The 288,358-nt window shown below is 38.8% G+C and overlaps 3 protein-coding genes and 3 long non-coding RNA genes across 18 annotated transcripts in view; 2 read left to right on the top strand and 4 right to left on the bottom strand.

Annotated features, from left to right (window-relative positions):
- The window catches only part of LOC125964560 (uncharacterized), a 12,202-nt gene extending 1,686 nt beyond the window's left edge, over window positions 1-10,516 (bottom strand). For both annotated transcript variants that reach the window (XR_007477692.1, XR_007477693.1), the window contains exon 1: window positions 10,409-10,516. This is a non-coding gene — a long non-coding RNA (uncharacterized LOC125964560). The remainder of the gene's footprint in view (window positions 1-10,408) is intronic.
- Window positions 10,517-11,894: 1,378 nt separating this feature from the next.
- LOC117201600 (uncharacterized) lies at window positions 11,895-33,285 on the bottom strand. Of its 3 annotated transcripts, none has more exons than XR_007477690.1 (6): window positions 32,970-33,284; window positions 30,063-30,173; window positions 28,575-28,726; window positions 19,290-19,422; window positions 18,258-18,362; window positions 11,895-11,966 (listed from the first exon to the last, which is right to left on the bottom strand). It is a non-coding gene; the product is annotated as an uncharacterized LOC117201600 (long non-coding RNA). The 3 variants fall into 3 exon arrangements; XR_007477689.1 differs by having other exon boundaries at window positions 11,901-12,066; window positions 32,970-33,285; XR_007477688.1 differs by lacking the exon at window positions 11,895-11,966 and adding an exon at window positions 15,788-16,394.
- A 647-nt stretch (window positions 33,286-33,932) lies between these two features.
- GOLIM4 (golgi integral membrane protein 4) lies at window positions 33,933-113,983 on the top strand. Of its 8 annotated transcripts, none has more exons than XM_033429578.2 (17): window positions 33,933-34,119; window positions 46,455-46,694; window positions 76,717-76,791; window positions 79,546-79,595; window positions 81,246-81,299; window positions 82,617-82,767; window positions 86,710-86,792; window positions 87,620-87,703; window positions 91,107-91,265; window positions 93,447-93,779; window positions 95,650-95,891; window positions 96,583-96,662; window positions 98,510-98,619; window positions 101,574-101,741; window positions 102,068-102,136; window positions 111,851-111,931; window positions 112,269-113,983. In XM_033429578.2, exons 1-17 carry the CDS (start codon window positions 33,933-33,935, stop codon window positions 112,416-112,418), a joined length of 2,316 nt encoding a protein of 771 aa, XP_033285469.1. In that variant the 3' UTR covers window positions 112,419-113,983. The 8 variants fall into 8 exon arrangements, with proteins under 8 accessions (XP_033285469.1, XP_033285468.1, XP_004270628.1 ...); XM_033429577.2 differs by having other exon boundaries at window positions 96,583-96,665; XM_004270580.4 differs by lacking the exon at window positions 46,455-46,694.
- A 9,215-nt stretch (window positions 113,984-123,198) lies between these two features.
- On the top strand, window positions 123,199-285,750 carry LOC125964561 (uncharacterized). Of its 3 annotated transcripts, XR_007477695.1 has the most exons (4): window positions 123,199-123,800; window positions 213,595-213,674; window positions 249,657-249,825; window positions 285,278-285,750. It is a non-coding gene; the product is annotated as an uncharacterized LOC125964561 (long non-coding RNA). The 3 variants fall into 3 exon arrangements; XR_007477694.1 differs by lacking the exon at window positions 285,278-285,750 and having other exon boundaries at window positions 249,657-252,814; XR_007477696.1 differs by lacking the exons at window positions 123,199-123,800; window positions 285,278-285,750 and adding an exon at window positions 176,577-176,705 and having other exon boundaries at window positions 249,657-252,814.
- Window positions 201,799-230,661, bottom strand: LOC101276509 (uncharacterized). The gene is made up of 7 exons (XM_049710630.1): window positions 230,528-230,661; window positions 222,325-222,469; window positions 218,966-219,059; window positions 213,541-213,656; window positions 210,942-211,063; window positions 207,530-207,727; window positions 201,799-201,968 (listed from the first exon to the last, which is right to left on the bottom strand). The coding sequence occupies exons 1-7, from the start codon at window positions 230,551-230,553 to the stop codon at window positions 201,857-201,859; spliced, it is 813 nt and encodes a 270-aa protein (XP_049566587.1). The 5' UTR covers window positions 230,554-230,661; the 3' UTR covers window positions 201,799-201,856.
- On the bottom strand, window positions 203,119-205,317 carry LOC101276251 (target of rapamycin complex 2 subunit MAPKAP1-like). The gene has a single exon (XM_004270594.4). The coding sequence runs from the start codon at window positions 204,998-205,000 to the stop codon at window positions 203,540-203,542; it is 1,461 nt and encodes a 486-aa protein (XP_004270642.2). The 5' UTR covers window positions 205,001-205,317; the 3' UTR covers window positions 203,119-203,539.
- Window positions 285,751-288,358: the final 2,608 nt, after the last annotated feature.

Genomic DNA, 288,358 nt, shown 5'->3' with positions numbered 1-288,358 from the left:
TGTGACATTTTACCATTTCAGAAAAGGTAAAATGCAGGGATTAAGATCCATGATAAAAAGAAATTTTGGCCAGAATATATGAACTGACAGTCAGTACAGCATAAATATCAGCACACACACACACACACACACACACACACACTTTTTTTTTTGCGGTACGCGGGCCTCTCACTGTTGTGGCCTCTCCCGTTGTGGAGCACAGGCTCCGGACACACAGGCTCAGTGGCGATGGCTCACAGGCCTAGTCACTCCGCGGCATGTGGGATCTTCCCGGACCGGGGCACGAACCCGTGTCGCCTGCATCGGCAGGCGGACTCTCAACCACCGCACCACGAGGGAAGCCCACAAAGACACTTTTAATAGCAAGAGGCAAGGCTCATTTCCTGACACTAAGGTATAATTTAATAGCAAGCATAGGGCTCAGTTTCAGAGATGGAGGAAAGAAGAATCAGAGAGAGAAAAGTAAAGGACAACAAAAACAGAAAATCTGACATTATTAGTAGCCCTCTGTCACCATAAAAGGGAGAAAGAGAAAAGGAAGAAAGAGGTTCAGAGCAATCATTATTGAGTCCTTACTATGTGCCAAGTGCTTCAGTATATGAGTTTTAAAAAAACAGTAACACTCTCCGTGGAAGATGTTAGGAACCTCATTTTAGAGATGAGGGACTTGGTGTAGGAGGGTTACACCTGCCAGACCTAGATTTGGCAGAGCTGAGATTTGAAACTGCTGCTGGTGGATACTCTACGACTCTAGTTAGTCCCATCTCCTGAAACAAACTTTGAAAGAATCTCCAGATCTGGGCTTTCTCAAGTTTAAATCAAGTTTAAGGTCACATAATAAATCACAAGCTAGGACAAAATGAAGTAGGAATGAAGACATAAAACAGCTGAAATTATGCCAAAGATACATTCCACCTTTTAATAGCTTTCACCAAGAGTAAGTCCTGGGACCCAAACAAGTTATTCAAACTTGTTACCTACCAGTCGGGTCAGCTTAGTTTACATTTCCCCTGCATTCCAGCCAGGTGCAGAATGGTATGCACTGTCCCTTCTTTTGCTTTAAGGTATATTTGGAGAAGAATGTCTGCCCTGCTGAGTGGTCCAAAGTACAAGACTCACCAGTAACTTGTATTCTGCCCCTGGCTTCTTCTTGTATTGAAACAGAGGCTGTTTGGTTGCCGGCACTGCTTTTTTTTTTTTTTTTTTTTTTTTTGTGGTACGCGGGCCTCTCACTGTTGTGGCCTCTCCCGTTGTGGAGCACAGGCTCCGGACGCGCAGGCTCAGCGGCCATGGCTCACGGGCCCAGCCGCTCCGCAGCATGTGGGATCTTCCCGGACCGGGGCACGAACCCACGTCCCCTGCATCGGCAGGCGGACTCTCAACCACTGTGCCACCAGGGAAGCCCGCCGGCACTGCTTTGATTGGTGTAAATTCCATGGGGCCTCTGAGCCCTTGTTAAGTGAAGGAGGTTAACTCAGTGGCATTAAGAGAAATGCCAGGTTAATTCAGGGTCTTGAAAGATGGCTGATTTACACCCAGAGTTTAGTTAACCTAAAGTTCAGCCTATTTACTTATTTCTAAGCAAAACAGAATAGAGAGCCTGCCCTATTGGTTTGATCTCTATCTCACTATGAGTCAAGATCCTTTTTATATCCTGATTTATATACATTCACTGATTATATTACCTGCTTTTAATGCTGAACCTAACATGTTGCTTTTGGTTTTCACTACATTGAAAAAAAAACTTAGCCCTAGTTAAGACTTTCAGAGAGTCTATTTTCCATGCTTAGAAAAGTCCAATTATTTCTTATTCAATTATAAGCTCCTGGATTAGAAGAAAGTCACTAATAGTGATACTGTTAAGGGGATCTAATAACTTGAAAAATATTTCATCATTTAGGGGTCTCCTAAATAGTAAACTATTCAAATCTTTTCACTTTAACTTTTTTTTCCCACAGAATATATGAATAAAAGGAAAATAAGTTAGTCATATTCTATAATAATTAGTATGTCAGGAATTTCAACAGGCTGTAAAGAAGTACTTGAAATGGAAAATGACTGCAAATTCCAGGGTTTCTTTTTTTAACATATCCTAGGAATAAGGTATTCTAATATATAGAGGATTATTGTCTATATTATATAGAGAGTAAATATTGTCAAAGAATTACAATTTTCTAGATACTGAAGTGCCTTGGAAAATATAAATAATTTAATCTTTCTTTGATAAGTCAGAGGGTATTTAAAAATCTTACACATTTTTGGGGTCACAATAATAAATACCAATTATCACATTCTAACCTATTACTGCCAAAACACAAATGTCATTATTAAGAGAAATGCCAGGTTAATAGAGTGGCCAATAAACCATATTTTACTGTAACACACAATATTTTTTTTAACACACAATATTTTGGAAGATGTGTCCACTCTTTGTATTTTCATTTAAACTGTATTATTAAGAAATAACTATTTTAGTGGTCATGAACCTCCACACTTTAGAACTAATCAAATGCAATTGCATATGATTTCTTGCCTCCTGCATGTTGTCATTACAAAAGGGGGATTTGGGGACTTTCCTGGCGGTCCTGTGGTTAAGATTCCATGCTTCCACTTCAGGGGGCATGGTACGATCCCTGGTCAGGGAATTAAGATCCCACATGCTGTGTAGTGCAGCCAAAACAAAAACGGCGGGGTAGGGGGAGGATTTGGCATGACAAATATATTCCTTATTCCTTACTAAAACCCATGTGACATGAAGAGCCAAACCAGTTAAGAGCCACGTTTCAAATACACAAATGCAAATCTTAGAGATTCAACGATTTCTCATAAATCAATTCTCAACCTAAGGAGAGGAAACTTCCCATTCAACTTATAACTTGTAAGGAATCAACCAATTTTTCTATAGAAACTGGAAACAAACAGGTATACTTTTAAAATTATTTTAAGTCATTATGACTCCTGAGAGAAATGTGCTTTTGCAATATTACAAAAGGAACCTCAACTTTCTCATTTGGAGGATTTGGAGGATTTATCTGGTAACTAATATTGATATATTGACTATAAAATGCAGCTATTTTGTAAATGGACTGCATTAATGCAACCGGTAGCATTCACTGAATGCAATAAACATCCACCAAACTTTAAAACAGAAATAGTGACTGGAACATGCTCATCCATTATTTTCACAATAAAAACAGACATAGTCTTAACATTTCAGTCATAGAGAGATTTCTAAAATGTTAAATGTTTTTGTAATCAAAAATAATTGGGTGGGGGCTTCCCTGGTGGCACAGTGGTTGAGAGTCCGCCTGCCGATGCAGGGGACACGGGTTCGTGCCCCGGTCTGGGAGGATCCCACATGCCGCGGAGCGGCTGGGCCCGTGAGCCATGGCCGCTGAGCCTGCGCATCTGGAGCCTGTGCTCCGCAACGGGAGAGGCCACGACAGTGAGAGGCCCAAGTACCGCAACAAAAATAAATAAATAATAATTGGGTGGGAAGCTGTTTTGAGGGTGGAGAATAATAAAAACATTCTGCACATCAAATGGATCAAAGGGAAAAACTCTTGAAAACCACAGCCTCTTAATTATGGAACAATGATAAAAAAAAAACCAGAATTGCTACATAATCATGGAAGAACTTCATGAAACCAGTTATCTGGGAAGTAGTTCTATAACTGTGCTCTCAGCAAGGTCTTCACAATTTATACAAATGTACTGGTTATAGTTCCACATCCCCATTGTCATCTACACTACTTATTTCTATCTTAGCTTCCTGAAGCCAATCTTCAAAATATATATATTTAAAAGTATGTTTATAATTTCAAACATCATCTTCTAAGAATATAATAATGTTTATATAACCAACTTAAAAAGATGTGTTAGTTAACCAAAAGTTAAAAATAAAGCATATTAATATTACAATTTTTCCCTATTCTTAGTTTTATTTTTGAATAAGCAATTCATTCACATAGTATAAGATTTACAAGTTAATAATATTTTACAAACTTCTATATAGTGTTGAGAGACATGACTATGCCCCAAGCAAGTCCTAAAAATAGTAAACTTCCACTAATATCATGCCTTGCTTTTCTTCCACATCCTGTTACAATATTTTAGCCCTCTAGTTTTAATTCTGCATCTGTATCTTCAGTATTTTGAGGCAGTGCTTTAGCCAATATGCAGAATTTCATTATGACATGCTTTATAAACTGTGTAGCATTTAAATTTATATTTACAGACTTTATGCCATCTCTAGGAACTAAAATGGCTATCAAAATAAATTGCTTCTCCATCTCATTTGTGGCTAGAGGCCAACAGAATAGATAATACAGCTCTACCACATTTGCTGATTTGTTTGGTATTTGGCGTACGATAGCTTGAAAAGTTAATTACTTTTCATGAGTAGATGACTAAACTCTAGATTGTCAGCTCCTATGTTATGGGAATACTTGCATAGGAGAACAAGTATTCAGTACTGGGGCACAAAAAATTTGATAGAAAAAAGCATCATGTACAGAGGTTATTATAATACATTGTTATTAGGGTTAAAATAGAAATGCGAGCCCAATGCTGGGTCAGCTCCACAGTGCTCTATTCCTCTCATATATCTCAGACCTGCTTCTATTACATTGCACCCAAGGAAGAAGGTAAGATACTACCCAAATAATTGAGAAATTATTAATAATTATAAATATGCTAAGTAAAGTAGAAGTGTATTTGGGAGTTCATAACTGAGAAAAACTCATCTGGTATGCCAGTGAAATTTAAAACAAGACCTGAAGGGAATGTAGGACAAAAGAAAATAGGGGAGAGAGGAATGTTCTAGGCAAAAAAAAAAACCAGCCTGTGCAAAGGCCCTCAGGCAGGAAGAAAGGGCCCTGAGAAGCTACCTAGGAGCCTACGGCCTAGCATGTCCTCAGCACAATACACAGGGCTTCATTTAGAACCTAAAGAAGTGAAATGCAATGAAAACGTACTGTGTGCCTATCAGGGAATTTGACCACAGAGTCCGAGGCTGAGGTTTGACTAAACCTCTGGGTCTGGTCTTAATGAGTTTCAGTGGCAGTGGGGGGTTATACTCTCTTCAATCCCATAATCTTTGGGAGATGTGACAGAGCTAAAATCTCCTGCATTCTTTCCCTAAAAATAGGGTTTTATGAGCGGACATCTGGGGGAGAGTGAGGTCAGTCCCACTTGCTTCATGTTTGAGAAGTCAAAGGTGCTAGAACATCATGTTTAATGATGCAATCATTGATGATCAATTCCTTGATTAACTGTCTTGATATTAAGATTAAAACAAACTGAAGGAGAGCTACCTTCTAAATAGGAACAGAAAGCCTAAGAATAGAATGAAAGACAAATAAAGCAGCTATTCAAAGTCCTAAGTTGTCCAAACTTCCAATTAATTAAATGTGACAGAAAAAGTCATGGCAATGCTGCTACAGTTATTTATTTTTAATTTGTGTCTCCTACACTCCCAAAATCAATGGAAAAATCTCTAACGGCTGCACTGGTGTGATTACAGCAGAAAGCAGTTTCTAATTTTGAGTTCCTGCTTCTTATTATTCAGACAAGCTTTGGAATTTTTCTCCACAACTTCAATCTTGGTTGCTGCCCTGTTACTTAGCCAACATTGCATGATTTTAATTGAGTATGGCTGTATCTAAGAGGGAAAGGGCACCAACTTTGAAAAGCAAACATACCAGCATGGCTCAAGATTGCTAGCTGTTCTGCTGGCTGATACAAAATTTCTACAAATGTTGGAAACTGAATCACTATGGAATCAAAGTCCCCATCAAAATGCTCTATTTATCATGCTGAATCAATAGGATGCAATAAGTTAATACTGGTTTCCCAATGCAATGAATCATGAAATATTTTGAGGTTATATATTTAATTTCTTGTTCAGTTGAATTGTGAGTTTATCCAATGACTGCATAAGCACTCAATTAGCCTACTATTCTGCATCCAGAATTCCTGGGACACTCTCCAACACATTTTTCTCTCCCATCAAAATAGTTTATTACTAGGAGGTTATATAACCTAACAGCTTAAGTGATTATTGAAACAAATTTCTTCTTTATGGAATTTAAAATATAAAAATATTTAAATTACAAAAACCTTTTCTTTTCTATAAATAGGTCAGCACCAGTCGCAACTCCAGTACTGTTAACAATAACAACAGTGACAAACAAACCTATATTGCACAGGATTCAAGACCTTGCTACTGCAAAGCCCTTCTCTCATTCTTCTTTGCCAACGGGATCCCATTTTGGGGGGCTTGCCCAAAAATTTGTTAAAAGAACAAAAAGGGAAAGAGAGGGGTGGGGGAGGAAGGAGGGAGATGGAGGAAGAGCAAGAAAGAAGGAAGGAAGGAAAGAAGGGAGGGAGGGAGGGAGGGAGGAAGGGAGGGAGGGAGGGAGGGAGGGAGAGAAGGAAGGAAGGAAGGAAGGAGAGAGAGAAGGAAAACAGACTTTTCCTTCCTGCCTGGCGCCCAGAAGTGGAGGCTGGCTATGAAGCAGCCATCCTGCAACATTGAGAGGAAACCTCCTATTACAGAAGACTGAAACAAGATGATCCGTGTCTTTGATGATTCCTTTTGAGCAGCTGTGCATCAGTTCTGGACTGCCTCCTCCCAAATTTCTTATTATCTGAGAAAAAAGTAACCCCTTTATGGTCAGGGAAGAGTGGCCAGGATTTGTGACATAGCTAAAAGAAATCCTCACTGGTAAAATACCACTCTACGTGTCCAGTGTGGTTGGGTTACACAAGTCCAGTAAGCATCATTTATTTGTATCCTACACCAGGGGTCTCCAACCCCCAGGGCACAGACCGGTGCCGGTCCGTGGCCTGTTAGAAACCAGGCCGCACAGCAGGAGATGAGTGGCAGGTGAGTGAAGCTTCAGGAGGTGAGTGGCAGGTGAGTGAGCAAAGCTTCATCTGTTTTTACAGCCACTCCCCTTCGCTCGCATTACTGCCTGAGCTCAGCCTCCTGTCAGATCAGTGGCGGCATCACATTCTCACAGGAGCACGAACCCTAAGCATGTGAGGAATCTAGGTTGTGTTCTTCTCATGGGAATCTAATGCCTGATGATTTGAGGTAGAGATGAGGCGGTGATGCTAGCACTGGGGAGCAGCTGCAAATACAGATCATCATTAGCAAAGAGGTTTGACTGCACAGAGACCATAATAAATCAATTGCTTGCAGACTCATATCAAAACCCTATCAGTGAGTGGCAAGTGAAAACAAGCTCAGGGCTCCCATTGATTCTGCATTATGGTGAGTTGTATAATTATTTCATTATATATTACAATGTAATAATAATAGAAATAAAGTGCACAATAAATGTAATGTGCTTGAATCATCCAGAAACCATCCCCCTCACCCCCAGGTCCGTGGAAAAACTGTCTTCCACGAAACCGGTCCCTGGTGCCAAAATGGTTGGGGACCGCTGTCCTATACAACCGCATGGCCCTATAGCTGTCAGATGCTAAGCGTGTTCTGAGGATTCAAAAATTAGTGAAATATGGATTCTGCCTTTCAGAAGCTTACAACCTACTGAGACAAATTTGTAAACAGATAGTTACAAAATAATGTTACCTGTGAAGTCAGGGTCTCATAAAGGGTGTTCCCTGGGACAGCACTCAAGTTAAAAAATGGTCTGTCATCATATCAGTTTGGGAAATGTACTACATCTTCCCAATGTACTCTGGCATATTAAAGCCTCCGAGGAGTACTGTAAATAGCCTGTACAGCCATTTAACTTTCTTTGACCTACTGTTTCCTAAAACTATTTAATAATAAGACCCTTTTCCCCCCCACTAAGCAGTACCTCCTATTATCCCACAGACTAGTTTAAAAAACACACTTGAGGAAATGTTGCACTAAGTGATTTAATAAAGTTATAACCTTAGTCCTATGGCAAGTGTTACTTGTGGAAATAATTCAACCACATTTAAATTAGTCACATATTAGTCCCTTTTTTAAAAAATCATCTGTTGTGGTTTGAATTGTGTTCTCCTGAAAGACATGCTGACATCCTAACCCCTGGTACCTGTGTATGTGATCTAACTTGGAAATAGGGTCTGTGGAGATGTAATTAAGATACAAGTTAAGATGAGGTCATACTGGATTAGAGTGGGCTCTAAATCCAACCACTGGTGTCCTTATAAGAAGAACAAAGGATACCAGACGCATAGAATAGAAAGCCGTGTAAAGACAAAGGTAGAAGTTGGAGAGATACAGCTGCAAACCAAGGAACGCCAAGGATTGCTGTCAACCACCAGAAGCGAGGAGACAGCCCCAGAACAGACCCTCCCTCTGAGCTCCCAAGAAAGACCCAAGCCGTCTGACACCTTGATTCGTACTTATGGCGCCCAGAACTGTGAGAAGCTAAATTTCTATTGTTGTAAGCCACCTAGTTTGTGGTACTTTGTTTCCTCAGCGCTAGGAAACTAACATACAATCATACTTCCTATTTGGCTTCTATCAATTCTATTTGTTTGATAAATTTGTCTTTGTATTTTCTCCGCAGTCTAGCGGCTGGATTGGGAAAAAGGAAGGGCTTGAAGTCCAAAAGAGTTTGAGCCCTGACTCGACCTATTTTGAACTCTGAATTTAGGCAAGTCACTCAGATGTTCCGATTCTCGGTTTTCTCAACTATGAAATAGGGATAGAAACTTTCATTCATTCATCAAGTCATCCATTCCTTTGGCAAGTACTGATTCAACAGATACTGTCTGCTAAGCACTGTGTAAGGCACACAGATAGATATTAAATAGGCAATTACTAAATTCTGCAAAGGTAAATCAGGTGCTAAGGGAGGGTATAATTTGACCACATAAGCTAACCTTGAGGTGGTTATGAGGATTCGATGAGAAGTATGTGAATGTGCTTTATAATCTGTACTTTAAATATAAACAAAGGTATTATTATAAGTATATAACAATATAAGTAGGATCATGGATTAAAGAGAATGGGTATCTCTGTTCCCTCTGGTCAAACTGGTAAATATCAAGTAAAAAAAAAAATGTGTTGGTGGGATTTCAGAGGACTGGCAGGAGAAACTGTTGGAGATCATAAGAGGGAATCAAAGTATATGAGAGATTTGTGAATTTATTCATCACTCATTCAGCAAAACAGACCTGGTCATGCTCCTCATGGAGTTTAGCCAAAGCCCACCAATCATGTATTGCAATTAAGTGAGATGGTTGATAATTGATCCTTTTTTCTTCCAAAAGGAGATAAAATGGATGTTCATGTTGACTCATTAAGTGGTATACATATAGGAAATAATATCAGTATATCAATAACAGGAAGGTAAAGTAGCTATTGGTGTTACATTGGGAAAATGTGTAATAGAACAGAACAGAATAAATTGTCTTATATCAAACATCTCTGAAGTCAGGCAGCTAAATATCTGAAAGTTCAAGCCACTGGTACCTGCATGATGATGGTGCAAAAATCTCCTCAGTAAGCATGTCAGGGGTCGTCGTCTGATTTCTTTTGGAATCAGCCAGCCACTGGAAAGACTCCCCCCTTGGCATCCAGAACACGTGACTCTCCCACTCTCATAAAGTAAGTAGCCAAGAGTTTTCCATGCAAGCACAAGTACTGTCCTATTAAAACTTTATGAACTGACATACAGTCGTCTTTCAGAAACCAGTCATGCAGTTACTCTATATGAAAATTCCCAACACAAAGGTTCATCCTCTAAATAAAGATGATACCGGAGTACAGAAAGAGTCACAGAGCCGGGGCTCTGGATACATACACTGACCACCTCAATCTACTGGCCCAACCCTCGGACTTTCCAGCTCAAGGGTCAATAATTTATCTTTCACTTTGTCCCCCCAAAGTTAAAAAAAGAACACACGAACAAATACTAAAACAATGATAATATGTGTTGGTGTAAATAAATACACAAAAGTTTATATTCCTACCTATTTCAAAAAAGGCTTTGGAGCTGGTTTTTTTTTAATACTTTTGATAATAAAATACTTAATTCTGCTATCACAGGACTTATATTAAGTCCTATAATATATTATAGGTTTTATTAAGAATATTAAGTTTTTAATATCACATATAAAAGTTTTAATATTATAACTAACATTTTTTCATGTTAATTCATGGTATAAATTTCTTAAAAAACTCATATTGGATTTCTTTCATCTATTCAAGATTCAAAGAAGAGTAACCATAGCTCCAAGCCTTGCCAGCAATAATTCAAAATAAACTACCTAATCAGCAAGAAGAGATTTGTTTCATGGACTCTGAGGGAATTCTAGTTAACAAGGCTCATACGCCTAATGGGCATCAAAAAATTGTGAGGAAAATATAGCAGCATGAATAGCATTTTAGTTATAATTATATCTACCTTAAAATATCTCAATTATATTTATTAATTACCCTAAGATCATCCATACTTCTGAAGCTTTTCTGCTATCGTATATTCTGGCCTCTAGATCCTCTTCTTTAACACTTCCATGGCGCTTCTCATAGGGTTGACTGGTCCAGCTGAAATTGAAGTGGGCAAATGGGGTTTGAATATGGGAAAGATATGATTGAACAACAAGAGACAATTTGAGAGCCTGAACATTCTACTCAGAGATGGCAAGTGTGTGTAAGAGAATATGGACATTTAGAGAAATCGCAAGGAATCACAACAGGATCTAGAAGGATCTAGAGACATATGTATATACATATACACACACATATATACATTCAGCTAAGAGGCAAAATATGATATCTAATTACTGTTTCAAACCTCTAACTTCAGTTATAAAATGTTAGTGTTGAAAAGGTATAAGAGGTAATCTATATACCTCATTTTTCTCAGTTTACAGTCGTCTTAGTCATTTCAGGCTGCTATAACAAACTACCATAAACTGGTCACTTAAACAACAAACATTTCTCATAGTCCCGGAGACTGGGAAGTCCAAGATCAAGGCACCTACAGATCCAGTTCTGGTGAGAGCCCACATCGCATTTGCAGAAGGCTGCCTTCTCACTGTCCTTGCAGGGCAGAGAGAGAAGGCTCTGTTGTCTCTTCCTCTTCTTATAAGGGCACCAACACTATCAGATTAGGACCTCACCCTGATGACCTTAATGAGCCTCCTCACAGTCCCTATCTCCAAATACAGTCACGAGGGGGGTTATGGGCACAACTTATGAATTTGAGGGGATACACACATTCAGTCCATAGCAACAGGTGTGTAACCAAGACCAGAAAAGGTGAAATTGCTTGTTCAAGGTCACAGAGTACGCAGTTGGTTGGAGGTGGGCAAGCGAAAACCTGAATAGCCCATGGTTAGGACAGGAGCCTAGACATCACTGAGCTTGGAGAAGAGGGACTGACCTGGAAAGATTATGCTCCTGGAGAAAATCCTCCCCTTCTCTTTCCTTTTCTCCCTTCCATGGTCTACGTGCTCCTCTCAAACTACATCACCAGCCACTTAATTTCACTCCACATTGTACTTACTGATAGTGCAAGGGTTCATATTTGTTTGTTTTTTTTTACTGGAAACTAGCACATCAACTAACAGTAAATCTCAGCAATTTTTTACTCATCTGTGTATGTCCAACAATTATGAAGACACGCTCTTTTATTTATTTGATTGCGTGATGAGAATCTAGAGGTTTTTCATTTGCTTTTTTTTCCTCCTGTGCATTAAAATTGTGCACTCTTCAAGGGGAAACATAACTGAGAATGTATATGAACAAACTAAAGTTTGATTTAAACACTACCATTAGTTTTCTTCTATCGACTACTCATAGCTGTTTTTTTTTTTAAGTAAGTAATTTTTGAACTCAGTATCATCAATATAATAAAATAAAGGCACAGGGCTGGCGTGTTTTGTGGCCCTTCAGCCTGAAAGGTGTCTTGTCTTCTTACTTTTTCTGAGGCTCAGTCTTTGAAGAGAACAAAGTAGTTCTGGAGTTTCTCTTCCTTCCCCAGAGTCATTACCTGAAGAGCAAAGAAAATAAAGCAGAATGTTGCTTCACCAAGGCACTCCTCAATCTTTCATGCTTATTTCATCTTGTGATAGTGGTGGCGTTGTTCCAGGCTACGGGGAAAATAGGCTCTTACATTAAGTGCTTAAGCAAAGAGTAATTTATTAATACTAACACAGATGAGTACATAGGCGCTAAAAGAAATAAACAAAAGGAAGAAGCCCTTTAGGCATGCTTGCAACAGTAAAGCACTATTCCCTCAAGGGCCACCCTAAGAAACAGTATTTTCTATCAGGCCCTTGTCTCTAAAATTTCACACCTTCTACTGCTTTTTCTCAGTGCCCCAGTTTATTCCTAGGTGAACTAGGCAGTCTCTGGTCAGTCACAACAGAAGATTAGAATTAGAAGTATGTAAAATAGGTTATTTACTGCCTCACCTCAAAATGACATAATTGCTCCCTGAAGATTATCAAATTTAACACTGGTTTAGTTTTTCAGCTTGCAATACAAATTCAATATAGAAATGCCTATCTGGTGATTCGTATCTCATCAATCACCAAGGAGAGAAAATTAGCCCAGCTATTTTTTTCTCAGATGTCGGACAACTATAATTTCCACACAAAATTTTCTATTTCAACACATTTTAAGTGGAAATCTTTCTAAAATGCGTAAGAAGTTTTCACAACTCTACCAATAGGGTAAATACAACATAATTTGTTACTAATCTCAGGATTATCCAAGTGGGTCCTAGTCTTCCAGATTAAGACACTGCTTTGTCAAAGAGCAACATGGCCTCTCTTAAGTGAACTGCAGCAAGCCAGGCAGCTGCTAGGTAGAAAGGACTCCTATGAGTCTAGGCCAGCGGTTATCAGATACTTGGCACCAGGACCTTCAACTGACATGACTATTCTCAGAAGTTCTGGGAAAGATTCCTATTTAACTCCTCCAGAGCAAAGACTTGGCATGAGACCACAGCTACCCCAGAGTTACAGATGGGGCTGTCTCGTGATTCTGTGGGAAATTTGCTTCTTTACTTGGCACGTGCTGCACAGTATGTCATTTTCTGCCCACAGTTTGGTGAAAAGAGAACTCCTCGAAGCTCCTCTTTAAGCATGTACATGCAATGCAAAAGCTAGGCTTCTGAGTGCCAAGTATAACTGAATAAAGGACGAAGGAATAAGATCGTCTATTCTCTAAAAGTACCTTGCGTAATACAACCCAAAGAATGCGCTCTACCTTCAAGCCTATGGCTAGTTCAAATAAATGTAGTCATCACTACCCTTGAATTAAATGGATAATAAAAGGTTATAAACATGTTGTAAAATAATTCAAACTCAGTCATAGCAATGATTTTTCTATGTTTTGGGCAAAGGGTTAATCTCTGAAGAATACCAATAGTATAAATGGTTAAAATATCTATAAGAAAGATACTAATTCAAACCCCTTCGCCTACTTGGATATAGTTTTGTTGACAGATGTTGACAGAGATACTTAAGAAAACATTATGAACAAAAAGATGTATAAATGTTATAGTTCAAGTATAATTCATACACTTCCTTTCCCAAGTTTCTTCATTATACGCTAGCTTCAATTTTTTTTTAATAGTAGGTGTATTTTACAATACTTTGATCCTCTTCAATATTCTGGCATGACTCCCTTTTTCCTAATGAAGCCCATATTTTAGCATTCTTAAGTTTATATATTACAAATGTAAGAGTCAGGTCTCTCAGTTGCAAAATAACAGAAACCCTCCCAATTCAAAGTGGCTTAGTTCCTAAATGGGGAATTTATTGACTCATATAAACGGCCAGTCCAGGGATGCAGCAAACCTCAAATATAAAAGGATTTATGGGCTCAAAGAATTTCATTACAGTTCTCTCTCTCCATCTCTGTACTCTTTCTATATTTCTTTGTCTTCATTATTTAAGGAGATATTTTCCCCTTGGCAGTCAAGAAAGGCACCAGCAGCCTCAGGTCACAAACTCCAGGAAAGAAAACCATTGGCTCTTCTTGGGTTTCATAAAGTCATACCAGATACAGAAACAAAAGCATAGTTTCCTAATGGAACTCAAAGACAAAAGAAGCATGCTGGACAGTAAAATAAAAAACCCTACGAAATTACACTGCAAATTACAAATTAACTTTTTAAGACTCTACAGACAAACATAAGGGTTAGCTTTATCATTTTTAAATTTTAGTGAAAATATCAAATCAACAAGCAAATATTATATGACTGTGTATTATGCTTAAGGGATATAAATGTTATAAAAGTCAAAGTTTCAACCACTGAAGAATCATAGTCTAGTTGGTGGTTGACAAAATTTGATGCATGACAAACGAATGAATGGAAGATGGGATTTTAACCAAGTGCTAAATATTACAGCACATATTATAACCTTAATATTAATTCAGGAAAGAAAGGATGATTGTGGAGTAGAACAATCATTGAAAGTTTATAGAGATGGTGAAAACTATTTTATTTCATAAAAGATGGATTGTCATTGTTGGAAGAGGGTGGGAAAGAGTGAGGGTTGAAGGAAAAAGAATGAAATGGCTCCGAGGTGGGCATTCATATATGTAGAGACCTGATGGTAGACAACAGCCCACTCATAATGGAGAATTCATGTTGAGGGTAAGGTAAGATGGTTACAGAGAAGTTAGCTGACGGAAGATTTTAAATACTGGGTTTGAATTTGAACTAGTTATAATTTCTCGATATGTAGGTTTACAGAAGAATAGAGAGGGAAATCCAGCTGCAGGTCATGATATAATTGGAGTTCAGAGGTTGGAATAATATTTCTGCTCTGAGACAGGGGCCGTCGCTTCCATTTATGCAGTTTGTAAGCTGTACAACGCTAGTGGGCACCAACCACGTTGCAGTGTGAACGGTGCTTCTGAAAGTTGGGAAATACACTACCCTTATAAAAATATATGGTCCATCTAGATGACTTCAAGAAACAAAACATATCAATTTGAAGGGTTAGAAGATAGGTAGGTACTAGGTAGAAGTTACAGAGAAGGTTGAAGAGAAAAGTGGAGACCAGATTATGGAGTGCCTTGAATTCCAGGCTAAGAAATACAAACTTTATTCTGCGTTTAATGCAGGGAAATTGGGGAGCTATTGCAGGATTTTGACTAGAATAGTGAAGTAGCAATCAGTGTTTGAGGAAAATTAAATTTAGGCTACAGGTCCAGGATTGATTCAAGGGGGCAGAAATTAGCAAAATAGAGAACTATGAAAAGATCATTAGAGCAGTGCAGGAAAAAACTGGACCATAAGATAGAAAGCAAAGGAGATCTTTGGGAGGTATTTTAAAAAGAAAAAAAAGATAAAAAGAAAGAAAGGCAAGAAAGTGGAATTTTGTGAACCTCTTACAAAAGAAACATATGCCCTGGGACATATTATTATTATTTAGGTAGAGAATAAAGAACAGAAATTACGTTTCTTTCAAATCGCTCCCAGTGACTTTACTGTTGGCAGTTATATAGTTCTTTAGAGTTTACACAGTAATTTCAAATATATTATTCCATTTGGATAAAGATATTTTTTGAAATCATGAAACTAAGCACTGTCCTAAGCTTATATACAAAGGTAACATCTAAACTACAGAAATTTTTATCCATCACCTATGATAGAATGCAATTTAATATTGCAATGACAAACTTCCATGTGTTTATTTGGACCAGAAAAGAATGGGCAGTAATACCAGCATGTCTGAAACCAAACTTTCCATGTACTCTGGATCTTATTTCTTTCTGATCTCATTCTTCTTCAGGGACCTTGTTCCCTGTCTTTCCTCTTCCCATCCCTGATCTTCCCTTCAGCATTTTAGAAGAATATTCTTTAACCTATTTCCATTCTGAGTCATCTCTTCACTTTCCATCAATCTAAGCTGTTGACAGCGTAAGTATATGTTTCATGTCTCTACCTCCTCTGCATTGGCACTTCTCAATGCATCCCACCTCTGTAAGTTTTTCTCCCTGGAGATAACACAAACCTCCTATTTGCTATTTTTGTTGGACGTTTTTCAGTATTTACCATATTTGACCTCTTGGCAGTGGATGATAGTTTTCCTCTTCTTCATTCTTGAAACTCCTGCCTTGGGTTCCTGGTCTCATTCTGTTATCTTGCCTCTGTGACTTTGACTTTCTCCTGTCCTTTCATATTTATAATCCTCCAGGGTTCCATCCTTCACCCTCTACCCTTTCTTTTTATACACACTTTCTCTGGGGAATTTCATCCTCTCCTTCTAAAGCTTATATACTGACCACTGTCAATTCTGTATCTCCAATCCAAATCCAAAGCAGTATATTTACAATTGGATGACCCATATATGCTCCACAAAACATGTCCAGCACTAAACTTCTCACCGGTACCTCAAGTCTGCCCTTCTTTCCATACTCTCTTCAGAAATTACGGACCCACTGTTCACACAGGGATCTAAGGTAGAACACAGAGAACTGTCTTTGATTCCTTTCTTCTTCATCCTCCATGTGATGGTTAATTATATGTGTTAACAAAATTGGACCACAGGGTGCACAGATTTTGATTAAATATTATTTCTGGGTGTGTCTGTGAGGGTGTTTCTGGATGACGTTAAAATTTAAATTGGTAGTCTGAATAAAGTAGATTGAGCAAAACTACTTTCTATGGGGCTGCATGTTTGCCATCCTTCCTGAAATTATATTGATTTTTCATAGGAATTCTTCCTAATGACACTCTTGCACACAAATCCTTTTTTCAAGGTCCCTTTCTGAGGATTCCAAGTTAGAACAACAAGTTTTAATGGCTGGTTAATATTTTTATATACCATTTATACCAGAATTTAACTATTTCCCAATAGTTCAGTGTTTAGATTGTTTCTATTTTTTTCTACAATAACTAGCTTTGTAATGATTATCTTTGTATGCAAAAATGTTCTCATGTGTTCTAGATTGCTTTCCATGGATGTATTCCTAGAAGGGAAATTACTAAATCAAAAGGCATGAAGGCATATTTTACAGTGCTTGATCTATCTGTATTGCTTTCAAAAATATTTTTACCACAATATGCCAATCTTAATGTAAACATTTTAAAAAACTTATTTTATTAGTTATGAGATTATTAGCATTGTTTTCATTTCTTTGATCGCTGAGATTAAACATTTTCTTACATATTTACTGGTTGTTTACCTTCTGTTTATAAACTTTGCAATTTTAAATTATCCTAGTGTTTTTTAACAATATACATATAATTATATAACTTAAAGTTGTTAAATCTATGTCATTCATGCAATTATTTAATCTATGCAAATATTCTGTTTGCTTTTAAGTTTTTAAAAATTGCTTAAAATACAATAGTTTTGATTTTTGAGTAATCCAATCTATTTGTTTTCCTTTGTGATTTCTTCTAATGCTTCCCTACTCAGAAAGTTGTCCTGCAATTAAAATCAGATAAATTTTACCTTACATTTTTTTCTCGAATTTTTTCTCTCTTTCCTATGTCTCTCTTTAACATTTATCTTGTGAATCCCTCTGTTATTTACTTTGACACATGGCAGAGATCGAAAATAGATTCCATCTTGTGTGCCAAGTTTATTCACTCACTCAATAAAAATATATTCAATGTTTACTATGTACCAGGCACAGTGTTAGGCACCATTGTTAGAGGCAAATGTTGAGAGGGATACTGAAGTCACATTTGAAGTCACTCAGTGGGAGAGTGCACTTAACTGATTGCCAATGGGAGAGAGAAGAGGGAGGGGAAATGTGTGGCCCCGTAGCCTAGTGCTAGGGATTTTGCCCTCTTTTTGCATGTTGTGCTATCAACTCACTCCTTGTAGAGAAACAGATCTTATGATCAGGGGATATGCTCAATAATGTTAAAAACTGCAAATGAGTCAAAAGCATAATTATCCTGAAAAGAATAAATAGGTTTTCAGGAGTAAGTAAAATATCTGCTCCCCCCCACCCCACTGCTTCATTTAATCACTCAAAAGTAGTAAGATATAACAAATTACCTTTTCTATAAGTATTTTAACATGGTTATAATCATATTGTTTGTACAATTTTATGTTCTACCTTTTCCATTTAACATTATAAAATATTTGCATATGCCATACGCTTCTTAGTAAACATAATATCTGATAGTGATACCTAACAGGTTTCAATGGACAAATTACTCTTTTCAAAGCAGAGTTAGTTTCTTTTCTTAAATAAGTAGACATTTTTACAGGTTCTCTACTTGAGATATTATCAGACAACCATGCCCATTTTTTCAGGTGTACACATTTAATCCAAGTGAATTAATATAAGCACACACTACCTTACGTCCTCAAGCAAATTTCTTTTTCCTTTAGCCAGGCAGTGTTTTCAATTTTCTTCTTTTTGGTAACTCTGAAGACCATTCATTCCATAATTTATTGAGCCTCTAAAATGCAAAATGATCTATAATAGGGCACTGCCTTAAGAAATCATGTTCCATATATTCTAATATATTTAAATGTAGCCCTTTACATTCTTAACCTACTCCTCTCTACTAGCTCCTTTCTAAAATTTTTAAGTGTACGGTAATCCAAAAACAAAACTCCAAACTCCAAAACCAAACTTCTTCTCAACCTAATTTCTTCCTCAAACTCCACCCAATCTATCTTCCTTCTCAGCCAAACATAACAAAAGCAGAGTCCACTCTTACTATTTCTCTTCCCTTAATTATCTATCACCCATTTATTCCCCAAGTACTGCAATCTTCCACCCCACCCCTAATCAGTTAACTTTACTTGATCTCTCTGTAACTCAATCAGAAAGACTCCCCTCTCTCTTCAAAGTACTCTCTTCCCAACACCTTTGCTTTCACTGTTACTTCTCTCACATACCTTGTTCTTAATCACCAATTCCTCCTTTTATCTCACTAGCCTTTGAATGTACAGTGGAAGCCCTTAACTCCAGGTAACTAATTCACAGGATTAGAGGAGACTCTTCCTCTCTCTGTAAATGGGTTCCTTCCCCACCACACTTCAGGGCTGAAGGCTCCTGGCACAAAAAAGTGAACCTCCAATCCATCTGTGTATACTTACTGACCTATATGCTCAGTCAGTAGAGACAAATAGTTTATTCTAAAAACTGTTTATGCAATTACACTTGCTGTTTTTATTATGTAATTTAATCAAATGTTATATAAACTAATGAGATATGAGAGTAAAAAAAGAGTTGTTTCTATGAAAATTAATATGAGTGGTTTGGAAAAGCTTCATAATGGTTGGTAGCTTAAAGAAAATTTGCAGTCAAATTAGGTGAAAAACAAGGCCAAGAAAAATATTTTTCAAATCTAGACATATTTTACATTGAGTGACCTTACCATGCATGTGTCTTTAAGCTCTTGCACCACTCAACAAAGCTAAAACTGGAATCTGAATGATGCTCTATGGCTTAACAGACGAAGGTGAGCTCCAACCAACAATAGATCCACACACAAAGCAAAAACCTTGACCCTGCATCAAGAGAGAATTAAAGGAAAGTAGATTTATGTGTTTTAAGATGTTTATGCATCACTTATTTTTCCCAGCTGTAACTGACTCTACTGATTAACCTGTCCCAGTTGCCTTGTCTAAGAGGCATTCGTTAGAAATATCTTGATTACATCACGAGGCCTCTTCTTTCCTTGCTTTGCGTCTCCTTGAGAAATTTAATTTCCAACCAGAGCTTCAGTTGAGCCTTTAGACAAATAACCACCACATCTGCAAGCTCTTCACAGAAGGGTCCAAGATTCATTCATCAAATCTTCACCTTCTGCTGCCCTCACTGCATTGTGTCTTGCACATAGTAACTACTTCAAAAATTATTGAGATTTAAAGCATAATGAAAACTTTAGTCCATAAGTTACAACCCAAGAATTAGAAATCTGGTTGAAATTGGTGTATTACAAGAAAACTCCTCTGTTTTGAAGTCATAATTTACCCCCTCTCAACAATTAAAGGAAAGAAACTCAATCGATAATTATAATCGGAAAACTATCAGTTTTAATTGGGTAGCTGAAGCTAATTTTAAAAATCAACTACAGTTTTCCAGAAATGTACAAACAAATTTGGTGGACAATGACAAGTACCACTACAGCTTTCAATTTTATCTAAATGAAGGCTAAAGTTTTGCTAATCTCTTGAATCCTGTGGGTTTATTCTCTCTGAAGCAATTTCCTCTAAGCTAGATAGGACAGATATGATTATCTCTTCCATTTGACAAATGAGAGAATTAATGGTTCCTGACTTACCCTTGACCTTATAGATAGTTTGTGACTTAAATGGGATTTGTACCCAGGCATTAGGCATCTTGAGTCACCTTTTAATTTTTCCTAAGCTCCTTCATAATTGGGCAGGAGAATCAGGAAGTAAATAGTGAAAAGCCAAACTTTTCTATCCACAATTATCACTCCTCTTTTTACCAGGCTGTCTAGGATTATGCCTTTAGAGTTCAGTCCTTTAACACATTTTCCCACAAAATTCTTGGGAGGAATAATAAGTTAATAATTCATTCTTTAACATCTTTCTATTAATTAATATATCCAATTTGCTTTCCTTCGATTAAGTAATTACCTGAGGAAAAGGAAAGGAAAGTAATGGGTATTTTGAGAAAGAATTTGTTTCTTTTTCTTTTGCATTTTTAAAAATTGAGGTTTCTTGTCCCATTTCTTTTCAAACCCTTATCCTGATCTCCTGTTGAAGATGGAGCCATCTTTGGCTTCCAGGCATCATTCTCCATCTAAGATCAACAATGTGCTTACTACAAAGAAAACTAATGTTAATTGAAACTGTTTTTTGTTTCATTTTTTTCTTGCTATTTACATTTTGCCTATACCTGTTTGTGACTATCATTCTGTCCCTAGCCCATGAATGTTTTTCTCATGCTTTCAACAGGAAACTCTCATCATCATAATACAATTCCTAGTCACATATCGCCTTTTTTCTGGCATTCCTTTAATCCAACTCTTCCCCATCTCATAAACCTAAATTTACTTATCACTTGTGCTAGAATAACAAATACATCACACAAGCCAAACTTAATTAGCATATTTTCTGAAATTATGTGATGTTGAATGAAAAATTCTGCTAACGCACATAAAAATTAGTATAACTATTCAGACTACGAAGTTGTTTATATGCTGTCTCAGAAATAGCATTCCTGCGAATTTATCCTTAAAAAATATAATTAGCAGATGTGAAAACAAACAAAAAACCAAATACAGCATTTATAAAATACTCACTGTTAATTATTTTTAAAAAAAGCTATCCAAATGTCCAAATATAGGAGACCAGCTAAGTACATGTTACATCATTGAATAGGATAGATAGGTAGACATTTAAAAGTATAATGATTAAGACTATATAGGAAACCAAAATATTATAAATGTGGTGGTAATTAAAAAGCATTATATAAAACAATATGCTGTTTTATAATTTTAATTAAATAAAATATAACTATGCAGATCAGAAATAGATGGTAACACGCAAAAGTGGAAATAGTTGCTGTGCTAAATGAAGGAGGTGTTAGTGAAAATTTTTTTCAGAAATTATTATTGTCGCTACTTTGTTTTCTGTTTGCTTGACTTTTAGCTTTATTAATATTTTCAATTAATAAACAGTGTTAATTTCATGTAAAATTTTGAGGTTTAATTGACATATAATATTATATTAGGTTCACGTGTACAACATAATGATGTTATATTTATATATACTGTGAAATGGTCACTGCAATAAGTCTAATTATCATCCATCACCATACAAAGTTACAAACTTTTTTTTCTTCGTTTGATGAGAACGTTTAAGATTTATTCCCTTTGTGATTTTCAAATAAATAATACAATATTGACTACAGTCATCATACTGTACATTATATCCCCATGACTTATTTATTTTATAACTGCAAGTTTGTACCTCTTTATCCTCTTTACTCATTTGCCTCACCTGCCACCCACTTCTGCTCTGGCAGCTACCAATCTGTTCTCTGTATTATGAGTTTGGTTTTTTTTTCTGTTTTGTTTGTTCATTTGTTTTATTTCTTAGAGTCCATGTGTAAGTGAAATCACATGGTATTTGTCTTTCTCTGTCTGGTTTATTTCACTTAGCCTAATACCCTCAAGGTCCATCAATGTTGTCACAAATGGCAAGTTTTCATTCTTTGTTAGGGCTTAGTAGTATTCCATTGCATATGATACCACATCTTCTTTATCCATTCATCTATCAATGCACACTTAGATTATTTCCATATCTTGGCTATTATAAATAATACTGCAATTATAGTGGGGTTGCAGAGATATTTTGAGTTAATGTTTTTATTTCCTTTGGACAAATACCCATGAGTAGAATTGCTGGATCATATGGTAGTTCTATTTTTAACTTTTTGAGGAACCTCCAAACTGTTTTCCATAGTGGCTGCACCAATTTACATTCCACCAACAGTACACAAGCGTCCCTTTTCTCCACATCCTCACCAATACTTGCTATTTCTTGTCTTTTTGATAAAGCCATTGTAACAGGTGTAGGATGGTATCTTATTTTGATTTTGATGTGCATTTCCCTGATGATTAGTGATGTTCAGCATCTTTTCATGTGCCTGTTGCCCATCTGTATGTCTTCTTTGGAAAAGTGTCTGTTCTGGTCCTCTGCCCATTTTTTAATTGGATTTTCTTCTGCTCTTGACTTGTATGAGTTCCTTATATATTTTCAATATTAACCTCTTATCATATATATGATTGGCAAATACTTTCTCCCATTCCATAGGTTGCCTTTTTCTTTTGTTGATGGTGTCCTTTACTGGGCAGAAACTTTTTAGTTTGATGTAGTTCCACTTGTTTATTTTTGCTTATGTTGCCTTTGCTTTTGGAGTCATACCCAAAAAATCACCGCCAAGACCAATGTCACTTATGTTTTCTTCTAGAAGGTTTATGGTTTCAGGTCTTACATTCGAATCTTTAATCCATTTTGACCTAATTCCTGTATATGGTGTAAGATAGTGATCTAGTTTCATACTTTTGTGTGTTGCTGTCCAATTTTCCCAACACCATTACTTAAGAAACTGTTTTTCCCCATTGTGTATCCTTAGTCCTTTGTCACAAATTAATTTATCATATATGCATGGGTTTATGTCTGAGGTCTCTATTCTGTTCTATTGATCTATGTATCTGTTTATATGCCAATACCATACTGCTTTGATTACTATAGCTTTGCAATACAGTTTGAAATCAGGGAGTATGGTGCCTCCAGCTTTGTTCTTGTTTCTCAAGATTGCTTTGGCTATCTCGGATCTTTTGTAGTCCATACAAATTTTACAATTGCTCTATTTCTGTAAAAAGTGCCATGGGGGCTTCCCTGGTGGCGCAGTGGTTGAGAGTCTGCCTGCCAATGCAGGGGACATGGGTTCATGCCCCTGTCCGGGAAGATCCCACATGCCGCGGAGCAGCTGGGCCTGTGAGCCATGGCCACTGAGCCTGCGAGTCCAGAGCCTGTGCTCCACAACAGGAGAGGCCACAACAGTGAGAGGCCCATGTACCGCAAAAAAAAAAAAAAAAAAAAAAAAGTGCCATGGAATTTTGATAGAGATTGCAATGAATCTGTAGATAGCTTTGGGTAATACAGACATTTTAACAATGTTAAATGTTAACATCATTAACATTTTTATCTTTATTTTTATCTATTCTTATCTTTTTGGTTAACTTTATTTGTAGGTATTCAGTGCAATCGTAAATGGTACTATTTTCTTAATTTCTCTTTCTGATAACTCATTTTAGAGTATAGAAATGCAACCAATATTTGTATACTGATTTTGTTCTCTATAACTTAGCTGGATTTGCTTATTAGTTCTAACAGTTTTTTTGGTAGAGTCTTCAGGGTTTTCTACATATAAAATCATGTCATCCACAAATAGTGACAGTTTTACCTCTTCCTTTCCAGTATGGATGCCTTTTATTTCCTTTTCTAACCTAATTGCTGTGACTAGGACTTCCAATATTATGTTGAATAAAAGTGGCAAGAGTGGGCACACTTCTCTTGTTCTGGATTTTAGAGCTGAAAGCTTTTCACCTTTCAGTATGATGTTAGCTGTGGGCTTGCCATGTGTATGTTTAGGAACGTTCCCTGTATACCTACTTTATTGAGACTGATTTTTTTAACCATAAATGGGTTTTGAATTTTGTCAAATGCTTTTTCTGCATCTATTGAGATGATCATATGATTTTTATCCTCCATTTTGTATCATGTTGATTGATTTGCAGATGTTGAATCATCCTTGCATCCCTGGAATAAATCCCACTTGATCATGATGTATGATCCTTTTTATGTATTGTTGAATTCAGTTTGCTAGTATTTTGTTGAAGATGTTTACATCTATGTTCATCAGGCATATTGGCCTATAATTTTCTTCCTTTGTGGTGTCCTTGTCCATTTTAGGTATCAGAGTAATGCTGGCCTTGTAAAATGATTTTGGAAACATTCCCTCCTATTCAATTTTTTCAAAGAATTTGAGAAGGATAGGTATTAAATCTTTTTTGAATGTTTGGTAGAATTCATCAGTGAAACTGCCTAGTCCTGGACTTTGTTTTTTGAAAGGTTTTTGATTACTGTTTCATTCTCCTTACTAGTAATCAATCTATTCAGATCTTCTATTTCTTCATGATTCAGTCTTGGAAGATTGTATGTTTCTAGGAATTTATCCATTTCTTCTAGGTTGTCCATTTTAATGGCATATAGTTGCTTGTAGTAGTTTCTTATGATCCTTTGTTTATTGTGGTATCATTTGTAATTTCTCGTCTTTCATTTTTGATTTTATTTATTTTGGCCCTATTTTTTTTCTTAGTGAGTCTTGCTAAAGGTTTGTCAATTTTGTTTATCTTTTCAAAGAACCAGCTTTTAGTTTTACTGATTTTTTTAAATTGTCTTTTTAGTTTCTGTTTAATTTATTTCTGCTCTAATCTTTATTATTTCCTTCCTTCTACTAACTTTGGGCTTCATTTGTTTTTCTTTTTCTAGTTCCTTTAGGTATAAAGTTGTTCATTTATTTGAGATTTTTGTTAGCTGAGGTAGGTCTGTATCACTATGAACTTCCCTCTTAGAACTGCTTTTGCTGCATTACATAGATTTTAGTATGTTGTATTTCCATATTCATTTGTCTTAAGGTATTTTTTTAAGTTTCTCCTTTGATTTCTTCATTGACGTATTGGTTGTTCAGTAGCATGTTGTTTAATCTCCACATATTTGTGAGTTTTTGCACTTTTCTCCTTGTAATTGGTTTCTGCTTTCAAATTATTATGGTTGGAAAAAATGCTTGAAATGATCTTCTTAAATCTATTGAGACAAGAGTGTTCCATGTACATTTGAGAAGAATATGCACTTTGCTGCTTTTGGATGAAATGTTCTCTATACATCTATTAAATTCATCTGGTCTAATGTGTCATTTAAGGCAAATGTTTCCTTATAGATTATCAGCCTGGATGATCTATCCATCGATATAAGGGGGTATTAAAGTCCTCTATTCTTATTGTATTGCTGTCAATTTTGCCCTTTAGGTTTGTTAATATTTACTTTATATATTTAGGTGCTCTGATTTAGGTGCATAAATATTTACATATGTTATATCTTCTTATTCAATTGACCACTTTATCATTATGCAATGCCCATCTTTGTCTTTCAGTACAGCCTTTCTTTTAAACTCTATTTTGTCTGATGTAATTATAGCTACCCCAGCTTTCTTTTAGTTTCCATTTGCATAAAACATCTTTTTCCATCTGTTAACTTTGAGTCTGTGTGTCCTTACATCTGAAATGAGTCACTTGTAGGCAGCAGTTAGATGGATCTTTTTTTGTTTTTTAATCATTCAGCCACTTTGTGCTTTGATTGGAGCATTTGGTCCATTTATATTTAAAGTAATTATTGATAGTTATGTACTTATTGCCATTTTGTTAATTGTTTTCTATTTTGAAGTTCCTCTCTGTTTTGTTCTTCTTCTTTTGCTCTATTCCTTTGTGGTTGGATGACTTTCTTTAGTGTTATGCTAAGATTCCTTTCTAATTTTTTTGTGTGTATAGGTTTTTTACTTTGAGGCTCACATATGACAGCCTGTGCTTGTGTATGTGTGTGTATATACTGATATATATATATATATATATATATATATATATCAGTCTTTCATAAGTTGATAGCAAGTTTGAACATATTCTAAAACTCCACATTTTTACTGTCTTCCAACACATTTTGTTTCTGATGTCACATTTCACTGTATATCCCTTAACTAATTATTGTAGTTATTGTTATTGTTATAACTTTTCTCTTTTAAACGTCATACTAGCTTTATATGATTAATCTACTATCTTTACTATATATTTACCTTTACCAGTGAGAGTTTTACTTTCACATGTTTTCTTGTTATGAATTAGTGCCCTTTCTTTTCAGCTTAAAGAATCCCCTTTAAAAGTTCTTGTAAGGTCAGTTTAGTGATTATTAACTGCTTTAGCTTTGCTTGTCTGAAAAACTCTGTCTCTCCTTCAATTCTGGATGATAAATTTGCTGGGTAAGGTATTCTGCTTGGAAGTTTTTTTATTTCAGCACTTTGAATATATCATGCTACTCTCTTCTGGCCTGCAAAGTTTCTGCTGAAAAATCTGCTGATAGTCTTATGGGGGTTTCCTTGGATGTAATAAGTATTTTTATCTTTATCATTAACTTACGATATCTTAATTATAATGTGTCTTGGTGTGGATTTCTTTGGTTTCATCTTATTTGGAACTCTCTGTGATTCCTAGACCAGCATATCTGTTTCCTTCCCCAGGTTAAGGAAGTTTTCAACAATTATTTTTTTCAAATAAGTTTTCTGCCCCCTTTCTCTCTCTCTCTTCTCCTTCTCCAACCCCTATAATGCAAATGTTATTCCACTTGATGTTGTCCCATAGGTCCATTAGGCTATCTTCAATTTTTAAATTTCTTTCTTTTTTGGGGAGGGTGCTGCTCCATTTAAGTTAGTTCCACTACCCTGTCTTCCAGGTTGCTGTTTCTGTTCTTTGCTTCATCTAGTCAGCTGTTGAAGCCCTCTAGTGTACTTTTTCAGTTCGGTTGTTGTTTTCTTCAGTTTTGTGACTTCTGTTTGGTACTTCCTTACATTTTCTGTCTCTTTGTTGAAGTTCTCACTGTTGTTGTTCTCATCCATTCTTCCCTCCAGTTTGGTGAGCATTTTTATGACCAGTACTTTGAACTCTTTATCAGGTAGATTACTTATCTCCATTTCAGTCCTTTTTCTGAGGTTTTATCTTATTATTTCTTTTGGAACATATTCCTCTGTTTCCTCATTTTGCTTGGTTTTTATGTATTAGGTGCAACAACTACCTTTCCCAGTCTTAAGGATTGGCCTTGTATAGGAGACGAACCTTTCTAGCTCAACCTTGTCCTAGCTCTTGGTTTTCTCTCAAACATTTTGATTGTCTGAGTAGCCTTATTTATTCTTGATAGGTCCCATTTGTTGAGCATGTGTGGAAAGGAGAAATCTCAGCCAGCCTGTTGGAAGCCAGACACTCAGGCAGCATTTTTTAAAGTATGCCAACATACACAGTCTTATGAATGGCACCTCATTCGTAAGCCCTGCTGGCCTCCAGACCAGGTGATCTGGAAGTGTCCCATGGGTTACAGTTGCAAAAATTGGGGCTTTAGATGAGTGTATAAGCTCCTTTCTGGGACGTACTAGTGAGCTGTAGTGAGGCCAAGGGAGAACGGAAAGATGGCTCCTCCTGCCTCATTCCTGAGAGCTCCTCTGTAGCCTCTAGATGTGTGGCAAACATGAAGCCTGACCCACAAGCTGACGCTCTGGGACAAGTAAACAGGCCTTTTTCACATGCAAACTTGGGGTGTGTTTCAGTCTGATGTCTGTGCAGTGCCCTGGGACTGGTAGCCTGCCAAGAACTGTCTCTCCAATTGTTTCAGTCCTGTGGGGCCCAGAAATGCAAGCTCCAGCTACCAGAGCCAGGCAATCAAGGATCGTTTCCTGTGTGAATCACGTCTGCCTACAGCTTTAGCGAGGCAGCAGGGGAGTGCAGGGTCAAGGCATGCCCACCAGCTTTATCGAGGCAGTGAGAGAGCACAGGGTTGGGGAGCACCCACTGTTTTTTGCAAGGGAGTGGGAGAGCATAGGCAAGGGACACACCCTCAGGCTTTAGTGGGGAAGCTGCAGAGGGCTGTGATTGCACATGCCTGTGGTGCTAGCAAGGTAGAGGGAGGGTGCAAAAACAGAGAGTGGGGGGTCAGGCCCCTGACCCTAATGCTTTAAGATTAGCAAATGAACCTCCTTCACATTCAGCCTACAAGCTTTTCAAGTTGCTGCTTTTGCGCTGGGTCCCGGGGAACGTTAGTTTGCACACAAGCCCTTTAAGAGTGGAATCTCAGTTCCCTACAGCCCTTTGGGTCTCCTGGATGTAAGCCCCATTTGTTTTCACAGCCAGACGTTTGGGGGGCTCTTCTCTCTGGTGCAGGTCCCAGGGGTTAGGGTGCCTGATGTGGTGCATGAGCACTTCATTTCTCAGGGAAAAGCTCCATATTTGTGAGATCCCTACAGATTGGGGCTCTCTGTGCAGGGGGTGGGGTTTCTGGTGAGAATGTATCTCTCCCTCTCCTACCTGTCTCGATGTGGCTCTTTTATCCTTTGTTGTGGAGGAGCTGTTCAGCTAGTTTTCAAGCCTTTTTCAGAGGGACTTGTTCCATATGTGTGTCCATGGGAGGAGGCGAATTCAAGATCTTCTACACAGCCATCTTGAACTTTCTCTCAAGACTGTGGAAGGATTATTTTAGATTAGTATACTTTGTCTTCAAGAAGGAAAGTCCAATGTATTATATGTACATGGGTGGGTGGTGAGGAGTGAAGGGCACAGTCAAAGGCAAGGATTCTGGGAAACTAAAGGCAATCATTAGGATGTTGGATGCCAGGAGTTGGAGTTGAACTAGAGAAGGAGCAGAATAACACAAGACAAATGTTTCTATTTCACAATTTTAATTTAAGCTGAACTTAATCCTGAGGTAACTCGATTCTTCTTATTTGAAAATTTGCTTTACTTTATTTCTAAGTAAAAACATTGATAGTCTCTTTATTTTGACTCAAAATGTTCCTGGAAACTAGAGCATAAAGAATGTTTATGAAGCAAGTTATGATTTCCTTTAGGAACAGTTCTGAAACTGAATATAGAATATCTGACCCAGGACTCAGCATTAGATACATCATAAATATGACCGGCCATGTCTCATGACGATTAAGAAATTACTATAAATACCTACATATAACATATAAAATTAAAATACCAATTCTAGAAAATGGTCATGGATAAACCAAACACCTCTTTAATACAAAGGACTCCAACAAACTATACGTTTAGAGGGGAACATTTAAAGATGTATGTTTCATTGGCCACTGATCTTTTCTGTGGTCCATCTGCTTATCTGAAGTGTCTGAGTTACTGAAGGCAGTGAGCTAGTGAAAAGCTGCCTGAACCAGGCAGCAGCAGATTTGGGAAGTTCGCTTCACTTCTGAGTCTCACAGTCCCTTTCCATTCATTCTAACATTCTATGGAACTAAACTACTTTCTAAAATTAATATGTTAGCTATAATAAACATTAAGCAACAAATTGAAAATAATTTCTTGTGCCATCTTAGAATTTGGAAGACTTTAGGGTATGTTGGAGGGTCCTGCTTTAGAAGGTTACAGAAGTTTGAAATGATAATTTCTGTTTCTTTAGCTACACATCGGTGGCAAGTAGAACCTTCTAAATCATTTTCCTCCATTATCAGAGTGCGTTCACAAAGTATTTACCAGTGGTGCTGATGGTGTGGTTTCTGTTATTGAAGAGCATTTTACTTTTCATCTAATCATCTACTTTCCCCTTTACTCTCCTCTAACTCCTTAAATAGTTCAAAGTTACCCACGTGGCAGCTTAGAGACAGACCAAAGCAAGGCACCAAGACACATTGAGTGAGGTTTCAATTGCTTTGTTAAGCGTTTAGCCACAGGCTTACCTTGTTAATCTGCTAACAATTGCCACCAGGTCATTAGCAAAATCTTGTAAAGAGGAGTTATAAAAACATCTCTCACAGAATCCTCAAAAAGACAGAATACCTTGAATGTAGCTTCCTTTACCCCTTGAAACAGGCAGGTATAGGTGGCATGCAGGAAGCCTGTGTGCTAATTAGGTGATAGCCAAAAGGCAGAGATAAAGAGTGAAGTTTCCTATAGAGAAAAAAAGATAGTTGATTTCAGCAATTTTCACATGAAAAGGTTAAAAGTCATTTATTAATACCAAAACGCCATTTAAAATTTTATTTACTTATTTTTAATTGCGTATAATTGACATACAGCATCATATTAGTTTCAGAGGTACAATATAATGATTTTATATATGCATTTATTTGAAATGAGCACTACAATGTCTAGTTAACATCCATCACCACACCTAGTTATATATTTTTAAAATATTATTTAAAATTCATCATCTTAAGTGTTGATTTCTCTTGCAAATTAAAAAATATTGAATTCAATTTGTAAAGAGATTTAAATGAAAAATTTGCTCTAGGATCCTGAACATTATTAATTTAAAGTCATCTATTTTTATAAATTAGCTGTATCTCTTGACTGTAATTTTCCTGCCTTCCCCTATTTGGAAAATGAAGAAATTTTGTTAGAATGACAAATTTACTAAAACTGGAGAGAATACTAAGGTTCCCAAATGTTGCCTTAGCGCTTCTCAAATGTAAGATCTTGAATCTGTTTAATTTCTTCCTGTCTTAGGAATAAAACATTAAACTGGTGAAATTCCTCAAGATTTACAATTTTTAAATTTTACATACTATATTGTTAAATATATAGCATATAGAAATATAATTATATAATACTATTTTTTAAATGCTAGAAACAAAAATAAGATAGAACTTACAACAGAGCTAGCAAGACCAGAATGAATAGCTCATCTATTACAAGCTCTGCCCAAAGGCAATGTCATGTAAATTCAATTTATAGACGTTGAATAGCTTCCCCAATGTTGGCCTTTGAAAAGCATTACACTGATACTTTCAAGAAACTAGCAGCACACTCCAACCTGAAAAAGTAATACTATGAAGACGCTGCCATTAGTGATTTTATGTACTTCTACATACCCTTCTTGAATTTGAAATAATGGATAAGTTCAGTAATAATTTTTGTTCTCTTTCAAATTTTATGACTTCAATATTGAGTTGTGTTTTATGACCTACACTTATTATATTCTGTAGAGTCAGCCAGCAGCTTTAGGCAAAGAATACCTTCGGAGTCTGAAATCAGACTTTGGGAAGAAATCAGAGGTTTAAAATGAGTAATCATGTATTTTGGAAGCATAGGAATTTTCCAAAGATTTTGAAAAACAACCAAATACTGCACACTGTGTAATATATGAGCAATAATTTCCCAATCCTCTAGACAGCTTCTTTTTCTTTTGTGGCTAGGATAATTATCTATTCATGTACGGGCAAGGATTGTTGCCATAAAACTTAACTTCTTCCAGAGCAGTTTTGGTAGGTTTTTTTGGAGGAAGAGTTTGTTTAGCAAATTGTACACTGACAACGGTGAGGAATTTTTAGTTACGAGGAATTCTGACAAGGTCACAGGAATTATCCAGTCTCAGTTTCCAGTCTTGAGTCACATTGAAAGAGTGAAATTTAAACAGTGGTAAATTCAATAACAAGTAACGTTACATAATATTACATGACAGGACAAAAACTAAAACTTCAGACGTTTTCCTCTTTAAATTAGGTTCTCACGCTAATGGACCAGATATAATTTGTTTATATAACTTGCTTAAAAAGAATGAGAACCTGGCTTCTATAGGAGAAAGAGATCGAAAGAGGAAGATTCTGACCTGGGTTATAATCCTGTTGCGCTCCTAGCTTTCAAGAAGGTCTTAGAGCTATCACAGTACTTTGATAAGCTTTGCTTTCTTTATTTACCAATATGTGAGCCAAATATTTAACCTGGCTGTGATGAGATAGTAAATGAAAGCATTTAAAAAATATATTGTAAGTTATTTATTAGGGAAAAGCACATGCCAGGCACATTTAGTTTTCATGGTAATATAAACGTCACAGGCTGGCTAGGTTGTAAATTTGGTTACTTTTATGGCTTTTAACACTAAAAAATTTCTGCACCAGGGGCTGTCTTTAAGTTGTATTTGTGGCTAAACAGATCTACCCTCATTTTGAGTACTCACTGGCCATTATTAATAGTGATAACTAAAATCTGATTGAAGTATCTTAAAAAGTATGCAGTATGTGATAAATTCCATGACATGACTGAGGCATTTGACAAATATTTACTTTTTTAGAATTTAGGTCAAGAGCAGAAACAAAATTATAATTTATGCATAACCTCAATTTTTTTCCCTCAAGTACATAGAAAGAACAAATGTACTACGGATTTTCTTTGAAGAGGTTTGTAGTTATTATGTTTGTTTTACTTGTTTTTACATAGGGAAACTTTGTTGGCCTTTAAAATGTAACTTAGCAGTGTAACTGATGTATTTTTGCCAACAATAAAACAAATACATATGACAAAATAAATGCATACTTATTTCAGCCCGTAAGATTTGTTTTAAAATTATTTTATTTGCAGACAGGGGAAACATATGAGATCATTTCTTTCCCCTCTGCCAAAGACAAGCTGATTTCCCCAACCCACGTGTACAGTTGAGCAGTAAGTCTAGCATGCTAGCGCGCTCGAGTCTCCGGACTTGTGTCTTGCCATCTATGGGGACACACGCATCCGTGATAGTGCACTGGATGGGGCAAGACTCAGTAGGCAAGGCATCTCCGGTTCACTAGAAAATTGTGCTGACCGTGTAGCTATCCCGTGTGCCTGCCGCATCTGCCCACTGGACAGGGAAAGAAAGGGTGCTTGGTGTAGTGTACACAGCTGTTCCTATCCACTGTCTCCCACTTTATACACTGTACTCCTCTCCCCACGTGCGTTCCAAGGGCAGGATCACAAACACACACACACCCGTATCTTTCCCAGCCGTCACCCGGGACGCGTCTCCCGCGCACTCCGATCTCCCCGCCGCTGGCTCCGCGGCCTCTCCCAGCCACAAGCACTCCACATGGGCGTAACCCCGCGCCAGGCGGCCGCGCGGCCCACGGAGGCCCTAGCCGGCCCCCGCGTTCGAGGGAAGGCGCGGCCCCGGGGTCGGACGGACAAAGCGGGCGTCCAATCGAGCCCGGCACTGCCTACCCGAAGGGAGGGAGGGGCGGCTCTGACGGGCCCAATGAGCGGGGAGCCCGAGTGGGACTTCCTCCCGGAATCCCGTTGGCCAGAATAGCTGGGCCGTGGGTGACACGTAAGTTAAGTGGGAGGCGGCGGCGGCCGAGGCTCCGCAGCCCCGTCAGTGACACCGGCCCGCCGTCCCCCAAACCCGGCCGGGGCAGCCGGCCCCCACCCAACTACTCACCCCCGCGGGCCGCGCGCTGAGGCGCCGCCTGGAGCCCGGCTCCCTTTGTTGGGCGCGCACCCTCTCCTTTTGGTGGCAACAAAGTCGCGCAGTGGGAGCTGCCGCGAGGGGGCGGGGAGCGGCAGGGGCGGGACTCCGAGCGCCGCCGGGGGCAGCCGGGCCAAAAAGTGGGGAGGAGGGAACAAGGCAGGCGGCATCTGCGGACCGGCGCGAGGACAGCCCGCTCAGAAGTATGCGGAGGGCCCCCTCCCGGGCCCAGGCACTCAAGGAGAGTCAGCCTCGCCAAAGTTTGGCGGCGGTGGCTGCCCCGGCGGCGTCGATGGCTGCACGCCCCGCGGCGCGCGGAGGCTGAGCCGGCGCCACTTACCCTCCGGCCCAGCTTTTGTGTCTCGCGTCTCCTCCTCATGCTGCGTCCGGCCACCTCCTGCGGCGGCCGCTGCTGAGGCGCCCGCTCGGGCCGAGGGGAGGAAGGGACGGCGGCGGCGAGGACGGCCGCGGCGCGGGGTCCCGACGGGACTATGGGAAACGGGATGTGCTCCCGAAAGCAGAAGCGGATCTTCCAGACGCTGCTGCTGCTGACCGTGGTGTTCGGCTTTCTCTATGGCGCGATGCTCTACTACGAGCTGCAGACACAGCTGCGGAAAGCCGAAGCGGTGGCACTCAAGTACCAGCAGCACCAGGAGTCCCTTTCCGCCCAGTTACAAGGTACGGTTAACGGGACGCGCGCGGCCGTGGCCAACTTTGCCCCGCGCCTCCCGCCCCGACTGGAAAAGTGGTTTTGATGAGCTGTTGGCACCGCGGGCACCACCTCTGACCTTCAGGGACATCAGAGGCAAGCCCCGCCGGACCCCGGAGTGTCAGAGATGACACATCCGCATCCTCCCGCTTCCTCCGGTGGTTACATTTGAAATTGGCAGCGCCAGCCCAGGTTCCACTGGGCGATGGATGGGCGGGTACACACTGAGTCTTTTACCCCAGCCCTTGTCAAAGGCCCGGCTGCAACCCGGGCAGACAAACCAGGATCCCTGCCTCCGCTCCTGCCAGCCCATCCGGAGGGGCATGGTTTCCTGGTTTCTAGGCACTTGCTTTCCACTTGACGTTGTCAGTAGCCTAAGAAATGGGGAGTTTGGCCGAGATTTCTCAAACTGCTGTTTCTTCAAGGGAAATTAAGCCATGACCTGGTGGTCCAAACTAATGGCCCAGTCGAATGGAGCCTAGACCTGCTAGTTGCTTATCTCTGTTAACTCAGTAGTGTGACTTTAGAGATGTTGGATGTGTTGGAAAAGTCCACGCTACTGTTCACCATACTGCAGGTATGTTTTTGGAAAAAGAAAAAAAAAAACTTTATTAAACTGAGTAACTTTCAGTTTGTCCCGGAGAGGTGCAAGAGGAGAAACCTGGTTTTTCACTTTGCCAGACACACAGCAAACACAACGTGAGCAATACCTGCAGAAAGACGGAAAGCTCCTATCCTTCTATTCTAGAATCCCATTTAACGTAAATTTCAGGAACATAAATGATGCATGACTGCAAAGTAAGCACCATGTGGCCTTGTTAAGAGCAGAGTCATCCTTTACATATTTTTTGAAAACTTTTTCTTATACTTGTGGTTAGTTTTCAACACTTATGCAGTCCTCTCCCCACCAAAAAAAGTAATAATAGTAAAGGGCTCTGAGTAGTGAAATGTTGACAGTCCTTGCTGATCATGCAAATATAGCTTATTTCATATTTCTAGGAAGATACAAGCTGCATGGATAGTTTCTGTCATTGTATATTTATACAAATATAAAACAGATACCTTTTCGTTGCTTTAGCTATTTTGAATGTTTTCTGATTCTTGGTCTTATTTGCTTTTCCCAACTTAGAAACAAAGGAAGTATTTTTAGCTTACTGAAGCTGTATAGCCACAGGCAATGAAAATACATGAGCTGGGCTTTGTTCAAAAGGAAAATCTGTTTTGATTCAGTCTTACTTTAAAAATGTTTTTCTTTAAAACTTGTTGAAATTTACCCATGAGTTATTGTTGGTATGCAAAATATGGATATTTATTTATTTACTTGTTTACTTAGAAGGCACCAGCGGCAGTTAGACCAAGGGAAAAACTTGCCATCCAGTAGTACAATGGCAGGACTGGATTTTCACACACGTGACTGGAAGGGTGTATATGGTGGATTATGCAAGGTTGGTGCCTTGTTCTCTTAGTTCAGGAGACTCATGAGAGCAGGTGCTGTCACATTCACCAATACATCCTCAGCACTGCACAGTGCCTGACACTCAGGAGGGGGTCAATGTATATATTTATTCAGTCAACAAACAAAGTTTAACTGTGATGAGAAAACTAGTTCCAATCACTTTTGTCTGCTTTCTCAGACTTCACTTCCTTGTCTGCTTTTTGAAAAAAACCAAGTAACAACAATGAAATATTTTGCCCAAGTAGCACATTTGCTTAAACTCCCAGTGCTGGAACTCATTGACTGAGGAGGCCCTGATTTCTGAGTCATGGCCTTTATTTGCAGTATTCCATTTAGAAAATCCATCTCAGTTTTTTTTTCCCCTTTTATTTGCCTTCTTTTGGTGGTGGTAGTGGGGGAGAGGGGTGGTAAGTGGTAATACAAGACCATTAAAATACACAACATTTGCTTTGCTGCAGGAGATGAAAAAAAATGTTGTAGCTAGTTTGAACAAGTGGCCTTACAGTCCATTTTTTAATTTAGTGTTTTGCCATTTCCTCTTGAATTGTGGTGCTGCACAGTTGCAATATGATTATGTGTGAAGAATGATTTCCCAAGCAGGCTACAGTTTCTTCTTCTTCTTCTTCTTTTTTTTTTTTACAATTCTTATTTTTTCACAATTCTGTTCTGTAGCATTTATTTTGGATTTCACATCTGCAGGCCATTTAATGAAGATTTTCTGATGGTACGCAGCTTTTGCTTCCCTTTTCCAATGACAAATGACATTTTACTCAGCGGTGCTATGTACACATATAGATTTGTTTTTAGGACATTAAACTCTCCATTCTTAAGACTTGTTTCGTTATGTGAGGTCTCTTGACCTGGCTTGGATTAAAATCAGAGTTAATTATGAGTGTCCTTTTTTTTAAAAAATGCCTCTTGAAAAATGTTAAGTAATTTGGCCATGTAATCTGAAGGTATACATTTGTTAAATGAACATATTTAGGTCATCTTCAGTTTAATAATGGATTGTCACCAGACATTATTCTGAAAGTAGGTTATGTCTAACTCCAAGTGTATTTTGGAGTAGAACAGTTCCATAAATAGGAAATGGCAGGGGTTACATGGGGAAAGTTCCAGACTTTGGCAATGCTCCGTCCACTAAAAACAAATGTCTGTGTCTGCCAGCCTCTCTATCTTCCATCCATAGTGTTTCTTAATTATATTGAGGAGTGGGGCAGAGGTTACCTCTGGTGGCAGAGGCAGTAGTAACAACCTTTGACCAGCGCAGTGTTTAGTTAACTTAAAATTTTTTTTAAAAAACTGCTTTTGGGACTTCCCTGGCAATCCAGTGGTTAAGTCTTGGAGCTTCCACTGCAGGGGGCGCGGGTTAGATCCCTGGTCAGGAAACTAAGATCCCACATTCCTCGCCAAGCAGCCAAAAACAAAACAAAACAAAACAAAAAAAGCAAAAATGCTTTTGGGGCCATGCTCCATTTTCTGTGTCTATAAACAGTGGTTCTCAGCTTTGACTGCCCATTAGAATTACCTGGGGGCAACTCCCAGTTCAATTAAGTCGCAATCTATGGGGTGGAACCCACCTAGCAATCTCCCCAGGTGAATGCAATGTGCAGCTGAGGTCGAGAACCACAGCTCTGTAATCTTAAGACTCAGCTGATTCGCACATTTACTTCGCTGGCTTGGCTGCAAAGACATTTGAGGCTTTTTTCTTTTACCCCAAGCATGTGATTCAAATTCTAGCCCTGCAACTTTTTGCGTGATCTTGGGCCTCATTTTTCTTATTTATGTAATGGAGATTAGAGTGACCTATTTTATAAAATATTGTGAGGATAAAATAATTAATACCTGTGAAGCTCCTAGCACATACCTAGCACATAGTAGGTACCGCTCATTCAACATTAGCTGTTATCATAGCAGTCCCTGTTTGAGATATTTGATCATTTTCTCTTCCCAGGGTTGCCATGGGTAAAATTTTGAAATTGGCAGAATTTGTTTTTATAATTAGCTCCTTTTTTGTTGTACCTAAATGAACATCAAAGAAAATAGGCAGACTGGAATAAATCCAAGTACTTTACTCTGGATAAGGGACCCTCCCTGACAATTTAAATTTAGAATTCAAGTCTGGTTACTAATTAACTCTCTTTTTATATCATGTCAGATTAGGAGAGGGTGTGATTGCCAGAGGTAGGCAGTAACCTTGTGCAATAAGATCTGGGAGAGGGATGTAACTATTTAAATTTTGGGGGGGGCAAACAGTCCCTCATTCTTTTTTTTTAACATCTTTATTGGGGTATAATTGCTTTACAATGGTGTGTTAGTTTCTACTTTATAATAAAGTGAATCAGTTATACATATACATATGTTCCCATATCTCTTCCCTCTTGCGTCTCCCTCCCTCCCACAGTCCCTTATTCTTAAAACATTGTATTATATTATTGCAGTGCTCTTGGTCTTCCCAGTGATGAGCAGAAACCATCAAGAAAAGGTTCATAGGGCTTCCCTGGTGGTACAGTGGTTGAGAGTCCGCCTGCCGATGCAGGGGACACGGGTTCGTGCCCCGGTCCGGGAAGATCCCACGTGCCACGGAGCGGCTGGGCCCGTGAGCCATGGCCGCAGAGCTTGCGCGTCCGGAGCCTGTGCTCTGCAATGGGAGAGGCCACAACAGTGAGAGGCCCGCGTACTGCAAAAAAAAAAAAAAAAAAAAAAGAAAAAAGAAAAGGTTCATATGATGTCTTCTATGCTCCTATTCCAGATAAGTGTATTACAGTTATTTAAAACAAACACGTTTGGTGCTTCTAAGGGTGACATGGTTATTCAAGTTAGTTGTCCTTTGCATTATGTTCCCTTGAGACATAGAATGGCCCATTTGCCTGAGCATGAAACATATTGTATCTGGTTTCTTCTTTGTTTTCAACCTACCCTGAATTTGCTTTTTTTAAAAAAAAAAATGTTCTCCTTCAGCTCAGGACCAGGCTTTTAAAAAATTCTCTCATCTCCAGTGCTAAGTGCTTGGCATATACTGTAGTAGGTGATCAATAAATATATAGGTCTATACCTATATATTCATTGGCTCTCTGCCAATGAATGTGCTTCTATATGGTGAGCAGTGAAATGTAGTAGATGTGGGCTGAGGAGTCAGAGCTCTTGGATTTGATGTCTTGCTATATATATATATGTATATTTTTTTTACCAGCTGGGTGATCTTGGGTTACTTAACATCTCTGTGATTTGCTTTCATCATATGTAATAATCAGGATAATGGTGTTTATAATAGTTTGTCATAGGATCAGTAGTGTTAGCGGGTGTACAGTGCTTAGAAGGGTGATACTTGCATTTTGGAATACTGGGGAACTTCATGTACAACAGAGTGGTTCACAGACCTCAGTAATTTAGCCCCACGGGTATAGGCAATGCGTAGCAGGGATACTCGTTTTCAAGTGCAAAGTTAGGACACACAAACATCAATTAGATGTTGTCTATTAAATGGACATTTTCACTGAAGTACATACATCGTGCAGTTAAAAGGTGAAATTTATCAAGCTGTTTTTGTTTAATTCTGTTCTATTTTAAAAATGGAACAGACATAAAAACTCTTTATGTAAAACCCTGCCTTAAGATTTATTTCCTGAATAAAAGATAAAAGCTTCTAGATAACTTTTGAAAATATGACTCAGTTAAACATTCTGTTAAATATATGTGACATGCATGAATATGTGTGACTCCACACACTGTACCTGCCTTAGTCGTCCCTGTAGATTGGAACTCGCCAATATTGGTTCACCAGGGAGGAGAATTGCTCAGTATCTGTGAGCCTTTTGGTTAAGTCTGAGGTAGAAGACCCAGGCATGTTATACAGTTCACTACATCCAAGTAGATTGGAAAACTTACCTTGACCTTTTAAAATTCCCTCCTGCCTTACCAAGAGCTGGGACAGGAGACCAGGTTTTAGAGACTTAAGGAATGAGTGAATTGGAGTTTGAGAATGACGACTGAAGCCGGGAGGACCAAAATGCAAATGACTTGAGAGAAACTAGAAGACGTGAGAGAGAGAGAAGGGGACTAACATCAGTTTATGACATTTCAAAGCATTGGGGATGATTCTTGCCCACATCTGCATGTCCTAAAAAGAAAGAAACAGGGACTAGCGAAGGGGGAGTGGGTTTGGCATCAGATACTGTTAGAATGCAACTCTGGTGTTTACCAATGGAGTGACCTTGAGCAGGCAGGTAACCCCTCTGAACTTCGCTTTCTTCCTAGTTCGCTGGGGATATTTTGCACACTTGCATGCACTAGAAATAATACATCTAATGTGACTAGCACAAATCCCAGAGCGCATCACTATGACATTTACTAGGTAACCAGGACTGCTGTTGCAAGATTAATATTGGGCTACTTTTTATTTTGCCCACCGTGTATTACATCTAGTAGGTAATAGAGTCATTATCTGTGGTCTAATTGTGGCTCTTTTCAGAGCCATATGTCCACCTTGGCTGAAACTTTTACTTGATTAAAGACACTCTCACTCTGTCTTTTCTACTATATTGACCCTTTTTTGGTAAGAAAGGACTTGAGAACGCTTTGCATGGTAGCAGCTAAGAGTTCCTGTTTTTCATTTTGACAAATAAGTGTTCTTATTTTATCACTGAGGACAAAATGTTTTTGCTACTTTTGCCAGTCAGTGGTTTATGGGTTTTGTAGCTTTGTTTGGAAGTGAAATATGTATAACTTTACTGTAAAATAAAAATGGCCAACTGTATTTTTTCTTTCGAGCCACTCTTATTTGAAACAAATTTATTTTGATAGAAATTTGAAAATTTCCTTGAAAGAATTAAATTACGTTGAATACATACCATTTATTGAGTGTCTGCCACATTCAGGTGCTGGGTTTAAGCACTTACATGCATTTTCTCACTTAACCCTGACTGAGCACTTTGGTGTGAAGGAGTAGTCTGCGGCTCAGAGGGGTAAATTAAGTTGCCAGTGTCAAGGTCGAATCTAATGAATCTGCACTTGGAACTCCAATGTGATTTCCTAGCCTGTGTTCTTTCCACAGTACTCCATTGCCCTCAAAATTATTTTAGTGTCTCTGTGACAGTATTAAAGGTTTTGAGAAAGTGGGTTAGGTGGGTCATGTGAGGATTCAAGATAAAATTTAGAATCAGAAGTAACAGGTGTGATTATTTGATGCAGCATTTCCAGAGTGTAGGACATTTGGTGCTGTTGAAAAAGGTGATTTTAGTTGATACTGGAGTTGATTTTAGGTGATCTGCAGATGCTGCATAAAATAACATCAAATCACATGAGAAACTTCTGCCCTTTTGAATTCCCTTTCAGTGTTTTCTTGACAGTCAAGGAGAAACTCTCAGTTTGATACTAGAGCCTCTCTCCTAGATATAGTTGCTCATTTGTTTTCAGAGAGCCGACTTCAGGCAGCCAACAGCCTGACAGCTAGACTTTAATAATTGTTTTGTTGTTTTATTGTATTTAAATTTTACGGTTACTACCCATTAATGGCACGTTAAGTCAGATTTTTCATTTACAAAGTAGTAGTGTAAAGTTTCCTTTTTAGAAGTTTATGTTAGGGTAAAAAGTGAACATCTGGCCACCCATTGTACCTATGCAGGTTTTGCATGTATAAAATAAGAACTCATGTTATGAGTACCTGCATGTCTGACGTTCAAGAACGCATCACTTGGTGATACAGACACTGAATTTTACAGTTAAGAAAACAATCCTGAAGAGGATGAATCACTTAGCATATGTCTCAAGCTAAGCCCAGAGCCTACATACGCTGATTTCCAGAACAGCGGAGCACTCCTCACTGCGCTCAGCTGCGTCTGCAGACTGGCAGCACCCTCCTCTTGGTCTGAGCAGCATGGGTGTTGCTATTTTTAAACAATGCTATGTATTTCTGAATGGCACACTTGTGTTCTTTGTTTTTATTGGCCTGTGGGTGCTTTTCCAGAGGACATGCCAGACATTGCCCCACGCTAATAAGGCTCACTAAATAGGCTCATAGCCTGGAGGGACGTGGGCATGAAATAAATTGCTCGTTATAATAGTATGACATTTAAAAAATATTGCTTTAGCTATTTTTCACATATAAAATGTCACAATATGATACGTAGTGAATAGAAAAGTGAAAGATGTGCTGTCATTCTGAAGGATGAGGCATTTTAGAACATTTGAATGACACCATGTCCTTTCCTTTGAGAGTAAGTGAACTTAAGAAAAATATATAATCATTTTAGGAGAGTCAAACATTCTATTTCCCATTTCACCTCTCATTTAAAGCCCTTCTTTAAGTGGAATTTTTGTAAAAAAAAAAAAATTCTACAAATCAAGGTATGTAAGAGAACTTTGACGTTGTTTGTATGCTCTAGACAATAGCTATGATACTATAAAATAAGTATTCTAAATGTAGATTAATATTGGACAGCTGATAAATTGCTTGATTAGTTTGGTTAGTGTAGAACAGTTTATCAAGTTTTACGTTAGTGGGATTTAATATTGTAACTCTATGCTTCCTACTGCAATAATCTCTCAACCTATTAACAAACATTTAGAGGTAATTTTTAAAAGGACTTTATATCCTTTTTAAAGGTTTGATTCTGTAAAACACATTAAATAGTACTGATGTCAAACATCACTTTTATTAGAAGATGAAAACTATATCCTCTTTACTAGATAGGTGAGTATCAGCTCAAAATCCAGAAGTCATCTAAGTTTTATCCGGGTGTGGGTATGGCTCCTTGGATATGGTTCCTCAGGTACAACTTCCCAAGTATAGTTCCTCTTCATTGGTAGATCTGTGAAACTAAACCTCAACATATAAGCAACATACAACAGTGGGGCAGGCATACAATACCTACATATTCTTATTCAAAATAGCGGAAAGTGCAAGGTGTGTAGGAGTTGCTGGTCCATGAAAATTCTGAAATCCAGTTAGGCAAATGTTCCTCAACTAGGTCCAGGCCTGGGAATAATTCTCCATGGTTCTTGATTCTACCCTATGGACTACTGAGTCATCCTTCCTTTTTTCACGAAAGGTACCATGTGTTGGCAGCTGAGTTTTCTGTCTGCTTCCTGCCTGTAGAATTTGGGGGATCTATGGCCTTTCTTCATTTAGGACCATCTCCATTCCTTCCAGTCCAAACTGGCAGTGTATCTGCTGGTAAAATCCTCTCAAAATTTTTGTGGGTCTCCTGTGAAACTTGTTGAGGTTTACTCTGTTAGACAAAAATCCACACCCATCTTGGAGATGATTCCTTCTCTACCTTGAGTTTCTGCAGAGGCAAGGGAGAGACAATGCCCTTTAACTTACCAAAGGCCTGTTGAGAGTATCTGTGAGTCACACCCTTAAAGTTGTAGGAGATCCTGTGGTCTGATTGAATAGTACTCTGAGATGCCACGTTTCCCAGGGCTTACCAAAAGGATTTCAGAAGCTGCACCGTTGATCTCATTTTAGACCATGTTTTCTCAGACAGTTCCCTAGAAATGATCTTTGCTTGGAAACTGTTTCTTAACTTTAGCATTGTTTGCTGTCTAGAGAGACTGAGGATTTTCAAAACCTTCAGGTCCTGCCTCCTTTTTTGTTTGGTAGTCCCTCCCCCGATTTATATTCTAATAGTTTGCTATAAACAGCAAGAAGGAACCAGGTAGCATCTTCAGTACTTTGATGGGAAAGCTCCTTAACTAAATCACCCAGTTCATTTGGCACTTTGTAAACGTCTCATATAAATGCATGGGTCTGCAGGTCACGTAACTACACATAAGTGTCATATTGTTAAACCTTTTGCCACTGTGCAATTTCTAGTTTCCAATAAGATTTTCCTCACCTTCATTCATGCCCTTAATAGAAATCTCTTCAAAGTCCAAAATTCTGTGAACAATGTGTCCAAGGCACTTTACACTGTCACTGGTACTCTTCTTAGGCCCACTACATGGTTCCAAAGCCTCTACTACCTTTTAGGTTTTTGTCATGGCAGCACCCCACTTCTAAAATCTGGATTAGTTATCCTGTTGCATAGCAAATTACCCCCAAACTGAATTGGCTTAGAATGACAAATATTATCTCACAGTGTTTGCTGGAAAGGAATCGACTTAGCTGGGTGATTCTCTGAAGATCTCTGTCTCACGATGTTGCAGTCAAACTGCTGATCAGGGTTGTAGTCATCTCAAAATTTGACCGAAACTGAAGGATCTGCTTCAGAATTCACTGATGTGGTTGTTGGCAGGCCTCAGAAGATCCACTTCCAATCTCACTCATCCAGGCCTTTCTGAAGGCCCATGATTCCAACCTGGAACTTAAAACATAATAGCTGGCTTCCCTCGGGGCAAGAGATCCAAGAGAAAGCTAGAGAGTGTGTATGAACCCAAGATGAAAGTGAAAGTATTTTAATAACCTAATCTTGAAGGTGATAACTCATCACTTTCTGCCATATTCTGTTCATTAGAATCTAATCACCAAGTCCAGCCTGTGCTCAAGGGCAAGAATAACAGAAAGTAAGGATCACCTGGGGCCATCTTAGTAGCTGCCTCCCACAAGGTGAGAACGACATTGTCATTGTTGGCATTCTTCGAGCACTTGCTATGTGCCAGGCACTGTTCTAAATTATATTCTTGGAATATCCAACATAATACTTTGGTAAAAATGTTCTACTATATATTAAAATGTGATTTACCATTTAATTTGACATATATTAGAAGTGGCATTTGAAGTCATGGAACTACAGAGGGAAATTATCTGCTGTTTAAACCATCTGACCTGGAAGAATTGAAATTAAAAGAGATTTCCAGGTATCTCTCTGAAGTATAAACCTAACTAGGAGGCTGTTAGGGGAAATCCCAAAGTGGAAGCCATCCTGTCCTTGGGAAGTTTCAAAATCCATTGACAATTTGTGAAAATTTCCTACTCCTACAAGTGACTGTATTTCTTTGGCAAGTAGATGGGAATGCAGTGCAGTGTGTTTGTTCAAACAGTATTTTCATTTGCTTCTGAACGTTCCTGCTGGTTTCAGATAGCCTGCAGTCCTTGGTGAAGACCTCATTATTTGATGATCAGAAGATATATTTTTTAATGGAGTTCAACTGGTCTTAGAAAGATAAATATCATTGCTTTAAAGAAAGAGCATTCATTGCATGACTAGTAATTTCAACTTGTTCATTCATCCCTATTTTGAAAGTCAGGTTTTAAATATTGCAATACATGAGGTATTCTTTTGTGATGTCGATAAAATAAAAAATAGAGCATATGAGCATATTATGAAAAAGTCATTAAATGTTTTATGAACAATTGTAATTTCAAATTTACAGTATGGCCTCACTCTTCCAAACATACTTTAATAATTAGAGATACATGAGATGAATATTTCTGTTTTCCATTTGGCTTCCATTGTACTTTCCTAAACATATTTCTGTAAGAAATTAGATCGGGAAGTGGGTAGAGAATATTTTGTCAAAATGTTTGAGGCCATACTTGATTCACAAATCAGGGAGAGTTCTGTTCTTGTCAGTGAGAAGTTGCTGTTGAATTTCTAGGAAATCAGTGATTCTCTTCCTGCTCTCCTGCTATCTATGTGGGTGCCAGATTGCTGCCATCATCCTCTCTGTTAGGCTAGGTTGCTGGGGACTTCTCTTGGTGATACTCTCAGTGATTGTAAGTCCCTTGGGACATGTGGTCTCTGTTATCTGTCCTAAAAACCAAAATGGGAAAATTCCCTACGTGTTCTACAGTATAGTTCTAACATGTGCAGTGTGGTTCTTAGGGACACTTAACAGGCTGCATATTGTCTTTGTCTCGTTTACCTTTTGCTCCCTGGGTTGGTCAGGGTCCATATGGATTAAGCTAGCAGATGCTCTTTTCTGTTGAAACTGCCCAAGGAAGCAGTAGCTTCTAACCCAGTTAGCTAGAATGATGGTATTTGTGAACACATGTGAGACCCCTTTTTTAGCCCCCGAGAAGTGTTCATCTGAGGGTCCCACAGTAGCAATACTTTGAGCAGAGACCGAGCCTTTAAAGAAAGACTGCTTTGTTTTTATTTCAGGCCTCCAGCTGTTCTCAAAACTGCCTCCTACCTGGCAACAGCTCAGTCTAAGACCACGTCGTGTGTCTTGTTTGTGACCCTCTCTTCCCTGAGGGTGGCATTTTCAATTTGGGATCTGTGGGGTCTATGAATTTTCTGAAAATTTATGTCAATTTTGTATAAGTGCCTTTTTCCAAGACAGACGCTATAGCTTTTATCAGATCCTCAAAGGATCAGTGACCTGAAAAAGGTTAAGAACCCCTGCTTTCGGGCAAATTCCCCTTTCTGGGGTTTTTTTAAGTCCATCTTGGAATTTGACCTCCCCTGGTTCCATGCCATGAACCCTCTAGAAAGTGGCCAGGTTTGTAATGGAGTCATCAGTGCTGACTGCTATTCCTCTAAAGCCCAAACCCACTCCACCTCCCTCAAATGTAAGAATCCTGATTAGAGATTTAAATGACATCTAATAAATTGCATTCCTAGAATCCACTAGTAATTGCTTAGTAAATAATAAATAAAAATGCCTTGCTATCACATGAGACATTTATGCTTTTCAAATTGCTTTGTATTCATGATATCATTTGGTCCTGAAAACCTGTGATGTTGAGTAAAGCAATATGCAATATTATTACCATTTTGAATCTGGGGAAACAGAAGTCACACAGGAAGACAGTGACACACTTGGGATTGATGCTCAAATTGCTTGAATCCTAACTCAGGACTCTTACTAATTCTCAGTTTCCAAGGCTCCCTCACCCTGGAACTAAAAGGAGGTTTTGACAGCACCTATTCCAAAACAGAGTTTTTTACTTTGCCTCCTCAGAGTTAAGAGTATTCCCAGATGGTGACGCAGCTGGACTTGAGAACTGGCCTCCTTGGGGTCCACTGCCATCCCCCACCACTTCCCATCTCCGTGTCCTCGGAAGGTGCTGCTGGCTGCTCACGCTACCACTTGCTGCTTCACCTCTGCAGCTTTCTACTGTCACCAGCATGTTCACCGTGTCCCTCTCTGCGTCTCATGCCCTGAAGGATGGAGGCAGGCTCCACAGGATTGGATCCCAGGGTAATAAGAGTGATAGTCAGTGTGGTGAACTTGGCTTCACCGCCCTTTCCATCTCTCTCCGGCACATTGTCCTTGATCCAAAATTAGGGGCTTGGGCTGTCCCTAACCTTCAGATGATTCTTTCTCAGACGCCTCCGCAACCTGGGGTGTAGACATGGCACGGGCCCACACCGGCATCCTGCTAACTTTCACCACAGGCTCTGTAGCTTCACCTTGACTTCACAGGGGGGCTTTGAAGCTCACCACTCAACTGATTCTCCAGCTGTGTTTTTTAGTTTCCAGATGTAGAAGCCAAATCACTCCTAAATAAATCACAGATTGGAAAAACAGGAAAGAAGCTTTGTAGAACCCAGGTTGCAAAGAGCAGCATATGGATATGTTTTGGTTTGGCCCACACAGTGCTCGGAAAAATTTCACGGTAGTTGTCTAATTGGAAAAAGAAAGATATTTTATGTGAGCATCCGGATTTCCAACTTTGTCTGAAAAGTCATAGGATCCCTCGGCACTGCGCTGCGTTCCTGCGTGGCTTGTGTTTTGAGTGGGGCATGTGGGCTTCCGTTGGCAGACACTTCCGCTGGGAATTCTTCCTCTTGAATACCTCCTTTAGTTTATCAATGAAGAAAGCGAACCTCAGAGAGATCGAATGACTTGACAACTGTGCTGTCCAGTGTGGTAGCCACTGGTCCTGTGTGGCAGAAGCACTTAAAGTGCAGTTAGTGTGTGACTGAGGAATGGAATTTCATTTTTTTTTTTTTTTGCGGTACGCGGGCCTCTCACTGTTGTGGCCTCTCCCGTTGCGGAGAACAGGCTCCGGACGCACAGGCTCAGCGGCCATGGCTCACGGGCCCAGCCGCTCCGCGGCATGTGGGATCCTCCCGGACCGGGGCACGAACCCGCGTCCCCTGCATCGGCAGGCGGACTCTCAACCACTGTGCCACCAGGGAAGCCCTGGAATTTCGTATTTTAACTAATTTAAACTTAAAATTTTTAGCCAAAGCATTGTGAAATATTTTTCTGTTAAACACAGCTTTATTGCCTTGGTGGCACTACATTTCGATGAAGTCTTGGGTTGCATTAGATCTTATTGGTGTATTGCAGTGCACATATACTTCCTACCTTTTAAAATGTGGCTGCTAGAAATCTAACAATTACAAGCGTGGTTCACGGTGTATTTCTGTTGGACAGTGTTGACCTGACAGAGCTCACACAGCTTGTTGGTGGAAAGTCTGGAATTTGTCAGCAGATATCCACGGTTCTAACCATTCTTTTTCTCTATTACTACACTCTTGCCCAACTTTCCTTCTAATTCTCAAAACCTTTTCATTATACCAGACAATCTCATAAACCCCTGTAGGAGTTTATTTTGCCTCATTTTTGCATGATACAGAAATGATTTTATGTAAATGACAATTTAGCTTTGTGTATTATCAATGATCATATAATAAAGGTAATTTTAAAGATAATATAATTAATATTCATGATATATAAAGACTAAAATTATTTTTCTTATTTTAAGTGACACTGACCATTTAGTTGTCTCTGAATTATTTGTCTAAGAAAACAATTTTCAACACATTCAAAATAACATTGTATTTGATTTTCGACACAGATGTATATTAAAATGTAGTCTAAAATTAGTTACATACTGTAACTCTAAAACTAGACAAATTACTTTTAGACTTAATATATTGCATTCCTATATTTGACATGAGAAGAAAGAAATCAAACACTTCACAAATAAAACAATGGGCATGTGAATAGCCCAATCAAGTCTAACGTTTACTTTCTTTTTTTACATTTTAGTTATTGTGAATTGTGACATACATAAAAGTGTACAAATTGTAAGCAAGGCAGTTTGATGAATTTTCACAAACACCTTTGTATAATCAGCAACCTGATCAAAACACATAACAATACCAGCACTCCGGAAGTTTCCTTGAGCCCCTTTCAGTCACTAACTGTCCCCCACCCCCTAAGGATAATTGCTGTGAATTGATTTTGCCTGTTTTTTTACTTTACATAAATGAAATCAAACAATATATAATCTTGTTTCTGACTTCTTTTTCTTTTTTTTTTAATATTTATTTATTTTATTTATTTATTTGGTTGTGCCGGGTCTTAGTTGCGGCAGGCGGGCTCCTTAGTTGTGGCTCGCGGGCTCCTTAGTTGCAGCATGTGGGCTCCTTAGTTGTGGCATGCAAACTCTTAGTTGTGGCATGCATGTGGGATCTAGTTCCCTGACCAGGGATCGAACCTGGGCCCCCTGCATTGGGAGCGTGCAGTCTTAACCACTGCACCACTAGGGAGGTCACCTGACTTCTTTTTCTTAACGTTGTTTGTGAGATTCATCCAAGCTATTCCATGTAGTTATAGATTGTTCACTTCTTTTAGTGTGTCATCTTATATGTCTATCACAATTTATCCATTCTACTATTGATAAGCATTTGAGTAATAGATCTGCTGCTATGAATGCTCTAGTTCCTTTTGACTTCTTTTTTTTTTAAGGGCTAGCGACTTCTTGATGTGCTTGATGACTATTTTGAGTAAGATAATGCAACTTAAGGACTATTTTGAGTGCATTTGCAAAATTGTTATTTTATTATTTCCCTTCTACTAGTGAGTGCTAATTTAATATCCTTATGCATCCTGTCTGTATGCACTGGACTATTATCAGTGCAAATGTAAAAATACGAGCAAAAATAAAAACAACTAAAACCTAACATTCAAAATGCAAATATTGGTGTCATTGCTCTGCCAAGGATAAGGATAAGCTGCCCAAGGGTCCATCCAGATGTGAGCTGACTTGTCTGTTCTCTATTCACCATCATTCGTGCTCTTTTGATACATTCTTTTCCCATTTGTGTTGTGTAAAAGGGTCATTTTTAAAGTAATTATTTTATTTAAAAAGTGGAAATTACAATAGGCCTGATTACCGCCTTTTGCTAACTTACTGAAACAGGTTCACAATCCCCCTGATTTGGGAACACTGCCTCTCACTGGAAGGGTCCAGAGGATAACTGAGCATCTGGGAGCAATGTTACAGAGTTAACTCAAGTATCTGGTGGGTGGTTGAACTAGCCTTAAGAATCTTGTTTTTATATTCTGTGATGCTAGCTTTAGTGCACAATAATGAAAATAAGAATTATTTGTAGTGACTCATGCTCAGCAAATTATTAATATACAGTTTTCACACTGTATATTAGTTTTGCCTTATTATATATAAATGGCTAAAAAGGCAATGACGTTCTTGGAAGTGATTCATGAAAATCTCATTGCTTTTATAACTTAATTGAATCGTGTTAGGCTACAGTTTGTCTTCATACAAATTATGACAGAAAAAAATTAATAAAATATTTGTGTAAACAAAAATCTACCCTACTTTTTAAAAGAATAGATTTCTAAATCACTTAGCATAAAAAGGAAAAACATCCTCCTAGCCACAGAATTAACAGATGATTCCTATCTTGTGATTCAGGCAGACCCTAAAAGTATTAGTATTCAAAATTAATAAAACTGTACTTACTAAACTCTTCTTTAATTGAAAATTTTACTAATTTATACTGGTTCCTCCTCCTAACACTACTTAGTTCACACCTGTGAGGTTTAGAAGGGAAGCGATTCAGGAACTGCTCAAAAAACCAGATGAGTGGTTCTGGAGTATTTCAGATAGTTAGGGAGATGGGTTACTTTCATTTCACTTAGAGAACTGCTTGGTAAATTGTAGACACATCTGAGGTTACAAAATTATAACTTGAGTTTGTTAAAATATAGTTTATTTGGTATATCGTAGTTTATTTCTGAAAATTAAACTTCATAGAATGTCTTTCCATGACAACTTTTTCTTTAAAAATTCCTTTATTAAAAAGATTTCTGATTCTGTTTTCTGGAGTAGAAGATAGTCAAAGAAAATTACTATTATTAGGATAGGTAATCCAAGGAGGTGTGGTTTGATGCAACTAATGTTACATGAGTAGGCATATAAAGATACTGAGCATTGATATATTTTTGTTTTGTAACAATTTCAAAATCTCAGTTCCTTAAAAGAACAAGCATATTCATGGTCACAGGTCTGTAGTTTGTTTGTGATTTGACCATTGTGGACTGGGCTTGCCTGGGAGTGATTTGTCTGGATCTAGGCGTAGAGAAGCTTGGAACTGGCTCACTGTCATTTCTATTATCCCATTGACCAGATAAGACACGTGGTCAATGCCAACACTGATGGATTGGGGCGTGGAAGAACACTCTGCGCACAGCTAGGCACTACTGCCTATGTGGCAGGGTGTGAGTATATAATTACAGTAGTGAGGGGTGAAAAATTAGGAGTGATGACCCTATGTACCATAGTCAATTTCAAAATTGGTACAGTGTGAGATAAAAGAAGAAAGCTTCCTTCATTTGAAGAATTATTTTACAGTGATTTGACGTAGACTTTTAAAAAGGTTAACATAATTTTAGTCATATTTGAGTTTTCTTGGCAAAAGGAATGAGTTCATGATGAAAAGGCATGTAACCTAAGTTATAAACAAAAGGCAACGAATATATATTTTCTTTAATCAACAAACTTTTTCTGAAGCACCTGCTGTCCACAGGCTTTCTTGGGCGATATAATAATTTTACAGGGGCTGCCATTAAGAGATAGAATGTAATTGAAGTATCCTTTAAAGCTGAAGGCTTTTCTGTCGGATTTTTATGACTGCTCTTTCAGTGACATAGAATAAGTAGAACTTCTCCACTGAAGTATTTCAACATTTAATATGCTGATTTTAGCAGCAAAAGAAGATGTGATCAAATACAGGATTTAATTTAATACATTGATTTATGTGGGTTAAGAAAAAACTAGAACAATATAGAACATGGACCCATGGATAGGCTTGGACATTTAAATTTTTTTGTAGACTTCTCATGAATATGCAAGTAATGCTTGGTTTTTTAAAAATATCCATTATATATTCACTGGGATTCTTTTCTTTAAAAAAATTAAATGAAAAAATTATTCCAGGGCTTCCCTGGTGGCACAGTGGTTAAGAATCCACCTGCCAGTGCAGGGGACACAGGTTCGAGCCCTGGTCCAGGAAGATCCCACATGCCGTGGAGCAACTAAGCCCATGTGCCACAACTGCTGAGCCTGCACTCTAGAGCCCGCGAGCCACAAATACTGAGCCCACGCACTGCAACTACTGAAGCCCGTGTGCCCAGAGCCCGGGCTCCGCAACAAGAGAAGCCAGCGCAATGAAGAGTAACCCCCTGCTCGCCACAACTAGAGAAAGCCCGCGTGCAGCAACAAAGACCCAAGGCACCAAAAATAAATAAACTTAAAAAATTATGCCATTAGTATTTACTTGAAGGTTCTAGTGCCTACTACAGCAGCTATATATTTTTATACCCAAGGTCTTGGGGAAAAAATATGGAAAATTTAGAGAGATGGGTGCCCTGTCTTTTTGTCAGTATTTCTGTCTTTTTAAAGATTTATCTAATTTTAAGCATTTCTTTAAAACACCCTTATTTTTCAAGTTGCATATTTATTAATTCCTCCATTTAATGTGAGATGTATATATATGTATATATATGTAGTATGTATGTGTGTGTATGACTAGTAAGTTAAGAATTGGTCTTCTGTAGTAAGATAATCCTAATAATAATTTGTTTTTTTTTATTTTTACTTTTTAAAGCTTGATTCTTCATGTCTCGGCTTGAGAATATCAGAACTTTTTTTTTTTTACCAAAAAAGGGAAGCCGAAGGCTGGTCCCCAGGTACAAAAATACGGCCTTGATTTGGAAATAAATATTTCCTGTGAGTCGTCCTGACATGCTTTTTGTGCATACAATGGAAGCAGCAGTAAGAAAGGCAGGTTTTTTCGACAAATTACTTCTGTACTTTTTGTGAACAGTGCCTGCTCAGAAAATTTTCAGAGTAGGAACATGTAGATTCTTGTTAAGCCCCAGTAAGTAAAACTCTAATACTCTATGAAACCAGTGAATAATTGGCCAGTTACCATGTATTTGTTCTTTAACTTAAAGAAATACTTCCTGTCTTTAACTTTGTCCCTTTGGAAATATGTTGATGTGGAAAGAAAATCTGACTTTATTTTTGGTTTTCCTTATCTCTGTTTTATTACTTAATTTTTTTTAAACTCTGCTAGTTGATTGCTTAAATACTTTTTTTTTAAACACTCTGGTTGGCACCAGTTGGACCAGATGCCAAAGAGAACATTTCTACTGACTGCTTAATTATTTTGTAAAGGGAAGAGTCTTACCAGGCCCCCACAGCATTTTAACTGCACGAAATTACGATTTTTAACCATCACACCAAGAATTATGTCTTGAATTTTGAGTTGTGTCTCATTCAATCATATCTAATTTCCCCTCTTTCTAGGTCTGTTCTGGTGTTATCCAGGTGACTCAAAAACCTATTGGCATGGTGTAGACTACGTGGATGCTTTTTATATAGTTGTGTTGACTCCACTTTGAAAATACATTTCCTGAATCTTACCAATCTGTGATATTTCTATTTCTAACATCCTAGTCTGATTACCTGTCATCTCTTGACTGGGCTAGTTGCAGTAAGCTCCTGCTTGGTTTTCTTGCTTCCACCCTTAGCTCCCACATAGTAGCTCAGTAGTCTATAAAGATTATTCATTGTAAAACATAGGGTAGGTAATGTTATTTCCTATCTCTCTTTAAGGAAAATTTCACTTTTCTCTTACCACTTGGTTGTGCTTCACCAACAAGTTTCCAACCACATGGGCCTTTTAGCTGTTGCAGTGACACCCCAAGCTCACAGCCTTCTCAGAGTCTTTAAACCTGCTATTCTCTCTACCTGGAATCTTCTTCCCTAAGATCTCTTCATCATTGACTGACTCCCTTTTATTCAGGCCTCAGCTCAGATGCCAACTCCTACAAAGGCAGAAGTGTTAGCTGTCTATTGCTGCGTAACAAATTACCCCCGAACTTAGCACTTTCAAGTAACAAACATATGTAACCATTAACTGTTTCACATAGTTTCCTGAGGGTCATGAATCTAGGAGCAGCTTGGCTGGACAGTTCTGGCTCAGGGTCTCTCATGAGGCTGTACTCAAGCTGTTGGCTGGGCTACAGTCGACTCAGGATGGGCTGGGGGAGGATCCACTTCCAAACTCGTTCACATGGTTGCTGGCAGGCTTCAGTTTCTCACTGTTGGTCAGATACCTCTGTTTCACTACAGAACGCCCCTCCATAGATTGCCTGAGTGTCCTCATGATGTGGCATCCTCCACAGAGTAAGGGATCTAACAGAGGAAGAGCCCAACACAGAAGCCAGGCTTTTATAATTGAATCCACTTGCACTGGATGCTGTCAATCACGAGACCAACCCTGGGACAGTGTAGGAGGGGAGTGCACAAGAGTATGAGTACCAGGTAGTATGGGGATCATAGGGAACCATCTGGAAGGCTGGCTACTACAGCAGCCCATGGGAATTTCACTGGTTACTTTTGAGAAGCCCGCATCTTTCATATTTTTTACCTCTGAACAATCTTTAGAAGTCATAGCTGCGTATCTTCCTTGATATAAGGGAATAAGCTGAAAAATGATGATAGTTCATTCACCTAAGTACTCTCTATCCCATTATCCTACATTATTATCTTATTTGCACCAATGACTATCTGAAATCCCATATTGTATCTCCTTGTTAATTGTATCTTGTTTGTCTGTCTTCTCTATGAGAGTATGAGACCTTGAATTCAGAAAACGGGTATTTCATGTCCACTATTTTAATCCTTGGGCTTAGAACAATGCCTGAAATGTAGTAGATCATTTTGTGATAAATGAACACATAGGTTACCTTTTCAACCATTTCGTATGGAAGTTGTTTCTACAGGCATCCCTGTATTCTAAAACTGAGTGTACTGAACATAAATTTCATTAGTTTAAGTAATATTTGCTGAGTTTACCTTATGTAGAAGGCACTGTGCTAGATACTCTGCAGTTACAAATGAAATAATCTTACCCGCAAATGGTCTTTACCTCCAAGGAGTCCTTTAAGTAAGGAAGGGTATGTGCCATATGAGAACAAGTGAAATAACAAAGTAAAGAATGAGTAAAATAAAGAAGAGGGAAAAAATTGCAGTGCGAGAGGCAGGGTGAGAATTGGAGGAGGCTTCACGATAGAAGGCCCTCTTGATGTCTTAAGGTCAGTATGTTATTTTGTCCTGTAATATTGTGTTTCTTTTAGCATTCTCAGAATGTAAGAAGGAAAGAAACCATATTTCCTGAACAACTAAAAAGTCAGGAAGCCTGGTCTACAAGAGTATTATAGATATGGTAAATTGTTTAGTTATGTATTTTTAAAGATCACCTTGCTGAAATGACTAAAAATAAAGGAAATCATGTTTCATAATGTGTGGTTGTCATCATATATAGAGCAGTTGCCCATACTTTAAATAGCCTTCAATCAGTGTATCTTTGCAATTAGTTCTCCAAGTAACAATTGTATTCTTGTATTGTATAGTATTCTTCACTGTTACCAGCTTCTTATGGTAGTCATTCTGTCTCCCTCGTCTTAAAAGTTGCTTCATCTAGGGCTTCCCTGGTGGCGCGGTGGTTGAGAGTCCGCCTGCCGATGCAGGGGACACGGGTTCGTGCCCCGGTCTGGGAAGATCCCACATGCTGCGGAGCAGCTGGGCCCGTGAGCCATGGCCGCTGAGCCTGCGCGTCCGGAGCCTGTGCTCCGCAACGGGAGAGGCCACAACAGTGAGAGGCCCGCGTACCGCAAAAAAAAAAAAAAAAAAAAGTTGCTTCATCTAATTTTGCTGTGGACTTGAAAGCCCAGTAACCACGCTTGATAGAATTATGTATAATAAGAATAAACGAGACTATGAAAGAGTTTTCAAGTAATTAAGTTTTAAGGGAGGTTTTCTTTTTAGTTTAGCTCTTTGTGGCTCATTTTTTCATCTTTCTGGTACTCATCTGTGTTTTAACAACTTCTCTTAATAGACAAGATGCTATTTTACTTACGTTTGCTGTTGAACTTTTTGTCTCTGTTCAATATATCACAGTTGGCTTTGAAGTCAGACTGACTCATAAGTCTGCCAAATTTTAGTTTTACGTCCTTAAATTGTTGTATATTTCTGAGTCTGATTTTTAAAAAGTTGTATCTTACAGTGTCGATGTAAAGAGTAAATATGTTAAAGGCCTAGAACGTTACTGGCATGGATTTTCTTCCGTCCTCTCTTCCTTCCCCAGTCATCCCCACCAGGTTGAATGGGCTTCACACTCTACCACCTGGTGCCTGGCAACAAATGCCTTGGTAAGCAGCATCTATATGCATGCCACTTTGACAAGGGTGTCCTAGCTTATACCCAGTGGTGTAGAGCTAGACTCGGAGGACCAGTCCTGCAGACAGCTTTCTTTCCTAAGATTGTCAGCACAACTTGGGGAGCAATCCAAGATTGAGTTTCATGGCAGACTGGTACCAGTACCTTGGCCCTATGGAAAATTCACAGTCCAAGATTGACTGTAAAATTAAACTGACTCTCTAAGTATCCTTTAGAGATTTGATACCCTGAAGCAGGTATTAGCTGCTACATGGTATTTCACTCCCTGCCTGGGGTTTACAGCAGTGGAATTCAGAGGCAGCTCAGCCCTTGAGAAGTATAAGGCCGTGGGGCTTTCATGGGGGGATGTATCAGTCCCTGTACATACTCAGAGTTAACAAAACAGTCAGAGCAAGGAATTTTTTAATTAAGTTCTATGACATCCATGTAATTACTTACATTTTTCCACTCCCTCACATATTTTCTCAGTTTATCCACCCTTGTGACTCATTCAGTAGCAAAAGCAGTGAAATCAGCATTCTCTTCTAGTCATCAAGCAAAATGGGTCATCTCCCTGGCCTGCTGGATTGTCTGGTGTGCCCCAGAGAATCTCATTTCAGTTTAGGCCTCTTCCTGCTGCTCTATTTCCTTGTTTCCTCTTGGGTGGTTTCCACTGACCGTCAGGAGCTTCTCACCATGACCGGTTTCTTCACTCCAGGTTGCTCCCTTCTGAATGTTGCATTTCTTGCATTTATTCATCGTTCATGCCTTGAGAGTCCTGCCAAGATTCTGCCCTTTTCTTGCTTTAAATTCAACTGAAATTCACTGCGTACCTATTTTGTACCATACATAGAAATAGGCCCTAATATTTACATTATGGAATAGAAGAGTGAGGTTCAGAAAGGTTTTGTGTTCAGAATGACAAAGGTGGTATATGAGAGAAGGAATTTGAATGAAAATCTGCCCACTCTAAATTCAGTTTTCTTTCCAATTTAGCACAACTCCCATTTTCTCTAGGTGTGCCAGGGCACTGAGAAACTCTGATGATGTGAGCTGGAAGGCTTCATTAGGTCATGCTTAAGTCTGTGCCGCTGGCCATCATCCCTCTGCTGACGCAGGAGGCTGCTGTAAGCACATGTGGCAGATGTGCCCTGGGCACCATTATCTGGGTCCACCTTGAGTCTGTAATGCCAGCTCCTGGCCTGTAGGATGAAGAGAAAGCTGCTGTTTTCAGTGTTGATTTTTTTTTTTTTTTTTTTTTTAAGAACTGGTCTTAAAAGTAGATTTAACAATTTAGGGTAAAAAAACCTCCACTCACTAAGAGGAGCGAACTTATTAAATGTAAAGAAGTCGGGGAACTCCCTGACCTCAATTTTTTCAGAGTATGGTTTTAATCTTTAATCAGAAAGGTGTTATATTGAATAGATAAGCTTTCCCTTTCAGGTTATAAAGCCATGTGCCTCTGTCTAGGCAGGCTGCAGAAACTGTTTTCTTTTTTTAAATTACTTCTTTAATAACCCTAATGAAAATGAAGGTTGTTTCCGTGAGTTGAAAATTAGGCCATTATTGATTAATTTTATCATTGGAAGAGAATATTAAAAATAATTCATTTTGAGTTTTATAATGTGTTTTTAGAGGTCCTTTGAATCTGTATTTGATGAGGCAGACGATTACGTCAGAGACTTTAATGAAGCTACAGTGTGAACACCCAACTCAAGAAGATGAGGAAACTATGCACTTTCCCAAAATTTGGAATGAGTGTAGACCAGGGTTCAAATCTGGACTCCATAATTAAATACTTGGATGATCTTTGACGGGTTACCTAGCCACTCAGCCTGTTTCATTGCCTGTTTGAACAAAGATTATACTTGCTCTCTGAAGTTATGAGTCTAATGAAAACATCTATTCTGTGCCTGGTACGCAGTAGATGTTTTGAAAAAGGTAGTCAGCTCCACCCCACTTTAATTAGTTGATAAATTACGACTTCTAGAAAAACAAATTAAAATACTCGCCTTACTGGTGGTGAGTTAGTAACTTCATCTTTCTATACAAAGGCTTCATAGTTGAAAACTAGCTATATTACATCAAAGTTTTCATATAACACCAACTTAGAGCTTTATGTCCTATTTTTATTTTCTAATGACACCCTTTTAAGATCTCCATTAGGGAAAGTAAGTTTAGCATATTAAAAGACATGATGCTTTTAACAGGCATTCTTATTTCTCTCATGAAGCATATTTTGGAACGATCTTCGAAAGGCTGCTGCTTCAATCGTTAATTCATTTTACTCAGAGACTGTGAACATCAAAGCAATAAAATTCAGTTAAGTGGAAGAGTCAGGAAATAGAATATTCTGGTGAATTCAGTTGTCAGTGCTAAATAAAAAACATATTACCTTCTCCACCCATGTGTTTTCTGGTGTCTGTATTTAAATCATTCTATTGAATTTGAGGTTGTATTGAAAACTCTGTACCAAGTTATTTTTCTGGTAAAAGAGAAATCAATTAAAGAAAATACTTTTTGTTTCATGTTATATTATTGAAAAGCATTTCAAACTGTATTAGTTGCTTTACTTCATTGTTAAGAATGGCCATCATTAAAAACAACAGTTCTCCTCTAGGGATGAAAATGTAGATCAGATATGAAGATTCAACTAGATGTATATTGTCCCTTGGCCATGGCAATGAATTTATCAATAGATTTTGATCTTTCCCTTTCTTTTAGAACATGAATACAATAAAAAAATTCCACTTAAGTTATGGTAAAATGAGCATTAACATAATTAATTATTATGATATAAACTTAAGAGTAGTTTATGGTTGTGTAGAAATTTGAAAAGTGCAGAAAAAATTTTGAGACAAAGTCACTCATAATTCTTAACAACCAGCACAGTCTCTAAAGTTTTAGTGTTTAGTCTTTATTTATAGAATCAAAGACAAATGGATGTGCAGTTTTCTTTGACTAGTTTAAGCTTTTTCAAATCTGTTTAACTTGATGTTTTGCTTTATCTAGTCATATTTCCACTTTAAGTTTTAGAACAATTTACAAACGGATGAAAAGAACAGAAATGAAACTTCTCTTCGTGGCTTAAAAAATCTGTCCTTAATCAATATTGCATTGGGGAAACAGAAAAAAAAATAACAGATTATTTTTAAACGGTTTTTAGTCTGCAAGAAGTTGACATGTAAAATAGTAAATCAGGTACCTGCTTTCAGAATTCGGGAAAAAAGTTTCTCTGAAAAATAGAACCATTCAGAAGCCAAATTTTAAGAGGTTTTTTCCCACTTATTTTCTGACTTGGAGTATTGAAAGAAAAGTTTTAATCACAGTAATTTTTTGTTGGCTTGCTTTCAGGTCTTTGCGTCACAATAAGGAATGTAAGCCTAACAGAAAAACGCAGCCATGAATTATCAATATTTTCTTTATCTTACATGGGGTAATTTCTGATAATTGACTTTGTAAGGAAAATCTTGTGAAAATTCTTTCAATTCTGTAATACAGTATTATCAGATACATATTTTCATCAGCTATATATCATTCATAGTGACACTTTATAAACTCATTTAAACTCAGAGTGAGAAATTAAGCTCATAATAACATCTTTTATTTCTTAGTTATGAAGTTAAGGAATTAAAAAGTTATTTTTGTATATTCCTAGTGAAACACCAGGCCAGAAAATATTAATGTGCTCTTGTTAGATTATCTGTGTTCTTTTCAAATTCATGAACTCTGAAAGACAAAATGATGGAAACACTCCCTTTTTGCACCTCAGACACATATCATGTATATTTGGCATGTTGATAGTGTAGAAGTGTCCTTTCTGCCTTACAGGAATCGGTAAGGGCCTGATTTTCCCCCTCAAATGCCTGTGTTGTTTTCTCTCATGCTTTTAGTATGGGGATGATTTACTGAGTTCTGACAGTACATTGGCAACAATGTTTAGATCAGAGGGTTTTTTTGTTTCGGGGATTTTTTTTTTTTGGTTTTTTATATCGTGTGCTTGTGTGTGTGTGTGTGTGTGTGTGTGTGTGTGTGTGTGTTTGATAGCCTCAGAAGAAAAACTTTAATAACTGTTTAGTGCTATTTTTTTGTTTGCCTACATATACTGCTAAATGTATTTATGCTTAATGTGTATTTCTAGGTTTATTGTTTTGGATCAAGAGCTACAATTCCTAATTGATAAATTTGTGGTGTTGAAGGGATAGACTGCTTGGGTACTGTAGTTTTTATTTCGGCATTGAGTAAGTAACAAAATAGCACAAAATTATCTTCATTAAAAGTAGAACTCAAAAGCGGGTCCTTTAAAATGTTAAAAAATTTACCTAGTGAGTTCCCAAGATGCTAAAGCAAAGATGAAAGAACCAAGCATGAATATTAACTAAAAATTGTCCCAATTCGCCTATGATAATTCATATTCAGCAGTAATTACAAAAAGACCCACAACATTTCTTTTATCTATATACTTAAATTCATACAGCTTTATGGTGGGGTGATGGGCATGTTGTATCAATGATTTAAAGGTGAATTTACAGATAATAATTTCTTTCTCACAATCTCTTGAATGACAATCAAAAAATTACCGTAATAAATGGATTCCTTTTCTTATGAAGTATCTCCCCAGAAATTCAGAATAATGGAACAAGAGTACACTAAATCACTAAAAAGTTTAATGCTTCTTAAGTAAATGTCTTTTCAGTACTGAGCTAATGGCTAAAGAAAGGTCACTGGATCGTCTAACGAATAGATAGGAGTAATTTCTAATTAGCACCTGTTCCCGCCACAAATTACATGTGAATTGGGTGTAAAAAAGCTCTTTGTATATAAATTGTAAAGGACTATAAAAGCATAGTTTTGCTACTAAAAGTGGGTTTTTTTAAAGGACACTGTTTTCCCCTGAATATATTAACACTCATCTGCAAATGTATTTAACCTCTTAGTGACAGGTTTATCTACAAGGTGATAAAGAATAGAACCGAGATCTTTAGTGGAATAACTGTTTGCTCTTCCAGAGAAATTCTGATTTACACTTTGTCAATGGGGAAATAGCATAGCATCAGAGGTGAAGTGTTTATTATGCTAATGAATCTTGTTTTAAGTTATGGTTATAATTAGTTTTATTCTATATTACTTGAAAACAAAATGTAGTGTAATAATAAATGTCAGCTACTCTTGTCCAAATTACTATAAATATTGAATTGTTGGAATCTGGAACCAGTGAGGTTATTCTGTGCCTGCACTTCCTGTTTTCACCCACCTCCCAATTACTTGCAGCTGTCAAAATAATTTTAATCATTTTCAGATACTTCGCAGAAGAAAAGAGACTTAAGCCCTTCAGCCAAAAAAGATGTTGCCCCTCCTCTTGTGGTCTTCTTTTATAACCCCGCTGGGTCCCACTAGTCTAGTCAGGCCAGCATTCTTTCTGAGCATCACTATTATGCTGTAAGATCTTAAACATTTATCCAGGTCATTCCACAGTTCTGATTCTGTGTCCTTGCTTGTTAAACCACAGCAGAGAATCAGGGAATCTTAGAGCTGGAGGAAGCCTCAGAAATCAGTTGCTAAGCCCCTTTATTTTACCAGTGATGAAATGTATGACATTAAATAAATACCTTTCAGATTAAAAATTAAACCCAAATCTCTGGACTTCTAGCCTTTGGCCTGTTCCACCAGGAAATGTTGCCTGCAGATATGTGCAAGTAGACACATGCAAAAATCTGCCTATTCCAAAGAATACCTGATATTTGCATTCTCCCACCTCTGTGTCCAGGCTGTTCACCACATATGCTTGGTTATGCCCTAGTATGGGAAAGAGCAAATTGAAACATGAATCAGGCAGGGAAAAAAAGGAGCAAGCATGCTCCTTAGACCTGTTTGCAATGGAAGTAGCAATTGTAATTGTATGCACTTTGCTGCTTTTATTAGTCATTCAGTATCAAAGTTCATTCAGTATCAAAGAAGGATAATGTGTCTGTATCTTTTCGAGTTGTACCTGTAGAAAAGGAGAGCCCTACCATAGAACACCTTAAGTATGACACAGGGTCTTAGTTTATATATAATGGTTTTCAACTTATTGAAAATCATAGGTGACAGATAAATCTGAAATAGTATTCTTTTGTCAAAAACTTTTTCCTAAAAAATCAGCCTTTCCCAGCATTCTGCTAAATTGAATCTTTCTTAATCAAATGTATTTATATTTTTTAAAGATTTTTTTTTGATATAGACCATTTTTAAAGTCTTTATTGAATTTTGTTATAGTATTGATTCTGTTCTATGTTTTGGTTTTTTGGCCATGAGACATGTGGGATCTTAGCTCCCCCACCAGGGATCAAACCCACGCCCCCTGCATTGGAAGGTGAAGTCATAATCACTGGATGGCCAGCGAAGTCCCTAAGTTTATTTTACTGAGAATATACAAATCCACTTTGAAATGATTAGTGTATCGCTGATGCCACCTACTCTTCTCCTTTGCTTTAAATATGCATATTTAGAATTTTAGCATTGGAAGGACCTTGATGACTCAGATGTCCAACTACCTCATTTTATTGCTGAGGAAACAATTTGAAAGGTGAAGTTTCTTAGATGTGAGCACAGAACTGGTTAGTGTCTGGTAGCATGGAGCTCAGGAATCTTGGCTCAGGCCACTGTTATTTCCCCTAAATTACTTGAAAAATTCTCATTAAATTGTCTCTTGGCTCCATCTGTTTCTGGCTGTTTCTCTGTCAGTCTGTCTCTTTTTTCCTTCTCTCTCTTTTTTTCTTCTTCCAGGCTAATCCATCTCAGTTCTTTGTAAGTCATTTTCAGTGGATTTAATGTGAATACTAACTATGGAACGGGTTGAAAAGAAAAACTGGAAGTTTAACTCTAATTAGAATGCTGGTATCATCAAAGATTTTTTTCTTTCTTTTAGCATCCAGTTATATATGCACCTTTCTACAGATCTGGACTGTCTGTTGATTTTACTCTGCTTTCAAAGATCCCCATGTGCTTTGTCAATTTAAACAATATAGATATTAGATATATTGTCTCTACCTTTCATAGAAAACCTTTAGAGGTTGCCAATGAATTCCTATGCTTATATTGGTATAAGTCAGCTGTATCACATTTAAAGTTTCTTAAAGCTGGACTCTTAGGAATCCATCTTGATATGTAACCAATTACAAGTTTTATATGTAAATTTTGTGAAATAATTGGTATGAAGAGTACACTGTTAACGTCACGTGCTGATTATCTTGGATCAGTCATTTAATAAACCATCAGCAGAGGTATCCACTTTGTACCAGACCCAAGGCTACGTGACCATCGGCACAGATTTGACTCTCTCATAAGTAATTCCACAAAGTCGTAGGAGTGACAAATCTGTATGTAAAGTATTATAATAAGACCACGGATAGGGATTTGCTTAGGCCCCCATGGAAGAATAGACGTGGGGCATCCATACTGCCTGGAGAAGCCTCTGGAGACCACAGTGAAGGTGGACGCTGATCTCACATGTCGGGTTTCACATCGTGGATGACTGTGTTTACGTGATGGACGCCGATACAATCGCAGTACCTCAAGGGCTACTCACCAGAATTTCACAAAACCCTCTGTGTCCTCCTCATGTCACATCATCATCAGAAGTCTCCTGCTGTCACCCTAAAATCCACACGTCCTGTTACGTAATATACCCTTTCTTTTTTTTGTTTTTGTTTTTGTTTTTTTTGCGGTACGCGGGCCTCTCACTGTTGTGGCCTCTCCAGTTGCAGAGCACAGGCTCCGGACGCGCAGGCTCAGCGGCCATGGCTCACGGGCCCAGCCGCCCCGCGGCATGTGGGATCCTCCCGGACCGGGGCACGAACCCGTGTCCCCTGCATTGGCAGGCGGACTCTCAACCACTGCGCCACCAGGGAAGTCCTATCCTTTCTTAAAGGATGAAGAAAAGATAATATTTTTATTTGACCTTGGAGGGTCTCAATCAGTGAGCTCAGCCTTCTACTCTTAAGGTCTTTGACGGGCCGTGCAGTGAGTGGAGATTAAAATATGACCGTTGCCCCGAATCAGGCAGTGCCCAGGATTTCAATGCAGAAGACATTCTTATTTAGAGTCACATATGATCTTAGCAAACTGAAAATATACATTGTTCTGTAGCAAATATAAGGAAAGAAAAGAAATCATACCTAATTATACTCCTCTCTCAAAGGAGAGCTTAAAATGTCCAAAAATGGAAAGAGAATGCAGGATATCACTAAGAATTTTAATCAAACTGGTGAAGCAGGTTTTAGACATCTGCTGTTGACTTTGTCCCCACAGTATCTTATCTTCTTAACTTCCCTCAGTGGTAACTGGTATAGGTAGTTAAGCAGTTTAGTTGTGGGACAAAAAAAAATATGTCAGGAAGCGTACGACGTGGCTGTGGAGGGTAGGCTGGCGTTTACCTCAAAGGGTTCCTTGTGTTGGGTCTTAGACTTGTAAGTGATAATGAAATAGACCTTCCCAGCAGTGACCTTCTAGCTACTAGCAACTTGAGTGTTTCTTAGATTACTCTTCCTACTTCCCTGCACTATCTTGGTATCCCTCTCAAGCATTAAACGTGTCCAACGTGGGATGCAGGGTGCATGATGCCCTGCCCCCACCCAAAGAGCTCCCACTGTCCTCCTTGGTCCTGGACCCTCCTTTCACGCAGTAGCATAAACCAGAAATCCTTGCACCATCCTTGGATCCACTTTCGTAACGTACTTTGAGTCAGTCACTGAGGCATTTTGCATTTATTGCTTAAATACATTTTGCTTCTGTTCCTTCCCCTCCCTCCATCAATGATTACGGCATATACTTGAATATTATAAAGCTAGATTCCCTTCCCCCTGCAAAAGTACTCCTCAGAAAAGAGGGGGTCTTGTACTGGAGTGAGCATAAAGCCTCTGCAATTTCTGGGAGCCCTCCCAATTGCTTCATTTTAAACCGCAGAGCGCTGTGTGAAGGAGACACATTGGTCCAAAATGGCCTCGTTTAATGCGACTAGATATTTATGAAGGGCACCTGACAAAAATCTTCTTTTTTGGTTTTAAAGGATGTGGCAGCATTTAAGATAGTGTGGGTATTTATTCCCAGGAATGTGATCTCACAATGGTAAATGCAAAATATCTTTATAAATAAGCCTTTTCACTACCCTCCCCCCCCACTGCAAAAACAAAAGAAAACAAAAACACCCCCAATACGTTCAGGAGTTAGGGCTACCGAAAGCATGAATCTGCACCTCCAAGACAAATGGAGATGTCAGCTATCCTAATTTTTACCAAATATATGTGACTTAGGACATTTCCAGTGACCGCATCAGACAGAGATTCCACTAATGCTGTATTCCAGTGAAGATGGGTATGCTTCAGAAAACTGTCAGAGGACTAAGATGCTGACCTGAGGTGATGCAGACGCAGATGTCAGACATGCCTGTGAAGAGTTTGAATCAAATTGGGGAGATGCGGATGGAGGGACAAAAGTGACCTATCTAAATGTTTTATATTTCACTATTAATTTCACTTACGTAACTGAAAATAACAAGGACCATGATCTTATGTAAACACTTGTACATTCAGAAAAGTACATGAATCTTAAGCATGGAGCTCAGTGAATTCTCACAAAGCAGACAGTGTGGAATCAGACCAGGAATCAGACAGTTACCAGCACCCAAAAATGTGCCCTCCTGCGCTCTTCCAGGAACTGCCTGTCCACCTCCCACTGCCAATAGGCACGGTGTGAACAGGTGCGTCCTCCTCTCGCCACGGAATAGTTTCGCTTATTTTTGAATTTTCTGTAAGTAGACTCATTCAGTAAGCGCCACTTTGCTGTCTGGCTTCTTGTCTCAACATTTTGTTTGTGAAACTCACATGTGGCTTCATTCGGTTTCTCCACGTTGCTGAGTGGTATTTCACTTTATGAACAACCACAACTTATCCATTCTCCGGGGACAGATGTTTGTGTTGTTTCCAGTTGGGGAGGGTCGTGAAGAGTCTCGTTCTTCCGAGTCTCCTCTGTGACTTCTGGTGACCGCATGCCAGCATTTGCTTGGGTACCTATGTAGGAGTGGGATTACAGACCACACAGGATACCCCTCATCAGCTCCGACGGGTGCTGGCAAACAGGTTTCTGAAGTGGTTGTACCAAGCTCCACGCGCATCAACAAGGTAGGAGGGCGCCTTTCTGCATATTCTTGCCAGCTTGGTACTTTCTGTCTTTTTTATTTTAGTCATTTTGATGGGAGAATAGTGGTATTACGTTATGATTTTAACTTGATTTTCCTGATAACTTAACCCAGCTGACCACTTTTTCAAATATCTAACCACCATTAGGATATCCTTAAGTGTCTGTCCGTATTCTTTTTCACTCCCCACTCATTTTCACTTCTCTAAAATTTTGTATATTCCAGTTGGAAAAGAAATCAATTTTTTTTAATTGGATTATCTTATTGGCAAAACTGGAGATCATCTTATATTGGGGCAATATGGAAGTCATTGAGGTGACCTCTTAACTGATCCATCACCCTCTGCTCTCTCTCAGATGCTCTACTCCGTCTTCCGTACTACCCATAAAGTTATTTTCTATACGCAGATCTGATCAAGTCAATTGTAGCCCTATCCCACTCATTCTCTCCCCTCCCTGATTACCTACCTTCCTGTCGACGCTGTGCTAAACAGAGTGTTTCCAGAACCCGCCTTTGAAAGGTCATGGGGAGGAGGAGTTGGGCGGGTTCGAGGCACACTTGCTAAATATTCAGATTATCAAGGCTCTTCCCTGGAAATTCTGATTCAGTAGCTTCCAGTGGGGTCAGGAATCTGTGTGATGAACAAGCACTCCAGGTTTCTCTTATTTTCAGGGAAGTTTGAGGAATACTACGAACAGGTTGATTTTGGTTTTGCCTCAGTGCTCTTACATGTTCTCTGTCCACTGTCTGGGTTATTCTCCTCCACTGGAAGGAAACATCCTCACAAACGTTGCCTCTGGGAATCCCGATTGACTCCTGCAGGCTGAGTAAGTCACTCTGTAGTCAATGAAGTCTTACCCCCGGTCTTCCTCATAAACCTAGCCCACGGTGGCCTTCCCCATCTCAGCTGATTGCATGCACTGGTTTTACCTTCAGTTTAAATTCAGAATCGGCTGCAGCTTGCACACGGTCCTATTCTCCCGTTACACCCGGGCCTGCGTGACTGCACGTGCCTGCTACTAGCTAGCTTTCCCGCTTGCGTCTTGCACCCGTGCGGTCAGAGTGATCATTATTTTAAAATCTAAGTTAACATCACATGTGCCTGCTCAGAACGCTCCAGTGGCTCCCCATTTCTCTCAGAGTAAAAGCCAAGTCTTCATGAGGTCCTACAAGACCCATCGCCATCTGCCCCCTTCCCCACCTTCCCCCTTTGACCTTCTAGGCTCACTCTGCCTCAGGTATTCTGGCCTCCCTGCTTTTCTTAGAACATCCCAGGTATGGTTGCACTGTAGGGCTTTTGCACTTCCTGTTCTATCTATCTGGAACACTTGACCTGAGGCGTCTGTGGTACTAACTCCTTCACCACGTTTTTCAAGTGTTGGCTCAAACGTCTCCTCAGCGAATCCTGTCTTGACCACCCTATTTAAAAGTGAAACGTGATCCATCCTTCTCACAACTCCAATCTCTTATACTCTGTTCTTTTCTCCCCGTGGCATTCACTAACTTCTAGTGTACTCTTAATTATGTTTATCATTTACATCTTTCTGCAGAATATGAGTTCCCCAAAGGCAATATTTTCTACTGTTGTGCTCACAATATATTCTCAAATATCAGAACAATGCCTGGCGTATAATAAATGCTCAGTGAATATTTGTTTGATTTGTAGATTGTAATATTCAGGATGCAATAGAGAAGAGGCCTTACATAGTATCTCTTTATAAGCCAGGTTTTTTATGAAGCCATTTCCAAGATATGTTGCATACCTTCACATTTTGAAGTGAAAACTTGACACTGGCAGTTTGGATGAAGATGGGGTTGCTTGTGTATTGCTTCATTGGTTTGAAGGAGAAGCCAATTGCAGCCCAGCTCATGCTCCCTGAGTTGTGTGTATTCTCTGAGATACAGGTTTATACAACAGGGTTGATACTTGAGTCCTGGATTTTAGGTTTTTCTCTAAAACATGCCAGCAAAGATGCTGGCATTACTTGAAGTGTCCATAGAAGCAGGTTTCCATGAAGAAATCAGGTAACTTAAGAAATGTCTTTTACGTTTGGATCAAGCACATCGATTTTGAAAAGTTTATGCATAAATTCTTAGTTCCATTATAGAACCAATGTGCTTTTGCCTATTTTAGCCCATCTGAAGAGCATTCTTATATACCCTTGCATCAGTTTTGGGTGACCAGAAACCTAATCCTCTCTCTCATGCATTATTTCTTGAAATGCTGTGATGCAGTCCACCTGAAATCTGATTGCTAGATAAGCATATTACTCTAGAGGGTCTATGTATATACATCTGATGTTAGAATAACTTTTACTTCTCTTACTGTGAATTCCTAAGTTTCTAATATATACACATATGTACTTATTCATGCCTTTGAGAATGTAACTTTTACTTTGTTGAGTCCCGTATTTTCATGGGACAGGAGGATAATTTTTCTCTTAGCTTACCAAGAGATTATATGTAAAAATCTGCTGGCTCAGCAGGCCATTCTGTCATCCTGGCTTACCTAACCTTTGGTGATCTCTAATTGTCTTCTTACTGTTTTTACTGTCTTAGCCTCCTCTCGCAACCCAAATTTGTTGACTAGAAGCTTTTTATAAGAGTAATGCCTGTACTTTAGTGTCTCCCAGGGGGCCTGGAATACTGCTGGTGCCATGATAGCTCTGAGCAGCTAAGAGTAGAATTATTTCATGAGGAGTGAATAGATTTCCTCTAATAGTAAGAATGATTATTAGTAGCTCACCACTTGAAAGAATGCCAAGAAGAAGACTTGTGTGAAGACATATATCTTAAGTCAGCTAATATAATACTTGTTTGAAAAAGCCAAATCTCAATTAGATAGTGTCATGAGGGAAAGCCTTTGTATAGTTTTATCCAAAATAAGAAAGGCAGTTAGGCACCAATTCAAATCATGTTTAAAATTCCATTTAAATGACTTCATAAACTGTATGCATTAGCAAACTTAAAAATAGACACTTTATGAACTATTATAGGAACTTTAGTGTGCAGTAAAAAAATAAATACAGCAGGGGCTTCCCTGGTGGCGCAGTGGTTGAGAGTCTGCCTGCCGATGCAGGGGACGCGGGTTCATGCCCCGGTCCGGGAAGATCCCACATGCCGCGGAGCGGCTGGGCCCGTGAGCCATGGCCGCTGAGCCTGCGCGTCCGGAGCCTGTGCTCCGCAACGGGAGAGGCCACAACAGTGAGAGGCCCGCGTACCACAAAAAAAAAAAAAAAAAAAAAAAAAAAAATACAGCAATTGCCACGAAGTAGAAAAATACCTAATCAGACTGTCCTTTTTTTCCTCTCAGCATTCTGAAAACTTCTATATTTCAGGGCTCTGATTTAACTAATGCTAATCTTATGAGCCTATACATCAACAGATAAATTTATATTTAATCTCTATTCTGTCATCTGTCTATTCTCTGGGATATGTGAGTACTAATGAGCCAACAAATATGGAAATTCAGTTAAAAATGCTGGGACTTAAAGGATGGCAGGCAAATGAGGAAGAGAATGAAATATCTTCTAAATGCATTCATTTATTTCTCAAGTATTATTGAATACCACTAGATATTAGGAGCTGGGGGATTGGAACTGAAGTGGTAGTAAGGGCTGGGAATATAGAAGAGAAGGAAAGAGGAGCTAGCCAATCCCAGCCTTCATGGCACACATAGTTCATTCATTCATTCATTCATTCATTATCTGTTGAATGCCTGTAACTCACTGTAACAGGGATACAACACTGAAATAAATCAAACGAGAAATTCTTGCCCTGACTGAGCTTATATTCTAGTGAGATAGAAAGGCAATAAATAAGGCCCCCAAAAGTAAAAAAAAATTAATAGAAAGAGTTAAGGACTAAGGAGAAAAATGAAGTGGGGAGGGAGCCTGGAAGTGTTGAGGGTGGGAAGCAGGTGGCAGTCTTAGGTTGTCCAGGAAAGGATCTGATGAGAAGGTATCTTTCTAGTAAAGACCTGAGGGAAGTGAGGGAGCTAGTCACACAGATGCCTGGAGGAGGAGCAGCGGGGCTGCCAGGAAGAGGCAGTGTGAGGTGCTGAAGTGAGAGCTCGCCTCGCATGTTCGGGGGATGCTGAGGAGGCCGCTGTGGCTGGAGCAGGATGGACGATGGGGTGAAGCCTCGTGAGGGCTGTGGGTTTCGCTCAAGTCGTGAAGGGAGGCCATTGGGAGGTTTTGCCCCCAGGCCTGCGATGTGACCAAGGGAACTAACCATAATTCAAATTCAGCCATCAATGGTCAAGCAGACCGGAAAGGTTGAATTGTACTGGAAGTTGTAAAACCGGAAGGGGGTGAGAAGCCAAAGCTGGACTTAATGGTTTAGGAGTTACCTGTGAGAAAAACGCTCCATGAGTCAGGAGGATGGGGCAGACTTTGTGGAAAGAGTGGGGTGGAGACACCAAAGTAGAGCCTTAGGGGTGCCTTTGCCCACTCACGGGGGCTGCAGGGGGATCCAGTGTGATCCTCAAAATGGTAATAGGTGTCCCCCTTCTTTTGTCTTTTTACTTGTTTTATATGGGTTGTTTTCTAAGAAGATCTTTGGTATTCTTTCTCAGACTTCTTATGAGGTGAAATGATGAAAGAAGGAAGGAAAGATAATTGGAAAACTGTATCTATGATGTTGTCTTCATGTTAATTACCAGCTCATTGTGCAGCAGAGGAGGTGGGTGGGCAAGTGGCTGGCCTCCAGCCCACTTCTGGCCAGTTAGAACCACAGTTGAGAACTGTTCGTAAAGACATAATAAATATCTACGATTTTAGGCCTAAAAAACCAAAATAAAGCAAAACCTCAAGAGTATTATCTTCTGAGAACTATAGTGATTTCAATTTATTTTCCTTTTTTGTCATTGCTCTTGCTATCCTACTTAAGTATCTTCAGCCACAATTATCAAAACACTAATTTGTTCATTTCAAGTTTTATCACCTGTAAAATGATAAAGGTACTCGCAAATCAATGTTTTCACAAGTTGAATTGTGTGCCTTTCATACCAAGACTCGGTTGTATGTTTTGTTTTTAAAGATAAAACCCTGTGTTGTCGTCGGGACTGAAAGCAAAATTTCACAGGCTGTTGCTTCTGCCAAAGAAACCTTGCCCTCTCTTGGCTTAAGGTGTTAAAACACTTAGCAGTGTTTTCTGTCTAATTTTATTTATTTTTATTTTTTATTTTTTGCGGTACGCGGGCCTCTCACTGTTGTGGCCTCTCCCGTTGCGGAGCACAGGCTCCGGATGCACAGGCCCAGCGGCCATGGCTCACAGACCCAGCTGCTCCGCGGCATGTGGGATCTTCCCGGACTGGGGCACGAACCCGTGTCCCCTGCATCGGCAGGCTGACTCTCAACCACTGCACCACCAGGGAAGCCCTTCTGTCTAATTTTAAACTGTTGTTTTCTAATTCTGAATTGGAGCAGTTTGTCATAGATGAAATGTCATAGATATATATTTTACCCCTAAGTGGATGCCTGCACCTAATTTCTCTGTGCCTTTTGGATGGAAGTCAGAGTTAAAGTGGAAAATTGCTGTCGGAAGCTGGCATATTTTTAAACTCTTGAGTGAGTTAAGGGGGGAATAAAAACTCTTTCCACCCTTGACTGCATGGAAAATATTAAACTCCTTGTCAGTAAGCAGGGGAGATGATGAGTATTGTGGATTTTCATCCTTCTCTCACGAGTTCTTATGATTCACATCCTATCCCTGTTGTAGTGTTGGTCTGCATTAACGATCTTGAATGCTGAGACTGAACCATTATTTTTATACTTATTTTTTCTTTAACCTGATGGGTGCTTTGAGAATATTAATTATACACCTTTTTTGTTGCAAAGGATCTAGCAGTTTGGCTTCATCTTGACTGATGCCCTTGACTTCCGAGTATAAATAGAAAAAGAGATAGGTGACAGGGATTGATTAGCAATCCTCCTTCTGAGCAAAGCAGTAAACCTATCTAGATAAATAACCAGCCCCAAAGCCTGGAGAATGCATGCTAAAGAATTAAGGGTAGCGTGTGTGGTGTGTGTGTGTGTGTGTGTGTGTGTGTGTGTGTGTGTGTGTGTGTTTAATTGATAGGGAAATTTTCTAGAAGAGCCACAAGAACACAAAGATTCTATCTGGTCCATTTTGCTGTTCTTCAATTGTTATTAGAAAATAGGCTTATAGGTTTTACTAAGCTATTAGAATGATTATTCGCAACCTCCCCCCTTTTTAAGGGAATTTTTTTTTTTTTAAGTAACAGGAAACTGAGATCAGTATTTCATTGCTGTTTCAAGTCTCTCTCTCAATGTATATGTGTATTACTTTGTTATTATTAGACTTTAATTGTAGGGTTGAAAGAGCTCAGGGAATCACCTGATTGATTCTCTGGCACTTTGAAGCCATCACAGATAGCTGAAAAAATATTTTAGTATTTTTCTGGCACTTACTCTGTGCCTTGCCGTGTTTGAAGCACTTCACATCAATTAACTCATTTAGCCCTGACATCCACCCAAAGGGATGGGCACTGTTTTTATTCCCATGTACCATATAAAGAAACTGAAGCACAAAGAAGTTCGGCAACTCTCCCCATAAGGAATGAATCTGGGACTTGAACCCAGACACCAGAGTCTGTGCTCTCGACCTTTACGTACCGCCTGCCTCTTTCCTTCTCCCATTCCTTCTAGAGTTGCTAATTCTAAGGGTTAATTTTTACTCTCACTTTCCTTTACCTAACGTGGTTTCCTCAGCCTATAGTTTAAGGTTCCTTTTCGGTTTGGGTGTTTTTTTTTTTTTCCTTTTTCTGAGCACTTCTCCAGCTTTCCGTCAGTCACTGCTGCTCCATTCTCTCACCTTCCTCCTCGGTGATGTTCTCAACCCTCAAACCATTTCTGAATTCTTAGGTTATATGTCAGGACTAGAAGCTGGTGGCTGTCATAATGACCAGTTCTGAGTAAGATAATATTAATAGTACAGTTACCTCATGGTTCCTCACATATAGCCTCTATTCCTGTTTACCACATCTTTTTTCTGCTGCATTTGCAAAAGCACGTTATTCATGCCTTAGGTCATGCTATGAGTGATGCCATTTTATGGATTCATGAATAGTCTCAGATTTCCCAAGACCTTCGGATGTGGACTGTAATCCATAAACATGCTCTCCTCTTTGTGGACATCGTATAGCATCTCTTTAGGTGATCTAGGAAAGTTTCTAACTGTGTGTCCTAGGATCTTCTAGCTCTTGAGACACGTTGCTCTTAAGATGTCGAATGTCTAAATCCCCATGATACATACAACTGTCAAAGACAGTTTGGTCGATGGGGACTTTGGACCAGCCGGTGGCACGTTATCCTCCTGGCTGAATCGCAGGGAAGAGAGTAAAGCACGGAGCACCGTCTCCCCTGCCCCCCACATAGAGCGCTCCTCACTCCAGTCCCCACACCCGCTCTCCGCTAGGTGGAATCTAGTGGACCCTCCACCCTTATTGAGGATGAAATCCTGCAGGTGAGTTTTCTGCTGCCTAAACCAAAGGTAAGCGTTCCGCGGTCAGCCACTGCTGCTCCATTCTCTCATGACGTGCCACGTGACGTTGAGTGACCGCTGCCACATTTTATTAAGTCAGGAAGGATTTCACAGGATTACAAGTTGTACCTACAACGTTTGCCGCCATCCTTACCCTTCCGTGATAATAGTTAACATCTAGAGTCTGAGGTGGCGGCGGATGGTGGGAAGCAGCCCCCCACATGTGTTTTCTTGGCTGTGCTTCTGCTGGGTTTTGTTGTTGTTGGTATCTCGGGTGTTGCTAGGCTGGATTGTCTCCCCATAAAGGTCCTGACCTCCCTTCAGGAGCCCCCTAGACTCAGGACCCCTGCTGCCACTTTTGACTCCATTAGAGCAAGATCTTGACTACTTTGCCTGTTGACCCTTCTTTGAAAGTGATGTACATGCTTGCTGAAATTGTCCCGTTAGTGCACCCAGATTCCCTGTTACCCGGCATGTTTATGTTCCTGTGACCTTCTTCCCAGACCGTGGGAACTTTGGCCAGTGGATTGGAGGTGAGGGAGTGTTGTTCCTTCCAGCTGGGGAGCTTAGGTGTTCCCATGGCATCCTGTTCTTGCCTGTGTATATCATGATCACACCGTAATTTATCTATTCCCCTGCGAGCCTCCACTACCTGGCGGAAATTCTCAGACTATGGGCAGGCAGTTCTGGGTCTGGCTTGGTGAGGCTCCCCAGCTCTAGTCTTTGTTTTCCCTCCCTCGTTCCAAATGTCATTCAAGATGGTAGTGTTAGTACCAATCCAAGGAACCTCTTGGTGTTAATAGGCTTTCAGGAATTGGCCGAGAGACTTATCTACTGTACACCTATATGGTTGAAAAAAGTCTAATTTCTCAACAGTGGACTTGGAGCCAAGCTTTTTGGAGCACAGCTGCCTTTAGTCCAGTTCCAACACCTCTGTGTCTTTGTCCCTGTGATGTCTTCCAGCAGTGCCCTTCTCCTGTGGGGCTCCCATCTACCAAATCGTTCTTCACTCCCAAAGCCAGCCAAGAGATTGTCACCTCTGAGAATCTCCCCTCACTCCTCTCCCATCCAGAGCTCACCCCTCTCTTTCACTGGGCTTTTAGTATGCCAAATGCATTTGGCTCTAATTATTTAAAATTACCTAATCTATCTCCTGTGTTGGACTAGAGCTTCTTGAGGCCAAGGCCCATGTCTATTCATTTTGCATTTCTGCTCCTAATATGGTGCCGGGTACATCGCAGCAGCTCAATAACTGGGGAGTTGGATTAGATCCCTTTGTAACAATAGCACTGGGGGAGTGGGAGGGATCATCTGGTGAACAGAATAGGAACCCAAGTGGAGAAAGGGAATGGAGCAGCTCATTATTTCGATGACTAATGGGAGGCTGAATTGAGGGGAAAGATGAGTTTGGGGCAGGCATGCCATCAGGGGATGACACCATACCAGTTTGGCTGGTGGCAGGCCTTCTAGGAGTTCTGGACTGAGATGTTAGCAGAGGTGTGAGGAGAGCTAAGGGCTGTGGGAGTCGTAGATGGAGCCCTGGGAATGGCAGGTTTCTATGGGACACCAAGATGAGAGATGCGGTGTTGGGAGAAGGGGAAGGACCCTGGAGATGATGGGCGTGTTGGAAGGAGGACAGAGATAGCTGGTAACTGGCAGGGGTGGCAGTGGGGAAGGGGCGGGGGGAGGGACGGGGCAGGGGGTCCAGCAGCAACAAGCAGATGTCAGGGAGGGGAGTTGCTGCGACCATGGCAACTCTAGGCGGCCGGCAGTGTCGGGCAGCTGTTGCACTGGACGGACAGTCAGCGGCTGGTGATTGACTTGTATCTTAGGTAGTCATGGGGAGCTAGGGCTGGTAACAGAACCAAGTGACAGGCTTGGCTGAGCTTGCAGGGAATGAGATCATTTGGGACCGTAATGCTGAACAAACAGGATTAAAGGGCGCGTCAGAAACGTAACTTTGTTCTCTCCTTCTCTCCCCTATTCCAACCACTCCGCGGAGCTGGGTTTTCTGTCCCTGCATGAAATCTAAGACAGACTTCACTACTTTACAGCTTCTCTCAGATCAAAGAAAGAAAAAATCTTTCGGTAACTTTTATCCATAAACACAGTCTTGGTTTAGTAAGGATCGTGTCTGGTCTAGTCCAGTGTAGTAATACAAATTTTTTTCATTTAAAGGTAAAGCTTTTCCCACTCTTGCAGCTCCCGTTCGCTGTAGATGTGAAGCCTGTAGTGTGGGAGAGAGTCCCGATGGGCTTCTGCCTATTTTCCCCCTAACACATCTGCTCTCTCTCCTGCACTCCACGGGCAACTGCAGCTACTTCAGAGTAGATGGGGGAGGTGGGGTTGGTAAAGTGCAGGAAGGTCCTACAGCAGGACATCAGTTTGCCTTGGGTTTCCTGCCATGGCAGATGTAAACCTGACTTGTTCCTTTGTGGGCACTTGTATAGGTTCTTTAGTGGGGAGAGTCTCTCCCTCCTTCATCTCTGTGGCTATCTTACCTAAGTTTTTCCTGACGTGGCGGAATCCACCCCTTCTTTCAGCAAGCCTTAGTATGCTGCTGAGGTTTCCTCACCCACCCAGGCATCTTTCACTGAGACTCATGCAGCTCATGTTGACTTGGCAGTACTTATGGGATATCTGGGTGGAAATCCTCTCCTAGCACCTGAGAGAGAGGTGGGAGCTGGACACCCAGATGTGAGGGTAAGTGCCGTGTAGATGTTGGCTGAAGTCGTGAGCGTGGACACGCTTGTCCGGGAAGAGACCTGGAGCCTCACACAGACTCATGTTCCAGAAGCATGAGGACAAGAAGGTGGAAGCCTCTTCCAGAGTGTTGGTTTTACAGAGGGGCAGACTGCATAGGAGTCAGCCCAGAATTAATGCCTCTTATCGTGTCCATCTTTTACCAAGAATGTGGAACTTAAAATGCATACGTTTTAATTTTAATTGTGAAAGGACTCTAAACTGTCTTCTTCCTGTTTTGAAAGTTGATGTTAATTTTACCTTAGAATTTCTAATTCTTTGAAGATAAGTTTTAACTTTTTTTTTTCCAGTTGTGTATGAACACAGATCAAGATTAGAGAAATCCTTGCAAAAGGAAAGACTTGAACATAAGAAAGCAAAGGAAGGTAAATAAATAATGTAATTCGTGTTCTGTGTTTCTATCATACTCTTCTTTGAAGCATCACGTACTTGCTTTACTATTTTTTTGCTAAGAAGTTTTTCAGATCACCCAAAGTCAGTTTCATTTGGTGGATGGAGAAGGAGATACCAAGCAATATGCTATACATTGCGACAAAATAATTCCTGCTCAAGACTAGATTCAGAATCTTTCATTCAGTTGGTGCCACTTTGAGGTCATTCATATATTGGTTATATGTATTGCTTCGGAAATAACACACAGTTTTTCTTTGAATATTATCAATGCATACGTTACTAACACCTGACTTCTGTCCACAGGCATCCAGGAAAAGTAACAGCATGTGTTGTCCAGAATATGACAAACGTTATATAAACATATACGTATACATGTACATTTGGAATGTAATGAATTGATCTTATTGTACAATGTCTTTTAGGTTATACACCTGTTTTCATCTTGTGGTAAAGGCTTTATTGGCACAACTGATTGGTTTGGTTTGAAAAATCAACATTTAGCACAGGTATTAGGCAATGCTGTTGATTTTTATCAGAGTTTTTCTATAAAGCATGGAGCTTATACAGGTTGTGGTTTGAAATTAGCTGCATTCTTTTTTTTTTTTTTTACATCTTTATTGGAGTATAATTGCTTTACAATGGTGTGTTGGTTTCTGCTTTATAACAAAGTGAATCAGTTATGCATATACATATGTTCCCATATCTCTTCCCGCTTGCGTCTCCCTCCCTCCCACCCTCCCTATCCCACCCCTCCAGGCGGTCACAAAGCACCGAGCTGATCTCCCTGTGCTATGCGGCTGCTTCCCACTAGCTATCTACCTTACGTTTGGTAGTGTATAGATGTCCATGCCTCTCTCTCGCTTTGTCACAGCTTACCCTTCCTCCTCCCCATATCCTCAAGTCCATTCTCTAGTAGGTTTGTGTCTTTATTCCTGTCTTACCCCTACGTTCTTCATGACATTTTTTTTTTAATTCCATATATATGTGTTAGCATACGGTATTTGTCTTTCTCTTTCTGACTTACTTCACTCTGTATGACAGACTCTAGGTCTATCCACTTCATTACAAATAGCTCAATTTCGTTTCTTTTTATGGCTGAGTAATATTCCATTGTATATATGTGCCACATCTTCTTTATCCATTCATCCGACGATGGACACTTAGGTTGTTTCCATCTCTGGGCTATTGTAAATAGAGCTGCAATGAACATTCTGGTACATGACTCTTTTTGAATTATGGTTTTCTCAGGGTATATGCCCAGTAGTGGGATTGCTGGGTCATATGGTAGTTCTATTTGTAGTTTTTTAAGGAACCTCCATACTGCTCTCCATAGTGGCTGTACCAATTCACATTCCCACCAGCAGTGCAAGAGTGTTCCCTTTCCTCCACACCCTCTCCAGCATTTATTGTTTCTAGATTTTTTGATGATGGCCATTCTGACTGGTGTGAGATGATATCTCATTGTAGTTTTGATTTGCATTTCTCTAATGATTAATGATGTTGAGCGTTCTTTCATGTGTTTGTTGGCAGTCTGTATATCTTCTTTGGAGAAATATGGTCACCTTATCTTTGATAAAGGAGGCAGGAATGTACAGTGGAGAAAGGACAGCCTCTTCAATAAGTGGTGCTGGGAAAACTGGACAGGTACATGTAAAAGTATGAGATTAGATCACTCCCTAACACCATATACAAAAATAAACTCAAAATGGATTAAAGACCTAAATGTAAGGCCAGAAACTATCAAACTCTTAGAGGAAAACATAGGCAGAAGACTCTACGACATAAATCACAGCAAGATCCTTTTTGACCCGCCTCCTAGAGAAATGGAAATAAAAACAAAAATAAACAAATGGGACCTAATGAAACTTCAAAGCTTTTGCACAGCAAAGGAAACCATAAACAAGACGAAAAGACAACCCTCAGAATGGGAGAAAATATTTGCAAATGAAGCAACTGACAAAGGATTAATCTCCAAAATTTATAAGCAGTTCATGCAGCTCAATAACAAAAAAACAAACAACCCAATCCAAAAATGGGCAGAAGACCTAAATAGACATTTCTCCTGCATTCTATTTTTATTTATTCATCTTTTTGGTAAATCTTGAGATTGAAGTGAGATGTTCCGTCTGATTACCTTGGTGTGAGGTAGAAGGAGGGAGAACAGAGGAGGGCAGTGTGGGCTAGGATGTTTTACTGAGATGTTTCAGATCATTAAAATGCTTTGATAGGATTTGGATTTCCCTTGTCTTCAAAAGCAGAGTGATTTTATAGAGCCATCTAGTGGATAATAAAGCCTTAATAGCATTAAAGATGGTTTCCACGGCTTGATTTCCTTTTCAGGTCCTGAATGATTTTCGTGTGCCATCTAGTGGCTGGCAATAAACCATCTCTGTCCTTAGGTGCACTTCATGTTTTTTTCCTCCTTAATTTCAAGGACAGTTCATCACCAAGTACACATTCTAAATGCACTTTTAATCAGTTGGTTATAGTGTGTATTTTGTTGATACAAGATTCACAACTTAAAGGTAAAGAGGAAAATTATATAACAGTTTTTTTCAACTCGTGCTAAAGCATTAAAAGACAAAGTATATAAGTCACCAAGTAGATTGTCTTAAACCTGAAACATTTTTTAGGTCTGAGTAAAGTACGCCTATGTTCTTTTAGATGTCTAAAAATGCCACAGTGAATTAACTTATACTCTATTTTCTCCATTTTGTATTTTCTAGATTTTCTGGTTTATAAATTAGAAGCACAAGAAACACTAAATAAGGGAAGGGTGAGTTTTTTTTTTTTTTTCTCCCTTAATTTTTTATTTCACGAAACTTGCAAGAGGGGCAAATATGGTCGCAAAACCTTTTACTCTGTTGATCATTAGGACTGAAGGGCTGAAATACATTTCCGTCCTTCCCTCCCTCCCTTCCTCTCTCCTTTCCTTCCTTCCTTGCCAAGAGATTCTCAGAGGAAGATCTAAAAACTGCTCTTTTAAAACCTACCTTCCTTTGTTTATCACATTACTGTGATAGTGATAAATTGGAAATAGCCTTAATGTTCAACCATAATCATAATCTCTTCATAAAGAGATTATTTTTATTCACTTATTTATTCATTTGTAGTCTCTCTTTTCTATAGAATGTGATATTTATTTTAATTTGCCTTTGCAGGACGTTACTGTCACTTGCATAGACATTGCTGTGTAATGTCTGACACGGTACCTGGCCTAGAGTTCCCATGTTCAAAAACATTTGTGGAACGAATGAATACATAAATGATATTGGCAGTTTAAAAAGTTTTTAAGTCCAAATTAACTGGAGAAAAACAAGTTTTTCTCTTACTCTAAGAAAAATATGTAAGCATTGGTTGCATAAAGCATTGGCGTTTTGGGGTATTAAAACTGAGAAGAGTCTGTTCCTTGAATAACTAGGAGGCTGTCAGCTTTCGACTCTTACCTGCTTTTAAAAGCCCTAGCCAGAACTGTGTGTATTCTGTTGTGCATTTTGTAATGCAATTTATTACAAATTAAAATGGTAAAGTGATAAAATAAAATGATAAAGCAAAAATGCAGTTCATTTTAGAAGCTGCAAGAATATGAAAGAAAGAAAGAATTGAGGCTGTGCTTATACCGGTGACGGGTAAAGCAAGGAGTGGGGCACATAAGATAGAACAACACAGCAGCCTGGGGAGAGAAAAGTTTCAGGTGGTTTGTGGTTTGCACACTCACTGGTTATGGTTGCCCAGGGCTGGACTTGTGTGAGGTCCAAATGTGAAGATGCTCCACTGGCACACAGAGACACACTCCTGGAGCGCGTGCTTCAGCCATAGGTGTAGGCTCAAGTTTTGGTCCTGGCTCTGCTACTAAAGGAAATGTTTGCCCTGGCCTGTTCCTTAGCCTTTCTGTTTCTCACTCTGTGAGTTGGATTCTAGCTGGGTAAAGTCACGTATGTAGAATTTCTTACCCGCTGAAGCTCGAGGCAGGAAAGTGCCTTTTCTCTCCCTTCCCGGAAGCCATGCGAAGCTTGTGAGGCCTGGTTTATCTCCTTTTCCCCTTGGAGCACCGGGCACAATATATCAGCCATGTGCGGTGCTGCATCTCAGGACAAGTTCCCCTGTGCCTCTGGCCTCAGTTTTTCTTCTCAGTATGAGAGTGGAAGTAAATCACCTCCAAGGGCCCTGTCAAGCTGCTGTTTCATAATTCCATGTCCTGATTTTTCATTATTAAAGTCTAGCAAACTTAGAGGAATGTGAAAACTTCATTTCTGCTATTAAGTAAAGAGATGGCCTCAGAATTGTCCTGTTTCGAGCTTAGAGTTCATTTTCACTTAACACAAGTGAAATGAGTGAAATCCTTCCATTAAGACCTTTAAGCTCTGGTTAGCAAAAGAGCCAAATTTGTTATTTTTGTGTTAACTGTTTGCTTTTCAATTTACAGCAAGATTCTAATAGCAGGTACAGCGCGTTGAATGTCCAACATCAGATGTTAAAGGTGAGTAATTTAAAGCTGTTCTTCGTAAGTGAATCAAAGGATTAACTAAGTAACTTAAGTGATCAAGGAAAGTTTACAGAAAGTTGATTTGTATTGTGATATGGTATATTAAAGTCATTTCTGGCTAAAAGTGATATATAATTATAATGCTCCATCATGTTTATCACCTGATTTCAAAGAACATATTTAGCTCATTACACATTTTTTATAAATCAGGCTCTCTGGTCACCTAATTTTTAATTTTGTTCTCTATCTTTTAAGGATTTTTGTTTGTTTTTTAAATCTAATTTCTCAGAGTCGTTTTTCTTAGAGATTTTCTTCTATCTTAGTCGCGCTGGAGGCAGTAGAAGTATTAAAATGCTGCCTTCCTGTTACTAATGTGCAATAAATGTTCTGCCTACCACAGGAGCACACTTTATGTTTAAAGATTCTCCTTCCTTGGTTCTTGGATAAAACTCATTATTGTGTCAGGAAAATTGAAAAAAAGAGAGAGAGAGAGAGATGCATTATTTCTGTTCAGGCCAGAAGAGATGAGCAGCAGACATTATGCCACCCTGCACAGCAGGGAAAAAAACCACGCCACTGTCTTCAGCCCCTACCCCCCAGCTTTTTGTTTGGTGTTGTGTTTTCTCCTATATCAGTAGGGCATATGCTTTTTATTGAAACCGGCATCTTTCCTATTATCAAGAAAGCAATACATGAATTAAAGCAGACCACCCTTTCATATTAAGCATTTGGAGACTGTAGAATTTATCTAGATTGTGGTTACACTGTTATAATCAGGAGTAGTGTAAGTAAGAATCATTCTATAAACAGTCGATTTATTACTTCCCCCAAACGGAAAAAAGTCTCCCCCCCCCCCTTCTTTAAACTGGGTTACCAGGAAGGCTGAAAATCAAAGAAAGGAAATAAAAAATGTTGCTGGGAAAACATCAGATTGAAAGAGGCAGTCTAGAGTATCCATGGAGGGGTAATTTTTTCGTTAGCTTTACCCTGTTTCCACAGTAACTTGAGTCCCTGGGAATTTCCCCAAATCCCTTCCTTTTCCATCTCTCATGCAAACTTCCAACTTCTTGTTTTTCCCGTTAATGTTAAAAATTCAGGAGAAAATTATTTTTGGCCATGATCCCAAACTATTCATTTGGAATGGAAGGGAAATGGAAGGGAGCTGCACAAATTCAAAGCAGTCTGAGGAAAACGAAGCCTGCTTCTTCATTTGTGCTGACTTTCTGGCAAGAGAAAGACTACGCTATTGAGAGACAGATTCTGATATAATTTAGAGAATGTACATCCCTGCTAAAGTTTTCATCTTTGCAGAGTCAACATGAGGAGCTAAAGAAACAGCACAGCGACTTGGAAGAGGAACACCGCAGGCAAGGAGAAGACTTCAGTAGGACATTTAATGACCACAAGCAGCGATACCTGCAGCTGCAGCAAGAGAAAGAACAAGAGCTTTCTAAGCTAAAAGGTATTTGGAAACCTAATTAGTCAGTGTGCATGGAAATGAATACTCATATTAACGTTTGAATAGAACAATAGACTTTTGTTTTATTTTGTTTGTTGCTTGCTGATTGATTACCTTACATGTGGTCCTTTACCAGTTACTTCTTACTTCTTTATGAAGTTTCACACTTATCTCTTTGGGTTTGTTTAGGGAAACAGAATAGAATACTTAGTGTTTCTCAACGGGGCACATTGGCCATGTTGGGCAAGACAGTTCTCTTTTTAAGTGTGTTGTGAGACATTTAGCATCTCTGACCCCACCCACAAAATGCCATCAGTGCTCCCCAGTTACAGTGATGCATTTCCAGATCTCCACAGGGGCATAAAGACTCCCTGTTGATCGGTAATAGTAGCTTCAAAAAGCTCAGGCTCTGGAGTCAGACTGCTCTGGTGAATCTTGGCCTCTTCAATGACTAGTTTATATATGACCACAGGCAAGTTGTGTAGCGTAAACCGTCCTCATCTGTAAAAGCGGGATATTCATAAAAAGTATCAACCTTGTAGAGTTGGTATGAGGATTACATTATGCAGAGCACCTAGAACAGTTACTGGTACGTGGTAGACCTTCAATCTATATTAACCACCACCAGCATCAGCATCAGGTATTTTCATAGTAATGTGGAACAAAATATATCACTTCTGAGTACATGTGAGTTCTGGAAAAGGGCAATAGCATATTCTACAATCACCTATCCAGGTACTAAATAAGTCTGAAGTGTGAGATTTGGTTTAAAAACATACATGGTGCTTGCAGAAACACGGGTGAAATCCTGGTGCTTGCAAAAACACGGGTGAAATCCTGGTGCTTTGCAAAAACATGAGTGAAGAACAATTTCCTGGTTTTATATAAAGTGTCATCATAGAAAGAAACCATGTGAAGGGTCCTTTGGATTTTCTATACTTTTTTTTTGCAATGTTTTGTCTCGAAGTGTTCCAAAATAATAGGCTAATAACAGTATTCCAAAATAATAGGAATACTTTGTCTGTAAGTATTCCAAAAAGGCACCTGGGAGTTAAATAGCCACTGAGGCAGTTTACAAAGGGTTGAGATGGTCTTGATGGAGCCAGATGTCAGCAGAATGATACCCAAGAGATGTAGACATGTAGGGGCCTTGGCTTGTTGGTGGTAAGCTGGGTGGTGAGGAGTCAGTAAGATAACAAAATAGAGAAAGGAAGAGACTAAACACTGAAAGCCCTTACAAAGGTGGTAAAAGGAAGAGAGAACCAGAAGACTCCAGTGCGCAGACAGCACTTGCCACCCTGGGGATGCTACACCTTTGTGTGGTGAAGGAGGACATTTGACTTGTAGGATCTACTGTTCAGCATTTTCAAACCTGAGCCAAGCTGAGGAAATATATTTAATTATATTGATATGAAGGAGATCCATTAAGGAGTGAGAAGTGAAATTTTCTAGGTGTCTGACCTTGGCATGCTTTACATAATTTAGTTCATTCAATTTTAGTAATAGCCCTAAAAGGCATATTATCTTGTGTCTACTCTATAGTTACTCCTTTCTTTGAAACCAAGTCCATGTATAGTAAAATGTTAACAAGAAATCAGAACCATGGAAAAAACTTGTCTGTGAGTTCTGCATACTCAGATAGTTCAAGCCTGATGGCCTGGAACCCAGAACAAAAGTAGAAATACAGCAAGTGATAGGGCTCTTGTCATCAGAAGAGAGAATCTACCAATACCTTGGTGGGTAAGGGAGCGATAGAGAGAGACAGAGATGGAGACAGAGGGCAAGAGAGAGAGAGAACGGTATTTTTGATATCAATTAATTTTTGGAAGAAGTTTCTCAGAGAGACTTAAAACAACTTAATGTGACAGTGCCTTTGATGACACTTTGATAAGTGATTTTCACATCAGCACTTTTGTTTGATTATGGTCCCTGATAGTAAATTAAAGATAGATGCATCATGGTAGACGCGGGTCTGTAGCAGCAAACCTATGACGTGTGTAGTCTGAGTAGTCTTTGGCAGGTTACTATGACACGAGGAGGGCGTTTAGAATTTAGAATATGGATAGCTATGAGCTGATAGCATATATAAACTTAGATGATTATTCTTCCCATTATCGTTATAATAATAGCTGACACTTAACAAATGTTTTCCGTGTGCCAGTACTGGGGGAAATTCTTTGTACAGGTATCTTATTTAAGTCTCATAACAACCTGCAAGGTAGGCATTATATTTAGTCTAATTTAACAAGTGAAGAAATTGAGGCCTGCTAAAGTTAGGTAACTTGCTCAGGGTTACACAGCAAAGGCACAGGAGACACCGTCATTAAGGTTATAAACTGAATTCCTTTAAAAGTCAGCCAAGTTCGGGTATTTCAAGTGCATGTGTGCCTGTGTGTAGACTGAGGGCCCATCCAGCTAATGACACACTTGTGGTCCTCTTCAATTGCCACAGTGTCCCGTTTTTGTTTTGTTTTGTTTTGTTTTGTTTGCTGTACGCAGGCCTCTCACTGTTGTGGCCTCTCCCATTGCGGAGCGCAGGCTCAGCGGCCATGGCTCACGGGCCTAGCCGCTCCGCGGTATGTGGGATCTTCCCAGACTGGGGCACGAACCTGTGTCCCCTGCATCGGCAGGCGGACTCTCAACCACTGCGCCACCAGGGAAGCCCCTGCAGTGTCCTGTTTTGACCTTTGAGAAAATCCGGTATGACATGTAGGTGGACAACCCAACCACTGGCCACATTTCCCACCTTGTTCTTGATCTCTCCCCAAACCCAATCACGAAGCCAGTGCCCAGGGATCAAGCAGGGACTCTAGTGGAGTGAAAGTGGACAGAAAGTATGAGGCGGGATGGTGACTGGAACTTTCCTTCTGTGCTGAGGGCCACCCTGGAGACATAAAGTTCTGCCTGCAGCAAGTGGCTGCCACTTTGGGGACGGTTTGCCCAACACAGCGCAGGTCCACACCTGCTGCTGTCCCAGCATAATTCTTAACAGCACCCCTTTCACTCTCAACAGTATCTCCCGTTGGAGATGAGTCATTATGGTCACGCAGCCACCATTTAACTTCTGCCGAGTGCTGTCACATGAGAACTGGCCTAATGTTGCCAGAATCTTATTAGACCCAGATTCTGGATTTTTAAATGGTGACAGCTCTTCAAATGTGGAAGACACTCTGTGTAGGCCAACACTGCAGGGGCCGAAAACAATGTTTGTGTGTTGTATTTAGCCCAAGCGCTGCCAGTTCATACCATCCAGATACTGAAAATGTGGGAAAATTAGCAAGAGGTTGTTCCCCGGACAGTGGAGCTTGTGGTTCAGGAGGTTTTAAGACTTCACTCTGATTGCTACAGTCTCACATGGTAGCCCTGGAAAGAACTGTCCTATAGCTATTGGAGGGAGAATTTGGATCCGTCAAGAACTCAATGGTGGGAGAAAGAAAATATATTTAGAAGTTTTGAGCAGATGGGGTGTCTCTCTGTCTCTTGTTTATTTCTTGAGTTGCTTTTGTAACTGAAATACCTTTTGGGGACTGTGGAAATTATTCATGCTATGAGAAATGTGGTTTTGCTTTTTGATAGCCCTGTTTTTAATTTGTGAAGAGATCAAAATCTTAGATGACCCCTACCCATTACATTTCATTCCTAAGGGTTTGCTTATTAACAGAAACATTTCATTTTTAGCACAGGACTAATTAACAATCCTTAGCTTCTACGACGTGTAGCTTGTTTAAATGTATTGAAACCACTGAACCAGATTGTATTGGGTTGTCCAGCTGAATCCATGCCACATCCCAAAATGGTATAGGTTTTGTTGATTTGGAATATGGTACTGTCAAAGGTCAAAACGATCCTAGAAAAAGTTATGTGAGGCTTTAGATGTGAAAATAATAGAATCAAGAGCCCAAAAGGCCCAGGGCTTTACGCATGATTTCCCTTTTTCTAAAATAGAATCCGTGTACAATTTGAGAGAAGAGAACAGACAGCTGAGGAGAGCGCATCAGGACATGCACACACAGCTGCAAGATGTCAAGGTAAAAATAATACCCAGCATTTGACTGTTTAGTGTTTGCCTGCTTTACTTTGTAGAGTGACCTTAAAAGTCGTTCCCTATTTGACATGCTTTACAATGCACACTGTTATTTTGGGCTTTGCATAAACCGGACCAGGCCCAATACTTTTACCATTTCTGTATCATAAGCTAAACGATGGTCTGGAAATCCCAACATTTCCATTAGTACTGAAATGATTCTTTTGCTAGATGGTTCAATCTTAATAAGCTTTTTTTTTTTTTTGGCAATACAGAAATACCTTTAATATCTTAAGTGAAAAATAAGTACATGAAGTAGAATTCAGGCTATTATGATAGCTATATACAATTATGTAGAGAAGACCGAAAGGAAACATATAAAATCGTTTGTAACTTATTTAAGGATAGTGGGATTATATATTTCCCCATCTATTTTTCAAATATTCTGCACTGTTGTTATAATGTTTTTATAATAAAAATGTTAATTCAAATATTATTAATAATATTTTTCACTTATTTCCAGTATGGCTGTAATGTTGCAGGTTTGTTAGATTAATAAGCTTTTTATTTACAAAGGTTTATTAATAACAGGTATTTTTCTTTGTGTGTTGATTTCACTGTAAGTGATTGTGATATTTGGGTAGCACATTTTAGATTGTGGAATACATTAATCATAGTCTTCCCTCTACAAAGATTTTGGAACTTAACAAATACTGCACAAACAAACAAACCAGCAAGCAAGCAGCATCTGGGTGTTCATGCCACTGTCTGCCCAAGAGGAGTTTGTCCTAGAATGTTAAAACTCAACCTGTAAAATTCTTTTCTGTGTAGCAACAGCATAAGAATTTACTCTCCGAGCATGAACAACTTGTAGTGACTTTGGAAGACCACAAGAGTGCACTAGCTGCTGCACAGGTTAGAAGGGTAGCGGCCTCTCTGGGTTCTTTTTAAGTCTGCTTAACATTTCTGAATTCCTCTGTGCGTGTAGTCTCTTAAAGGCCAGGCTTCACTGAGTTCCTTAGGACAGAGCTTTCCTGATCCTGAAGATCATGCATGCTTTCAAAACTCGATCAAGAGAATATTAAATAAACCTTTGATTTTTTTTTTTTTTTTTTGCACTGGCAGTGTGGTGCATATTACTTTTTCTACCCTCCTCCAGCCCCTGCATGCAGTAGTCTAATACTTGTTTCAGTCACAGAAATTATCCCACATATGTGGTCTTTTGCCACCGTGTGACCTGTATTGACGCTTGCTATATGATCTGTAGGATTTGATGATGCTAGCTACCTAAATAAATTATTGTCAAGCTCTATATTTTATTCCTCCCTCCCTTGCTCCCAGCTTTACAGCCCGCACACACTGCTTTGGGGACTAGGCTTATGTGTTGTTTGGTCAAATTACAGGAAATAAGAAGAGCTCTCAAGTCAATAGAGAAGGAAAATGAGGGTCGTAAGCTTCATTTGTTCAAAGCCTAGAACAGTCCTCGGCACAAGGCAGGCCCTCAGTAGACACTTACTGAATGAACAAGTGAACAAATACAAGTGTTGGAGAGCTTATTAAAGTAATATCACATTGAGTGTTATACAGCTTTCTAGTCGAAGCAAAGAAATAAGAATGGCTAGTTTAGTTGCTATGTCTTCTTAATCACCGGTCTTCACTTTTCTTCTCTTGGAAGAATTAAAAGAAAAGGGCAAAGGAAAACCAACTATCTGTGCTTACCAGGAGACCATGTATTATCTTTTGTCTTTATAAAATTATTAATAGAATCATATGCTGGGCCCTGATTCATCTCAGAGGCTGTAGCATCTGTGTCTCTGGGACCCTTTTTCAAGGCAGTCATTGATTATCTCCCTACAAAACTGTAGCTGTGTGGTAATTTTTTTCCATGGGTATAAATTAAATTGACTTTAGAGGATATTATTACATTCAAAACCTTCTTTATAAAATTTTTACCAAGTATTATTATTTTCTGTGAGGCTGCTTTTCATACTGAAAAATGTGACAAACCAATTTGAATATTCTATGTACAATAATAGCCATAAATACTAGACTAAGCAACAATTTGAAAATTCAGAAAAATATAAGTAAAATAGTTCATTTAATGACCAAAGCCAGATTCTGTCGTAAGCATCCTGGGAGTATTGCCGACAAGGTTTTGCAACAGAAAAAATATTTTTATTTAACTTACATATAATTTTCTATTTCTTTCAATAGCTTTTTGGTTCTTTTGGGTGGGGCCTCCAAGTTTCTCCTGCTCTTTTACCCCCGTATTAAAACTTTCCCCAGATCTGCTCAGAAAACAACTGCTATTTCAGGCATCTACATCTCTCATGTAAATCATCAGATTCTGCCTTGACAACCTGATTTTTTTTTTTTTTTTTGCGGTACGCGGGCCTCTCACTGTTGTGGCCTCTCCCTTTGCGGAGCACTGGCTCCGGACGCGCAGGCTCAGCGGCCATGGCTCACGGGCCCAGCTGCTCCGCGGCATGCGGGACCTTCCCGGACTGGGGCACGAACCCGTGTCCCCTGCATCGGCAGGCGGACTCTCAACCACTGCGCCACCAGGGAAGCCCGACAACCTGATTTTTAAATGGAATAATTAAGGGCGGGAGAAAGCAGGAACAGAGTAGAATTTGAGAGTTTACAATTTATCAGGGATTATCATAATAACTTTATGTACAGAATTTTATTTACTATTCACAACCTACTGAGTTATATAATACTGTATCCTTTTTATATCTAAATAAAGTAAGGTCAAAAAGGAGTACTGTAGCTGGCCCCAAATCATTGCCCAGAACCAAGCTGGAAGCTTAGGGACATCAAAGTCACACTTAACTCTTCAGCTGGAATTTGTGGAGACTCCCTGTATCACAGTTACCTGGGCCTTGCTCCAGACCTACTGAATCATCATTTCTAGGGTGGGGGGTCCAGGAGCCTGCATTTTTAACATGATCCTTCCATAATTTAACATGATTCTTAATGCATGCTAGTATTTGAGAACCACAGCATTGCTGCCTTCAAAGGTTATGTATCTAGGAGGAGGAGAAAGAAAAAAAGACTAGCATATTTATCTTATTAAAAGTATCATTGTGTGGATGTCATCTTTTTTTCTTTGACCTCCAAAGTTGGTTTGCAAATGTTTTGGTAGATTTCTGGGCTAAGGGCCATTGTTAGCCGTTTGGCACGCCTTTGTTCAAATGATAAAGAAGCACTCCCCTGAGACAGATTTAGCAAGCAGACTTCTTCACCTCTGTGTGAATTAGAAAAAGGCAGAAAGGGGGTGGGAGAGCACTGTACAGGTGCACAGCTGTGGCCGCAGGAGCACGACTCACCAGCCTCGACTCCCCGTCTGCTGTGCACACTGAGGGCAGCGGCCCTGGCCAGCAGGCTCTTTCTTTCAGAAGAGATTTCTGGGTTCTTTGTGTTCATGGAGTGTGTGTTTACACACACAGTATTTCTGTTTTAGGGTTACGGTGTTGGTGCATATGATGAGCTAAGTATAGTCTCTTGGTTTTCCTACTTAAAGTGTTTGATTTTTTCCGTCTTTCTAGCTTCTTGTATTAAAAATATCACACACACACACACACACACACCCCCTATCACATATACACACGGGTACACACATATGAGTATATGAGTATATTCTAGACCTATGCCTTCATTAGTGCCTTTGTTGCTCTAGAAGAAAAGGACATTCAGAATTGAAGAATAAAAATCCAGCCTCATTTCATGCCTATGCTATTGCTTTCCAAAACTGCAGAGCACAATACAGGAAGCGCTCTGGAGAGGAAGGGACCCTTTGTGAGCACGTATTGACTGGAAGAAGAGGGTGGCCTGAGTGATTTTACATGTATATTCAGTTACTTATTTGAAGCCTATGGTTCTTTTCTGCTGAAAAGTATTACTCAGACCATATTGGTAAAAGATAATCTGCACTTATATTTACATAATTGTGCAATTTTAAAATAGAGTTTAATGTCATAAAACTGATTGCATAGCTGTCTTACTTTTAATAATGATATTTAGACTAGAAATTTATATATAAAAATCCTGACTTAGTTTAATGTAGCACGGGAAACTAACATCTGTCTTAGATACTTTTTCTCTGTTCCCTTTAACTCTAATTTGCATGTGCTTATAAATGGTTGAGCATGTCCAAGTAAGTATAGCTAATGCATGGAAACAGTCTGCGTATTCTTCCTTTCTTGCATTTAGGTATAATATTTTTGTCCAGTCTTCCAGTGAACCATCTATGAATGATATCCTTTTCCCTCCTCAAATTGTGCAATTTGCATCCAATTGTGCAATTTGTATGCAGACTCAAGTTGCAGAATATAAACAACTGAAAGACACTCTGAATAGGATTCCAAGCTTTCGAAAACCAGAACAAACAGAGCAGCAGAATATTACCCAGGTGGCACATTCTCCACAAGGTGACAGCGCAACAAGGGACAAGTTACCTGGAGAGCCTCGGGAGGTAAGAGGCATGAACTGGTCATCTGTGGTCAGGTCGCTTTCCCTGTCAAGCTGTCCTCAGGTGAACTGCTCTAAATATTGCCAGCTCTAACTGCAGAACACCGGTTCTCACATTTTAGCATATATCGGAGTCCCTAGCAGGGCTGTTAAAACAGGAATAACTGGGCCCCAGCCCACAGTTTACAGTTCAGTGAATTTGGGGTGAGGCCTGAGGATTTGCATTTCTAGCTGATTTCGCTGGGCTGGGGACGCACACTTTGAGAACTGCTGTTCTGTTTCCTGGAAAAGACTGAACTAGTTTTGTCTTTCTTCATGTGGGTATATTTGTTTGAAAGGAGCTGTCATGTCTGAATATTTTAGGGGTTTTTCTTTGGGGGGGGTAGAGTGAGAAGGTTAAATGATCATGAGGATATTATATGACAGTCAGCCCACTTAAGTATTAAAGCTGATAATATATTTGAACTTGATGCTGTACTTGGTCCATACAAAATATGTCAAAGTTCGTATTATATAGCCTTCATAAAACTACAAGAGTATAAGTGCTAGTCACAGAATCCATTTTTTGTATTCCTGTTCTTCATAAAATTAAGCCTTGTTGCTTAAGAATATCTCCCAAGTGAAACATCAAAAGTGGTGTCGCCCATATGATTAATTCTTACAGAGTTGTTTATGCAATCACACCTGTAATAAAAATGGCAAGTATGATTATCTTTCCCCCGACAAAGTCATTTTAAACAGTGAATGTTTGAGAAGACTTTCCCCAGCTCACCTTCTCATCACCTTATGGGAATAATTAAGTTGAAGTGAGTGGACTTCGTTTGAATCTTCAGTCTGAGCAAAGCATTCCTTCACAGGTTCTGTATCCCCCTGGATGCTTGTTCTTTGTCTGGGTCTTATGTTGCTCCTAACTTAAGAAAACACAACCAGAGCCCTGGTGTGGAAATTGGTTCTATTCTCTATCTAAGTTTAACTACCAGTTTACTGGATTAAGCTTTTAAAGACTCAGACTTTTTAGTTCTTCCATCTGGGAGGTGGAGATAATAGTCATCTGCTCTAACCTTTCTCACGGGGATGTTGTGGAGATAAGTGACAGGTGTTGGAAAGCACTTAGGGCCCTTCAGAGAAATATTTCCTGTAAAGCCAGGGCAGTATCAATTCAAACTTGTCAGGTATGCAAGGACTTGGTAAAATGTACACCTCCAAAAGCCGCCCTCAGATGTCTGAGAAAGGACTTTTTCCCTTGGCTTATTTGTTTATGTATACAATCCAGTTTCTAAGTTATGTTTCTGCTAATTTAGGAACAGGGCTTCACATTTATTTCAATTATGGGACAGCAACCTGACCAAAGAAAGTATTCTTTCTGCTAAAGAAGGTTGGTGGGAGGGAGGACAGTGACACATTTTCCTATTGATATTATACCATCTCTCTTTTGCCTCTCTTTTCTAAGTAATGAAGACCGTATAGAAATCTCTGAAACTTGCAGAGAAAACTGATTTAAATCAACCAGTTTTAGAAGAGGAGTTCTCTGTGAAAAGACACATCTTTTTTTTTTTCTTCAGAGTTTTCTGTGTTTATAATATAAAGTACTCACAAAAGACTTCCTCTGGTTTACAAAGAAATACCACTTTAATACGTCAGAAATGTTTAATTGTACCTGATTTAATGGGCACTATTATAGCCAACATATGGGTGTCCATTAGTAATGGCATTCTTTTTTTTATATTTGCTAACAGAAAACAAAGCTAGCTCACCCTCTATTTGATCTTATCCTTTTCTTTTCATATAATTATTGAAAACAAAATTTACCTTGAAGAAAATTACGTATTTGATCACTTGAAGTATGAGGGTTTTTCCCTTTTTATTCTAAGGGAGAACAGGAGTTAGATTGCTTTTGAGGGTAGGGTCTACTGAGATGTGGTCACTTATAGGCTTTACTTTTAGGTTATTTACGGTATTCTTTCCACGATGAAATTTTGCTTACGTTGTCTCTATTTTGTAGGTGAGATCACACAGTGAGAAGAGTTAAGTGACTCCACTGCAGCCATACCTTTCAGTTAGGACTCTATATTTCTAGACTCCAGGATTTTGCTTATGTTGTAACCCCGTAGACATGGTAATAAAGAGATTCTATCACTGCTTTCGAAATAGAAGAGTGTCATTTCCAGTGATGTGCTTGGCCTAGGTGTCCCGAAATAGCGAAGTGTGGCAGAACCATGAAGCAGTCCCTGGAAGAACGGAGGAAACAGAACCTTACCCTCACACCCAGAAGGAGGCAGGATTCCAGGCGCCCGCAGAACTGACCCGGCGAGAAGCGGGCCGTGAGGAGCCCGAGGGGCGGCCGGCGGAGGAGGAGCACAGGAGGGCCCTGGAGGAAGAGGCGATGGAGCAGGTCGGGCAGGCCGAGCACCTCGCGGAGGAGCACGACCCATCGCTGGAGGAGCAGCGTAACCGGGAGTGGGCGGAACGGCGTGAGCGGAAGGAAGCCAGGCTCCTGGAAGGGCAGGCTCGCGCTGGGGTACGAGGTCATCCAGCCAGTTACCTGGGATAAGGGGTGCGCCTTTGTGTCTACGTGTAGTTGACCCTTGAGCAGGGCAGGTTTGAACCTCACGGGTTCACTCCTACCAGGATTTTTTCAGTAGTAAACACTGCAAGACCCGCGGTTAGTAGAACCTGCACGTGGGGAACTGCCCAGAGGAGCCCCTATAGGGAGGGAGGCTATGGAGGAACCCTATATACAGGGGGCCGACTGAAAGCTGTAAGAAGATTCTCCACTGCACGGAGGGTCAGCGCCCCAGCCTCCCACGCTGTTCAAGGGTCAGCTGTGTTAAGGAAAAAGCCCTCGTGTATAACAGTCTATAAAATAAAATTGGGGTGATCCTGCTAAATGTTACATGTATCTATTTAAATGTTCTTTTGTGATGTTAGTAGCATAGCTACCTTATCCCAGAAAGACGGTTGGGGAAAAGAGAAGGTGCTATGCGTGTGTGTATGTATTGTCTTTGTCAAGAGTGCGCAGTGAGAGAGACTCAGTCACACCCCTTTAACAGAGTAGGAGAGTAGATGGGCACCTCATCCCGCACCTTCCAGTCTGTGCTCGAGCCCCGTGGGCATCTTGAGGCCGAGAAGTGACGCATTTTCTGTGGTCAAGGGTACTTTTCTCCCTGTTCACTTACTTACTGTCAAATCCTATGTTGGCTTTTGCATGCTCACCTTCAGGGTGGTTAGCAAGTCATCAGAAAGCTGACTTAAGGACATGCCACTAGGTGAGTGAGTGTGTTTAACCAGTCTCTGCTCAGGCTCCACCACTGAGCACTCCCCTCTCACATAAGTAAGACCCATAAAAACATCCATTATTATTATAAATGAGACTTTAAAGAACTGAAAGCAACCCTGAGTGCAGCCAGGTGTACCTTCCTTACACAACCTCGAAGGCGATACCTGACGGTAGGCTACCTGGCCCTTACGTGGACGCTGGTCACCTTTTATTTATAGCTCTGAAGCTTTGTTTGGCCTCGAACGTTCCAAGACTTCAAGCCGCTAGAGGCTTTGGCTGGGCAGGTGTGAAGGCCCCCCTGCGGGTGCACTCTTAAATTGTTGCAAAGGTGGCATGAAGAAGCCTCTCTCCCAGTCTTGGGTCCTTCATAGCTTTCCTCAAAGGTAATTCCCCACTAGGTTTAATTTCCCTCAACCATGCACCCTGTTCCCTTTCGTGAGAACTGTGTGGACTTGTATTAGTTGGGAGAGGGGGGCGGAGGAGGGAGTGGTAGACGGCTTAATGGAAGCAGAGTTTAAGAATTCCTGTATCAGGTTTTCCTTTAATCAGAAAGTTCTCTCTTCTCATCCATTTTTGGTTTCTTTGAAGAAAAGCAGTTCTCTGCTTTTCCACCCTAATCTGAAATTTGACATGTTTTGGCTCCGCTTAGCCTGAGATTAGTATATGCATTGCGAGAGTTAATTAGCTTCCCTAGGTCTTTAGGCTTCATGGGAAAGCCTTAGCCTCAGCCTCAGCTCACAAATCGCCCCATTTAGTCTGAGGTTATTACGTGCCCACATATACCAGAGCCTTCTGAGCATAAATTTAATTAGGGTTGAAACATTTCTTCTGTTGCGTCCTCCTCCATTTGAGAGGGAGCACATTAAAAATCTGCCTTAATGCCAACAAATGGAGAAGACCAGTTGCTGAAAGAAGCCAAGGGTGATTCAGAGCGTTGGGAGACAGGAGTGGAGTCCAGCCGCGGGGTGGCTTTGGACCATTATGACAGTTGACCTGACAGATAGGTGTTCACAAACCAGCCTTGCCTTCTGCGCGTGTCGCGCGAAAGGGACGAAGGGAGGACCCAGGGGACCCGACAGTTCTTGCTCTGCAGCGACTCTCTGTTCCCCAGGTGTATCCCTCGGGCAAGCCGGTCGCCAAATTCCAGTCGCCGTATGAGGAGCAGCAGAGGCTGGCAGTGCGGCGGGTGGAGGAGGCCCAGCGGCCGAAGGAGCGCCACGAGGCCCTGCCCCAGCAGAGGCTGCAGGGGCCCTTGCCGCACCAGCACCAGCCGCAGCTCCTCGCCAGGGAGACGGCCCAGCAGAGGCAGGCTGGGCTCGCCGAGGGCCGGCCGCAGCGCCCGGAGCAGACACGGTAGCCTCCTGATGGGCCTAGGCAGCCCGCCTCTGGCGTTCACAAGCAGGATAGAGACGGCTTCCTGTATTTGTTACCCGTGAACTTGAGGGGCTCCTGCTGCTCATGTAGCTGAGGCAGAACCACTACCTGAAAACTACATTCCAAACATTGAATTTTCAGAATAATCAATATTTTTTTCCCCTGCTTAAAAATGACAGTGTAGGGCTTCCCTGGTGGCGCAGTGGTTGAGAGTCCGCCTGCCGATGCAGGGGACACGGGTTCGTGCCCCGGTCCGGGAGGATCCCACATGCCGCGGAGCGGCTGGGCCCGTGAGCCATGGCCGCTGAGCCTGCGCGTCCGGAGCCTGTGCTCCGCAACGGGAGAGGCCACAACAGTGAGAGGCCCGCGTACCGCCAAAAAAAAAAAAAAAAAAAAAAGACAGTGTATGTCTCAAAATAACCTATCAGGTTTTGTGCTAACTTCATTTTATTTTATCATTTGAAAGGCATTTTATCTTTTATAAGGCATGTTTTGAAAGTATCTGGAATCTTTATTAAACCTAATTGGATAAGTTTAAGAAATATTTTTATGGCTTTTCAAAAAGTGTCGAAAAATTCATTGATAACTCTCTTTAAAGATAAATGACTTATGTCAAACTGTGCTACTTAATTTGTGTCCCTGAGGTGATGATTGTTTGTTTCCCTTGCAGGCAGCAAGCTCGTTATGATGCTGTAGATAATGATGTTGTTCAGGGAGCAGAGGACCAGGGCATCCAGGAAGAGGAAGGAGGTGGTGAGCTTCTTAGATGATGAATGTTTTAATAAAACTGCTTGGTAATATATAATATCAACTCAGAGTTATATGTGTATCTGCATACTCTCTGAAAGTAGAGCGTTCCTGTGAAACCTTTTGTAAACTGAAATGGTGTAAAGCAAAGAAGCCATTACCATAGGACACATCTTGCTAAGGGATACACAGAGTAAATCGAGGTAAAGCACAGGTGCTCACAGGCACAGTTCAGAGCTCTGGGGGCTGATGCTGAGCCGCTGAGTGTAGGTCCTGGGGAAGGAGCGGGACGGACGATGCCACTCTCACTGCTCTGCTCTGGGTGTGTACGGTCTCCACGAGACTCTCTCTCTCTCTCGCTGCAGGACCAACACTAGTCGCTATTTTTGCTTTTCACCTTTTTCCATAAAATTGGAAATCCTCTTCCGAATTCTTTCGGTTACCCAAAACAGGTACTAATGTAGGTCTTTCGGAAAAGTGAGGTGACATAAAACGAACTTTCAAAAAGCGGAGGATACCTGGTGCGTACTACCATCTGTCTTGTTGTTGTTGGTATGCTTTTCTTAATCCTCCCAAACAGTTCACATTGGTAGCCTAAATCACGCAAGATAATCCGTTTATTCTCTGACATTTTAGAGAGGAAATGGTAGTTTAAGCATTTTGTATGCTAAGTACTTATTTCTAACACATTGTCATAGGACTGTTATACTTTGGGAAACTTCTACATTTTCTTCTTACCTTGGAGGTGTTTAGATTATTGCCTTGAAAGTTTTTCAAATTAAGTCAGTAGTAGCTTTCATTTGCAGGGCGCATCTATGTGTCATTTATCAAATACCGCTTACTGTGATGATAGGACTAGACAGTAACCGTTTCCCTGGCAACACTAACACTTAGCTCTGTATCCTTTCCTAAAGAATCTAAAGGAAGGTGATTACTCAAACTCCCTCTACAGCCTGTTCTGATATTTTATAGCCCTTATCGTCAAGACATTGTTTTCCTTATGTCCCCCCATGCAGCACTTTAAGCTTTTTGGTTCCATTATCAGTAAGACTAGAGAACCATTTGTTCTCTCTTTTATTTAATGGATCCCTTGGTGCGCTTGAAACCTGATGGAAAGTCACCTGCATCTTTATTTTCTACAGGCTGAATACTCTCCCTATACTTAACCTTTCCTCTTGCATCTTACCGAAAGAAGTTATTTGTTCCTCTCTTTGTGTGCTCTTATCTGTCAATACATTCTCTTAACTGAAATAACTTTGTTCAAAACGTAGCAAGTAAATGTGTGTGTGAGTATAAGCGTGCAGTGCTTGTGGCATCATCATTACCGCCAATTCAGAGAACACAGGACGACGGGCTGAATTTGTTTTTTTAGCTCCACAAATGGGGTTGTTATTTCTTTCATTTCCTGAAATAGCATCAGTTTCTTCTTTCAGTGCCTTGCCATTTTCTCTGACATTACCAAAAATTAGTTGACAATTTTAGCGATGTCCAATTGACTGGGCTTTATCTTATCAAGAAAGTTTTGATCGTTGTTTTTGGCATAATGGGGGGGGAAATGCCGCTTTTGTTGTAAACATTTGTTTTGGGAGAGTTAGAATGGTGTCACTTACCCACACTGTCTCTGTAGACACAAGGCCTTTCCACACTATCTCTGTAGACACAAGGCCTGGGGAAAGGGCATAACTTTTCCAGAAAAGCTGAAACATACACCTTATCTCGAGCTAACCTAGCAGGAGGAGAGAGCGGGTGAAGTGGTCTGCAGGAAAGCCCGCTGGTGACTTTGCTTTGCTTTCAAAGGGAGAATCCTGTCTGGTTTGTTTAGACTGATATTAGTTCCTTTGATTTGCTAGCCTACGAGAGAGACAACCAGCACCAAGACGAGGCAGAAGAAGACCCGGAGAATGGACATGAGCTTCAAGAACAAGGGCCCCACGAAGCTGACCCAGAATCCGAGGCAGATGTAAGTGTCCTCTCTTCCGGTCGTGACACTTGGGAACTCACAAGGCAGAAAGGAAACGTGAAGGTTTACCCGACACCGTGACTCTGGCTCCAGATATGTCTGTTATTTCATCAGCACAGAAGGAAGGTGGCTTACACAATTATATGATATGAGCAATGTTGTTAACTGTAAACCATGGGGGGTGTGTGTGATGAGAATGGGTTAAAGGTTGCTCTGGGAAAACATCCAAGGAGTTTCCCTCTGGGGACTTTCAGATTAGTCAAATTAAAATAGAAAAGCAAAAAAGAGGCATTGAAATATGTAGTAGTTCTGAAAGATGAAAAAGAAAAGAAAAAAAAAAAGCAAGTGTGGGAGTTGGAGAGAGAACCAGAGAAAGGAGATTAACCACTATGAAGCATGTTGAGCAGTCTGCTAGGGTGTGAATGTATGTCATGTGACTCTCTGTAATCTCCCAACAGTCCAGTGACTATTTTAATAAATACACAGATAGGATTGTGAGGTTTGAGAAATGAAAGAAAAAAATTTCCCAGACACCATGATGCTATAGAAAAGTTAGAATACTAGCAGTTAGAGATATAGTAACCAGAAATGTTCTTTTTGTTTACTCAAAAAGGACCAAGACTCCCAATTCAGTTGGGTGGTCTGTGGCCTTGGCCTTGCCTGCAAATGAGTGTGTCCTTATGCTTATGTGTAGGTGATTTTCACAGTGTAAAATCCTAGCTCTCCTGTCATCTTTTGCTAGGAAATCCACCACCATGTTAATAAAATTCAGTCTGTGCTATCCTGTGGGCCCTGCCTGTCCATATTCTTCCTTGATAAACATTGAGAAGGTCTTCCTGACAGATGCTTGAAGCCACCCTGATGGAAACAGCTTTTGCACATAACTTGCACTGAGAGTTGGCAGAACACATTTACCCACCAGCCCCTGAATTGGCATTTCTCAGAGTATGCTCCAGGGAACCCTAGCCCTGAAATATTTTCAGGAAAGAGCAAGAGCTATAGATAGAAGGAGAGTGTGAGAGAGCCAGAGGATGTGAAAGAGCAAGAGAGTGTCCATGAGAGAGCCAGAAAGCGAGTGTGCAAACGCCTGAGAGCGTCCTGAGAGCAATGGAGGGGACAGAGGAAGGGTGGGTATTCCAGTCACTGACTTTGGGAAACGCTGTGTGTTTCGATTGCTTACCTGACTGCATACTTCTTTACTCTCCTTTCATCAGTTGACTTGCTCTAGATAACACGCTGGGAAACGCTGGCCTTTCTACCATGCCTTCTCTTAATTAGAAATTATTAGCCTGCTTGTCCCTCTCTTTGTCTCATACTTTATCCATTTATTTTTAAAGTAAAAACATTTTTGTCCAGCTTTACTGAGATTTAATTGATCATCTAACTATTTTTTGAAAGTAACAACTGTGCCTATTAAACGTTTTTTACTGCTTGGTTAGAGTTGGAACTAATGTGTACATTTTCACGTACTTTTGCAAAAGACATCTTGTACTTTTTTTCTGAAGAAAATGTGTTACATTTTTCCTATATTTCCACACAGTTTATTGATAACGTACAACAAGTGATCCATATAACAAGATTGTGGAGTAATTGGAGTTTAGTGTGAAGGTTATGATTTGTCACATTCCCAAGAAAAGTGTGATTTTGCTCTTGAACAAAGTACATAGCCAGCGATGTGCAGATAATACATCAGCTGAGACTGCAGCGAGCTCTTGTACATGGTCAAGGCTCTGAGGTGAATTGAAGTAGAATTTTGTGGTCTGGAGACTAAATCTCACTCTGAGGCTTCACCGTCTCTGGGAAGCATTTGCTGCTTCAGTGAAGTGCCCTATTGATGACCCTGGTGTGATCAGGGAAGCTCTTGCAAGCATCGCCATTTCTGCCCAGCTCAGGCTCTAAGATCTGAATCTTTATGAGGGCATATGTTATTTTGAAAGGTGCTTTGGGAGCATAAGTGGGACATCCAGAAAGTTCTAAAGTTGATAATGTGAAGGGCATTCACTGAACACAATAACAGAATCACTACTTGAGAGGTGGGGTGGGGAGGGGGAGGTATTTTTCAAAATATATTGCCGGAGGCTGGGTTAGCCCAGTCCCTTTTCTCCTGTCTCTTGCCAGTGCCGCCTCTCTCAGCTTCATGGTAGTGTTCATTATAAAGAAATGTGGGGACTTCCCTGGTGGCGCAGTGGTTGAGAGGCCGCCTGCCGATGCAGGGGACACGGGTTCGTGCCCCGGTCCGGGAAGATCCCACGTGCCGCGGAGCGGCTGGGCCCGTGAGCCATGGCCGCTGAGCCTGCGCGTCCGGAGCCTGTGCTCCGAAACGGGAGAGGCCACAACAGTGAGAGGCCCGCGTACTGACAAAAGTAAAAATAAAAAAATAAATAAATGTGATCCACACTAGAACGTGATCGTCTACTTGTGAATTAGCCTCCTCTTGTCTCCTCGTGGGCCCTCTTCTTGGGTCCTTTCTGGTGTGGGCTTCCTCTCTCCTCAGCTGCTTTTCACTCACTTACATGTAACAGCTGGTTTTGCAAAGGATAACTCGTCTGTCAAAAAAATCAACATACCAGTGAAAGAAGTTACTATTTGCCTATCTAAATCTCTCATTTTAATTATTTCTCCTACTTGGTCCTTTGGCTTTCATTAACTGTTTTTCTTGTCATCTAGTTATGTTCATATTACTTGTGATAATTAGAGTTTTGAGAACTATTTTGGAATCGCTTGCAGGAAAGAAATGCTATTTGAACTTAATTCTGACGCATCAGTCTCTGACACATAAAGCAGAGGCTTTATCTTTTGACAGTGGGACGAATACTTGTGAGTCTTGGCAAGGATAGATCTGAACAATCTGGTGAAGGACAATTTCATTTTCTGCCAGTGTCTGGCCTTTCAAATGAAATTAAACTTGATCCTGGAATTTGAAGTGGTGGTTGCTTTTCATTAAAATTTTACAGAGGGCGGCTGTAGAGGACATAAACCCAGCAGACGACCCTAATAATCAAGGGGAGGATGAATTTGAGGAAGCCGGGCAAGTGAGGGAAGAAAACTTGCCAGATGAAAATGAAGAGCAGAAACAAAGTCACCAAAAGCAAGGGAATGCAGAAATGGAGGAGCATTTGGTGGTAAGCAGATGCCACGAAGGAGGGTGGTTTTAACTCGGGTATTTTAACAATGCCTGGTTTTACGCAAAAGGGTAGCCATAACCTCATGGACAGGAGGTTCACCTCTTTGGGTTTTTGGGGGGGTCATCATGTGAAATGCCCACCCTCAGAGAGAGCGGGTGATGGGCATCCTGGGCTTTGTGTTGAGAATGGTTAGTCATCGTTTCCTGGCCCCTGATGCATTGAAAGTGTAATGTTCCTGGTGGCCTGCCTGTTCTTTGTCCCAGAGGACTGGACAACCCATCTCCAGTGTTCGGTAACCTGAGCCTCCCCTTTTGTTTCAACAGATGGCAGGAAATCCAGACCAGCAGGAGGACAATGTGGATGACCAGTACCAGGAAGAGGGGGAAGAGGAGGTAGGAAGGGGGAGGGCAGGAGGCCAGACTGTTTGGGGCCTCACGCTCGCCTGCAACAAACCTCGGCCCCGCGGGCTTCTGTAGAAAGGTTTAGAGAGCCGTAGGCTGGGTAAGGAAGGGTGGTTTCAAGGGGAAACGGACCAAGGCTGTGGAGACATTTGGTTAGAAGATAGCAAAAATGTGATAAAATCCTCCTCTCTGGTTTACCCTAGAAATTTTGAATTGAGAAGACACTTGGCCTTCCAGAAATGGCGAACTTAGGTTTATGTGATCTTTGTAAGAATGTTTTCTCCCGTCTCTTTCCCTCACAAGAAAGAAAAGCAAAGCTCTGCACACTGAGGGTCTGGACTATCCCCAGAGACTTTCCCTGTAGACATGGTCACAGTGCCTGTGTCACAGGGGCACCCCCAGACACTTAAAAAATTTTATAGCCTCTCCTTTTAGCCTCTGCCCTTCTAAGAATTTAGCATCTTAATCAAGTTTAACAAAGAAGCAAAGGAGAAATATGTAAGGAGCTCTGTTGAGTAAAATGCACTTGGGTGGAATTTCTTAACATTTCATTTGAGTTTGCTTCTTATTGTAAACCTCTGGCATATCGTTGTTAATTAGGTTTATAGAGCATCTACCTTGGTGCCACAATCATGTAATTGACTGATGAACGCTGTTGGTTGTAGCTGGTTAGTCACGGCGGGCTACTGTATGGACCGCTGAAGCTCAGTTCTCGGGAATATGATACGGATGAGGCCAAGGCCCCATGTTCAGTCTCTCTCTGGACCAGCAAATGGACCAGCAGATTAAAGCCCTGGTTCAGAGGCACCTCTCAGCCAGGCCTCTTGCAGATGTGTGGCTCTGACCCTAAGGGGAACGGCAGGAGAGTTCGGACAAATGGCAGCCTGAACAAACCCCCCCAACCCCTGAGAGCCTGCTCAGAAGGCACGAGCTGCCACACTCACGGGCATGGTTCCCTTGACTAGGTCTGCCGCCTCGTTTAGATTGCATTTATCAGCTTTTCAGAGCTGATGCTGAAATTTGTGTTTATACCGGGAAAACAGAAAAGAACCTCATTCTTTGCAGTCATTGGCAACATACACCTCTAGTCATGTGCAGTCTACCTGGCTTGATCTTCATATTCTCTCTCCTTTTTCCTCATCCTGCTGTTCATCCTAATGAAGCCCCTGAGCTGTGTTATCAGAAGAGAGCGTTAGAGAACCCAGCAGCCTTGAATATTAAGACGTTTGGCAAGAGAAAGATATTCATCTGGACCTCTCTTGTAACAGGATGTCTAGACTAATATTACTTTGTTTCATTATGTCAGATGCCAGGAATCTTTGGGAGATTAAAAGAGAAGAGATTCACCTTGGCTCCTTTTTAAAAATTCAGAAGGGTAAACATAAAATTTTAATCAGTATTTACTGATTTTTTTTTTTTCACTTCTATATTCTATCAGGTAAGGTGGAGAGAGAAATCCTGGGATCCAAGAGGGATCAAAGATAGAAAGAAAACAAAGGCAGAGAGGCGGGAGGGAAGGAGGATGATGACCAGGCAGAGCCTGGTGCCCGACGCCGGGCAGCTGCTCCCCAGGCCGCTGTCCCTCCTCCCTCAGGGGGCCTGACTGACTGGAGCCCTTCCCCCTCCCTGCGCCTGACCCCTAGTTTCCTGCCCAGAGCTCCTAGCTGTGGCACCCCGTCCGCACTTCCTAACCCTCACACAGAGGCTCCAGGTCACCACGCCCTCTCATTTAGGGTGGTTGCCACGTGAGCTCTCAGCAGAAGACCAGCGTGCCTCTCTTCTTCCTGGGTACCTTTCCCCTCTGCCCGCTAAGCGCCCCTTGCTCAGGCTGTGTTATATTTTTCTGGTAGTTCCTGTGGTGATTAGTTAATGGATTTTCCCACCTCTTTCCATTGTTCTCAGCTCTTCCCTTGAGGAGGGAGAAGCACTTCCATATATCAGGCAAGGACTAGTAACAGAGACAAAGTTCTCAGCAGACTGCAGCAAAAGAAGAAAAACAAAGAGGGATGCAATACGTGAGAACACATAGCGTGTTGTTTACAAGTGCTGTGTGTGTGAGCACTGAAAACCATAAAACGCTGTGTGATTTGCATCATTCTTACCTTCCTTAAGCCTCAGAGTCTTCCACTGCCCCAGCTGACCCCTGGGATGTAAGGCCCATTGCTGCCGTCGGGTCCCCTCCCTTCCAGCCCACAGTCAGCCTGACTTCTGTCACATTTGCTCCTAGGGAGGAGCTGCATCTTGCCAGGGTTATACCTGTTCAGAGGTACAGCCCATCAGACTGATTGAACTATGAGAGTAGAGGACCCAAAACAAGTGTGCATTCTCCCTGCCTTTTCTTATCTGAGTGCAACAGTGTTATCCTTCTGAGACATAAAGACGGATGGCTATTAACACACATTCATTGTTTACTGTTTGGGATCCTTAGAGTCAAAGACATTCATATGGTGAGCCCATCCTCATGTTGCTTACTTTACAGATTTTTTATATCCTTATGAGCAAACGAGACAAACTGTGACATTGCCGAAAAGTACTATGTGTGCTTTAAAATTATTTATTTCTTCGAAGATTTTTAATCCCAGTTTCAATTTCAGTGCTTGTGATTGGTCTGTTCATATTTTCTATTTCTTCCTGATTCAGTCTTGGCAGGTTGTGCATTTCTAAGAATTTGTCCATTTCTTCCAGGTTGTCCATTTTATTGGCATAGAGTTGCTTGTAACAATCTCTCATGATCTTTTGTATTTCTGCAGTGTCAGTTGTTACTTCTCCTTTTTCATTTCTAATTCTATTGATTTGAGTCTTCTCCCTTTTTTTCTTGATGAGTCTGGCTAATGGTTTATCAATTTTGTTTATCTTCTCAAAGAACCAGCTTTTAGTTTTATTGATCTTTGCTATCATTTCCTTCATTTCTTTTTCATTTATCTCTGATCTGATCTTTATGATTTCTTTCCTTCTGCTAACTTTGGGGGTTTTTTTGTTCTTCTTTCTCTAATTGCTTTAGGTGCAAGTTTAGGTTGTTTATTCGAGATGTTTCCTGTTTCTTAAGGTAGGATTGTATTGCTATAAACTTTCATCTTAGAACTGATTTTGCTGCATCCCATAGGTTTTGGGTCGTCGTGTCTCCATTGTCATTTGTTTCTAGGTATTTTTTGATTTCCTCTTTGATTTCTTCAGTGATCACTTCGTTATTAAGTAGTGTATTGTTTAGCCTCCATGTGTTTGTATTTTTTACAGATCTTTTCCTGTAATTGATATCTAGTCTCATAACGTTGTGGTCAGAAAAGATACTTGATACAATTTCAATTTTCTTAAATTTACCAAGGCTTGATTTGTGACCCAAGATATGATCTATCCTGGAGAATGTTCCATGAACACTTGAGAAAAAATGTATATTCTGTTGTTTTTGGATGGAATGTCCTATAAATATCAGAATGTGTTACTGTCGATTTCCCCTTTTACGGCTGTTAGTATTTGCGTTATGTATTGAGGTGCTCCTATGTTGGGCGCATAAATATTTACAATTATTATATCTTCTTCTTGGATCGATCCCTTGATCATTATGTAGTGTCCTTCTTTGTCTCTTGTAATAGTCTTTATTTTAAAGTCTATTTTGTCTGATACGAGAATTGCTACTCCAGCTTTCTTTTGGTTTCCATTTGCATGGAATATCTTTTTCCATCCCCTCACTTTCAGTCTGTATGTGTCTCTAGGTCTGAAGTGGGTCTCTTGTAGACAGCATATATATGGGTCTTGTTTTTATATCCATTCAGCCAATCTGTGTCTTTTGGTGGGAGCATTTAATCCATTTACATTTAAGGTAATTATCGATATGTATGTTCCTATTCCCATTTTCTTAATTGTTTTCAGTTTGTTATTGTAGGTCTTTTCCTTCTCTTGTGTTTCTTGCCTAGAGAAGATCCTTTAGCATTTGTTGTAAAGCTGGTTTGGTGGTGCTAAACTCTCTCAGCTTTTGCATGTCTGTAAAGGTTTTAATTTCTCCATCAAATCTGAATGAGATCCTTGCTGGGTAGAGTAATCTTGGTTGCAGGTTTTTCTCCTTCATCACTTTAAATATGTCCTGCCAGTCCCTTCTGGCTTGCAGAGTTTCTGCTGAAAAACCAGCTGTTAACCTTATGGGGATTCCCTTGTGTGTTATTTGTTGTTTTTCCCTTGCTGCTTTTAATATGTTTTCTTTGTATTTAATTTTTGACAGTTGGATTAATATGTGTCTTGGCGTGTTTCTCCTTGGATTTATCCTGTATGGGACTCTCTGTGCTTCCTGGACTTGATTAACTATTTCCTTTCCCATATTAGGGAAGTTTTCAACTATAATCTCTTCAAATATTTTCTCAGTCCCTTTCTTTTTCTCTTCTTCTTCTGGAACCCCTATAACTCGAATGTTGGTGTGTTTAATGTTGTCCCAGAGGTCTCTGAGACTGTCCTCAGTTCTTCTCATTCTTTTTTCTTTATTCTGCTCTGCAGTAGTTATTTCCACTATTTTATCTTCCAGGTCACTTATCCATTCTTCTGCCTCAGTTATTCTGCTATTGATCCCTTCTAGCATATTTTAAATTTCGTTTATTGTGTTGTTCATCGTTGTTTGTTTCATCTTTAGTTCTTCTAGGTCCTTGTTAAATGTTTCTTGCATTTTCTCTATTCTATTTCCAAGATTTTGGATCATCTTTACTACCGTTATTCTGAATTCTTTTTCAGGTAGACTGCCTATTTCCTCTTCATTTGTTAGGTCTTGTGGGTTTTTATCTTGCTCCTTCATCTGCTGTGTGTTTTTCTGTCTTCTCATTTTGCTTATCTTACTGTGTTTGGGGTCTCCTTTTTGCAGGCTGCAGGTTCGTAGTTCCCGTTGTTTTTGGTGTCTGTCCCCAGTGGCTAAAGTTGGTTCAGTGGGTTGTGTAGGCTTCCTGGTGGAGGGGACTAGTGCCTGTGTTCTGGTGGATGAGGCTGGATCTTGTCTTTCTGGTGGGCAGGTCCACGTCTGGCGGTGTGTTTTGGGGTGTCTGTGGACTTATTATGATTTTAGGCAGACTCTCTGCTAATGGGTGGTGTTTTGTTCCTGTCTTGCTAGTTGTTTGGCATAGGGTGTCCAGCACTGTATCTTGCTGGTCGTTGAATGAAGCTGGGTGTTGGTGTTGAGATGGAGATCTCTGGGAGATTTTCGCCGTTTGATATTCCATGGAGCTGGGAGGTCTCTTGTGGACCAGTGTCCTGAAGTTGGCTCTCCCACCTCAGAGGTGGAGCACTGACTCCTGGCTGCAGCACCAAGAGCCTTTCATCCACACGGCTAGGTACGTGGGGAGTTTCTTGCCTTTTGGGAGGTCTGAGGTCTTCTGCCAGCATTCAGTAGGTGTTCTGTAGGAGTTGTTCCATGTGTAGATGTATTTCTGATGTATCTGTGGGGAGGAAGGTGATTTCCGTGTCTTACTCTTCCACCGTCTTCCCCCTCTCCCAAAATTATTTAAATGTTTAAAAATATAGAGAGACTAAACGACCACTTTGCAAAACCCGAGTGCTCAGTTTCTCCCGTCTAACTGAAAACAGATTGATCTGAACACTCACGCAAGAGCAGGTACAGGGTTTCCTGGCTCCCTTTAGTGGTATGTCAGCCTGTGAATCACCACATCAAGAAGCTGTCCAGATAGCAGAAACTCTCCTATTAAATATTCGCTGGTAAGCAGGGGTGTTCACCACCATAGTGGACATTGTTGGAAGGCCCTTCCATTGTCACATCCCATACACTTCTTTGGATTCCAGGATTCTTGACTACTTAAGGTGCAGCCTTCTGGTTCCTGGCTCATCCCGTAACACCTTTGATGCATCAGAGAAAGGTGCGAATACATACGGGGACTGGGTAGCTAGCCAAAGCCCATTTCAGATTCAGAAGATCTGTTTTATCTTGTTTAGTTTTCGCTATTCATTAAACTTTGCCACATCACATAGGGACCATTGCTAAAATGCCTAAAACATTAGCTTTCAGTAATGAGTAATGAGGAGCGGTGTAGGAATATATTTAACAAAATGTTTGCGTCGGCTTTAGCACGATAGTAAAGAGGGTCAAGTGTGGAAGACATAATTGGCGTGTCTACATTGTAAAAGAGTCGCATTTGGCTTCTGGTTATTAGTGTAAGCATATTTTAAAATGAGAAACTCCATATCACTTGGTCCCATTTCAGCAGTGCCTTTAAGATGGATTTGAATTACTTTTGCCCCAAACATGAAGCATATATTACTAGAATAGAAAAGGTACATTTATAAATTTGAAAAACTACAAAATTTTCTTTTGTGCAATCCCTAAATTAAAAAGTAATTTAAATCAGTGGTTCCCACCTCAGATTATATTGACAACTGGTCAACAACCTAAATTTCCTACAATAGATCCCAAGAGAAGAGAAGACAGAACTCATAAACAGGTGTTTGTCTCTCTAGCCAGAGACATTCATTGTCACTCAAGCGAATGGCTCTCAGGCTTTGCTGTGGCTAAGCATCACCTTGGAAAGTGTGTAAAAAGTACAGATTCCTGGATCAGACCTTACCCTTGGAGATTTTGATCCTATCTGTGTGGGGTGTAGGAGTTGGAGTTTTTCACAAGCCCCCCAGCTGATACTGATGTTTCAGGAGCACACTGTTTAGAGAAGCACGCCTACGACAGGTCAGGTCTGTAGCTAGACTTTGGGAAGTCTGAACCTCCTGAAACTTCCATGCAAAATTATGTATACCTATGCCCATTTACTAAAGATTTCCTAACCAAAGTGTTAAAAGGGTCCATGACTCCCCCTACCCGTCCCCCACCCCCCCCACACACGGAGAGAAAATTAAAAATCACTGCTTTTTATCTAACCCTTTCTTTGACAGATAAGACATTTGAGCTTCAGAGAGGTTACATAAGTTTTCAGAGGCCACACAACTTGTTATTGTTAGAACCATGATTAGACCCTACCCAGGTCTGCTTTTAAAAGCTACCATGATTAAATATACTAAGCACAGTAACTAAAGAGCTGATATGGGCAAGTTTTTCTTTATAGAAGTTAGTCAATACAGAAGGAATGATGGAATTAGAAAGTCACCCGTTTTGTGACTCCTAATTAAAACAGTTGATTTAAGAGCAGTCATCAGTGGATATTACCAGATAGAGGGAGGTCAGGGGATTTTACCATGGAGGGATCAGGCTGTAGCTATCTGAGCTCACTGGCCAACCTTAGCTTCACTAAAAGTGGGACAAGCATTATATGCCTCCTGATGTGATGAAAATATGAAATCTACAGCATCACCTCTGAAAAGTCCTTGTTTTGCAGATTGAATCTGAATTCATTCAAGCCTTTAAGCTAACTTCCTTTTATAAGAAATGTGGAGGCTAAAAATATGAGTTAAGTGATACCTTAAAGAAGCAAATAAATCCAGAATGTGGGTCATTTTACTGGACAACAATTCAAGATAGCATTAAGGGAAAAAGAGGGGAGCGGAAATGGTGTTAGATGTGGCCTTTGTTTGGATCATGATTAGAACAAACCAACTATAAATAGACATATTTAAGACGATCAGGAAAATGTAAGTAAGGACTAGACACTAGATGATACCATGGAATTATTTATCAGACGTGATAATGGCATTATGGTTATATAAGAAAAGTCCAGTGTGTTTAGAAATACATTCCGAGATGAGTAGGGGTGAAATTACATGCTATCTAGAATTTTAAGAATAAATTCATCAGAAAATAAAGAAAAGTGATAGGTGATGCAAGTGTGGCAACACTGAGGTAACCTTTGAGCCTTGGTGATGGCTGTACGGAGTTTATTGAATTATTTTCTTTATTTGTGTGTGCCTGAAAATCTTCACAGTAAAAACAAGTGACCTTATAGTTCATACAACCTGGAGAGTTGAGGAGCGAAGGTTTTAACACAGGTCTGTCTGACCCCACGGTCTGCGTTAGGGGGCTGGCAGACTACAGGCCTGGGCCTATTTTACAAGTGAAGCCTTATTGGAACACAAGCCATGCCTTTTGGTGTACATGTTGTCTAAGGCTGCTGCTGCACTAGAGTTGGGTATTTGCTAGAGACCTTATGGCCAAGAAAGTCTGGATATTTACTCTCTGGCCCTTTGCAGCAAAAGTTTGCCAACACTGGTCCTTTTCACCATACCACAGTTTCAAGGCAGTTCCCTCCCAACCCCAACTAAAGCATGTTTAGTGTTCACTAGTATATTTTCATTATTAAGGCTGTAGAAGACACGTCTGTTCACGGAAATTGACTGGGGACACTTCAACAGTTTTCAATTAGTGAGACCTTAATATAGTCTGAAATAAGTGCTTCACTGTTTTCGTTACAATGTCCTGGGAAATGCTGTGATGAGATTCCATGACTAAGGGCAGAAGAGATGTCATTGGCCACTGATAGAAACTGCAGGTAAAACAGAGGTGTCTTCTTTATAGCTCGCTCTACCAGGACACATGAATACAAAGTATACTCTATACCTGTCCCCACAATGTATTTATTTGGTGCCAGCGTGGTGTAGGGGCTGAAAGTCCAGCCAACAATTGACTGGTTAGAAGAGGTTCGTGAAGGCTGGGCTCTGTTAGGGCATCTTTGAAGGGTCATCTTTGTAAGCTCCTAACAGGCCAGGGTCCCTCCAAAGTGAGTCTGGTGGGTTGCAGTTCATCCTGCTGAACCTGGGCTGGACACCTTGAGGCAGCCCTTAATTAGTCATTCCTTAATTATAACACCTGCATACTTTCCTCCCCTTGCCCATTTCTGGGATATTTATCACACATACACCCCGCCCCCCAAAATTAGGTAATTTTGTGTGTTATTCAAGAAGACTTACTTTTATGCCGCTCTCCTCAGAGAGATCAGGGTTCTTTCTGGTACCTGGACACTGCATTATGCTTAATTGGCAGTCAGCGATTTTTTGAAATGTATTCAAATGACTTAAACCTTTTGGCATATGTATAGTTTTCAGAATCGTTAAGTTAGAAAATATTTTACTCTCTATTTGTGTGGAATGTGATCGTTAAATAGAGATTATTTCGCAAAAATATTTGGATGCTTTCTTTGATTTGCATTTTGAAAAAAAACAATCGGAATCAATGACACATAATAGTAGTAGCATACACGAAGAAAACTACTTAAAACAGGAATGTGTTAGAACACTAAAGAGATGTAGGGATTTGAGGTAGCTTAATAACTATTATAGATAGGTAGTGGTGCCTGGTTTCTGTGCCTTTACAGAGCAGCTATATTTTGCATTGATTCATTCATTGACTCATTTCATTCAACAGTATTTATTAAGCAATTGCAGTGTGCCAAGTACGCATGTAGGCATGGAAGGCAGTTAGTTGAGTAAGACAGATGGTTCCTGTCTTTACAAGAACTTACATTCTGTCAGAGCCTTCAGACTTCCAACAGTTCTCCCATTTAATTTTATAAGGTGAATTTCTTCAGGTGTTATACTTGGAGTGTTAAACAAATCAGAAACACAAAGGTCCTAGATTCTGAATCACATTGATTTTTTTGTAGTAGGTGTATTATACATTTCTTCATGGCTAATAGACCAGTCAAATCTCTGACTTTCTTTTCAGATTTATTTTTAGTTTGATTTTGTCTCTGCTGCTTTGAATGAACTTTTGGGAAATCAAAACATGTTGTTGCAAGTGTTGAAATGATCAGGGTGTCACCTGATGTCTCTGGTTTGTTTTAGGTTCAGGAAGATTTGACTGAGGAGAAAAAAAGGGAATTGGAGCATAATGCCGAAGAGACCTATGGTGAAAATGATGAAAATGTACGCGTAGGATCTACCTATTTCTATTGCGCTTGTGTGCCTGTGCGCGCAAGTATGGGAGATACGTATGTATAGTTGGAAAGATACCAGTGGGTACATCTAAGGTGCCGTAGAGTTTAACAGGCCAACCTAGAACTAGGAAAATCTGTGACAACCTGAAGATTAGAAAAGACTTGTAGCACTCTCGCCTGTTGGAACATTTTTCTTGTTTTCTTTCTCCAAAAATGAGTAACTTCATACTGGTTTTTTGGGGCGTTTTTTTTTAGAGGGAATTATTTATACCACTAACTCTGTGCCCTCTCTCTTAGTTTTCCTTTTTTTTCTTTTTAACTTCAAGGCCGATGAGAAAAACAATGATGGAGAAGAGCAAGAAGTTCGAGATGACAACCACCCCAAAGGCCGAGAGGAGCACTACGAGGAAGAAGAGGAGGAGGAGGAGGACGGAGCTGCTGCTGCTGAGAAATCTCGGCAAAGAGCTGAAATGTAGGCGTGTCCGATTTCACAGACAGAGCTCAGCCGACGGATTCTTTTCAAGCTGCTCAAAAATAAATCTGCCTACTGAACTCTAGGGTATTTAACTATAAAAATTAAGAATTTAGACTTCTTTTTTAACTTTTGTATTAGAAATGCGCATACATTTATATGAATATATTTTGTTAACCTAGGTTAGAGCTTCTTTTTATATTCAAGCAAAACATGAACGAGAAGAAAAACAATAAAGCAGACCTTAGGCTCTGAATCTCATTTTTCATAGATTATGTGACGTTGGAGAAGACATTGCTTTTGTATATGTTTCAACTCGTTCATTCTCTGTCTTCTGTGTTCCAAGCATTCTGTTGTTTGCCTTTGATGAAATGCAGGATAGAGAATACTGAAAAATGCTGTACAGACATTAAGGAGAATGGCCAGTTTACTAATTGCTGCCTTTCCGAGGTTCTTATGCATAGTTCTGATAGAATTTTCACCAGTCTGTGTATCTCTAGCATAAGATTCATGGACAGAGTGACATACAGTTAGAAAGACGTTTTTGCTATAAAGACATTTTTTTCAGGCTTTTCAGATCAGTTAGAAAAAATGTTTGGCTTAAAATCACAGCTCTTCCTCTTGAGAGGAATTAAATTTAAATGTGAGATAGAACTAAAACTCACTTGACAGTATTCTAGACTTAGATATTTCAGGATTCAAACAAGGTATGACACATCAGCGTATTAACCTTTTTGAAGGACTGACGCCTTGTTTAATAACTAATTTAGTGTGTATGGGTGGCATTTTCCACGTGAGCACCCCTTTTTTTTCTGTAGTCACCCAGTGATAGCTTTGTTTTAGTATCGAATTCTCCACAGTAATATATATTTCCCCTGTGAGCTCTGTGCCTCTGTATGTAATCACTGATGACAAGCATGAATATGAAGACATATCAAATTGTACAACTGAATAGGGTATTTTTCAAAAACGATATGGTAAAGTACACATGGTGGTATGGTTGACCCTCATGACTTTTCTCTGTGCTGGGAATGGGTCTACTTTATGCCCATGGATAGACTTTTAATGATTATGAATTATACAAGCCCCTTAAAATAAAAATATTAAAAATCAAAAATCTCCCATGGGATGGAGACATATTGCAGTCTCCAGTATAAAGATTTTTAACTAAATAGAATTAGGTTATATCATTCTTCTGTGTGTGGTTTTATAATAGTACTTTCAAATCAATAAAAACAGATTTCAATTTCTACCATTATCGTATGAATGTAATTTTATTTTTTAATAACCACACTCATGTATGGTTTTGATTAGCCCAGTTGAGTGATTATGTATGTACGCATAGGAATGTTTTGTTCAAATGTATTTTGGGTTTTCGGTAATCATGAATCAAATCTTACCTTTATGTATAAAAACCCTTTATGTAATGTAAAATGTATAATATTGTACATAATATTCAGAATACAATTATTTTGGTAAATTAGTTTGTATTTTTAATGTCCCAATTGCAGTATTTAATTATTTGAAACTTGGTAATAGTCAATAAAGCTATAAAAAGCAAGTGATAAATCTTTGAAAGTATGTGATTTTTTATTAGTTTCTGATCCTGTAACATTATTCAGTTCTTTTTCATAAAAGAAGAAATTTTAAGGGGAACCAATGTATATTAATGAATTATAAAATGCGTTTCCCAATCTTTCTTGACTTGGATTGGCACATGAGTTCCCCCCCCCCCACTTTTCTAAAGGAAAAGCTAAGAATTTTTATTTTATTTGAGCTAGTTCTGGAGGAAGAAAAATGAGAAATGTAAGAAAGTGTCATGTGCAAACACACACACAAAAAAACTACTGAATCCTCCCTGGGAAAGCAAACGGAACAATCGCAAACCATTCTACTCTGTATGGCGCCAAGTTATAGGGCTGTTTAACCTAATGTGTGGAAGAGAATCACCCAGAACTGATCTACATTAATGAGATGAGCAGCAATAAAATGTCACTTGTATTTACCTTGCCAATTAATCTGTGACTTTTGGTGCAACCCGTATGTCAAAGGATTTGGTACCAGTGACATAATCAGAAGGGGAAAAAAAGTACTTTTTTTAAGGCCAAGTACAGTGGAGCACAAAAATGCTGCATTAGTACAGATGTAATGACTGGATATTTATGAGTGACTGAGTAAGATCTAGGAGTAAGAGTATAATCTGAGCCACGTGGAGGTCACAGTGACTCACTGTTATAAAGGAAAATGATGGACACTTACTGAATGCCTTCATAGTGTGAGAAATGTGAAAAAAGGACCCACTTTATCCCCTCAGTGCTCCTTTAAGTTTGATGGAATTCCTTCCTTATCTTACAACCAAAGAATTTTGAGTTCTTTGTTTTGTTTTTAATTCTCATTACCTTGTGGTACATTGTCGTGTGGCATGTTGCACAGCATTTAAAAAAAAAAAAAGGTCAATTTCTACTCTTGAATTATCTTCTTTTGGCTTCCCTTCTACTATCTATTCTTAGTTTTCTTCTAACCATCCTGGCTACTCTTTCCCAACTTTTTTTTTTTTTTTTTTTTCAGGTATCTCTTCTTCTGCCTGCCCCTAAAATATCTGTTTTTCAGCTTTTGTCCTGGAGCCTTTTTTCTATCTAGCCTACTTCTCTGTCATGTCTTGGACACGTCTCCCAATCCAACTCCTCAACCTAAGCTTTCTATGACCCGTCCTACCTTAAATTTATAATTTTCAAAGTTGAATTTGCCTTCTTTCCTTCCTAAAACTTACTTCTCTTTCTAGGTTCTGAATCTCAATTCACTTAAGTTTCCCAAAACAGAAGCAAAGTTTGTCCTTGATTCTGTCTTCTCTCCCTATTGATGCTACCAAAATATCTTTACATTTGCCCATTTTTTTTCATCCCTACTGTCCTGGCTCAGGTCCTTGTTATCTGTTACCTGGACTATTGTAATAGTCCCCTAACTTGTCTCCTCATTTACCCTCTCCTATCCCTAAAATCTGTGCTAGTGTGATATTTCTAAAGATAACACTAACGCTACCCCCCATTATAAAATTATTTAATAAATCCCTATTGCACATAGGAAAAGTTCCAAACTCCTTAATATGACTACATAGTTCTTCATAACCCATCTTACTTCTTCAGCCTTATAATTTGTACTCTAATTCTGAATCATAATAAATATGACTCATCTTTGTCAAGCACCATTGTCTTAGTAACCGGCCTTGACTCCTGTCTTTGGGTGGGAAGTTGATTTTGACCAGAGCCAATAATATTACCCCATATCCTGGGACAAAGTGCTTGATCCAAGATGGGCAGGTGACCCAAGACACACCAATTCAATTCCTTCCCTGGGATTTTGGTTGGAGGGCAATTCTCCGTGGTGTTTCTACACATACTGTGACAGCTTTTATCCTGGACTATCTTTTCAAGGATATTTGCCTATCAAACAGCCAGACATTAGAGGTAGTAACTCCCTGTGGGTCAGAGGACATTTTTGTTCCCTGGCTAGAATAATAAAGATAATGTCTCCCTGCAGGGTGAAATCTGAGCAGGTTTGCTAGCAGTCCCTCTCTAAGATCGAAAGTTTCTTAAGATCAGAGATCCTTAGGGGTGACGCAAGCCCACTGTGGGTGCAACATCTACCTGGGATGCTCCACATCGTCCCCATGATGCTAGGGGACCAAGGGGGAACTGATGTGAACAGTAAGCTCACACGTTGCCCCGCTGTGCCATGAGAATTACATGTCTTTGAGCCAGCAGTCTAGAGTCTTCTGCCAGCATCCATGTAACTATGACAGGCTAACTTGTTAGCTTGTAAGGTAAACCTCAGACCCTGCACAATTACTGACATCTTTGCAGCCTGGAGCAAATGGAAAATAGCACCTCTCCTTCCTTTTCGATAGCAAAGCTACCGTTTGTAAATTCACATCACTTGGTATCTATTTTCTCAGTTGTGTGGAGAAAATAATCTACAGAAGTAGAGAATAAACCTCACCTGCAAAGACAAGCAAAAGGCAGGGGCAGCGATGAAGAGAACTGTGTCATTTTTTTAGTCTTCATGTCTTGCTATCCCTGATGCCAGCCAAGTAGACCCACAGGTTGATTAATGAGCCAGTAAATTCTGCTTTTTCAGTTGAGCCAGTTGGAAATGCATTTCTGCCACTCACCACCTGAAGATTCCTGACTAATACTTGACTAACGTTCAGTTCCTTTAAATCACCATGCTCTCCTCTATTATGATAAATTTGCTACCCCCAAACACTGTTCAATCACTATTCACTCTCCTCTCCTTTCCCTGGCTCATTGCTTTAGGTCTCACCTTAATACCAATTCTGGGAAGTGTCTACTTCTCACCCCCATCCCTGTCTAGGCTGAATATCTTTTCTATGTCCCCTTATAGCATCCTGTGTTTCATATCGCAGTACCTCCCACAGTACATGGAAATAGTCTATCAATGTGTCTATACTCTCCTTGACATACACGTTCTGTGAGGGTGGAGAACTTACTTCTCTTGTTCATTGTTGATATCCCAAGCACTTCAATAAATATTAACTAAATGAAATCTTATAATCCTCATCTATGAACTGAGAGTATTATTTAAAGATCATACAACACGTAAGTCACAGAGCTAGGATTTCTTCCCGGGCGAATCTGATTCCAATGTTAATTCTAAATATAGCCAGGGTTGTATGGATCATTACCCACTGTCACATTCTGAGTTTTATATATTAAGAAGATGTGTTTTAAATTTGGCAAAAACAAATGTTACAGAAGTAAAAAAAATACAAACAAAATAAACAACAAACAAAAACGAGTGAACTCTCAGCCATAGGGTCTTGAGGAAGAACCCTATTCCAAGAAATTGGAATTATTTGCCCCGAGAAAGATATGGTCAAAGGAAAACGTAACACTGTATGTCTATCTTCTATGAAGCATCAAGTATAGCATGAAGAATAAAGAATTTCTTGAGAAACAAGTGAATGGAGTTGTGAAACCTAGAGAGGTTTTCAAATCAGAATATATTAAGTAATTACGATTTACAAGAGCCATGCCTAAGCCAATGAAGAGATGGAATATCCTCTTAGAATTTCCTTGGGTCTTGTCACTATTACGGCAGGGCCAGTTGGTACTATGGAGTAGGCTGTGTCCATCCATTGCTTGTCGTTTTGTCTTCACACCATTTCCTCTTCTGTTCTTCATCTGTAGAAAGGCTTAACCCTGTAACCACTGGAGTGGGTCCCAAACCAATCATTGTACCTCAGCTTCTGGGATTTCTATACTGAGGTTAGATAAGAGAAATGATCTCTTGGCTGCTCTAGTGATGAAAGGAATCATGTATTTGGAGCTTCCAGGAGTCACACTCCTTATGACATGGAGAAAACTCAGTTGCAGCAGAAAAACTGAAGCCAACAGAGAAAGAGGAACAGGATTGGGGTGTAGGGGGGAGCGCAGGAAAGGTGGGAAAGGGAGACAGAATCATAAAGAAAGAGAAGAATGGTGTTCAAATTCCCAGGTTCTGACTCCGTTTAATTTTATTTGCCAATAAATGTCTCTCCCTCTTTTTCATGAAACCAGTTTAAGGTTCTTTTCTATCAATTACATACTAAAGAGTACTGACTTACTTCCAGATTACATTTTTACTTATGGGATGAGAGGAAATACTCTCATTAACTTTTAGTCATATTGCCTTAAATGTAGCAAGTTTTAATAAATAATGGCAGGCTTTTTGCCAGTCTCTTGATCATCATTTTTTCTCTTAGATCTGTCTCTAAGCCCAGAGAATCTATCATAAAAGCTTTGGGATTACTGTAATGAAGTTAATAATGCTCATATATCCCCATCTTGAGTCTATAAGATTGGCAAACTCTTTCTGTAAAGGGCCAAATAGTAAATATTTTGGTGTTGTGGGCCATAGAACCTCTTTTGCAACTACTCAGCTTTGCTGCTGTGCTGTGAAAACAGCCAGGGTAAATGTGTAAAGGAATGAGCATGGCTGTGTTCCAATAAAACTTCATTTACATAAACAGCAGGCCAGATTCAGCCTATAGACTGTAGATATCTAGTCTAGATGATCCAAATGCTTGCTGTAAAAACAATTATTTCAATAGAAAACAGCATTTTGAGATTTTCTGGTATCAAGGCTTCCTAGTTCTTTCCTATAATCCCTTCTATTTTAAGTTGGCAAGCACTCAACATTATCCTAGCTGCTGCATTTGTACACTATTTTAAGTGATTGGAAATGAAGTACTTTTGTCCTTTACCATCTTGGCTGACCTTGTTCTCACCATTCTCACTATTCCCTTGTTCTCACTAATGGAGCCTGAAATTAAACGTCATTTCTGTTTATCTGTTAACAACATGCATAGCATTCCCCATAAAGTACATGTCTCTTAAAGAACTGATTCACTGTAAAACCGGGGTTTGAGCAAGATGAGATGACTTCTTTTGGTCTGGTGTGTTCTTTCTCCTTCTTAAGACTTACGTACGGGAAGCAATTGCCGTGGCTGCCCATTAATACATTAACAATCATGAAATTTGTGATCTCAACTCCGAGAGTTTTTTGCATTCTGTAGGTGTCTGATTACTGTTAAGTTGATGCATCCTAGTGGAATTCGACTTTTTTTTTCATAAAGGCAATGTAAGCACATTTTATATTCCCTTAGCCCTATCCAATTATCTTCTGTGGTGGTTTTAAGATTTGTCCACAAGATCTGACAGTTTTCCTTCAAAAGGTGGAGTCTAGTTTCCCTTCCCTTGATCGTGGGCTAGACTTAGTTACTGGCTTCTAGCAAATAAAATTAAAGGGGGTTGATGGTGTGTGACTCAGAAATTTGGTCAAAAAAGACAAGGCAGCGTCCTCTGTGCCGTCTCTTAGAAGCCAGCTACCATGTCATAAGGGTATTCAGACAGCCTTATGTTGAGACCTACGCCCATGTGGCAAGAAATTGAGGCCTCTTGGCAACAGCCACATGAGTGAGTTTAGAGTGGACCCTCCAGTCCCTGTCAAGCCTTCAGATTACAACTTGATGGTAACCTCACTAGAAACCCTGAGCCAGAACTACCCAGATAAGTCATTCCTAGATGCCTGGCTCACACAAACTACAAAATAATAAATGTTTATCATTTTAGATTTTGGAGTAAATGGTTACACAATAGTAGACAACTAATACATCTTCTAAGGGTATTTATGGCTCCAAGCAGAGAGGCCAGTGGTGAAGGCAATGTGCAGCTACATGGTATAAATAAGCATCCAGCCAGTTGCTCAGCTGGAAGCCAGGCCCAGATGTACAGGTGAGGGAAGACAGAGTTCAACTTAATGAGTTGAATAAATTTAAGCCAATTTATTTGTTCAAAATTATTAGATTATTTTTGCCAGATATCAGTGGCCTCTAATACAGTGGTTCTCAGCCTTAGCTACATATCTGAGGAATTTCAAAAGTATCAATAGTGATACCTGGATCCCACTCCCAGAGACTCTGAAATAATTGTAGTAGGCTGTAGTCTGGGTATCAGGATTTAAAATTTCCCCAGGCATTTCTAATGTACAGCTAAGACTGAGAACTACTGCTTTAAAAGTTAGAAGTTGGAAAGCGTAATGTTTTCCCCCAACGTCTCTCTATCGGATGGTAAATTACAAAGAAATCAAGTCTCAGACCAAATTTGCAAAGCAAACATTTAGAGGTAAGCAGAGACAGACATCAAACTTCTCTGAAGTCTCAGTGAAGTCACAGATACCTATCCTTTTAGGCACTCCAGACAGCCATGAGGCATAAAGGATTTGCTCATGCACATCCTATAATACTCTAGGGACAGAATTCAGCTAAACGTCTGGTCAGATCCTGCACCTGACAATCTTCCTTGACGAGGCCCATGGTCTTCTGCAATGGGTGATGGGCTCACCAGGTGCCCAGTCCTCTCTGCGGGGGGTGGGGGGAGGTGCCTGGGCAAGACTTCTTCCAGGTCACTCACATATTTTGAGCACCATTCATTTCTACAATGAAAAAAAAAGTCTTTAATATCCATGATCCCAACTAAACACATACTGCAGATTTGAGCTGAAGTGAGTGGAAGATCTTGTGATAGCAGCCTCGGGAGTGTGGGCTGATAAGGGCACCAGCTTCTCAGCCCTGGAAGCACATTAGAGCCACCGAAGAAACTTTGAAATAAAGACCCCAATACCAACCCCACTCTAATTTAATCAGAAACTCTGAGGGCAGAGCCTAGGCATTGGTATTTTTTAAAAACCTCTCAACAAATCAAGATTGGCACTGGACCCTGAAGGGGTCGTAATACACCCAAGGGAGTTTTTTGGGTGAAGAAACTCTTCTATGTTCTGATTGTGAGAGTTGTATACAAATCTGTACATGTATTAACACTCATAGAACTATACAACAACAACAAAGGAAAAGGTCAATCTTATTGTATGATAATTTTAAAAATAAAATATTATACCTATTAATTCTTTATAAAAGTCTCAGAGGCTAATGTACAGCTAGGGTTGGGAGTCACTGGCTTAGATTCTTTCAAGGGCGGATCCACCATCTCTGAGACGAGCATTCACAGTTAGCGTACCACCAGCGTTAATTTCTTAAGTTAACAAACCTCCCCTCACCGTACATATGCACATGTCCACATATATAAACTCACCACATTGTCTATGCGGAAGTATTTTAAAGTAAATTATAAATACTGTAATAGTGAGGTAGAGCTGTCTTTTGCAGATTCACACTGGGGAATTTCAGAATATTACAGTGCGGAATTACATGAGTTAATAGTTCTATTAATCTCTGCACTTGGAGAAAAAAACTCATAATGCAATTACTTTGCCTCAAAACAATGTTTCTCAAACCCATAAACTGCGGTCTTTATAGAATAACAAAGAATCCCCAAAAGAGAGTAGTTCGGCAGTTTAATTAGTTTCATTTCTGAGTAGGATCACAGGAAGAAATAGAGACAGTCTCTATCACAAAAAGGTGTGCATGAATATGTGTGTTTATATTACATAAATGAAACAAAAGTTTCAAGAAACAACTCATGCCCCTCTTACTTTATTCCATGGCAGTGTTGGTCATGACTCAGTATCTTGCTATCATGATGCACTAATGGTGAGGAAATCACAGTTAAAACACTGGGAGAATATAACCAGGTGCCTATGCTTCTTCCTGCCACCAGGCAAGGAGACAGATAAGAATTTGACCACTGGCTGCACCATTCTCTAGCTTTCTGAAGTTAGACAAATTTCTAGATCTTTGTGTGCCTCCATTTGCCCACTCACAAAATGGGAATAATAACAGAAAACTTCATGCTGTGGTTGCGATCACTGAATCCTCATCTGACAAACTCAACTCTTAAGTTTCTCTCCCTCTACATTTAAGACTCACGGAAAAAGAGACAGGACATGGACACCCTGAACTATTTCTGAGTTTGGAGGCCAGAAGGCTAAACCTGAATTTATCGTGTTTTTCCTTTGATGAATGATGAAAGTCTTATATGTGAAATATCCAAAGGTCTAAAAACCAGCATGAATTCTTTAATCTCCAATGATTTGAGACACTCTGGTTGGCACTCTGCTCGGAGGAAGAAGAATAAATTAAGCAGTTGTTCTGGCCAAAGATAACTGAGCAGTGATCTAAGTTGATCTGTACCATCCACATCCTTATGTTAAAATAACCAGGAATATTTCACTTCTATAAATTTGCCTTACGGAAAACCAACAGTATATAAGGGAAAATGAGATGATTTTCCTAGCTAAAGAAAAAGGTGTGCAAACAGTCTCAGTGGAAGGGCATGGCCACACAAACAGTTCTGGTTGAATTCCTCACCATTCACTCACCCCCAAGGCGTCCCAGGGCATCTGGGGACCTAACCGACTAAGCAGAGTTTATTCACATATTCACCAGGGCACTTCCTAAAGCTTTATAGACATGGGAAAATATGCTATATGTATAGAAATATAAATCATGCAAAATACAAGTGAATACTAAGAAATAAATCACAAGGCAGGCAACACAGCTACTTCGTTCAGCCTCTCACTTCTGTTATTTTGGGCAAGGGCTGGGGGGTGGGTAGATGGCGGTTGTCTCAACGGCAGCCAGTCCTGCTCTTAATTCACACCTTGGGCAGAAGATCTAATTCACTAGCACGTGCTGTTCAGCCTAATGTCTGTTCAGGCCAAGACCAGAAACTTCTCCACGTCCTGGAGGAAAACAGTGACCCTGATGCAAATTTCGCGGCTAAGTTGGCGTAGGTCAATACATTTAAATCTCTAAACTGGCATTTAGATTGCAAAAACTATCAAAAAGGTTGCTAATCCTGAGAGAAAAGCAGGTGTTGGTTCACAATTCTGGGAATCGCCCCACCCCACCCCGGGGTGAAATCTGAAACTGGCCCCTGTACACAGAGGGCGGGGAGAGACTGCCACTCCAGATCGGTTAAGTGGCAGCTTTAATGAGCAAGGAAACTTACATTGGAGGCTTGTCTCTGGCGGCCGCAAAATGAGCAATCTCGGCACCGGACCGCCAGAATCTTAAAAGTTTATACAGGGCTTCCCTGATGGCGCAGTGATTGAGAGTCCGCCTGCCGATGCAGGGGACACGGGTTCGTGCCGCGGTCCGGGAAGATCCCACATGCCGCGGAGCGGCTAGGCGCGTGAGCCATGGCCGCTGAGCATGCGCATCCGGAGCCTGTGCTCCGCAACGGGAGAGGCCACAAAAATGAGAGGCCCGCGTACAGCAAAAAAAAAAAAAAAGTTTATATAGAGGCTTTAACTGGGTTCAGTCACGTTTTCAGTCCGGATGGTCTCAACACCACATTGCTTTCTCAAAGCTGCGTCCTGGAAAACAGTTCCTTGTGTGGGAAAGCTAGGCAGAAGGTACTTTCCAAGGGCGGGGAGTGGGTGAGGAGCCGCCGACTTCCGGGTCCAGCTTCCGGGTCAAACAGCGATCACATCCTCCCCACGACCTCCTTCAAAAGCCGGAGCAATAGGTTCTTTGAAGTGAGACAAAATTACTAAGGGAGCTAAAGAGCACAAACCATGCTTAATAAGAATGAAACTGAATTGGGAGGAAAATTAGCTATAACGTACATTTAGAAAGGGAAGAAACGTCACTGTTGAACCTGAAAACGATCATTTTCAAATTACGCCTGGGGCCACGCACGAGGGGACTGCAAAATGAAATCTTGGCTTCTCACTTTGAAAATGCACTGGAGTTTGACATGAACGTACACATTTGACTTTTGCATTCTGCCGGTTGGTTACACCACAGGACAGCGCGGGTCAGGGACATCTGTGTCTGAAAGCACTGGAAACTTTCACCAGGTCTCTCGGAGTCTTTCTGGTCCAACATCTCACAGGGTTGCTATAACTTCAATGAACTATATACCAGGTAATCCTCACTTGTTCTTTTTCCTTTTCCTCCTTGGTTTTCTTCTTTTTTTTTTTTTTTTTTTTTTGCTAACTAGCGTACTAAGATTTGAAATGTCCTTAACTGAACAGGAGGACTTGAAGGCTTCAAGTCTTCAATGAGGAATGAGTGGTTTAGTACAGGGTTCTGTCGGCATGAAGTTGGTTATCCACCTCCAAAATCTCAGGTAACTAAATGTGTGTCACTGAATCCTGGTGGTTTGGGGTTGGAATGCTGCTACGTGAACAGCCAGAGAATGCTGGCTGCCTTGAGGCTGGAGAAGGAGGAAGGAGGGAGCAGATCGATTTGCCTAAAGCCTGCTCGCCTTGTTTGCCTTTAGCTGTGAGTAAAGTAAAAAAAAAACAATTAAAAATTTTTTAAAAATTTGCATTTAAGTTCAAAGATTCTGACCCTTTGCAAAGTCTAGGAGTAGAACTTTTATCCCAGTGGATTGCAGACCTTGATTTCTTAAATGGATTACTTAGTAATTTTGTCCTGCACCCCTACTTTGGTGTGGGTTTTAACAACCCCTGGGAGCCTCTTCTATTCTGCCTCTTCATAGTATCTTGGCTTCCATTGTCTCAGAGCTGTAGGAAGGCACATGGGCAAGGTCAAAGCTAATGAAATGGAGACTATGATTCCAATTCCTTTCCTCAGCTTTTTATACTTTCCTCTGCTTTTTACTCCTTGGGCTCCACGTCTATAAATATTCCTGATTTTGAGGACAGACATCTGAATTAATAAAAACCTGTGCATATGCACATAGCACAGCAGGGACATATGTGGGCTTTAATCCTTTGGCATTTCCCTGTTTTCAGCTCTTGAACTGACCTTTGCTTCCTGTTCAGAGGCAAGCTTGGCTGAGGCCCCTTTCCTTGCCATCCCACCACCTATTCTTACCTCGTAGCCTGGTAAAGGCAAGATTCTGTGAGCCAGGATTCAGTGTGAAGGACCAGCTGACCACTGGCCAACATCCCATGGTTTCTTGACCTTTGTACTATTTTTAAAAATTTGATACCATAAGGGTAACAAATAAGACAAAATTTGCATTAAGCCAGGAACCGGCTTCTGGAAGGAATCTTAATGTTATACTTCTTTGTTTTTAGATAGCTTAGAAAAACAAACATCCTGTGGCTGGAGATCAGTACTAATTTTTATATAATGTCTATGTTCTAGAGAGTTTCCTCATTTAATATAGAGCTCTCGATAGCCATTTAAGATGGCCATAGACATTAGTAAATATATTCCAGAAAAACTTCACAGTATAGCATTAATTTTGTTTATATCTGAGAGCCTGATATAAGCATGCAATCTGTTTTAATGAAGAGGTAACTCGACAAGCTCATCCACATATAGAATTGATGAATTAAGAGGGACTACAACATACAATATACAATTGATGAATTAAGAGGGACTACAACTACAATATACAAAAGTAAATTCCCCAGCCCACAATTTTTTTGAACATATATCACTATTTTGCCTTTTGAAAAACAGTATCGTTGTGAATTACGAGTCTGTAAATGGTAATTGTTTGGTTCTACTTATTTTGAGGTTTATTAAAATGATTGTACATCCTAGTTTTTTGACATGCTTTTTTGGTTCAATGTTATACACCTGACATTCATCCATATTGATGTATATAATTGTTCTTCATTCAGTTTTGTTGATGTATAGCCTGTTTTTAAAATTTATTCATTCATGGCTTTGTCCAGGTATTTTGGAATAAAGGAATAGAAGGGGGAAAAAAGGAAATTCAGATTTTTGAGAAGAAATTTTTAGAGAGCAAAACTTTTGCACATAGGGACGTCACCAGCCCACAATTTGAGATCATTAAGTTATAATACTACCTCTTTAATACTTCCTTTACCTTACATATGAAAAATTAATGAACTGTAATTTATATTTTGATAGTTAGAGTAAAGAACTAGTTGTCACCTGCATCTCACACTCTTCTCTCATCACTTTCTCTGTGTTAGTTATTTCCCCAGGGATACAGTGCCTGTATGTCTTTAAATCTATAGGTGATGCCAACAGCAAGTAAGCTTTTCTAGTGATTCATACACGCTTAAGTCCCAAATGAAAAATTTGAAAAAAATTTCAGCTGTAAATATTACTTTTATACCAATTGAAAAATCATGTATTTCTCCCTGTTGCTTGGAAATGGCACTCAGCCTCTTAAGTGGTAGCTCTTAGAGAGCCAAGAAATTGCTAAAATAAGAAAAATAATTAGTAGTTCTAGGTTTCAATTAACATTGTCATTATATTAAAGTATATTTAAGTTGTATTTTCAGAATTTAAATGCACTTGCCAAGTAGTATCAGAAGCAAAATCTAAATATGAATAATTTTTCTTTGTCCTTATTTCAAACTGAAAATATTCCTGGGACTTGTGCAAGTAAATAGAACAAATGGTTAAAGTGTTTTGTATAATTACAAATGGCTTCATGTAGTCAGAACTGACTTGAGCAATTTTTTTGTCAACTTAGTTTAAAATAATTGCCCAAAATTCATTATTCAATAATTTAACATTTAATTAATAAATTGATTAAATGTAGCTTTTGAAATTGTTTCCAAAGCACTTGTATTATCTTTTAAAAACAACCAAGAAGGAAAGGTCATTATTTTGAAGAAATAATGGGGTAGGTCTGACTTGCCTTTGACTAAAGTTTCTATCGAATGAATTGTAAATATGAGAAGCCCAAAGCTTTATCTGTTAGGCAGGAATTAAACAATCTATTGTTAATGTTAATGGAAAAAATATAGAACTAGTTCACATCACTATATAGTAACAAATCATTAACTGGCAGAAATTAAGCTTATTAAAAAACTTAAATACTGCTTCAAAAAGTGGTCATTTTAGATAAATTAAGACCATGTATGTTTACAACAGGAATAAAAACAGTGATATTTATAAAATAGTTTTCCTTGCTGATATCTCAACAATTGAAGCAACAGCAAATTTCTATCTAATAATGAATAAATACTAAAATTTGACTTTAGTGTCTACCTTAGTTCCCTAGGGCTGCCATAACAAATTACCACAAACTGGGTGGATTAAAACAATAGAAATTTATTCTCGCACAGTTCTGGAGACTAGAAGTCTGAAATCAAGGTGTCTGCAAGGGTTGTTCCTTCTGGAGGTTCTAAGGGAGAATCTGTTCCTTCCCTCCCTCCTGGCGTCTGGTGGTGGCCGGCAATCCTTGGCCTTCCTTACATTGTAGGTGCATCATTACAGAATCTACCTCTGTCATTACATGGTGTTTTCCTTGTATTGTCTCTGTCTCTGTGTAGGCACACCACCTTCTTATAAGGACAAATCTAATCTAGTATGACTTCATCTTAACTATTTACATCTGCAAAGACTATTTCCAAATAAGGTCATATTCTGAGGGTCTGGGTAAATATGAATTTTGGGGGGACACGATTCAATTATTCAACCCAATATCTCAACAATTGCAAAGAAAAAATTAACAGTTCAAAAAAGTGGCTCAGGGCTTCCCTGGTGGCACAGTGGTTGAGAGTCCGCCTGCCAATGCAGGGGGCACAGGTTCGTGGCCTGGTCTGGGAGGATCCCACATGCCACGGAGCGGCTGGGCCCATGAGCCATGGCCGCTGAGCCTGCGCGTCCGGAGCCTGTGCTCCGCAACGGAAAAGTGGCTCAGAATATATTTTTGGTACTCATGTACTTGAAGTGGCAGTTAAGTAATTTTTGGGGGGAAGTGCGTTGCTTAGTTTTTATTGAATTTTATCAGACTAAAGAATGAGGAAGTAATAATACTTACTATTTTTAGGAAATATTGGCATAGTCTCCATATACTTTATTAGAAAGAGCCAACAAATATTTATTGAACTTTTACTATGCTCAAAGCACCATTTTATGGAATATCACTTTCATTTATCTGAGACATGATTAATATTGATTAAAATATTTATCATATCTCTTCTTGATTGCTTGCAGTACATAAAGAAGGACATGAGGTATTGGCAAAAGGAAAACAGAAAAGATATAGTACTTTTCTTGAAAAGCTTTTAAATAAAGATATACTATATTATAAAGAGAGAGGGGCAGTTTGGTAAGTTGGGGCATTACAGGCTGCTACTGACTAGCCAGGTGAGTCAACTTCTCTGCATCTCAGTTTCCTTATCTGTAAATGAAGGCAGTAATACTTGTACCTGCCTCCCAAGACTTTTAGGAGGATTAAATGAGTAGATGCATGAAGAGTGTTGAGAACCATGCCTGGACACAGGAAGCTTGGTATAAGTGTTAGCTATTGTTACAAGAAAAACTAGTACGTGTAAATATTTAAGAATAATGCAGGGGCTTCCCTGGTGGCGCAGTGGTTGAGAGTCCGCCTGCCAATGCAGGGGACACGGGTTCGTGCCCCAGTCCGGGAAGATCCCACATGCGGCGGAGCTCCTGGGCCCGTGAGCCATGGCCGCTGAACCTGCGCTTCCGGAGCCTGTGCTCCGCAAAGGGAGAGGCCACAAGAGTGAGAGGCCCGCGTACCGCCAAAAAAAAAAATAATAATAATGCGGGACAATATTGGAAAGCCTTTTGGGCCCCAAATATTTTCCAGAAAATGGTTTCCAGAGAACACTGGATAACTTGTTAGTAATAAATTATTTGTGAAGATTATTGATTTTCTTATTGACAGGAATCGTATGTCTATTTCAATGTAATGAGTGGTTTTTGCTTGAATAGTATAATAATTTATTCTGGAGTTGAGTTTCCTGTTAAAAGTTAATCAGAAAAATCAGTAAATGGAAAAACTTTTGAAGAATTTGAATTGTATTTTGTTTTTCTTTTTTATATCATGTGGGTTTATTTCCCTGTGTGAGGTCTTCTGACAATGGTCACGATAAAAGTCTGGACTTTCTGTTTTTTACCCCACTTTAAAAAAAAAAAAAACACTGAAATAGGAAATAAGACAAAATAGGACAGTCACCTTGAGCATACCCTGGTCATGGGTTCTTGTCTCTAAAGAGGAAGCTTCTACTGCCATCGATTTCTCAGACCAGCTATACTTCCTTGAACACCTACTGCCACAGACAAAAACATACCAAACCAGAGCAGTTGAATTACCCTGATTTTAATGTTTTCTTCCCCAAATCCAGCCAAGACTAGTAGGGGAACTGAAATGAAGGCTGAGTGACCATAAATCTTGCATGAGTGCAACTCCACCATTGGCTGTTGGGCAGTGCATTTTGTTTTGCATTGACCAGCAATATTTAAGGAGGAAGTGAATCGAGGTGGTTAAGGCATGCAATACCTGCTGCTATAGCTGTCATCTGCTCTGTATATTTGTTAAGATGCCGCTGAGCTGGGAAACCTGCGATAAGCCAGGTTCTACCAGTCGCTGGGCCAGATAATAACGGAGCTACAGTTTCGCAATGTCTCCAACCAGAAAAAGGCTACACACTGCATCCTTCTCCTATGTGCTTAAATGTGTCTTCATTTTCTTCTACCACATGTACTTCCTGCAGGTGCTTTTTAGAGTTGCTATGAAAAGAAGAACAGGACTAAAGTGTCCAATATTGTCCCAGGCAAACATGAGTGTATGGTCACCCAACTTATTATATGTCATATTAGATCCTTGAGGGTGATAATAAATATTTGCTTAGGAAGGAGATAGTGTATAGCACTTGCAAAAAATGTTTGGAACACATTGAGGGTCTAGGTGGACCACTGTTTGTGAAACGTTTTATGAAACAAAACATGTTTGTGAAATGGATTTAAATGTTTTCTTAGAAACAATGGATTCTGCATCTTCATCCTCATTCAGATTTAAAAAGAAACTACGTAAAAACCAAAGGAGGGAATTATCACTTCTATATCAATTTAAATGCCTATGGATGATGTTCAGTTCTTTACTGAGGACCTTAATTGTGTAATACAAATCTTTGGGATTAAAGGTTTCTAAGGGTGACTGATATCCCATTAACGTTTTAATAATGTTACAATACCTCAGGAGGAAATTAGGTCTGTCCCTAAAGATCATTAGAACAGTCTGCCTATTTTGCTTACATTTTCATCATGGTGACTTTTGATTCTAAGAGTCTTTTATGGTTGTTTCAGGAAAATGGTTTATTGTAAGTCCCATTCATTTATGGGTATAAGATCATTTAAGTGCAGATTTCCCTGTTGCTGGAAGTACCCCTCGTATAATTCTAGCAAGTGTTCCCAATTTTATAAGATGATAATGAGAGTTTAATGGCTCTCTACCCCCTGGAGGAAAAACGGTTTCTAGCACATTAGAGATATAAGGACTTTGCTTTCTCAGGAAAGATAAAAACCAAAATTGACCCCATTCTCAGACTTTAATCCTCCAGTGGTTAATTGGATATTATTCTTAGCATGTTTCAGTCTGTTTTCAATGCTTTCTTATCACATCTGCTGTAAACTGCTTGATGATTTTAGAGATATTAAATTATGGAAAATATACGCATCTTCAAATAAATAAAACTTATTATCTGCCTTTCCAAACTAGAATAGACCCAAAAGGAAGGTAGAGAGGAAATAAACCCTATGAAGGTTCAGGGTGTTGTCCTCATCAGTGTAGGTTATAGGACTCCAGTGGCCTGGGGCATGTTGCGATATCCTCTCAGAAGTAAAGAACAAATGGTTATATGTTGCACCTCTCCCCATTTAGAAGGATCCGTGATGCTTGGTAAGCCACTTCAGCTTCTGGAGGCAGTATATTCCGAGGTTGGAATATGATTCTAACTCACTTACCAAGTGACAGAAAAGGCTGCGAGCACTGATTGAAACGTGGCCTGGGAAAGGTTTCTGCGGCAGACCCAGGCTGTGGTACAGGATGTCTGCTGCTGGAGCTGCACCACCCAGAGCCTCTTTGGTATTAGAGGGACCATCTGTGGGAAAAGATAGTTAGGGTTCGGGAATCTTCTCTAAGGAAACACTACTTAGAAATAAAAAAAGAATGAGTAGGAAGAGGAAGAGCAGCAGAAGAGGATCCTATACTTAGATGTTTCTCACCATATATATATATATTTTTTTTTAATTTTTCTAAGTGTCCGTGCATGTGACTCCTCACCATGGCTTTGCCAAAGCTATCCTTTTACAAACTAAAATTTGCAATATCAATCTAGTATGGACACATGACAACATTTCCAGAGAGGTGAGCTGCTTGGCCCTCAGACATCAATAGTACGTCAATTCAAATATGGTTGAGAGTAAGAAGACTTATAGTAGTTTTATTAAGTAGCTTTTCATAGGATATCTAACAAAAGTAAATCTATTGTTTCTCACAATACTAGTTTTTTAAAATATTTTTAAAATGTATTTATTTATTTTTGGCTGCATTGGATCTTCGTTGCTGCGTGCGGGCTTTCTCTAGTTGTGGTGAGCGGGGGCTACTCTTTGTTGCGGTGCGCGGGCTTCTCATTGCGATGGCTTCTCTTGTTGCGGAGCATGGGCTCTAGGCTCATGGGCTTCAGTAGTTGCAGCACACGGGCTCAGTAGTTGTGGCTCACAGGCTTAATTGCTCCATGGCACGTGTGATCTTCCCAGACCGGGGCTCGAACCCGTGTACCCTGCATTGGCAGGCGGATTCTTAACCACTGTGCCACCAGGGAAGTCCAGCAATACTAGTTTTATTATAAAAAATTAAATACAGCTTAAATGTCAAGGATAGGAGAATGGTTAAGCAAATTGCTGCACCTTCAGACTTCGGGGTACTACGTAGTAATTAACAATAGTGTTTAGAAAAAATGCTCATGTTAAAATAAATATATATATTCTTACTAAATATAATCTCTCTATATATATCTATAGACATATGTCATACTATGTATACAGTAGGTGCATAATAAATTATTAACATCATCATCATCAACATATTCATGATAGCAACAAAGAACAAAAATATCAATCATTTATTCATTCTACAGATAGTTTATTGATAACATAATGCCTAGGCACCAATTGTCAATATAGTATCCATGACAGTGGAATTTTTCTCCTTTGTTTCCATATTCTCAAAGCCGAGAATAGTGCCTGGCACATTTTTAGGAGCTCAGTAAGTATTTATTAAGTGATTTCATTCAATCTTTATGACAGTATATGAGATAGTTTTTAATTGTCCATAAGTTTCTTTAAAATACTTTATCCTAGACAGTGGACTGTAAGTGTGTATATTGGTTTTTACTTCTAATCCAAAGACATTTGGTCAACAATTCAATATTCAGATCGGAAATACACAATACAGAGGTGATTGGTAATATTTGAAAGGCGTTAACCAGGAATCTCTACTGCAGGGCTATCTATACCAGGTTTCAGATATCACTATGTGATTTTTTTATTAGGGAGTTCATTAGTTAACATAAGGAATATTAGTGCTTATTTCTCATGGGTGAAATGAGTGGTGTTCCAACTATGTTGATCAGTTAGAAATACTTTATATTCACCTGTAAATTTGCATGAACGATGTATTAAACCTGGAAAGCCCAGCAGCCTAACATCTCCGGAGTAGTGTTTTAGATGTCATCATCTGTTCCCACTAGAAGGATAGTCGATCCTCATCTTAGAATAGTGTTAACATCTTTGCCTTGGAGTGTAACTTCCAAGAAAACTGCTGGGAGGTTACCTAAAGAGACAGAGAACTGGTATTCCTGGTCGTCGTGAAATATTCGTATGTTTGACAGAAATTAGTCTGAGCTTTGCTCTCATTGCTACAGATCTTTTGACAGCCAGAATGTTGGCGAGGAGTTCTAATTATGGTAGATTACCAATATTCACCAAAAAGAACCTGAAAATTGTGAGGACATATACTCAGGTCAGATCACAATAGACAAATGTCAGTATTATCCCCACTTTATAGATGAGAAACTGAGGCTTAGAGAATTAAGTGATTTGACAAGGTGACAAAAATAAGTCAGAGGCAGAACTTATTGAGATGGGATTTTAAATATCATTCTAATGTCCTTCTCCTTGTACTTAAAACTACTATTAAAAAAAAGATACCAAATTGTATTATTCTAACCATGGGGGACAAATAACACCAAACCAAAAATTATTCATTAAAAAAACCAAAAGGAATTATACCAAAAATATTACTAATAGTGGTTTTATGGGCAATTATTTTTCTTTCTACTTTTCTGTATTATACGAAATTTCTGCAGCTAGTATTTTTCATTTATAAAGAGGGAAAAACCCAAACTTTATTTTTCTTTAAAAAAATGTCTGGCTAAAGCAAACTGTTCTATTGATGTTCCTCAAAATAAGACATGTAGAGATAAAAATACATTCATAGGCCAAATAAAATTCTTCTTGTGTCATAGTCCTAAAATATACTTATGCTGTTGACAGAATTTTTGAAACTCACACAGAATCCCAGCCACTGTATTATTTTTTCTGTTGTTAGAATATTTTTAAATTTTCTAAAATTCATTTTGTAAAAACAGAATATTGGTGTTATTGACTAAAATATAGTGTTACTCATTATTTCAAAACCACATCGGAAGACAGTGTTGAAAAGGAGTAGAAATAAATCAAACCTCTACATTCTACTTTAAATTTCCTTTTGCATAGTTTGTGTAAATATAATAATAAAATGCATTGCAAATCTTCCTAAGGACACCCTGGATGAAAGAGAGGGTTATATTTATGTTTTCTGTTGTTGTTAATAATGTGAGAGCTCTGCTATGTTTCACTTAAAAGCTGATGAATTGGAACATTATAAATATGTGTGTTATTGACATGACAGGTAAATAACACCAGTATAGTGACAATCATTTTCCAAAATTGTTTTCAGTAGAGCAGTTGCACACTAAGTTTTGTATTAAGTAACTTTGCAATGTGTGAGATATTTTAAAATGTAGGCTTTTGGTTATGCTAAGAAAAAAAAATGTAAGCCAATACGATAGTAGGATTTTGTTTGTAAAATAAGGGGTGGGTGGAAAGACCACCTCTCTTCTTCTGATGCTTCTTTCTCCACTTATATATGTGTATAATTATTTATGTTTACATGTGTGTGCTTGAACCACATTTTTGTATTATTTTGATTTATTTCAATAAGCATATTGTCTAATGTTTGAGACATGTTCTGATCTTGGTAACAAACAACAACAACAAAAATGTTATAATACGAGTTGCTAGAAATGCTAGACAATGTCGTTTGGACTATTTCTATTTCTTCAATACAAAAGTAAATCAATACACTGATTATGTCATTCACCTAATATATTAACAGGTGTATAAGCCCTGTTTTTTTGTGGTGGTGGTGGTGGTTATAAAATATGGAAGAACTCATCTGAAACAAAGAAATGAATGAAATTGCCTTTAGCACTGCCAGGGAAGGAGACTAGCCTCAGTGAGGGTTCATCTGACGTATGAGAGCATACCTCTGGCCAAGATGGGTCACTGAAGTCTCTACCATTGTTTAGATTCCAAAGATTTTAAAGTTGCCTGTTCTAGAATGTGAGAATACAAGCCTGGGGAAATAATAAGCTAGTCTTTGGCCTGTTAGAGTAAAGAATGTCTGCTGGACTCCCTGGGATGCTAAATACCTTCTCACCATTTCACTGTACTGCTCCCTTGGAAGCCCTTCCATATGAAGCAAACATTATACTATGAACTTAGTCATAGAGCACTTGCGGTCCATTAAAATTCTGCTTAATTCCTGGCCAGCCTAAAAAAAAAAGAAGTTTTATGCCATAAATGAAAGTTACACTAATTTTTTGCTTAAATAACTATGGAAGAAAGGCACTTTATCTTTTAGATATAAATTTATCTGATTAGTTCTTTGAACTAACAATACCAATGGACTTGTTTTCTGTTTTATTAAAGTTGGAAGAACTTTCAAAGTATAACTAATTTGTATCTTGAGTTCTCTTTTAGTAGAACTAATAACTATTTCTCAATGTTTTATACATTTCTTTAGCTTGTTTTTAAGATGGCTTTTGTGTGTGTATTGCATTATTTGTTTTGAAAGATTAATCTCCAGTTCCCCAAACATGTCTTAGACTGTATTGTGTCATAATTAGTTTTTGCATATTTCTTTCCAAGTAGATTGTTAAATTCCCCGAGGGGAGAGATGATTTCTAAATTTTTTAATCTTTATAATACCACTAATAGAGTCCTATACCTAGCTGGACTTCAACAAATACTTGCTAAATTTAATTGAATTTACAGATTTAAAAAGAAAGGGAGAGAGATTGAGAGGGTTTGAGAGGGAGGGGGAGAGAGAAAAGTTGGAGAGAGGCAGAGGACAACCAAGATACTAATAGGGGGAAGATGCCCTTTTAGAAAAGGTCAGAGGAAGTGGGATTATTTTGCTTGTTAAGGAAATAACCTCGTTATAGGTTTCACACGTAAAAAATTAAGATGGGCTTCCAGAGTAGCAGGCAAAATGACCTGAGATAATGAAAATTTTTTTTGACCAGAAAAAGGGTTAGAATGGTAGCCCAAAATAAATGAAATGGCAGTGATCTCTATGCTTTTGACCTCCATTAGTGTTTAGAGAGAAAATTAAACCAGATGCAAGAAAGATTGCTTCCAGTATGGAGAGAGGAGAGAACAGGGAGGATTCACAGAGGAGACAATTAAAAGGGTCTAGAAGAATCCTACAGACTTGGGCCCTCAAAGAAGAAAGGGAGGCAGAAGGCCTGAAGCAGAAGGTTCAGCATGAGCAGAGGCCTAGGACTGTGGTGGTGGAGGGGTGTTGAGTAGGGTACAGCTGATACACAGGTGTATCAGGGTTTGAACCCAGGGCCAAATGTTAATTCTCTTCTGTAACTTCAAACTTTCCTCTTAAATGCTCAGAATTCATTTTCCCCAAGTCTCGTAGTGTCAGAGTATGAAGTTAATGGAGATGGTTTTTGTATAGAATTTCTAAACTTAGAGAACGGATGGAGTGGGAAAGTCAGGTGGCAAAACTTCTGGGGTTGTCAGTGTTTGTAGAGACCTTCTGGTTCTCCTCGCTCCTTTCAAAACTGTGCCCATTAAAGCTAAGAGAGGTTAGACAGCGTGGAAAAAACAAACAGCTGGTTGGTGCAAGACCCCCATTGGTCTGCTGTGTGCTCCACGGACCTTTCTTTAGGGAGGGCACAGTGGTGTCATGGGAAGAGCCCGGATTATAGAAGGCTGACAGGGCTGGGTTCAAACCCTGTCTTTATTACTCATTACTACATGCGAACTAGGAAATTTCACTGAAAGATGGAGATAAACTTATTTGCTTCATGGATTTGGTTGTGATGAAACACTATATCATAGTGGTTAAGGATGTGATAAATTTCTGTGCCTTGATACCTGCTATGGACTGAATGTTTATGCCCTGCCCCCCCCCCCCACCATGTAAGGACACAATGAAAAGACCTCCATCTGTGAACCAAGAAGCAGGCTCTCGCTAGACACCAAATTTGCCTCCACCTTGATCTTGGACTTCCCAGCCTCTAGAACTCAAAGACATAAATATTGGCTGTTTACGCTACCCAGTCTATGGTTTTGTTATAGAAGCCAGAACTAAGACAATGCCATCATATCTAATGGGAGGATAACAGTACCCACCCATAGAACTGGTGTAAGGATTAAATTGGTTAATTCCTCAAAACATCATTAATCCATGGAAAAAATTTTAGGACAGTGCCTGATACATAGTTAGTGCTCCGTAGGTATTAGTTATCATAACCATCATCATAATTGGAGCAGGATCTAGGGTTTGAATCCTCCTTCCATCACTTCTTACTTTGGGGACCTTGGTGAACATCTCTGTGCTTCAGTTTCCTCATCTGGAAAAAGTTAATAACAGTACTTGCTTAATACGGTTATAGTAATGATTAAACAAACAAATATAGCAAAAGGTCTAGAGCCTGCTTGGTACATGCTAAACACTCTATAAAACTGAGAGCTGCTATTAATTGTCTGAAAACCACCAAAAGATTGCCTTGTGGCTGTCATTTAATATGTAAGTGATATAATTTGTGGAATCTACAAAAACTGTAGAATGACAGGTTTAGAAAGAGTTTTAATGTAAATATTGAGATGAACTAAGGAGAAACACTTAACACACAAAGATCTGAGTAAAGAGTGATGCAAATCCCAACTATTCACCATATGAAAAGAGATGGCATTTTTAAAAACATTAAACTGGTACCAGTAAGTGCTTATTCTGAGGAATTAATAATTGCTTCTCTTTGCCCTGAGGCTCTTCTCTCATTAAAACCGAAGCAATCGTAGCTTCAGGGGAAGGTAGATACTCCAAAATAATTGCTCAACTTGGAGCAATTTTTAAATAAAATTATATAATATTTATATACACTTTTTTTAGAAAAAAGGTTTATTTAAAAAACTAAACAAATGTTTTTGAATATAAAAAATGTATTTGTAGGTTTTACAGTCACATGGTTCAAAAGTCAAGAAGTATAAAAGAATATCTGGTGAAAATTTTTCCTCCCTCTTCTGAACATTATTCCCCCACTTCCTCTCTGCACAGTCAGTCAGTGTTATTGGTTTTGGTGTAACCCTCTAGATATATCATGGAGATTTTACACATCAGTACATGAAAAGCCACATCATTACTTTTCATACTTTCATTATATTCCATTCATGATTTACCATAATTTTTATTTAACCAGTGTCATATTGATAGTCATTTAGGTGGTTTCCAAATTTTCACTGTTACAAGCAATCCCATAATGAATAATTTCATTAAAAACTCATGTATCTGTAGTATAAATTCCTAAAGGGAGAATTGCCATTCAAGGCCATGTGTTTTTAAAATTTGGTAAATATTGCTAAATTATCTCCCACAGAGGTGGTACTAATTGATATGCCAACTGGAAATGTATAGGAAATCTTCAAACTAGACTTTTTTTTTTTTAACATCATTATTGGAGTATAATTGCTTTTCAATGTTGTGTTAGTTTCTGCTGTATAACAAAGTGAATCAGCTATATGCAAACATCTCCTCCCTCTTGCGTCTCCCTCCCACCCTCCTTATCCCACCCCTCTAGGTGGTCACAAAGCACCGAGCTGATCTCCCTGTGCTATGCAGCTGCTTCCCACTAGCTATTTTACATTTGGCAGTGTATAAATGTCAGTGTTACTCTCTCACTTCATCCCAGCTTACTCTTCCCCCTCCCCGTGTCCTCAAGTCCATTCTCTATGTCTGCGTCTTTATTCCTGTCCTGCCCCTAGGTTCATCAGAACAGTTTTTCTTCTTAGATTCCATATATATGTGTTAGCATACGGTATTTGTTTTTCTCTTTCTGACTTACCTCACTCTGTATGACAGACTCTAGGTCCATCCACCTCACTACAAATAACTCAATTTCCTTTCCTTTTACAGCTGAGTAATATTCCATTGTTTATATGTGCCACATCTTCTTTATCCATTCATCCTATGATGGACACCTACGTTGCTTCCATGTCCTGGCTATTGTAAATAGAGCTGCAATGAACATTGTGGTACATGACTCTTTTTGAATTATGGTTTTCTCAGAGTATATGCCCAGTAGTGGGATTGCTGGGTCATATGGTAGTTCTATTTTTAGATTTTAAGGAACCTCCATACTGTTCTCCAAAATGGCTATATCAATTTACATTCCCACCAACAGTGCAAGAGTGTTCCCTTTTCTCCACACCCTCTCCAGCATTTATTGTTTCTAGATTTTTTGATGATGGCCATTCTGACTGGTGTGAGTTGATACCTCATTGTAGTTTTGATTTGCATTTCTCTAATGGTTAGTGATGTTGAGCATTTGTTCATGTGTTTGTTGGCAATCTGTATATCTTCTTTGGAGAAATGTCTATTTAGGTCTTCTGCCCATTTTTGGATTGGGTTGTTTGTTTTTTTGATATTGAGCTGCATGAGCTGCTTGTATATTTTGGAGATTAATCCTTTGTCAGTTGCTTCGTTTGCAAATATTTTCTCCCATTCTGAGGGTTGTCTTTTCGTCTTGTTTATGGTTTCCTTTGCTGTGCAAAAGCTTTTAAGTTTCATGAGGTTCCATTTGTTTATTTTTGTTTTTATTTCCCTTTCTCTAGGAGGTGGGTCACAAAGGATCTTGCTGTGATTTATGTCATAGCATGTTCTGCCTCTATTTTCCTCTAAGAGTTTGATAGTGTCTGGCCTTACATTTAGGTCTTTAATCCATTTTGAGTTTATTTTTGTGGATAGTGTTAGGGAGTGTTCTAATTTCATTCTTTTACATGTAGCTGTCCAGTTTTCTCAGCACTGCTTATTGAAGAGGCAGTCTTTTCTCCATTGTATACTCTTACCCCTTTATCAAAGATAAGGTGACGATATGTGCGTGGGTTTATCTCTGGGCTTTCTATCCTGTTCCATTGATCTATATTTCTGTTTTTGTGTCAGTACCGTACTGTCTTGATTACTGTAGCTTTGTAGTGTAGTCTGAAGTCCAGGAACCTGATTCCTCCAGCTCCGTTTTTCTTTCTCAAGATTGCTTTGGCTATTCGGGGTCTTTTGTGTTTCCATACAAATTGTGAAATTTTTTGTTGTAGTTCTGTGAAAAATGCCATTGGTAGTTTCATAGGGATTGCATTGAATCTGTAGATTGCTTTGGATAGTAAAGTCATTTTCACAGTGTTGATTCTTCCAATCCAAGAACATGGTATATCTCTCCACCTGATTGTATCATCTCTAATTTTTTCATCAGTTTCTTATAGTTTTCTGCATACAGGTCTTTTGTCTCCTTAGCTAGGTTTATTCCTAGGTATTTTATTCTTTTTGTTGCAATGGTAAATGGGAGTGTTTCCTTAATTTCTCTTTCAGGTTTTTCATCATTAGTGTATAGGAATGCAAGAGATTTCTGTCCATTAATTTTGTATCTGGCTACCCTACCAAATTCATTGGTTAGCTCTAATAGTTTTCTGGTAGCATCTTTAGGATTCTCTATGTATAGTGTCATGTCATCTGCAGACAGTGACAGTTTTGCTTCTTCTTTTCCAATTTGGATTACTTTTGTTTCTTTTTCTTCTCTGATTGCTGTGGCTAAAACTTCCAAAACTATGTTGAATAATAGTGGTGAGATTGGGCAACCTTGTTTTGTTCCTGATTTTAGAGGAAATGGTTTCAGTTTTTCATCAGTGAGAACAATACTGACTGTGGGTTTGTCATATATGGCCTTTATTATGTTGAGGTAAGTTCCCTCTATGCCTACTTCCTGGAGAGTTTTTTTTTTATCATAAATGGGTGTTGAATTTTGTCAAAAGCTTTTTCTGCATCTATTGAAATGATCATATGGTTTTTATCCTTCAATCTGCTAATATGGTATATCACATTGATTGATTTGTGTATAATGAAGAATACTTGCATTCCTGGGATAAACCCCACTTGATCATGGTGTATCCTTTTAATCCTTTTAACGTACTGTTGGATCTGTTTGCTAGTATTTTGTTGCGGATTTTTGCATCTATGTTCATCAGTGATACTGGCCTGTAGTTTTCTTTCTTTGTGACATCTTTGTCTGGTTTTGGTATCAGAGTGATGGTGGCCTCTTAGAATGAGTTTGGAAGTGTTCCTCCCTCTGCTATATTTTGGAAGAGTTTGAGAAGGATAGGTGTTAGCTCTTCTCTAAATGTTTTATAGAATTCACCTGTGAAGCCATCTGGTCCTGGGCTTTTGTCTGTTAGAAGATTTTTAATCACAGTCTCAATTTCAGTGCTTGTGATTGGTCTGTTTATATTTTCTATTTCTTCCTGGTTCAGTCTTGGAAGATTGTGCTTTTATAAGAATTTGTCCATTTCTTCCAGGTTGTCCATTTTATTGGCATAGAGTTGCTTGTAGTAATCTCTCATGATCCTTTGTATTTCTGCAATGTCAGTTGTTACTTCTCCTTTTTCATTTCTAATTCTGTTGATTTGAGTCTTCTCCCTTTTTTTCTTGATGAGTCTGGCTAATGGTTTATCAATTTTGTTTATCTTCTCAAAGAACCAGCTTTTAGTTTTATTGATCTTTGCTATTGTTTCCTTCATTTCTTTTTCATTTATTTCTGATCTGATCTTTATGATTTCTTTCCTTCTGCTAACTTTGGGGGTTTTTTGGTTCTTCTTTCTCTAATTGCTTTAGTGTAAGTTTAGATTGTTTATTTGGGATTTTTCTTGTTTCTTGAGGTAGGATTGTATTGCTATAAACTTCCCTCTTAGAACTGCTTTTCCTGCATCTCATAGGTTCTGAGTCATTGTGTTTTCATTGTCATTTGTTTCTTGGTAATTTTTGATTTCCTCTTTGATTTCTTCAGAGATCTCTTGGTTATTTAGTAGCATACTGTTTAGCCTCCATGTGTTTGTATTTTTTACAGTTTTTTTCCTGTAATTGATATCTAGTCTCATAGCATTGTGGTCAGAAAAGATACTTGATTCAATTTCAGTTTTCTTAAATTTACCAGGACTTGATTTGTGACCCAAGATATGGTCTATCCTGGAGAATGTTCCATGAGCACTTGAGAAGAAAGTGTATTCTGTTGTGTTTGGATGGAATGTCCTATAAATATCACTTGAGTCCATCTTGTTTAATGTGCCATTTAAAACTTGTATTTCCTTATTTATTTTCATTTTGGATGGTCTGTCCGTTGGTGAAATGGGGTGTTAAAGTCCCCTACTATTATTGTGTTACTATCGATTTCCCCTTTTATGGCTGTTAGTATTTGCCTTATGTATTGAGGTGCTCCTATGTTGGGTGCATAAAGATTTACAATTGTTATATCTTCTTCCTGGATTGATCCCTTGATCATTATGTAGTGTCCTTGTTTGTCTCTTGTAGTAGTCTTTATTTTAAAGTCTAATTTATCTGATGTGAGAATTGCTACTTCAGCTTTCTTTTGATTTCCATTTGCATGGAATATCTTTCTCCATCCAGTCACTTTCAGTCTGTATGTGTCTCTAGGTCTGAAGTGGGTCTCTTGTACACAGCATACGTATGGGCCTTGTTTTTGTATCCATTCAGCCAGTCTGTGTCTTTTGATTGGAGCGTTAATCCATTTACATTTAAGGTAATTATCGATATGTATGTTCCTATTACCATTTTCTTAATTGTTTTGGGTTTGTTATTGTAGGTGTTTTCCTTCTCTTATGTTTCCTGCCTAGAGACGTTCCTTTAGCATTTGTTGTAAATCTGGTTTGGTGGTGCTGAATTCTCTTAACTTTTGCTTGTCTGTAAGGTTTTAATTTCTCCATTGAATCTGAATTAGATCCTTGCTTGGTAGAGTAATCTTTGTTGTAGGTTTTTCTCTTTCATCACTTTAAATATGTCCTGCCACTCCCTTCTGTCTTGCAGAGTTTCTGCTGAGAGATCAGCTGTTAACCTTATGGGGATTCCCTTGTATGTTATTCGTTGTTTTCCTCTTGCTGCTTTTAATATTTTTTCTTCGTATTTAATTTTTGATAGTTTGATTAATATGTGTCTTGGCGTGTTTCTCCTTGGATTTACCCTGTATGGGACTCTCTGTGCTTCCTGGACTTGATTGCCTATTTCATTTCCCATGTTAGTGAACTTTTTGACTATAATATCTTCAAATATTTTCTCAGACCCTTTCTTTTCCTCTTCTTCTTCTGGAACCCCTATAATTTGAATGTTGGTGCATTTACTGTTGTCCCAGAGGTCTCTGAGACTGTCCCCAATTCTTTTCATTCTTTTTTTATTGTGCTCCCTGGCAGTTACTTCCACCATTTTATCTTCCAGCTCACTTATCCATTCTTCTGAATCAGTTATTCTCCTATTGATTCCTTCTAGAGTATTTTTAATTTCGGTAATTGTGTTGTTCATCACTGTTTATTTGCTCTTTAATTCTTCTAGATCCTTGTTAAATGTTTCTTGTATTTTCTCCATTCTGTTTCTGGGATTCTGGATCATCTTTACTATCATTACTCTGAATTCTTTTTCAGGAAGGTTGCCTATTTTGTCTTCAGTTATTTGGTCTTGTAGATTTTTATCTTGCTCCTTCGTCTGTAACACATTTTTTTGTAGTTTCTTTCTTTCTTTTTTTTTTTTGATGGCTGGTTCTGTATTCCTGTCTTACTGGTTGTTTGGCCTGGGATGTCCAGCACTGGAGTTTGAAGGCAGTTGGATAGAGCCAAACCTTGGTGCTGAGACGAGGACCTCTGGGAGGCCTCACTCCTATTAATATTCCCTGTGGTCTGAGGTTCTCTGTTAGTCCAGTGGTTTGGACTCAGAGCTCCCACCACAGGAGTTTGGTCCTGACTTCCGGCCTGGGAACCAAGATCCCACAAGCTTCATGGCATGGTTAAAAAAAAAAAAAAAAAAGAAAAAGAAAGAAGAAAAGGAGCAGTACAATATCAAAGAATTAAAAAATAAAATTAGATAAAAAATATATTAGGAAAAATAAAACTACAATTGAAACAACTGCAACAAGGTAAAATAAAACCACAACAGAAAAAGAAAAAAAAAAGGAAAAGGAGGGAAACAAGACAAAGGAAGAGAACAATAACAAAATATAAAGAATAAAATAAAATTAGAAAAATAAATGATTTCTTAGAAAAAATAAAAGTAAACGAATCAATAGCAATGAATCAAGAAGGTAAAAGAGAACACCAATCTAAAAGAGGAAGAAAGAAAAAAAAGCCTTGGCTCTGGGAGCGGAGTTTAGGCAGGGGTGGAAGTTAGGCAGGGGTGGGGTTTAGGGTGGGGTGGGACCTAGGCAGGTGTGGGGGGGTGACATTTGAGTGTGGGGTGGGGTCTAGGCTCAGGACCCAGGTAGCTGGAAAAGGCCCTGGGGGTGGAGAGGTAGTGCATGGAAAGGAGGGCCTCTGGAGTGTGGGGTTCTGGAGTTTGGAGGTAGGGCCCTGAGTGAGGGCGTGTGGGTGGGGTTTAGGCCCAGAGCATTGGAGGGGGTCTCCGAGGATAGAGGTGGGGCCCTGGGTGGGGGTGTGGGGTAGGGCTTGGGCTCTGCATGGCAGGAGGGAGGCTCCGAGGGCAGAGGATTAGGCCCAGGAGCCAAACAGTCTTCCTGGTGCCTAAGTGGACAGGGAAAGCACTGGCCCCGTTCCCTTACGTTCCTTCCCACCCCTCCCCCACCATCTCCCCCAGGGTCTCCCCCTCGCTGCTGGACCCCTAACCGTGGGTGGGTCCTTCCGGGTGTAGGAACTCCTCCCCTCCCCCAGCCACTCCTCAGGGGTGCCAGTCCCTGTAGGTCTGGCCTTTACTTTTGCTCCCCCTTCCCTCCCTCCCACTCCCTCAGGATCCACGTGCCTGGAGGGGGCCTCGGTGGGTAGAGCATCAGGCCCGGGATCTCAGCAGGTTCCTGGGGTCCCAAGTGGGTAGGGGAAACCTGGCCGCGCTCCCTTTTGATCCTCTGCCCTCCCAGTGGTTCCCCAATTTCCCTCTTCGGGCATGGGATCCCTTCCCCTCCCCCAGCTGCCCCTTAGGGGCGCCAGTCCCATCCCACCTCCACTTCTCCCTCTTCACTCCCACCACACCCCACGTCCTACCTGGCCGCTGGGGATTCCTCCTGTCCCCCACTGGTGCCTGAGGTGCCCTAGTTGTGAGGAGACGTGAATTCCGCATCCTCTTAGTACGCCATCTTGACTCCGCCCCTGAGACTTCTTAAAGTCTACATCAAGCGTCAGTTTTTGGCTTCTCCAACTTGATTTGAAATTCAGGAAAGAGGAGGGGTGGGGACAATGGAATTATCATTCAAACAGAATGTCCAGTCTGGTGCTCACTGCCTGACCATTTCCTGGTGAAGTGACGAGCCTCCAGAGAGTTCCCAGTTCCCATGGCTCTGGATTGCACATGGCACGCTGGCAGTAGCTGGACAGAGTTTCCAGGGCTCTGGGTCTGAGAGCAGCTTTGAAGGGTACCCCTCACACAAACGAGGCATGGAAGAAGCCCCTGAGAATTTCTGGGACCCACATAAGGCTCAGAAATGCTCAGAGGAGCAGGGAAAAAGAAGAGGAGTAGATCTGGGACCAGGGAGCTGCAGAGAGCAGAGATCTTGTAATCAGCAGTGATGGCCAGTCTGCTATTATCAGTAACAAGTGCAGAAGGGTACCTGACAGCACCTGACAAGTCTACAGCCTTGTAGACTGTCTTCTCCTGGGCCAAGCGAGGGGGACAGGGGACATAGAGGATGAGATAGCCAGCCAGAGACCAACTAGGACCAGACACCCATCCTCTCTCTAATGACAGAATAGTGTATAAACTCGAATCTCACCTGGGGATAGGACAAGCACTCTAGACTTTTCTGCTTCATCTCCTCCTCTCAGATATTGCTTTAGCAATTTGCCCAATGTCTTTACCTTGGATCTCTCATTTCACTATTTCCTTAGGTAATTTATTCCTAGCTGCAGACTAGGAGCTACTCCAACTAATTTAAACATAAAGAGACTCATAAAACAGTCTTGGGAAACTCACAGGAGCTCCAGGATTCCTGGGAACTAGGCTGAGATGTAAAATCAGCAGCAACAAAGCCAGCAGAAAAGACCAATAGCAGCCATAGTCACCATTCTTATCACTCATACTGCAGGATGCAGAGGAAGGGATGCCGGAAACTCAGCTACAGCTATCCTAGAAGACCAGGGACCTCTCCACCATGCCTGGCTGTAGTAAAACTTCTTCCTGTGACTGGCAGCTGCTTCTCGTTGCTGTTGGAACCAGGCCGCATGTGGAATGCTAACCAGAGGGTGCCTGGTCTATAGCACAAGACAAGCAAGATAGGTATCAGAATGGGTGTTGCATAAACAAGAGCGTCTGCCCCACTGTGACCTTCGTTGTTGAAGAGTTCCAGATCTATCTGTATCTACGCCTCAGATCTGCGTTTCCAGCTTCCTCCTAGACAGAGAAAATGACTGCTCACGGTGTGGAAGCAACACCTCTTTTGAAGTAACACTAATTTTTTTAGTGATTCTTTCCCCAAAAGCTAGCCTTGTCCTCTTATATTTAGCATTTTTAGATGAGGTCTCTGAAGACATGTTCTCACCACCCCATTTCTGAGTTTTCATTTTGAACAGGTTCCCCTGAGGTGCAATCGTTCCCCTGAATGCCAATATCATGGTTACTGTGCTTCAGCTGGAAATGAGTGAAAGAATGAACATTTAAAAAAAACAAAAAAAGGGCTTCCCTGGTGGCGCAGTGGTTGAGAGTCCGCCTGCCGATGCAGGGGACACGGGTTCGTGCCCCGGTCCGGGAAGATCCCACATGCCGCGGAGCAGCTGGGCCCGTGAGCCATGGCCGCTGAGCCTTCGCGTCCGGAGCCTGTGCTCTGCAACGGGAGAGGCCACAGCAGTGAAAGGCCCGTGTACCGCAAAAAAAAAAAAAAAAAAAAAAAAAAGACATTTGAATTCTGAACCAACACATGAAACACAAGATGATTAACCATTTAATGTTCTTAATGTTCTCCTCCCCCACTAAACTCAGACTTATTTATTTTTTGTGGATTTTCTGCCAAGGTGGATTTACAGGGGTCCACCCTGGGGGTCCCTTGATAGCATACAGAACAGTGGTTCCCACCAGGTCTGACCAATTTTCTAGAATATTCTGTTCATGGTCTCTTTCTACAAGTCATTTCCTCATTTACCATGTAACTTAGCTTCTTTTTCTGTTTCCTTTCTCTTCATTCACATATGTTCAAACACTTCTTTTATCCATTGTTTACTGTTCTGCTGTCTTATCAAGTAAGATAAGTGTCTGCCTATATACATATATACATATATATGCATGTATATACACATATAAATACATATACATACATATATATGTATATACATATACACACAATATATATATGCATATATATAGGCATACCTCTGAGATATTACATGTTTGGTTCCAGGCCACTGAAATAAAGCGAGTATCAATAAAGCAAGTCACACAAATGTTGTGGTTTCCCATATGCATATAAAAGTTATGTTTACATCATACTGTACTCTGTTAAGTGTGCAATAGCATTATGTCTTAAAAAATGTACATGCTTTAATTAAAAAATAATTTATTGCTGAAAAATGCTAACCATTATCTGAGCCTTCGTCTAGTCATAGTAGCAACATCAGTGATCATTGATCACATATCAGCATAACACACATAATAATAATGAAAATGTTCAAAGTATTGCAGGAATTAGCAAAATATGGCACAGACACTAAGTGGGCAAAAGATGTCAGAGAAATGGCACTGATAGACTTGCTCGATGCAGTGTTGCTACAACCTTCAGTTCATAAAAAATGCAATAAAGTGAAGCACAATAAAATGAGGTATGCCTGATATATATGCAACAACCATAGCAAAGATTTATTCTCATTCATACTGCATATCTCATATAGGTCGGTAGAGACCTCTGCCCCAACTTCCTCATTCAGGGACTTCGGCTGTGGCATTTGTTCTGGGAGGGAGACAACTGGAAAGCCATCCCTGGGCTCTTCTATGCTTCAGCCTGTAAATAACACAGGGGTTGTTCACAGTTCATTGGCCGGATCTAGGCCAATGGCTCCACCTCAGTGCAAGAAGGCTAGGACATGGGGACGAAGGCTTGGGGAGCAGCAGCATTTATGCTTCAGCTCATGTCAGAGGGGAAGGAGGAAATTAGTATTCCTAGGCATGCCTTTCAGCTCCATCCTCCTCCCTTTCACACACCCACACAAGCATAGAATCAGAGAGCATAGGGTATCAGATCTAGACAGCCCACCCCTCCCGCCCCATTTACAGATGGGGGAACTGAAGCAGAGAGAGGATTGAGGACTAGCTCAGCCTCCACAGACGACTCCCTGCTAGGCTGCCTCTGCCGGCTGCTTTCCAATGTAGCAAATTCCCCTTGGTCTCTCCTGGTTTGTTCATTGGCTCCCTCTCCCTTGTAATTTTTATTTCATTATTCTCCTCCCCTCATCCTGCCTCACCACATATTTTAACTGTGACCTTTATGTTGAAGAGTTCCGTGAAGCGTATCTGAGCCTCATATGTGCATTTTCAACTTGCTGCTTCTGAACTTCTTTTGGTGGCTCGGATGCTCCAAATAAACTTTTATAAGTACAATTTTATACACAGAAGGCAAGAAATGGACACACACTGCAGTAAAAGGAATCCTGTGAGATACAGGTGTAAAGGGAACCTTTGTCCTGAGGGCTGGACCATAGGTTTCCAGAGTCAGTGCAACGAAAAGCATGATCGTGAGAACACGGGGTTTCATTGAAGCATCTATGCAAGTGCCTTTAGATGCAAGAAACGCAGCAGCTTATATTAGCTAATGCTATGAGCATCGTTGTCTACTTTTTCATTTTAATAGCTACTGCAGATTTTTGAAGCACCTAGTATGGTGGAATCAGGCTTAGATGACACAAGCTAAAGGTTACTGGTGGTTGTGAAATGTTGACTTCTCCCTCTTTGCATTTCACCTTATTTCATTTAAAGAAAATATTGTGTACTTTTCTTTGGTTACCTGCCTGTAGCTTTTGAAAAGCTTATTCTAACAACTGCATTGGCATTTTGCCCGCTTGAGGTCCTCAAGTTAAATGATACTTTATGAAGTGCAGTCTTTCTCCCACTTTCTCTCTCTCTCTCTCTCTCTCTTAATTTTCTTGGCTAACGTGCACTTCAGTCTTGATTGTTTAGTAAACTTTGTGAAGAATTATTTAAGGTCTTGGATATTAGGAATGGTGCATTAATTACTTCATTTTCAAGAAACAAGACTTTTAAAAGAATGGAACATGAGTAATTTCCACTTATTATTTTTTAAAGCTTCTCTAGAAAATGCCCTTTTCTCCCTAGGCATAGAAGCTTGTTGTTTAAAGCTACAAAGGGTGAGTGATTTTATTTTCACTATGGGATTGCTCCTGCAAAAGCCAGATGTTGATTCTTTTGTCAGTAAAGTCATTTTTAAAAACTTGTTCCTTCTTTTACTTTAAAGATGAGCATTTTAAATGTGTGTTTCTGCTCCTTCTGATAAATCACTGCCTAACTTAAGTTCTCTACATCATTTCATACTTTTTGTGTGTGTGGCAATAACGAGATAGAAAAAGCATTCGGAGAAGTGAATACAAAAAAGACTTCTCTTGTGTCAAATCTTATAAATATTTTTCCTAAGGGCTTTAGTGAAGCCATTTTGCACAAAGCCCTACCAGTGAGAATAAAGAAGTTGCAGAAGAGATTTTTAGTCAAAGAAGACTTTTTACTTACTGAAACAATAGCAATCTGTATCTATCCTGTAATTATTGAGGAATAACAGAAAACAGTATTTCTCTCTAACACAGAACAGCACATTTATATGACTATATGACAGGATAGCTATGCATTTTAATTACAAATATATACTTCAGACACCACTGAGGCGAGTGCAAATTGGAACATTTGTGGAAAATGGTTTGGCATTCTCCATCAAAATTTAAAATACACATGACTATAGATGCAATATGTTGGGTTAAATAAAAACTATGGTACACCCATAGAGTGGATTACCTTGCTAGCATAAAAAAAGAGTGGAAACACTGTATGCACCACTACAATATGATTCCAATGTGCTTTGTTAAGTGAAAAATCAAGGGGTAGAACAGCATGTAGGAAATGTTACTGTTTGTGTTACAAAAGGAGAAATAAGTAAGTGTATATATTTATTACATGTAATATATTGTTGGTATTCCAAATTATGTTTGGGAAGACATCCCAATAATCCCAAATAATATTAGTTGTATGTGGGGAGCAAAATTAGGAGGCTGGGTAGAAAATTGAGGAGGGGGAAGTCTTTTACCTTGGTGTTCTGGTGAATGTTCAACAAGTAGGTGGGGTTGGGGGATTAGATTTATAGTGTTTGCCAATTTCTGTAGTGTAAATGCTCCCACTGCATCCACTCCAATACATGAATGTGATGTCCATACATGGAGAGTTGGGAGGAGATACTCAACAGCAGCCCTGTGATCCAGCGTGAGCCATCTCCAGCACAACCCTGCCGTTCACTCTTTACCATGTTGCACCTTCTGAATTTTGAACTGGCTTTGAGATACAGTTGACATAAAACAACGTGAATTTATGATCTATTTGGAAATAAGTAAAATTTAAAATCTAAGTGTTCATGCTATTTGTTATCTAGTAACCACATGTTTTAAACATCAAAACCAAGGCTTTGTAACAGCAAGAACAATAATAATGAACCTAAGAAAAATTATGTATTTTTTCACTAAACTTCAAATATTACTATTAGTGCTAAAAAAAAGGGTAAATCTGAGAATTTTGAAGAGGTTCTGAGATTTCTAGTTTTGAAATATTTAACATCATCTTTATTAAATTACATAAATATTCATTAGTTTTTGTTTGACATGTAAACAATCCTGGCTCAAATGGAGAGAATTATCTTAGTGAGCCTTTTCATGTGCGTTTCCTATACTATTTCTAGGCCTGAAGATTCACACTTCCTGGTACTTGATACTATTTTTCCTTCCCAAGGTTTTTAATTCTTACCCCACATGGAAGGGAAAAACAGAAATTTAGAGTGCGTCTCCTGCAGCCTGCCCATAACTAACTCCTCTGCAACCCACATTTTGTAAGCACTCTTCTCTAGCTTAAGAGTACCCTTTCTCTTTTTTTAAATGAAATCATCTGAACCGTCATGTAATAGGTTTTCAAAAAGTTTGTTATCCCTAATTGTTTCCCAATGAATCAAGAACCCCAGGAGCTTACCCAACCTAAGGAACCCAGATTTGCTTCCAAATGTCTCAAGGAGAGATGACCATAGAAACAGTTCACTCAAGTTTGGGGATGCCATCTCTCCTGTTGCTGCCACACTGTGTTAAAATGAGCTAAAACTAGTTCTGCACAATACAATACATCCTTGCTTACTCCTGCAGTAATGCTTATGTTAATCACACCCATGCCTACCCCAGAAGTGTACCGTTTCGGGGCTTCCAAGATTTCAGCTTTTTCATTTACACCTTGTAGTGAAAGCTGTTAGTGTCCCATGTACCTTTACAAGGCTGGTGTGTTCATCCCACAGCTGTTGTGAGTTTGGATTGCTAAGCACTCAAAACTGCAACCTTCTCCAAATACTGACCTTTGAGATATAAGAGCATCTTGTCTGGGAAGTTACACTTGAGCCTTCCAACCCTGGGGCAACCCATAGCCAATCACACTGACTGATACTAGAATACAGAGGGCCAGCTCCCTTGCCTCAAAATGAACTGGCTCTGGAGCCAGCAAAAGGCCTAGAACACAGTAGAGATTCAGTAATATAAGGTGATGAATGAATAAATAAGGAGATACTTTAATATATACTGCAGAATATATTCAAAGCAAATATTTCACTAAGACAATGTGTTGTTATTTTCTTCTTTGGTTGCTAAGTTACAGAGCATGGTAAGGCAGATCTTCCCTTTAAAAGCTTAGTAAAAGATTTTGTTCATGTTTTCTTTAAGTACTTTTAAGATTTCTTTTTCTACAATCAACCTACACTTGGGTTTGTTGTTGTTGTGGCTAACTCGGGTCATTATACCATGAGAGCTTTATATTTAAGCTGTGGTGGCCTCCAAATTTGAACTCAGCTGGAGCGAAACTTAAACAGAGCACTTTTTCTTTCTTGGAGGTGGAGTGGGGCAATGGTGGGTGAATAGGAGCTGATTTACGTTGCCTTGCATCCATAACTCCTATAGAAGAGGATAGAATTTAAGCAAAGGTCAGTTTAAACCTAACACTATCCCACAAAGAAAAGGTGAGGGAGAACAAAGTAGGAATTTTTTAGGTAGAGGGAGTATCATTACATGGACTCTGAGTTTGGGAGGATGAATATTTGAGCAGCTGGAAAAAGACCAGAGCTGTTAGTAGTGGAGATGATAAGAGGTGTGAGATGAAACATGTGAGATAAGCAGGGGTCAAATCATGCAAGATCAAGGCAAGAAAATCTAAAATATAAATGTGATATGACAGCATTATTTACAATAGCCAAGACATGGAAACAACTTATGGGTCCATTGACAATGAATGAGTGAAGAAAATGTGGTATATATAAACAGTGGAGTATTTTCAGCCATAAAAAGAAGGAAATCCTTCCATTTGTGACAACATGGATGAAGTCCGAGGGCACTATGCTAAGTGAAATGTCATACAGAGGAAGATAAGTACTTTATGGTAACACTTATATGTGGAATCTAAAAAAACAACTCCTAGAAACAAAGAACAGATTGGTGGTTGCAAGGGGGTAAGGGGTGGGGGAAATGGGTGAAGGTCAAAGGGTACAAACTTCCAGTTATAAGATGGCTTAAGTCCTGGAGATGTAATGTATAGCATGGTGACTATAGTTAGCAATACTGTATTGAAAATTGCTCAGACAATAGATTTTAAAACTTCTCACCACACACACACACGCGCGCACGTGCGTGCACGCCTGCATCATATTATAACTGTGAGGTGACGTGTGTGGATTAACCTTACTGTGGTAGTCGTTTTGCAATAAATACATATATCGAAATCATTATATTGTACATCTTAAAATTACCTACTGTTTTATGTCAACTGTATCTCAATAAAGCCAGGGGAAAATCGACACGGGCCGATTTGAATCTAGCAAATGATCTAGCTGCTTTGTGGAGGATGAACTGACGTAAGAAGCAATAAAAGCCTAAACCAGGGAAGTTGCCGTGGGAGTAGAGGACGGATGAAGAGATAGATTGCTAAGACTTGAAATCCTTTGGTTGTTGGGAAGGAGAAATAAGGAGGAAAAGGTAACCAAAATTTTGAGCCTGAGTTGGTTGCAAAGGAAGGAGGAAAGAAGAGCAGTATGAGAGGAAAGTTGGTAGGGGGCTGTGGCATATCTAGGCAATTTAGAATGTGTGGCTGCAATTCAGAAGACAGGATAAGAGAGAGAGAGATTTGGGAGCCATCTTCACAGATATTATCCTGTGGTAACAGTAAGGTCAGAGGGGTTCTCCTAGAGAGAATGAATATTGAGAAAATAGAGAAAAGCCCCAGATTCCCAATATGCAATTATAACTTGGAGTTTCTGTGCCTTATTACTAACGTGTGACTGATAAAGTCTGAATATTTCTTTTCCAGCTTTCCAGTTTAAGCAGAAAGGAGAAATAATTATTTTAGAGTGCTTGTAGCTTGCAACATGATTAGAAATTTAATAGTACATTTATGAGATGTGGATGTTTTGTTTTGAGAAATGCAGAAAGCAGGTCAGACAGAATAAATATTGCTATAAATAAACATACAATAGGCAACCCCAAAGCATCCTGATTTTGGAAATCAAACCATCAAGCATCTAATACTTTTGGCAGGAAGAGAGGAGACGGAGGCCAAATGAGAATTGGAAAGAACAGATGGCTGTCCTCAGGTGATAAATATTTAACACGAACTATAGCAGGCATTCTCAGTAGGCTGACAAGATCTTAATGACCTAAAATTTATTTTAACTTTCTCTACCTCGATGAAAGGGAACACCCACCTCCTCGGGCAGCGTATTGTGATAGATATGGCTTTGAATATAAAATATTGACCTGAGCCATATTGACAAGATGGAAGAGGGCTGCAGGGCAGAGGCTACCAAACTTTCTCTACTCATGGGGCCCTTAGTGTCTCAGTATTTCTTTTTTTCCACAGCATCCTTAGGCCAAAATAAGTACCTGAGAGTTCAAAGTGTAAGTAGTTAGATCCAAACAACTTCGTAAGTATTTATGTCCTAGCAATTTAGTAGCCACATGAAAAAGTAATACACATAAATTGAAAGAAAATTATTTTATATCATTCTTGAATAACCACAGTTACCTCCTAATGGGATGTGTGCATCTGTGGGGTACTGCACAACTTCTCAAACCTTGGAGTCAGACTGGATCCCACTATCCTCACTTCCTGTTCCTCATTAGTTTTTCTGCAGTACTTGCTGCAGAACCCCAGCTTCTAAAAGATGATTTCATCCAAAGGAATGTTGTGTGGTCTGAAAATTACTTCAAGCTTGTCATTCATGGGCTGTCTGACAGATGCTCAGTATCACTGTGTTTCCATTAAAAATGTAAAAATTCCACAGCTCCCCTATAAATCTTCTGCCACCTTGAGATGGCACACAGTTAAGGAACTGCAGCTTTAGGGAATTAGGAGGCAGTCACAAATCAGAGTGGGATCAGGGAACAGAACATTTAGATCATCTCTTTGGATAATCAAGTGGTTTCCTCTCTGTGAGAAACTAAGATTCATTGAGTTCCTAAGAGGCCTCATAATTTGTTCCCATTTATGCATTAACATGAGTTTGCATAACTCCCTTTCTAAAGAATATAAATAGTTTGCAGGATAAAACAATAACCTCTTATCCTAAGATCCCATGAGAATTCTTGAGTAAAATAAGATCAGATTATGTCAGTGCTTTCGTGGGCAGAATCCAGGACACGTGTAGGTTGGACAAGGTGTGATTTGTTCCTCTTGGAGTATATTGAGCTGTTCCTCTGGTGCTTTGTTAAAGGACACAGTGTCAGAGCTATTATCTACTACAGGGGCCAGGAAATGACTCTGCGTCTAATCACTACCAAGCCTGGAGATATTTTACTAGATGAATGAAATATTAGGCTCCTATGTCACTTACGTGTGCTCCAAATTGTATCCCAAAGTTAAATCCTTGTTTCCTATTATTGCTTAACTTGCTTTTTTTTTTTTTTTGCTGCTATGATAACAAATTCATTGTAAGCTATAATTTACCAACTGTCTAATATAATCATTAGGTAGAACAACAAGATTACCTCTAGCTCCTAGGACAGTTATGAAGAAAATTACTTCCCTTTTCCCATTTTCCCTGGAATCAGCCTGATTCTAGAATGTGTCATCTGTGAAAGGAAGAAGGAAAGGAAACAATTACCTCCTTTTTTCCGAATGTCTGCCTATTTTGTACTCTGCACTTTTGCTACTTTAGTGAATTGAGAATTCGCAAGAACTCTTGAAGTACATAGAACAGTCTCTTTTTAACTGGTGAGGAAAATCCTCCTCAGAATTAGTAAGTGCTTGAGTGGGAATTCAAACACCAACATCCGTGTTCTTTTTACTATATACCGTCCCTCTCTTTCTAGGATACTTGGACAATGCCACCAAATAATGCAAAGTCACGTCTGATCTATATCCTTCCATTCTGCTACCACAAGCCCAGGATCGAGCCAAATTTGGGTTCAGATAGGGTTACAGGTTGGGAATGTCCCAACAGCCACTGTGCAGAAGTTGTTCTTTTTGTGTTCCCTCATATCCCTGAGTTGAAATCATAAGGGTACCAACATGTAGAACCTTCACCAAAGAATCCAAAGAAACATGGGCCTGGGGAAGACTGAGTGTGGTACTGGAAGAGGCCTTAGAGGTCACCTAGTTCAGTTCTATGATATTATAGATGAGAAAAGGAGGACCAGGGTAGTTAAGCTACTGTCTCAAGTTAGTGAAGACCTGGGTTTAGAACCCAGGTCACCTGACATCAAACCTAGAGTTCTTTCCACCACGTCACATAGTCTTTTGTCCATCATGGGCTTCTTTTCTTTTTGAGCAACACACTAATATATGTTCATTATAGAAAAAAAAAAGAAAATATAAATATGTAGTAGGTAATAAAAATAGAATTTACCCAGATTCCTACCACTCAAGATAACCACTTCTGTTAAGACTTCTTTCTATGCGTATATGTTCACATACATTTTTAAAATGTAATTATACTGTGTATGGTAGCTAGTAATCATTTTTTAGCATGATATTTTATAAATGCCTATATAAATAAATATACCAATATCATAATTTTTTATATCGCAGCATAGTATGACATACAAAAACCTTTTCTGTGGATGTTTAGGTTCTTTCTAACTCGTTGCTATTATAATACTATTTCCATAAACCTTATTATGTAAAAGATATATATATCTCTTATCAATCTATCAGTCTATCTATCTATCTACTGTATGATTAGTTTCTTGAGATATATTCCTAGCAGTACAACTCCAAGAACAAAGCATATGTGTTAGAATCCTCCAGAGAAACAGAACCAATAGGTTTTATATGTAGAAAGAGACTTATTATAAAAAATCGGCTCACAAGATTATGAAGCCTCGGAATTCTCAAAATCTGCAGGTTGATTCTGCAAGTAGAAAACCCAAGAGAGTCGAGTTTGTGTTTCCAGTCAGAATGCTGGCAGGCTCAAGACCCAAGAAGAGTCAATGTTTTAATTCGAGTCCAAAGGCAGGAAAAAACTGTCATCCAAGTTCAAAGGCCATCAGGTAGGAGGAATTCTCTCTTACTCAGGGAAGGTTCAGCCTTTTTGTTCCATCCAGGCCGCCAATCTGGCTACCACATAAAATTATCACAGTATGTGAACAGTTTTTAAATTTCTGATTCATATTTCCAAGTTGGCCTTGGAAAATTCTGTCCTATTTCAAAAGGCAAACTCTGGCACTGGAGTATGTCCACTGTCCCCATCCTTGCCAACACTACTCTTATCGATCTTTTGAAATCCTTGTCAATATGCAGTCAATCCTAATTATTCATGAATTCTGTATTTGTGAATATGCTTACCCTTTAAAGTTTATTTGCAATTCTAAGGTCAATACTCAGGGCACTTTCCTGGTTGTTTGTGGACACGTGCAGAGTGGTGAAAATTTTGAGTCACATATGGGCAAACAAGGCCATCCTCTGCTTTCTTGTTTCAACTTTCATACTGTAAACAAATGTCTTTTTCACAGTCAATGTAGTGCCACAATTTTCACATTTTTGTGCTTTTGTTTGGTAATTTTGCTGTTTAAATGGTCCCCTAGCGTATGCTGAAATGCTGTTTACAGTTCCCATGTGTAAGAAAGCTGGGCTGTGCCTTCCGGAGAAAATACACATACTAGATAAGTTTCATCCAGGCTTGAGTTATAGTGCTGTTGGCTGTGAGTTCAATGTTAATAAATCAACAGTACTATATATCCAGAGAAACGGAGAGGAAATTCACTGACCTGTATGTGAGGCTGCTCTGGAAAATGCAAAAGTAACATCTACAGTTCATGACGAAGCTATGGGAAAGATGGAAAAGCAGCTAAATTTGTGGATTCATGAGATGATGACTGATTAAAAGAAGCATAGTAGACAGCATTGTTGTGAGGTTGAAGGTCAAAGAAATTTATGGTCATGTTACCCAGCATCAGGATAATGTTCTCAGCTAGTGTTTTACTATAAAGAAACATTGCATATGATTAAATAAAGTTATATATTTATCAGTTGAAGAAAATGTTGTGACCAAAAGCTTGCAGGAACCTGATCCTCTATTTCCCCCAGGAGCAATGGCTCAATATACATTTATTCAGTGTTCCCAATGACTTTGTAACTGTGAACTGTGATTTCCTCTTATTTTAATTTACATATCTTTTATGGTAACTGAAATTAGCCTTTTTATCTTTAATAACCATGTATATTTTTTCTTGGTCAAAAGGCAGTATAATGTAGTAGTTAAGAATGTGTACAATGTCTGAAATGATATCCTGTTTCTACATTAACTTGATATCAAGAAATCTGGGTTCTAAAATGTTTTCTTCCATACATATGTGACTGTTACTACTTTCTGAGCTTTTCTTTTCACTTATATAAAATGAAGGTATGAATTTTTCCAATTCTAAGGTCTTTGGTTTTATAATCTATAAAATAAAGGTGTCATATTCCAGATCAACTCTAAATTTACTTCCACAATGTGCATTTGGAAATCAATGACTATTATAATCTTTCTAGAGGCAGAGCTTAACTGCTGGCATAGTATCTACATTCTGCCATTGTATTTTGAAGGTCTGATGTGTCTGAAGAATTTTAGAGTGATACTATTTCTGGGAGTTGTTTTATATATCTAATTTTGGATTGTTGGGCTAGCCTAACTTTTTGGCATTTGTTGACTCAAATTACTCAACAAAATTTGGATTTTTATTTTATATTATTACAATATTATTATATTATCTCTACTGTTATTTATGTTGTCACTGTCTCTAATTGTGCATAATTACACTGGAGACAAATATGTTTACTTCTTAACGTAGTTGACTATCACATAATTGCTGCTAATAAGTGAAGTACTTTATGATAATTTTAGCTAAAGAAAAATACAATCACCAAAACTAATACTTAAGATGCTCAATCTCCAACTAAAGTAAAAATAATCTTTAGTGTGTAGTATGCAGAAGAGAAAACAGAAGACCCTCATTCGTATGACAGAATTTGTAACTATTCCCCAAGATACCAAGTTTTTTATCTGATTTTCTACACCTTTCCATATAATCAAATGTTTCTTACTCCTGCCTTACTCAGCTGCCTGTTCAAACTTGCTTTCTTATAGTCAGACCCAAAATCTATACTCACATTCTTTGTACATGTTGTGCTCGGATATCTCATGTCTACAAGGATACATAATAAGTTCCCAGAAGTTGCCAATCCAGAATCATAACATTTTCTTAGCATTTTTTTTTCAGAATTTTCAATGATGCTTAGATTAAAATGGTCAGACATTAATGAAGAAAATCACACATTCTAGGAAAGGAATTGATTTATCTAGATGTAGCGAACATTTCTCATTTGTGGCTGTCTGGTATCTTTTGAGTACCTTCTCTATATTTTGATAATTGCCCAAACTTTGAGTTTTGTGTCTCTAATGGAGAATCAATTTCTAGTCTCCTTTACCCCGGACTAAGGGCATAGCATCTAGAGTCTATCATCTACACTCTGGAAGACATGCAAAAGTAAGCAACCAGAGTATGTAAAATCCATTTTTTCTGGAATGCTAGCTGGGATATGCAGCTTTTGGCAATAGAAGTTTCTTTATTGGCCAAATCTCTGTGTGTTCCTGGGTGCTTGACCTCTACCCTGTTTCACTAACCTGTGTAATGAACCTATGTGTTCCCTAATATCCTTTAGCAAATTGTTTCTCTGCTTAGATTAGGCAGAATGTATTTGGTTATTGCAAGTTAATTAAAATATGTAAAGTTTTTATCAAAATGCTATACACATAGTTTTTAAAAATAAAAGGATTATAATAAACGTGAATCATCTCTCTATCTTTCTTCATTTCCAATCCCATTACCCAGAGACATTCACTTTCAACAACTTAGTTGATTGGGCTGGTATTTTCCTCTCCTCCATATATAAATTTTATATGTATATAACTCTTTATTTATCACATCTAGATATTACCTGTTGACTATGTATTTCTTTTTTTCACATTCACCTCTCTTCCCTTCCCTATCTTCTCCATATCATTATAAAATATTTGCTTAGATCATTGGTCAGCATTTACTATGTAGATACTGTTTATTAATAAGCCAAGTAGTACACTATTGTTATATTTTACTTTTTTTTAGCCTTTTGCTTTTCCTGGACTCAATAATTGCCTTGCTCCCCCTTTGTTTTGTTTGATTTTCAATATATCTTTTTAAATTCTCTGTGAGAACACTCAAATACTAATTACTACAATTTTTTCAAATGTTCAGATAAATCAGTAGTTTGGAGGCCTTACCCTTCTTCACTGTTTTAGTCTTGGTTCCCTTCTAGCCTAAGGCATGGTTGTCCTGGTGGGACTCCATTTTGTAGCTTTCTTGTGTTGGATGCTCTATTTTCTAGGCACCAGTCTGCCTCTTTCTTGTTTTACTGCCACATTTTGCTAGAGCACATCTTACAGTATCTTCCTGAAAATGAATATATGGGATTTTGAGTCCCTGCACTTCTGCAAATTCTCTATTCACTGCTCACACTTGATCATTTGGGTATAAAACTGAGTATTTTTTCCCATAGCATTTTTCTGTGAGCAATACTTCTCTTTTTGATAAGAAAGAATCAATTTTCTCAATTGTTTTTTACTTGTCATCTTATGCAAATTAATTATTAACTCATGGCCATTACTGAAGTGGGTATAACTGGGGTCTGCAATTTTAGGTTAGTATTTTCATATCTGAATATATTTTGCCACCTTTAAAAGGAGCTAAGTAGTTTACAGTGTCAAATTTGTTAAAGATTTTGCATATCATCAAAATAATGTGAAGGATGTTAATTTACAGCCCTTTGGCTATCTTCTTCCAGACCCAGGAAAATTTAGTGAACTATAAGAAGAATTGGACTTATAATTTGGTATCTGTTGCCAGTTGGGAGGATTAGAACTCTGTTTTGGATGTTGTCGTTTCTAGCAAAATTTGCCAGATAAATGATGAGGTGCATAGGTGTTATGACTTTTTTGTGCTTACTGCCAGAACTCCTGGCTTCTCCCATTAATCCAAAGACTTTTTGAAATGAAAATTCCAAGAACATTAACTTTATTTAAATATTAAGATAAAAAATGTTAAATAAAATATAACATGTAGTTTCTATCAAAGTGAGCTTTGATCCTGAAGAAAATTCTGGGTCAAGCTGTATAAACATCTCTATGAAAATAGCAATCCTTAATGCTCTGTTTTATTTTTACATATTACATCACTCCGTGTTCTGATACATCCTTATGCAGCATTGTACTCAATAAATGAGAGGAGGCACTCAATAAATAATAGTATGAGAGATGTGGTAAATGTTTAAATAAGAAAGTTCAGAGTTTTTTTTGCAGTGGAACTCATGTAATGATATAAATTCTACACTAATAGTAAATAAGAAACTTTCAGTATCTAAATACTTCACTCTCTCCTCCTCCTTTTTTTTCTCAACATCTTACTCAGGCACTGAATTATATGTCTTGTCACCATCTCTGCCACTTGGTTGTGAACTTTAGGTCTGTGATTAATTCATCTTTTTATTTACCTCAGGAGCTACCATTTTATTCTGCACACAGAAGGTGTTCAGTCTATGTGTATTAAGTCATTAGTGAATCTTTGGCTGACTGTCTACCAGGTTCAACAATGTGATAGTACCTTTCCAATAAAGGAATAAGAAATGGAAGGTACATGGTAAAAGACAATAAGGTAAATGTTTGGACAATAATGTACAGAGAGCATGGATAAATAATAAGGGTGCATCTTTTAAGAATTCACCTAAAAATTTCACAAGAGTTTAATGCCTTTGAGTTCTTTGGCAGATACTTTTAAATAATACAAGGAGGATATTGATTTTAACCAACAAGGGACTCAATTAGTGCCCTGCTTTTGTTAGGATTAAGACAATACCATTCAAAGAATGTTCCTTCACAAAAGCCTTTTTAAAGAAACATATAGGCTTTTTGAAGCCTATCCAAGCAAATACTTGAGGTTAAGAAGCATTAGAAAGTTGAAAAGGTAACTTTTTCTTCATGAAAAGATGAAAAATGAATGATAGAATCTGAGTAAATGTAAATATGTTAATTTGAGGAGAAAGTTAAAAAACCAGAATGCTAAAGGATGACCTAGGTCTTGGACCCTGATGTCAGGGAATTTAATTCATCTGGGAAACCTACTTGAGCTCTGTTTGCTCTATCATCATCTCATTGTGTTTGCTCTAACAAGAGTACTGGCTCATTATAATTTCTTATAATAACACTGATATGAAGCATCATGAAATTCACCTCTAGAAATAGTGCCTACTCAAATTGACATCTTTTCTTGCTCACCTCTTTCCCTCAATCTCCTTGGCTGCTAAACAAAATGCAGATTCTTTGAGGGCAGGGCTTGCTTACTTTACAGAAGCCTAAAATTATGCCAAGTACATAGGGCATTAAGAAGTAGTCTTGCAACCCTCAGAATGGGAGAAAATATTTGCAAATGAAGCAACTGACAAAGGATTAATCTCCAAAATATATAAACAGTTCATGCAGCTCAATATCAAAAAAAAAACAACCCAATCCAAAAATGGGCAGAAGACCTAAATAGACATTTCTCCAAAGAAAATATACAGATTGCCAACAAACACATGAATGAATGCTCAACATCATTAATCATTAGAGAAATGCAAATCAAAACTACAATGAGATATCATCTCACACCAGTCAGAATGGCCATCATCAAAAATCTAGAAACAATAAATGCTGGAGAGGGTGTGGAGAAAAGGGAACCCTCTTGCACTGTTGGTGGGAATGTATATTGACACAGCCACTATGGAGAACAGTATGGAGGTTCCTCAAAAAACTAAAACTAGAACTACCATACAACCCAGCAATCCCACTACGGGGCATATACCCTGAGAAAACCATAATTCAAAAAGAGTCATGTACCACAATGTTCATTGCAGCTCTGTTTACAATAGCCAGGACATGGAACCAACCTAAGTGTTCATCAACAGATGAATGGATAAAGAAGATGTGGCACATATATACAATGAAATATTACTCAGCCATAAAAAGATATGAAATTGAGTCATTTGTAGTGAGGTGGATGGACCTAGAGTCTGTCATACAGAGTGAAGTAAGTCAGAAAGAGAAAAACAAATACATATGCTAACACATAATATATGGAATCTAAAAAACGACAACAAAAAATGGTCATGAAGAACCTAGGGGCAAGACGGGAATAAAGACGCAGACCTAGAGAATGGACTTGAGGACATGGGGAGGGAGAAGGGTAAGGTAGGACAAAGTGAGAGAGTGGCATGGACATATATACACTACCAAATGTAAAATAGATAGCTAGTGGGAAGCAGCCGCATAGCACAGGGAGATCAGCTCTGTGCTCTGTGACCACCTAGAGGGGTGTGATAGGGAGGGTGGGAGGGAGGGAGACACAAGAGGGAAGAGATATGGGGATATATGTATATGTATAACTGATTCACCTTGTTATAAAGCAGAAACTAACACACCATTGTAAAGCAATTATACTCCAATAAAGGTGTTAAAAAAATTAAAAAAAAAAAGTAGTCTTCAATGTTGATTAAAGTGGGACCTTTTTCTATTCCTATTCTATTTGATTACTTACAAGTTGCTATTATATACATCAGAAATTCAGTGGTTATGAATTTTGTTAGCTTCTGAACTGTTTAGGAGACACTGAATGTTGTCCCTGGATCAATGAGTTCAGTTAAAGGACAGAAGCTATGAGAAAGGGTCCGATCCTGTTAGTTACTGGTTTGTTTTCCCTTCACACAGGAAAGTTTGTATCCTGATATAAACTGTACCCTATTTCCAAGTAGGTGATATGCAAATATATGTGAATGGTTCAGAACAATTTGCCTGCAAGTCTGAATAAGCAGCTCCAGTTTCATGACTCTAGGTTAATAGTGTAATTTTTGTAGAAGGACAAGACTTTACCAAAGCCATAGTCACACTTACTGAGCAACAGGGTCAAGTTTAAAGCTGAATAAAAAATTACCACCTCCCTTTGTCTATTGGTTGCTTATAAACGTTACAAAACTGGAAACAAATATATTTTGTGTACTCTTAAAATTTTAATATGGTTCTTTTCTTCCTGAACTTTTACTAAAAGGGTTAAATGAGAGGCAAGTATGTCTATTTATTAATGATATCATTACTCAAAAATTATTTATTGTAAAAAGCATTTCCTGCTACTCTGTGCAAATTATAAGACAACACCAACTTTGGAAATTAGTTAAGCCTTTCTATCTAATTTCTCTGCTCCAGTAAGCATGTTGTAATGTACCTATTTGGTAGTAAAGTATTGATAGACATAGAAATAACAATTTTTAAAAATTGTATACTGGAATAATCTAAATGAATGAAAAGAGGAGTACTATAGTTCAAATGGTATCTGCCATTTTCAAGTTTTAGAATGTTAAAATATTTTTCTAGGATGATAAAGAAAATTAAAGGTAATTTTCTTTTTAATCATGCTTTCTTTTGATTAAGAAAATAAATGTTGGGTATAAAAATTAGAAAAGCAGAAAATTATGAAGAATAAAGCTAAAAGGCCTACTCATATCCTGTGATAAGAATGTAACTTAAACATTTTTAGAGAGCAATTTGGAAATAACTATTTTAAAAAGCGTATAATCTATATAGCGATCACCTTCTAGGAATTTAAGAAATAACTCTCTCAGCAAGTGAAGAAATATCTGTAAAGACAGCCTTGAAACATTTCTCTTTATAGCAAAGAGCACAAACAAAAATAGCTCATTAATAAGAATGTGGCAAAACAAGTTATGGGTTTACATTATTTTGAACTTGAGTCATTCAGCAGATTCCTATGTTAGGGCTGTCCTATGCTCTTAGATATAGCAGTAAACAAATTTTTTTAGCCAGTGAAGCTTATGTTCTAGGGATAAAGCAAACAACAAATATAATAAATTAGTAAATTATATAGCATGGTAGGAGATGAGCAATGTTATGTAATCAATAAAAAGAATGAAATAGATGAGGGAGATGGAGTCAAGATGGCGGTGTGGGAAGATGCTGAGTTAGCATCTCCCCACAACTAGGGCACCTACCGGCCGCTGGTAGGGGACTGTGATGCCCAAGGAGATGGGAGGAAACCCAAAGTGAATGGTAGGACGTAAGGGGACTGAGGGGGGAGGAGAAGTGGAGGCCATACAAGATCAGTGCCCCTGAGGCCAGGGAGATTAGGAGAGGCAGTGGAAGGGACTCTCTGGGAGGAGCAGGAGAGGAGCAGTGGGCTATCACCAGGCCCACTTGGGCCAGGGAGCCTGCTGATCTCCCAAGCCAGTAACCCCGCCCTCCAAAGCCCTGTCCAGGACACATGGGTCCTGGGGGCATAGGAGGGAGGCAGGGGAGATCAGGAGAGACAGGTGGGAGGGGCCATACAAGAGGAGTGGGAGAGGAGCAGAGGGTGATTGCCTCTCCCACTTGGGCCCAGGGAGCCTGCTGAGCTCCCAGATCGGTCCCCTCCCGCCCGCAGCCACATTGTTCCTGGGGGCATAGGAGGGAGGAGCAGGAAAGGAGAGGAGGGCCTTTGCCCCACCCACTTGAGCCCAGGAAGCCTGCTGGGCTCCCAGGTGAGCTGCCCTGCCCTCTGAGACCAGAGGTGGGGGGCATGCCTGGGCCCCTTCTGTTCCTTGAGCCTAAGCCCCACCCCCAGAGCCCCTAGGGCCTTTTCCAGCCCTGTGGATCCTGAGCATTGGCCCTACCCACCACCCAAAGCTTGCCCTTGCTTAGGCCCTGCCCTTGGCCCTTGCTTAGGCCCTGCCTTGGCCCTGCCCAGCCAAGGCCTTCCCCCCGGCCCTTTTTTTTCCCTCCTCTTTTTTACTATTGTGGTACTGATGTACCTTCCAGTTGTTGATTCATTATATTTTTATTTTTATATTCTTTATAACGTATCTGTTAGTTTTCTGGTCTAATTTTATTTTTTACTTTGTTATTGTTCTTTCTTTCTTTTTTTTTTTTTTTGGCCACCCCATGCAGCTTGCAGGATCTTGGTTCACAGGTCCTGGGTCAAGCCGAAGCTCCTGCGGTGGGAGCTATGAGTCCAAACCACTGGACTAACAGAGAACCTCAGACCCCAGGGAAAATTCATTGGAGTGAGGTCTCACGGAGTTCCTCATCTCAGCACCAAGACCCAGCCCTACCCAATAGCCTACAAACTCCAGTGTTGGAAGCCTCAGTCCAAACAACCAGTAAGACAGGAACACAATCCCACTCATTAAAAAAGAAAAAAAATGAGATGGCAAAAATATATGTCACAGGTGAAGGACCGAGGTAGAAACCTACAAGACCAAATAAATGAAGAGGAAATAGGCAATCTACCTAAAAATGAATTCAGAGTAATGATAGTAAAGATGATCCAGAATCTCGGAAATAGAATGGAGGCATGGATTGAGAAAACACAATAAATGTTTAACAGAGATCTAGAAGAACAAAAGAACAAACAGGGCTTCCCTGGTGGTGCAGTGGTTGGGAGTCCGCCTGCCAATGCAGGGGACGCGGGTTCGTAGCCCTGGTCCGGGAGGATCCCACATGCCGCGGAGCGGCTGTGCCCGTGAGCCATGGCCGCTGAGCCTGCGCGTCCGGAGCCTGTTGCTCTGCAACAGGAGAGCCCGCGATAGTGAGAGGCCCGCGCAACGCGATGAAGAGTGGCCCCCGCTTGCTGCAACTGGAGAAGGCCCTTGCACAGAAACGAAGACCCAACACACCCAAAAATAAATAAATAAAAAATAAAGGAATTCCCTTAAAAAAATTTAAAAAAAAAAGAACAAACAAACAGATGAACAAGACAATAACTGAAATGAGAAATACACTAGAAGGAATCAATAACTGAGGCAGAAGAATGAATAAGTGAGCTGGAAGACAAAATAGTGGAAATAACTGCCGAGGAGCAGAATAAAGAAAAAGAATGAAAAGAATTGAAGACGATCCCAGAGACCTCTGGGACAAAACTAAATTCACCAACATTCGAATTATAGGGGCCTCAGAAGAAAAAGAGAAAAAGAAAGGGTCTGAGAAAATATTTGAAGAGATTATAGTTGAAAACTTCCCTACCATGGGAAAGGAAATAGCCACCCAAGTCCAGAAAGCACAGAGAGTCCCATACAGGATAATCCATAGGAAAAACACACCAAGCCACATATTAATCAAACTAACAAAAATTAATTACAAAGAAAAAATATTAAAAGCAGCAAGGGAAAAACACAAAGTAACATCCAAAGGAATCACCATAAGGTTATCAGCTGATTTTTCAGTGGAAACTCTGCAGGCCAGAAAGGAGTGGCAGGACATACTTAAAGCGATGAAAGGGAAAAACCTACAACCAAGATTACCCAACAAGGATCTAATTCAGATTCGATGGAGAAGTCAAAAGCTTTTCAGACAAGCAAAAGCTGAGAGAATTCAGCACCACCAAACCAGCTTTACAACAAATGCTAAAGAAACTTCTCTAAGCAGGAAACACAAGAGAAGAAAAAGACCCACAAAAACAAACCTAAGACAATTAAGAAAATGGTAATAGGAACATACATATTGATAATAACCTTGAATGTAAATGGGTTAAATGCCCCAACCAAAAGACAGACTGGCCAGATAAAAGAAAACGACCCATATATATGCTGTCTACAAGAGACCCACTTCAGACCTAGGGACACATATAGACTGAAAGTGAAGGGATGGAAAAAGATATTCTATGCAAACGGAAGTCAAAAGAAAGCTGGAGTAGCAATACTCGTATCAGATAAAATACACTTTAAAATGAAGACTGTTACAAGAGATAAGGAGGGACACTACATAATGATCAAAGGATCAATCCAAGAAGGAGATATAACAATTATAAATGTTTATGCACCCAACATAGAGCACCTCAATACATAAGGCAAATTCTAACAACCATGAAAGGAGAACTCGACAGTAACACAATAATAGTAGGGGACTTTAACACCCCACTTACACCAATGGACAGATCATCCAAACAGAAAATAAATAAGGAAACATAAGCTTTAAATGACACAATAGACCAGATAGATCTAATTGATATTTGTAGAAAATAAGTGAACATAAATAGAACAGAGTAGCTGAATACACTTTCTTCTCAAGTGCACATGGAACATTCTCCAGGACATCTTAGGTCACAAATCAAGCCTCAGAAAATTTAAGAAAATTGAAATCGTATCAAGCATCTTTTCTGTCCACAACACTCTGAGACTGGAAATCAGTTACAGGAAAAAAACTGTAAAAATACACAAATACATGGAGGCTAAACAGTGTGCTACTAAATAACCAAGAGCTCACTGAAGAAATCAAAGAAGAAATGAAAAAAATACATAGAAACAAATGACAAGGAAAACATGATGACCCAAAACTATACGGGACGCAGCAAAAGCAGTTCTAAGAGGGAAATTTATAGCAATTCAATCTCACCTCAAGAAACATGAAAAATATCACATAAACGATCTAACCCTACTAGAGAAAGAAAAACAAAGAAAACCCAAAGTCAGTAAAAGGAAAGAAATCATAAAGATCAGAGCAGAAATAAATGAAATAGAAACAAAGAAAACAATAGCAAAGATCAGTAAAACTCTAAGCTGGTTCTTTGAGAAAATAAACAAAATTGATAAACCATTAGCCAGACTCAACAGGAATAAAAGGGAAAGGTCTCATATCAATAAAATTAGAAATGAAAAAGGAGAAATCACAACCTACACTGCAGACATACAAAGGATTTTAAGAGACTACTACAAACAACTATATGGCAATAAAATGGACAACCACGAAGAAATGGACAAATTCTTGGAAAGGTACAGTTTTCCAAGACTGAACCAGGAAAATTCGAAAATATAAACAGACCTATCACAAGTAATGAAATTGAAACTGTAATTAAAAATCTTCCAAGAAACAAAAGTCCAGGACCAGATGGCTTCACAGGCTAATTGTATCAAACATTTAGAGAAGAGCTAACACCAATCCTTCTCAAACTCTTCCAAAAAATTGCAGAGGGAGAAACACTCCCAAATTCATTCTGCAAAGCCACCATCTCCCTGATACCCAAACCGGAAAAAGATATCACAAAAAAGAAAATTATAGACCAATATCACTGATGAACATAGATGCAAAAATCCTGAACAAAATACTAGCAAACAGAATCCAACAGCACATTAAAAGGATCATACACCATGATCAGGTGGGGTTTATCCCAGGGATGCAAGGATTCTTTAATATATGCAAATCAATCAATGTGATACACCACATTAACAAGTTAAGGAATAAAAACCATATGATCATCTCAGTAGATGCAGAAAAAGCTTTTGACAAAATTCAACACCCATTTATGATAAAAACTCTCCAGAAAATGGGCATAGAGGGAACCTACCTCAACATAGTAAAGACCATACATGACAAACTCACAGCAAGCATCATACTCAATGGTGAAAAACTGAAAGCATTTCCACTAAGATCAGGAACAAGACAAGGACGTCCACTCTCACCACTTTTATTCAACACAGTTTTGGAAGTTTTAGCCACAGCAATCAGAGAAGAAAAAGAAATAAAAGGAATACAAGTTGGAAAAGAAGAAGTAAAACTATCACTGTTTGCAGATGACATGATACTATACATAGAAAATCCTAAAGATGCCACCAGAAAACTACTAGAACTAATCAATGAATTTGGTAAGGTTGCAGGATACAAAATTAATGCACAGAACTCTCTGGCATTCCTATACACCAACAATGAAAAAACATAAAGAGAAATTAAGGAAACAGTCCCATTTACCATTGCAACAAAAGGAATAAGATACCTAGGAATAAACCTGCATAAGGAGGCAAAAGACTTGTACTCAGAAAACTATAAAACTCTGATGAAAGAAATCAAAAATAACATAAACAGATGGAGAGGGCTTCCCTGGTGGCGCAGTGGTTGAGAGTCCGCCTTCCAATGCAGGGGACACGGGTTCGTGCCCCAGTCCGGGAAGATCCCACATGCCGCGGAGTGGCTGGGCCTGTGAGCCGTGGCCGCTGAGCCTGTGTGTCCAGAGGCTATGCTCTGCAACGGGAGAGGCCACAACAGTGAGAGGCCTGCGTACCGCAAAAAAAAAAACAAAAAACAAAAAACAAAAAACAGATGGAGAGATATACCATGTTCTTGGATTGGAAGAATCAATATTGTGAAAATGTCTATACTACCCAAAGCAATCTACAGATTCAAAGCAATCCCTATCAAACTACAAATGGCATTCTTCACAGAATTAGAACAAAAAATTATACAATTCAATTCCTATGGAAACACAAAAGACACTGAATAGCCAAAGCAATCTTGAGAAAGAAAAATGGAGTTGGAGGAATCAGGCTCCCTGACTTCAAACTATACCACAAAGCCACTGTAATCAAGATGGTATGGTACTGGCACAAAAACAGAAATATAGATCAATGGTACAGGATAGAATGCCCAGAAATAAACCCACACACATATGGGCACCTAATTTATGACAAAGGAGGCAAGAACATACAATAGAGAAAAGACAGCCTCTTCAGTAAGTGGTGCTGGGAAAACTGGACAGCTACATGTAAAAGAATGAAATTAGAACACTACCTAACACCATACACAAAAATAAACCCCAAATGGATTAAAGACTTAAATGTAAGGTGGAAAAAAAAAAAAATGTAAGGTGAGACACTATAAACCTCTTAGAGGAAAACATACGAAAAACACTCTGGCATAAACCACAGCAAGATCTTTTTTGATCCACCTCCTAGTGTAACGGAAATAAAAACAAAAATAAAATGGAACTTAATTACACTTAAAAGCTTTTTGCACAGCAAAGGAAACCATAAATAGGACGAAAACACAACCCTCAAAATGGGAGAAAATATTTGCAAATGAAACAACAGACAAAGGATTAATCTCCAAAATATACAAACAGCTCATGGAGTGCAATATCAAAAAACTAAACAATCCAGTTAAAAAATGGGCAGCAGACCTAAATAGACATTTCACCAAGGAAGACATATAGATGACCAAGTGGCACATGAAAAGGTGCTCAACATCACTAATTATTGGAGAAATGCAAATCAAAACTGCAATGAGGTATCACCTCACACTCGTCAGAATGGCCATTATCAAAAAATCTAGAAACAATAAATGCTGGAAAGGGTGTGGTGTAAAGGGAACCCACCTGCACTGTTAACGGGAATGTAAATTCATACAACCACTATGGAAAACATTATGGAGGTTCCTTAAAAAACTAAAAATAGTACTACCATATGACTCAGCAATCCCACTACTGGGCATATTAACCCTGAGAAAACCATAATTCAAAAAGAGACATGTACCACAATGTTCATTGCAGCTCTGTTTACAATAGCCAGGACATGGAACCAACCTAAGTGTCCATTGACAGATGAATGGATAAAGAAGATGTGGCACATATATACAATGAAATATTACTCAGCCATAAAAAGAAACGAAATTGAGTTATTTGTAGTGAGGTGGATGGACCTAGAGTCTGTCATACAGAGTGAAGTAAGTCAGAAAGAGAAAAACAAATACCGTATGCTAATGCATATGTATGGATTCTGAAAAAAAAAATGGTACTGATGAACCTATTTGCAGGACAGGAATAAAGATGCAGATGTAGAGAATGGACTTGAGGACACGGGGAGGGGGAAGGGTAAGCCAGGATGAAGTGAGAAAGTGGCATGGACATATATACACTACCAAATGTAAAATAGATGGCTAGTGGGAAGCAGCCACATAGCACAGGGAGATCAGCTCATTGCTTTGTGACCACCTAGAGGGGTGGGATAAGGAGGGTGCGTGGGAGACGCAAGAGGGAGGAGATATGGGGATGTATGTATACGTATAGTTGATTCACTTTGTTATACAGCAGAAACTAACACACCATTGTAAAGCAATTATACTCCAATAAATATGTTAAAAAATAAATACTAGTATAGTTTTAAATTTGATAGAAAGTGAGGATCAAGGAGTGCATGCAGCCCCTACTCAGTAATAAGGAGGATTATTCCATGGCAATCTTGGTAATATTATGAAACATAAATGGAAATTATGGAGTGTTTGAAGTACGGTTAGCGTAGCCTAATAGTATAGGGCAGCTGTGCTTCATTGCTAAAGACAAATACCCCCTGGGAATAAGTGCTATTCTGCTTCACAAATGTTCAATCAGTCGATTTTAGAATATGGGAAATCAGCCACATTGAGTCTTAGCACATTGAGTCTTAGCCCATAGCTGGAATTAAGTGACACAAAACTATTCAAGCCATTTTACGAGCGTGACTTCATTCAGGTAGTTCAGCTTGTGTGTTTCATGAATACCACCGTGGGGCTGTTAGTTTGCAAAAGGATTTCAGTTTTACAGTTAACACAAAAATTTAAATGCCATATTCAGAGGACATTTATAAGAGTGTTCTTTGCTGTCTCCGTCATTTCCCACCCATCATCGAAACTTGACAGGTAGCCTTATGATGAATACTTTAAAGGACTGGTAAGGTTATCTTTCACTAGGAAATGCCATCAATGGAATGAATCAGATTTTGAATAAAAGCCAGAGCTTTAATTATGGATGATATTAGGAATACTATTCATATCCTGGGTATGGCAAAATATCTTGGTTGACACATTAATGAATAAATTAAGTTTATTACAGGTTTACTGGAAAAGATTCTGATTTCTTTTTGAGGTTTCACTTTACCTGATCTCAGTAATGATACTAATAGTAATGATAATGAGAGCTAACTTAAAGTAAGCATGTACTATACGAGAAGCTGCTAAATGTTTTATATGATTATTTATTTGACAAAAACACACGATGTTAGGAGGTAGATAGTGTTGATATTTTCATTTTATATGTGAGGAAATGGATACTCTGTGTATGAGTTTTCTGTCGCTTCATAACATATCACCACAAGTTTAGTAGCTTACAACAACACCCATTTATTAGCTCACAGTCTGTAAAACAGAAGTCCAGGCATGGCATGACTTGGTTCTCTGCTCAGGATCTCACAATGCTAAAGCCAAGGTGTTGGCTGGACTGCTTTTCTCATCCAGAGCCTCAGGGGAAGAATCTCATTCAGACTATTGGCAGAATCCAGTTCCTTGAGAATGTAGAACTAACTGAGCTCCCAGTTTCCTTGCTGGCTGTCAGCTGGGGTCACTCTCAGCTCCCGGAGGCTGCCCACACTCCTTGCCATTGTGGCTTCTCCATCTTTAAAGCAGGCAATGGGAATGTCTCATGTCAAATCTCAGACTTCTTTCTCTCTGACTCCAAGACCCACATTTCAAAGGCTCAGGTGGTCACGTCAGGTCTATCCCTTCTTAAAGTTTACTAACTTTCTTAAAGCTAGCTATGCTGTGTGACATAATCTAATCATGCCAGTGATCCTCCTGTCATGTTCACAGTTCACACCCACACTCAAGGGGAAGGGCGTTATACAAGGGTTGAGTCATCGCAATAGTAGGTGCCTACTACACCCTGATAGCATAAATAACTTTCCTAGGTAACCAGCTAAAAACTGGTGGCACCAGGATTTGAACTCATGGCTGACCAACTCTAGAGCTTTGCCCATTTTTCCATATTGGCCCTGATTTTTTAATTTAAAGCTACAGATTAGTGGGGAATGTCTGACCATTATATTGCTATTGAATGGTACTCCTTGGAGTTCTGGAGTGAGTGGTCCTGACCAGACAGTATTATCTCTTGCCTCATTCTAAACCCTTATCTATTTCATAATTTTTAAATTTGATCACCATGATACATGCATTTAGTTTAAAAAGTAAGAGGGCACCATAAAGTTTATTTTTATTTTTTTCTTTTAAAACAAATCTAACTTACAGAAAAGCTGCAAAATTTAGAAATCCCATATACCTGTCACCAAGGTTCCCTAATTGCTAACGTTTTACTACATATATCTTATCAGTCTGTCTCTATACATGCATATTATTTATTAAGAGCTTTATTGAGATATCATTCTCATGCCATAAAGTTCACCTGTTGAAAGTCTACAATTCGATAAATTTTAGTCTATATACGGAGTGGTGTAATTTTAGAATACTTCTGTCATCCCCCAAAGAAACCTTATATCCATTATATAAGGATGTAAGGTTTCTTTCCCACTTAGCCCCAACCAACCATTAATGATCTTTCTGTCTCTACAGAGTTGCTGATTCTGGCCGTTTCATATAGATGGAATGTGCTGCTGCTGACTTATTTATCATGGCATTCGTTTAGGGGAAAAACTAAACCAAAAGTGGTCCAAGTCCCAGTTTAACAAAGAATGTAATTTTAAAATCTTTTACAAAGATTTGTTTCTAAATCCTTCGATACATAATTCCTAGGACTTCGGGGTTTCTAGAATTGACGTATTAAGAATTTACCTATTTCTCTGACTTCAATAAATTTTTAAATATCTTCAAAGTTTTAATGTCTTTATATATATATTATTATGATTCAATAGGCTTTAGTGTTCTTAGATGTAATTTGAATTGATGACAGTTTTCTTTCTTATTTTCTCTTTATATACCATGTAACAATTCTTTAAATATATAATCAAAATACAAGCTCAAAAAAAAAAAATGCGGTCTTTAGTGACTGGCTTCTTTCATTTAGCATGTTTTTGAGGTTCATCCATGTTGTAGTACCTACCCATACTTAATTCCTTTTTATGGCCAAATAATATTCTATTTTTACATTTTGTTTATCCATTCCTTAGTTGATGGACAGTTGGGTTGTTTCTACTTTTGGTTATTATGAATAATGCTGCTATGAACATTTGTATACAAGTTTTGTATAGACATATGTTTTCATTTGAGGGGGGTAGATACCTAGAAGTAGAATTTCTGGGTCATATGGTAACTCTATGTTTAACTTTTTGAGGAGCTGACAATCTGTTTTCCAAAGCAGCTATACTATTTTACATTTCCACCAAGCAATGTGTGAGGGTTCCAATTTCTCCACATCCTGGTCAACACTTGGTATTGTCTATCTCTTTAATTATAATTTTCCTAGAGTGTGTGCAGTGGTATTTCATTGTGATTTGATTTGCACTTCCCTAATGACTAATGATGTTCAGCGTCTTTTCATGTTCTTATTGACAATTTGTATACCTTTGTAGAATTGTCTATTCAAGTACTTTGCCCATTTTTAATTCAAGTTGTCTTTGAGCTGTAAGTTCTTAATACATCCAAGAGTTCTTTATGTACCAATAGTGTCTTTGAAGCATAACATTTTAAAGTTTTGATGAAGTCCAATTTATCTGTATTTTTTTCTTGGTGCCTTGTGCTTTAGGTGTCATATCTAGGAAAACATTACCTAACTCAAGGTCATAAAGATTTACACCTTCAAGGAGTGTTACAGTTTAGTTCTTACATTTAGGTCTTTGATCTATTTTGAGTTAATTTTCATCATGTAACATAGAAGTCCAACTTCATTCTTTTGCATGTGGATATTTAATTGTCCCAGCACTATATGTTGAAAAAGATTGTTTTTTACCCAATTAATTGCTTGGTATTCTGTTGAAAATCAATTGTCCATAAATGTTAGGATTTATAACTGGACTCTAAATTCTATTCTTTTGATCTATATGTCTCTCTTTATGTCATTACCACACATTCTTGATTACTGTAGTTTTGTAGTAAGTTTTCAAATTGGGAAGTGTGAATCCTCCAACTTTATTTTTCTTTTTCAAGATTGTGCTGTCTATCTGAATCCCTTGTATTTCCACATGAATTTTAAGATCAGCTTGTCAATTTCTACAAAAAATGCTGCCAGCTGGGATTTTGAAAGGACTTGCATTGAACCCACAGATCAATTTGGAGAGTTTTGACATTTTAACATTCAGTCTTTCAACTCATGAACATGGATGTCTTTCCATTTATTTAGGTGCTCTTTGATTCTTTTCAGCAATGTTTTGTAGTTTTCAATGTATGTCTTACATTTCGTTATCTTTACTCCTAAGTATTTTATTCTTTTTTGATACTATTATAAATGAAATTGTTTTCTTAACTTCATTTTCAGATTGTTCATTGCTAGTGTATAGAAATGCAACTGATTTTTGTACATTAACCTTGTATACTGTAATATCGCTGAATTCATGTATTAGCTCTAATGGGTTTTGGTGAATTTCTTAGGATTTTTTACATAAAAGATTATTTCATATGCAAATAGAGCCTAATTTACCTAATTTACCTGGCTAGAAACTTCCAGTAATGCTTTTATATTAAACTTTTTTTTTCTTCTAGTCCAAGATTCAATCCAGGATTATGTGCTGTATTTACCTATAACAATTCATTTGTTCACCTCCAATCTCTTTGTTTTCCTCAATGTTTTCTTTTCTTTTGTTGCCTTGATATTTTATCAGATCCAGGTAATTACTTTAGGTAGGAAATCCACAGAAATTGTTCTGTGTTCTCAGTGAGGCACATCACGTTGCTTTGCCCCATGGGCAAAATGGTGTTAACTTTGAACATTTGGGTAGAATGATATCCACCCAATTTCTTCACTGTAAAGTTAATAAATAAGTGTATACATCCTGTCTTTCAACAAACTTTCATCCACTTGGCTTAACATCCATTAATGATTCATTCCCAAATCAATCATTGCTATGATAGTTGCTAAATGGTGCTCAGTGCAGATCTTGAGACTTCTTAGCCTCCATAATCACATGAGCCAATTCCTTATGGTAAACATATATATAAGTATTTATATTTACTCTATTGGTTCTATTTCTCTGGATAACATTGACTAATACAAATTTATTAAATTTCTAAAGCTCTTTTATTATTCTCTCAATATCTCTTTTAAATAACTTCTTGTTCTTGTTTTATAAACATTATGTTTTACTTTATATCTCTGGAGAATTAATTCCATTTTTTTTTTTTTTTTTTTTTTTTTTTTGGTACGCGGACCTCTCACTGTTGTGGCCTCTCCTGTTGCGGAGCACAGGCTCTGGACGCGCAGGCTCAGCGGCCATGGCTCACGGGCCCAGCCGCTCCGCGGCATGCGGGATCTTCCCGGACCAGGGCACGAACCCGTGTCCCTTGCCTCGGCAGGCAGACTCTCGACCGCTGCGCCACCAGGGAAGCCCTCATATTTCCTTTTGTTCCCTAATTTGTCCCTCTTTCCTAGAGTTTCATTGTTTTCTTTGGCTCCTTTGTTTTTTATCAGAAGTCCAAATGCCTGAAAATTCTTTTCTATCTGTTCATATTTAAGAAAAAAATCACTAGAATACTGATTCGGCATGCATAGGTGAAACTTATCTACTGGTGAGGTTACTATAAGGTGATCTTTAGGGGTTCTCCAAATGTAAGTATTTATCTATTGCTATTTCTTATTAGGCTTCTCAGTTTCCCCAGAAGAAAATCGACCTTGCTTTCCCCTTGAGGATGAGGTCTACTGCCAATATTTTGAGAGACATGCTATGAAAGGAGCTAGAGGGTATTATAGACTAACCATTTGTGTCTCTCCAAAATTAATGTTGAAGCACCAATCCTCAATGTGACTATACTTAGAGATAAGGCCTTTATGGAGGTAACTGAGGTTAAATGAGGCCATAAGTGTGGGGCCCCAATACTGTAGGATTAGTGTCCTACTTTATAAGAAGAGACATCAGAGAGCTTGTTCTCTCTCTCTCTCTGCCATAGTGAGAAGGCGATTGTAAGCCAGGAAGAGAACTCTCACCAGAAACCGACCCTGCCAGACCTTGATCTTGGACTTCTACACTACAGCACTGTAAGATAATATATTTCTGTTGTCTAAGCTACCCAGTCTGTGGTATTTTGTTATGGCAGCCCAAGCAGACTAATACAGAGTGTCTCTCTTTCTCTTAATACCTGTTTTTAATATGATGCTTTCATGCCTCATATGTTGCTTGGCTATATCTGGTGCTATATCTGGCTATACCTTGAGTTTTCTGCTAAGGAAAGGAAGGGGTACCATGCCTGGCTGCGTTGGGTGTGGGAATGGATGCGGAGAGTTAAGTGCCACATCTAAATACTTTCAACAAATTCTCCTGTTTTCATCCCCGCCCTGCAACCTTCCCATCAGAGTGACAACCCCAGTTTATGCTTGTCTGAGGTTTTGCAGCTTGAATTATCTCATTTCTAGAGAAAATTTTTTGCTGTCTCTTTCTACTGCTGTTTCCTGTCTTGCTCCCTTTTTCTTGGAAATATATGCCTTTTGAAATTTTCTAATTGTTGTTTTCTAATTGTCATTTTCTAACAATCATGTTAATGGAGTCCCTTGTAGGGACGGGACACCAAAAGATCATGGGCTTGATCAATGTTACCAGTTCCCCAATCCTACAGAGCCATCTACTGGGACTGAACAGCATGAGCTTGCAGGATGAACAGTTTGCAGGAACTGGAGAAAGAGGTCAAATCCAGGTCAGAACTTCTACTCCAGGGAAGGGAATGAGGAAGCCTGTGTCCCATGATAAAGCTTATATTTAGACACTGGCATCTTACAGGAATTATTAATTGGCCAGACAGCGCTAAGCAACAGTGATAAAGAACAAAAGAGGGCTGCCGTCTGGCTCTGAGATATCATATATGCCCTCCCCTAACTCTCCTCCTCCTCAACAGCAGAGAAAGAAACTCAGAGAAGGTGAAGGGAGAAATGTGGGCAGAGCAGACTATACCTCTTCTTTAAGCTCCAAGAGAAATAGACAGCCTGCAAAGGGGAAAAGGAAAAAGGCATTAAGTGAGATAATGAGGCTGAATTTTAAGAATAATTGGTACTGACTCTTTAAATGCGAAAATGAGACTATTTAAACAATAAAAAGGGACTAAAAGATTATGGACTCTGGACAAAATATATTCAAGAGAGCCACTATCCAGCCAGAAAGGGATTCCCACATGGCTCCAGTGGAGGCAATTATTTTTTAAATATTATGTTTATATACAAATAAATTGAGACTAATAAACAGTTTATATATATACTCTGGAGTTTACATGTACTCAGATCAAGAAAAGAGAATAGATTTTCAAAGTGCTCTAAATTCCAGTTTCAAATACTTGAGACAAAATAGTTGGGTCAGGAATAGACTGGCTTAGGCCAGATATCTACCCATAATCCAATTAGGTGGGGTGGGAGGATGAGGAGAGAGGGCAAGTGCAGGGGCGTGAAATAGAAATACTACTCTGGGACCTTTTGTTTGTTTGTTTGCGGTACGCGGGCCTCTCACCATTGTGGCCTCTCCCGTTGCGGAGCACAGGCTCTGGACGCGCAGGCTCAGCGGCCATGGCTCACGGGCCCAGCCGCTCGGCGGCATGTGGGATCTTCCCGGACTGGGGCACGAACCCGTGTCCCCTGCATCGGCAGGCAGACTCTCAACCACTGCGCCACCAGGGAAGACCCTGGGACCATGTTTATATACGGTTCTCGGAGTAGGTAGAACAGGGCCTGGGAAGACATCCTCAAAAGTAGTGCTGCAGCTAAGTGTCCATCTGCTTGTTGGCAATGACGGCATCAGAGTTAAAGAATCAAACCCACCAGAAGCCAACATACTTTCTTTCCCTGTGCAAAGTAATTGTGCGGTCAAGCAAAAACAACTTAGCCATTTGCTCCAGGAAATTACTGTTACTGCAAGCTAAGATGGTGAAACAACTAAAAACTTGCTTATGAAGACTAGTATTTTACTCATCAATACTTTTACATCCTCACATCGCTATGCCTTCCAATCCAAGTCTTTCATGTCATAAACTTTGCCCAAACCCAGTCAGTCCTCCTCCTTGACAATATCCACCTAAACTCTCCCAGCCTAAGTCACAAAACCTTTCAAATATTTTCTACTGGCTTCTCTTTTCTAAGGACACTATTAAGTTTCTATCAAGGTGATATTCTCCCTCATTGCAGTAAATCTGATAAAATAAGCTTTGCTTTAGCAATTGGTTCTTCTGGGGGTCTCCTTGAAAGTCAACAGCTGACATTGAGAGCTATGATTTCTGATATTTCTCCTGTTTCAAATTAATTTCCATATTTTATTACTATTTTCTTCCCTGAGAAGTTATACGTGGTTGATATTTGCAAAGCAAAAAACATAACTTTTGCAGAAAAACTTATTAAAAAGATTAATCGGTGAGAAATTATATCCTGAAGAGAAATACGTTTGTCTAAACCTAAACATCAGACAATAGTCAAGTCTACTCAAAATGTTAATCATCTTTTTAGTTGAAATGTAGGTCAAATAGTCATAAAAATAACAATTGGACAGAGTTGATAATTAAAGAATCACCCATGAGAATTTGTATAGCATTAATATCAGTAGTTAAAAAACAATAGTAATCAAGAGCATTGCTACTACTGCCAGTTTTGTCTAATTTCCCTTTTAAATAATTTTTGAGTACATTTTTTCCTGGTGTATTTTTCTATTCCTCCTAATCATTGACTTCCCACTTGGTAAATATTAGTAAAGGGTAAAGTCTCTGCAATTAAAAAATTTAGATGGTGGCCCTTTTTGTTTTTTTCATATTCCAGTACTCCTATTGCAACACCGAATACAACGTTCAGTATTGTGTCACTGCCACCATTATAACATCATCTTTATTTTTACTAAACATAGAAGCATATTCATGACCATATATCAAAATCTGATGCCAAACGAGAACAAATAGGGTTGGCTTCAGTTGGAGTTAAAATGGGCAAAATTTCATGTGCAACTTGTTCTTGTACATATCCATCAGAGAGAGCTAATAGTATTGTTTCCCCTTCATGTAGGCCATTATCAGTAAGAAGAACACAGGAAACTGAGTGGAGGTTGGTTTATAAAACATCTTTCCAAAGAATTAACTAAACCACAAAATTTCACTCTTTCTTTCTAACCAGAGCTGTGTTGTAATAGCATCATACGTTATTGCATTAAGTATCACTGACACGCAGGGCCCAGGAGGTGTTTAGCACAAACTTTTTTAAACCTCAATTTACACTCTCTGGTTGGGTGACCTTGGGCAAACAAGTAAAGTTATTTTTTCAGCCACAGTTACCTCAGTTGCTATATGTGAAGAATAATATCTGGTTGTTATGAAGATTAGAGAAAATGTCTTACAGCAATGCCTAGCTCTCAATAAATGGTAGTCGTTGATAATCTATTCAATACAAAAATGAAGCAAAATAAAATTCAATATATAGGCACACAAGACTAGAAGGGGTAACACATTTTGCCAGTGAAGAATTTGAGAAATGTGTTTTAAACCTGGAAGAGCTGAGTTAACTTATCACAAAGGGAGCATCTGTAATGAAAAGGCAAAAAGCAAGATTTTAGCAGCTAGCTCAAGCCAGAGGAGAGGCTGGCCTGTCGCACATGTCTTGCATCATTCATTAGGAGATTCTGTGCTGGGAACTTTGTCAGATTTTGTATTGTGTAACAGAAAAGAAGATATCAAGTTTGAAACTTTTCTTTCTATTTTGATCTTTAAATATTACCATATAAATATTTGAATGGCTCGTTGAAACAAGATAAAGCAAATTCTAGAAATGTAATTTTTAAGTTTTAGTCACATAGGACACATAGCAGAAACTTCGTACAGAAAAACTCCTTCAAATCAAGAACTTTGTGGAATTAAAGGCCTTGAATGGAACCAACTTGTCAGATCCTTTATGACTCACAAAATTGAATTTTTTTACTGAGATGGCAAGACCTCGACCACACTTGTCTTAAAACCTCAGGAAGGGCAAACAAGTCTGTTACTGATTTGTTCAAGGAGGTGATAATTCAGATTCAAACTGATTATGAGTGCAGGTGGGCTGCCAGTTTGATCTGCAGCTGTGTGCACTGCTGGAGCTAAAACATGACTAGGCATGTCTGCAGGACAAGTGGCACAACTTCACCAGGAGTCTATTTATATTAGGAATGAAGTGCCTCATAGGAGATAAATCATCCTAAAGGGAAGAGGAGTTGGAGGTGTGGGGCTGGTCCAATGGCAAAGACTTATCACCTGACCGACAGTTTTGTGTATAGCATGGTTTATGTTACTTAGGCTCTCAGCCTCCTTCCCAACCTTCCTCCAATTTCCTGGAATTCATATAAGTTTAAAGAACTATAAATCTTTTTTTTTTTTTTTTTTTTGCGGTACGCGGGCCTCTCACTGTTGTGGCCTCTCCCGTTGTGGAGCACAGGCTCCGGACGCGCAGGCTCAGCGGCCATGGCTCACGGGCGCAGCCGCTCCGCGGCATGTGGGATCTTCCCGGACCGGGGCACGAACCCACGTCCCCTGCATCGGCAGGCGGACTCTCAACCACTGTGCCACCAGGGAAGCCCCCCAAGCAGTCTTTTTTGTTCACCCATGTGTCAAAGCATAATAACACCAACAAGTGAGAAGAGGGGGCGCAAACCCCATCCACCACCTCTACTTCTGCATGAAACATGGACTGTCTTCACTGAGTGAGGACTCCAGGGAACCATGATCCCTTTGGCCTTTTCAGGGTTCTAGGCAGTGGTGGCATCCCTGTGAGGGTGATAGCAGTGACCGTTGAGCTGAGTCAGCTGTGAGCCTTGGATGTTCTCAGATGTGAGTCACTTTCACCTGAGTACACAGATACAGCACAGGCCCCAGAAGCAAGAGAGGAAGAAAATGGCTCATATTCATTATTTAACAAGTAATTGTTGACTAACTGACAAAATTCCTGGAACAGCTGGACAGTATAGGGTGGGACAACTTCGCAAGAGCCTGGAGGTCCTTCAGTAGGCAGTGGAAAGCCAGTGCCTATGAACTAGGGAATATATTTCTTAATGTCAATTCCAGAAGGCAGGGGTCTTGTCTGTTTTAATTACTCCTGTATCCCCAGACCCTGCACTGGGAACAGATACATAATAAGAACTAACAAATATTTGTCAAATTTGTTGAATGACTAATATCTCATTTACTATCCTAGGCAGATTGTTTGATAATACATGGTGTAATTGTTAATTTTACGTGTCAACTTGACTGAGCCACTGGAGTGCCCAGATACCTGATGAAACATTTTTCTGGGTGTGTCTCTGTATCTCAATAAGAATAACACTTGAATCAGTAGACTGAGTAAAGCAGATTGCCCTCCTCAATATAACCCTCCTCAACAAGGGCTGGCCTTGTCCAATTTGGTGGAGGCCTGAATATAATCAAAAGGACTGAGTGGGAGAGAATTTACTCTCTCTGCCTGATGGGCTGCAGGCTGGGATATTGGTCTTCCCCCGCCTTTGGACTTGGACTCAAACTGGAACTATGCCATTGGCTCTCCTGGGACTCCAGTTTGCCAACTGCAGGTGATGGAATTCTCACCTCCATAATTACATGAGCCAATTCCTTACAATAAAACTCTTTGTAGATATAAAAATTGGTTCCGTTTATTTGGAGAAACCACACTAATAGGCTTGGATTATATGTAGATTATGCAAATAGCTACTGTAGAGAAACCCCATTTTGGTTCTAGGTATTTACACAGTAAGAATCTCTGCTGCAAGCAGTTTCCTGCAAACAATTTCTCTGTACAACTAATTGGTCATAAGACAATTTTGCCGTAAAATATACAATAACAAAAATAAAAGGACATTAAAAAGGACATAATGAAATATAAAAAATAATAAAATTTTTAAAAGACTTTACTGTGAAAAATGCAAAAATATTTCGATTTATTTAAAAAGTGTGTAGATTCATAGTTACAGCTGTATTCGGGTACATCTTAGAGAAAACAGTGATACTTTCTCATAGTCAATCATTAAGGATTCAGTATCTAAAATCAGAATAATTTTTTTATAATATTAAAAAATCTGCTGTTAGAGTCTTCAGATTTACCTGTAAATCTGAAGTAAAACAAACAGAGGGAGACACTGCTATTTCTTATTAATACATGTAATATATATAACTGGCAGTACATATCTGGACTACATTTAAATGTTCTGTCACAAGCCCAGTCCTTATATTTCACCAAATCATCTAAGCCAGAATCTGTGCCAAATACCTAAATTCTGTCTACATCAGAATCTAGATAGAGGGCTTCCCTGGTGGCGCAGTGGTTGAGAGTCCGCCTGCCGATGCAGGGGACACGGGTTTGTGCCCCGGTCCGGGAAGATCCCACATGCTGCGGAGCAGCTAGGCCCGTGAGCCATGGCCGCTGAGCCTGTGCGTCCGGAGCCTGTGCTCCGCAACGGGAGAGGCCACAACAGTGAGAGGCCCGCGTACCGCAAAAAAAAAAAAAAAAAAAGAATCTAGATAGAGCTTGAGTCTTCGTTTGCCTCCAGCTTATAATATTGCGTGATAAATTTGGTACAGACAGCATTAGAGAGCAAGCTGTTGTTGAATGTTGTAGCTAAAGAATGGATAATTAACGCGTTTGAAGACTGTTGTGAATTATTAGTGGCATCTTTTATATTTGCCATAGCTTGGTAAATTTTGGTTTTCAGGGGTGAGAGGGATGACTGTGCTCAACGAAGGATCTGCAAACTGATGTGTTATCCTTTTCTAGTATAGTGTGCAGTCTGGGTTTACACTCTTATTTCACACTTCCAGTAAGTTTATTTATCACCGTATTTTTTTTCAAGTCCATATACATAGTTGTTATCCAGTATTTTAAGACTGCCACGTCTCCCTTGTCACTGTATAGACCATTATGAGGCCCAAGATTTATATAACATAAAAATGGGAGTACTGCATCAATGGAGAAATGAAACTAGACTGTCAACTATTTGAAACCAAACTGTCAACCATTATTTTATCTTTAATGAGAGAATTGCCTTTCAGCCAATTTGTTCTGCAGCAAAACTGCCTGTGGCAAAGATCTTTACTGCAAAAATACTGGACACATCTCACTTCCTATTGTAGAATTCTGTGAAGTCAAAGGAAACAGAATCCAAAAACTTACAGTGCAATTTCACGGAAATAAACATTTTCAGAAGAGATTCACAGAGTTTGAGGACTATGAACTAGTCTTTGAGATACGATAGCTGTTCTAGGGTACAAGTTGTATTGAGCATCATTCTGTTTCAAGAAGGAACCATTAAGTGGTCAGAAATTATACCCACCCAGATGATACATTAATATCGCTGAAATTTGGGAGCACTTCACTCTGTGGAAGTGTATTTTCTTTCATGACACTGATGAGATCAAAAGGGAGAGGTATTTACCTCTTAAGTAGTGATGTAGTCCCTGGGTCAAAATTGAGATGTATCGTGACTGAGTAGTCCCCACATTGAGTAAAGTGTTTTTTCTTCCTCTGTTTTCAGAAAGAGTTTGGGATGCATTGGCATTATTTCTCCTTAATATTTGATAGAGTTCACCAGTGAAGCCATCTGGGCCTGGGATTTTCTTTGTGAGAAAAATTTTAAATTACTATTTTAATTTCTTACTTGTTATAGACCTGTTCTGATATTCTATTTCTTCTTGAATATGTTTTGCTAATTTGCGTCTCTTTAAGGAATTTGCCCATTTCATCTAAATTGTCTAATTTAGTGCATACAGTTGTTCATAATGTTTCCTTATACTATTTTTAATTTTTGTAGGTCTGCAGTGATGTTCTTTCTTTCATTCCTGATCTTGGTAATTTATGTCTTCTCACTTTTATTCTTGGTAAATATAGCTAAAGCTTTATCAATTTTGTTGAACATTTCAAAGAACCAACTTTTTGGTTTCTTTGTTTCTCTTTATTGTTTTTCTGTTTTCTATATCATTGATTTCTGCTTTGATCTTGATTGTTTCCTTTGTTCTGTCTGCCTTGTGTTTAATTTACCCTCATTTTTCTAGCTTCTTGAGATGCTTAGGTTATTGATTTTAGATCTTTCTTCCTCTTTAGTAAATGCACTTAATGCAATAAACTTCCCTTTAGCACTCCTTTAGCTGCCTACGACACACAATTTGAGAAATCTTATTGAGAAATACAATTAATGAAATTAAATACCTACACTTGTGTTTCTATTTACCAAAAGAGAGAAAAAGGGGGAAGAAAAATGCCAGATTTATTTGAATAACTTGCTCTGTTTGGTTAGTAACTTTACTGTTCAAATAAGAGAGGAGAAATTAGTGAGCAGTACTCTCATACATCAGTGGATACTAATAGCACTGCAACCTAGAGGTACGTTTCCTGCCAGGGCACTGCCCGAGTTGTCATTGTCCCATAGTAGCAGTTCTTTCAGAGCCAAGTCCTTGAAAAATCAATTAAAGAGTGTAAATATAGTTGCTTTTTAGGAAGCCTTCCCTCCTTCACTCCTGTCAACAATACAGATTATGGCTTTTGTGTCTGCTAATAATGACAGTATTGGTGGATCAGGCTAGAAGGAGAACGAACTTAATACAACACAAAGGAAGAATAGGAATTAAATAGTGAAACTTCCTTTCATCATGTGATTACTTCACCTTGAATACTAATCCAGGCAGCTGGATTCTGCTGGAAAAAAGTCCTTTTTGCAGTCACCAGAATGAGCCTTTAAAATATATGTCAAATCACGTCACTCCTCCACGCAAATCCCTCCAATCACTCCCATCACACTCAGAGTGAAAGCCAGAATCTTTCCACTGGCTTACAAGACCCTGCATAATCTGGCCTTCCACTGCCTCTTGGGTTTCATCTTTGGTTTCTCTTGCCTTATTCACTCTGCTCCCGTCCCACTGGCCTCTTCGTATTTCCTCCACCATGGCAAGCATCCCCCCAAATACGGGATTTCTATGTGCTGTTCCCTGTGCCTGAATTACTTTCCCTCCACATATCCATATTGCTCACCTTCTTAACCTCCTCCAGGGCTTTGTTCAAATGTCTCCTTCTAAGAGACTCCTTCCCTGATTACCCCTTTAAAATTGAAACCTATACTTAACAGTTCAGGTACCCCTTTAGTGCTTTATTTTTCTCCTTAGGGCTTATGACTCTCTAAGGTACTACCGATTATGCTTATTTAGTTTATTGTTTAAATGGCTAAAGGGAAGTTCCATGGGGCACAGCAGCTGTTGTCTCTTTTGTTCCCAGCTATATCCATGGCACCTAAAACAGTTCCTAATACATAAAAGAGATTCAATATACTTTGATGAATGAACAAATAATTGAATGAATACCATGAAGATCTGTCTAGGAGTTGAATGTGTTGAAATTGCTTCTCACAAAGCCAACAACATTAAAAAGCTTTTATAAATCTCCTGGATATGAAAGTTGTTTGCTAGCTTCCATTCTATAGAAATCCAAATGCGCAGTGGGTATTAATTTGCAAATTCTGCAGCTCTTTGTTTCTCTAAGTCACAATTCTGCTCTGAGCCCCTACCTGGCCAAAATAGTAGGAAATATCACTCATCACTGGCCTTCCCTCTCCTCTGCCAGGATGTGTAAAGGTCCTGGGAATCTAATGAGGTCCAGAAAATTTGGAAGGGATCTCTGGTTTCTTCTCCTGATACACCTGCATGCTGCCTTGGAGACAACCTGCTGGGCTGGGTCTGTGCCAAGCTCTGACAGCAGAGACTGCCAAATTTAGAGCCTCGATGTCTTGGATCTAGGCTCCCTGGGTTCACTGTTGTATCACGCCTCCTGCAGTTTTGCTACCTTCCATGGTTATTGTGAGTGAGTGAGGTGTATGCTAATTTTCACAAAACCTCCAAATACCTTCCCCTTTGAAATCCAGGGCTGCCAACACCTTTTCCTCTCCCCTCTGTAGGAGTCCTGTGTGATCTTTCTTCAAAAGCCTTTAAGAAGGTAATGTTGGTTTCTCTCATGTAGGATGAGAAAAGGAGATGCTGAAACAGTCAGATTTTCTATTTAAAAAACCATTTTGTAATACATGATTTCCTTAGTTTTACTAAAAAAAAGTTCTAAGGTGAGGTTAGGGGCTTTGCTAAGGGTTAGCTGAAAATCACACAAGGACACACTTCCTGAAATAAAAGAGAACATTAGGATTGAATGGCTAAAGAAATCTGATTCATACAAAGATTTTTAAGAAAACATATAATGAAAGGTGATAATACAAATTAGAGATTTAAAATAAGTTTCAATCTCTCTTTCTCCATAGATAGATAGATAGATAGATAGATAGATAGATAAATTAAGTGTCAAAGCGGGTTCTGCATTCAATGCCAGTGTGCAAACTGTTAATTACTGGTTTGTAAACAATATAATACAAAGAAAGTATAGAAAATGAGAGTAAGTATGTAGAAAACATTATAGCAGTTGGCATGCCATGGTATCCAAGTTCATGATCAGCAAACTCTTCTTGTTTAATAGGATGTAGACCAATATAGATGTTGTTGAAGTTGGGTGGTGATTTGCTTGTGGTTCAGCTGCATACTAGTCATGTGTAACATTTTAAAGATATTTTGTCAGCTATAACCCAAAAGTGTATAGAAATCTGAGAACAGGTATTAGATATTTACAACTTGTTATTTTTAGTTTTTTTACATTTTAATTCAGAATTTTAAAATTTACAGTTTAATGTTGTTAGCAAAATTTGATAATTAAAATTTATATTATTTACACTTAACCCTAATTTACAGATTACCTTTTTCTGAGCCTAGTTCACTGAATTTCTCTTTTTTTGTCAAGAAAAAAGACACTTTTTTCTGAATGTGGCAATAAAATATGTGATTACTAACAAAAGAAGACCAGAAAACTTATACTTGTTTTAATTGGAAAAATGATGTTTTATGTATGGTGTTTAATTTCGTGGCCACTGTTGATAAAGAAGTACTAAAACCTCGATGTGTTACTTGTGAAGATGTACTGGCTAAGAAGTAATGAAATCATAAACATTTAAGCAAGATTTGCACTCGTGGCATAAAGAAATATGCTTAACTGTTTGAAAGAAAAAATATTGAAAAGCTGACAGAAGTATATGTTCACTATTTCACACAAAAACATTCTATTTCACATATGAATATTAGTGGTATATGGGTTACCTATAACGTAGCACTACATACAACTGCTGAGGCTTAGGCAAAAGACTGTGGTAAAGATTTTTCCTTGGAAATTTCAGGTGTCTCTGCCACAAAGAAAGTAGCTAAAGTACTTTCTAATGACCCCACAGCCTATTCAGGAATGGGTGAAAGATATAGAAAACCAAGTCAGAACAAATAGAGCTAGCAAAGTATTTTTGACTACAAGTTGATAAATGAACAGATATTGCCATGCGACAATTCTTTATATATATATATATATATATATATACACACACACACACACACACACACACACACACACACGTGTGTGTGTGTGTGTGTGTGTGTGTGATTTGAACATAATGGTGACTATTCTGCCAGCAAATGTGGTTCAGAATTTAATTTTAGTTTGGGAATAAATTCTGATGACATAGCTGCAACGACAGGAAAATAATCAGAGTACTTGCCCAGATTAAAGAGTTTGTGCCAGAGTGTAAATCAACTCACTGTTTCCAACATTAATGAAATCTTACCTCAAGGGGAAAAAAAAGTCAGCTGAACTAAACAGCAAGCTAATTAGTAAAAAATGTGAATAAGCTAAAGGTATGCTAAATTCTGGACTATTTCCTTTATTATATGACAATAAGGAAGCTTATTGTAAACAACACCTATACATGCTCCATGGTTATCCAGGGGGAAAGTTCTACCAAGAATGCTTGAGTTATGGAACAAACTCTTAACGTTTCTACAATGTAAGAAACCAGTTTGGTCTCAGCTTTTTACAGATCTTCAACAAGATGCCAGGCTTGTTTCTTTGTCTGAGATCTGAGATATTTTAAATGATATTTAATTTTTCCATGCAAGGAATCAAATGCAACATGTTTTCCAGTGGAAGATGAGACCAAAGCCCAAAATGGAAACTAGGAGCTTAGAATGACAGTCTCTATAGATTGTGACAGCAAGTCATGTAATTGAACAATTTTCCATGAAGTAGGTGATGACCTTGATGAAGCACATCAGCTAAATGAAATTTCCATAGGTTATTTTTAGAGGTGGAAAATGAGGAATGGGGCATGTTTGTAGAATATGGGTATACGTCTATCACATAAGAAATTACTCTTGTTCTATTCACCTTTGCCTTTTGTTCTATCTTGCTTGGCTCCCTTCTGTTTAATTTCTAGAAAGATTAAAATAGCATGTATAAAGAATGTCATTTAGTATTGATTACTTTTCTTTGCCAAGAGCATTCCCCTTCTGTCATTCTTGTTTTTCGGTAAATCCATTTTTTTTTCCTCTCTGTTGTATGTGCCTAGATAGTCCTTGTTGATGATGATGATGATGGTGATAGTGATGATGGTGGTGGTGGTGTTGATGATACTGCTGTAGATGACTATAATTTAAAAATCTTAAATATGTGTCTCTTTTGTTCTCTTCCTGGAATAGCAGATTTTACATTCCAGGGCACCATTTGACTATGTCACCGAAAGTGACGCATTTAGTCTTTTGAGATACCTTGGTATAGTGGCACAACAACTTTAAAAATGGCATTTTAGTGGAGAAGAATATTCTGTCAAGAACTATAGCTATGTACAAATTACTGCCCCTTTTTACTTTTTTGTTCTCCAACAGTAAGTTTCTCTGTAGTTAAAAAAAAAAGTCTGATTCATTTACTCATTTAACAAACTCTTGAATCCTGTGAAGGTTTATTCTGCCAAGAGATGTGCTTCTCTCTAACCCTTAGGCTCATGAAAAAAGGAATACTCATGACGTCCTGATGATTAGTGCAGGTATAGGGTGCCAGATCCTAGCTTAATGGTCCATTAAGCAGAAATACTGGTATTTAGAGATTCTGAAACAAATCCTAGTTCTAATTTTTTGTTCTGTTCTGTAGATGAGAGAATAACAAGCCCTATTCCCCCACATTTCATCTTGAGTCAAGGCCAACCACACACACATGCACCTTTGTCTCCTGCCTCCCTCTGGTCACCCTAATGTGAAATGCATCTCTCCAGATACTGCACTTTTGTAGGTTTGAAAGTCGTCTGCTACTGAGATGATATGCCAGTAGGGAATGGCAGCGTCCAGGCTTTACATATATCGGGTTGAGGAGGATGAAATTTAGGTGTAGAACACAGGTGAAAGCAATCTTGCCTTCTAGGCAGCATGTGATCAGTTTTTTACTAGGCCTATTGTGAAGTCCATTGTGATTGATGAAAACACACACTGGGCTCCTGGAAAATGTCTATAAAATGGGGTCCTGGTAGATTTATAGTGAAAGCTATGAAGACTGGAAACTATGAAGACTGGCAGTGATGTAGCAAGAGCATTGGTTTGGGGGTCCTAAGACCTGGGATTGAGCCAGCACCCACACTTAGCAGCTGGGTGATCTCAAGAAAGTCACTCGAAGTGACCCTGAGTATCGGCTTCCTGAGCCATGTAATGGGAATAATATCACCTCATGGACAAGTTATGAAGATTGCCTACAATGAGTTATGAAGAAATATTTTACCAGTATACACAGATACATTGCTTCATAGTAATGGGTACTCAATTTCTCTCATGAGTTCATTTTGCAGTTTACGCCTAAGGCTGCTATGTCAATCAGTAGCTTTCAGTGAGAAATGGCCTTCCTTAAACGTTGTGTAATTTTCTAGACTTTTCTTGGCATTTCTAGTTCTTTTGAATCTTTCTTTTGGGTTCCCCCAAAAGACTCTTTTCAGATCCAATTTGAATGCCTTCCGGTGCATCCGCCTTTCCTCTGCTCAGGCATCTGCTCTTGCTGTGAGCTCCCGGCTGGCTGGCTCAGGCTGTACTCAGGCCTCTCATCAAGGCCCTTCTCCTACTTGACCTCTGGTGCCTCTGGATAATGTGTTCTCTCCTCCATTTCCCCACCCAGTCTCAGAGTCTAACTTACCTTTGTTTCCAGTTGGTTAGATAATACTACACTGTTCACTTTCTTCTTTCAGAGAAGAGGGATAACATTGCCTAGTGGAGACGTTTAGGTCTCTACTGAGAGCCTTCTTACAGACTTTCCACACAGACCCACCTCCAGGCTACTCCACCCTTACTTTCAGTCTGCTGCAGTTTTCCCTGGTACAGACTACACTGCCAAATCCCATCTACCAGGCCAGGGGATTATTCTTTCAGGGATTCCACTGGGGTTCTCTCCAGTCTAGGGTCTCTTGTCCCTCAGTAGAAACTAGGTTCAGGTTGTCTTCTATAAGCCTTCTGGGTTCTGTGTAAATCAGATTATGTGGCTAGATACTGGTGGGTATGCCAATGAACTCCTTGGCAGAACCTTACCTAAGACCCCCATTCTCTAAAAGTAATTTGAATGAAAATAATGGACTTGCTTGGAGAGTAAACATTACATATAGCTAGATAGATGGTATCAGAATATGTAACTCCTCAAAAAAAAAAAACTCCTTTAGTATTAATACAGGTCCTGATGGATTGACTTTGTTATTATAAAAAAATCATTCTATTCTTTGTCTCTGGGAGCAATTTTTGTCTTAAAGTCTATTTTTTCTGGTATTAGTGTAGCCATTCCAGTTCTCTTTGGGTTACTGCTTGCATATTAAATCTATTACTGTCCTTTTACTTTCCATCTACTTGTATCTTTGAATCTAAAGTGTGTCTCATATAGACACATACAGTTGGACCCTTTAAAAAGATTATCTGCTTTTGATTGGGTATTTAATTCATTCATAATTAATGTAATTACTGATAAGGTAGAATAGTAAGACATGGCCAATCAACATCTATTATTCAACCAATTGAAAAAAAGACACTATCATCTCCACCTTTACGTGAAGACCCAGCCAATGAAAAAATAAAATATTTCAGTTCCCAAATAGCATAACCTTGGTAATTTTCTTTGTAATTTTTATTTGATCAGACAGTCCAATTGAGATCTGACTTTCATGCATCTTTTCCCAAATAAACGTTTTCTCAATAATTTCATCTGAATCTTTGCATGACAGTGAAGTAAATTCTTCTTTAGTTGTATAAAAGAACTTTAAAAGGGAGCTTGATATCTATTTAAATAGAAATCCCCTGCATATATATAACATATTTGAGAGGGAAACTACATTTATTACATATTAGCTAAATACTGTTCCCTGCATGAAACTTTGAATCTGAAATTTACCACCTCTCTCTTAAAATATATTAGCAAATATTAGCTATGTAATAAAGATATCCTAACAGAGACAGCTGTTGGGAGATGGAAAGGGGAGGAAAGGTAAAGTGAAAGACAAAAGAGAAATTATATTCCTCTTTCAAATTGAGAAAGTAAAAGATACCGATTGAATATTAATTATAAGTTTGAATACAAAAAATGATATCCCAGCATAAACTAAGATTTTTTTAACCAAGAGAAATAAAATAGAATTCAAAAGAGAAAGAATCTACCATGCAGTTCAGTGTTATTTAATGCACCACTTGAAATTCCTTGTACACAGTCCACATTTTCAAAATACGTGAGAGTGGGACAATTTCTCCACTTTTTTGAGGCACATACTTTCAACATAGAAAATATTTGAGGCTTATGCCGTTGAACTTAGCTGAGCAACAGAGGGTGTGGAGCTGCATAAGGTAGTGCTTCTGAATTGATGTTGGTCCCTAAACAATCTGACAGTCTACAAGAGGGAAAGACCATTGTATTGAAAGGAGCATTGAGTTCTTTTAGTCGTAATATGTTACTTCAAAGCAAAGTAGAAACCCTATTTGTGTGACTACACTAACCCTTTGTGTGATACTCTAATCACTCACTGAACAAGGTCATCCTTTTAGTTCTCACAATGATGGATTTATAGAATGTTAGTGTTGGACAGTTCATTGAAGACCTTGAAACTCAACTCCACATTTTGCATATGAGTAAACTGGACCCAGATAGATGAAGTGCATCCCTCCAGGTCTCAGAGCTAGTCCATGGCAAAACAGGCATAGGAGCCCAGTCCCATAGCCTTTCCTTGACACCAGCAGTTCCCACCCCTGGTTGCACATTAGAATCACCCAAGGAGCTTAGCAAAAATAGTGACACCTGAACTTCACATAGACCTGTTGGAAATCTCTGGGGGTTGGAACTAGGGCATTAATAGTTTTGAAGGTCCCCAGATCATTCCAAAGTAAAGCCAGGACTGAGAATCACATTTATGCCACTGTCTTGCAGAGTGAAAATATTTACAAATATTAGCTCATGGACCAAAAATTTTTTCATGAGTTATTTTGCTTTTGCTCTCTTAGCATAAATGATGAAGCATCCATTGCTTTAGGGTAGGCAGATAAAAACCAAGGACAAAAGAAATCAGTGTTCAGCCTTGATTTTCAAGATAAACGTTAAAAAGTATATAGAAAAGTAATCGTTTTAAAAACTAGATTTTCAATGGCAAGAACTAGGCAAAAGAGTTTTCTGAATTCCAAAATCTTTAAGTATCAAAAGTCAGATGCCGATGGACTCAGGCATGGTGTATAAGGGAACCACAGGAGAGAAAGGATTAAGGATATGTTGAAGGAGTCATTTCCAACCACACAGAAATTAGAGTAAAAACAAAAATGATGACCACTTTCCTGGGCTGGTGGGTAGAGGGCTCAGAGAGAATTGGAAGCAAACAAGAGATACACATCATAGGCTGGTTACCTGGTATATTAGGGTTCTTCAGAGAAACAGAACCAATAGGGTGTGTGTGTGTGTGTGTGTGTGTGTGTGTTTCTTTACTTACTTATTGATAATGTATTTGTGTATTTATTATTAAGGAATTGGCTCATGCAATTGTGGAGGCTGGCAAGTCCAAAATCTGCAGGGTGAGCTGGCAGGCTGTAGACCCAGGGAACAGCCAATGTTGCAGCTCCAGTCTGAAGCCCACCTGCTGGCAGAATTTTGGGAGGTGGGTAGGTGGGGTGGGGGTGGGAGGGGGAGAGTAGAGGAGGTGGTCTTTTGTTCCATTCAAGCCTTCAACTGATTGGATGAGGCCCACCCACATTGTAGCCAGTAATCTGCTTTACTCAGAGTCCATTGATTTTGATATTAATTTCATCCAGAAAAAAAAAAAGAAACCTTCACAGAAACATCTAAAATAATGATTGGCCTAGTATCTGGGCGCTTGACCCAGTCAAGTTGACACAAAATTAACCATCACACCCAGTATATGTCCAATTGTGCTTATACCACACCTACTTCCTTCTCTCTCCTTTCCACTCTGCTCCAGTCAAGATTCAGGGGAGAAGAATATCTGCTCCCAGTTGGACCTGAAGGTCCAAATGCAAAAAAAACAAACTTAAGAGACAATTTGTAGACTGAAGCGCCAATATGAGGATCCTCAAATCCCAAAATCTTATCTACTGCTAGAATTACATTTTAAAAATATGATGGGGTAGAAGTTACACACGTGGTAGCATGGGATCTAAAAATCCCGGCATAGAGTCTTGTATATTGTGGCTGCTAAATAAATGTTAGCTGCCCTAAGAATATTATAAAATATTGGATTATTATCTAGTGAACCGCCCAGTGTTACAGCTTTTAAATCAGAGGTAGATTACATGTGCTCTTTTGTGTAGGTTAAAGAGCTGTGGAGAGTTAAGTGTGAGGTATGCATAAACCTTCACCCAAAACTTAGAACAATAATGCATGATAAAATCCATTTGCTTTTTATAACTTTATTTCCTCTCACCAGTGGGCCATTTTCTATGTTTATCCATGGTAATGTACTGAGAGAAAAAACACACAGCTTTTTAAAAATGTGTTTTAGACAGATAATGGTTTTAAAAGCAAAGGAAATATATCTAGTCATTGAACAGGTGTGTGCTTGCAAAAGCAAAATAAATGACCCTTTTAAAACACAGTTTTTCATCAAAATGAGTTTTACTTCTAAAAACTGATGGTGATTTACCCTGTGGATACTTAATATAAATTCATTTGAAAGGCATCCTAGATCTTTTTACCCAGTGATCAAATGCTTTGTCTTTATTTTTATTTTAAAAAGCTAAAGAGAGAAGCCATAATTCTTCTGAATAATACAGACCAATATTCAGCTATTTGCTTGAATTTCACAGCTCTGTGTGAGATAAATGTACATTCATATTGGTTCCTTATTTTAATCCTTAATTTGCACAACAAAGCTTTGCTGTGTTATTAGCTTTCTGTGTTATACAATAGGCAGAGAGAATATCATTAACTGTCTCTGACCAGATTGGCAATAGATTGAGAATCTGTAATAGTGGGATCTATAGAACTTAATCAAGATATTGTTTTGATTGTTTATAGATTTTTACTTAGGTAAAATTCAATTTAATGTTTAATACGAAATCTGTCAGCATATTTGTATGTATATATGCAAACACGTACTCTAATATTGAGAGTAGAGTAAGATTGGCATGCTATTAAAATGGTATTTTGGGGACTCCCCTGGTGGCACAGTGGATAAGAATCTGCCTGCCAATTCAGGGGACACAGATTCCATCCCTGGTCTGGGAAGATCCCATATGCCAAGGAGCAACTAAGCCTGTGAGCCATAACTACTGAGCCTGCACTCTAGAGCCAGCATGCCACAACTACTGAGCCCACGCACCACAACTACTGAAGCCTGCGCGCCTAGACCCCGTGCTCTGCAACAAAAGAAGCCAACACAAGGAGAAGCTCACGCACCACAACGAAGAGTAGCCCCCACTCGTCACAACTAGAGAAAGCCCGCGTGCAGCGACGAAGACCCAACGCAGCCAAAAATAAATAAGATTAAATCTTTAAAAAAAAATTGTATTTTGGCCGTGGGACTCAGGGATGCCAGAATCCTTCCCCAGAAAAATACCTCCGACAATTTTCTGGAAGGTGATAAATGAAGAGAGCAGTGACTAGTTAAACAAAATAACACTTTATTATAAATTAAGTCTCTGCCCCAAAAGCCATTGGCAAAGTCTAGTAAATTACACTGGGATTTAGTAGAACTTTCACCCCAGTTAGATATGGGTGCCATCCTACTGAGCCCAGATTTAATATTAGGCAGTGACCATCTTTACAAAACAAAAAGCTACACCTGCCCGCCCAGGAAAGCGTGGAGACAAGAAGCAGAAAAGAGCATCTGCTGTATTTGCGCAGCACTGAGTAGGCCTAGACCACCAGGCAGGCACCCCTCCCAGACCAGGAGAGAGTCTCCTGCTGAGCAGGAGAGTGACAGAGGCAAAGTGTGCGTGTGTGTGTGTGTGTGTGTGTGTGTGTGTGAGAGAGAGAGAGACAGAGAGACAGAGAGACAGAGAGACAGAGACAGAGAGAGAGAGAGACAGAGAGAGAATGGGGAGGGGAGGGAAGGGAGGAGAGAAAGCTGGAGCCCTTACCACTTTCCAAGTGCAGAAGGAGGAAAATTAGGAAAAGGAAAATCAAAGCCCCCTTGAAAGCTCCACCCCTAAAAAATGCAGTGGAATCAGTAATCAGTGTCCAAGCAGTTCAGCCCTCTTGGCCTGGAGGAAGAGGGAGGACAGAACTTCTAGCTTGATTTGGTCAGGGGAAGGAGTGAGGAAATGGGCAGAAAAGAAGCTGGAGCAATCTCAAGGCTAACCTCTCTCCCACTGAAGAATTCTTGTCTCAGTGAGATTTTTGGTATTCATAAAATAGTTTTTCAGCCCTATAATGTTTCTTTAGATACAAGTTTTTTCCAGCCCTAGAGATTTAACCTCAAGGAGGTTAAACCTCGAATTTCACACTCGTCCACTTAATACTCATTGAGGGGCTTCCCTGGTGGCGCAGCGGTTGAGAGTCCGCCTGCCGATGCAGGGGACACGGGTTCGTGCCCCGGTCCGGGAAGATCCCACATACCGTGGAGCGGCTGGGCCCGTGAGCCGTGGCCGCTGAGCCTGCGCGGCCGGAGCCTGTGCTCCGCAACGGGAGAGGCCACAACAGTGAGAGGCCCGCGTACCGCAAAAAAAAAAAAAAAAAAAAAAAAAAAAAAAAGAAAATACTCATTGAGAACAAAGTTTTGTTTTTGAGGGGTGTAAAGAAGAATGAAGATGAATCCTGCTCTTGGAGAAACTTGCATTTTAGACATTGTCAAAAATAACTAGACTATAAGCTATAGAATGAAAAGTACCTTAAAATATTTATAGCTCAAGGACACTGAGAGTTTGGAGACAAAATTTAAAAAATTTAGCAATAGTAGATTTCACTATGACATTTGTAGAGTATTATAATAAGTTTTGGAATAACCTTTTAGAAATTCTGAACAGATCTCATAGAATACTTCTTTTGAAGAGAAAAGAAGCAGATAAGCAAATATACACCTGCACAATTCAAATACTGATGCATCTCTCCAAAGCTCTAAAACTAATTAGAAATTTTGTTTCATGACTGTATTTAGCCTTTAAAAAGATAAGCATCTATTAACACAGTTTGGGAATATAATGACAAGCAATTAGTTGTAATTGTTCTGGAAAGAAATAATAACTGGAAGCAGATGACTTCTAAAGGAATTGAAAAATAAGCTTGCTAACTTAATTCTTTTTTTTTTAATTTTTATTTATTTATTTATTTATTATTTTTGGCTGTGTTGGGTCTTCGTTTCTGTGTGAGGGCTTTCTCTAGTTGTGGCAAGCGGGGGCCACTCTTCATCGCAGTGCGCGGGCCTCTCACTATCGCGGCCTCTCTTGTTGCGGAGCACAGGCTCCAGACGTGCAGGCTCAGTAGTTGTGGCTCATGGGTCCAGTTGCTCCGCGGCGTGTGGGATCTTCCCAGACCAGGGCTCAAACCCGTGTCCCCTGCATCAGCAGACAGATTCTCAACCACTGCGCCACCAGGGAAGCCCCTGCTAACTTAATTCTTAAAATTTGATACAGGGAATTCATTTGAGGAATCTTCCTCTTTAGATGTATATAAAACTTGAAGAAGATAAAATTATTTTTTTACTCTGGGCTTTCTAGTTAGCTTTTTTACCCTTCTTTCACCATCCTCACCCCACAGAATCTTCATTTAACCATTTACATTTCCCTTGTAATGTAAGAGAAAATATCAGGGTACTTTTAAGAACCTGGAAGCTGAGAAAAATTCCCTACAAGATGGAATTAATTATACTTATTTGAAAGGTTTGAACAATTAGTTGGAAACTGCAGAAGGCAGATAGCAGTTCAATACAAGGAAGAACTGCCTAAAGATTAGAATGGATCAAAAATAGTTTTCTCAAATATTTCTAATCCCTCAGTTTGTTCAAATGTGAACTGGAAAGTCTTTTACAGGTTAATGAAGAGTTGATCCAAGCATTCATTGGATATTGGTGAGGAGCTGGACATGTAGTTGATATGTAAGGTTTCTTCATATACTGAACGAGCTTCTCTCCCTGAAATTATTTTCGAACAAAGGAGTTATTTGCACTGTGCCCTCTCTCAGAAAGCTGTAGGTGTAGGATCTACACAATTAACTCTGCCACTGTTTTGAACTAAGCCATTCAGATAAACATGAACCTATACACATGCACCATTCAGGGTAAGAATGAAATTGGGACACAAACTTAGATGTGAAATTAAGTGGCATTAGGAAATCTTTTTATGCCAATCGCCCCGTGTATTGAAGAGGAAATGAATATTTCAGAAGGATGGATGTACCTAAAATTTTTTAGAATGGGAGCTTGGTATGGTTCTATTGAGTTAAATAGAATATGGCCAGAAGTTACCCATCTTTGGCACCTATGCACAAAATTCCCACAAACAGAGCTCTACTGCTGCTTAAAAAAAAAAAAAATCCTTGCATATTTCCTAACAAAGTATGTCTGCTAGTATGTTTAGGCTGTGGGAGTGAGTGGCTCATATCTCTGGGTGTTATAGGAGATGCAAGGAAGTATTTTACACAGGTCAAGTGAACAGATTTCTTTGAAATAGTAGCAGTACCACTCCTGGACCTGTCATTGTTGATAGCTATTAGAGCTGCTGGCGCCACAATGAATAGGTAGACTCAATTTTGGGTTTCACTTTTATTCAGTCCATTGGCCTCGGTCCAGTCGGTTCCCTCTGGCGTAGGTAAGCATCACCAACTTAAGTCAACCCCCTCTGGCCACACTTCCCATAGAATCTGTACCTCTTAAGATCAGAAAATCAGATTGCAACTCAACACAAGCTATCTCTTAGAAATAGTGTGATATATATCTTGAGACCCTTGCTTGCAGTGTATTTGGCCATTATTCTTCATAGCTATCCACCCAGCACCTCTTATGAAGCCCATGCTTTTCCTTGCAGTTAGAATGTTTTTGCCTGCAGGTAATAACTCAATTCAAACTAGTTTAAACAATAAAACACTTTGTTGGCTGTCATAACTCCCCAGTTTTTCATGCTCTCATAACTTGTGTCTATTTCTAATACTATTGCTCTAATTAAAAAATGTTTAATACATTTCACCTAAAGTATTATAATTGTGTCCTACCTGGTAATTCTACTACCCCATTCATGGTTTCCTATAATAGGCATTTATCCATTTATTCAACATTTTGCATTGCCTACCCTGCTATTTGGGGGGCGAAAACACACCATTGAATAAGTTAAATTGCAGTCCCTAAACTTAAGGAGCTATATTAGCTGGGAAAGGCTAGGCTATGGTACAGCATCAAATGGAATTCTATGTAAGATGACTGTAGCTCTGCCCCACATCATATTCACCCCAGGACCTAGACTGATGGAGCAGCTTTTAAATGGAAATTTGCCTGCTGGTGTGGCCCAAGGAAAGAAAGTGTGACAAAGCACAAACTGGTTCTCAGAGTTTCTGCCTATAAGTGACATATGTCAGACTCACTTATATTTCACTAGCCAGATGAAGTTGCTTGACATATCTGACTTCAAGGAGTAGCGGAAGTATATACTTCTTCCAGGGAGGACAGTGAATACTGGTAATGAGTAAAGCAATCAAGCACATGACCTTAAAATTTAGAGCAGGGGTCAGCAAACTAGAGCCTGCCACATACTTTCGTAAACAAAAGTTTTATTGGGACACAGTCACACCATTCACTTACATGTGGTTTATGGCTACTTTTGCACTAAAAATGGCAGAGTTGAGTGGTTAGGACAGAGACCATATGGCCAAGAAAACCTACAATGTTTATTCTCTGGGCCTTTACTGAAAACGTCTTCCCAGCCTGAGTTAGAGAGGCAGAAGGTTACATGTGTAAACATCTAAAATGAAATGTGTCCCACTTTCTTATTTGCGTCATGATTAAAGCCCCTGTTTTTCTGGAAGCAAGCAACGTCTAAAAATTGTTTTTTAATCAAGTTGAGGCATTAATGAGAAAACATACCATAAGACCAATATTTTTTAAAAAGTACTTTGGAACTGCAGAGGAAACAGGTCTGATTGAAAAGATGAGGGAAGATTTTTGGAGGAAATACAACCCAAAGCAAGCACTGAAAGGAGAAAATATGTTCTCAGGCGTGCCTTCAAGGGAAAAGTATTGCAGAAAGAAGCAAAAACTTGAACAAGGGAAGTTTAAGGTATGTTCAAAGAATAGTGAATCCTTGATTATGATTAAATGCTAGGATTTGTGATGGATTATGGAAGATGAAGCTGTCCCTGGAAACACAAAAATACCATCTTGAATTTTAAAATTAGAACCAAATTATTAGAAGAGGCAGCAAGAGTGTTGAAAGGTGTTCAGGGTTTGAATCTTGGGTTTGTCATGTGATAGTTGTGTGACATACCTTTTGTGTCACCGACCTTGAGCAAATTACTTAACCTCTCTGAGCCTCAGATATTCCTGCCTAGGAAATAAGAATAACTAGAACTTCATAGTTTTTTGAGGATTTAAATAATGGATACATAGTATCTGTCCTATGCTTGATACATAGTAGATGTTCAAAAATTATAGCTATTTTTATTAATATTACTCTTTAAGCCATTGTCAATATGCTTCTCTGACTTTTGCAGCCAGCCCATTCCTAACTCACATACAATTTCTGGTCTTTGTGCCCCTTTTCATGTTGTGTCACCTGTCTGGAAGTCTGCTATTACCTGCTACCTGTGAAAAGTCTACTCTTCTTCAATATCCATCTCAGATAGCTTTCCATAATTTACAATTAAATCTCTTCCACTTATTCATATAATAGATATTCATAACACATTTCATTGAATTTTAGGTCTTATGTGTGTGTTGTCTTCAATCATTCGTAAGATTCTTGAGGAAAGGAACTGTGTCTTGGTGGTGTTAGAATCTTTGTTATATAATTTTACAAGCAGCATTCACTCTTGGCAGAAGGATCCAGAAAATATTTTATTTCATGCTAGGATCCCTAGTTAATCGATAAACCATCTTGGGAAAACCTTAGTTCTGCAACTAAGTTGGTCTTTATAAATAAGGACAAATATAAGGTCATAAGTTGATCTGGGTGTTGACCTTTCTCTAAATTTTGAAAGCAATTAAGTTGAATTGTGTTCTTTATTAGCATGTAGGGAAGGCAATTTTAAAATCACACTTGTGAAATTCTCTGATCAAAAAGAAGCTTTATCATTATTGTTTACTTTCTGAGTATTTAATGAATAACATAAGGCTTAAATTTCTGTTGTGTGAGAAAATCACTAATAAGTGACAGAATGTTTAAAATGAAGAATTCAGTGAATGTGGCTGAAAATTGTACAAGGTACTTCCAGTTGTCCCTTTTCCTTTTGATACGTTCAGATATTTAAAGCAGTACACTCCAAGCACACTCAGGCTTATAGTCCTGAGAGTGGACCAGATGCGTCCCTGGAGCGTGGGAAAATCTTAGAGCCCTTACTCATGTTAAATTTTTATCCCATCATTTAAAAATCTCTAATTTTATATTTTAAAATATATATTATATATTTATATAGTATTTTATGTATATAATTTCTACATAAAAATTATTAATTAAATACTAAATTAACTAATAAAATAAAATACATTTAAAATGTGTGTGCTCAAAATTTATTGATTGATAGGGTATAGAATTAAAAAAACGAGATAATTGGTTTAAAGGAAATCAATATACATAGATACATAATGTATATATATAGGTTGCAATATTTAGTCATGCATTTCTTGTTTATTAATTTTTAAAGACAATAGTGATTGCTTTCTTTCTATACAGATAGCATTAGGACACAATACATATTTTGGAAAAAATATTGGTTTCTGGTGGTGAAGTGTCTTGTGGCAGCTTCAGGATCCCATCCAGCATTTTTAAGTTTGGCAAACAGGAGAACACTCTAAAGCAAAAGTTAAAGAAAAAATAAAAGTAACTATACTGAACAAAAGCATTGTATTTCACTTACTCTCTTTATAAATGAGTAGACTTTGCCTATTGTTACAAGAAAGATGAGTGGCTATCACTTTATTCTGTTTTCCTTGTCTCTGCAATGAGGTTACAGTAAAGTACTATTCACGTTCACTGAGGTGATGACCCTCCCATAGCTTGCCCTCTCAGTGAGCTACTAGATAGTTCAGCAGATTCTAAGTATTGAGCAGAGGAGTGGAACTGCATAGTCTGTTTTTATAAAAGAATGTCATTCCAGTTTTTACAAAGTCCTATAAAGAAAAAAAAATCAATGAGTGGATTTAGCCAACTAACCATAAGAGAAAGAATGAGGTCACAGTATATGTACACATTATAAAGTTAAAAGTTTTTTGGGTTTTTTTTTAGAGTAAAGCAAGTCCAAGTTGTTTAGTGATAGTTAAGGAAGAATTCTGGCTGAGAGTTATAAGAAGGGGTGGGAAATAATTTTGTGCTGAGTGATTTTGCCTTGACAGAGAGCCTTTTTTTTTGCGGTACGCAGGCCTCTCACTGTTGTGGCCTCTCCCGTTGTGGAGCACAGGCTCCGGACGCACAGGCTCAGCGGCCATGGCTCACGGGCCCAGCCGCTCCGCGGCATGTGGGATCCTCCCGAACCGGGGCACAAACCCGCGTCCCCTGCATCGGCAGGCAGACTCTCAACCACTGCGCCACCAGGGAAGCCCCGACAGAGAGCATTTTTGAAGCTCACATTTCCAATTTAGACAGTCACTTCCAGGTTCAGGAAGCAGTCTTTCATGTCAACCCAGTTAAACAGTAGTTGTATGCCTAGCAGTGTTACAAAGCAGCATTTTCTTTCAAGTGGACAGCTTTCCTGGTTGGGGAGTTCTGGGGGCTCAGGCCAGAGGAAATGCATGGCTCTGGCATTGGCCCAGGCTGAAAGATGCTGAAACCTCTCAGGTGATGTGCTGAGTCAACTAATGATGGTGCCAACCTCCTCGAATGCTCCCATTGGCTGCATGACTTTCTTAGCTCTAAATGCTTTCTGCACATTATCTCATCCTCACAACAATTCTGTCAAGTTAGTTTTTATCCCCCATTTTTTTTTTTTTTTTTTTTTTTTTACCAACCATGATAAAGAGTTTATTAAAAGGAAGAAAAAAAAAAAAGAACCGTACATTTTTGTTCTTCGTTTGTTTTGAGAAATTTGATCAAGTTGCAAGGACGCGTCTGGGCACGGCTGTGTACATCTCTGGGCGGGGCCGCCAGGCAGCGAACATGGCTGCGCAGCTTGTGGCTCCTCTCGGTGTCGTCCGGCCCCGGGCACTGCTAATCAAAGCCATTACCACTCAGGGTTCGGCCCCGTGGCAACGTCCCCAGCTCTGTTCTAGGGGGGTGCCCCCCTTCCCCAAGAGCCCACCAGCCCTGTCCTCGTGAGCCAAGGGCTGGCCTCCCGAGGACTGCAGGACACAGGGTGGGCTCTAGGGCCACCTGGCCCTGGCAGGCAGGCTCTGAGCTATGGCAACAGATTGAAGCTGGAGGCCGGTGTCATTGTTGCCCTGATTTCTTTTCCTTCTGGAAGCTGAAGCTTGTACGTCTGTTCAGTTTTCTTTGTTTTTGAGCAAAATAGTCAGCCCGGGCAGTGCTTGCTCGTGATTCCAGGATGTAGTTAACCTTGAGCACGATTTCATTGACGGTAGCAGCGTCAGACTCAAAGTAGAGGTGTTTATAGTCGTGATTGCTTAGATACGTGAGTTTAAATATCGCGTGACTGGGGCTTTTTTCTTCAGCAAGGTCACAGGCACAGAGCAGGTCAGAATCGACTGAGATGGGTTTCTGCTTAATCCAAAACTTAGTGCTGGCTTTCTGATTCGTAACTGGGTCTATCTCTACTTTGTCTCCAGAGATACCTAACTGTACATCAGTTGTGAATCGGAGTCTGTGAATCATGCTGACTTTGAATGACTTGTAATGGTGGCTGCTCAGCATATCCTGTACTGTAGCTATGTCAATTTGCGAATCCTCCTCAAAAACCCCGTCTGCCCTTGAACCTGAAATTTTCTGGGATCCTTTTCTTCGCTTCACTGCCTTTAGCAAGATTTCTTTCATGGTGACCTTTGTGTTGTCCACCTGAATAAGGGAGAATCCATGAGCAGCATTTATTCGAACAAAGAGCGACTCTTTGGATGTCAGACCAGGAGATGAATACTTTTCAACCAAGGCCAAAGTACTGAAGCCAAACTTATGAATGGGCTCGTTGGAATCCAGTGGGGGGAAATCTGTGTCAACCTCCCCATCATCCTCGGCAATATGCAGGCAGTAGGCACTGACATTATCATTGAGTTTCGGCTCCCGTCCTTCGCTTGTGTACTGCCAACAGATGAGCCCGATCAGATCCTGTACCCTGGCGCTGGCCATTGTCACCACGGTCATTGGCAGCAGTCTGTCCTGGCTTGAGTGCAGGGGGAGGTAGACATCGATCTTCTTGGTTGCTGTTGTGCCTACATGACCCTTGCCATCAAATTTGGAATACTCGTTAAAGGGGTTATTCAGCTGCAGAGGACACTGCTCCAGGCGTACAGATAATATTGACTGCTTTCCAGAATGTGGAGGTTTCTCTTTGAGCGACTTTTTTTCAAATAGTGACTTTAACTCCTGGGCTGATTGCTTAGAATTTCTTTCTTTCCACTGAATATTTTTGCATTTGATCTGGTTTTGTCTCTCTTTTCGGAGTCGTTCTAATCTTTGAGCTGTATTTGAGCGTCTTCTAATACCAAAGTCCCAACTTGAGGTAATATCGACTGACTGGGCATATACATAGCCCTGAGTCTCACCATTGCTTCCCTGAATTTCTGACCCACTGTCTCCAGGCATTGAAGGAGGATGAATCTTCTCTAGGTCAACATCATGATCAATGAGAACCATCTCACACATTCCTGTGTCATCACTGGTCACATGTGACTGTCGAATATGAGCTAGAATGATAGTTGGATTGTCCAAGAAGGCCATCCTTTCTGTGGGCCAGTTTCCTTAAAAGGCTATTTTCTTCTCTTCATATTGTTTCACGGGCTCACCTACCTGCAGCTGCTGCCACACTACGGGCCGGGTCGGCCCTGGGACACGTTCCTGAGGGGATGGCTCGGCTCCCCCGCGCCTCCCGGCCCCTGCCCGAGCTCCGCACTCTCGGAATCCTCGGGGACTGGCGCTCCTCCCGGCCGGCTCAGCAGCCGCTTTCCGGGCTCGCCTTCATGCCCCTGCCGCTCACCGCCGCTCGCCAGCTGAGCAGCAGCCCTGTTGGCCCCGAGCCCCGCCACGACCCGGAACCGCACTCCTTTATCCCCCATTTTAAGTAACTTATCCAAGATCATAAAGCCTGTAGGTGACTGAGCAAAGATTAAAAGCTAAGTCTTCTGGCTCCAACGTTCAGACTTAGCTGGCAGGAACTCCTAGTCACTTTCTTTTTAAACAGTCAAACTATGGTGAACTAAGATAACACTGACTTCTGAAGAATGGTAGAAGAGTTTGCCTGTGGGTGTCCCAGAAAGTGGACTGCCCTCTACCTACTGGGACTTATACTATTAGCTCTATCGTTAAGTCCTTTCTCTTTTGAACTGTGCTGTCTTCTTATTGGAGGATCTGAAACAAAGGAGGAAGGGAAAGACAGTCACAATTCTAGGTGTCAGTGATCAAGAAAAGCTTATACTTAAATAATTCTGATCGTGATGTAAAGGGCCATTGAAAGTTTGGCCTAAATCCTCGACAGAGACAAAATCACAAAATGAATGACAGTGACAAAATGAATGCTGTTATAATCCTCTTGTGGAATTTTGGCTAGATAACTAAACCCAAATTTGGATGAACTTGGGACTTCAGCTTAGTTCCTTAGCAGGAGTGGATACTTAAATCCTTCCCTCATACTTTAAAATGACCACGTCTTTCTGTTTAAAGCAACCCTGCACTACCTCAGTCAATACAACCTGGCTTTTTATAGCGTGAGTATCAGTATATATCCACTTTGGACTCAATCCAATAGAGTGAATACTAGGAAAATGGAAAACCTCATTATATCGCTCATTCTCACATAATTCTATAGCACATCATGAATTCTGAAGACAGATTTATAGTGAGACCTCAGGGCATATCAGATTTCAGATAATTAATCTAACACTACTGTTACAAGGAATTCTTTGAAGGGAGGCAAGTGACTGAGTTGGGACCAAGGTGTTTTCTAAAATCCCACATATAAATTAACCAAACTGAAATATAATACTAATCAATTATCTCTATGACTAGAAGTGTGCTTTTTTATGAATAATGTTGAAAAGTCCAGCCAAATCTCCTCAGACTGTAGGAAATAGAATTTTAGACTTCAAAACATTATTATGGTTGAGTATTAGTTCAATATTAAAGCAACTGTGCTGCTAGTTTTCACTTATGTAAAAGCAATTTGAGAATTTATTGTCACAGAATATGAAATTTTGCTTTCAGACTACATCAGAGGGAAGACAACGGCAGTAATGAGATTTATGTAGTACCAACAGAGATTAGAATTTTTACTTTGACAATTTTCATTGTTCATCACGGGTTGAAGAGTCTAATATTATACAGGCCTCTGGAATACAGTTGCTGTCTTGGGAAAATGGCAGTGTGAGAAAGGAAGGTAATGAGAACTGTCTTTTGTTGAAATTGGATGTGGAGGAAGCACTATAATCATAGACTGGAAATGGAGTCTAGAGATGATCTAAGGCTCTGTATGACGGATTCACACTGAGAGATGAGATGACTTGTGGTCATCTGGGGGCAAATATAGGTTCTAGAATTCAGTGGCTTGTTTTCACTTCACCCTTTCACTTCACCCTTCACCCTTTTAATTCCTGTAAGTACACTAATAGTGGTGCTGGGAATTAGCTGGAGATAAATATTACAATATTACCATATTACTTGGTGCACACTCCAACGTTGTTTAGATTCCATTATTATCATTAAGAATGTTCCCAGTAGTGACAAAGAAATAAAAATGGTTTATTCTTGGCAGGTTTTCCAGCTCTTTCTACCACTAGAGTAGATCAAATCAATTACTTTTTTGTATTCACTTAATTAATGGTGCCCTTGTGGCCCAAAGGGATGAAAACAAAGCCAGAGAGTAAACAATTTATAAGATGGTCATAGGGACCTTGATAGGAACCTATATTTAGAAATTTTTAAAAAGATATAATATCTATTAAACATTATGAGAGAAAATGCATAGGATTTGAAAGTCTAAAATGAAACATCTTAGTGTATGTAAAGTCACATTACAGGAGGGGCCTAAAGTTTGTACAGCAGTCATAAATTAACTGAGAGGAGAGTGTATTAAAGATTAAACTCACATACACAAATCAGTTCAAAGTTCTTTAGGTGAGATTAGAAGCATGAAAAGTTCAACACATAGTAAATAAGATAAATACTTGCTGAGCAGATTTAATCAAGAGGGGAACAACTGTTAAAAGTATAATATTCAATGAAGTACAAAAGGTGACAAGGCGTTTGGGGCCTCACCGTTTCTGGTAGTTTTGGTGAAACTCACAAGGGTTCCTCTTGAGCGTAAGGGATTCCAATGGCGTGCACCGCAAACTGGAGAGCCCAGCCAGAGTCTCAATATGGTTTTCAGCCAAGGATAAATGCTGTATCTGAGGTATCTTTGGCAATTGTTTGAAAGATGTGAGATGGTTTTTGTTCATATTTAAAACTCTGCAGCTGGATATAAAATATAAACATCTTGTCATTTGTCTCCTAAAGAGGATGGTAAACTACTAAATCTTGCAAAACACCAGCATGCCTCACCTAGACCATAGCGCCTCAAAGGTGTGACAGTGATATTTTCTACAAATGTGGTTGGGAAGAAAAGAGAAATATGTATATTAAAATATTAAGAGAAAATAAGCAAGATATATAAGACTGTAAGCTTGTGTAGGGCAGGAATCTGTTTTTTTTCCCAATGTATACACTCAGTACCTGGCATTGTATTTGGTCCATGGTGGATTCTCAATAAGTCCTGAATGAAAGAGTGAAGAGCTGCATGTAATCTCAGCAATATAAAAGTTCACCCAAAGAAACTTAATAACTTCTGAAGAGTATTGCCCCTAAGTAGTGAGATTCTAATTACTTTCCTTTCTTTCTACTTTTCTGTAGTTAAATTCTATATTGAGAAATAGCATTTTAAATCAGAAAACAAAGGCCTTTTTATACCAAAGAAAACTAAAAGCTATCCTTAGGAAAAGAAATGTGCGTTAGGCATTTAGGTTGAATACATTTTCCTGACAGATAATGCTTCTTCATATTTTTGCCTTAAAACTGTAATTGTATAAAACCATGCAAGTAGAGACAATAATTCCAAATCTATCACTGATACCTTACCTAAAGGAAAAATTCCTTTATAAGCTGAGGTTTAATACCCTGAGACAGGGTACTTATTTATGAACCTCATACCCCACAAAGACATTTAGTAAATAATTATTGCTAATGGTAAATATGGTGCCAAACAGAGAAAGGACAGCCACAAAGCAGAATGAAAAACACAAATTCAGTTTGAACCCACCCAGATTTCATTGTAATTTTTCACATCCATTATTGTCATTTTTCTTGTTTTCTAACATTCCCTCTCCATATGGATATTTTACAGTCTTTTAATCATATCTTTGATAACTTTAGGTTTCCACTCTTTCCTAGGTTATACATAATCTTTATTTTATTTTAATAAATTTATTTTTTATTTTTATTTTTGGTTGCGTTGGGTCTTCGTTGCTGCATGCGGGCTTTCTCTAGTTGCGGCGAGCGGGGGCTACTCTTCGTTGCAGTGCGCGGGCTTCTCATTGCAGTGGCTTCTCTCGTTGTGGAGCACGGGCTCTAGGGGCGCCGGCTCAGTAGTTGTGGCATGCAGGCTCAGTAGTTGTTGCTCACGGGTACTAGAGCGCAGGCTCAGTATTTGTGGCACACAGGCTTAGTTGCTCCACGATATGTGGGATCTTCCTGGACCAGGGCTCAAACCCATGTCCCCTGCATCGGCAGGCAGATTCTTAACCACTGTGATACCAGGGAAGTCCCTATACATAATCTTTAGATGCACGTTAGTACTATTGCAATTTCTAATTGAAAACCCAGCCCAAGCAGATCCTGTCTCTCTGTCCTCCTTGAAATCTGTTGTTTTCTCATCTGCTAGTCATTCTCTCATTTTCAATGTATACCCTGCCACTTTCTCAGCCTCTCAGATTCACCCTACCATAGATCCTTAGTCGGATAATGTCAGGGGAGACGAGTGGCAAACCAAGTGTGGTTTTTCACCTGGGGCAGAAGGGAAGGAGGCTATGAATATACATGCATCAATTTTCTTTTCTCTTGATACACTGATTTGACAGTTGTAAAGTTTGAATTGCAATTATATAATTTTATATGACACATCCTATTTCTAAAGAAAGAAAGGCCAAAAGAATACATCTAGAGAATACTAAAACTCGGTCAAGTCTTTTCTTCAGTCACTGGAGTTTCTCTCTCTCTTCTTTTTTATACGATAGCAAAGATCTGGAAGTTTACTGATCTAGATCAAGTCAAGTTCACATACTCCAAATTAATGGTCTTCTAGTTCAGTGTTTCCAAAGTAGGCTATGTTACTGTTAAAATTCGTCGTTGTTGTCTGTTTATTTAAATGTGTATTAGAAAAATATAACTAATGCATCACTATTTTATCCCTAGAAGAGAGTCTGGGGAAAAAAAAAAACTGAACAAATTAACATCAAGTAACTGAATAAGTTAAGGTGGCAGTGATATTAAGATTCCTCTGAAATTTTTTATTTGGGTATTTTTAAATTTGTCATTTGAAAAGAACATAAGTAAAATCAAATGCTATCCAAGTCTGTCTAAAGTTGGGAAGGGACTTTGAATATGACCGAAGATACCCAGGGACCATTGCATATTCTGACACTTCCTCTGTCTGCCTGACTGTTTCCCTCTCCTGTGCAACTATGATGATCTGTTTGTTTTTTTTTCAAACATCTTTATTGGAGTATAATTGCTTTACATTGCTGTGTTAGTTTCTGCAGTATAACAAGTGAATCAGCTATATGTATACGTATATCCCCATATCCCCTCCCTCTTGCGTCTCCCTCCCACCCTCCCTATCCCACCCTCCCTATCCCACCCCTGATGATCTCTTTTTGTTGCCCTACCTCAGCCCAGCTCAGAGATATATCTTAACCTGCTCTGGGATTTACCCTTCCTTCTTGTGGCTGCTTGATTTCCTTCATCTCCTAATTCTCTTCTGAGAACCTCTGTCTGCCCCTCTGATGGCTACCAGAGCTCACTCCAGCTACCCATCTGCCTGGTGAAGCAAAGGGCAGCTCTCCACAGAGTTCTCAAGCAATCCTGAGCAAAGAGACAGATTATCTTTAACTTCAGTAGCTTAGGGTCCTTGGAATATCAAGGAGGCCATATAAATTTTAAAATTTTTAGTTTTTGTCACTGTTCTGATTGGCAACCCCTACCCCTCCATTAGAATGTGACCCTGAAGCCAAGACTCTTGTCAACTACCTGTAGAGTCTTTCCCCACAAGTGTTCAGACAATATGACAAAAAATCACTAACTTAGAATGATAATGTATATATAATGTAATTGTATTTCCAGTTGACAATGCAAGGAACACAGCAGGCTTTTCTGCCAATATGTTCTATGATTACAAATTACTCCCTTAATAATTGATAATAACAGTATTAATTTGAAAAAGAATAGATTTTTCCCTCTAAAGTGTGACATTTTGATTTATAAATTTCCCTTTTTGCCTTGCCCAGGCATCGCTTAGCACTCTCACTAAGACCTGACCACATGAGAGGAGCCACTGTATGAACAGACAATGGTCACGTACCCATAGAGCAAAGACTTCACTTTAACTTAGTAATTGGACATGCTAGGGAGCAGATACCTTGGCAATCTTGCGGCACTTAAATCCACCAGTGAATTATCCACTAACCAGAGGGTTTCAACTCGAATTAGTCTTCTAAGAATCCTGTTAAAATTTGCAACTTGATAAGGGTCCCCCAAATCCTGAAATGAAAGGTTCAAATTCTGAAGGAAAAACAAATAAAAAGAAAAAGCAAGTGCTTTATCAACTTTTAAAAATAGTTACTAAATTAATATGTGTTGTATATTTAAACCAGCAGTTTTTACTATTTTGTTTTTTGGTCTTCTAAAATATTCACACATCCAAACACAAAATTATTGCAGAGCTTCTCAAGGTAGGGAGGGAAGGTGAAGATCCTGACTGGATCCTGATTAGAATTACACACAAGGTTGGTGTGGGGGGGGTGGTGTATCAGGGAGAGAGGGAAAGACCCTCAAACAGATTCTGAAACTTCTAGGGTAAAACTTCTAGGGGTAAATTACTTCTAGGGGTAAAAAGTAGAGGAGGTAAAGTTCTGTTTGGCTTTAAATGATTAGTTATCTTTAGCCTCCTTGGAAATACTCAGAAATCACATTTATATACATTTCAGAGTAAGATACCATCATTCAAAAGATGGAAAATATGATTTTATTTAAAAATAACCTGGGATACATACATAAGGATGACTTGGCATATTTCAGAGATAGTGGGTATTTTATTTTTACTTTTAACATCAGTCAACTTTGATCTCTTTTTACACGAGCCTCTCACCGCTGTGGCCTCTCCCGCCGCGGAGCACAGGCCCCGGGCGCGCAGGCTCCGCGGCCACGGCTCACAGGCCCAGCCGCTCCGCAGCATGCGGGATCCTCCCGGACTGGGGCACGAACCCGCGCCCCGCACATCAGCAGGCAGACTCTCAACTGCTGCGCCACCAGGGAGGCCCCAACTTTGATCCCAAGGAAATTAAAACCACTCTCAGTGGTAGCATTGCTCTTGTAAACTCTATTGCTAAAAGTCAACTTAACTTTTTGTTTCCAAAGTTTTACCATCAATTTCTGTGAATGGAAATTATTGCATAAAATGACATTTTTTTTAAAAATTGAAGCAAAATAATTTACTATTTTAGGGGAATATCGAAATCTATCTAAAAAGATAAGGTCTTGATATTTTTAGACATGAAACATTATAAAATTTGTTACTTTAATTTTTATTTTCCCAAAATATAAAAGGTCTTAATTTAAAATAAAACCAAAGAAATATTAAGATATTATATTTATCATTTCTACATTAAATATCACCTTCTCAAATAGAATTTTTTGACCACTATTTCCCAGTAAGGTTTTCTGTGATAGTTTAAAGTTTATTTAGCCATTCTCTGACAGTATAGTTATCTAAAGGCCAGTTAAACTTTCTATGATAGTTTATTAGGAAGGTTCCATTGGCCTTTACAATATATCCATGGTTTAAATGACAGCTATAAAGAATGAATGCATGTATACACTGGAATGATTACCTCTAAAAAGAATCCTGGGAGTGGAGGTCAAAGTTTTAAGTGTATTGTTTAAATTTTTCAAATAAATAAATAGGAGCATTGTTTAAATTTTTAAAGAGTAGAATGTATCCATCCATTATATAAGAATAATTAAAATTAATTTTAGAAAGAAAACACTGTACTGGGAAACAATATTCTATTTTCCTGTCTTCTGCTAATTAGCTGTGTGACCTTGGGCAAATCATTTCTCTTTCTAAACTTTCCTTTCCTTTTTGAAAGGAAGGAGTTGGGACCAGACCCTCCCTGAAGCTCCTTCCCACGCCCTAATTCTATAATCCTACAACATACAAGATCAATCTGTAAAACAAAAAAGGCAACAGGAGATCCCAGTAAGTCTCATTTGGGGAAGATTTCCTAAAATCCTCACGTACAATTTGATCACTTCGAAGAAAAAATATTGACATCTTACTCTGCTATAAAGAAGTTGATTTATTCTTTTATTGCTACCAATGGCTTAGTCTTCCCAGTTAAATCTTCAGTCCTCTGCTTAAACATGACTTGCTCCAATTGGAATTAGAAGCTTGAGTGATGGCAGCCCCATAGATTGGTAGTGGTCGGGCTAACTACAGGGACTGTTTCAATGCCAGTGGCTCAGCCAGCGGAGTCATTTTCAGCACCAAGAAACCACAGCTCATATCCTTCACTGGTGAAAGTTTGATTTGTTCCAGGAAAGCTCTGTTCAGACCCAACTGGCTGCCCTGAATCTTCAAAAATTTTGGCTTACTGCATTGTTCAAAGGATTCAAGATTGCATCATAAATTCTCTCATAAGGATTATTGTTCAATATTTGACTATTTTATTATCCAAAAAAACCCAATTTCATTCTCAATTCTTTTAAACTTTTTCCAAAGTTCAGCAATATCAAGATAAAATAAAGATTAGAAAACAAGTAGCAAGTCTTGATGAAGAGAAGGAATGAAAAAGAGATGGAGAGCCCAAACACCACTATTTTCAGAGAAAGTTCTAAAGATGTGCTTAAAGTTTTGATGTTTATGCTGGCAAATACCCTTAAAAAAAAAAAAAAAGTGTCGTAATTTAATCAATGAGGGAAATAGGCTTTTTTTTCTTCTTCTGTTTTTATGTTCTCACCTTGCAGTCCTCCCAGTTTTCTTGCAGCCATGTTTCCCATTTGTTTTTTTCAAGGACTCTTTTCCGTGGAGGCAAGGTACACTCCTGTCTGAAGAACAACTCTTCCGCAGAGGGTCCTGAGCAGAAATCACAAGGTGAGATCTTGGAAGTAGGTTTAGGAAGACAGGATTGACAGCCTCACTGGATGCTTGGCCGGTTGTTTTAAACTTCCACTAGATATTTGGATTGAGGGAGACAGGATTGGACTCTTAGGCCCACATAGTGTGAGCAGTAACAAAATGTATTTATGCGACTTAACACACTCTTGCTTGCCTGCCTTAACTGGGTTGGGGAAGAGATGGGGACAGAAAAGATGCCAGGACTTGACCACTTTGTACACTTTCTAATTGTTGAAAATCATTTTTCCTGAAATTTGCTGAATAACTTTCCTCTCATGTCTTCCAAACAAAACAAAGTGAAACCTCTGATTTGAGAACACTAAATCAGATGTGCAGGTATGACAAGAGTAAATTAATCACGAGATGATTGTTAAATATTTAAGCCACCCAGTTCCTTTGTTTCTCTTCCTGCCGCAGGAAGCCTTGTGGCATTTCTGATGGGCTGACTTCCTAGGCCCTCCCATCACAGGATGAGTTATACAAGAGAGAGGAAATAGCAAACAAATCAGCAAGTTTATTCTTTTCCATCCGTTTTACTTTTTTTAAGTTTACAGTAGAGCGAATACAGTTATCAGAAAAAAAAATAGGGTTGCAGATTATTTTAATTTAAATTGTTCACAAGTTTGCTATCTATGGTCTAGGTTTCCACAGAGGATCAAATGTCAGCTTTAGCTTGAATTCTCACCTATAGATTTCTTTTTAAATGCAATTTAGCACATTGCTAGGAAAAATGTCCTAGCTAAAATATATAATATCTGTATTCGTTATTAGACTCTGTAATTCTGGGCAAATATTTTGAGGTTCAGAGATAATTTGATGATTTTCTAGAGTGATTAAAGGGGAGGAATGACCTCTATTAACTGTTCGGAAAAGTCAACATGTAGAGTTAACTTTTAATCTTACATAAATTACTTCTAGCCCAGGCAAGTGAGAAAAATCATCAGTATAATGGTTTTAATTTTCATATAATTTTCTCTTTAGGGATTATGAAGTCACTCCTGACTTTCTTTCTCTTTTGTCTCTCAATGCAGTTAGCCACCTAGTCCTACCAGTTTTCCCCTTGAGAACCTATCCCTTCCCTTTCAATGTCCAGACCCTCATATCTTCCTACCTGAACCGTAACTACTTTCTCTTGGATCTCCTGGTTTGCAATCTTCTCTCCTTCAACATAAATGACACAAATTGCCACCCAGCTCTCGTAAAACACAGCTTTTACCACAGGACTGACATATTCAAAACATTTCAGGTTTCTTATTGCTTACCAAATAAAGATGAAAAAGCCTAGTTCATCAGGCAAGGTTTTCTACTATCTTATCCCAATCTCCATTTCCAAACTCATTTCCTACTATTTTGCAACCGCATTGTGTTCCAAATCGGGTTTGCACATAACTTCCAGGGTTAGGGAAAGGATATCTTGTTTCCAGTCTGGAGTTAAGTAGCAGGTACTTGTGTGACTCCAGATGATTAATTTTAATTTTCTGAGCCTCGGTTTTCCAAGTTTGCAAAAATATGGGGAAGACTAGCATCAAGGGCCCATCAAGGGCTGAATTTGGTGAGAAATTATGTTTGAAGTTGATAATGTTTTATAAAAAATACTGATTTCTAATACTTTTACACCAACATAGGCTTCTTATTGCCATAGACCCCTACACTCTTATCATGCTACCCCAGGCAAACTTCATTCAGCTCTGATGCCAGCCAAGCCCCTGACAGCAATACAAAACTAAATGATTTCAGTTCCCTTCCAACTCTAATATATTGTATTTCTTGAGTCAGACCTGGCACCATTTGTACCCCTTTCCCCCCAACTTCATTTTTCCGGAATTCATGATTCCCCTAATTTCAAAGGTGAAAAGAACATAGAAAAGATATTGAAGGTATCAGGAACAAACTTTGCTTTTGTGGCAAGTTCATCTGGACTGTGATGGGAGATAATGAGTCCGTTTGTGAAGGATTTATGGAAGGCGATAAGAGCAACAGTCCAATATTCCATTATTGACAAAAACATCAGTTTTTTCATCAGGCACAGGTGGAAGCCGAGAATCTAACCTGTCCTTTTAGACATTTCTCTCATAACAAACTGTAATGTTGCCACCCAGGGAATCACTTACCCCTGAAGGTGGTAGTATCCCAATCACTGTACAAATAAAATATCCTTGTGCTAGGAAATGATCTTGTTCATTGATTAGGATGATTGGAGTTAAAAGTTGTAGAACTGGAAAAACTGGAACCATCACCTAATCGACTGGGGAGACCTCAGGATTTATTGTCTTTAATACCCCCCCCAAATTTGGTGGCTTTCTTTGTGCAATAGATGCCCCAGAGTTATTAAACTCTGCCCTGTATTGTTTGTTTGAGTTCTATCGATCTTCTGTTCTTTCAGTTATTTCTTTCTAAAGCAGCTTTCAAAGATTTCTTTGAAGTCAGAAGCCGAAGGTCTCTTCCACTGTGAGGAGTTCTATTAAATTGGATTCTTTTTTTTAAACTCAGACCTGGTTGATAATTGAAGATATATCTTAGCAGCTGAGAACTGAAGTCTGGAATATCTGGCAGCCCAGGGATGTTGGCTTTCACCTGCCATCTCTGAGCTTGTTCTTTGTCCCCTCCCTGGATTAGTAACTCCTAACAGCAGTGACTGAATTAACTTGCTGGGAGATTTTCAAACAGAAAGAATCTATTCTCTAAAAGAATTCTGCCAACAGTTTGCTCTTTTGCTTCGTTTAACTGGGAGGAGTTAAGTCCGTCTCTATCTGGCAATCAAAGCCTTGGGAAATTGCTGTTTATCACACACCAGCTAACCTTTCTTTTCTTAGGGACTCTTCCTGGATGTACAGTTTGAGCAACTGAGATCAACTGAAGTAGTCTTATGGGTGTTTCAGGATCTAATCTAGAAAGAGGGTCATTCTTATCAGAATGCTTCTGAAATGCACTTGTTCTCCATCTCACAAAAAAAAACCCCAAAAAACAAAGCAAAAAAACCAAACACTTCAACAAAATTTAGGGCAACAAACAAAGGACATCTATTTTCTTCACGGTTTGAGGTGATGGGATTTTCCACTGTTTCCCATCCCCTAGATCATGCTCCATTCTTTTTACCACTTGCAAGAGAATGGGTGTTGTTAGTGATTTGTAGAAGGAAAATGTGCCTTATCTCTGCAGAGCAATGATAGCCTCTGCATAAATGGCCAGCATGGTCATCACGAAGGCTCGGTTTGCTGAGTGACGACCTCAGGGCATGACTTGGCTGCTTAAATCAGGGAAGGAGGGAGACCACAGGACTCTTTACACATGCTCATTTTCAGTTTACACCTAGATTTTATTCTTCTGTCATCTCTTCCAGTTTCTTCAGTTCTACAGTTCTCTCTAAACCTCAGCTCTTCACCTGTGCTCCAAAGCCTCGTTGTGCTTGCACAATTATCAACCACTCCCCTCACACACACACACACACACACATACACACATGCACGTGCACATAAATGCCAACACCCTTACTTTCTCAAGTTTTCACTTCCTATTCAAATTTCTTCCTTTCCTGCCTCTCCCCAAGCCCGCTAAACCAGTGTTTCCCATAGCATGGCCCTCAGATCATCTGCAACAGAATTGCCTGTGATAATTTTAACAAATGCAGATTCCAGGGCCCCACTCCAGACTAACTATATCAGATTATTTGGGCATGCTGCCTGGGAATCTGTGTTTACCACACACTTCCAGGTAATTTGTCCGTACACTGAAGTTTAAGAGCCAACTAAACCCTGCCTTCGTAAGCCCCTGATGTAACCCTTTCTCTTTCTTTTGCTGATGAACTCGATGCCTGTGACACACATGGCCTCCACGGCCTCTGGTCTCCTTCCTTCCTAATTCCCCATAATTTATTTTTTATTACTTATTTATTTATTCATTTAAAAAAAATTTTTTACAGTAGGCCCCTGTTATCTATTTTAAAAATAGAAGTGTGTACATGTCACTAATTCCCCATAATTTCTTGCTCTTTGAAAAATATTCTAAGTTCTCCAAAGGGAAGTTCTAATTTACTTCTAATAGTACTATCTAATAATATTTTATTATTATAAAATAAATTAATATAATATAAATCATTATAATATAAAATAATGTTTTCTTATATAAGCCAGTGCTTAGCTGCAAATAGATATGGCAGAGTTAAAACATAAGAAAGAAAATGATACTATTTTAATCACTCTTTGTCAATTGAGTTTGAGTGAGAGAAGAAAGACATTGGTGGGTAAAGTAATGCAATGGAGTGGGGAAATGGGCAGATGAGTATATCTAAAGCAACTTTTCTTAAATCAATATTACAATTGTACGATAGACAATGTATCTGCAAGTTTGCAAATACAGATATAAGGTAGCCAAGATACTTGATGTTTTGTAAAGAATAAATACTCACTGCAGCAGGAATTATGTCTAATATTATTTCATCAGCTTATGGGGGATGCAAAAGAGACAAGAGAAACGCACACTCTCTGCCCTTACACAACTTATCTATTGAAGCTACTTATAGAAATCAAACATTATGTATGTTGGGGCTGCAGATAAAAAATTCTTCATACTGTCACACCAGTACACTTGTAAAATCTGATAGGATGAAAAAGGAATAGTAAAACATTGGTTATTTTACCAAATTTAAAATGCTTAGTGAACATACTAATGAGACTACCTGGTTTATTTAGATTATTTTTTACGCTTTTTAAAAAACCGATGTAGGGTTAATCAGCTTAAAGGCATCCACTGAAGTGACAGTGTTATTCATGACCATAAAATTCCAACAAAGATCATTGGTTAACTAAAGTTAATAATATCCTTATGATGGAAAGATCTGCAACTTTTAAAAAACTTGTTTGGGGTAATGTTTAATAACATGGCGGAAAGAAAGGCTCACAATATAAAGTGAAAAAACTCAAGAAACACAATTGTTTACATAATTTTGTAAAGAAATATATACATGCTTTTCAAAAAAAGACTAACTGGAACTAAAAGTCACAGTGACTATTTCTGGATAATTGAATTACAGGTTCTTCTTTCTCTATTTTCCAATATTTAATACTGAACATTTATTATTTATATAATCAGCTATAAGAATATACTTTTAAAGGTGGCTTCACTATATTAACAACTCTATGGTCTTGAAATGGGAAATTTTTATACCTGCAAGTAATACAGGTTTTTAATCCCCAAGTAATGTCTTGTGATCCTCAAAAAACATCCACTAGGAGCATGTACGCAAAGACCACACACTTCTGTTCCTTTACCTTCTCTTACTCTTGGGCAACGCAGTTGACTTCCTTGGATGTCATTTTGTTCTACCTTGTGCCAAGTAAGGTACTTAAAAGAATCTGATGGAAGCTTTAAAATAAGAGAGAAGAGAAATATCATCTGGCAATATATAGTTGACTTACTTTTATGGGTGCAAGTAATGCGAACCCATCCCAAACATTCAGCCAAATTGAACTCCAATTACCTAATGGTGTGCTCATAAACATTATCTTAGTCCAATCTAAATTATGTATTATTCAACTTTGCATCTCCAACACCTGCAACTGATTTATGTTTGATGACAGATGACAGCAGAAATAAATATATTACCCATTCATGAACCCATTTTACACCACCTGTGATAAACTGTCCTTTAATATTTATTGAATATCATAAAGAATCTCATTCCATTTTAGAAGAGTTGTAATTGTTAATGGCTCTTCATTATATGGACCCCAAGTAATCCCTCTAAGTTAGTCCAGTTGTACAAGTTCTGCCTTTTGAGGCTACACAGAAGAACCCCTCCACATGTGACTACTATTTTAAGTGTTTGGTAATAGTTGTCATCTTCTTTGTCATTTAGTTATTACTCACAGATCATGGTTTACAAATTATTAAATATCCAGGGAAAACATGGTTCTCCTTGGGAAGAGTTCCATTTTATTGACATTGCTCTTAAAATGTGTAGCCAGTATTGAATGAAATATTTCAGGTCTGGTCATCTTCCTTTTCTGGACAGTATATTACTGACCAGAATATGTGCCAAGATCACATCTAGGGCAATTTTATGTTGTTTACTATTACTGAGGTTGTAATCAATCAAAATTCCTGTATTTTACGTAGCTTATGATAGTTTCAAGGTTAACACAAACAAAAAGGCATATTACTCAGAATGGAATATTATGTTAAATACATACGCCATAGATTCATTCTTCTGTTAGCCAGTGTTATGCACATATATAAATGAAACCGGAATATTTGATTTGAAGAAATGTCATTACAATATTTGGAACAACTGCATTCGTTTCACAGAGCAGCATTTTGCATAGTTTATGCTTTGCTTGAGCTGTACATTTGTTTGACTGATACTAACATGAAAAACATTTCCACCATTAAATAAGCTTATGAGGCTCTGGATTAAACCGAACTAAGCATTTCTCTTACTACAGGACTTCTCTGAGCCTTAGTATCTTAGCATATATTGTGAGTCTGTACTACAAAGTGTTCCCCTGGACTTTTAAACCATAGAACCTTTTATTCTTAGAGCAGCACATGGGACTAGTGCATCCTGTAAAGCAGAATTTGGGAAAAGCTGTCTCAAAATAAATTGGGAAGAGGTGGCTTTTTAATAATCAATTAGCTTTGATCTTTTACTTCATTACTTCATCACTGAATGACCTTAGTTGTTCCATAACTATTTCAATATCTTCATTTTAAAAATAACAAAAGCTCTCTCCCTCATTAAGAGCAACTTTAAAAAGTTAATTAGGGCTTCCCTGGTGGCGCAGTGATTGAGAGTCCGCCTGCCGATGCAGGGGACACGGGTTCGTGCCCCGGTCCGGGAAGATCCCACATGCTGCAGAGCAGCTGGGCCCGTGAGCCATGGCCGCTGAGCTTGCGCGTCCAGAGCCTGTGCTCCGCAACGGGAGAGGCCACAACAGTGAGAGGCCCGCGTACCGCATAAAAAAAAAAAATAATAATAATAAATAAAATAAAATAAAAAAACAAGAAGCACAAATACATTTCAGATTATTGAAAAATGTAGTCTCTGGCCCATTCTTGGTTGTTCAGTTTACACGTTTATGGAAGCTTCTTTCCCAACCTGTTATGTGCTTTTGGAATTTTTTGCTTGCTCCTATCATAGAATAAAAATTTCTTAGAAGTTAAATTTCCTGTAGTTGCCACACCCCATTTACCTTTTGGTGCTATTTCATGAGACTCTTGCTGAGAAAGGATCTAAGCTAAAGCTGTATTTGAGAATAAAGTTTCCATTTTTCATTTGACATCTAATTTTATACAAAAACGTGTCTTTTTTTTAAACTCTTTCATCTTATTTTATTTTTAAAATTGCATCCATCCTTTAATATTCATTGCAAATGCTGCCTCCTCCATTTTTAAAATTTATTTATTTTATTTATTTATTTTTGGCTGCGTTGGGTCTTCATTGCTGTGCTCGGGCTTTTCTCTAGTTGCAGCAAGCCGGGGCTACTCTTAGTTGCGGTGCGTGGGCTTCTCATTGCGGTGGCTTCTCTTGTCGTGGAGCATGGGCTCTAGGCACACGGGTTTCAGTAGGTGTGGCATGCAGGCTCAGTAGTTGTGGTTCACGGGCTTAGTTGCTCCAAGGCATGTGGGATCTTCCCGGACCAGAGCTCGAACCCGTGTCCCCTGCATTGGCAGGCAGATTCTTAACCACTGCACCACCAGTCCCTGTCTGTTTTTGAAAGGAGTTATGAGGTTGATTTTGGGATTTCTGACATTGTAGGAAAATGAGCCTTTGCATTTCTTTGTTTATATCTATGTAAGGCTGTCAGTGTGTTGCAGTTCTGTGACCGTTGTTTCTTCTTAAAGGAATAGTGAATATTGTGTCTTACCCTGTTCTTTTTTCTTTTTTAATTCTGATGGACCAATTGATTAATCCATTTGTTCAATAAATATTTTTGAATATTTTGAATTTCAATCCATTCATTTATTCACAAATATATATTGTACCCTTGCTATGTGTCAGGCACTCTGTCAGACACTGAGGATACGAAGTTAAATAAAATATGTCATTTGAAAAACTCATTTTCTGTAATTTGGGAGGCAGACATATAAATAACTCATTTTGATCCAGTGGGATGAGTGGAACAATTTTGAAAGAAGGAAAAGAGAAAAGGCCTGGTTGATTCCACTTAGATGTGTTAGAGAGAAGTCTTGGAAGTGGTGAGTTTACGAGGAGAAAACTTGGCCAAAGGACATTCCAGAAAGAAAGGAGATAAATCTTAGACTAGGGACAGAATTTGAACTCAGTGGGGGAAAGAAAGGGACGCCATTTTTGTTTCTCTGGTCATTTATCTTTTCTACTCATCTTGGTCTCTTTTGTCTTCCTTCCTCCACCTCAGATTCTTTCCCTTGCCTCTTTGAGTTGGGACTGAGAGTACCAACCTTTTATTTTCCCCCCAATTACAAGGATAGGTTTAATACACTTATTAAACGTTTATACACTTATTAAAATATACTTATTTAATAAGTGTATAAAGTTTATACACTTATTAAAAGTGTATTATAATGATACACTTATTAAAAAGTGTGAAATCCAAGGTAAAACACATTTTTAGGCTTATCATTACGTAAAGGGCTAATCAAAAATATTTACCAGGGATGATATTCCAGAGTCCGAACGTGAATAAAAAGTTCTGTTCCTCAAGAGAGCCGAGCCAGTGTGTGACTCACTCAGGTCGGAGGTGTAGGATGAATTAGATGGGTGAATCTCCTGACTGCTTGTGTTTTGACCTGAAGAGCTGAATGAAAGAAAATGCTTAAAGTCTTTAAATGTAAATACCTTTGTATAAAACAACAATAAACAAATTATAAACACCAACTTTTCCAATTAGCGGAGAGAGAAATGATACCCTAGGAATTCTGTCATAGTCCTACACACATTTTTTTATGGCTAACAGTCACTTAAGACAAATTCTCTCCCAAGGTAAGGGTGTCTACATAGATTGCAGATCTTAGAAAAGTAAATCTAATGGTACACACGAATACATGCTTATGGGATATGAACGAGAAAGTCAGCCCCAATTTTGGAATATCATTCCTAGTAGAGCTATCGTTGCAGATTTGGCACAAATAAGCCTTAAACTCCATACTGGTTTTTCCATTGATCTGGACCTTCCATTTTCCCTGAAATTTCCCTGAAATTCGTGGCAAACATATTAAAAATTCAAGTTCTTTAATCAGTTTTACTCACTTTGAAATAATACACAAACATTTCACTTAACAACAGTCCAGTTCTCTCTGTATTCCCATTGTTATGCCACTGGGATATAAAATGTCTTTTTCGCTCTCCTATATTTATTATTCACTGTTATTCTTGCACTTTTCCCTTTCTCCTTAGCAATGGTTATATGTTTCTCTTTCTGTCATTGGTACTATATAGTATTTTAAGCCAATTAAAAAATATCTAAATATGCTTTTTCATGTTAAGTAAAACTAAAAATTGTATCTATTTCTGACCTCTTTTTACTCTTTGGGGATCATTTTTCAGACTCCAAGAATCTTAAGAGACAGTATTCTGTATTTATGACACAGTTATTATGTAGCTCTACAGCAATTTTACTTACAAGAAACTGACACTTCTTGTATATTGAAGTTGCCTTCATGAAGTACAATGTAAAAATGTTTTTCATTTTTCATTCATTAACTGATGTGCTATAGTAGAAGAGCATAGCCATTACATCATTTCAAAAAATAGCACTACTGTGCCATTAAGAAAATAAAACTGTGTCCTATTATCAAGGAGAAAATTATTCCTCCATCTGCTACTAAATAACAAATCAAAGACTTTGTCTCAATTATGTGAAAAAGTCAGAAAATATATGCCTTTCAGTTCTTTTACACTTGAGCAATTCTTTAATAATTTGGATACTGTTTCTTGACATTACCAAGGAATACCTTACCATAACAACAAATTAACAAACATTAGAAGAACAACATTACATTGTGCAAGATTTATTATTCCTGTTTACCTGAGGCAGGTAAATCCTACAATCTATGACCAGAGTTTTGGCCAACAATCAGGGAGAAAAAAATGGGGTAAAATGGAACAGTATTTCAGGGGATGAACAGAGGATAAAAGTTGAACTGACTTTTTGGGTTCACTTGTCTTTATGAAACTATGCTAGCCATTTTCTGCCAAAATGAAATCAGGAAAATAAGGGTAATGAACATGACTGAATCTTTCTTCAGTGACTGGTGTTCTGTGATTCTAAACTTCAGTGGTGGTTACACAGTGATGAGAGGCTGACTCGTAAGTGTGAGAAATGGTCTTATTTTGCTTAAAGCAGAGAACAGGGGGAAAAATAAGTTCACATAACCAAAATATCTGATGAGAGAGATCCGGCTGATTGGGTTTTCAGTACACTTTTCTTGTGTAGTGCTACAAGACCAAGCCCAACAGCTTCAAGGTAAAATCACGTTTACAGGTAACTGAAAATTATCTCATCATCTTAGTTTACATTAGCAGATTTGAGAGTTTAACTTAGTACTTGCGCCATTACCCTGACTACTACTAGACATTTATGAATAATAGAAGGTAATTAAAACTTCAGTAACACAAGTACATACGCAAATAACATGCCCACTATTTCTTTTTCTCTTTTTTTTTTTTTTCCTGCCAGAATGGAATGAATTGAATTTGGTGTAGAGTTTCAGCTAAGGACAGATGATCTGAGAAGATTCTAACCAGTAGATGACTAGTCTGACTCTCTTTCAGTGTGATATCTTTTTGTGGGTCCCAAAGGCTGGATTCCTTCTCTCACATTCATACACGCTTCCTGGGCGCCACACCAGAGGGCAGTGGTGAAGGGCAGTATTCTGGAATCTTGCAGTAAAACCTTTGGGACATTCTGAAAATCTTCTTTGTTCCATTACTTCTATCTTAAATTCCATACGGAAGTTCTCTTTGGTCTGCTTTTTTGGGGAGAAATATCAGCAAAGAAATATAATTTCTGATCCTTTAGTTTAAAAAAAAGAAAAGGTAGATCACCCTCAAACTTCTACTCCATCTGCTTTAATGCACACATCACTGATGTCAAAACTGCAAGACCATATATATGTGTTAGCATACGGTATTTGTCTTTTTCTTTCTGACTTACTTCACTCTGTATGACAGACTCTATCTAACACATATATATGGAATTTAAGAAAAAAATGTCATGAAGAACCTAGGGGTAAAGCAGGAATAAAGACGCAGACCTCTTAGAGAACGGACTTGAGGTTATGGGGAGGGGGAAGGGTGAGCTGTGACAGGGCGAGAGAGAGTCATGGGCATATACACACTAACAAACGCAGTAAGGTAGATAGCTAGTGGGAAGCAGCCGCATGGCACAGGGATATTGGCTCGGTGCTTTGTGACAGCCTGGAGGGGTGGGATGGGGAGGGTGGGAGGGAGGGAGACGCAACAGGGAAGACATATGGGAACATATGTTTATGTATGACTGATTCACTTTGTTATAAAGCAGAAACTAACACACCATTGTAAAGCAATTATACCCCAATAAAGATGTTAAAAAAAAAAAAAAAAAAAAAACTGCAAGACCTGTGAGTCTTAGGAATCTACAAACAGCTACTGCTGTGACCTCAGGTCACTTAGCACCTCTGGTGGTTCCTTACCTTTAATATTCAGAAGATGATGTGGACTCTGCCTGAGTGAAAAGGTTTTCTGTTTTGTTTTGCAACATTATTGCCATGATGACAACTATTACTAATATAATAATTTTACAGTTAACATTTCTTGAGCACTTGCTATGTGCTAGGCATTGTACTAAGAACTTTACGTCGATTAACTCATTTAATCATTACAGTCACCAAACAAAGTGGGTAGCATTATTATTTTGATTTTAGAGATGAGGAAATTGAGGCCCAGAGAGGTGGCATAACTTGCCCAAGTCACACAAGTAAATGACCAAGTGTTCTTAATTACTAGGGTTCAAATAAGATTCAGATAAGCTACTGTGATTCTTTAAATAACTGTAAATCTGTATCATTTATTAGGGTGCAGTTGTTAGTAAGGAAAATCATTAATATTGATCTTTCTTATTCTGATTGCTCCACTTAACTACAGATAAATAATTTACTAGTTAATAGAACATGTAAATCTTAGCACTGACTGTTTACTGAGGTAAGCCTTTAGTAGTAGAACCTATGAGAACACCATTCCAGATAACATCAAGCTGTTTTTAAAACCCTCTCCTCTTGCCCCTCCCCAAAAGAAAATAAAGCTAGACTTGCAGTTTAGTTGGTATATTGGTTTACTCATTTTTAATCTTTCTGCCTGCAGTGAACAAACAGTTATCATAAATTACAACTCTAAATCCTTATGAAAGAGAAATTAATTTTATTAATGCTGTAGTATAAAGCTGCCACAGAGGAGGTGCCATGGCTAAAACTGTACATTTGTCAGGAGTAACTTATAGTGTCTTTAAATTAGGTGGTATTATCTGAATTGGCCATCTATTCTTGGTTTTAAAAAGTGTAGAATGGCCAACAAGAAGGAATCGGGTGAGCTGAGACTGCAGGATGAAAAACAATAATAATATAATCTATTAATTCATGAGCCCCTTTCATTGGAAGATTGCAATGTCCTTTACAAACAGGAATTTATAAGCCTCTTAAATTGTCGGCTGCAACAGGGTGCTATCTGTTTAATTCAAATGTCAAGTTGGTGATTATGTAGCTTTGTAAGGAGAGTGAAGGAGAAAGTGGCAGATGGCCTAGTTTCTGAGGTGAAGCCGAGCTCTTGAGGTGAGGGAGGCTATATTGGACACACACCAACCAGAAGGCCAGAGGGCACCTTACAGACACCCTGCATTGTCTAAATTGCATTGCCTATGATTCCATTTCTAAATGTTCCATTTACATTCAGTGCTGCATCATGAGAGCTTTGTATTTCGAAAGGAAGAAAAAGCTCAATCGTATTTTTCAGTTAGCAAAGGACACTCCCCAAATCCTCAAATGCTCTCTTTCTCCTCCCAAAATATTGAGCTAGGTTCTCAAATCTAGTGGAATCTTGCTAAACCCAGGCACTTCGTAGGTTACTGGCTAGAGGAAAATTACCACGGACTCTAGAGCATTAAATTTGGGTGAAAGGAGATATCAATCCAGCCTCTTTGACTTCTTTCACCATTCTTCTTATCTTTTAAAATTCAGAATCCCTGTCCTCTCTACGTCTATATTTAAATGTATTCATTTGTAAAACGGGTGATGATTTTACTATCTGCATGCTAGAGATTGTGATGAGATAATATAAAGTACTCGGAAAGGAAGTTTCATGAAATCAAGAAGTAATTTGGTATCATAAAGTGTTAGTTTCTGGAATGGCAGATTTGGTATACCAAGTTATTATGTTCAAATTTGGGATGGCTCTAAATTAATTTCCCAGAACTAAACCCATAAATTGAGTAAATAATATAGCAGTGAACTGTTCTAAAAAACCGTGTGTTTTACAGATATCCCTCAAATTTTAGTATCCAAGGCCCAGATTGTAACAGATATATCTGAAATTATTTAGATTGTTGATTCTAAAAACATAGCACAACTAACTGTAATTTTGAAAAATATACAACTAAAATTATCATTTCTCTAATTCTATCTGAATGGGTCAGGTTTTAATCTTATGCGACGTTGTATTCTTATGAATTTTGCCTTTCCCTGTTGTTCCAACCCCATGTGCATTCTTATAAACACAAATAGGTCCCCACATTAAGGTACAACAAAAGTAAAAGAACAAACATGTATCAAACTTCTCTAGAGGGAAAGCTTGTAAACTTCAGTACCTATTAGTGGGTTCACTGATATATAGAAATAAGAAGTTATATTAAAATACCAAAAACAATGAAGATAGACTGAGATACCTCTATGTTCCATTAACAAAATTATATTTAGAAATTCTTAGAACTTTACTGTAACCACATATATAGCTGTTATTTAGAAGATTCCCAATACTTAAGAATGTTTTACTATAGAAACATAGATCAATGGAACAAGATAGAAAACCCAGAGATAAACCCATGCACCTATGGTCAACTAATCTATGACAAAGGAGGCAAGGATATGCAATGGAGAAAAGACAGTCTCTTCAATAAGTGGTGATGGGAAAACTGGACAGCTACATGTAAAAGAATGAAATTAGAACACTCCCTAACACCATACACAAAAATAAACTCAAAATGGATTAGAGACCTAAATGTAAGACCGGACACTGTAAAACTCTTAGAGGAAAACATAGGAAGAACACTCTTTGACAAATATCACAGCAAGATCTTTTTGATCCACCTCCTAGAGTAATGGAAATAAAAACAAAAATAAACAAATGGGACCTAATGAAACTTCAAAGCTTTTGCACAGCAAAGGAAACCATAAACAAGACGAAAAGACAACCCTCAAAATAGGAGAAAATATTTGCAAACGAATCAATGGACAAAGGATTAATCTCCAAAATATATAAACAGCTCATGCAGCTCAATATTAAAAAAACAAACAGCCCAATCCAAAAATAGACATTTCTCCAAAGAAGACATACAGATGGCCAAGAAGCACATGAAAAGCTGCTCAACATCACTAATTATTAGAGAAATGCAAATCAAAACTACAATGTGGCAACACCTCACAACAGTTAGAATGGGCATCATCAGAAAATCTACAAACAACAAATGCTGGAGAGGGTGTGGAGAAAAGGGAACCCTCTAGCACTGTTGGTGGGAATGTAAATTGATAAGCCACTATGGAGAACAGTATGGAGGTTCCTTAAAAAACTAAAAATTGAATTACCATATGATCCAGCAATCCCACTACTGGGCATTATACCCAGAGAAAACCATAATTCAAAAAGACACATGTACCCCAATGTTCATTGCAGCACTATTTACAATAGCCAGGTCATGGAAGCAACCTAAATGCCCATCGACAGATGAATGGATAAAGAAGATGTGGTACATATATACAATGGAATATTACTCAGCCATAAAAAGGAAAGAAATTGGGTCGTTTGTAGAGATGTGGATGGATCTAGAGACTGTCATACAGAGTGAAGCAAGTCAGAAAGAGAAAAACAAATATCGTATGTTAGTGCATATATGTGGAACCTAGAAAAATGGTACAGATGAACCAGTTTGCAGGGCAGAAATTGAGACACAGATGTAGAGAACAAACGTACGGACACCAAGGGGGGAAAGCTGCGGGGGGGGTGGTGGTGGTGGTGTGATGAATTGGGAGATTGGGAGATTGACATGTATACACTGATGTGTATAAAATGGATGACTAATAAGAACTGTATAAAAAAAAATAAAATTAAATTAAAAATTAAAAGAATGTTTTACTACTCCCTATGTTGTTATAATTTTGAAAATTCAACCACATACAACACTACAAAGGAAGAATATAGACACTAAAGGACAACATGTGATTAGGTAGATCTTGTGAACAGAAACAAAACTATAATAAAATTCCAAATGAAAGTGACAGTCTGTTAGGAAAGTAGTATGACTAAGACTCATTTCATGATGTGCAGAAACGTGATTGAACAAATACTGGCACTAAGAAAACGTCTTTTCTTTTTTTTTTCTTTTTCTTTCCAACCTCCCTCCTTCCTTCCTTCCTTCCCTCTCTCCCCCTTTCCTTTCCTTTCCTTTCCCTTCCTTTCCTTCTTTCCTTCCTTCCTTCCTTCCTTCCTTCCTTCCTCCTTCAAAAGTTGAAGGTTAAAGTTTAAGTTGTAGCCTGGCCATTACTTTTTACACTGTCTCTAAAATAATTTTATAAAACTTACTAGTTTAAAAATAATACTGATCATAAAGATCACTTTTTCACAGAGCTCACAAGTAAACTTCCTCTTGGTATAGTGTATTCAAGGGTGTTAGCAAGTAGGAAAAATAAAGTTTATAATTGTTCACAGAACTTCTACCCATTTAAAAACTATTGTTTCACGTGCCCAATTTTAATTATGACAGTTTTTAACATTAAAATCAACAAAACATCTGGACACTGCTTGAGATGTACACAGTTTGCTAACAAAAACAAAACTTCTGTAATAGAACTGCTTCAGCTTCTGAACCTCTTCCTAAGCATCATTCCTACATTAACTATAAGCAGTAAATTTAGGGAGCTATAAATATGTTTCATACACTCATGAAACCACAGTGTATTTCATCCTGAAAATTGAAGGTGCAAATGTCACTTTTTTTTAAAGATGAGAGCCAACTTCAACACTAATAGAAGGACCAAAAAATTCAAGAAACTTGCAACCCCCCTAATTGTATATTGTCCAATTATCAGCGTGCTTTGAGAAATATTTATGTAACAGCTCTAACGCTTAGGAGTGAGGAAAAAAGGATTGGGTTTTGGCCCTCTTATTTAATCTCATTTGTGGCTTTATTGATCTAGTAGAAGTCCTGTTTTGTGCTAGTAATTTCATTTAAATATAATTAATAGGTACAAACTAATATTAACTAATAATTCATGGATATTAACTAATATTTCCTTTTGTCTGTCTTAACTGTTTTTTCCCCTGAAATTCACACTCGTTCTCTTAAAGAGCCCTGTGTAGCTATAAATGTACCACTACTAGACAGAGGTCCAGCTCTCTCTGTTACAGTATTGATCACCTGAATTGCATTTGTAGCCTGTTGCCTGCTATAGGGGAGACGGTGGCTTCTTTCTCCAAGCAGCCATCATCAGTAACAAAGGTTGCATGATTTTACATTTTTAAATGAAATTTAATACAGGAATACTACCTATGTTTGTTTTTTTGTTTTCTCTTAAGGAATGACTTGAGGCTACTTTTTAGCATTTCATTTGCTTACCTTTCAGACATGTCTTGCTGGTGCATAAAGTTCCTCTGGCCTTCATAAGGCTATTTTTCTGAAGACATTTTTCATCCTCCTCCCAGGAGGGGCTATGAGAGCCATCCACCAAGAATCTGCAGCCTCCTTTGGGGGTCTTCCATGTATTCACTGTGACCAAGGAAACAACCTGTTACCTAGCAACCTGGCCCTTTAGGAGGTATTGTTACCAATCTCTCAGTGCTCATCTAAGGAATTCCTGTGCTCCTGGAGCAGGGAATCAATGCTCCTGATCATTGTTTCCAGTGAGTTGCCTAAACTGTGGTAGAACTGAACCTTGACTATAGGAACATAAATTATAGCAGAGGGAACAAATGGCCCTAGCATCCCTGAAAAGTATGCTGTCTTCGGCTCCATTGTTTCTTTTTTTTTTTATTTTTTTTTTTATTTTTTTTATTTTTTTATTTTTTTTTATGAAAGAAAAAGAATATTCATTTATTTTTAATGACTTATTAGAACAAATACCTATAGATATCATTATATATATGATATATAAATTAATTATACAATATATCATGTATTAATTATTAAAACATACTCTGGTAAATATTATATATTCAATATGAAACAGGAGGAAAGGGGGCAGGGCACAACCTTCAAAAGAACTACATAGCCCGAGGACACAACATAAACTGATTAGAACAAAATAGGTCCAAGATGGCGGACGAGTCTACTTCCACTAGACCTTGAGCCTCAGTATACACTCATTGTAACACATCAGCAAGCTAAGCGACACACCCACAGGTGCCACGACAGTTCCAAGGATGACCATAAAGGTCAAAAAGTGGGCGGTGGCTCAATTCCTAGAAATCCCCACCCCTTCCCCAAAATAGCTGGAATACTCCTCCCACTCATCAGCGTATGAAATTACTCACCCCTATAAAACTAACAACCCCATACCCTGGTGCTGCCCTCGCCTTCTTTTTTTTTTTATTTTTTATTTTTATTTTTTTTTTTATAGGTATACCTGGATTTAATTCTCACTTCTACCGCTTGGTAGCTGGATAGCCTTAGGCAAGTTTCATACCTCCCTGAAATTCACTTAATTCAGTCTGTAAAATGGCATAATAACTTATTATAGCATCCTTTTAGGAATTTTAAATCAGTTCTTGAAATAAAAGTACACAATATATAGACAAGTATGGATTCCTCAATAGATGTTTGACCTTTCATTTCTCCAGTATCCCACCCGCATCAAATAAAGAAAAATACTTTTTAAAATTTACGAATATTTCATTGTTGTAAAGTTAAAGCCATAAAAATAATCAAATGGCCTACTATCATACCGTTAGAAGAAAAAAAAAAAAGGTGTTCATGAGAGTTCCATATTAGAATACAAGTTTTCCTTAGGCACCTGTTTATGTATGCTATTCTGCTCTTTACAATAAATAATTAAATTTAAAAGACTTAATTCCTCACTTTTAAGACCTTATTAGTTTACAAATTACATATTGACCTATGCTAAATTTTATACCGACCCATGCTAATGAATTCAGTACAGAAAACAAAAAACACTGCACTCAAGCAAACTACATATATATATATATATATATATATATATATAAAACTTATATGAGAATTGCTACTCCAGCTTTCTTTTGGTTTCCATTTGCATGAAATACCTTTTTCCATCCCCTTACTTTCAGTCTGTATGTGTCTCTAGGTCTGAAGTGGGTCTCTTGTAGACAGCAAATATATGGGTCTTGTTTTTGTATCCATTCAGCCAATCTGTGTCTTTTGGTGGGAGCATTTAGTCCATTTACATTTAAGGTAATTATCGATATGTGTGTTCCCATTCCCATTTTCTTAATTGTTTGGGGTTTGTTATTGTAGGTCTTTTCCTTCTTTTGTGTTTCTTGCCTAGAGAAGTTCCTTTAGCAGTTGTTGTAGAGCTGGTTTGGTGGTGCTGAACTCTCTCAGCTTTTGCTTGTCTGTAAAGGTTTTAATTTCTCCATCAAATCTGAATGAGATCCTTGCTGGGTAGAGTAATCTTGGTTGCAGGTTTTTCTCCTTCAACACTTTCAGTATGTCCTGCCACTCCCTTCTGGCTTGCAGAGTTTCTGCTGAAAGATCAGCTGTTAACCTTATGGGGATTCCCTTGTGTGTTATTTGTTGTTTTTCCCTTGCTGCTTTTAATATGTTTTCTTTGTATTTAATTTTTGACAGTTTGATTAATATGTGTCTTGGCGTATTTCTCCTTGGATTTATCCTGTATGGGACTCTCTGTGCTTCCTGGACTTGATTAACTATTTCCTTTCCCATATTAGGGAAGTTTTCAACTATAATCTCTTCAAATATTTTCTCAGTCCCTTTCTTTTTCTCTTCTTCTTCTGGAACCCCTATAATTCGAATGTTGGTGCGTTTAATGTTGTCCCAGAGGTCTCTGAGACTGTCCTCAGTTCTTCTCATTCTTTTTTCTTTATTCTGCTCTGCAGTAGTTATTTCCACTATTTTATCTTCCAGGTCACTTATCCGTTCTTCTGCCTCAGTTATTCTGCTATTGATCCCATCTAGAGTACTTTTAATTTCATTTATTGTGTTGTTCATCGTTGCTTGTTTCATCTTTAGTTCTTCTAGGTCCTTGTTAACTGATTCTTGCATTTTGTCCATTCTATTGTCCATTCTATCTCCAAGATTTCGGATCAACCTTACTATCATTATTCTGAATTCTTTTTCCGGTAGACTGCCTATTTCCTCTTCATTTGTTAGGTCTGGTGGGTTTTTATCTTGCTCCTTCATCTGCTGTGTGTTTTTCTGTCTTTTCATTTTGCTTATCTTACTGCGTTTGTGGTCTCCTTTTTTGCAGGCTGAAGGTTCGTAGTTCCTGTTGTTTTTTGTGTCTGTCCCCAGTGGCTAAGGTTGGTTCAGTGGGTTGTGTCGGCTTCCTGGTGGAGGGTACTAGTGCCTGTGTTCTGGTGGATGAGGCTGGATCTTGTCTTTCTGGTGGGCAGGTCCACGTCTGGTGGTGTGTTTTGGGGTGTCTGTAGACTTATTATGATTTTGGGCAGCCTCTCTGCTAATGGGTGGGGTTGTGTTTCTGTCTTGCTAGTTGTTTGGCATAGGATGTCCAGCACTGTAGCTTGCTGGTCGTTGAGTGAAGCTGGGTGCTGGCGTTGAGATGGAGATCTCTCGGAGATTTTTGCTGTTTGATATTATGTGCAGCTGGGAGGCCTCTTGTGGACCAGTGTCCTGAAGTTGGCTCTCCCACCTCAGAGGCACAGCACTGACTCCTGGCTGCAGCACCAAGAGCCTTTCATCCACAGGGCTCCTTAATTTGGGATGATTCGTTGACTATTCAGGTATTCCACAGATGCAGGGTATATCAAGTTGATTGTGGAGCTTTAATCCGCTGCTTCTGAGGCTGCTGGGAGAGATTTCCCTTTCTCTTCTTTGTTCTCACAGCTCCCAGGGGCTCAGCTTTGGATTTGGCCCCGCCTGTGCGTGTAGGTCAGCGGAGGGCGTCTGTTCTTTGCTCAGACAGGACGGGGTTAAAGGAGCCGCTGATTCGGAGGCTCTGGCTCACTCAGGCCGGGGGGTAGGGAGGGTCACGGAGTGTGGGGCGGGCCTGCAGCGGCAGAGGCCGGCGTGACGTTGCAGCCTGAGGCGCGCCGTGCGATCTCCCGGGCGAGTTGTCCCTGGATCCCGGGACCCTGGCAGTGGCGGGCCGCACAGGCTCCCCGGAAGGGCGCGCGGCCAGTGACCCGCGTTCGCACACAGGCCTCCTGGCGGCGGCAGCAGCGGCCCTAGCGTCCCATGTCCGTCTCTGGGCTCCGCACTTTTAGCCGCGGCTTGCGCCCGTCCCTGGAGCTCTCCCAAGCAGCGTTCTTAATCCCCTCTCCTCGTGCACCAGGAAACAAAGAGGGACGCAAAAGTCTCCCGCCTCTTCGGCAGGTCCAGACCCCCCCCCGGACTCCCTCCCGGCCAGCCGCGGCGCACCAACGCCCCGCAGGCTGTGCCCACGCCGCCAACCTCAGTCCTCTCCCGGCGCTCCGACAAAAGCCGGAGCCTCAGCTCCCAGTCCCGCCCGCCCCGGCGGGCGAGCAGAAAAGCCTCTCGGCTGGTGAGTGCCAGTCGGCCCGATCCTCTGCGCTGGAATCTCTCCGCTTTGCCCTCCGCACCCCTGTTGCTGTGCTCTCCTCCGCGGCTCCCAAGCTCCCCCACTCCGCCTCCCGAAGTCTCCACCCGCGAAGGGGCTTCCTAGTGTGTGGACACTTTTCCTCCTTCACAGCTCTCTCCCGCTGGTGCAGGACCCGTCCCTATCCTTTTGTCTCTGTTTAGTTTTTTCTTTTGCCCTAACCAGGTACGTGGGGGGTTCCTTGCCTTTTGGGAGGTCTGAGGTCTTCTGCCAGCGTTCAGTAGGTGCTCCGTAGGAGTTGTTCCACGCGTAGATGTATTTCTGGTGTATCTGTGGGGAGGAAGGTGATCTCCGCGTCTTACTCTTCCGCCATCTTCCCGGAAGTCTCCATTGTTTCTTGAATTGTTTGCATCTGGCTTGAGTTTAGTTGAAGTGGTACTAGTGCAATGTATCCCTCAGTATTTGGTTTCGTGCTTCTCTCCTGTAGTTTCAGAACAAGCAGAAGAGGCAAAAGGGAAGCTATCTAATTCCAGCTTGAACCTTGCTCAAATAAAACACCTTTGAATTGAAGGTACGGAGTTCTGCCTTGTTCGGCACAAGGAAAGAAATAGCAGGTTTTCGTTTCAAAGCAAATTTTTACAACCTGTCACAGAAAAGGGCGAGAATATTATATTATATTGTATACTTGTTTACTGGTCCAAGAAGTCTGCTCAGAGTGCCTGCTATGTGTATAGATAGCGCTGTGAATTTTTAACTTCAGGAGCTGATAAAACAAAAGTTCTCTAAACCTGTTACTTGCATGCCTCCTTTCCCCCAAATAGAAAAATGTTAGCTCTGCTTTTGGGTACTGAGAATTTGTTGTTTGCCAAAAGCACAGTAAACACTTTCATAGTCCTTACTGCTTTAGAGAACAAGATATTTAGGAAACCATTTTATTCAAAACTTCATTTGAAAACAAGATATTTGGCATGTCGGAAAAAACATTGTTTCCTTTTCATTCCTTTTTCCATGCAGTGGTAATCCATCCATAGACTAACACTATTCAGTAACCTTAGAGATGTGCTTCATATCAAAAGAGTGAAAACACATTCTCCTCCACATTATGTTACTGTTAGAACTTTACTTTTACATACAAAATGCTTTAGGCTGAAACTTAGCCTAAAAACTTTCTATGCTAAAAAATATAATTTAACATATTTGATAATGATCTACAAATTTATTTGTTTCTATTCAAGTTAGTATAATTTTTTTTAAAAACTATCAAATATCTAAAACATTACATCTCAAATTTTCTGGATGTTTTTCCCATGATAGGGGTAGAGATGCCAAATGTCAGACATTTTTTTATCCTTGTCTTTTCTAAGCAAGTCCAAAAATTGTAGATTAATGTTATCCCAAAATGAATTAGGTAAGATAAATAAATCAAAAACTGGTCTTAGTTTATCTTTTTAGCTTTCTAGCTCCAAACAACTATCCCATACCTCCACTGCCTTGGGCAAAACCTATTCATACTCCAGTGTTTCGATTCTGACTTTTCCAGAATCCTCAGATCCAGTGTCTCCCCCAGTCTCCCAGTTGATCCTCACCTTCTTGTCTCTCTCCTAACTTCCAAGATCTCTGCTCCCATCCTTACTTTCACTTAGCAATCAGAAAAGAATTTCCAGAGGGTCCCATCATCCATTTATCCACCTACTCTCATCTACCTGCCCATTTACTCTGCTTTCTTCTCATTAACAGGTATGACATCAATGCTTCTATCTTCATTTGTGGACTAGATCTTATCACTTCATCTCTACTCAAGACAATTGATCCAGAAATTCTTCTGCATCATCAATTTCTCTGCTCTGCTGCCTCATTCCCACAAAGATATAAACATGCTGTAATTTTTCCCATTTAAAGCAGAAACAAAACAAAAATGCCCTTTGGTCCACTTCTCCATCCAGCTTTATCCCGTTGCTTTACATCCATTACAACATGGGGGAAAAGCTTTGCAAGTATTGTCTGTGCTTGCTGCATCCAATTCTCTTTCCATTTGTCTTGAACTCACTCAGGTATTGTTTCCACTCCACTACTCCACTGAAACTACATTTAGCAAGGCCACTAATGACCTTCAAGCCACTAAATTCACTAGTTCTCATTTCTTTGATCTATCCACTGCATTTGAAATGTCGAGTTACTCTGTCTTCCCTGAAGCACTCTCTTCATTTGGCTTCTGGGACCCCACACTCCATTGGTTTTCTTTCTACTTTGTAATCTCTTTTGCTATTTCCTACTCATCCTACCAATCTCAATACTGGTGTGCCCATAGCTCAGTCTTTAGATTTCTTTCTCTCTTAACTCACTCTACTAGTGACTTATCCAGCCTCATAGCTTTAAAAACAATTTATATGCTAATGATTCCAATATTTATAACTCCATCCGAGACCCTTCTCTGTCTCTTGAATCCCAGACCTATATATATATATTTTTTTTTTTTTTTTTTCCGGTACGCGGGCCTCTCACTGCTGCGGCCCCTCCCGCGGCGGAGCACAGGCTCCAGACACGCAGGCTCAGCGGCCACGGCCCACGGGCCCAGCCGCTCCACGGCATGCGGGGTCCTCCCGGACCAGGGGCACGAACCCGCGCCCCCCGCATCGGCAGGCGGGCTCCCAACTACTGCGCCACCAGGGAAGCCCCCAGACCTATATATTTACTTGCCTACTTGAAATTCCTCTGGATGTTTTATAGTCATCTCAATCTTAATATTCCCAAAATAAACTTCTAAATCTCCTATCCAGATCAGCCCCTTTCATACCCTCCATCTATTCAAACCGCAAATCATGGAATCATCCTTAACTACTCTCTTTCTTTCAAATACCACACCCAATCCCGGATGAAATCCTGTAAGCTTTACCTTCAAAATATAGTTAGAATCTGACCACCTCTCACGCCCTCCATGGCTACTGTGAGACCCCAAATTTCATTTATTTATTTATTTATTGAACTATAGTTGATTTATAATATTGTGTTAGTTTCAGGTGTACAGCAAAGTGATTCAGTTATATTTACACATATATATATTCAGATTCTTTTCCATTATAGGTTATTACAAGATATTGAATATATCTTGTAATATTCCCTGTGGTATACAGTGAATCCTTGTTGTTTATCTATTTTATATATAGTGTTGTGTATCTGTTAATCGCATACTCCTAACTTATCCCTCCCCCACTTTCCTCCTTGATAACCATAAGTTTGTTTCTGAAGTCTGTGAGTCTGTTTCTGTTTTGTAAATAACTTCATTTGTATCATGTTTTTAGTTTTCATGTATAAATGATACCATGTAATATTTGTCTTTTTCTTACTTCACTTAGTATGATAATCTCTAGGTCCATCCATTGAGAAGGTTGCTGCAAATGGCAATGTTCCATTTTTTATGGCTGAGTAATATTCCATTGTGTGTGTGTGTGTGTGTGTGTGTGTGTTTGTGTATATATATATATATATACACACACACCACATATTCTTTATCCATTCATTGGCACTTAGGTTACTTTCATGTCTTGGCTATTGTAAATAGTGCTGTTATGAACACTGGTGTGAGATCCCATATTTCTTAACAGTATTATTACAACAGACACTTCACTGGTCTCCTGCTTCAGACCATACTACCCACATTCTCTCCTCAAACACAGCACCCAGTGTGATTCTGTTAGTATGCAGTCATTCTTCTGATCAAACGCTTCAATGGTTAGCTGTCTTACAAAGAAAGGATCAGCATCCTTACAAGGAACTACAAGGCACTGATGTATCTGATGCTTTTTAAAAAGTAATATCTCAAAATTAAAAGTACTTTTGAAATGTCCTCAAAACAATCAAGATTCAAACTGAGTAAAGTCCTTTGATAACTTCCAAGTTGACTAATATCAGTTAAGGATAGTTAAACAGTTGGTACATGATGTTAGACAACTAACTTTTAAAAAATCCTTCTACTTTTCTTTTAAGCTTCAGGACCAGTTAAAAGAAGTATCCCAAATTTGGAATGTGAGCTATTTAAAAAAGGCTACTGTTTACAAGTACTCCTCTGTCTGATGCAGTATTTTCTCAGTATTGTGAAATCAAACCAAAAGATAAAATTTGTGTGTAGCTTAAGACAGTGGCAGCAGGCTAGTTACCAGATCCCTAATATGTCCTCCAAAAATGATACAAAACAAAAAGAAGAGAAAATATATCTACACAAAAACTGTGTAGGAAGTGCATATTTTCCTATAGGAATGTGAAGAATAACTGATCGGAAAACAAGAGAAAAACTGAGAAAAATTCCACGGCATTTCTAACACAGATGTATGGATCCTGTCTCACATTCTATTCTTTGGGGAGAAAATAATCATGGAAAAAGCCTTCATTTCCTTCCTGTAAGGTTAAATTGGAGACAAATTAAGGTTTTGCCCTTTCTTTTTCCTGTGGTGTGAACAGTTATGTGCTTAGTGTAACAAAATTTTGAGGACCTGGCCAGGGTCTGGCACATAATAGGTACTCACTGGTGAGGTGAAACCAGGGAATTGGGAGTTCTTCGAGAGAGTACTTTTCTAATTAGCTGAGAACAAGATCTTACCTCCAAAGAGAAATAGGCAGAACAAGGACTTCAGCAGCACCCATTAAAAAGCAGACTAAGAGAGTTCTAAACTTAAACTGAGAGAAATTGTTATTAGGCAATAATGATTAAGAGAAAGCATGAGATAGGTCAGGTTTCTGTCATTTTAGATCTTTTCAAATATCCTTGCTTCATGAGGAAACTTCTTTCATAGTTATACAAGCATATATATATTTGCATATGTATGTTTATATACAATATAAATTTTTAATCAAAAATTTAATTTACTTAAAAGTAGCTAATACTACAGAGTCATATTGTAAAATAGTAGTTTCAATTTTGAGTCTTTTATAAATATGCAAAAATTTTTAAATTAATTAATTGGCATTGAATTAACAATTTTTTTCCAAATGTGGTAACTAAAAACAACAAAAATACTATGTACTTGCATCATTTCTTTTTTTAATAAGTTTATTTTTTACATCTGTAACTCTATTTCTCTTTTAGTATAAATTTATTCATTTATTTATTTATTTATGGCTGCATTGGGTCTTTTTTGCTGCGCACGGGCTTTCTCTAGTTGCAGCGCATGGGGGCTACTCTTCCTTGAGGTGCGCGGGCTTCTTATTGCAGTGACTTCTCTTGTTGCGGAGTACGGGCTCTAGGCATGTGGGCTTCAGTAGTTGTGGCACGCAGGTTCAAAGTTGTGGCTCATGGGCTCAGTAGTTGTGGCACACGGGCTTAGTTGCTCTGTGGCATGTGGGATCTTCCTGGCCTGGGGCTTGAACCCGTGTCCCCTGCATTGGCAGGTGGATTCTTAACCACTGCGCCACCAGGGAAGTCATCATCATCATTTCTAACATGAAAAATCTATTAAATAATCCAAATAGGAAAAAATTATCTTAAAATACTCCATTAAATTAACAAAATGTCTCTGTTTAAAAAAAAGCCCTATTATGTTTTCTTTATTTTCCCTGTTTGCTCTTGGCTTTGCTGATACTAACTTGTAGACTAATTTTTGGGTCTTTGGCAGTCAGTGCTCTGGAGTTGATTCTAAGAAGGAAACAGGCTGCTGGAGTGTACATAATGGAGTAGGAACATTTTATTTATTTAGCGGAGTTATCATCCTGAAACTCACAGAGGGCTATAGGGCATGTCATGCTAATATAACTCATGTGTTATAGTACAATAACATCATGTATACACAAGGGGTTTATGTGAAATATGAAGAAAGGCTTTTTTGCTTTCAGATAAATAATGGGACGAGTTAACAGCTCAACTCTGAGAGACCTAAAATATGAGTACAGGATGGTTCTGATAAAAGGTGCAAGAGAATAAACTAAATAGTATATGAGGTTGCCTCAAATCTGATGTTATTGCACTGCTGACTCTTGGAATATTAAAATTTTTCTCATGCATGTATCATCTTTTATAGCCTAACACATGCTAACTGGTAAATTCTAGAGACTATACTCTCTACAGTAGAAATGGCAACTAGCCAAATGCCAATGAAACTCATTTTTTAAAATTTACATTTGCAAAAAAATATGATATAATATGTACCAAGAGTTCTACTTTGTTTAGCCAATGCCTGTTAAAATTACTGATGTTTCCCAGTCATAATGAGTTGCTTCTTTGGGAGAAAGGAGATTAATAGATGTTCAACATTTAATGAAACCACTGTATATGCTATACTTTTATTGTACTCTAGTTTTTATCTCCAAATTTTGGCTAATATACTGATGTTGGCATATATCATATCAACTTTTAAAAATCAACTTATTCCTAAAAACTCATAATATTTTTTGTTACTTTTCTTTTTGAATTCAATTAACCTGTCATTACAAGTAAAATTATTAAGTGCTTAGTGACAATCTCTAACAATAAGATTCCATTTCTGGCTTTATTGTGCTGAACGCTTTGCTTTATGTTTTAATGTGAGATATCTAGTCTGGTAGAAATAAGTCTAAAGGCATCAAGGAATTTCGTTGAATTTAAAATCATTTCAGTTAACTGAAACCACTACTTAGCCTGGCAGCTCTGAGAGAAATGATTTAAAAGAATTATTATGATAAATACCAAAGAAAAATTCAATTATATTTAAAACATTTATTCTTATTTTCTTCAACAAATAGGATTCGTTGTTCACTATATTTTCCAATGGCAAAATTTGACAGCATAAATATGGTAACTAAGGCCAAAATGCTGAATGGTCATTGCTCCTTAAATCATAGGATAAATCAATTTTTATAAAGAGCTGTCATTTAAACAAATTATTTTTCAGATTAATTAAAAATTCTCTCATGGTTTATAATAAAAGACATTTAGCTTCTACCGTGTGTGCTAGGCAGCATGTTAGGTGACAGAAGTACCATAGTCAACAAGTCAGACTCCCTTAAAAAAAGAAACTTGTAAAGGTGAAAGAAGTAATAGGAAATTATTAACTTGCATGAAAAGTGCTACAATAATAGTAACCATAGAACAGTTAGGAATCACTTAGGAGGAGCACAATGCACTGGGATGGCAGAGTGTTAAAGATGACTTTCTGGCATCTAGGCTGACACTGGGAGTTGAGCAGGAGTCAGGTAGGCAAAGAAAAGGATGGGAGTGTTTCCAGAGAAGGAACAACATGGGCAAGGGGCTGGAGGTGAGAGAGCATTGTGATTTGGGCATCTTTGGTAATTTAGTGTGATTAAAACCAAAAGCTGTATATGGGGGAGCGGGAGGAAATGGGATGAACTGGGAGATTGAGATTGACATATATACACTACTATATATAAAATAGATAACTAATGAGAACCTACTGTAGAGCACAGGGAACTCTACTCAGTGCTCTGTGGTGACCTAAATGGGAAAGAAATCTAAAAAAGAGGGGATATATGTATATGTAAAATTGATTCACCTTGCTGTACAGCAGAAACTAACACAACATTGTAAAGCAACTATACTCCAATAAAAATTAATTTAAAAAAAGAAAGAAAACCAAAAGCTGGTTCTTTGAAAAGATTAATAAAATCAATAAACCTTTATTGAGGCTAAGGAAAAAAAGAAAGGAGGCAAATTACTAACATCTGAAGTTAAAGAAGGGACATCACTTCAGATCCCATGGATGTTAAAAGGATAATACAAGGATATGAACAACTCTCTGCCCACAAATTTGATAACCTAGATAAAATGGGCCAATTCCTTGAAAGACACAATATGCCAAAAGTCACAGAAGAAGAAATAGACTATCTGAATAGACCTAAATCTATTAAAGAAATTTAATCAATAATTAATAACCTTTCAAAACAGAAAGCACCAGGCCTGGGTAATTCACTGGTGAATTCTACCAAACATTAAAGAAAAAATTATACTAATTCTGTACAATCTCTTTCAGGAGATAGAAGCACAGGGAATACTTCCTAATCCATTCTGTGAAGCCAGCATTAACCCTAATGCCAAAGCCAGACAAAGACATTATGAGAAAAAACAAAGAAAAAAACTAGAGACCAATATTTCTCATGAACAAAGATGCAAAATGTCTCAAAATGTTAGCAAATTGATTCCAACAATGAAAAATATAAAAAGAATTATATACCACAACCAAGTGAAATTTATCCCAGATAGGCAAAGTTAGTTCAGCATTGAAAAATCAATTAATGTTATCCATCACATCAACAGGGTGAAAAAGAAAAACCACATGGTCAAATTAATAGATTCAGAAAAAGCATTTGACAAAATCCCATACCATTCATGATAAAAACTCTCTGTAAACTAGGAAGAGTGAAGTATTTCTATAATTTAAATTTTTAAATCAGTTTAAGTAGTACTTTTGTGGTAAGTTGTATATTTAGAGATTGTTTTCCAACTTAAAAAATTAAATCTTCAGATTTTTCAGGAAATTAAATATATGATGATGAAGAAGAAGATAGGTAGGTAGGTGGATAGATAGATGATAGATAGATAGATAGATAGGTAGATAGGTAGGTAGATTTTTAGTCAGGTTTATTGAGGTATAATTTATATAAAATAACTTCATTTTTTGGCTATTCTATTGTATAAATTTAAAAAAACACACACAGTCATGTAACCAGTACCACAATCAAGAGGAAAGCAGTTCTATGATAACTCAAGTTTCCTTTTTGTATCATTCTAGTCAATCTCTTCCCCACACCTCCATTTGCTGGCAACTACTGATCTGTTTTCTGTCCCTATAGTTTCTTATTTTCCAGAATGTAATGAAAATGTAACCGTACTGTATGTGACTTTTTTTTTTTTTTTTTTTTTTTGCGGTACATGGGCCTCTCACTGTTGTGGCCTCTTCCGTTGCGGAGCACAGGCTCCGGACGCGCAGGCTCAGCGGCCATGGGTCACGGGCTCAGCCGCTCCGCGGCATGTGGGATCTTCCCAGTCCGGGGCACGAACCCGTGTCTCCTGCATCGGCAGGTGGACTCTCAACCACTGCGCCACCAGGGAAGACCTGTGTGTGACTTCTGAATCCGGATTCCTTCTCTTATTATAATGCATTTGAGGTTTACTGATATTGTTGCATATAGTGGCAGTTGTTCCTTTTCATTTCTGAATAATTGTCCATAAGTATATGGACATTTAAGTCATTACATAGACCCAGGAGTGGGATTATTCATTTACCAAGTCAAAGTGGGCCTTAAATTCAATTTTATTTCATTGCCAAGATTTTTGAAAATTGTTTCAATAATCTTTGCCTTTCCAAAGTTGAAATTTATGAGTGAGATTATGCCTATATACAAAAGAAAAGACCATATTATGTCAAAGTTTAGAAGGAGATGGTTTTTCAAACAAACAATTTGGTTTGAGGAGGGGTGTGTGGAAGAGTGACCAGGTACTAGGGAGGAAGGTGTCAGGGAATGGATGGAGTTATAAAAGGTCAGATTCAAGGTAGCAGGAAAAATTCACTCTACCACTGAGGTCTCTAGTGAAAGCCTGGGAGGTGTTGTGGGAAATAAGGGTTATGCCAGTGTTCAAAGGGTAATTTACAAAAATGTAAAATCATGATTCTCATACACATTTAAAAATGAACGTGTGTTAAAAATTTTTTTAACTCATTAATGATAAACTGGTAAGATGTTACAGTCAGTTTAAAGAGAACTCTAAACAGTTATATTTATAAATCTGGAATATTAAAATGAATGTGCAAATAGACACAAAACTAGCTTCTTCCACAGTGAGTGATGGAGTCAGTTGGACCTCTATGGAACAGAATTTGCATGTCGTGTCTATAGACAAAAATTATTCTGCATTGTACCAATTATTTACAAAGCACGGAGTTGTAAAATACCTCCCATCCAACTAGAATCAGATAAGACAGAAAGGTGTGCTCTAGACAAGTGCCAGGCAACCACCCGCCCACTGGTCAAATCTGGCCCACAGTTACCTTTTGTAGGTCCTATAGTTAAGAATGCTTTGTGGGCCTCCCTCGTGGCGCAGTGGTTGAGAGTCCGCCTGCCGATGCAAGGGACATGGGTTCGTGCCCCGGTCCGGGAGGATCCCACATGCCGCGGAGCGGCTGGGCCCGTGAGCCATGGCCGCTGAGCCTGCGCGTCCGGAGCCTGTGCTCCGCAACGGGAGAGGCCACAACAGTGAAAGGCCTGTGTACAGCAAAAAAAAAAAAAAGAATGCTTTGTACATTTTTAAAGGGTTGTAAAAGCAAACAAACATTGGTAAAAAGGAAGAATAAGCTAGAGGCCTATGTGGCCCTTATAGAAGAAGTTTGCTGACCCCATTTTTTGGCCTTTGCTCTAATGCAGAGGTCAGTAAAAACTATGCCAGCCGCCCAATCCAGATGGCTGCCTGAGTTTTGTAAGTAAGGCTTTATCGAAACATAGACACACACACACATGCTTTTTAAAAATTTACTGTCTATGGCTGCTTCGGTGCTACAATGGCAGAATTTAATAGTTATAACAGAGCGAAGCCAAAATATTGACTCTCTGATCCTTGATAAGAAAAGTTGGGTTATGCCTCCTTGGACAATACATGGTTCTCCAAAGAAACACAGATTTATTCCTCCTGGGAAGATCTTTTACTTTTCCTGTCTCTATTTTTTCTTCTGTTTCTTTTGCTTGGTTTATCCCATTTTTTCCTTCCTGTCATCCATAATTCTTTCTCATATTTTTCATCCTTTTTAACTCTTTCTTTCCCCATTAAATAGCCACAACCTGGAACTAAAATATATTTTTAAAATAATTTATCAAATGAAATTTTAGATTCCTCCTTAAATCTAAAGTAAAACTATACCTCTTTTTTTCTCACCACCTCCAATGCTCTAAGAGCCTAAAATTACTTGGAAGTCACTTTTCACTATGTTGTAAACATGTCTGTGGGTCAGTGACCCTTCTCGAAAAGGACCTCTCACCTGAGAAACGAGAATCAGGGGTCCAGTTAGTTGCCTTCCCTTTTCCAAGCAAAACAAGGAACATTTATTGACATTTCAGTAAGTGAGAATTGAGAAAGTGACTTAATATAATCTGCTTTGAATGGCTCTTTCCTTCCACTGGTATGTACGTAAAGCAGTGTGAAGTTGAGATTGACTACTAAAAGTATAATGTCAGCATTTTAAATATAAGTGTATAAATACAATGTGATATAGATGATATCATAAATATAAAGTGTAATGTCGGCATTTTTAAAACCACAATATTCCCAAGCAGTGAGGAGATTTACAAGGACATGTTTACTGTCCCTCTCCCCTCTGCTGATTCTCTTTTGTCTCCCTGATCCCATCGTAGTCTCCTTTATTTTATCATTTACCCGTGTACATGTCTTAAGTGTCATTTTTCTCAAAATGCCATCCTTGATCCTCTTCTCTTCTATGTCTACATTCTATGAGCGTTCTCATCTACTCCTCTCATTTTAACTACCAGCTAATGATTCCCAGTCCATAACTAGAGCTGTAGACGTTACACGTATATACGCATAACATATATATTAAATTGTCATCTCTAGTTCAGTGATATTGGGTTGAACTCAACACAGCATCTCCCAGTCCACCCCATAAATTTATTTCTACATTCTTCCTCATCAAGCATAAACTTAGGAAACAACCCACACTCCTTTACCCCTATTTTCAATCAATCTTAATTTTTTTTTTATTGCAGGGGGGAGGTATACTGGTATCTGCAACTTACATTGAAATACATAAAAATGATAGATAGATGAAAGGATTGAGAGATGGATAGATGAATAGGTATGTGATAAAGCAAGCATAATAAAATTTTAATTGTAGAATTAGGTGGTGGTTATATGTGTACTGACTGTAAAAGACTTTAAACATTTTTGAATGTTTCAAATTTTTTCATTAAATGTGTTAAAAAAATATTCTTTCAATTTGCCCCCAAAATATCTTTAGTGACTGCTACTGCTTTAGCCTAAACTCTCATCATCTCTTACCTAAACTATCATGTTTGTCCCTATTGGGTACTCCTAAAGGCAAGTTCCCTAAAATGTTGCTACTCACAGTGTGGCCCACAGACTGGTGAGCAGCCAGCACATCACCTGCGAGCTTATAGGTAACACAGGTCCCACCAGACATACTGGACCAGAATTCACAGTTAAGAAGATCCCCAAGTAATTTGTATAAACTTTGAAGTGTTGAGAAGCTCAGCTCTATATGGTAACTCTATCCTACATCATTCCCTTGCCTCAAACCCTTCAGTGGTTTCCCATTGCTTACAGGGTGATATCTAAGACCCTCAGAGTGGTTGCCTGTTGTGAACATTTTGAGTATTTCCAGAGCACATGTGTTGTGTCTCATTCTGACTCCCCCTTCTCTGACACTCTCCACATACCTTAACTCAACCTAGCTCTGTCCTGTTTGTCCTTCAAGATAATTTAGACCACATTGCTTTCTTATTACTTTGGCAATATCTTTATTGTAGCCCTGTATTTTACATTTTTTTGAAATAAGAAGGTATCTGTTAGTTTTCCCACTAGGCTGTGAACCTCAAAAAACAGAAAATGTATCTTATTCATGATTCTATTCCCAAGTATTTGCACAGTTCTTGTTGCAGATGTGAGCTATTTAACAAATGCTTATTGAACTTAACCCAAAAGCAGCTGACTATCCCTTCAGGTATATAGTTCAATGTGGAGTGGTGGTTCAGAAAGAGATTGCTAAAAGATAAGCAAACAAGTGAAACCAATTTTTATTTTATTATAGCTACACTCATTTAGCTATATCTACCTATCTACTTTAAGATAGGTAGATATAGTAGCTGCCTGTCTATATCTACATTCCAGATTCTGAATTTATTCATAAAAGACAGCTATTTCATTAAACATGTGTATTCTGAGTTCAAATGAAAAAGCCATACAAATTCACTCACTATGTATTTACTGAATGTCTATTAGAACAGGGCTAGTCTTACTGAGATGTAATATTGCTTTTGTTGCACTTAAAGAGGTCTTCTAAGTGCTTGTTTTCCAAAAGTTATAGAAATGATATTTCATCAGTTTTCATGCATAATAGATGAAAATACAATGTCACATTTATCAACAAAAGCAATGAAATGTCTTTTAGATATTCATTAGGCAATCAGTCACCCGTCAACAAAGCATAATTCAAATCTCATTTTGACTTTTGCCCGTGAGATTATTACAACTAAATAGAAAATCAAATGTTTTGGGTATATACGTTTTAGTAGAGTAAATCAGAGCTGAAAGTAAAAGAACAAAAAGACTAACAATTCCTATCCTGGACGATGAAAAAAAATTCTTACAGTTTAAACCCTAATCCCATTCACCCTCCAATAAAGAGCAGTTTTTAGCCATATTAGTAGTATAATAAGATATATTTAAAGTTTTTTAAATTTAAGTATGTTGGCAGAATTCATCTAACTTTGAAATAATATTTTAGATGCCAATCACATAGAAGTAAGTAAGCTAATTATCATTTTATGTAGAACGAATAAACTGAGAAATGGAGATTCTTCCTTCCAACCTCCTTCCTTCCACAATATTTATTGAGTAGTTATACTCTTCCAACCTCCTTCCTTCCACAATATTTATTGAGTGGTTATACTGAGGAAAACATTGTGCTATACTAGCCTCCAGGGATTCAAAGATAAAGCATTCCTTTATTCATTCCACAAATATTCAGCACCTTCTGCATGCCAGGCACTGTTCGAAGCCTTAGAAATACAGCAGTTAGTGAACAAAGCGCCTGTGCTCTTGGAGTTTATATTCTGGTGCGTGAGACAGACGAGTAAACAAATGGGTAAGGAGTACAGTTACAGACAGGTGCTCTGAAAAGTAAAAGACAGGGTAATGGTATAGAGTATACAATGTTGGAGAGTGGGGCAAGGATGACAGGGTAATAGTATAGAGTATATAAGGTCGGGGAGCAGGGCAAGGATGCTATTTTAGGTAGAATAGCCAGGAAAGACCACTCTGAGAAGACAGTATTTGAACAGAGCACTGAAAACGCTGAAAAAGTGAGCAATTTGAAGATTAGGAGAGGGGAGAGGTATTCCAGCCAGAGGGAACAGCAAATATAGAGACTCTAAGATGAGACTGAGCTTGGGGTGTTTTCAGCAAGGAAAAAGGGAAGTTGGAACGCAGGGCACCAGGTAGAGTGTGGTAGGACGAAAGGTCTGGAGGGGAGGCATGATCTGAGGATCTTTTGATGAGTTTGGATTTTATTTAAAATTGGCTGGGAAGCCACTCAAGAGATTTAAGCAGGGAAAGTTTGTGAAATGATTCTCTTCTTAGAAAGATCACTGCAACTACCATGTGGAGAAGGAACCATAGAGAAACAAATGGAAGCAAAGAGTTTGGTTAAGAGGCCATTACAACAGTTCAGGAAATAAATAATAATGTCTTAGACTTCTCTCCACCTAGGTAGAGAGAACTGGTTAAATTGGAGATATATTATAAAGGTAAAGCTGATAGGATTTGTATTGGATTTAGATTTAAGGGAAATGAAGGAGAATAGTCAAAGAAGACTCCTGTGTTTAAGTGATGAAGTGAATAGTAAATAGTGAGCTAAGATAGTAAGTGTAGGCAGAAGTTTGTGGGAAATTGAGATGATATAAGATGCCCCTTAGACATCAAAGTGGAAAAGCCAGGCAGGCAGTTTGATATGTACAACTGGAGCTCAGAAGACAGGTCAGGGCTGGAAGAACAAATTTGGGAGTCATTCACACATAGATGACATTTGAAGCCTAGGGGCTGGATGACATCAGCTAAAGAAGAAATAAATAAAATAAGCCTTAGCACTGACCCAAGTCATAATATCTAGAGCCAATGAGAAAGTTTGAGAAGGTGCAGCCAGTGATATAGGAAGAAACCCAGGAAGCAGATCAGGTTTCATGGGCATGTTACCAGTGCAGCACACAGTACTTTGCACTCAGAAGGGCCCCAGACTTGGTTGCTAAGCTGCCACGAATTCTTACTTATTTTATCTTTGAACTTGTGTTTTGTAGGTGAAGTCTGATGGGACACTGGAGCATGCCAGCGAGGAGAGACGATACACACATTGTGTGTATCAGCCATTCCTTGACACCCCATTCATATTCCTGATGCCCCATGAGCACAGAGTTCTAGGGGACCCATGATGCGTTGGGTGTTCAATGAGGCTCCAATCAAGTACATGTAAGTATATTACACCGACAACAGAGCAAGTGGTGGTGTGGGTGCTGACAGCCTTGAGAGGCGGTGCTTTCTGTTCAAACCAGAATTTGCTTTTAAAACAGACAGAAGGCAGTGGTGACCTAAGAAGCATGAACAACCAAAGAACCCTATCCGATCCTTCCTTACTTATGTTACTGCTGTGATTGAATTGGGTCCTGCTGCTTGCTGCGTACAGAATCAGTTACATACTGACAAACGGTAGAAAGGAAAGGTGCTTTTAATCAGAATGCCGGCAATCTGCGGAGACGGTGGACTCAAGTGTTCCCCAAAAACAGCCTCTGAAGATTCTGCTCGGCCATGAAAGTTTTAAAGGAAAGGAAGGAAGCAATCTCAGTTAATCATTGAGGTGAGGGTCAGAGTCATCGCCATTCCCCACTGTGTGCAGGCTTGTCACTCGTGATCTTCCTCTAGATGTCATCTTGTTCATAGAACTTGGTCACACAGTTTGTTTGGAAGATTACTGAAAGGGAAGCTAGGGAAGACATCTTGTTATCTGTTAATTACTTATTCTTCATTTCTACTTCTTTGATCTACGGAAAGAACTGACCAGTTAGGGAAGGTATTTATATATATATATAAATTTATTTATTTGTTTTTATTTTTGGCCGTGTTGGGTCTTCGTTGCTGTGTGCGGGCTTTCTCTGCTTGCGGAGAGCAAGGGCTACTCTTCGTTGCGGTGCGCAGGCTTCTCATTGCGGTGGCTTCTCTTGTTGCGGAGCACGGGCTCTAGGCGCGCGGGCTACAGTAGTTGTGGCTCGCGGGCTCTAGAGCGCAGGCTCAATAGTTGTGGAGTACGGGCTTAATTGCTCCGTGGCATCTTCCCGGGCCAGGGAAGATGCTAGGGCCAGAGATGAGTAGAGCATGGAGGTGCTTGGTTTAAAAGTTAGTTACAATATAGTTTTGTTAAAGTGACAAGAAAAGGGGCTTCCTGCTGAGGGTCGTTTCCTGCAAAGAGCTGCTTACATTACTTCCCTGTATTAGCCAACCACTCACCCTGAAATGTAGAAGGAGCGGGAAAGATAGAGGAGGCCATAGAGACTTTTCCTTTCTCATCCATAAGCCAAAAATAGACAGTATTGATAGAATGCATGCATTTCAAGAAGTGAAATAAAAATAATTAGATTAGTCTTGTGCAGCACTGTGCTGGAAAAAATTAAAAATATATATGCGTGCATGGGCTACAAAATATGAATTGTGTAATTCATGCGAGTTAAATGCTCTTATATTTTCATTAAATCTGGCATTGCATAATGTAAATTTGGATGGTAAAATTCATGTCGATAATTTAAATTCTAAATTTTTATTTATTTATGAACAACATAGAAAGCAAATTTAAAAAAACATGACAAGTTGAGGGAGAGACAGTGGAAGAAAGGAAAAAGCTTTATAATTTACTACCTTAGGGCGTTTTTTCCTTGCTTTTTGAACAAGGGAGCCCACATTTTCATCTTGCTCTGGGCTCACAAATTATGTAGCTGGTGCCGCCAGAAGAATATGGTGTCCTGGAGTCCAAGTGAAGAAAGTGCTTCCAGGAGGAGGGAGGGATCTGTCAACTATGTCAAATGCTGCTGAGAATTGAGTGAGATAAGAACAGAAAATCAATCATTACCTTTGGCATGGAGACTATCCAGTTAAAGTCAATTCTGTCAGAGATGGTGAAGGATATGTATATAATAATTTAACATTAGTAAAAATAAAGGGGGAGATTTATACACTCATTTTTATGTGTGATGTTTTCTTTTAAATATATTAGCTTTATTCTAATTATGTTTCAAGAATAAATTAGCATTTGTTCAATGATAAAGTGGAATCGCCCTAAAACTGAAACAACTTAAGAAATATAATTAAATTATTACTGTTTATATCTTCTGTTGCGGCAGGTTTAAAAATGTTATTTTATTTTTCTTTCTCTTTATTTTCTTTCTGTTTTTATTTTTCGCCTTTACTTTCAAGATGTCAACACAAAATGGAGTAAATTATAATTAGATCAAATTGGCACAAAAAAGTTTGTTAAATAAAAACATGTATGTTTCCTACATGAAATGTAGTTGTAATACAACGACCAAAACCCTGCCGTCTTCATTATTATTATTACCGTAAAAATACAATTTTTGAGTTTATTCTGTAGTACCTGAAGTCAGCCACAAGATGGCAGATGTTACCATAGTCAACAAATCGTTACTTGAAACTGGATATAAGATCACTTAAAATTATGATTCTGCAGAAACGTAAAACCCTATTGATTCATTCTCCCCACCCTTCCTGCTCTTGAAGAACTCATTTTGGGGGCTTGAAAAAGCTTTCCCATATACATATACAAGATGGATAATTCAGAAAGCAATTCTGGAGTCCTATCAGCTCCATAAAACATAATATTAAATCACAAAACTGAGTAACAAATTGCATTTAAATGACTATGAAGATGAATGGCAGTGTTGTACTGGAATGTTTTCAACCAAGGCCAAATGGATAACCACATTGATCTTGCATTTTATATCTTACAAAGAAGGACATGATGTAAATAAAGATCACAAAGCAAAGCTAATATATTTACTGCTATGTTAAACTAGTTACAGAGGATTAAAAAAAATTTTGATAAATTGTTTGTTCATTTGATTACTATGTTGGTTATTTGTTCCTTATATGTCAGTTGCAATTGAAGAGTACAGTGAGGAGGAAGAAACCTGAGCTGTTAGAATAATGTTATCTGCAGAGTTTAATGCTGTCCCCTACATATAAAGATTGAATTTTAGAATCTGCTAGAGATTATAATTCTAACTAATCAAATTCCTTTTGTGGGGTTGCACATTATAATACTTATATTTTGACTGATAACTTGAAATATATTTAAGCAAAAGGTGAACCTTTGTAAGTTTGTAATTTTCCTAAGGTAATGCAAGTACTACTCTTCACTTATGAAAAAGGGATTTTTTTTTTCTGTTTGACTATTTTGTGAACATTTTATTAAGATAGCTGTGGATACCCTGCAATATTTCATACCAGGTATCTTTTTTTTTTTTTTTTTTGGAAAATAGTGAAAGAACAGGAATTGATTAGCATGATGGGAAATTTTAGAACTTGAAAATAAAGAATCAGGGTCAGAAAATAAACCACATTCCCTACTGGAATTCTGCATCACTCCTGACACTCTTTCCTCTCTCATTCCATGATATGTACTCTCTCCTTTATTTTCCTCCCATCTCTCTGCCTGCCCCTTCTCAGTCTCTTCCCTGGGCTCCTCTTCTGTCTCTTCTTTAATTCTTCGGCTCTCAACATTTTTCTTATCACTCTTCATTATTGATTTATAAAATCTTGAGCATTTAATTCATTACCAATGTTTCAACTGCAATGAATAACTAGTTTCTCTCCAAATCCTATGAGTCAGCATCACATAGGGGTTATATTTAAGCTCTGGCATTAGACTGCTTAGGCTCAAATACTAGTTTGACCACTTAATGGTTAGGTGATATCGATAAATTACTTAACCTCATTGTCTTAGTTTCCTGTCCTGGAATTTTAGAATAATAACTCTAAATCTTGTTGTTAGGTTAGAATGAAGCAATTCATGTAATGCGCTTAGCACAGTATCTGGCAAAAAGTAAGGACCTAATAAATATTCCATCTAGGGCTTTTTCTCAGAAAATAGAGCCATATACAATGGAGATCCTCACTCTGATGTCTTACAAAAAGCTTGAGATGATAGATCCAAATCTTACAAACCAATATATTACCATCCCTAAATCAGTTTCCCCAAAGATGGGAAAACTTTACTGTTTAATATTTAATATTGTAGAGTTTTTCCTCTAAAGTCAAGAGCAAAGGTACCTACCATATCCATAACATTTATCATTATGTTGCAGATACTAACCAGTGCAATTAGACATGAGAAAGCAATTACTGAAATATGAATAGGAAACAAAGAAGTAAAACTATGTTTATTAAGAGAGGATGTGATTATACAGCTGGAAAATTCAAAAGAATCCATGGAAAAATACAATAATCAACAAGAGAATCTCGATAAAATAACAGGTTATAAAATGAGGATATAAAAATTAATAGCATATGTATGTATATATGTTTACAAACCTATACATAAACATATATTTGTATAAATAAAGAACAGTTTGAATATATAAAGAGAAGACCCCATTTATGATAGAAAATAAAAGAGAAAAAAATACTTTAACATAAAGTTAACAAGAAATGTCCAAAACTTATATGAGCAAAACTGGAAATTTCTTTTGGAAAAAAATAGATCTTAATGAATGGAAAGACATATCAATTCTAGGAGAGAAAGAAAGGCCAACATCATGAAGATGTCAGTTTTCCCTAACTTAAGGGCTAGGAGAAAAAGCCACTTACAATACTGTAAAGCCTCTGTAATTCAAACAATTCTATATTAGCACATGAATAGGAAGACAAACCAAAGGAAAAAGAGAAAATCCAGAAATATATCCAATTGCATAAGGAAATTAATATACATTATATGTGGCATCACACATCACTGGGTAAAAGATGGACTTTTAAATAAATGTTGTTCTGATTACTGGGTAGCCATATGGAGAAAAATTAAATTGGATCCATTTCTTACACCATAAGCCAGGATAAATTCCCAACAGATCAGATATTTAAATCAAAGGTATAAAAAAGCACCATGCATATATTTGAAAAAGCACTTGTGAATTCCTTTATAATCAGGGGATGAGAAAGCATTCCTAAATATGACTCAAAAATCTAGAAGCAATGAGAAAAAAGATTGACAAATTTTATCAGATGAAAATTAAAAATCTTTTCATGGTAAAAATACCATATCAGACACAAAGTAAAAAATACAAATAAGAGCCTGGGAAAAAATATTTGCAAAATATACAGTGAAATGTGTAATGATATATAATACAAAGGTACCTCTAATATATAAAGAGCTTCTAAAAACTGAGATGAAAAAGGCCAAGAACAGATCTACAGAAAATTCATAGAAAAAGATACGAAAATTACTCTGAACTGTATGAAAAGTTGCCCAACCTCATGCACAAGTTGATACAATTGTTCACTGGGTGATGGGTACATGTGTGTTCATTATATACATGTATATCCAAATTAGATGATGTCATTCATCTGATTGAGAACTTCAGGTGGCTTCTCACAGCCTACAGTAAAAAGTCCACTCCTTAGCATGGCATTTAAGACTTTTTAGAATCTGAGTTTTGCCTAGTTGTTTAGCCAAATCCCTCACTATTACCCAACTCCACAACATTATGTTTTGGTTTCATCAAAGGTTTTGTTATTCCCCAAATGTGGCATGTATTTTTTCATCTGTCCATGCCCTTCAACATGTTATTTCTGCTGTCCACAGTGCACTTTTCTCTGTTCTCTGCTTGGGAAAATTCTACCATTCTTCAAAATATACTCAAAGTTCAAGTATTTGAACTTGCTTGCTCCTTTGAGTTTCCATGACACTTTCCACAGGCATCTATTAAAGCCCTTCTTACACAGTTCTATAATAATTGGCTTTGATGTATGCCTCTGCCATGGATACAGGGTACTTTCTTGCCCGTTTCTTTAGTATTTCTACTACTTAGCACAATGCCTGGCCCGAAAGAGGCATGGAATACATTTGTTGAATAATATTTTTATGCACTTGCCAAAAGACTTCAACATTTCCTATATAGATCTTTCAGGACAGATGTCAAGGGGAATAGAAGCTAGAAAATAGATGTCTTGCAGACTTTGTTTGCTTAGCACCCTGAATTTTGGCTATCAGTCAGGACTTTTAGTTAAACAACATATATTCAGCTCAGACTAGCTCTGCAAATGGGCAGTGTATTTGTTCTGAAAGGCAAACCTTGGAAAGTAGATTTAGCTTCAGAGACAATGGATCTCTCTCTCTCTCTTTCTCCCTCTCTCTCTCTCTCTCACACACACACACACACACACACACACACACACACACACACACTTCTTCCCATTTCCGATTGTTGTCTTCATCATCTTAGGCTGTGATATCCATGAGGCAGGAACTGGTAGCAGATAGTTCGGGGCTTATATTCTTATAGCCTTGTAACTAACAAGGAACAAAGCTATTTCCTGCCAGATTCCGTTAGAAAAATTTCATGAAAATACTCCGATTGGCCTTCTAGCACCCAGGCCCCATCCTGGGGGTTGGGATAATGTGGTCAGCAGCCCCTGTCATGTGGTTCCCATATGAGGACCGTATTTTGGAATGTGGGAGGAGCAGCTCCCCAAGACAATAAAGATCTTATCTGGACATGCAAAGGAATGACTCTCCACCATACCTGTGAAGAAAATAACAAGATCCAATGTTGAAATGATGTTATATAATTTTATGATTAAAATTTTCTTATTCCTGATAAATAAATATTGTAACTCAAATACATGATAAAATATATCAATAAAATAAACAACTGATCAGGAATCTTATTTGGACACTTTCATCTTTTGCTTCTCCTTTCTAATTATTATTTTTTTTGTTCTTATCATCTAATTATTTTTTAAATAAGGATACACCCAAAGAGTAAAACTCCCGAACCTAAACTTTCTAATTTTTTAGAAACTTTTTATTATTTTATTCTTTGTCAACCATATACTCTTTGTTCTTTCTTTCACTGAGCATATTTCCCCCAAAACCAAGTACAGTATTCAAAAAGAAAAGAAAAAGTTGAAGAGAAAAAAAATTTTATCTGTGAATAAGTTACTGCTCAAAGATGTTTTGAGAGTAGAAAAAAAAAAATGGAGCAACACGTCCATGATATTCACTCTTAACCAAATGTTCTGATAGCACTTGTGATGCTGTTATAGCATCACACTGCTCCCAGAAAACTGGATGGCTGGGCAAGTATTACCACCCAACTCTGGGAACTACAGTTAGGAAATGTGATCTCAACTGGTGTGGTAACCCCAACAAGCAGCTTTCTCTTGGATTTATTTGGTCCACATACATTTGATTGCCCATAATGGGCAAAGAACTATCCTGGGAATAGTGGGTAAACGAGAGAAAATCCTCAAAAAGTTAACCCTCCATAGGAAGAGAAGTGTTGCAAAACTGCTGAGTAGGATTTTGAAATAAATAACTTTTCTTAAGCAAATTAAACCCTTAATGCAAAGATATACTTATTTTGCTTATCTGTATTTTTATTACAATGAACATATATTTCAAAGATAAGAAAACAAAATTAAATGAAAAGTTATTGTAAAATATAAAAGGGTATGTTCACCATCAAATATGTCATCAAATAGGTACAAATCCCATTTCAGCCAGTCACCAGCTGTGTGAACTTGAGCAAGTTAATCAATCTCTCCAAGGTTGGGTTTCTTGGGCTAGAAAATGGAGCTAATAATTCCACCTGCCCAGTGAAGCTGTGAGTATTAAATAAGATAAAATGTAATAAAGTGCTTAGCACCATGACTGGAATATAGAAGTTGCACAGAACAGATTATGTTCATGATTCTTGATATAAATTTGAAAGAAAATCTCATTTGAAGCTTAGACAAATGCAAAATCTAGGAACAAGTGGTATCTAACCCAGTTTATTCTTTCCCAATAATTGAGCAAATATGAATTCTCTAGACTCTTCCAACTTTATACTGAACCCTCTTAGAAGACTCCTAGGGGTCTCCAGGGCTTGGGCTACTGTTGCCACATGTTTTATTTCTAGTGGCAGGAGCTGGCTAGAACTTTAGAGATCCATAGAACCAAGTGAAATTTGTCACCGAGAGAACCCATCCTGGGGTTGTTGCCATCTGCATGTTTTCCTCTAACTGAATCTCAAGTGGAGGAATAAAATGGGGACTTTTCTCTTTCTCCTTGTTCCTACAACTTTATTTTTTCAAAGGTATTCAGAGCAGAAGTGGTGGATGGTGACAGCCCCTTGTTTGCCTCTTCTTTTGTCTTCCCTCCACCCTCCTCTCTTATCCCACAGTTCTGGATGGGCTCTTAGTGTTTCTTCCACACAAAGAGAAAGTCAGTTGCTGACTCTCCTTCTACTCAGCTGTCTCCAAAGTTTTCTCACCACCAAACTGGGCTTTCTTTGGAGAGGGACTTCTTCATTTCTTCCTCTTGTCCAAAATCTACTTAAAAACAACCAAAAAAGTGCATGCAGTTTTATCTTCCTTAGAAGTGTTCAGCCAGTTCAGACTGTCAAACTCTTGACTTAAGTTTATTTTTCCCTGACTCATTATTTGAGTAATTTTAGAGATGGAAGTCGCTTTCTTGTATATAGCAATGCAACAGAAACAAAACAAAACAGAATTCTCACTAACAGAATTCTTGGAAAACAGAATTGATGGCTCTCCAAATATGGTAGCTACTACTACTGGTTCTTCTATTAATGAACATTTAATGAGCACTTACTACTTGTCAGGCAGGGCACAGGCATCATTTATTTAATCATTTTAACAACCTTATGAGTCATAATGATTTTCCCCCCATTTTATAGTTGAGGAAACTATAGCTTAGAGTGGTTAAGTAATTGGACCAAGGCCACCCAGGTGATGAGTGATGGAGTTTGGGACATACTAATTAAAATGTTGAGCTTAATGGATTCTATGATTTACTCAGACAGGAATATAGCCATTGAACTAAATGTTTTAATGTGTGCAAAAGTCCATTCACAAAAGCATGAATTTAGCTCTAAAACCTGTTTGCATTGAATGAACAACAAGAGCCATTTATCAATGAATTGTAGTATACTACTCTTTAAGCTTAATCTGTATGACCTACCGTTCCAAGTTTGAGGGCTTCTCAAACTTTAGCACTGAAAAGGAATTTAGAATCTACTTCAGTGTTTTTCCAACAATGCTCTGGGGCTGTCCAACCCCTCAGGGACTGTCTTGGAAGAAGGGGAAAGGTTATCTTTCACACCTGGTGTTGTTTGGATGCATGATTACTTGATCCTCTACATAATAATGATGTATAGATCATTTTATTTTATTATTTTTAAAATAAATTTATTTATTTTATTTATTTATTTTTGGCTGCGTTGGGTCTTTGTTGCTGCACGCAGACTTTCTCTAGTTGCGGCGAGCAGGTCTACTCTTCGTTGCGGTGCGCAGGCTTCTCATTGCGGTGGCTTCTCTTGTTGCAGAGCACGGGCTCTAGGCACACGGGCTCCAGTAGTTGCAGCTGGCCGGCTCTAGAGAGCAGGCTCAGTAGTTGTGGTGCACGGGCTGAGTTGCTCTGTGGCATGTGGGATCTTCCTGGACCAGGGCTCGAACCCATGTCCCCTGCATTGGCAGGTGGATTCTTAACCACTGCACCACCAGGGAAGCCCTAGATCATGTTAAACTACTGCTGTTCGGTAACTCGTTGGTAAGTAACTGGTAGTTCAGAGAATTTGGTGAAGCATCCACCAAACCGATTATCTAAATGTTTAAATTTTTAGTCAGTTTTGGTGGTAATGTGACTTTGATTGCATGACTTGACAAGGAAAGAAAATGTGTCACTCTTTATGGATTTATGTCAGGAATGTACAAACAGCATGGATTTTCTCAGGTACTTCTATTTTCAAATATTCAGTTCCAGATTTTCCATATTCTATGAAGTGTCCCCCAAATTCTAATTTATAGAAAACAATAACTGACTGAATTAAGTCAGTAAACATTGTAAAATGAACCAGTCACAAAATCTGTTGCAACACAAAAGATGTGAAATCGCAAATCAGGGGCAATCTGGCTGCATTAAAAGAATTTTAACTACTCATGAAAATGCCTGAACATGTAGCATATATGAGGCACAACTCTTTATGAATGTGGTCCTTTTCCAGTCATAAAGTTTTTTAAAATCATGATAGTAAAAAAGTGGTGTAATTGAGGTTGCAAAAAAAAAAAAAAGAAAGAAAGAAAGAAAAAAAACTGATGCAGTACAATGTGTGTGATGGGATAATCATTATGTCTATGTCTACGACCATAGACAAAGTAATGGCTCATACATTACGTAATGGCTCCTGTGCTCCGCAACGGGAGAGGCCAGAACAGTGAGAGGCCTGCGTACCGGAAAAAAAAAAAAAAATCGTGTAGTTGCTACTGCAGAGTGGGGGAAACAAATCAGACCATAATGTCTATTATTGAAAAATTAATTCTTGTTAGATCGTTTATGCTGGCTTTGGGGTTGAAAGTATTTGCTCATGGGGTAGAAGTCTCTGATACTGAAATGTTGTTATGCATGTAGCATGCATAATAAGAACTGTCTGCTAAAATAATTTTGAGTATTTTTCTAGAATCTATGGTGAATTGTAAAGACTGGGTCAGTGAAAATGGAAGTTGTTTCACTGGCCCTATTTTTTTTTTTTTTTTTTTTTTTTGCGATACGCGGGCCTCTCACTGTAGCGGCCTCTCCCGTTGTGGAGCACAGGCTCCGGACGCGCAGGCTCAGCGGCCATGGCTCACGGGCCCAGGCTCTCCGCGGCATGTGGGATCTTCCCGGACCGGGGCATGAACCCGTGTCCCCTGCATCGGCAGGCGGACTCTCAACCCTGCGCCACCAGGGAAGCCCCACTGGCCCTATTTTAATGTCAACAGTATTGAAGCATCAGACAAGCAGGAAGGAACAGTCAGGAATTTGCTCTTTGGGGGCAAACCCTCTCAAGAGGACACACAGCCTTCTCTTCAACGTAAGCTGGACCTTCAATGGGGAGTATTTCTTAAGTTTGTTTTTCCTTTGTTTTTTCAACTTTAACACATTTTCATAAAGACAGTTGTGAGATTGCAGTATGGGAACTGTATCTCAAAAGGCCGTAGTAAGTACCTAGTTATTTATGCAGAAATCTTGGAGTACTCAAGGCTAGTTTCACAGCAAATAAAATATTTTTTAATTATTCATAGTAAAGTAACAAAAACAGTACCTTCAAATTATGACTGAAAAATTAGCTAGCATTTATTTCGCCACTCTCCATTGTTAAAAAACAAAATTCAGCTGAGTAAATTTGAAGATGTAATTGGCTTTATTCAGTGATTCATGAATTGGGCAGCATCCTGTCTAGCAAGTAGAAAGGAGCTCCAAGGAGCTCTAGCAAGTAGAAAGGAGCTCCATTTGTACGAAATGGAAGGCTTTTATAGGCTGAAGGGGGTGGGAAAAGGAAGTTTCCAACAAAAAGTGGATTTGTTCAGGCAAGGTTACCTTCCTTTAGGGGAGAGACAAGAGTCTGTCAAACAGATTACCTCACTAGTGCTGATCAGGTAATCCCAGGTTGACTGGGGAAAGGTCACATTCCTGGGAGAGGGTGAAACTGCAGTTAGTTTAGTTATTAGGTCTTGGTTTGCTGTCCTGGGGCAAATGACTCAATTTGGGGCCTGTTGTTCCTTTTTATTTTTATTTTTTTAGCACATGTTAGCTGTATTATTTTATTCTCACAATCCCTGTGAACTAGGTATTATCATCATATTGATCTCGGGTGACCTCAACCTGCAGCAGCTTGGAGGATTTCGGTTTCTGGCCAGAGACTGAAGTCAGGCTGTAGCAGTGAGAGCGCTGAATCCTAGCCACTAGAGGGACCAGTGGTCAGTGACAAGGCCCTGGCCCGTCAGCTGTGTAGAAATGAATTTCCACATAGAGACGGAAAGTAGTGAAACAAGTAAAGTGTTTATTAGGAGGAAGAAGGGTATGTGTGGGTAGATACAGGTGAACTCAGAGAGAGAGTGGCGCCCTCCTGGTAGTTTGAATCACTTATGGGGCATTTCTTCTGGGTTTGCTTTGGCCAATCATCTTCCTTTGCCTGGTTCTGAGTCCATATTTGGTTTGTCTCAGGGTCCTCCCACGTGTGCACGCACGTGCATCTCTTAGCCAAGGTGGATTCTAGTGAAGAGGCCTATGGGTAGGTTAACATCACTTACTATGAGGTGATGCCCCCTCTCTTTAGACCTCCGAGGAGGCTTTCTGTGCATTTATAGTTGGGAAGGTATCCTTGACCTCGAGAATGAGAAATATGTGGTCTCTATCTTTTATCTGGGAGGGCTCAGCTCTTCTCTCACTCCTGCTGTTTCAGAGTATCTGTCCACAGGGGACAAACTCCAGCTGCCCAGCCTGGGGCCCATCTATCTCTTGCCTCACTATCAGTTCTTGTGCTGCTTTAACTGAGGCCTGGAAAGACTTCACCAACAAAATTCCTAACCATTATGTCCATCATTGGCATCACATGGATTTCTAAAGGGGTAAAGTTCAGGAAAAGAATGAAAATTGAATTAATAATTGTGTATATGAGTATTTATGTAATTAGAATTATCTTCAATGTCAAGTAACATAAAGTTTAAAATAGAGCCCCCTAACTTTGTAAAGACATGATTGAGTGGGAAGGGTAGTTTTCATTTACATAAGAGAATACTGCAGCTGTTCATGATGTTGTGAATGAATAGTTGTAATGAAAACATATTTATTGACAACCATCACAGTCTGCTCTAATATATTCTTTTACATTTTGGATCAGTTTTATTAGTAAAGGGTATTTGTTCCACTTCAAAGACAGATGATGTATTAGCATTCCCTGCTTGCATTGACAGGGAAGGAGCTTTTCAGCTCCAACTGGCAAGTGAGAAACCACCAAGGAGACAGACAAAATATTTGTTTTGAACCCAATCTCAGTTATGTCTTTATTTTACATTAGGAATTCAACTCTTAAGTTTCAATTGTTGCTCTTTTCCCCCAGGACTTGTTGTATCCTTCCTTCCTGAAATAACAGCAAAGGGATGCAGGAATGCATGTCAGGAAGGCAGAGACGCTTGGGGACAGTCATTGATTGCAGGAGCTTTCCAAATAAAATAACAAAATATGGGCTTAGGGAAAAAAGATACTTGAAAAATTTACATAAATCTTTTTGACCTAGAGTAATTAGCAATAACTTTTAATTGCTTTCATTAAAAGTTTTTTTTAATTACTTCAAAATTTCCTAAATTGCAAATTTTAAAAACATCAGTGCAATTGAACATCATATGTTTCACAATGACTATACTCAAGAATAATTTAGGAAAGTATTATCAGAAGGTTTGTTAAAGTTTAAATATGGGTAGATATACTATCTAGTCCCTATGTGTACCAGAAATATTTCTGCTCTCTAGTAACAAATCTGCTTGTCTGGATTGCTAAAATAACACGTTTGAATAATTCCATGCTGTGCAGTCACCACAGAATACAACTCAAAACACAGCTTTGTCAGTTACTAAATATCTGCTTTTAGGAACAGAATGAAGGGTGAGAGTCTTACCACCCGAGGCTTGGCCATGCCCACACCTCAGTTCTTTCAAGCGTCTTAATGACCAACAGTTGTCTTGTGAGCCCCCGGAAGAGGTGAGTGATGTAAGACTCAGGCAGGCATTGTGATACTCTGGCTGGGGAGAGGAGACTTTCTTCTATGAAGCAGGAAGGGGGAAGAAGGACCTTATATTCATTTATAAAAGAGCAAACTTCAAAAATGCTACTGGAAATGTACACTGAGAGCATATGTTTGAAAGAAGTTCCATTTTTGGTTTTTGTCCAGTGGAATATTACGGACCTATCATTTTATTGAGAGCCCAATACTTTTTCTCTAACCAGCAGGGTATAGGAAGCATTTTTCCAACCAATATTTGGTGTCCTTTTAATCATTAACCTGTTCTAAAGCTTAAGAGTTCGTGTATATGCAATAAAGCTGAAAAAAAGTTTGTGTTTGTCACTAATATTTTAACTTATTAATAATCTAAAAGGTAAAATCAATGTGATACACCATATAAACAAGTTGAAGAATAAAAACCATATGATCATCTCAATAGACGCAGAAAAAGCTTCTGACAAAATTCAACACCCATTTATGATAAAAACTCTCCAGAAAGTGGGCATTGAGGGAACCTACCTTGACATAATAAAGGCCATATACGACAAACTCACAACAAACATCATTCTCAATGGTGAAAAACTGAAAGCATTCCCTCTAAGATCAGGAATAAGACAAGGATATCCACTCTCACCACTATTATTCAACATAGATTTGGAAGTCCTAGCCACGACAATCAGGGAAGAAAAAGAAATAAAAGGAATACGAATTGGAAAAGAAGAAGTAAAATAGTCACTGTTTGCAGATGACATGAGAATATACATACATAGAGAATCCCAAAGATGCCACCAGAAAACTACTAGAGCTAATCAATGAATTTGATAAAGTAGCAGGATACAAAATTAATGCACAGAAGTCTCTTGCATTCCTATACACTAACAATGAAAGATCAGAAAGAGAAATTAAGGAAACAATCCCATTCACCATTGCAACAAAAGGAATAAAATACCTAGGAATAAACCTACCTAAGGAGGTAAAAGGCCTGTACTCAGAAAACCATAAGACACTGATGAAAGAACTCAAAGATGACAGAAACAGATGGAGAGATATACCATGTTCCTGGATTGGAGGAATCAATATTGTGAAAAATGACTATACTATCCAAAGCAATCTACAGATTCAATGAAATCCCTATCAAATTACCAATGACATTTTTTACAGAACTAGAAAAAAAATCTTAAAATTTGTATGGAAACACAAAAGACCCTGAATAGCCAAAGGAATCTTGAGGAAAAAAACAGAGCTGGAGGAATCAATCTCCCTGACTTCAGACTATACTACAAAGCTACGGTAATCAATACAATATGGTACTAACACAAAAATAGAAATATAGATCAATGGAACAGGATAGAATGCCCAGAGATTAACCCACACACCTATGGTCAACTAATCTATGACAAAGGAGGCAAGGATATATAGTGGAGAAAAGACAGTCTCTTCGATAAGTGGTGCTGGGAAAACTGGACAGCTACATGTAAAGGAATGAAATTAGAACACTCCTTAACACCATACACAAAAATAAACTCAAAATGTATTAGAGACCTAAATGTAAAACCAAACACTATAAAACTCTTAGAGCAAAACATAGGAAGAACACTCTTTGACATAAATCACAGCAAGATCTTTTTTGACCCACCTCCTAGAGTTATGGAAATAAAACCAAAAATAAACAAATGGGACTTAATGAAACTTAAAAGCTTCTGCACAGCAAAGGAAACTATAAACAAGATGAAAAGACAACCCTCAGAATGGGAGAAAATATTTGCAAATGAATCAATGGACAAACGATTAATCTCCAAAATATATAAACAGCTCATGCAGCTCAATATCAAAAAAGCAAACAACCCAATCAAAAAATGGGCAGAAGACCTAAATAGACATTTCTCCAAAGAAGACATACAGATGGCCAAGAGGCACGTGAAAAGCTGCTCAACATCACTAATTATTAGAGAAATGCAGATCAAAACTACAATGAGGAATCACCTCACACTGGTTAGAATGGGCATCATCAGAAAATCTACAAACAATAAATGCTGGAGAGGGTGTGGAGAAAAGGGAACCCTTTTCCACTGTTGGTGGGAATGTAAATTGATACAGCCACTATGGAGGACACTATGTAGGTTCCTTAAAAAACTAAAAATAGAACTACCATGTGACCCAGCAATCCCACTACTGGGCATATACCCAGAGAAAACCATAATTCAAAAAGACACATGCACCCCAATGTTCATTGCAGCACTGTTTACAATAGCCAGGTCATGGAAGCAACTTAAATGCCCATCAACAGATGAATGGATAAAGAAGATGTGGTACATATATACAATGGAATATTACTCAGCCATAAAAAGGAACGAAACTGGGTCATTTGGAGAGACGTGGATGGATCTAGAGACTGTCATACAGAGTGAAGTAAGTCAGAAAGAGAAAAACAAATATCGTATATTAACACATATATGTGAAATCTAGAAAAATGGTACAGTTTAACCGCTTTGCAGGGCAGAAATAAGAGACACAGATGTAGAGAACAAATATATGGACACCAACTGGGGGAAGCGGTGGGTGGAGGGGTAGTGGTGTGATGAATTGGGAGATTGGGATTGACATGTATACACTAATATGTATACATTAGATAACTAATAAGAACCTGCTGTATAGCACAGGGAACTCCACTTTGCTGTACAGTAGAAACTAACACAACATTGTATAACAACTACACCTCAATTAAAAAAAAACTTGATTATATCCTGAATGTTAGTTTAGTAGAAAGGAAGATATGTGTAACACGAATAAATAAGAATAAATGCAAAGAGTGGAGAAAGTACAAGAAGTTTTACTGTGATGTATCTTGTACATCTTACTTATTAGTGTGTGACTGAATCAATCTTATGTGTAGCTAAAAAAATGAAGAGATTACAATTAAAATGTCAAAAAGTATTTACAATGAGTTTAATGCTGCTTTCTGTTTCTGGAAATTTCCCTCGTGTTCCCCCCCTCCCCCTCCGGCCTACTGGAAAGAGTTCATATATTAGAGTGCTAGTTCATAAATTGTCATTTATATCATTTTATTTTTGAGAATTTTAGCAATGAAATGTACTTAAAATTTTGACCCCACTAATGTAAAATCTAGTCTAGATTATAATATGTTGGCTTAGAAAACTTACTGGATTTTTAATTACAAGGGCAATATATAATTTTACCAGAAAGTGTTGCATAATAGTAGTGATAGCAGACATCCTTGTCTTTTTGCCACTTCAAGTGGGAATGAACTTAAAACTTCAGCATTCAGAAAAGTCAGTGACGTTTTTCTTTTCTTTCCCTTTTTTGTTTTAAAAAAATAAGGTGCCAGTGTCCACACTTTTATACACTGTAAGTTGTCTTCCCCATCTTTTTCATGTTTATCCTGCTTTAATCGCTTCTCTTTTTCATTGGAATATGAATATCTTATTTATTTCAAATGAGTGAATAGGTCAACCTCAGTAAAGGGGGGAAAATGAGAAGGAGGAAATAATGAAGAAGAAAAGAAGAGGGAGGAGGAGGAAGAACACTGGCAGCCATTCATAAAAAACTCCCTACAGCATAGCTTATATGGTCAACGTATTCCCCACTCCTGCAAAAAAATACCGCCAATAAGGTTTTAGACCATGGTCTTCCAAATATTTTCACATGTATTCATAAATAGATATGTAGACTTTCTCTAATTAGACATAGGCATATTTCTCTATATGTTTATGCTTTTTCACTTAGTATGTTGTGGGCATTATTTAATGTCAATATGTAGAGATCTAAACGACCATTCTAAATTACTGAATGTATGACTATACAATACATTATTTAACCAGGCCCTTCTTAATAGATGTTTGTAAAATTTGTTCAGTTATTTTTCTATTGAGAACAATGAATGAACCTACTTTTACATACATTTTTGCCCAACCGCCTACACAGTTCCTTAAGATAAATTTTAATGAAATTAAGTTTTTAAAAGTGTGTGCACTTTAAAAAAACAACACAGATGGTCCCCGAGTTATAGTAGTTCAATTTACGATTTTTGGATTTTACGAGGATACAAAAGCTATATGCATTGAGTAGAAACTATACTTTGAAGTTTAGAATTTTGATCTTTTCCTGGGTTAGCAATATGTAGTATGAGAGTCTCTTGTGACGCCGGGCAGCAGCAGGAGCCACGGTTCCTGGTCAGCCACGTGATCATGAGGGTAAACAACCAATATACTTGCAACCATTCTGTATCCACACAGCCATTCTGTTTTTCATTTTCAGTACAGTATTCAATAACTTACATGAGATACTCAACACTTTATTATAAAATAGGCTTCGTGTTAGATGATTTTGCCCAACTGTAGGCTAATGCAGTGTTTTGAACACGTTTAAGGTAGGCTAGGCTCTGATGTTCAGTAGTTTAGGTGTCTTAAATGCATTTTCGACTTACAGTATTTTCAACTTATGATGGGTTTATGGGGTGTAATCCTATCGTTAGTTGAGAAAGATCTGTATATACATTTCAGTCTTCCTTAAATTCTATACCAATTTACACCCTTACCATTAGTGAAGAGAATTTATTTATATACACCTTCAGATAGATAAAATTTATCTATATTTTTATTACTTATTTATTATTTATTTATTACTTATTTATTTATATACACCTTCAGATAGATAAAATTTATCTATCTTTTTATTACTCTTAGCAGATCTCTTTTTAGAAGTCTGGGAAAGCAGGAAGAGAAGAAAAGAAAAATGTCCACAAAACTGTTGTGATCCTTCAGTCTATTTAGGACTGAACTGATGACTTACATCAATTTTCAGTTTATACATTTAATTTTTCCTGGGGAAGTTCTTCAACCTCTTCTGCAAAATTCAGTTTTAATTTCTATTTGTCTACATCCTTTCATATGTGATTTGGGTGCAGGCTACTGAATATAATGGAAGAAATTTCTTAGGCTTCCCTTGAGCTATTTCATAGTTCCTGCTTTAATAGACAGGAGATAGTTAAGAAATAATGATTCAGCTATTTCCTACAGATTTCACAATTCTACATTCAATAAAGAAAATGTGAATTCCTGGAAGGTATGGTATTTGTGAGGTATTTAAGGTCAGTTCCCATGGAGGGCCTGGACATACCCACACCCAGCTCATAGAATTCCATGTTGCAGAATCTGCTAGTCTGGTGAATTGGCAAATGCGATTTGAGCATCACCATGTGAGTTGCAGGTTCCTTTAGTGTCAGAATATTTTATAGTAAAGTTTAACTGTTGACTAAAATGGCAGCAATGTTTTTTCAGTTTTGGCAGTCATGAAGGGGAGCCTTGATGGATAAAATCTTGCTTATCTCATGATCTGGATTATGAATGTGAAAGGATATTACTAAAACCAAAAACATAAATAGGCAATATGTTGTTCCACCTTTAAATGGTTTACTTAATGAATCATAGTGATGAATTCCCTAATGCTGAACCATGAGATGGATTTTAAAATATAGAGATAAAATAAATGGATAAGATGATATGAGTGGGATATATTCAAGTTTTGAGTACTTATTCCTAAACTGAAGAAAATGTCTCAGAATATTTAACCAGAATATGAAACATTAGAACTATGAAACTGTTGCTGCAAAACCCAAGCATTGCCTGTTGGCAAGGGTGGGGATTTCGTTTAGAATGGAGCAGCAGGTACAGGTGGAAATGTCTCCTCTTCAAGGGAGTTGGGACGGGGGACAGGAGATGATAGGCAAATAAAATATTAATTTTTATGTGTTAGTAAGATACATAGATTATAATATTATTCTTACAATAGTAAGGTAATATTTAGAGGCATGGGGAATCATCAAATAACATTAATTTAAAAGTGAGAGTGAAAGGATAGAAGAAAAACTTAGGAGGACTAGCAAAAGGCTTAATATGATGAGCCAGAACATAGGGAGAGATAAAAATAGAAAAATTAATAAATATTAAATATGATGAGACTAAGACAAAGCTATTAATCTTCATAATAAATTCAAGTGAATCAAATTTCCCTATCGTGAAACAATGAATATCAAACTGAATTTTAAAATATGCACAGATATATGTTGTCTGTCAGAAACACACCTGAAATAAAATGAAGACAAAAGTTGAAAAGAAACGGATGTTCAGAATCACAAAGACAAATGCAAATAAAAATGTAAGAAGGGCTGACAGTATCGATATATCAGATGAAGCAAGATACACAACAAGTGCATTAAATGAGACAAAGGGATTATTTTATCATGGTAAAAGCTAAAGTCCAAAGCAAAGTTTATATCTTTATTCACCAGGCACACAGCATCAAAAATACATAAAGCAAAATCCTTCACAAATACAAAGGTAATTTAATCAAGTAAAGCTGCAATGCATTAAAAATAAGGTCAGCAGACTCCTTTTCAAATATTTACAAACACACACACACATATTTAAAACATTTGTATTTTACTGACAGAGAATATGCATTCTTTTCTCATATTTTAGAGCATATACAATTGTGAATCATATTTCGTCTCACAGAGAGCAATTGAGGCTATATTCTTCAGTCAATCCAATAAAACTAGGAAGCAACAACAAAATCATGAATAAATAACCAAAAGTACTCTTCTAAACAACCACCAGAGTATAAATCAGATGGTAATTAATGGCAAATTAATTAATTTTATGAGCACCTCACTTCAAAATGTATAGAACTGTGGCCTTGAGCATTTTTACATCCACAAAGAAAGCCTGAAATTTAACAGTTAAGAATTCAACTTAAGGAAGGAGACGAAGACTAAATTCTATTATTCTGAGAGTTGAGCAATTTTAGGCTTCTGGGTTATCTAGTATATTTAAGGTCATAGTGCACAGAATTCATGGCGAGGCAGGCCTGGCAAGGATTCAGGCCTATTTTTGACGATTTTTCTGGTGCAAGCCGCAGAATGAGTCAGGCTGCTCTGGCCCTGCAGAGCCCAGGGTGGATTCCCCACTAGGAATGCAGAAGAGGTGTCTCAGTCCGGTGTGGGGACTCTTAGGGCATCACCCCACATCGAGTGCTTCTGAACCACCAGCAGCCTTGGCCAACTTGCCAGTTCTCCTCAAGGCCCCCTGCAAGACTTTCAGGTAGGAGGCAGGGTTCTGGGAGAAGCTGCCTCACCCAAAGGTGGAGCCCCATGTGAGCCAAGAAAGGCCAGATGCTGCCAGGGATGATTCAGGGATGAGGTCACTTTGGAAGAGCCCCAAGCACTTTTTTCCCCAAATCATCATCTACACTTTGGCAGCTGGACATGCACCCAGGGGTCTGGGTGGTTCTCAGCACGATGGTGCCGGGGCTGGGGAGCTGCTGGAGGAAAGTTACTGCTGCAGTGGCGCAGGTTGTGCCTTGCACCAGTGCCCACCAGAGGCCAGCCAGACCTTCAGTCCAGCCCCACTCCACCAGCCAAGTGGTCCCTTGGTTTGCCCACATCTTCATTCCCACATGAAGGGTCACCTTCTGATTTGCACAAAGGTGTCTTGGGCAAAGAACAGCCGGGGTGATGGTGATAGTCAAAGCTTGCAGTACAGGTCAGATGCTGCCACCCTTCTGGTCCCAGAGAGGAATTTAGGAAGCCATCCAGATATTGAAAAAATGAACTGAGGCAATGGTCCGGCTCAGCCTTCCACAAAGAGGTGGGGACCGAGAGAAGGGACACAATGTCTTCTGGAAAGTTGAAGTCTGGGAAGCCACAAAGGCAGGGGCTTAGGGTTCCCTCCTGTACTCCACCTTGCTTCCTCTAAAAGAGGACACGGTCTTTTATGTCACGATGCTGTGCCAGCAGGTGTTATGAGGCTGTGCCGGCAGGTGTGAAGATGACCTGCACTGTCTGAGCTGTGATTCTGGGATCTCTCGGCCTCCAGCCATGAAACAAATGGAGCTGGCCTCCCCTTTAGCATCACATGCATCAGATGTGGCCTGAGCATGTGCAGAGCCCAGGCCTGGAGCTTCCCATCACATCAAGGGCTGCACACACTGTACACAGTGCCACCTTCCACTGGTTTAAACAGCCAGCTTTGAAAAAAGGCAGAGCTCTTCTAATCCTTTGGAACCCAACAGATTCAGTGTACCATGCAGGGCTCTATGGTATTCCAGGTGCTTGCTACCCAGTCCCAAGACCAGAAGCATCAGCATCCTCAGAGACAAGACCCCCAGGTGACCGGTGTGCATGTACAGGTTTGGGAAGAACTGCCTACCAGACCGTCTCCTTTCTAAGTTAGAATCAGGCCAAGAAAAGACATGAAATTGTTTTAAAGCTAAAATCTTGGAGTGGTGTGTGGTTGCCAGCTCTCTATCTTTCTCTCCGGCTTAAGTTCCTGCAAAACTCTTGAACGCCAGGTCCTATGGAGGACTGAGAATTGCTGTCAGCATATGTGGCTTGTTTCATTCCTACCTGCAGCCCCAAATCTGATTCTAATGTCTGTAGTTCTCAATGTTCTCTGGGGCCCTGCTGTTTGAAGAATGTAATGTAAATGCCACTCAGTTGGACAGCAAAGGACTTGCTCCTGATGAGTTTATCCTTTTCAGAACCCTGAACCAGTTAGTTCTCATCTTAAAAAATGTCAGGGCTTCAAATTCTAAATTCATTAGGAAACACCACCTTACACTCAGTGCTTCCGTTTCCTACACTACAGTGACCTGTCAGATACGTCACCTGTTCATCTCCCTTCTTCCGAAGGTAACAATCTCTTATAAGCAAGCCAAGATTTAACAAAAATGCAGAAATTAACTGCTCAGGAAGGGGCAATTTTATTTGTGTTTTTTGAATGTTCCTAGGTTTGATTTAGACAATCTGTTATATTTCTATGGCATGGTTTCAACAATAACAGCATACACTTTAATCATCATTTTGTTTACAGTGAAGTATAGATTAGTAAATAGTCCATTCATCGTGAGGAAGATTTCCAGATATCTATTATATACATGTGCTTGGTGAGACTAGTTTTAAGGACCAGAAAAGTATCTTTTTAAACATCACATTTTCAAACTCCCCAAGGCACTCAACTTTCTCACCATGATACTGAAGAAGTGAATAGGGTATTCTATTTAACCAGCTGAGTTCTCATCTCTATGGAGTCACAAAAAGGAAAAGCAAGGTTTCTCTCAGTTTACAGTCTAGAGTCACATCCACAAAATAGAATCTTATCACATGGTTGTACTGCATAGCTTGAAGGTCAAAGAAGAGAGAACCCATTACTTACTGGAGGAATCTGCATACATAACGTGTGACTTGAACATTCCACATAAACAAAGTCAGGGTACTCAGTGAATGTGGGTATGGGAATAATTCAATGTCAGCCAGCATCTTTGTGCAGATAAACTCCAAAATGCCTTTTCCAGCATTTCTAATTTCAAATACCTTCTTTCTCGTCTAGCTAAAAAAAATTTTCAGGATGATGTCCTACTCATGACAAATATACTGGTTAGGGACCAGGGTCCATGTCATGGGGCTGGGAATGGAGAGAAACTTGCAGGCCATATCAAGATACCCATCACATATACACAGAACGAGGAAAGCTGGGATTCAACTTTTAACAGTATAATAGATCCTCTGATTATCAATGTAATACGTATCCACTGCCAAAAAATAGAAAATACAGGAAAATAATAAAAGAAGCTATTTGATTCTGACATATTAATCCGAGACAATTGCTATAAGCATTTAGGACTATATTTACCAGGATTTTGTGTGCATTTATATTCAAATATAAATGCATGTACTCGTATCTTACTGCAAATTCCTGGAGTCCCAGGACTGTGGAGGAGACAGAAGAAAGATAAGGAAGCTACAATTCAACCAGTCTCTTTCGGTTGAAGTTGCTTTGTCTTGCATTGATTTTCGATGCTATCATTTTGATATATGGTATGACAAGTTGCCTTCTTTAGCACCATTCAGTGTTCGCTATGCTGCCTACCCTGTTCTAGGTGAGGTTTGACAAATGTGCACACTGTTCAAAATGGAGTCTTAGAGTTATTTCGTGGCCTTTAATTTAGTCAGCAAATAAAAATTGGGAGTTAGTTATTTCTTAAAAGGTTTCAAATGTCTATATCTGCTTCAATATGAGAAAAATGTCAAGTCCTGCAAGATGTAGTTCTGATGTAATTAATATAAACCTTTTCACTGGGCTTGTACACCTCTTAATCCCAAATCACCTGTTTACTGCAGAATGGGACTGCTTGACAGAGAACTGATGTCTTAAAGACATCATTATTCTAGACTCTGTGAAAGAGAGAAATCTATGACTAATATGGACCTTGACTCACAGGACTCACTGTCTAGAATGGGAGCTCTGCCATATGGAATGTACTAATGATGAGCTGCGTGATGAGCTTCACGACGAGTATACATTCCAGAAAAATGCAGAGGCGATTTGCCTTTATGACTCACTGAGGAATCCCAGTTGGTCTTTTTGATTCTCTTGGGCATCATGTTCCTCAGGAAACCTTTTCTCTGAGCCCTAGTTTAGGCTAGAGACCCTTTCATGGTACTTCCATTAGGTTATGCATGTCTCTATCATTATACTAACTCCATTTTTTTCTTGTATCGTTCTTCTTTTCCAGATTATGAGTAAGTTGAGAGCAAGTAGTAAAACACTAATTTTTGCCTCCCTGGGAAATAGCATCTGACACATAAAATTATTGAATAAATGCTATTGGGAGTTATGAAGTCCGGACAAGTTCAGGAAGGTGTCATTTTGATTTTGAGGTACCAGCAGGTTCTTTAAGAAGCCAAAATTTGGGAAAGCAGTTATAGTATAGAGTGAAACTAAGGAGATGATCCAGGGGCTCAGAATGTCATAGCTCTGAGGGTATCAATCCTCTCATCCACAAGTGGGATGCCCTGACTTGCCTCAGTACACAGTGAAACTTGACAGGTGGTTTAAGAGATAATAGATTTAATTTTTTTTAAGTTGTGATACAAATTTCAAAGACAAGTTAATTTTAGACAATAGCCTTTATTTTAATAAGACAGTGAGGCTGGAACAATAACACGTCTTTCAGAATTTTTAAAACAAGTGATTTTTCCAAAAAATAAGTGATTTTTAAAAATAATTGAATGGTCTCTAATTATTTAAGAGATCATCTTTCCCAACTTGATATCCTTAAAGTGTTTTGATTTTGAGGTGCCAGAAGGTCATTTGGGGGTTCTGGTTTTATGGGTTGATGGAAATGGAGTCTATTAGGCTTTAACCTCTACTTTAAACTTTCAGAGACAGGGATCTTACTCTGTATTTGTCCAGACTTCAGCTTTTTATTAATGTAAGTGAGACTATTCTCCTTGTGATTGATGGGAGAGACCAAGAAATATGATTAAATTTTAGGTAGCAAAATTTTGGCAGCAAACTATCAAATAAATTCACTCATTAATCTATCCAACCACCCATCTATTCATAATGGTTCTGCCCTGGAAGCTGGCACAATGGATGAACTAGGAAGTGTATGGTGTAGAGTGGTTCAATAGCGTCTTCCTGTTTAATATTTATTGGGCGCCCTCAGTGTGCTAAGTAACCCACAGAATACAGATTAGATCACAGTTCTTACCTTCAAAAAGTTAAGACATAAGGACCTCGTAAAGTCTCTGTGGAATGAGGCAAACTGCCAAACCAAAAAAAGAAAAAAAACTAAAAAGTAATGATTCAATTTTACTCTTGATTCTTTCTTGCTCAGTCTGAAGAAATAAATCTGAAACAGAGCAGATGGGGCATATCCAGCCTATGTTCAGTTACCAGGCCATTGAAGTAGACCCATCCATCTGCAAAGGACTATATTGAGCTGCCTTTATGGAAGAAGCTGCCTTGATTTGTGTTTTAAGAGATAATAAATTTCATCAATTTTTTAAAAGTTGTGATACAAAGATTAAAGAAATGTTATTCTAGATATTTGCCTCTATTTAATTAGGCAGTAACCTGAGTTAGAAAAAAAATCCTAAAAAGAAAAAATAAAATAAAATAAAATAAGGGCTTCCCTGGTGGCACAATGCTTGAAGGTCCGCCTGCCGACGCAGGGGACACGGGTTCGTGGCCCGGTCCAGGAAGGTCCCACATGCTGTGGAACGGCTGGGCCTGTGAGCCATGGCCGCTGAGCCTGCGCGTCCGGAGCCTGTGCTCCACGACGGGAGAGGCCACAACAGTGAGAAGCACGCGTACTGCAAAAAAAAAAAAAAAAAATCCTTTTCTAAAGGATATTTTAAAACAGCTGAGTTTCTAAATAATTGATTCATAAGTAAAGACATATGAAGAGGGTGAAATCTCTAAGCCTGTGGTAAGAGAAGGCACCTTCCCTTTCATCCTTCAGGACAATCGTCTAAAACACAAACATATTTGTAATAGAAATTTGGATTTATTCTATGAGCAATAAGGGACCATTGTTAGGTTTCATCACAAGATAATCTCTAACAGCATTGTCAAAAATGGCTCCTGGGCACTGAAATGAGTATAGCCCAAACTGAAATGTCCTGTAATTATAAAATACACACTAGATTTTGAAGACAGTATGAAAAAAGAAATGAAAACTATCTAATTGATATATTTTCATATTTATCACATGTTGAAATATATTTTGGATTGGTTGGGGTGCAGTATGTTACGAAATTAAATCCGAACTCTTTTATTTTACCTTTTTTTAAATTTTGATTTTGATGCTCCATGGAGCTTGCGGGATCTTAGTTCCCCGGCCAGTCAAACCCGTGCCCCCTGCAGTGGAAGTGCAGAGTCCTAACCACTGGACCACCAGGCAATTCCCTTTTATTTTACCTTTTTAATGTGGCTATTAGAAAAATTTAGAATTGCATATGTGGCTTACATTATATTTCTTTTGGGAACCATTGTTGAATGTTGAGTGAAACTTCCTGTTACCCTGAAATTGGCCTCTAGGACATACAGATCAGGACAAGAAGTGCTAATTAGCTCCACATTCCAAAGACAGCAGCCAGAAATTGGGCTAAACAACGACCCTCTAAACTAAGATGTGGGGAAACAATTTCTTCTACAATCCCAACTTCCACCAAACAATACACTCCCAAGGGCAGTGTTTGTGGAGAGAGACTTTCCCCCCTTCTTCCTGTGTGCACATTTCATCCACCTTCAAGCCAAGCGATGAGGCTTGGAGGTAGGAGTTGGGAATAAGGCCTTGAAGGTCACTGCAAGAGACAGAGCTACGCATTTTGCTTCCATCCCTGGCTGAATGCTTGATCAGTGGCGGGATCTTGGGACCACACTGATGCATCAGAGTGCAGTGGAGAGCGTGGTGGAAGAATTGTTCGGAAAGCTTGAAAGTGACTCTTGGACTGAACCATGGAGACTGGTCTCTCCTACTAATCTAGAAATGCATGAAAGCAGGAGGCTTGCTGTAATAGTTTGCCCAGCAAAAGGGACTGTTCTGTGATATTCCTGTAAAGAAAAGTCAGAGGGAGGGAGTCATTCCCCAAGTCCGTGGCCCTCAGAAAGAACAGAAGAGGACCACTTTGATTCCCAGGGCTTCCTGTGAAGGAGCATGGAGGTTAGAGGAGGGAGCAGAGTCTATAGGGTTGCCCAGGCATCCTGGCCAAGTGAGGGAACGTTCCACCTTACCAAGAATGCTGTACTCCCTCTTTTCATTTTCCCAATGCTGCTTGTATGCATGTGTGGGAAGGGGGGTGATGGTCGAGGGAGGTCAAGGTAAATCCTGTTCCTGAATAATTGGCTGTTCTTTTTATGATATGAAGTACTTAGCATTGGTCCTCACCTATGAGCTCTAGTCCCAAGCACTCAGCCCTAGTCCCAACATCCTACTACATACTCACTTGTGTCACTGCCCTACTCAAAGGCTTTTAATGGTTTCCCATCATCTGCAAGACAAAATTGTAATTCCTTAGAAGATCATACTTAAGGAATTTGGTCCGTACCCAGCTTTCTAGCCTCTATCTGTTAACCCCAGTCTTTCTGTGCTTTAACCTGATAGAACCACCAGGAGCTGCTCACTTTTGCTTGAAATCATGCTTTCACTCATTCAGCAAATATATATTATCTCTTAGGCATCCAGGCGCTCTTCTAGGCATTAAGGATGTAGGAGGAAAATCAGACATTCTTCCTTTCAACACAGAGCTAACAGTCTAATAAACAGGATATTTTTTGTCCTGGTAAAATTCTGTCCCTGCTTCTTGAATATGTGTCTCTTCCATCACAGCTTAAATATTGTCTCCACTGTGAAGCTTTTCTTCAGATGGGATAAAGGCTATCTGGCTCCGTACTTTGTATCTATTGTTTGATGGAACCTTCTATTACTTGATTATCTCTCCACCTAGTCTGAGATCTCATCGAACTGTGTTTGATCTATCTCTGGATCTACAACATCTGGCACGTTATGGGTGCTTAAAAAATGCATGCTGAAATGCCTCAACCTTATTGTCATTTATTTAATTCTCTCTTTATTTCTTACTTTTGTATTTTCTCAGAGGTTATATAACAGAGACTTGGCCAGCCAAGTTTAGTTTAGAACAGTTACACAATCAAAATATGCTTTAAAGAAGTCTGTTCCAAGTAGCATTGGTTGAATGATTTAACATATTTCTTTCTGCATCTAAACAGTGAAGTCATTCCTGTCTTTTGAGCAAGAAGTGGAGTACATAGCTCCCAGAATTATTCTCAAAATTAAGGATAAACAGCTGCTATCATTTTGAAAATATAAAACTATTTTGACCACCAGAGGCTCATTTCAATGCATACAAAAATAGACCTATATATAATTAACCCAGACTTGCATGTTGCTAAGTTATAATCACTGAGTCATTGATTAAGGAGTGGCTTACATCTGGGACTTATCTTGAAAACAAGATTTTCTACCATTGAAATGGTTATTTTCCGTTCTTCAGTATTTGATAAAAACTGAAGTAATACAAGATTTCAAATGGCAATCCGTGACACTTTCAAAACCAGCAATTGAACTTTATTAATCTACTCTACTAGTGGGACTGAAATAAATAGTTATGTAGTTGATTAGAGCCCTAGACAACCTCAGAATTTACAAGGCACAAAAACATCAGAATGATCCCAGGCATCTGAAAGTGGCATCAAAGGAATGAGGGTCCCAGCCTCCCAAAGTGCCTGGCAGCTCAGCACGGTATGGGGGTTGTAGAAGCAGCAGACAGGATGGGACCACAAGGAGGAAATCTTGTGATAAGATTAGCAGAAATCTGTGTATAAAATCTACCAAGTACCAACAGAATGATGGCCAAGTCAGGAGATGACAGCATGGCTGGATTATGACGTAAGGCCAACTATCCACAGATACCTCAGCCCCTCTGCTCTGTGCATGCCTCCTGGCTCTCAGACGCAACTCCAGAACAATGTCAGGGAATGAATCCCGAAATGAATTCGATTTATTTTTACCGCCTGGTGCGATGGGCTTGAAGTATAAATCAAGTTGACTTACAGGAAAAAAATAACATTTCTTGCCTACTTGAGTTTAGAAGCTGCTGTGTAAATATGTTGCACTATATTCCTGTGCATTTGTGTGTTTTTCTTAAGGATATATTTCTAGAAGTGAAATGCTGGGTCAAAAGATATGTATCTTTCACATTTCGGTAGGTACTACCAAATCACCCTCTAAATTTTTATTTTTCTACTAACAACGTACAGGAGTGCCCTTTGTCTGATGCCCTTGCCAATATTTATTAATAGCGTCTAAAGATCCATTTACTTCAAATATTTGCTTTGGTTTATTTCCACAGAAATATCTCTTTTGGTTTGCTTCCAGAAAAGCCTTGCCCAAAGATAATTGCATTTAGCTCAATTTCATTCAAATCCAGTGTCATTAATTCATTTTTATCATCCATTTCCTTTGCTTTGAGGACATGTAGAATAGAGGTGGAAGATGGGAGAGTAACATTCACTAGGTGGCTGCTTTGAATCGAGCACTTTATTAATAGTATTTCTCATCCTAATGGCGTTATTTCAGTGATTCTCAGAGTGGTCTCTAGGCAAGCAGCATCAGCATCACCTGGGACCTTTGTAGAAATGAAAATTCTCAGGACCTACCCTAGACCTGCTGAATCAGAATCTCTGTGGAGGGCCCAGCACTCTGTTTTCTCTTTTTCAAGCCCTTCAGGTAATTCTAAGGTACCGTACATTTTGAGAATCACTGCATATGCCCATTTCAAGGAGGAGGAACTGAAGGACTAAGTAACTTGCTCAAGGTCATCAGCTATGACTTCAAAATCAGCACAGTGCTTCCTCCTTGTGTGGAGGTAAATGTTAATAGGATCCAAGGTATGAGATATGCTGTTGGGGGAGAACAAAATGGTAAAGTAAGACAGAGTAGAACTTTGAGGAAACCAAGCAGCAGCAAAAGCCTGTGGATAATCCTCATGGTCAGGCATTACCAACAGAGGAAGCTGGGCTCCAAAACTAGGAGAGGGAGACAGACTTTCCCAGTATATCCGTTGGGCCTGAAATTGACCCTGCAGCTATGATTCCTTTTATTCTCACAAAATATGCCAGAAATGTGGATCGTAGATAGTATGCAGGGCATAAGCTCATGATTATGGGTTAGAATTATTGTAGTCCTGAAAACACAGCAAAAGACAGAGGCAAAGTTGGAAGAAGACAAATTTATCTTGAGCTCAAATTAGGGCATCTTTGTCAGAGATGATTATTCGTCCCTGAAATGTTTTTGGTTTTTTAAAAAGCAGAAAATATTGCACTTTGTGTGGTAAAAAGGTTGGGTCACAGAAGTATGTGGGAACTAGAAGGTTTTGGGCAGAGGAGAGAGTTCACTGTAACTCACTGTTAAGTACAAAAGAAAATACGTTCTATGAGATAGAGACTTTCCCTAGCTCTCCTTGTCTGCTCACATAGAAATATAGCTCGAGCTGTAGAGGGTAACTGGCCGCTCCTCATTTCATTCAGGAATGTAACCTTGGAAAAGAAGTCCATTGGGTAGATTCTTAATTTCAAGAGCCCTTTGAATCTGGAAGTAGGGTAAATACAACTTTGGCTTCTTATCATGTACCTGAGTGCCCATACCAGGATCTCCTGGGTTGATCTCCAGGAAAAGGCAGTGTTTTTCTTTTTTCACCAAATCATAAAATATCCAGAAAATTTTTTGATCAGTTTTGGGGAAAGTGATATGGGTAGCAGGGTATTATACAGTGGTTCTCACACTTAAGTGTGTATCAGAATCACCTGGAGGGCTTGTTAAACACAGGTTGCTGGGCTGGACTCCCAGAGTTTCTGATTCTTTAGGTTGGGGGTGAGGCCCAAGAATTTGATTTTCTAACAAGTTGCTTGGTGAAGCTGATACTGAGAACCACTGGTGTGGGGAAAAGAGTCTGGATTTGGGAATAAGATCACCTGTGTCCCTCTCCAAGTCGTAACATCTAATTTCCAAATTCCCTTGGACAAATCACTTAACCTTCCTGATTTGGGATTTCTCTTTTGTAAATTAGGCAAAATGGTAATAACACCAAATTAATGAGGTTGCCCAGAATTTGGGGGAGGACCAAATGCAGTGATGCAGGAAAATGTTTGTGAATATTGGATAATAATTTGTGTGTGATGGTTAACTTTAGGTTTCCACTTGCCTGGACTAAAGGATGTCCAAATAGCTAGCAAAACATTACTTCTGCATACATTCATGAAGGTGTTTCCAAAAGAGATTAGCAACTGAATCGGTAAACTAAGTAAAGAAACCTGCCCCCATCAATGTGAAGGTATCATCAATCCTTTGAAGGGCCCTAATGGAACAAAAAGAAGGGCAAATTCTCTCTTCCTCTTCTTGAGCTGGGATGCCCCTCTTCTCCTGTGCTTGGACATTGCAAGTCCTGGTTCTTGGACCTTCAGATTCAAACTGAATTTTATCATCAGCTTTTCTGGTTCTCCAGCTTGCAGACAGCAGACTGTGGGACTTCTTGGCCTCCATGACCACATGAGCCAATTCCTATAATAAAGCTCCTCTTATATATATATATCTATATATATATCCTATTGGTTCTCTTTCTCTGGCGAACCCTGACAAATACAGTGTGTTTCTTCCACTTTATTTTTACAGTTTAAAACAAAACAAAACTCCTCCATCCACAAATTTATCTCCAGATGGCTCTGCCTTGCTTTTCTCAGGGCTGATGTAAACCAGAGTAGGTGAGCAGCCTATCACAATGGTAAATTGGAAATTCTGGTAGATGATATTTGTGGCCTACCCAACAGCCAACTCTTTCTCCTTTTTTCTTGTTAACAGAACATTAATTTTGTTCAAGAATGGGATAGCTTTGTGCTCAAGGACAAAGAGTCCCTCCCTTAGCCCAGGGATGTGAATTGGTCTAAGCCCATCTTGGCAATCTTGACTTTTTCTCAGGTGAATCATGCTAAGAGGGTCAAATTCATACATTCAACATATATTTATTCAGTGCCGAGCATTGTTCTTGGTGCCAGAAAACAAAGATGAATAAGAATGAGAGGCCTATGTTGAACAAATAATAACAAGTAATTTCTGCCATGAAATAAAAGTACTGTGTGCCATCAGGCTATGTAATTGGAATTCTAACCTGTTCTGGGGGAAGCGAGAGGAAAGGGGTATTAAGGAAAATTTCCGTTAAGTGGTACTTTAAGAATTAAGGATGGATAGGAGCAAAAATATTTCAAGCTTGTATAAAGGCTGTGAAATGGAAAGAAACTTTGCACAATATACCGATTGGAGATATCAAATGGGGTCAGATATCAAATGGGGTAGTTTCTGTTGGGAGTTGCAGACTTTAACCAAAGCGAAAAATGGGAAGTCACTGAAGGATTTAAGCTTACTCATAAAAACAGATTTGCATTGAGAAAAAAATTACTCTGGCTACCCATAAAGAATGAACTGAAAGGGGACCAAATGGTCATGTGAAGCCCATTAACAGATACTGTAAAAAGAGTTGGTCAGAGTTTGGACTAGAGATGCTTAGTCCAATATGGTGGGCATTAGCCACATGTGGCTACTGAGTACTTGAAAATGTGGTTTGTCCAAATTACAGTGTGCTGTAAGTATAAAGCACACACCAGATTCCAAAGACTTAGTAAGAAAAAAAGAATGTAAATATTGCATTAGTAATATTTTATATTGATTACATGTTAAAATGATAATATTTTGGATATATTGAATTAAACAATATATCTTATTAAATTTAACTTCACCTGTTTCTTTTTACTTTTTTAATGGAGCTACTGGAAAATACAAACTTATATGGGTGACTTGCATGGGTGGATTACATTATATTTCATCAGACGGTGCCGATCATTGTGTTGAGAATGGAGATGGAAAGAAGTAGACATGTTTGAAAAGTATTTAGGAGACTAAATTGAGTAATTTGATGATTTATTGTGAAAGAAAGGATTATCAAGGATCATATCTCTGTTTCTGGAATAAATAATTGGGTGGATATATCATTTCTTGCGATATGAAATGATGAGTTGGACTGAGGAGAATATAAAAGGTAATGTGTTACATTCAGTCACATTGAGCTTAATGTTCCCCCAAACAGATGCCTGAGCCGGACATATGAATTTAGGAGTTGGTGAATGAAGCTATGGGAGTGGTTGAGTTTAAGGGGAAACTAATAGTTTAAAGAAAAAGGGAGAAGACTGAGAAGCAGCCACCAGAGGAATAAGAGGCAAACTAGGAGAGCGTTATCAGAATGAGTGAGATGTCACCATATCAAAGACTATTGAGACAAAAATCACAGAATGTTGATAGCTTCTGAAACTCAGTGATGGACACATGGTATTTCATTATTATTATTCTCTATTTGTGTATTTTAAAATTTCCGTAATGAAAAATTGCTGTTGAGTTTTCTAGAGACCTGGGAAGACAAGGGCCAAAATGTGTTCTTTGGGGGTAGATTCAGCCTAATCATCCATACATTTCTATGAGTTAAATTGTACACATTTACAGTTCAATTAATGAGAAAACAAACAGATGCAGATCTTAAGGCTCAGGGAGTCTTGTCCAATGAAGAAATACCTTATAAACATTCTTTTTTCCATGGCCATAGCAGTGTAACCGCACGTAATATGGGAAGGGGTAATGTGTTAAATGCAAGTACTCCTTGTACATGGGCGAGAAAGAGGATAAGAATAAGAACATTCAGATCATGTCCTATGAATTTTCATTCCATCCACTGCCCCAGAGGAGGAACAAATCACAGAGATGTAAAAACTTAGATTTCAATAATATAATATGCAGTAGCTTAAATAAAGGCTAATATATTCCAGTTTCAGAATTTCCTGTTAGTAACATTTTAGCCAGTGAGTATTATCTGTCTTTGTGCTCGGTATATTATAATTATTTTGATTATGAGTTCAAATTCCTGGGATTTTGAGTATAATGGTTCTAAATGTCAGTAACCAATAGATCATGCTTCAATATTTTTTTTCTTCTCTAGGCATGAGCAAGACTAGAATTCTAAGAGCAGTGAAAGTAAGAAAAAGCAAAGGTCTAAGTTACATAGATTGCATTAAAAATTTTAACACAATGTGAACTCTAGGAAAACTTAGAGTTCTTTCAAAAATGTACTAGAGGGCTTCCCTGGTGGCACAGTGATTGAGAGTCCGCCTGCCGATGCAGGGGACGCGGGTTCGTGCCCAGGTCCGGGAGGCTCCCACATGCCGCGGAGCGGCTGTGCCCGTGAGCCATGGCCACTGAGCCTGCGCATCCGGAGCCTGTGCTCCGCAGCGGGAGGGGTCACAGCAGTGAGAGGCCCGCGTACCGCAAAAAAAAAAAAAAAAGTACTAGAAATATATCTTTTTGGGGAGAAATATTTTGTCTCAATATAGGAAGAAAATACACAATTCATAAACAGGACATATGAGAATTAAGTATTGAAAAAAGTTTAAGTTTGCAGGCTAAGTCTGGATTATTCAATGAATGCTTTTGAAACAGCTGATCAATTATTTGTAATAATCTATAATAAAATAGATTCCTAGCACCATATGTCCAAATATACTAAAATAAACTCCATATGGGTTGAATATCCAAATGCAAAATGAAACAGAAATGCTAAAGATTACATAAGTGATTTTATATATATATATATATATATATATGCAGAAAACATAAGGAGAAATATTGATAGATTTAACTATAAAATTCAAGACTAAAAACACTCTAAACCAAAATAAAAGACAAAACACAACATGAAGGAAATATTTACAACATATGAGAAAAGGTTAATGTATTTAATATCAGAATCTTACAGAGCTATAAGAAAACAGATAAATGTGTAGTTAACATATAGACAAAAGACATGAAACATTTTCCAAAAGTAAAAAGAGTAAAATTCCATTACCTGTAACAATTGGAGATTTTTTAAAAGCAATAAATGATACTCTGAGAACATGGGCTGTCTCATAGTCTGTTGATATATCTTAATATAATCTTTTTGGCGAGCAATTTCAAAACATGATTAATCCTAAAAAAAACAGTGTATAGTTTTGACCCAGAAATTTTACTTATAAGACTATATTCAAGGATATTATCATGGTTATGTATAAAAAAATACATGTACAAGAACATTCATTAAAGCATTATTTAAAATTATGAAAATTAAAACAGCCTACATTTTCAGGAAGGTAGGATCGATTAAGCAAAGCATGTTACAATGAAATGCCATTCAGGAAAGATGTAAGGATAAATATTTAATATTCTGAAAATATGTGTATACTTTTTAAAATGGTAACAAAATATATGTGGTGGTATAGTAATGAAAAATTCTTTTTTCCTTTTGGCTTGTCAGAATTTTTTAAATGTTCTTTTATTTCTATCTTCAATAATTTATAAAATTATGATATAGTTCAAACATACAGTAAAGTAGAGTATAACAAAACAAACATCCCAGAACTGAAAACTCAAAATGCCAAGTCTTAACAACTTTTTACAATGTCAATTTCAGAGGGTTTTTCCCTTCCCTTCCCTTCCCTTCCCTCCCCTCCCCTCCCCTCCCCTCTCTTTCTTTCTTTTCCTTCCTTCCTTCTTTTTTTTTTGGTTATTTTTCGGAATTAAATAATATTTGCACTTCAAACCATAAGGAAATAAGAGGATTAAACAACTTAAAAATTAAATTATAGGAAACAACCACTTTCTGACATTGGACTAAAGACAGCACTAGGATGCCTAAGGAAAGGTAGATGAGCCCTAGAGTCACCTCTACTTGCTGCGTAAAGGTAATTGCTGTACTGTAGTACACATACATCTGATATCTTCCTCCCTCGGATACCCTTCTTGATCTCATTTCTAGCCTTTTTAATTGACACAGGTTTTTATATTTTTACTGTGTACATCCATTTAGTACTCTATGGTACTGCTTGGCTTATATGACTTAAAATTTTATAGAAATGGTATCATACTATATATTTTTTTGTTCAATACTATGTTTTTGAGAATTTTTTTCATAGTAATCCCTGAAACTCTATTTTCTTTAACTGACAGTGTTAAATTTTATGAATCTGCGATAATTTATTCATCCATTCCTGTTTTGATGGACATTTAGTTCATATTTTATACAATAAATAGATATTACTTTTACAAAATCACAAAAGTTATTGAGATTATTGAGCAGTAGTAAAAAATATTACATGATAGAATTCAAATAATACATTGGCTGCAATATCATGCAGGGATTATCTGATTTTGCCACTAAAATGTAAATATTCATGGATAAGTTCCCCTTATATAGAGATAAATTCTGTTTAAACTCATAACTTAAAATTTTTTCATCTTTAATTTTAAAAGACTAATTACTCTCCAAAATACTAAAAAGAATGTAAAAGAAAATACAAAAACCTATTTTAGCTTCTTTGTAATGGAAGTTTCCTAGACAATCACACATCCAGCAGAAAGAGATGGTTTTAGCCTTTTTTAAAGGTCAACTGAATTTTAATGTACAATTTACCATCAAGTTGACATAAAGCTACTTATTTTTCTGAACCTAAAGTTAGAACTAATTCTCACTCTTCTATCCTAGGGGCCCGGCATATAATAGATGGCCAGTAAATATTTGTTAAATAAATTGATATTGAATATATTGATTTTTGGCTTTGAGAGAAGCTCTGGGAGAGGGCATGCTGGTGTTAAAATGTAGAAATTTCAGAAATGCTTGGGTGTTTTATAATAAGGAGTGTGGGCAGAATATCTCTTTTAAATTGGTATTTTCCTAGAAAATCTGAGACATGATTTTGGTAGATTACAATAGATTCTTGTCTGCCTTGCTGTCCCTTTCACTCAGTACCTGCTAGATGATGTTAAAGCTTCAATAAAGAAGTATCAGATGGCAGTATATTGGCATATAAATCAACTCCCATTTAGGGAAATATAGATATATTTATATACATATTATATTCTGTATAGACTAGCTTTTTATTAGAAATTTCAAAAAGTTGATGTTATATTAATTCTTTAAAAATGTTATAGTTTCAGTTTTATCACTGATAATTTCTTTGCTGTTTACATTTATTCTTGTTTTCTTTAAGATACATTCAGATATCTCAGTCATGTTCTCAGGTCACAACTTCTTTATAGACAGTACACGTTTTCCCTCTCTGAACTGCCTTATATTTTATTTTCTGTTAACATAGTGATTGTAATGTACAAGCAATTTCGAAAGGTAATCTTGAAACTGATGTCCAACTATATGGATGGAGCCACTCTTTCAAATGTGTTGGTGAAAATTTGCTGCAGATAAATTTTTGAAGACAAAGCATTATGTTTTGTGCATTTCATTTTCACTCATTCATTTGCTCACCAGCATTTTGGAGTGCCTAAAATGTGGCAAGTTTTTTAATAACCCTACCGACTTATACTTAGTAGTCCTGAAGCCTGGGTTTTATGATTCCATAACCAACAGGCACTGGTGCAGTGATTCAGAATGCTGGCTCTGAAGAAGGACTCCCCACAACTGACATTTTAGCTATGTGACCCTGAGCACAGTATACAACTGCTTCAGGCATCAGTTTCCCATTAATAAATGGAAATGAAAATAGCACCCAGGATTAAGAGGATGATATGGTACAACAAATAAAGCACAATGGCCAGCATACAGAGAGTGCACAGTAAGTGTCAACACGCTGACGAAATTGATAATGATGGTTATGTTGGGCAAGAGCTGCACTTCTCTGGGTCTCTGTTTCTTTAACTACAAAATGCAGATTGAACCAGGTTCTCTTTAAGTGCAAATAATTGATTATTTAGGGGCTGGGTTGGGGGGCATCTAGCACAAAACTTTTGTACCTCCATTACCTTAGAATAAATTAGGCATCCCAGGAGGTCTTTAAGGGCTGGTCGGAAGTGCGAAGTACACAAAGATAAAAATTCTGTTCCTGAGATGTACACAAATTAAGTTTCCATAATGTTTATGTTGCCACATCCGTGGCTGATGCCAAGTCCTAGCAATGGTCATACTTTCTTTAAACCAGTGAAATAAAAAGCAATCTTGGTCAGGGTCGAAGCTGAATAGTCACCATTAGCACCATTAGAGGAAACACTGATTACATTAAGGTCTGCCTTGTAGTCATGACAGTCATAATGCCAGAACATTACTACTTGGTATATTACTCATAGTATTATATGCTGAATGTGTCAGGATTTTAGCTCTTAAAAAATAGAATTATTTATTTTTGAAAATCAGTTTAAAATACATGTATCAAAGATCACATTCAGTGATCTATTATTTTCCTATATTTTATTAAAAATTGTTCTATTTTTAGCATCGCCACTGCAGTATTTGGGCAGATTGTTTTAGGCTATTGCTTTTATTTGTTTGTTTTTGCTTGCCATTTTGGGTTTGGGGCTTTTATCAGTTCTGTTTTGATTCTGAAACTTATTCTCAGAGCTGAGTTCTTATATTGATAGCTTGAACTCCTCTCTCGGTGGAAAAATGCACCCAAAACTGCTAAATTGCCTGCAAGTCTTTCCTCATCTTCTCTGTTATCACTTAGAGCTTCCATTGCATGTTGTATTTGCAAAGTATTTTAGCACTGTTTTCATTTGTGTTATGCCTGTGAAATGAGAATGCCATAAATACCCCCAAAGTAGGCTAGTTTATAAAGGATCAGTAAATATCTTGATTTTTAAGAGAAAATAAAGACCCAAACTAGAAATCAGAATAACAGGTAAATATATTTAAATAAATGCAGCATGAAAATGAGTCTAAA

This window comes from Orcinus orca, chromosome 5 (assembly GCF_937001465.1).
Source record: "Orcinus orca chromosome 5, mOrcOrc1.1, whole genome shotgun sequence".
NCBI classification, from domain to species: Eukaryota; Metazoa; Chordata; class Mammalia; order Artiodactyla; family Delphinidae; genus Orcinus; species Orcinus orca.
The sequence above is the reverse complement of the archived record's forward strand: the minus strand, read 5'-3'. Positions and strand labels throughout refer to the sequence as shown.

Coding starts and splice junctions, on each gene's coding strand:
- GOLIM4 (XM_033429577.2), top strand. CDS start 33,933: ATGGGAAACGGGATGTGCTCCCGAAAGCAGAAGCGGATCTTCCAGACG. Junction 76,792..79,545: donor ACATAAGAAAGCAAAGGAAG/GTAAATAAATAA, acceptor TGTATTTTCTAG/ATTTTCTGGTTTATAAATTA. Junction 95,892..96,582: donor CAGCGCCCGGAGCAGACACG/GTAGCCTCCTGA, acceptor TTTCCCTTGCAG/GCAGCAAGCTCGTTATGATG.
- LOC101276251 (XM_004270594.4), bottom strand. CDS start 205,000: ATGGCCTTCTTGGACAATCCAACTATCATTCTAGCTCATATTCGACAG.
- LOC101276509 (XM_049710630.1), bottom strand. CDS start 230,553: ATGCACCAGCAAGACATGTCTGAAAG. Junction 222,470..230,527: donor CAGCAAGACATGTCTGAAAG/GTAAGCAAATGA, acceptor TCTTTCATTCAG/CTCTTCAGGTCAAAACACAA. Junction 219,060..222,324: donor ACTCTGGAATATCATCCCTG/GTAAATATTTTT, acceptor CTTATTTTAAAG/CTTCCATCAGATTCTTTTAA.